The sequence below is a fragment of the Arvicanthis niloticus genome, chromosome 12 (assembly GCF_011762505.2).
Source record: "Arvicanthis niloticus isolate mArvNil1 chromosome 12, mArvNil1.pat.X, whole genome shotgun sequence".
NCBI classification, from domain to species: Eukaryota; Metazoa; Chordata; class Mammalia; order Rodentia; family Muridae; genus Arvicanthis; species Arvicanthis niloticus.
The window spans coordinates 2012251-2300608 of NC_047669.1; the positions used below are offsets into that span (position 1 = coordinate 2012251).

A 288358-nucleotide genomic window follows, 5' to 3' on the forward strand; every position below is an offset into this window, starting at 1 on the left:
ACAGGGAAAAAGTTCCTAAACAGAATACCAATGGCTTATGCTCTAAGATCAAGAATTGACAAATGGGACCTCATAAAATTTCAAAGCTTCTGTAAGGCAAAGGACACTGTCAGTCAATAGGACCAAATGGCAACCAACAGATTCGGAAAAGATCTTTACCTAACCTACACCTGATAGAGGGCTAATATCATATATATATATATATATATATATATATATATATATATATATATATATATATATAAAGAAATTAGACTCCAGACAACCAAATAACCCTATTAAAAATGGGGTACAGAGCTAAACAAACAATTCTCAAGTGAGGAAACTTGAATGGCCGAGAAGCACCTAAAGAAATGCTCAACATCCTTAGTCATCAGGTAAATGCAAATCAAAACAACCCTGAGATTCTACCTCACACCAGTCAGAATTGCTAAGATCAAAAACTCAGTGGGATTGCCAGATGGTACAACCTCTCTGGAAGTCAGTCTGTCAGTTCCTCAGAAAATTGGACATAGCATTACCTGAGGACCCAGCTATACCACTCCTGGGAATATATTCAAAAGATGCTCCAACATATAACATGGACACATGCTCCACTATGTTCATAACAGCCTTATTTATAATAGCCAGAAGGTGGAAACAACCCAGATGTCCTTCAACAGAGGAATTGATACCAAAAATACGGTACATTTACACAATGATTGAGTATTACTCAGCTATTAAAAACAATGAATTTTAGAAATTCTTAGGTAAATGGATGGAACTAGAAAATATCATCCTGAGTGAGGTAACCCAATCACAAGAGAACACACATGGTATTCACTCACTGATAATTCTGTATTAGTCCAGAAGCTTGAAATAGCCAAGATTCAACTCACAGACCACATGAAGCTTATGAAGAAGGAAGACCAAGTGTGGGTGCTTCAGTCCTTCTTAGAAGGAGTAACAAAATAGTCAAGGGAGCAAATATGGAGACAAAGTGTGGGACAGAACCTGAAGGAGGGGACATCTGGAGGCCATTCTACCTGGGTATCCATCCTACGTGCAGTCACCAAAGGTAGATGCTGATGTGGATGTGAGGAAGTGCATGCTGACAGGAGCCTGATATAAGTGTCTCTTTTGAGGTCTACCAGAGTCTGACATATTTAGAGGCGGATGCTCACAGCTAACCATTAAACTGATCAAGGGTTTCCCAATGGATGAGTGAGAGAGAAGACTGAAGGAGCTGAAAGGGTTTGTGGCCACATGAGGAGAGCAACAATACCAACCAATCAGAGCTCCCCAGTGTCTATACCACCAGCCTGGGAGCACATAGTGATGGACCCATGGCACCAGCTGTATATGTAGGGGAGGATGGCCTTGTCAGGCACAGGTGGGAGAGGAGATCCTTGGTTCCATGAAGGCTGGATGCAGAGTGTGTGGGAACATCTGAAATGCAAATAAAATATTCAATAAGAAATATTAAAAAAGAAGAAAAATGAAAAAAACTTTTAGATTTATAAGTATAAAGAGGAAGTTGGGTTAATAAAAGGCATTTAAATACAAAAATAAGAGCAATGAAAGTCTGTCTCAAGGAATAAGGGGAGAGTGTGATGAAGCTCTGGCATGCACACATGGACACATGTCTGCACACACAAATCACACATTTATACATACTACTATCACCACACACACAAATTAATTAAACCTTTTATAATGGTGTAACTATCTGTTAATGAGTCTGATGCTTAGAATTCCCAGACTGAGTCTGATTTCTGCAATAATTCTGCCTCCCTGACCATTTCCAAATGAACATCAATGGTCAAGGCTGATGGTAACATTTATTCTGGGATGACTTAAGATGTGTTATGGGATGTCTGAGTGGGGGCTTCCATTAAGTCAGCACTGGATACTTACAGAATAGAAATCTGCTGAGAAGTCAATATTCCAGCCCCATTCCCAGGCCTGTGATCACACAACACAGTCTCTCTTCTCTATTTCTCTTCAGGGCTAAAATATTTACAATAAAATAAGGATCTTTCCTTTATCACTTGCATGGAAGACATGACAGTTGTCTATCTTGCAAAGAGTAGGTACAGGAAGATGTTCATTTGCTCCACAAGAAAACACAATCTCAAAATTCCTCATTGATGGGCACTTCATCTGTATTGTTAGATGGCTTCAATGTCTTCTGATTGGATGCCAATATGGAGGAAGTAAAGTTTATGACGACACAGTTAGATAATGCTATGGTGAGGAACCATGGGGACTACACTGTGTGCCAAGCCTTTACTCACCTCATCAACAATGCTATATTCAGGAAAATGAAGTCTGTCTTTAGGCACCCAGACACTATGCCCAGGTAGTCACATGTAGAAAATGATTTTGCAGTTACAAAGACTTCAGTGAGTTATGGACCAATGGATTCACTAACATGGAGGAGGCAGCCACGAGCTACAGCCAGCCTCCCAGTACCATGCTATTTTTGTCCAGTGTCCTCTAGAAGGGACCAAATCAAACATTTGTATCTGACATGAGTTAAGAGTGAGGTTGGCAACTCTCAGGCAAAACTGAGTAGAACCTTAGTACTAGGAACCAAAGTAATGTTCAGGAGACCTTAGGCATCCTGAAACATTTCCAGATAAGAAATACAGATGGAGAAAATGGATTCTCACTCCCCCAACACGATGTCCAGCCCCAAGATGTCATCCTAAACAATCTATGGGTGTGAGACACTTAATGAACTCAGTGTATTTGACAATAAATTTTCTGTAGTTTTTAATGCTACATTAGTTGAGGCTTAGCCTTAATGGAATTTTGAAAGTGTGAGTGAGAAGGGAGAACCTTTACTTTTTACATTTTATTGCACATGTGAATTGCTTTCCTGTTCATATCTCTGTACTGCCCTGTGGGGAAGAAATCTCACGGGGGGGGGGGGGGGGAGAGGGAGTCCAGTGGCCGGGTCCCACGGTGGCGGTCTGGCATCAGGGTCCTGGGCGGGCTTCCCACGCTGCCAGCGGAGGGTCCCACATTGGTACAGCCACCGCAGGCTGGCGGTGGGCGGCTCAAGTTCCTAAAGGCTGGGAACCTGGCGGTAGCAGATCAAGCAACACGTGGACTCTGGTTTTCCAAAGCTTTTATTGTTCACGGCATGGTAAATGGATGTAGGTGGTATGCGCTTCCCCCTCCAAAGGCCAGGGGAGCCTAATTTTATAGGGAGGGGGAAAAGGGGAGGGAATAACTTAATTAGCTATGCCCCTGGCCTTTAGATAATTCATTAATATTTAAATCTCTGGAGGTGGAGACCTCTACCTGTGCTACGTGATTGAAGGTTGCAGGTTAAATGGAGTTACCTTGTCCAAGGCCCAACACTGCCCTTGCACTGTTGCCATATAAATATGTCACTAAAACTGTTAGGAAAGTAAACATGGCCCTTGCTGTAGAGAAGACCATTCTCCCCCAGTGACATGCAGAACCACACTTCTGCATGGTCGGTGTGGTGGCTTGAATACAAATGGCCCCCATAGACTCAGAGAGTGGCATTATTGGAGGTGTAGCCTGGTTGGAGAATTGACCTTGTCAGAGAAAGTATGTCACTGTGTGAGTTTTGAGGTTTCAGAAGCTCAAGCCAGGCTGAGTGGGTCTATTCCTGCTGCCTGCAAATCTAGATGGAGAACTCTCTGCTATGTCTCCAGCAATAGGCCTTACCCTATGACAATGATGGACTAAACCACTGAACTGTAAGACAGTCCCAATTAAATGTTTTCCTATATAGGAGTTGCTGTTGTCATGGTGTTTCTTCACATCAATAAAACCCTAAGACAGTAGGCATTTTATGTGCTAAAGCTTCACCCCAACCATTGTATAATCAGATAGACTTTTATTCTGGACATTTCCATGTTGACATGATCCAGCTTTGAACGTAGGACAGAGTTGTATGACTGTTGAGTACAACTGAGATAGATACAGGCTGTGAGTTAAGTCTTTACTGCAGGAGGTTCATGGCAGGCTGTGGCAAAGCCAGTTTTCTCTTGAACGCACTGCTATATTTTCTCTCTAAAATGGAGGAACTCCTACAGGTGTTGATAATCTGAGATTTATGGGTGTTCTCTCAGCTCCAATCCCAGGATGTCATCTCCCATATACACTCTTTCTTGATGCTCCTTGGGGTCTCTATGGAATTCTAATCCAAATTTGTCCTGTTGCCATTACTTTACAAGATCAACTCAAGACATAAGATGTGATTTGTGTAATAGAATTCCATGATGAGGAAGTAAAGCCTTGGGCAAGAGACTAAGCAGAAGGGAAGAAGTGTATGGAACTGACTGGCACTGCTATGAAGAAGGCCCCTCCCTGCAGGAGAAATCTTCACTGGTTCTGCATGAAGAGACATAGCATGAGAATGACTATCTAAAAAGGAAGCACTTGCTGAATAAAAAAGATGATATTTCAGAGTTTTCAGAGTCACAATGGGAGAAATCGTGTTACAGCAGTTCAAATGGCCAAGGCAGGAGTTTAGCCTGAGTAAAGAGAGAAAATAGACTTATTTAGTATACTGAAAAGACAACAGGGTCAGAGTAATAACAGACCAACTGTGTGCCAGTACAGTCTATTTATAGCAATAACAGACCAATTGTGTGCCAGTCACAGGATATTTTGATATCATCTGGACAAAAACAATCTTTTTCTCAGAAGATTCTCCTAAATATCCAAGGTAGTGAACATGCCTAGACAAAGACATCTGTTTGATAATATTTATATTCACTATGATATTGATTCCTTAAGAGTGATTTCTTTGAAATCACAGCCTCTCAAAAAACACCGATGTCGCTAATACCAATGACACAGACCTTGAGTGTGAGTGTGTACAAAGATCTTACTCCAAATACCTGAAATCATAATAAGACCTTTAAAAACAGATGAAAAATTGGTTGTGACATAGACAAGAGGAAGGTTTTGTGAGATCATAAAAAAAATGGAACCCTCAAAAAAAAAAAAAAAAAAAAAAAAAAAAAAAAAAAAAAAAAAGGAATACTCTTACCTGTTGCAACCGGCTCTGCTCTACCTGGCTTGAGACAAAAGACTTAAAAAGCCTGGTTAGTTACTATGTTGCGGCCTGTTCCACTCTGCCTGGCTTTAAACTGCCACTCCGGTCTTCGCGTCAGGGTCTAGAGGGAGAGAGAGTGAGGATGAGGAGAAAAGACGCAAGGAATGGAGACAAGACAGAGACGTTCTGATCAAGTCTCTGATCAAGTCTCTGATCAGGTCTCTTTATTTTTAGGGAAATCTAGGGTATTTATACACTTTTGCCACGCCCCTTGTAGGCGCGTGGATATGACATAAGCCTTGGAGGCGTGGCTAGCACGTGGATAGCTGCTTTCTAGAGGCTTTCTGCTAAAGGTCGGCTCCCAACACTTACCAGGTGTAGTGTGGTGGCATCTGCCTTTAACCCCAGCATTCAGGGGCCAGAGGCAAGTGGATCTCTCTGAGCTTGAAGCTAGCCTAGTCTACATGGTGAGTTCCAGGCTAGCCAGAGCTACAGTACAGACACGCCAAGACCCCTGTCACAAGGAAAGAAAAAACAGGCACTCCCTAAAAAGCTCCGAGGCAGCACTATGTGCTCTGTGTCACTAGTGGATGGAGAGCGTTATTCACTTCATGTGCCCCAGGTCATACCACTGTCCAGATTCACCAGGCATAAACATTGCCCCTTTCTGTCTTCCCTGTCTTCAGACCTTGAGTAACTGGTAGATGGAGGTGAGATTTGCATGTGTCTTCCCTCCTTTAGTCCAAAGGAGAGGATAAGAACCCAGAAGCACCTCACCCCAACTCTGAACCTAAAGGGCACTGAGTCAGCCATGGCTGGTCCTTGCTTGTCCTCCTGATTTTCTGGCATGTACCAGATCCAGGTTTCACAAGTTTTAAACCAGCCTCCTCTGGCAGTGTACTTTTTTTCTCACCATCACTATATTTGTTTCCATAGCACAGCCTGTGCTGACCCAGCTGCCTGCCCTCACTGCATCTCCTGGAGCACTAGCCAGATTCTCCTGCATCCTGAGTAGTGATTTTATTGTAGCTGGTTTCCTATATACCCTGGAACCAGCAGAAGTCAGGGAGTAGCACTCAGTTTCTTCTAAAATATTACTCAGATTCAGATAAGTACCAGGGTTCTGGGCTTACCAGCCAATTCTCTGGATCCAAATATGCCTCATGCAATGCAGGGCTTTTACTTATATCTGGAATTTAGCCTGAGAAATCTCACAAAATCTCAACCTAACAGCCACACCACACGTTCAGAGGACCCGGTGCAGACCCATGCAGGTCCTGTGCTTGCTGCTTCAGTTTCTATAATATGTGATATGCACCCTGCTTAGTGGATTCATAGGGCCACTTTCTCCTGGTGTTCTCTATACCCTTTCTCTAACCCTACAATCTTTCCTCTGACTCTTCTGCAGGATTCTGGAGCTTGTAGGCCATCAAGTTTTAAAGAGTTTCCCAGGCTCTTTCTTTTCTTTGTTGTTGCTATGTGCAACTTTTGTTTTCCTTTCTCCATCTTCTTCTTTTAAAAATGTTTGCTTTTCAGTCAATTCTTTATTGAGAAGGCAATAAAATGGAATGAAACAGGAAAGGCCATGCAAGGCATGAGAGGAATTAATGAAGATTAATGTAAAAGATTGGAAATAAAATGCAAAGGATCTCAATAGTGTCTGCGGGGAGTCTCACAGCCAGAATGGATGAAGGAGAGGACAGAGCCTGTGAGCTTGAGGTGGGAGGACTAGAACAGTCCAACAAGAATGGAGATGAGATCATAAAGTAACAGTGGACACTTCAGAACATGCTTGGCACACCGAGTTTGGATCAATTACAGGAGAAGGAAAACAATGTCATTCTAAGTTAAAGAAAAAATTTCCAGAGAAACATAAGAAAGCAAACATTTCAAAAATTAGGAAAAAGATGCTGATTCATATATTACAAGTACTTAAAACAAAATCACCATGAAAGAGACAACCTTTATTATATTACAATTAAAATGTTAAATATACAGAAAAAAGAATATATAAAAACATATATTAGAAGAATATATTAAAAGCAGGAAGAAAGAAATACCAAGTCACACAAGGCAGGCCCATCAGAATAGTAAGATCATGTAATTGAAAGCTTAAAAGCTGAAAGTGCTTGTAATGAGTTATTTGTAATATATAACAATAGCTTTTCTGGATTTATTATATATTATAATATTATAATGTATTATTTTATATTATATTTAATATTATATATTATTTTGACAATAAATCCAGAAAACCTACTGTTACATATTACAAACCAAAAACTTTCCATGATAAAACTAGTGTAATATCATTTATCATGACCAAGCCAGCTCTGTAGAAAAGACTTCAAGCAGAATAGCAAAATTAATCTATAAAACCACAGAAAAGAATAGAACATTCTGGAATAATGGCAAAGCAAAGCAGGAAGATGGGGAAAACCCAAACATACAAAATTAACAAAATGACAGAAATCAATGAACAACTCTGAATATTATACAATAATATATAATTAAGAATATTAATGATATCAATTCCTCAATCAAAACACAAAGGTTAGTTAATTTTATACAGCTGTAGAACCACATTTGCTGACTCAAAGAAATGTACTTAACCATAAAAGATAGACACTACTTTACAGTAAAAGAGTAAAAAAAATTTATTCTAAGATAATGGTATTATGGTTCCAATACTTGATAAAATGGACTTCAAATATAAACTAGTGAGTTATCATAAGGAAAGTTATTTCATACTATATTAAGGATGGTCTCACTACAAGGCCATTCAAACTGCCTCTAACACCCAATTTTATAAAACAAATACTATTAAATCTGAACACACACACAGTTTTGGATGACCCCACTCTCATCAACTGACAGGTCTTCCCAACACAAAAACATGCAGATAAACATGTAGATTAAATGAGAGCATGGATCACAAGGACTTGACAGACATGTACAGAACATTCCATTAACACACTCCGTTAACACACTTTAGAGTGCCCATTGTCTTAGATATCCATGGAAAGTTCTCTAAAGTAGACAATATACTATGCCATAAACCATGTGTTAACACATACAGGGCACCTGCAATATATCCTCTTATTTGATCTGAGTAGCATAAGACATCAACATCAAGAGAAACTCTAAAAGATACACAGACCCATGGAGATTTAATAACACACGACTGAACCAAAACACACTACCTTTCTTCCTTGAGGAAATCAGGAAGGAGATAAATCAATCCTAGAATCAAATTAAAATGAAAACATATATACCCAAACTTAGGATATACAATGAAAATAGTTTTAAGAGGGAAGTTTGTGACTCTGAGTTCCCACATTAAGAAACCAAAGAGATATGTCTCAAAAAAAAAAAAAAAAAAAAAAGAGAAAAGAATCCAAAGAGATATTGTCTCGCTTGCCCACTGGAATATGATGGGAAAACACAACACTTCATTTCCAGGACATGGAGAAATCCAGTTAGTTACTGTTTGGAATCTTCCTCCCTACTGGTAGCTTCTGTGGTCCTGGAAGGTTCTATGCAATTGCTGGAGAAACATGTGATCAAATGTCTCACTTACCTGTGAAAACTGTGAAGAACATTAATGATCAATATGGCAAGATATATTCATTGTATCAATAGTGTCACAAATAATATGAGGGAATCAGCTGCTTTCCAACTGGATTTAAGGCCTATTCCACAGGAGAAAATGTATGCTTAGTACTATACATCTAGGTAGGGAGCTCGAGGCCGCGGAGGTGCATCGTCTACTACCATTCCTCTACTAATGGACATAATATCAAGCTGTTGGATAGATTCAAATTGCTATATGTGTACATTAGTGCAGCTCAAAAAACCTCAATAGAGAGTTTCTTTATACAGTTGATACTGATACAGCAGAAACTCACAACTGATAAAAGTGCAGAGCTTGTCTGTGAGGTGCTCAGCCACAAGTAGGGTATTGGTGTTACTATCATCAGACCACAATAGGAGAGTGGACTGTGAGAGCCAGACGTTATGGAGGAACAGATCAAAATAGTGTCTTCTCGACCTGACAGGATCAGTGTACTAATGAACTCATAGCAGCTGTGGTGCCTGCACAAAACCTGAATAAGATCATGGAGCCAGGAGGGAGTCATGAGACCCCACATCTAACAGAGGAGCTATAGACAATTAATAGTTTCTGAGAAATGGAGAGGTAGTTTTTTTTTTTTTTTTTTTTTTTAAAGGAGTGGCTTCTGGTAGGTTGGCCATGCTCCAGTGTATAGTTCCAAACCTAGTAGTATACTAGTATACTGAACAAATTAGAATCAGTGGGTTTTTACTTTTTAAATAAGCCCCCAAATTTGGAAGGGAGCTGGATGGAGGTGGGTGTGGATGGATATAAGAGCAGTTAGGAAGACAAGTGGGGATAAATATGACCAAATACATGTATATGAAACTTTCAAAAAATACAATATTATATTTAAAAGAAAACAGAGTTTTCCAATGGATAACTTAACAATACACCTTAGGATACTAGAACAAGCCTAACTTCCAATCAGATTATGAAAATAAAGATTATGTTCAAGGCAGAAATTAATGAAATGGAAATAGAAACTGTAAAAAGTAAATCAATGAAACAGAGAGCTGGTTCTTTTAAAAGATAAACAAGATTGACAAGAAAGAGTGGCAGAGCATCAGATTAGCAAACTCAGAAATGAAAGGGCACCATTACGAAAGAAACCAATGAAGTCTTACCTTAAAACATTTATTTCATTAACTTAGATTGAGGCAAGTAAAAAACCTCCAAACTAAAAAGGTCCAGACCAAGATAAATTCATGATGAATTTTACCAGACTTAAAAAAAGTAACTAGCATCTATAAAATCGCAAAAGGAATATTTCTAAACATTGTCCTCTGATACCCTAAGCATATTAGGATGCAACAAAAATAGAAGTGTGGGTTAATCTCCTTGATGGCCATAAAAAATTCTAAACAAAACATTTGCAAACCAATTCAAGTCATATCACAAAGAACACCCACTGTTCTTTATTTCAAATGTGGGGATGGTTTGATGTATGTAAATGAGGAAATATATCACATAAATATATTACAGGAAACAATTCACATAGTCATCTTCATAGAATCAGAAAAGGATTTTGACAAAGTAAAAAAAAAAAATTCTTTCATGCTAAAAGTACTAAAGAAGCACAGATTAAAAAGAACATATCCCAACATGATAAAGGCTACATATGACAAATTTATACCCTAACATTGTATGGACAAAATTTCAAAGAATTTTCAGTAAAATCAGGAACAAGACAAAACTGTTCACCTTTTTCACTCTTATTCAAAGTAATGCTCAAAATCATAGAATAATGTGACAAGGAAACCAAGAGATACAGTGGAAGCCTGCTCTACCAGTGGGAATTCATGACTTAAGGTACTATAAATTTGGTCAAATGCCCATGGCTGGGGTAGTCACAGGGTCTGGGGAAGAGGAGCCTATGACTGTTTTGCTAAAAGACATATTGTTTAAAACAATCTTCAAAATACATGTTTACATCTATAGATCTCTGTTGCTCTCAACCTTGTAAATAAAATCTCTTATTGCAGTGGTCAGATGGGAATGGGAATTATAATTCGCTAAAGTGGTGAGAATAAATGCCTGTTGAATGTTCTGTCATATAAGCGAGACATCTGTGTCTCTGTCTCTACGGCTCAGGGAACATCTCAGAAGGAGGCCTGGGCAGAATATCAGAGCTGGAGAATGGGGCTGAGATATCGCATGTGTTTTGCATTCAAGAACTTCAAGATGTTTTGGTTTCTTATATAAGGATAGCACATGATCAAGACAGTCAACATTCTTCTGTGGTTGAGTAGGAACTCCTGAGGTTCCATTCCTAGTTGAGGACCTATTGGAAATGAAGAGTTATGTTACTTCAGGGGTTTGGACTCTACTAAATTTCATAATGGTGGATGGTCCCACACCCATATACATGTAGGCAGCAGTAAACATCATGAATTATTTAAATTCATTAATTTTTATTTATATGCATAGGTATTATTTTTCTGAATGTATGTCTATGTACCACATACATGCCTGGGGTCTGCAGAGACCAGAAGAGGGTTTCAGACACCCTGGGGTTGGAGTTGTAGATGGTTGTGAGCTGCTATATGGTTGCTAACCTCGGTCCTCTGAAAGCACAGCCAGTGCTCTTAACCACTGAGCTATCTATCCAGGCCAAGTGGATTGTTGTTGTTATTGTTGTTATTATTACTATTATTTTGATAATTATGATTATAGAGGACATTAAGGTGGGAGAAGGAATTTTGGGGGGAAGTCAGTCTAGGGATATTGGGAGCAGGAATCTGAGTTGGCTATGATTAAGATACATTGTAGTACATGATACTCATATGATATACCCCACAGACCCAAAGAAGTTAAATAAGAAGGAAGACCCACTCTGGAAATCAATCTGGAGAGTCCTCAGAAAATTGGAAATAGATCTACCTGAAGACCCAGCTATACCATTCTTGGGCATGTAACCAAAAGGTGTTCCACCATGCCACAGGGTCATGTGTTCCACTATGTTCATAGTGGCCTTGTTTGTGATAGCCAGAAGCTGGAAATAAACCAGATGTTCTACAATAGAAGAATGGATATAGAAAATGTGGTTTATTTACACAATGGAATACTACTCAGCTATTAAGAACAAGGGCATCCTGAGTTTTACAGGCAAATGTATGGAACTAGAAAATATCATTCTGAGTGAAGCAACTCAGACCCAAAAGGACATGCATGGTATGTATTCACTAATAAGTGGATATTAGCCAAAAAGTACAGAATACCCAGGATACAGTTTGCAGAACTTAAGAAGTTTAACAAGTCGAAGGGCCTAAGAGAGGACACCTCAATGCCACTTGGGAGGGAGAAGAAAGCAATCACAGGAGGGGGGAGGGAAGGAGGGACCTGGGTGGGAAAGGGGACAGGGAGGGGAAGAGGGGAACATGATTAGGTATTTGGTGGGGGAAAAGGACTGAAGCCCTGAGGACCAGCAGAAAGAATGGAAACAAAAAACCTAGGGAGGTAGGAGGTGGGGGAACTCTCCAGAATGTACCAGCAACCTGGGAGGTGAGGGACTCTTAGGACTCAAATGGAGAGACCTTAGGTGAAATGTCTTACAGTAGGGAGAGGGAACTTGTAGAGCCCACCTCCAGCATAATGACAGGGCATTGAGTGATAGGGTTGCCATCCCACAGTCAGAAACTCTGACCCAGAATTGTTCCTGTCTGAAAGAACTGCAGGGATGGAAATGGACAGGAGCCTGAGGAAAAGAAGGTCCAGTAACAGGCCCAAAGTAGGATCCAGCTCAAGGGGAGGTCCCAAGGCCTGACACTATTAGTAAGACTATGGAGCACTCACAAAAAGGGACCTATCATGACTGCCCTCCGAAAGACCGAACAATCAGCTGAAAGAGTCAGATGCAGATATTTGCACCCAACCAATGGACAGAAGCAACTGACCCCTGTGGTTAAATTAGATAAAAGCTGGAAGAAGCTGAGGAGGAAGGTGACCCTATAGGAGGACCAACAGTCTTAATTAACCTGAACCCCAAAGATCTCTGATACTGGACCACCAACCAGGCATCATATACCAGCTGATATGAGGCCCCCAACACATATACAGCAGAGGACTGGTGGGACTGAGTTCAGTCAGAGAATGTGCACCCAACCCTCAAGAGATTGGAGGCCCTAGGGAGTAGGGAAGTTTGGTAAAGTGGAGGGTGGGAGGGTGGAGACATCCTTGTTGAGACAGGGGTTGGGGAGGAGGTATGGGATATGGAACAGTCATAGAGTGGACCAGGAAAGGGATAAAATCTGGAGTGTAAAAAAACACTTAAATAAAATTAAAAAAAAAAGAAAAAAGAATCAAAATCAAATGAGGATGTTTGAATCTCACATAGAAAGTGGAATAGTCATAGAAGACAGAGGGAGGGAAGGGATTGGGTGGGAGCAGGGAGAGGGCAGAGAATGGAGTTTCAGGATCATATGGGGAGAAGCAGAAAAGAGAGCCAGAGAGCCAGAAGAATGAATAGAAATCTGCAGTTGCCAGGTGGGGGATGGTGGTGGAGGGAATCTCTAGGAAGTCCCAGAGACCTGGGATGGGGGAGGCTCCCAGGAGTTGATGTAGATGACCTTAGCTGAGATGCCTAAAAGTGGGCATATGGAACCTGAAGAGGCCACATCCTATAGTCAGGTAGGGATAAGGGCACCAACCCAAAACTTTTGACCCAAAATTTGTCTGTCTAAATGCAGAGGCCAATGGAATGGCCAATCAATAGCCAGCCCAACTTGAGACCCATTCCATGGGCAAATACCAATCCCTGACGCTATTAATGATACTCTGTTAGGCTTGCAGACAGGAGCCTAGCACAACTGTCCTCTGAGAGACTCTATCCAGCAGCTGACTTGTTGCCGCCTGTAGCAACAGCTGAACAGGTTCACCTGCAAGAGAGGCTGAGAATAGGGAAACAGTCAGGAAGAGATGAAGCCAAGACAAAGTTCTCTGATCAAGGCTCGAAGTTTAATAATTTGCTTTCACATATAAAGGGAAAGCCCCACCCCCCAGTCTCTTCTTGGTTCAGCCCAGAGGCTGGGCAAGGAGATAGCAGTCCAGAAGGTGTCAAGGCTAGCTCAGCAGGCAGTCCATTCTTCTTAGCTCAGGTAGCAGGCTCCAAGGCTCCAAGGCTGGTAATGCAATGCATCTCCTAGGTCCTACTGTTGCTTGGTCTATTGTGGTAAATGACTTTGCAGTCCTGCTCAGGCCTGTGCCAATATCTGGACGGGGCACAATTTCATCCCGTCTAGGGTCTCGAGTGGCCGGGCAACCATGCTTGGCTTAGGTTGGCATTTATATTACTCCTATATTACCCGCCATTGAGGAGATCATACATAGCATATTGATGTGTGCCTCTGCCTTAGGTTTATGGGAGTTAAAAATTACTTCTATAATTACCCGTCATCGAGGAAAACATACATAGCATAATGATGTATGCCTCTGTCTTAGGTTTATAGGAGCTCAAAACACTCTTACCCGTCATTGACTAACCAGCCAACATTGGCATACTTTTTGGACCAAGACCAGATTCAGACCAAAGAACCTGTGGGCATGCACTAGATGCAGTTCTTCACAGCGATGTGTAACTGCCATGATGAATAGCTGACTTTGTTGAGAACGATCCTGTGTGAGGGCAACCAATCTGCTTAAAATATATGGTTCAAAGGTTAAAAGCAACATGATTATCCAAACAATGTAGAAAATAAGGTTGGAAGTGGAAGTATTTCAGTATCTAATCCAACTGCTAATTAGCAGGGATCAGACACAAAGTCTGGCCACCAGGTGGGTGGCTTAGTAAAAATTACTTACTCTCCAGTAAGAGTGGAGACTATATACCAAGTTAAATAAGCTGGTTGATAAAGATTTTGAGCCATCTTCATCATTAAAATCATAATTATTAGGCTCAAGATCTGTGTCCACTTGATGGACCAGTCTTTCAGCCAGCCATCAGGCTCCAATTTCTTTTTCTGAAAAATGTAGACTGACCCGCGACCCCAAATTAAAACAGGATGAGGACCACACCAAGTATTGTTAAGGGGTCTCTCCACAAGACCCTGGCAAATGAGCTAGAAGTAACTGGATGCCAGTAGCAATCCACTGCAGACTGACCTTTAGCATCAGTTTGCAGAAAATTTAAAATAAGACAAAAGCAAGGTGTGCTTTTGGTGACCTTGGGGTATAATTCCCCCTTTCTAGTTTAAAAAAGCCATTTTTTAAGAATTACTTGTAAAACCAGGGAAGAAGCACCATTAGCTGCCTTTTCCCATATTTAGAGAGATATGAAAATATTATTTTAAAGTTTCATAATCTCTTTCACAATTTCTTCTCCTTGAGGATAATAAGGAAATTTCAGTAATATTAAATTGTCAACAAAACATCTCAAATGTTTGACTGTAGCCAAATAACTGTAATAGCCAGTTCCATTATCTATTTTAGTTTGATATGGAACACCAAGCACAGGAAAATAATATAGGCAATAACTAATTATATTCTTAGTTGCTTCTCTTGTTAAGGTAGCTGCAACTAAAAGGTCTAAAAGGTGTCAACTCACATGTACATATTTTAATTTTTTAATCAAAAATGAGTAACATCTATTTGTCAAAATTGATTACATATAAATCCTCAAGGCTTAAGACCATTATGAAAAAAAATTGAAGATATTGAGAACAAGTTTTTGCAATTTAACTTGTACACTTTCTAGAAATGCCAAATTGTTGTCTTAAGCTATTACTCTTCTGATGTAAAGAATAAGATTGTATGGCCAATTATTTTTGAAAGGCCTAGAATGTCTAGTATATAAATCTGCTCTGGCATTGTCCTGTGGTTCAAACAATTCAATGAGCTTTTAAATGTCTTATAAAGTTAAGAAACAGTACATGTTTCATAAATTAATCTGTATTTTTATAAATAAAATTTGAGAATTAGCTATATCTAAAAAAGAAACAATTTTAAGCAATTATATATCATGAGCCATATACTGGCTATGAGTATATAAATTGAAAGCTTGATTTTTTTAGCATTCCAAACAGTGGCTATAACACATAATTTAATTGTGTTGAAGCAGGGGAAACTCAAGAAAATACACATGTGATTTAATTACATATACTGTCTTCTCAATAGATGAGGCATCTGTAAATACAGCAAATACAGCAAACATCTTTTCTATTGGCTGCATGCATAGTAAATTTTAGGAAATATAAAAGCATGTATAGAGAAAAACTGTAACATATGATTATCAAGTTTGTCTAAAATGTTTGCCATTATTTTTCAATAACCAATTTAATTGCTATCTGGAATAAGGAATAAACTTTTTAGCCAAAATGCTTTTAGGATTTTATCATATAATCTTGTATTAACACAATTATAATTTTATAATAGGATGTTTAAACTTTACTTGTAGATATAGAAAAATAAATTTATATTAATGCTTTCTTTTGTCAAAGGGCTGCTGTGGACATATAAGTAGTAATAACACAAACAGCCAACAATTTATCATAATCTATATAATTTATCTGTTGATAACTAACAGCTTGTTCTATTTTCAGCAAAGCTATCTCTCCTTTATAGTTAATTGTCAAAGGGAATTAGGACTTGTAACCCTTTGAAAATATCAAACAGAGGTTTAAATCCTCCTATGGTAAGCTTAAGATGAGATTTTAGCCAATTAATATCTCTTAACAACTTTTAAATATTACTAAACTCAAATCAAGATTAAAAGGAAACCATTTTCTTTTTGCATGTACTCTTACAGGCCAGAAGATGGCGCTAGATCCCACCACAAATGATTGTGAGCCCCCATGTGGTTGCTGGGAATTCAACTTTTATATATTTAATTATAAGTTTTAGCCTTTAATGGCTGAGCCATCTCTCTAGCCCCAACTATCTTTTTGTTTTTTTTTTTTTATTAGAATTTTCTGTGCCACAATCTGCTTAGGGTATAACTGAGGTCTCAAATATTGAATAGATATTGCCTTTGAATCCTTTCTGGAGCAACAAGTACTCCAAAAATTTTTAAAGCTCATTATATTGGAGCAAAGGCTTGTAGAAAAACTTCTTTAGAGAAATCCACTAATAAAGTATCACATAATGAATAATATACACTAAAAGATTTAACCTCTTAATTTTTTTGTATTAAAGCAACAATATTATAATATATATATTGTTAATACAAGATTATATGATAATATAATATATGATATATATATATATATATATATATATATATATATATATATATACATATAATGTAAAGCAATTAACCATTCTTTGAGGCAAAATTACGAGCAAATTTACTGAATATAAACCTCTCACCTTTACCAGAAATGTAAAGGGATGATATAAAAAATATCTTTTATATCTATAATAATTCTATATGTATTTATTGGAATGGCAGCTGGAGTAGGCAAGTTAGGCTGTATAAATCTTAAATTTGAACTTTATTTTGGATTAATTTAGTAACCAATCTTTTTTAGCTGAGTGAGAATATCAGATAAAAGCCAACCTTATCCTCTAATAATTGTTACATACATTAGAGGAATCAAAAGCATCTCATTTTAAACAACTTTGGATATAAAGGAATCAAAACAATTTGAACAGTATTTTATCAGCAGGTATAGTTATAACTCATGGAGGGAAGTAGGCATAATTTTAATGTCTCCAGCATAATTATAACTCTCTGCCCACAGACTGTTGTAAAGTCTTTGGGTCTTAGGTTTACCCCTCCTCCAAGAAACAAGGAAGGCAAAAGACAAATTCTGGTAAACACATTTCTAGGACCTGGTAGTGAAGGCCCAGGACAAAAGGGATGCTTAGCCCCTGAGCTGCAGAGCTCAGTCTGCATTGTCTTAATTCAAATGTAAATGTTCTTAATCTTGGCCTGTTCTCTGAGGCCTGGCTAGGCCTGAACTGCGCATTTTTTTAAACCTTAAATTTAAACTTTAAACTTTAAACTTTAAAAGATAAGTGTTGTATCTTTTCTCTATAAACATAGGTAAATCAAAAAATCTCAAACTCTCAATTGAACTGCCAACTGTAGCCAATGGAATATTGGCAGTTTAACTATATTTTTAAGCCTCTTTTGCAACATTAGAGTATAACCATAATTTTGAGGAACAAAACCAATCTTTAACAATGTAAGCAATCTATTTTCTCTAAAATCAACACCAAGTAGATTACCTTTAGGCTATAAAGTTTTGCTGCCAATTCTTATATATGAATGCGTGATAGTGCAGCTGTAGAGTGAAAAATTATAAAGGCCATTTTATGAAATATGTGTAGATTTTTCACCTTACAGAACTCGGAACTGAAAATAAGATTTCAGGCCTTCACATTCCAGGTGAAGGACACTTGCTGGATTACATTCCCCAAGCCTCGCCCAAGGCAGGAAGGCATTCCTGACTGTAGATAAAGATGCTATCATTTGGGCTAGATTCTCTGAAATGTTCCACTATTCTTGGTTACCCCTCCCTTGGTCTTCCCAGTGCTATGTTCAAAATTTGTAAAACAACCAATCATGTGTAAGCGCGCGAAAATGCCTTCCTCCCCCCACCCCATGCTATAAAAGACCCTTTAACCCACCACATGTGGCCAAAAACCCTGCTCTTGGAGCTAAAGAGCTTGTCGTTTTTGACCGCCGGCTCCTCCCCTAATAAACCTCTGCTGATTGCATCCAGGTATGGTTTCTTGTGATTTTTGGGTGGTCACGATTCTGGAGGCTTGAGGAAGGGTCTCCCGAGTATGGGGGTCTTCATTTGGGGGCTCGTCCGGGATATGCGAGCACCTTAAACCAAGAACCACGCTGGGAGGTAAAGGGACACCACGGTTTTTCTGTCTGGTTGTTGTGTGACCTTTTGTATAAATTGCCTGGTTTTTCATGTACTGATTTCTGGTTTTTCATGTGCGGGTTTGCCTAAATCGTCTGATGTCTCGTGTGCTGTTTTGTCTAGGGTTAAGTTATTTGGTTAAGTTGTTTGTGCCCGTCTGTCTGAATTATTTGGTTTCTGAAAAGTGCACTTCGGTTTGGACTGGCAGCTGTTTCTGTCTCGTGAGGGGCAGTAAACCATTTTTGTTTCGAGAGGAGACAAATGAGTGATTAGCAGACGTGCTGGAGAGTCACTAGCTGCTGCACCCCCAGAGACGTTTGGGGGTTCATCTAGGTGCCGGGGAGGACGTGGAATCCCTCTAGGCTGGCACAGGTTTGCATCTAGGTGCCAGAGAGGACGTGGAATCCCTCTTGGCTGGCACTGGTGATTGAGACGGGTTTTTTGTTAGTCTTTTTGTGTGTTAACAATGAAACTAGAGAGAAAAGGTCAGAAATGGCCACCGTGGTTGTTATGCTCTCATGGCAGTGTGTCTATTTTTGGGTTGTTCATTGCTGGCATGTTAGAAATCTGGTAGACTTGGTCCAGCATAGGCTGACCAAGTTGTCTGAATCTGTTTAATCTGAATCTGTGAAGACTGACCGTGTTGTCTGGTTATTGGAGTCTTACTTGGAAGGCGAGAGGCCTTCCAGAAGGTCAGGGGATCTGACCGTTGGACTTCAGGGGCAAGGCGAGAGGCCTTCCAGAAGGTCAGGGGATCTGACCGTTGGATTTCAGGGGCAAGGTGAGAGGCCTTCCAGAAGGTCAGGGGATCTGACCGTCAGGTTTCAAGAGCCTGAGCGCTCCTACTTGGGGAGAAGACGCGGAATCCTTCTCCATCTGGGGTTGTGATCAAATGTGGTTAAGTGTTATTTGTGCCACCCGTGGCAGGGGTGAGCTATCTGTGTTTTATGTACCACCCGTGAGAGGGGTGAGCTATTTGTGTTGTTTTTTATATGTGTGTGTCTTTTCTTGGCAAATCATCTGTGTGTTAGCTGTTAATCTACTGTGTTAAACATTTTGAGTTAAAAATAGGTAACATGATTGCCGGCAGAGAGAGGAATGAAGCCACCGGTACAAGAATACAGCTGCAGAAAGGCGGGCAGGTCCTTTAATAAGGGGCAGCTACCTCGGTTCGTGCTCGTGGTTCGTGTTCCTACAGCCCGCCTGCCGCATGTAGGGTATGCTTCAGGTAACAGCACATGGAGGGTGCCCTCACCCAGCCCGCACTTGGCGGGCAACAACTCGTGGTTCCCCAGCACAGCAACAGCGTGCAACAGCTACCTAGTTTGGTATTCCTGGCTGTACTGGGTACCTTGAGGTCACTAGTGCAACAAATGGCGGTTTTCCACCTGCCGCCTATGAAGATAGATGAGCACCCAGGTGATAAAAAAAAAAGAAAAAACCTGGCAGTGGAGCCAGGACAGCTAGACAAACAGCCGCAGCAAGATTGTTCACTTGAGAGTTAATTATTTAAAAAAAAAAAAGAGACAAGAACTGGTTAAAACTGCTTACTTAATTTAGTTTAAAACTTACTTGTGAGGCTGTCTTGATTTACACAAGAAAAACTGATAATTTGCCCTGCTCTGTGGCCAGGAGAAGGGCACCAGCAGAAAAAGAAAGTTGATAATGATTTTTCCCAGTTTAATAAGTAAAGGAGTACTTTTTTTTTTTTTTCTAAAATTACAGCTTAAAAGTTACAGGCTGTCCTGAGTCAGAAAAATATATATATAGGCTTCAGTTTTGATAGATTTTCTAGCCATTACTGTTTGAGACAATTTCATTATTTATATGAGATTTTCATTAAGATTTGGTTCAAAGATGAGAGTTCTGACAAGATAAAATTGAAGAAGTGGTGAAGACTTGTGCTCTTATGTTAGACATAAAAATGTTTACTTTATTGTTCTTGTTGTATATCACTTCTAAAATAATATTCTAATCAGAAATAACTCTTTAAAAGGTTTTTATAGAACTATGACCAAAGTTTCTATTTTGTTAAAAGTTAAATTCAAATATGTGTCAAATTTAACTCAAGTTGCCTTTTAAAAATTGTTAATAACTGTGTGAACCTTCAACATCTTAATAGTCCTTGCTGTGAAATGCTACAGATAAGGCTATTCATTCTGATTTGGTTTCTTTCTTAGAGCTTCAGAGGTGAGCTCACATTATACCCGTGGACAAGGTACTGTTTGCAGACTGAATTAGGTTATGGTCTCTAGTGTGATGTGAACAGCAGTCATGCAGCCTCACAAATGCATCAGTCTACACAGAGTTCAAAGCAATAAATAAGGTAAAAGCCTTTTCTCCACAAGACCCTTGTAGGTTCTGGTCTTCAGGAGTGAAGCCTCAGACATAGGGACCCCATCAATTGATCAGGACGTGGTCAGCAGCGGGTCAATTCGGACCAGATGTGACTGAGACCTTCATGTGACAGAAGGTAAGGGACACCCAAAGGCCCACGCCAGATCCCGCTGATAGATCTTGAGAGAGAGGGTTACATGAGACCCCACTAAGTTTGATCAGGACACATGAGGTTAAGCAGAGATCAGATAAGTTACCCACAGCCTTTCTAGACTAGCTCATAGAGACATTCTGTCAGTGTAGACAAGGCTCCAGAGGCTCCAGAGACTACAAGATAAGTCATTGAAAGATTTAGGAAGTATACTACATATTAAAATTATTGATGGTAATAGCAAGTGAGAGAAGATTTAAAAGAAAGGAATAGAGAAGAGGAATAGAGAAGGTTTAGTGTAAGTCTAGAAGAAAAGAGTAGAGAAGAAGAATAGAGATAAGTTGCTGTGAGTCCAGAGGAATCAAGAGGAATAGAGGAGACTAGAGAGAGGTGAAGAAAGAGAAAGGTGACAGGAAAGAATTTACAGAAAGCAGAAAAAAGGGACTCCAATCAAAGAGAGATAAAACTCTTTGAAAAAGACCAGTGTGCGCATTGCAAGTAAAAGAGCCAGCTTCAGGGTCCAAGAGGGCCCTAACAAATAGAAGCCAGGGCCAGAAAATCCCAGGCCTTGAAAAACACCCCAAGTGGTGAAGATAACAGCTCTGTGTGAAGACGGCTATTGAGATAGACGGGGCAGCTTGGAGCCACCCAACTTTTGATAGACACAGGGGCTTCCTCCAGGCCAATGGGTCAAAACGTATTCATGGACTACCCGAAAATGGTGGACTAAGAGATGGGCTGGGTATCCCATTCATTTATGGTCATCCTAGGCTGCTCCTATCCCCTGTCTGGTTGAGGGGATACTCCCTAGGATGGACATCCAGATACAACACTTCCTGGGCTGCAACTAGCTGACAAGAATTCAACGGATAGAAGACTGACTTCAGCCAGGAGCCAAGGTAACCTGCTTTACAGACGGGAGCAGTTTTCTCCATGCTGGTCAGAGACAAGCCAGCATTACTGTGGTGGACACATGCCATCTGGACTGACTCCCCACCCCTGAGATCATCGGTGCAGAGAACAACCTTGGAACTTGGGGCTGACAAGAAAGCCAACATCTGCATGGACAACAGGTATGCTTTTGCCACAGCCCATGTCTGCAGGACTATAAACTAAGAAAAGAAACCCTGATGAAGCCAGGAACTGTGAGTATTCGTTGCCCAGGACACCAAAAAGGGAGGAGACTCAGTGGCCTGAGACAATAACTGGACAAATCAAGTGTCTTGATATGGGAGCCTGTTCCAGTTGTGGGCCTAAGAGATGGCCTCACTTAAAGCACAGAATAAGAGAAAGAACTCAGATTGCTAGCCATCCTGCCAGATACTATCTAGAGAAAAAGAGATAATAGTGCACACAAGAAGGGAGAACTATACTCCCCAGAAAGCAAAGGATTTACCAGGCTAAATACACAGATGGACTCTTAAGATATGAGTGCAACCAAGCAGCCAAGAGACTTAAAGCATATAAGGGACCTTAGGTTCTGAGCCAGAGAAATAATAAGACTTAGAGTAAATAAGAAATACCTAGGAAAAAACAGCCTAGAATAGGGACCTTCCCGAGGTTTCAAGTGCCCTAGGTAATTAGATCAGAGAGCAGTTTTAAGGTAAGTCAGGAATCGTCAGAGATATTAGAAGATCCACTGTTTATACTGTCTCCAAAGCTCAGGACAGGTAGAGAGAATATACAGGACCCTAAAATTAAACTACCCTTGGGAACTGGCGCTGGCTAGAGTGTCCCTTGTCCTTGTTCCACTCCCAGAATGTCCCTTTTGTGTGAGAAATGATTTTTCAGGCTACTAAAAGACTGTTCCTGGTGCTGTGGACCATCCGACCTCCTTGAAGTTCACCATCACCACCTGTGACTGATGCCAACTGGAGAAGATCCAGATGCCTGAACAACCCCCTACTCTTTAGCTCCAGGTCTTCTATTCTACAAGGCTAAAGAGCAGCAGGCCTTGACTCCTGAGACCACCCCAGAGGCACAGGGAAAATGCTGCCTTGGAGGGTGGGACTTAGTGTGTGTACACCCAAGGTTAAATGACAGCTTGTGATTACAAGATTGAAGTTGAAATGTGAATCTAGAGTTATATAGATTTGTTCCTTTTGCAATTTTTCTTTATTATATATGTGATTTTATGTATATGTAGACAGCTATGTGCCACAAAATGTGGAAAAGTCAGAAGACAACTTTGAAAGTGTGTTACAAAGAAAAGGAAATGTTTTGAAACCCCTAGTCAATAGAATAGAGCCCAAGAACCCCTGCTAACAGATACTTAGTGCCTAAAATTGATAAATGGTAGACTTACAGCTCCGGGCTAACACCATGTGTTTCCACTGCTATCTTTGATGAGAACAAAGATTATTATATACTTGTCCAGGTTCCCACAGGTACTCTTGAACTGAGTTTGAGATACACCCTAGATGATTCTGCAGAGAGCCTATTTTCCTTGACTCTAGCTGTTACATTGTGACTAGGAGTGGCCATAAGTATAGAGACAGGTGTGGCTACATTGATACAGACACCTCATTATTTTCATCAGCTGAGAGCTGCCACTGATGTAGATTTGAGAGCCCTAGAACAGTCAGTAACAAAGTTAAGTTGTTACTAGACTTGCTGTTTCTTAAAGGAGAAAGTCTGTGTGCTGCTCTAAGAAAAAATGTTACTATTATGTAGACCATTCAAGAGTGACCAGAGAGTAAATTTAGAGAAAGGTTAGACCAGAGACAAGATAGAGATGCACAGCAACGTTGATTCGAGAGTTGGTTCAATCCTCCCTTGCTGGACCCCTTGTGATTTTACTTTTGCTTTTAACCATAGGCCCCTACATTTTAAATAGATTAGTAACTTTTGTTAGAGAAAGGATAAATGCTGTTCAGCTTTTTGTGTTGCGCCACCAATGTAGGACTTTGGGTCGAGAAAATGGTAATTATGACACTGGAGTTTAAACTTTTCTAAAGATCCAAATCGGAAAAAGTGGGGTGAAAATAGACTTATTAATAATTGAGTTTTTATGATTAAAAACATAACCAAATTAGAAGAAGTGGGGATGTAGAGTGAAAAATTATAAAGGCCATTTTATGAAATATGTGTAGATTTTTCACCTTACAGAACTCGGAACTGAAAATAAGATTTCAGGCCTTCACATTCCAGGTGAAGGACACTTGCTGGATTACATTCCCCAAGCCTCGCCCAAGGCAGGAAGGCATTCCTGACTATAGATAAAGATGCTATCATTTGGGCTAGATTCTCTGAAATGTTCCACTATTCTTGGTTACCCCTCCCTTGGTCTTCCCAGTGCTATGTTCAAAATTTGTAAAACAACCAATCATGTGTAAGCGCGCGAAAATGCCTTCCTCCCCCCACCCCATGCTATAAAAGACCCTTTAACCCACCACATGTGGCCAAAAACCCTGCTCTTGGAGCTAAAGAGCTTGTCGTTTTTGACCGCCGGCTCCTCCCCTAATAAACCTCTGCTGATTGCATCCAGGTATGGTTTCTTGTGATTTTTGGGTGGTCACGATTCTGGAGGCTTGAGGAAGGGTCTCCCGAGTATGGGGGTCTTCACAGCTTTTAATATCTTACTAAAGAGACATTGTTCTTAAATCTTATCTTCATACATCTGGTTTCTGAATGACTCTAACTCTGAGTTACCAATCTTAAGCCAACCTTTGTTACCAAGGTTGTAAACCTTTTTTTTTTTTTATCATATCCAATAACTTTAGGCCGATAATCTATAACCAAGACATGTAGAACATGTCTTATACCTTAAAACCAATTACAAACAAAAAAGAAGTGACAACACATCTTATATATTTAAACCAAACAAAATTTCTCGCTTTCTCTAGCTGTAATTTTAAGATAAAAGCACCTTGTCACAGAGATTTTTCTATGACAAACAACTCTTAACTTCCTTATTGAATCCAAAAAACATGCTGGTCCCTTTAAAAGCAGCTTTTCTAGCTCAGCTCAACTCTTAGCTACAGGTGTTAAGCAAACTTATCAGCCACTGCTCTGCATATTAAAACTGCCTTTGAAAACCAAGTTAAACTAGACCAAGTGTTGAATCAAGCAATTTTAATGATCTTTTGAACATTAAACATAGAACATAAAACATAGATGACCAATTATTCACACAATGAGACACGTGGACATAAACACAATGAGCCACGTGGACGTTGGCGCGCCAAGGGACAAACGAAGAAGCAGAATTATGGATACTGCTCAGTGCTCTGCCCTTTTTTGTTTTTCAAATTCTTTTAAACCCAGTTCCTCTCATCTAAGGCTGCCTCTCTAGGGCTGCCAAATACTCTCCTTTCCCCAACTCACTGTCACCCCCTATTTGATTATCAATAGCATCTTTTACAAGCTCCCAAAGGCAATGGGTGTTAGGATCTGCCTTTGTAGTTTGTGAAACCTGTCCAACTGTTTCCCAGGTTTTCTTGTTCAAGGTTCCTTCCTGTGGTAACTATGGGCAGTATATATTTATCTCAGCCAAGAATTTTTCTAACGTACTATTTGAAACCCCTGATCTTCCCGCCTGGAGAAATCCTTGTAAGCTGCGGGCAAATGCCGTTTTGAGTTCTCCTGTCCCATAATACATTGTCAGCACCTAGGTAAATTCGACGCTGGGCCAACGCCTATTTCCTAGACCCTATCCCTGACAAAATACACTTCCTGCAAGCACGGCCTTCAACAATTAACCATAACTAGCTCTAGTATCAAAATCGTTTGCTACTTACTAAGTGTGCGGGATAAAACTTCTTCTTCTTCCATTTTCTGTAGAGCTCTACACAAGACAACAAATATCCCTCAGCTGATCTCTTGTCCTCAGGTCCGTCCCTGTTCAAGGCGCCATTCTGTTGTCGCCTGCAGCAACAGCTGAACTCGCTCACCTGCAAGAGAGGCTGAGAATAGGGAAACAGGCAGGAAGAGATGAAGCCAAGACAAAGTTCTCTGATCAAGGCTCGAAGTTTAATAATTTGCTTTCACATATAAAGGGAAAGCCCCACCCCCCAGAGTCTCTTCTTGGTTCAGCCCAGAGGCTGGGCAAGGAGATAGCAGTCCAGAAGGTGTCAAGGCTAGCTCAGCAGGCAGTCCATTCTTCTTAGCTCAGGTAGCAGGCTCCAAGGCTCCAAGGCTGGTAATGCAATGCATCTCCTAGGTCCTACTGTTGCTTGGTCTATTGTGGTAAATGACTTTGCAGTCCTGCTCAGGCCTGGGGGAAGGGCACACTGACTGAAGCAGATGCAGAGACCCACAGCCAAATACGGATGGATGTCATGGGATCTCTTATGGAAAAGTTGGGGGAATGATTGAAGGCCTAGAAGGAGTTAGGAATTCCACAGGAAGACCAACAGAGTCAACTAGCCTGGACCCCTGGGAGCTTCTTAGACCTAGAACATCTTTTTAAATCCTAAACAATTTAAGTATATAGTAAGACCATGAGTACCTAGTCTTTGACCCTATCAGAGACATGAGCAGGAACAAATATTACTTGAGTATGCAGGAAGTACAGGAATGCAGCTTCCAAAAATTATAAAATGGTAGGGACAGCTGACTGGATAGTCCCCAACATTCATTATAATGTTGGAACATCTATCTTCAGTCTTCTGGTCCAGAATATCTGACGAATCTTAAGTGAAGCAGAAATTATGAAAGACTAGATTATCTTGTCTTGTTAGAGCTTACAGCACTTGACTATCCTGCATGCATTTGTTCTTTTTGGACAGCATTCTGTCTATAGATGTTGTTAGGGCATTTCTTGCCCAGTGGCTACCTTGCCACAATTGAAGGAACTTCACATGGAGGTTATTATTGCTCATCATCTTCTCTGAAGTGGAATGGGGCTATTGTCAAGAGTCTTTTAATGATGAAATAATTTTAAATGCCATATTCTGTCTATCCCTGAGGCTTTTGAAGACCATCTGTTTATTCATAGCATACATGAAAAGCAAACATTGATTATCTCTACTACCTATTATTTGCTCAATCCAGAATGTAAATTTCAGTGATGATCTAGATTAATATGACATGACTTTGGGTTTGATTGACTATTAATTTTCATTACTTAATTATTCTAAACAGTCTGTAATGCAACTATTAAAAGAAAAAAATCTTGTATTCTTAAATGAGTTTCTAGATATAATGTCTACCTAAGAGTTGAAACATACATAATTATGTAACAAAATCTTAAATTTTGTATCAATATACAAAGATTTATACTAATAAAAACCTTAAACATATATCAGTATACAAACTTTTGTACCACTGTAACAAAATATGACCTTAATTCTGAATCAAAATATAAAGATCTCTACTAATGTAAGATTATGGCTATAAAATGTCTTTTGGTTTAAGAGTAGATTCAATAATCTTAAACCCTATTTGTCTAATTTCCTATAATATTTCTATATTCTCCTTTTTCTTTTCAACCCCCTTCTTTTTATCTTAAGAAAGAATAGAAAAAAGGAAAGAGAAATTCTTGAATTTAATTTTCTTATTTAGTTTTCTCCACCTAAGACTATAATTATTTGTTAATTATTCCTTAAAATGACAATATATGTATAATTTATAAAATGACTAAAACCATACACTCCAACTTAAGAGACTAGGGTGACAATCTCCTTATAATTACTTTCTGCTAAAATGGGGCAAAGAATTTCTATTTGGGGGGCCTAAAAGGAAATTGGAAAAATGGTTAAGTCAAAAGAAAGCTAGCCATAGCATTTATTGTCCAGTCATGTGTTGAGAAAGTTCAAGGCTTAATTGATATCCTGACTGGAACAGTTTGAAAGGCTGGATGAACCAAGGTCATTTGGGATTAGCAGTCCTTTCTAAAGCTGTTCTAGAAGCATGTCTTTGGAAACAGTATCAGTTTGAGGCAGGATCTATCTGGGAGCTGGAAAAACAGGTTTCAGTATCTTAGCATCTTCGAGGGTGAATCTTGTTGGGCTGTATTCTTGTTTTTTTTTTCTTTTTTTTCTATGAACATAAAGGTTTTAGAGGTAATATATATTTCTATATTAACATAATGTATAGAACATGCAATATGCATAGATCAGGTAAAGATGAATTTTTGTTCCTTGTTTGAGCAGGTAAAAGACAATTGTCTTTCTTTATGCTTAGTTTGAACATGTAACCAAACTGTAGCTTGTCATTTTATCATTGGCTACTTGGAAGGCTGACATATGCGAGTTACTTGAAGCTAGGTGTTAGGAGCAAAGAGCTTTTCTGAAACTTATTAAGGCTTTTTTTTAAGCCTCAAAGAAAAGACAAGAATGAGTTAAAAGTAATAATGGGGGCTATTAGGGGAAGTAAAAGAAAGCTGAACTATTATTGGGAGTTTCATATGTACATGTAGTATTGTGAATAAATCCACCCCCACTGCCTCATCATCGCTTGCCTTCACAACTGTCATTTTAAACTCACCGAGTGCAGTTGGTACTGCCAGCATGTGAATGGATGTAGTGCCAGCCCTTAGAACACTAGTCAATTCCCTCTGTCAGCAGCCATGAATTGCTAATAGCTTCTCAGCTATGGGTGGGACCTCATGATCGTCTTCCACCCTTGTGCTGGAATTGTGGCTACTTTTATCTTGAGCAAGGTTTATATATGTAGTCACAACTTCTGTGTGTTCATGGCCCTCCATGTCCAGAAATCACTGTTTCACAGCTGTCTTCTACTAGACTGTTCCTAAAGCCTGTTTCAAAAGATGAAACTCATATCCAGCACTGTCAACTGGGGCAAGAACATGTGATTGGTAGGTAATAGACCCTCTGGAAGAACTTACTACTATTATTCTACTAAATTGCATTAAACTGTCCCCTAAATACTTATATACACAGAAATTGGTGTCTATTTTATTTCTCAGCAGAGCAGCTTTTTTTGGGGGGGGGGGGCAGGAGTTGGTAGTTAGTATAGAGAATCAGAATTAGTCACTGTGCAGAGAATAAAGAACTATAGAGAGAATAGACTAAGAGAGAACCAGTGGAGGACATTTTGAATTCTTTATATATTCTGAATATTATTCTCCTGTCAGGTAAGTGTTGGCAAAGATCTGGGTCTCTCTCAGGTTGCCTAAGCATCCCATTGTGTAGAAGGTTGTAAATATCATATAATCACACTTGTCATTTCTTGCTTGTTTTCTGAGCTACTAGAGTGCTATTTAGAAAGTTCCTGATTATGAAATACTTCCCCACATGAGGAATTTTTAAACTACTATCTTGACCCTAATCCCAGGGTTTAGGAATCTGAGGTGGATCTAAGACAGTGGAGATCATATCATACTGTCAAGGTCTGGAAACTTCTGCATTAAGTGATAACTAATATCAGCAATGAGAAGCCAATGACTCATGTGGCCAGGTAATAACATTTTGTCTCATCTACATTACACCATTCTTCAGGAAAGAGTTGATGTGTGAAGTCACAACAGTAAATGACAGACCAGGGTTCTGACAAAGCTATGTTGGCTACAAGCTCTCCACTCTTGTAATGCTTCTGAGGGTCTAGGGCAGTTAAAGTTCTGTCTGGGACCACTGTTTTAACATGACACCTCATACAAAGTATGAGAAGCTCTTAGTTATCACACTCCAGTGCTCTCTACAAATTCCCACCTAGGGAAAAAAGCCATGAAACCAAATGTTGATGAGCCAAGAACTATGTTTATTGAAAGCAATCCTTTAGCCAAGACCAATTGCTTTTATATAGTATTTGATAAATTGTGAATTTGTTCTTCATGGCCTAAAAAAGGAGATGTACTTATATAAAATATGATCTCTGGAAAAATTTTACTTGTGACATTTCTTAGGATTTTCTTTAGTTTTTTTGATGACTAGAAACTAGAAGTACCAGTATCCTGTTGGAATAACCTTTTTCTTATCAGAAGGTCAAAATCATGCATACTGAATACATATAATTCTGGTGGAAATAACAGTCAAGGCTTCAGAACCAATTTAAGGATGTCTTTATTTACAAGATACAAACATTTTATATTTAACAAGAATTGAAGGGCTCAATTTTACAATGTTTTCAGTTATCTGCCTTTATGCTCAAATATACAGATGTTACACTATATATACATCACGTCCAAGTTTTGTACATTCACACCACTGCAAAATAGGGATGTTCATATTTTCACATTAGTGTCAACTATAAAATTCTGATGTGCCCTTTGAAACTCAATCAACAAGTCAAAAGAAAAATCAAAATAATACTTATATTTTAAATAACAGTCAATTGTCCCTTAAAATATGAAATACCAGTTTGGTTTTATATATGAATGATTTATATGCTAATAATACCTATTATATATTTGAGTCCTCATGTTTTATAATACACAATGCAATTCTGTCATCATTATGGGCTATATGGTCTGTTTTTACTTGATGTATTTAGTATTCACTTATTAAAATATACTAAAATTTGATTTTTTTAATCAAATTGACCACAATGAATTTTAGGGCAAAGTATGATCTTCATGTAACTTTCAGTGACCCCCACCTCCAACAAATAAACTATTCTGTAGAAGCCATGTGTTTATTTTATCTTGAAATACAGAGAAGACACAGTATTTGAACATCCCCTTAGCGTAGAAAGTTGACTTTAGAGTAAAAAATAGCAGAAAAATGGCTTATAAAATGAAATTATTTTGTAAAAGCTTAAAGGAGAAATAAAGAAATGATAAGATATAATTTAGAGGCCAAGGCCAAACCTGAGCACAAGGATTTCACCAACAAACAAGTACATAGATATCTTCTACCTTATTTCCCTTGTGCAGGTCACATGGATACCAGTAGCCAGCCCGTTTATCCAGTTCCTCTCATTCCTTTCAGTTGCTAAGCTCAGTGCTCTATATGCCTGTAACCAAAGCAACATTGTCTCTTCCTGTAACCTAGCAAGATTGATGGGCTTGGGTAAAGGTGAATTATAACATTAAAAATACATGTGAATACTTTTGTTAAAATACTTAAATTAAAATTTACATAACATTTTGTTCTTTGGTGAGAATTGAAGATTAATAATTTTTATATCTATACATACAAAGTCACAGGCAGAGTTTTTAGAAAGATCTAGTTGTATAATACTTTATTTTAAATCTAGAGAACCTATAGTTTGATAGTTATATGAAAATAAAAAACTTGATTCTAATGAAACTTAGAATGAAGAGTTGACAGGATTCACTACAGATGTGAATGTAACTTTAACAAGAGGAAGTCTTTAGCCTCAGTTCTTACATTCATACATGCTCAAAGATCACAACATTAAAGAACGAAAACGCTAAGATAGTTCTGTCTTTCAAATCTTAGATTATACATACCATGTGCTTATCTTAGATCTATTGACATGAACATCATATGATGTAGAAAAGCTAAGTTACCTTCTACTCTTGCAACAACAGCGATAAATAAAACCTGTGCTTTCTGGGAATTAATTTCCTCTTATTCATGCTCATTTGCCATGACAACACAGAGACAGAGATCATGATTAAGAATACATTGCAGACAATACTCTCTGAATAACTTAAAGCTTTAGAAATAAACAATTGATATCTGAAAATAATCGAAGGAGGGAAGACCCTTCCATCACAACAAAGAGGAGGACAACAACAACAACAACAACAACAACAACAACAACAACACTTAAAAAAAAAAAACCCAAATCAGAATCATGAACTCCAGAAGTATTTTTGAGTAGAGGTTTTTAGAAGGTATCAGTGGCTCTTCAGTAACCCTGAAGTACCATGGAATTATAGTTTGCTTTACACAATTCTGATGGCAACAGATACTCTTGTTTAGAAAATCCCACAGGGAACATTAGCAAGGTTAATTCCTATATTAAAAAATTGGCGTAGGTAATCCAATGAAGACAGTATGGCAGCCTTTTTGTTGAATTCATTTCACAGAAATGTACAACACAGCTGATAAAACAGAGTAGAGAAAACAAACTGTTTCACTATACATATAGCCTTTGTAGGAATTAAATGGTTGATATGTCTGACGCCATGGACCAATGCCTCCCTTCTTTCCCTGTGCTCAGCAGTTTGAATTATTATATCACCTCTAGGAAGTTGATTCTCTGTATGCTGTAGCTTAGGGCCTTCATGTTAAACTTTTGGTATAAACTCATACCTGGAGAAATTTATTGCTTGGTGTTATTACATAAGTGGCTAGTGGCATTTTCATTATTGAACTCCACATAAATCTTTAGATAAAAGCATGTACCACATCTCACCTTTACCAAATGGTAGACCTCCAACAAGAGCAACAATAAAGTTGAAAGTTGGAATGCTATGAATGAATAACAATGTTACCAAAGAAATATTTTCTTAAGTTGGAAGGAAAGACACTTTTCTTAAAGGTGACTTTTGAAAGCACTAAATTAGAGGAAATAACAAATTAAGAACCATATGGAACATTTACTTGATCAGGAAAGGAACTGATACTATGTTCAGGCTCAGTTTATCATGAAACCCCACTTATCTCAAAAAGAGGTTAGTTATTCTAACAACCTCTTGGATTAGAGTTTATTTGAATTAGTTTTTGAATATGTATGTGTATGCACACTGTCCATTCATGTGTGTTCATATATATTTAGGGGATTGTGCCTATGTGTAGAGAGCTGAGGTTGATGTCAGGTGACTTCCTTGGTGCCTCTCTACCTCATGCCTTGAGGCAAGGTTACTTGCTGGTTCTGTGCTCACTGCTTTGGCTCACCTGCCTAGAGCACCTCCGCCAAGACTTCCTGGCCCCACCTTGTGCTGACCTTGCTTGCCTGGCCTTTACATGGGTTCTGGAGATCTGACTGAACTATTTCTCATCCTTGCAGGAAATTCTCCTTAGCCCCAGGGTTGACTTCTTAATAAGTAACTAATATCTTTTCTATTACTTTTTTTCCTACTAATTTGTGGCTATTTTGAGAGAGATGAGGAAAGCGGGTTGTGCTTGGCTCAGTGTGGGGAGAAATAAAGGTGGCAACTGCAGCAGATCCTCTTCTGGCACTCACATTCCTTACTGAGGGAACACGAAGAGCATGCTAACATCCTTTTTATGAGTATTCTTTTAATAATCTAAGTTAAACTACACTAAATATCTAACCACATCCCTTCTATTCAAGAATTTGCTGGTGGACAAACATGTAGTCTTCTTGCTGATCAAATAGTTTTTTTTTTTTTTAAATAATCTGATGTAAATCTTCTAAGTGAGCTAGCCCACTCATTATTCTGTTCATATTTACAAAAGTTGTCCTTATTCTGATAGTCATTCTATATATTTACTGCTTCTGTTTTCTTGAAATATGAAAAATATAGTAAGATGTATAGTTATTGTTTAATTTTGTCAACAGGTACCCTGCACACCTGGCTCCTTTCCTCCCACTCAAACACAGCATCAATGTTGACAACTAGAAAAGAGAAACAATGTACAATTTCTTTCTCATTTAGTAGGGAATAAGAAGTTAGCTTCTTGTTTCACCCATTAATAATTTTAAATAGATGGTTTAATGTTAATAGTCATGTTTGATATTTCAATGAGTAAAGCAACCTAATTGGTTCCCTTGTTCCTCTGGAGTAGAAAAAACAAGAGACGTTTCTTTTGCAACATGAGCTGTATAAATGTGGTGGTCTCAAATTCTGAAAAATTGTACTCTACATCTCAAGTGTAGCCCTTAAAGATTGTGTGTAGTAGAGACATTCTTATGGATTCCTAGGAAACAGTACGGTAAAAGTGATAATGTTTGGAGAATGGAAAAGAAAGAAAAAATTCTAATATGAGGGAAGTAGTAAGTTAAACAGTCAACTCAACATAAGATTTTAGTCATAAGCACAACCTAATAAACTAATAAAGTCTGTTCTTTAACAGACTTTATAATAGATAACCATAGTTCATCTGAGAGTCCATGGGATAAAACGGGAGAATAATTCTGCACTTTCTTTAATGCTTCTCATCTCATGGAAACTACATTATTGATTCTGAAATCCTGGTTTCAGCTATCTTTTCTAGTGAATGATTAAGCATAAATTTCCTTTACTAATAACTCTCTCCTCCCAGATAAGCCAGTACTCGCATGAGCTCCACTTTGTAGCTGACAGAGGGAAAGCTCACACATACACTTTGTGTTCATTATATGCTGTGCTCATTTATCCATCCATAACATTCAGATGGAAAGGAGAACAGTAAACAGTAAATCAAAGTCTTCCATATATCCCGAGTCTCTATAAGGTCAGATGTCTTATATAGTTCAAGTTTTAGGAAGTTTTTTGTTATGTTGACATTAAATTACTATGACAATTATGTTGTTATAAAATGTAAAATAATCCATACTTTTTAAAATCTCTGTGACCAAAGTGCACTTAAATTGAGAATAATCAGAGTAGTTAAAAATAATAATGTTTAGTTAATATTCACTAAACTCTCATCTTTTATCTGAATAAGAATTAATAGCACCTTCTAAGAGAGGCACTGTTTTAAATAGGTACAGAACAAAAGAAACAGTACACTAAAAATACTGTTGGAATTCAAACTAGATCTGACACCACATAAATTACTGTTTTTTTTTTACTATAAAAATATCAATACACTTAGATTCTAATCAGTTCAACATAAATTACCATTTTTCTTAAGTTTAGAACACTTATAAGTTTGGAAATAAAGTAGGTTTTATATTTAAAAAATTAACCAGAGTAAAAACAAAACTAAAGCTGAAGAGAAAAGCTGACATAGTCATACTTATTTTCAATACTATATACAGGCAAATTGACTCGTATTTTAGATATTTTATTACTAGGAATAATTCTACAAAACAAGTAATAGATTAAGTCAAAAAGTATCAACATTAGGAACCTATAATTTTTTGTGTCGTATAAGAACAGTAACTATTTATGCAGCATGAGAGTTACTAACTAAATGAGTTCGTACAATACTAGAAACTGTCCCTGTACTTTTTTAAAAAATACCATTGATCTATTTTGGTTACATGGAGGTATTTCTTTCACACTGTTACAAGTCCTAGATGTGAACAAGACACTGAAGGATTTCTTAAATGAAAGGCCCATTATAACCATGTAGTGATTCAATCAATTAACATTTTTTTTCCTTCTCTCAAGGCAAACATACACAGTTAAGGAATAGCTTATCAAAAAAGGTTCCATTTTCCACATTATTTCAGAACTTCAACAGAAGAATGGCTCTGCACACTGATTTTACTACATATAAACATAGGAAAGCAGTCCCCGAACGATGTGTTTATGAAACCATATTTCTCAATGCAAAGTGCTAAGAGACAAGGAGGAGCTCTGGGGATGTCTTGAGCTATGTGTATTACTAGAGACTCCACACCGGCAGCTGCTCAAGTTTAGCACTCTGACTTTTTCTTGGGTCCAGGGAGATTGTTCAAGGTGGCTAGATGCTCACTTGGGCCATCTGGTGTCTCACCCGTGACAGCTAGAAGGATGATTTTCAGCCATTTCTGTTTCAGTTCCTCACTGTCTGCAGCAAAGCTGTGCACAGACTTGGACTGGGTCAGTTTGAAACTGTGTGGCAGATCTGCACTCTTAGGCATGTCATCCACAATGTAGCCCAGGAGGGGTATGGTCGCCTGGGCTCTGACATCCTAAGGAAAGGACATTGTACACATAAGACATATTATTATATAGGTATATGTGCTCCTTGCTCCTACAAACTCTCCCCTGACCTCTGTCTCACAGATCCTCACTGATGAACTCTCTTTGGACAAAGGTTGATTTTAGTGTCTGTCTACAGAGTCAACAATAGTGTTGGCTGAAGAAAATGAAGGAAGTAGAGCTGACATCCAGATGAGTGACATGGCACTGGTGCAAAGCTTGCTCCTGTGGGAAGCTCATTCAAAGCCCATCAGTTCTCCACTTAGTGAAGAGCCAAGATGGAGGGCAAACAACAGCCATCTCAATGTTTAAAGCCAGCAAGTATTACTAAGGATTAAAAAGCACATTTTCTTTACTGATTCGTTCATCTTAATTATTGTCAGAGAAAACACAAACATCAATAGTATACCTTGGCATTTTTAGGGATTTTCTAAAAATGTTTTTTTCTAGTTCTTGATGTAGAATGAGGCTAAAATTTGACAAATTTAATACGTTGTTTCTAAAGTGCATGAATATATAATTGGTTTAAGTATTGCTTGCTTTCAAAGCAAACCAATCTACATACCAGATTCTGGCTTATACAGGAAGCTAAACCATCGTTAGAACTGACTCCAGGTATCTAGCTTAGCTGTACATATGGGTTATAAAAACTTGTTACTGACGATTATTTCCCCAGGATTTATGTAGACTCCTTCCTTTCAACTCATTTGTCCTATGTCTCTAGCACTATCAACAAATAAAACCAAGCACAAAATGACTATGTCTACTCTTTACAAACGGCTTGCTCCCCCTTTACCTCCCTTTGCTTCATCTTACTCACTCCTATGCTCCTTATTCAACTTGCCTTTTCTCACATCTACTAAATAAGAATAAGAGATGAACAGGGATAATGACTTATCAAATGTATGATAAGCAACTACGAGAAGAACTATTGGTTTAAATCAACATAATCAACGTTCCCTTATTATAAGATTAGATAGGACACAGTGAGCTCTTGGTTCTCCCCAGGGTTGGTTTCCACACGCACCCCTTTGTCCTGGCCATCCCATTCAAATATACATGGCTTAGTTACCTGAGGAGCACCATACATGTACAGCACAAGGGGGTCTTGCTTGGGGATCACACACCATATTTTCTGCCAAGGTTTTGACTTTTCCATGTACTGGAGAAAACTGCACACCTCACTATTTCCTGATACTTCTGCTGATTCAATCTAGAAAATAGAGAGAAATAGAAAATTCAATCTAGAAAATGGAGAGAAAAAATAAACACAATGAATCAAATGGGGATGAAGCATGACATAAGGGAAGTATTTATAGAGTACAGTATATGTATATAGCATGTCTCCTTTGGTTGCCTTTTAAAAAGGTATATTTACATTTACTAGTTTTTCTTTATCAGGATGCAATATGAAAATATTTTGAGGTCATCTTTAATTCTATATTACTAGACTTTGTACTTAAATAGTCAACATTTATTGACTGTTTACTATACAGATTTGATTTTTGCTTGAGAAGTGTCTTATTCACACCAACACTGACAAGTTAAGTGCTTTCATTGTTTCTAAAGCTCAGAGTTTTTGATCAGATTCTCAAAGAATCCATATTTAGAATTTGATGTGCTAATTCTGATGTGATTTGAGCTCAGTCTACCTGAATGCATGCATCCAATCTATAGTTCTAATGTTCTAACAATGTAAGGATATGAAGTGGAAAAGGCAGATGTGGATGTCAGCCACCTCTAGTATTAAGGTGATTAGAAGAGTCTCTCACTAGAGCAAACTTTTGAAAAGCAACTTAGCTTTCGGTTTTGCTTACTAACATATTAAGTACTGGATAATGGGAAACAGAAGTATTTAGCTAAGATGCTTTATTAGAAGCAAACTGTTTTGCTTCTTTTCCTATGTAGGGTAGTGCTGCTCAGTTTTGTCCACAGGAGGTAAGGGAGATAACAGTGTGGCCTTACTTTGTGCCAACTAATGTAGGCTCACACTGGCAGCCAGCAAACAGCTCTATAAAAGGGCAGAGTCCAAATCAAGGCCACAATATGGATTTACATGAAGAAAGCAAACAAATCCCAGCTGATTTGTATTTATAAAATTAAAAATAAAAGTTAAACATGTAGAGTTTTATATACTATGGATCTAGCAGTAAAAATATAAGTCACTGGCAGAAGGTAACAATTTCTTCTCAAACTCTTCAAACCACAAAACACAAATCAGGCATGGAGCTGTATGCCTATACTCCAGTGCTTGTGAGGTGAAGGGAAAAGGCTCAGGGTCACCTTTGGCTAAAGTCAAGGACAGCTTAGGCTTTGTGAGACACTGTCTCAAGACAACAGCAGCTACAACAAGAAGAACAAAAACCAACAACAAAACAACAATGGAGACTTTCAAAGCAATTTAATTTTTTTATGGTACTTGTGTTAGTTACTATTGATTGTTAACCCAAAATGGATCTAGTATTGACTGAGACAGATTGGCAGCAGCTCAGACAACTGAGAGCCAGAGAGAAAGCAGTGCTTCACTTCTTGCTGGTTAATACAGCGTCCCCATTGCTGCTGCTGTTGCCTTTCCTTGCTGACTCTAGAATCTAGCTGCTTGGCTTCCAACCTGTGTTGAAGGTCAGCAACTTTTCAAGAATTGTGTCGGCCTTTAGTGTCAGATTGGTCTATGAGGTACTGAACTGAAGAGCCATCAGGTCCTCTCAGCCTCTTCCACATACTGGTGGACCTTGTTGGACTTCCCAGCTTGTACTGTGTCATACACATTCATTATGCCAGTTTTGTTCCTCTAGAGCAGTGGTTCTCAACCTGGGGGGCATGAGCCATTAGGGTGTCAAATGACCCTTTCACAGGGGTCACCTAAGACTATAGAAAAACACACACATTTACATTATGAGTCATAACAGTAGCAAAATCACAGTTAAGAAGTAGAAATGAAAATAATTTTACGGTTGGGGGTCACCGCAACATGAGGAACTCTATTAAAGAGTCAATGCGGCATTAGGAAGGTTGAGAACACTGCTCTAGAGAAGCCAGCCTGAGAGAACCCAAGGGCATGATGTTTGATTTTTATGGATAAGTGGTGGTTCCGGATATAATCAAGGTGTGGTCCAAGGTAGTTTAAGAAGCATCAACCAGATGACAATCTGCAAGTCAGCTCCAGGCTATCACTGGTCTTTGTATGTCCCATAAGCTTTTAACACTTAACACTTTTAACAGATGAAGGTTTATAACCAGCTTGATGATAGCAAACATTAAATAAGACACTACCCTCTCTAAAAAAGTTTAGTTCTTAATAACAGATCCATATTACAAAAATTCATATACTAAATGATAGTACATTTTGAAAAGTTTTTTTCCTTAAAAAATTTGAACAGTAGCACAACAGTTTGAAAGAACAAAAAGAATCTTACAGGCTCGGGTTTGGCTTAGTAGTTAAGTGCTTGCCCTGTTTATGTGAAGACAGGAGTTCCAGTCCCACAAACACACATGGATGCACTGTGGGCATGGTGACCTGCCCATGATTCCAGCCTTGGAAGGCAGAGGTAGAGGACTCCTATGAGCAGGCTGGCCACCACGACTAGCCATATCATAGTTATGAGTTCTGGATTTGTTTGAGAGGCCCTGCCTCAGTGAGTAAGGTGGAAGGAAGAGCAACTGAGGATAATTCCTGATATCAGTCATGGGGCTACCTATGCACAAACACACATGTGCCTATAAACCTCAAAACGTGTGTGTCTACACCAGGCAAGAACATGCGAACACATACATAAACACCACAAAAAATGGAAAAAATTTACAAATACATTGAGTTAAATACTTTAAGTTTTGTCAATAAATATGTTTTCTCCCTTAAAATACCTCTGTAAAATCCTTGTTTTGGCCTCTTGGCTTATAAAAAGGTTTTCATCAATCTGCTTACACAAAGCTTGCCTACTGTTCTAGCGTGTGTAGTGTACTAACTGGCATAAGGACTCAGACATGCTCTCTGTGCACATGAGTGCACGTATTTTCTACTTACAGATGCTACATTTTTATGTGATTACATGAATTAATCAAATTCATGATTTTCCCTCAAGCATAAGGTTTTCCAAAAAGCTAAAGATTTTTTTTATTTTATCCACACAGACTGAGCCTTCTCTTTACAAATTACAGTGTCAGACTCATTGTACTTTGTCACAGCGATCAGCTGTTTCTACGAAAGCCTTGAGGTTGTGGTTCTGGGATCCAGCAGAGCATTTCCCCCCATTCCTCCTACCATGGAAGCCTCATCCAGGCTGTAATACAAGGAAGAGCTACATCCCAGGAGAATTCACAAGTACAGTTTTGGTTTGTGGGCTTATAATTTAACCTCAGATGGATATTGAAATGTAAGAGCTTTTCTCAGCTAACAAATGACTTTTGTATATTTGCTTGTAACCACTCAGTACGCAATTATTGATTTTCCAACATACCAAGTCATATCAAGTCAGATTTGCTTGAGATGTGCTTTGACAGTGATCCACTCATGAAACTGTTCTCCCTGGCTATTACATAATCATAAAGACTGGCTCTTTTAACACAGTAAACTGAATTACTGTTTTAGGAAATAAAACAATACTTTATCTAAATTTGAAATTTTTTATTCAGTGTCTTCAACATTAATGTGATGAAATTGAAAGCTTTCCTATAAAAAACCCCAAACAAACCAAGCAATAATTTGTACATCCTGCCTTTCTATATCAGCAGGCAGGAGTCAAAGGTCACCAAACTAAAATAAAAGCATGTCTCCTGCTCACGGTTATCCTGAACGTGAATGCAAAACCAAGTAAGACACATTATTTGCATCTTTATGACTAAGAGAGTTTGTCATCTAAGAATATGAAGAGTTCACTATTTTTACCTCTAAAATGCCCCTTCTTTTCTTTTCTTCGCTGTCTGTGAATCCACTTATTATCTGGTAACAGTCTTTACAAACCTTGTTCAATCTTCCACCATCATACTCAAGTTGAGCTTTGTAGTCAGAACATTTCCAACAAACCACCTTTAATTTTACAAAGGATATTCAAAATGAATAATTACAGTTAAGAATAATTATGACAATTAGATTTAGGAACTTATTCATTCATACATATAAGAGAAGGTTAAATACAAAAGTTATATTTTTATTAACCTAAGAACATTTCAAAAGATATTGAATACATCAGAGTATTTTAATAATGTCTGTAACAATCTGAGCACTGCTTTGACCTCTAAAGGCCCTTTGCCCTGGATGTACTATACCATCCTCCTCTTCTCACAGTTCCATGTCTCAGAGGAAATAGCACAGCCATATAACAGCATGCAGGTAATTTCTGATGACTACTTTCATACCTCCATAGATGCAGCATATTATGTCCTGTTTACTTTAATTTCTAAAGGTCTTCAATCTTTTTTTAAAGTATAAGTTATTAGCACTCACATTTGGACTCTCAGAGCCTGAATGGTCCTTTCCACATCCTTAGGCTCTACCCTAACATTCTATAAGATCCTATTTTCCAAGTCTAGGCTAGAAGTCTTAAGATATGAGTTTGGTATGTTCCTTTTATACTTAAAAATCCTTTAATCTAAAACCATGCATGATGGTGCATGCTTTTAGTCCCAGCACATAATGAATAGAGGCAGAGGCAGGAAGATCTTTGTGAGTTCAAAGACAGTCCAGTCTGCATAGAGAGTAGAGTTCCAGGACAGTAAGGGCTAGACAGTAAGACTTTGTCTGAAAAATACCGAACCAACCCTCTCCCCCAAAAGACAAAGTAAAACAAACAAGAAAATACAATTTTCAGTCTTTCCTTTGTTCCTAGTTAAAGAAAAAAGTTACTAGTTACATTATATTATTAATATATATTGCATATGATTGGCCTATCTTCAATGGCACTGACTTCCTACATCCCCCAAATGCCAAGCTCCTTCCCTTTTCCACCTCTTACAGTCCTTGAAGTCTCACGTTTCCTTCTTCTTTCTGGAAGAAGGTTCCTTCAGTGTTTAGAACAGAGCCTGACTATGGTGAAGTTTTAAACTATAGACTTGTGTATTACTTGCCCATCTCTATGAAGCTCTACAGGAGATTGTTACGGAATATTTTGTTCCCCACACACACCAGCTACAGAATATCAATGAACAGATGAGCATGATGCAAATGCATACGAGCAAATGTGCTTTTGAAAGTATTACCATTGTCTAGAAAGTGTTTAGGTTTAAGTAATTATTTTCTTGCTTAGGAAAGTACTTTCTCCTCATAGTTACAGTAGATAAAGTTCATTTAAAAATTTTTAAATTTATGTAGTAGATTCATAGCAGTTGAAATACATAAACAATGGTCGAAGGCTAAGGGTGTGGCTCAGTGGTAGAACTCAGACCTGCTGTTCAAAGCCTTGGGTTCAGTTTCTACCCAACCTTGATATGTACCACAGTTTTCTCATGATCACAACAAAATTACTTTGGAGCTTTAGTGGTAGACATACATGTATCTGTGAATTCAATTCAACTATTTTATTTTCAAGTAGTATCATCATATTTGATAATCTATATACAAATACTTTTTAACTGTTGACCAAAGGTCAAGTATGCTAGTACCAGCATAAACAAACCCAAAGATTAATTAAAACAGTTTATTCTGAGATAGTTGTTTTTCTTACTATTTAAATTTGATTACAAACTGCCTCACTACATTTATTCTCAGTGTCAGGAAAAGAAATGCAGGAAACTTTAAGTATAAAGAAGAACAAGTTAAGACTTGAGCTGTCTGATAGGCTGCCATGTTGCCAGAGGAGGTAGCTGGGACCACATTACCCATCCTCATCTCACAGACAGAATTAACCCCATTGTGCCTCAATTTCTACCCCAGGGTTTCTGCTTATTTTCCCAGGCCTGCCAACGTCCCAGTAGCTCTCAGCAGTGGGCTTGAGAGGCCCGAGATGATAGCATCTGTGATCTAATGTGGTTGAACATATCATTAGCTCACTCCAGTGCCTGGTGTTTTAGCATTCACATGACTACCTTACTGACTCGGACTTTTTAGGTGTCTGCTGCTAGTACCATTCTTAGGCAGTCTGCTCTAGCTTTTTGTTTTTAGGGTCACCCACTGAACGAATGTATCATCACTGGGGACTCAGTGCCAACCTGGAATACCTGTTCTTCATCCCCAACATACCTCAGTTTTCCAACTTGCTTCCTGCTGTCCATTACCATGCAGCATTGAACTACAGAAATCTTTGTTTCCAATATTCAGTCATGACTTCCCTTATTTACCTATGGCAGGCATCTACAATTCTCCCTTGTGTTTTCATTACACCTATTCTTCATGAACCTGGTCCTCTACCTTCTCTGGCCTGCCTTGCTGAATTCTGGGATGAAAAAAAAATTCAGCGTTGTTAAGCTGCCTGGTGTCTGTCTGGATCTCTAGCTAAAAAATTCCAAAGGGTAATGAGTCCGCCTGTGCCAGTGCAACTTTCACTTTCTCTCCACATTCTTTCCTCTCATATACATGTCCCTTTCTCCTTTACGTTCAGCTGACCATTCTGTCCAATTCAATAAAAATACAACACGGACCTTAAACACCCACATTTCTCACTAGTAACATGTCCAAACAGTAAAATCTCATCCAATTCACTTATCATACTTGCACCTGTTTTTCTCTCTTCTGTTCAAAGAGAAGACTTTTCCTTGCCCTGCAAAACCTGTAACTTTCACCTGCACCACAGTTTCCATCTCTTGCCTTTTCAAACACATTGGCTTCTTTGATTATTAACACTCTAACTACATTCCTGCCACATTTATTTTTTAATAAATTTTTAATAAATAAAATTTTTTACCATGTCCAGCCACAGGGTTTCCTAGCAATTTCACTCAAGGAAATTTTCCAAGCAATTTTCACTCCCTGCCCTACTGCAGGGAGGTGTGCAAAGCTCCTCTTGATCCCCCTGCTTAGATGAGGACATTCTTCCTTTTAGACATCTAAACAAATATTATTCCCTCACATAGGTCTTCTTTTGTCTAATTAAATTTGGTCTGATTTCTTTTATTACTAATACTCTGCAGTTCAACTTTCTGGTTCTTTCTTATTTCATACATACTTATTTGAATTCTCATCTATTTTCTTCTTCACAATGTAATATCCATGAAGCCAGGAGTTATTTCATTGACCATACTCGTTTTCTTCATGGGACAGCACAGTATTTTGTATATAGTTAGCTCAAAAACACACTTCCCAACCAACTGATTGTTAATGGTTTCTTTGTTTCTAGGCTGATGATTTTATTTAACAATGGTGACAATGAAGAAGCCTCACTCACATGTCCACACGCCCGACAGTGATGCCGCCTTCTGGTCAGTGCATTGAAGGACTCTTTGCACTTCATGCACATGGTCACTTCATTATCACGTATCCATCTTGGGGCTCGTTTTCCTAGCTCAGCAGTCTAAATGGGAAAGGCAGAATAACTTTTAATAGAACAAAAATTATTCCTTTTCTGTTGTTGTTGATGTTGTTGTTTGAGACAGGGTTTCTCTGTATAGTCCTGGCTGCACTGGAACTCACTCTGTAGACCAGGCTGGCCTTGGACTTACAGAGATCTGCCTGCCTTTGCCTCCCACGTGCTAGGATTAAAGGCATGAACCACCACTGCCAAGCCTATTATTCCCTTTAATAGCACATTACCAATATTGTTCAAACCATGTTCTGATACTCAAGATCTAGGAAAGGAAGGAAAAATTTTAAAGCATTTCTAGACACTTAAAAGAGAATGACATTATTTCTTTTTAAAAATTTTTTATTGGATATTTTATTTATTTACAATACAGATGTCAACCCCTTTCCCCATTTCCCCTCCTTAGAACCTCCTATCCCATACCCCCTCTTCCTTTATGGTTTTATACCATTTTAATTACATGCAAGTATTAAGGTCAGTTCTAGGTTGAGGAACTAACAATACAATAGATGCAAATAGTCAAGGAACAAGCAAGATAATAAATATAATAGTCAAAGAAAAAGCAAGGCAATAAAGAAAATTCTGTAAACACTCCCATGATAACTGTTTCTAGGGGCTTATTAGGATGACTAAAATATCTGAGCCAACTTCCTTGTCCTAGGCCAAAGTCATTTTCATGTCTGAAGCCTACTTCCTTGTTCTAGCTGAAAATTTAGATTCCTGTCTGAAATGACTTCTTTGTTCTAGCCTAATATTTAGATTCCTGTCTGAAATTACTTCTTTGTTTTAGCCTAATGTCAGATTCCTGCCTGAAGCATATTTCCTTGTCCTTGGCCAATGTCATATTCCTGCCAAGCAGCCCATATTCTTGTCCTTGGCCCATGTCAAATTCTTGTCAAGCAGCCCCAAAGCAGCCTCTACCTCCCCCTTTTTATTTCATTAACAAGACTGAGCCTGTCTTAGGTTGTTCTGACAAGAATGCCTTCCTTACCCATCATGAAATATACATTATCAAGAGCAATTCACTTTTGTCTTAGGTTGGTAAGGCTCTGTGCAGAATCATACCTGTCCTTGGCTTACCAGCCTGTTAATTTAATAACTCTGTTTGGGGGGGCATTATTTTTTAACAACTTATTTTGGGATTGCAAGGGAAAGGTTTGTTAATGAAATGACTAGATAGCACTTTTGAAAACACAAGAAATGAAAGATCTTAAAGTTAAGAACTTACAGAAACTTCTAGGGGAATGTCATTTTCCTTTGCAATTGCATTTCTGAAGGTTTCATGCCTTTGATGAAAAGCATCAATACTCTCTTGAAGGGCCTAAAATATAAATTAAATACAAAACATACATTACAGTATTATACACACATTAATAGATATGCTTTATCACATAAATAACTATAATGAGAATCATCTTTAAAGTTAGTTACTTGTTCTTATATATTTAAGAAATTTAAATATGTATATATTCATTTTTTAAAAAAATATTTTATGAATGTTTTGCTTGGCATATGTATTTTACAACACATATATGTCTGGTGTCCACAGAGGTGAGAAGACATTGGATCCTTGGAACTGGAGTTATGGATAGTTTGGAGCTGCCATTTAAGTCCTGGGAATTAAACCCAGTTATCTCTCCAGGCCCCAATATATACATTCCTTATACACAGAAGCTAAAAACCAGAAATAAAAGAGTTACCTTGATCCATTCTTCTTTGTCTTGCTCAGAACTAAAAAAAAAAAAAAAAAAAACAAAGCTACAATGAGTAAAGAGAACATTAAGAATTACAACTTGTGAATGAAAGTGATTTAATGTCACTCTGGATTCCTAAAGAATACAGGAGTACTTTGGAAATAATTAAAGAGACTGTAGTTCTTCTTAATACAGGATCAGACTGATGTCTAACTTTAGTACCCATACATTTGATACCCATTTTGGTACCCTTACAATTTGATGGAAAACCATGACCTAACAACCACTGTCTAGTTATATCTACCAGATGATTCTGTGTGTTTGACATATTAGAAGATTAAAGATATTATAATTTAAAAATATATGACAATTAAAAACCATTAACATCTAATCTCAGGAAAGATTATGATTATTCTTATAATCTTAAAAATTATCTTTGTCCCTGCACACATATAGGAGATGTGTAACTTGGCCTTCATGTGGGTCCCAAACAACAGGAGCAGGGGCTATCACAAAAACTGCTGCCTATACATGGGAGATGTTCTCCTAGCTGGGCTGCCGTAACTGGCGTCCTCTGTGGGAGGAAGCACATAGCACTGCAGAAAATTGAAGTGCCAGGGTGAGGGGATACTCAGGGGGGCCCTACCTGCTCAGAGGAGAAGAGCCATACACATCTTTCAATAATAACTCTAAACAGTTGTGGTCTCAACTTTCCAACCAAAAGACTAGGTAAGCTGAATGTGTTAAGAAACAAAGTCCATTTTTTTCTGTTGTTTATAAGAAACCTTTTTAGCTTTAAAGATAGGCACCACCTTAAAATGAAAAAAAGTATTCCAAGCAAATGAAGTCTGGAATCAAGCAGGTGTTGTCAACCCAATATATGACAAATAAAATCAAACTAAAACTAATCAGAAGAGTCAAAGAAGGGCACTTCATTCTAATCAAGGAAACAATTCATCAGGCTAAGATTATAATATTAAACATATATGCCAACCTCTGGTGTACCCAATTCCATAAAGAACCTACTATTACACAAACTCAACGATAGTAGTCAATCTCAACACTTTACTTTATCCAGTAAACATGTCATCTGGACAGAGAAACCTAGGATCAAATGGCATCTTACTTTGAATGGACCTAACAGATATCTACAGAATATTCCACCTAAACATCAAAGAATAGAGTCTATTCTATTCATGGAAGCTTCTCTGAAATAGACCATATGCTAGAATACAAAACAAACCTTAACAAATACAGAAAAAACAAACAACCCCATGAATCCCAAATTTGACCACACTCATGAATAAGGACTTAGAAATCTTTGCAATAAAAACTTTAAATCTCTCCAAAAAGTGACAGAAGAACACACGAGAAAGTGGAAAGGCTTCTTATTTTCATGGTAGAATTAATATTGTTAAATGACTATCTCATCAAAAGGAATTTACAGATTCAATATAAACCTAATCAAAATATCTATAACATTCTCCACAGAAATGGACACTAAATCCTTACATTCATAGAGAACCACAAAAGATTTGTTATTACCACATCAACCATGGGTAAAATGAACACTGGTGGAATTGTGGTTCCAGAGTTCAAGATACATTACAAAAGTATATTAAAGAAATCACCAAGGTACTGGAAAAAACTATGCAGATCAATATAACAAAATAAAAGATCCAAATGAGTGTTAATAATTACAGCTCTCATGTTTGTCAAAGATGCTGAAAATACACATTGAAGAAAAGGCAGCATCTGCAACAAGCGGTGCTGGGAAAACTGGATGTCCACTTGAGGAAGATTGAAATTAGACCTTATCAACCACCTTTCACAAAAATCAACTTCAAATGGATCAAGACCTAAATGTTAAATCTTAAACACTAAAAGTGCTAGAAGAAAACATAGGTAGTACCCTACAATATACTCAATTGCTCTCAACCTGTGGGTCACAACCCCATTGGGCATATCAGATATTCTACATATCAGATATTTACATTAAAATTCATAACAGTAGCAAAATTACAGTTATGAAATAGCAACAAAATAATTTTATGGTTGCAGGTCACCCCAATATGAGTAAGTGTATTAAAGGATTTGCATAATAGGAAGGTTGGGAACCACAGAAGTATAGGAAAGAACTGTTGGCATTTGCTCAGGAATTAAGGTCAATAGTTGGTCAATGAGATCTCATTAAACTAAAATGCTTTTGCGCTGTTAAAAAAACAATCAATTGAGACAGCTGGGCTGGAGCACTGAGCAGATCACCAGCAGCAGCTCTGCACCCAACCTCACCAAACCCAGATGAAGCGGGGCTACCAGGAGCTCTAACCAGGGCAGTATCTCAGATAAAAAATTAATCACTGGTGATGTCTGCTGTTAGGAGTTCTAATCCTGATGCTGGCTTCTGGACTTATACTACTCAGACCTCCAATGGGCCTTTGACAAGGACATCAAACAGCTATAGACTGACATCACTAATCTGAAGAAATCCTTTGTTTCGCTGTCTGATGCAATCCCCCCAAATTGCAAAGGACTTTATTGGACTTGATTTTCTCTTTTACAGTAGAAAAGACTGTGTACAGCTCTAGACTGTGTACAGCCCTTAAAGAAGAATGCTGCTTTTACATAGACAAAACAGGGATGATTAAAGAGAGCATGAAAAAGGCCAGAGAAGGTCTTGAGAAAAGACAGAGAGAGAAAGAAAAAAATGAGAGCTTGTAGAAGAATTGGTCTTTAACCTCTCAATGATTGTTAACCCTACTTCCTTCCATCTTGGGACCAATAATTAGGCTATTTTTGCTTATTTCCTTTGGTCCCTGGGCCTTAAATAGGCTGACTAACTTTGTGAAACAACAGATAGATAATCTGATAGCAAAATCTATTCAGATACATTATCATAAGTTAGCTATGGAGGACCACAAGACTCTAGATGAGGATGTTACTTTATCCAGGGTGCTCCCAAGTCCCATCTCCACCCAACCTAAAAGAGGGGACTTCTGCCCCTAGACCAAGCAGTGAGGGGCCACTCAGAACCCCCTCTGTCTGGCGATCTGAATTCTTGCTTAGGCTGCGAGGCTAAGCATTGCAAGGGAATATAAATAAAAGTTAAAAATATGTTTCTGGGTTCCCTGAGGGACAAGCCTGACTGCATAGGGGTTGATGTCAAAAGTATCCTCTCTCCAGGAAAAAGACATCAGGATGGGTATGGCCCTCATGCCTCACTGGACAACGGCAGGAGGACTGGAGCCATTGCAAGGTCCCCTTTAATTACTGGAGGTCAGGTCTCTATCCCCGCCTTGGTAAGATTAGAATTGCCACAACCCTTCTATATTTGGAGAAGGGAGGAGATGTCAGGGGCAGCCCTGCTTAAACATTGAAGGCCTAAAATCAGCCATAAGCCTAAAATCAGCAATAGGCCTGACATACATGCCTGCTAACACAAAGTCTTGGGTCTCTATGGAAAAACACTGAAACAGATGTCTATAAACTATTGTAAACAGGCAGCTTTTGTGGAAATCTACCAGCTTGAGTAGTTATAGACCTTGTAAATAGGCAGCCTTGGCGGATAGTACCAACTTAGATAAGGACAAGTGAAGCATAGGCAGAGTCATAGTGACCTGACCCCTGAACCTTCACCCAGCTGAGACCCTGTTCTGAAAGATATCTGTACTCCCCCTGAACATCTATGCTCCTGTGTCATCCCCTTCCCCACATCCTGCATTTTTGTGTCTATAACCCCTGTGTTAAAAAATAAAAATTATGATTTGATAATAATAAAAAAAGAAAAAAAAGAAATGAAAAGAAAAGAAATGACACACAGTGTCCCTCTGGCTCTGCTGACAGCTTCTGACAATGCATTTTCTTGTTCTCAGAAATACTTTGAATTATAAAATGTTATTGTGGTTTTTGTTAGTATGCTGGGTAAAATAATTTTTATTGATTTCATTTTAAATTTCAAAGTTTGTAGTGAGTTAAAATGTCCTTCAACATAATTATAGGTCATATTTATTTTCATATTGTAAAATGCAAGTTAATCTGTTGAACATTTTTTAAAAAATGGATTCCCTTTTGAGAATTTCATATATGAGCATTGTATTTACAAAGTTTTTTTCTTTCTCTCCTTCCTCCCACTCTTCCCAACCCCCAATACTTTTCAAATATATCTTATTTAATTATTGTTCATATATGTATGTATATATGTATACATGTATAAGTATGTATGTATATACAAATACTGATAAATAAAGTGTTTGGGGAAAAAAAGAAAATCAATTGCATGAAAAGGAGGCTCATAAAATGGGACAAAGTTTTTGCTAGGTATACATCTGATTGAAGGTTAATATTTAGAATACTCTAAGAACTTAAAGAGCAAACAATAAAAAGACAAATAACTAACTTAAAATGGGCTATGGATTTGAATTTAGTTTTCAAAAGAAAATACAAAATAGCAATTAGGGAATACAAATTTCCTAAACAACCAAGATTTCATCTTGCCCTAGTCAGAATGGATGAAAATCAAAAAACAAAACAAAACAAAACAAAACAATTGACAACAAACACTTTCAAGGCTGCAGGGAAAGGAGAACCTTGCTCATTGCTGATGTTGAGTGTAAATTGGCTCTGTTACTATGGAAAGTAGTTTGGAGAATTCTCAGAATGCTAAAGTAGATCTACTGTAAGGCTTGGCCATGCCACTCCTTGGTAGGTGTCCAAGACACAGTATCCTATGCCACAGATACAAAGTTCACCCCTGCTTTCTTACAACAGCTAGAAAATGGAAACTACTTAAACATTCTTCAGCTGATAAATGGATAAAAGAAATGTATTAATATACACAGTAGAATACTATTTAGCTGTAAAATATATCTTGTAATTTGTAGGTGAACAGGTAAAAATATGAACTCAGACCCAAAAAAGACAAATATCACATATCCTCTCTTATTTGTGGATCCTAGTTCTGAATCATCGGATGTGAATATATAATATGATGTAACTGTAGTAACTGGGAAAATCAAAAGGGACTATAGGGTAGGGATACTGAGACACAGATATTGTAAAGGGGGAAGTGGAAAAAAAGGGAGGGGGCTTTAACTGGTGAGGGAGGAAGAGAAGGTAATAGAGGGAGATGGAGGGAGGAAGGATAAATAACACTAAGTATGTTTTAAAAGACCTGGGGTTACATTATTGTATAAGCCTATAAAAATTTATGTGTATGTATATATGTATATGCATATATATATGCTGTACAAAATTGGGAAATAATGTTCCCAAGACTTACATACTATCTAATAAAAACCCAATGCTAGTCATTGAAAATTTCCTGTTGAGTTGTTTGGAGGAATATATGGGTCCCCAAACAACGTGGGCTACTGCTTTTGAGTTTAGTTTACTTCCAGAACTGAAAGGCAATACTATTGTTGAAGATAACATACTTTGAACATAGAACTTCGTTAGAACTGAGCTAGATGTGACCTGGAAGTCTCCTGTGTAAAGACTAGCTTTCTTAGTATCTGAAAATGCTTGGCCAAGCTGCCAAGGGAGAAAAGCAAACAATAGATCTACCTAGTAAAGCCTATGCACTATAATAAAAGCTATATAATAAAATATAATAGAAGCAATATAATAAAAGCAAGCTGGCCAAAGATTGATAGTGGCACAATAGAGGCTTGGAGTAACCAACAAAACCATTTAAGATTCACTCAATAGGAGGAAACTCATGTCTGGTACTGTAAAGCTAACCATGGCTGGAGAGGTCATAGACTGGAGAGGAGAACATGGTACTTTTATTTTCCTTAACAAATATAATTTCTCATTATATTTAAAATATTTATTTTTATGCAGCTATAGCTCTCACTCCTCATTAGAGCAGCTACTTTTTTCAGCTATGAATAGAGACTATTATAGAAATCTATATCTAGTCAAAATGCAGATAAAAAACTATGGGGTGTTCAATTCTAAAAGATATATCTGCAATGAGACCATTATACCAAGACTCAAGAAAAATTGTGGAAGAAGCGTAGAAAGATTGTAGGATGCAAGGGACAGGACAACTATTGTTATCTAAGTGTCCCCTAAGCATGACATGGATAAAACACCCAGGACATCTCAACAATAAGGTTGTCTGAACAAGATCAACATAATGACAATAGCAGTTGAAACACCAACTTGGACAAGTGACGATCTACAAGGCTTACTTCTGAAGGAAGAACTATACTTGGTCAATTGCTGCAAAGAGAGGGAGAATCAGTTTCCCCCATGAATAAACTCTCACAAAAGTTGTCCAATGCTGGGTAAGATTTGGTACAGAGCCTTACCAACCTAAGATAGAAGTGCATTGCTTTTGATAATGCATATTTCATGATGGGTAAGGAAGGCATTATTGTCAGAACAACCTAAGACAGACTCAGTCTTGTTAATGAAATAAAAAAAGCGGGAGAGGCAGGACTGCTTGGCAAGAATCTGACATGAGCCAAGGACAAGAATATGGGCTGCTTGGCAGGAATATGACATTGACCAAGGACAAGGAAGTATGCTTAAGGCAGGAATCTGACATTAGGCTAGAACAAAGAAGTGATTTCAGACACAAATCTAAATTTTAAGCTAGAACAAGGAAGTAGGCTTCAGACATGAAAATGACTTTGGGCTAGGACAGGGAAGTTGGCTCAGATATTTTGGTTATCCTGATAAGCCCTTAGAAACAGTTATCATGGGAGTGTTCACGGAATTTTGTTTATTGCCTTGCTTTTTCTTTGACTATTATATTTATTATCTTATTTGTTCCTTGACTATTTGCATTTATTGTATTGCTGGTTCCTCAACCTAGAACTGACCTTAATACTTGCATATAATTAAAATTGTATAGAAACAAAAAAAGTTGTCCAATACTAAATGGTCATAGTCACATAAAGATATACACATATGTATACACATGTAACAATAACATTAAAGAAGACCATGAATTTGGGGACATGGGACAAATGAGGAGCTTGACAGTGGATGGAATAGTGGGAGTGATGTAGATACAGTGTTCATGTTTAAAAAACTGAACAACAACCCCAAATCTTCTGTTGTTTATGATTGAATTAAACAAAATTAAAGCAAAAGATCTTTGAACAGTTTTTGGGCAGCTAGTTAATGTTTCTTCTTTTTTGATAAATGATTCTGCTTACCTTTTTCTATTTGGCTCAGCCAATACCATACCTAACCTATTACAAATTAAGGAGAACATACATATTTTAAATTATGCAGAAAGGGGGTTTTACAGATGAATGGACTGTGAAATGTAATAATTCTCTTTAGGGGGTAATTTGCTTGACTCTATTAAAATTCCCTTTTGCCAACTAAAGTTGCACTTCCTCTACCTTTTAGGAAGCTTATAGTAAACCTGGAAAATCTCTTTGAGTGAACTCTGAACTTTAAAATGAGGCATTTAATTGAGGACATCAAATAGTGGTTTTGTTTGTTTGTTTGTACCTTAGGTAAGCTGGAGCCATGTTGGGGGCCGACTTTAGCAGAAAGCGGCTATCAGCTTTGCAGCCATCTTGAGCCATATACCCTGACATGAGACTTGGATTACAATAGCCTACAACAGCTGAGCACACTCTGATAATCTTGGTTTAGATACCTTGGGTGTGTGAAATTAAAAGTATGTAACTTAAGAGTATGACTTAGAAGTGTAGAGATCAGATTTAGAGACAAGACCTAAGGGCATGATTAAAGGTATGACCAAAAGGCATGGCTTAGAAGTGAGACATATAAAAGGCAGAGGCAGACGGTAGAGAATCAGACACTTTTAGGAGACACTTCAGAGAGTACAACTTGGAATACAACTTGGAGTAGGAATTAGGCATTAGGTAGCAGGCACTTGGAAGAGAACTTGGAAGAAGTAACTTGGAACTTGGAGGCACTAGGGACTAGGGACTAGGAACTAGGAACTCAAGACTTGGGACTTGGACTAGGAAGAGAGACTGAAGAATAAACGGGATTGAAACACATTCTGTCTGGTCTCCATTCTTCGAGTCTGTCCTCTCTCTCTCTCTTGCTGAACCCCGACCCGCAGACCGGAGTGGCAGCTTGGACAGGGATACAGTGACCACCAAATGCGGGGCAGCCCGGGCCTCAACATTTTGCTCGGGCCTCGGCATTTTTGGCGCCCGAACAGGGACTCGAGCTTAGGCCTCAACATATTTTGGCCGCCCGAACGTGGGGCTAGTGCGGTTCCCAACAGAGCCAAGTCCGCCTTCCAGCAGGTATAATTATGGATGTTACTAGCAGGATGCTACTGAGGTGATGTGAGCAGAAAAGTGAGTTTCTTATTCCAAAGACAGAAGAAAGAACCAAGAAACTGTCTCACTTTACATCCACTTGCAAAGGAAATACTGTTTTCTCCAACGGACTCTCATTAGGGATATTAGCCACACCCAAGGGCAGGCCCCACGACCAGCAGAAGATGGCCACTACAAGGTGAATTTAATGATACTCTTACAGACTGTCATCTTCATACCACTTGTTTTGTTTTTTGTTTTTTTTTTTCACCATACTGGACTTTTGCTTATATATTATAGTTTCCAATTTTGTGGGTTTTTTGGTTTTATTTTTGTGGGGTTTTTGTGCTTTTTTTTAAAGTTTAGAACAAGTGTGTGTGATAGGAGAGTGTGTGTGTGTTTGTGTGTGTGCAAGAGAGAGAAAAAGAGAGAGAGATAGAGATAGATAGAGATAGATAATGTAGTTAGTAGGTAGGGAGGCAGGAAGAATAAGACAGGAGGGAAACACTGATGAGAATATATTTCATAAAATTTTTTGTCTGGAAGTTATTTCAAGTTATATTCACTGTTGGTCTTTACTATGGGATTGCTAGGACAATTGCTATATGTATTGGAGGACACACATAGGAGTTATTTGTTGGTTGAATTTTCAATATATATATATATTTAAATATTTACTTATTCATTATTTTATGCATATATATGTGTGTGTGTGTGTGTGTGTGTGCCTGAGTATGTATGTGTGTGCAGGGCCTGCAGAACAGTTATGTGATGTAAATGTTGGGAGTCAAGTTCTAGTCTTCTGGCAAAACAGCAAGTGCTCTTATTTCCTGGGTCACTTCTCCTGCCCCATTTTATTGTTTTAAAGTTAGATTTTCTTTCTTGTAAAACATATGTGTAGTGTGACCTAGCACTTTTCCTTGGTGGTGTGCTGCTGCTTCTCCTGTGGCTTCTCCTGCTATGTCTTGTGCTCATGGACTTGTCTTTGTATCAGTTTGTTATCAGGGCTGAGAAGTTCAGCATGGAATAATAATCATTAAAAAATTCTCTGGGAGGAGGGGGCTCAAGAAAGAGTCTTTTCCTACAGGTCTCAAGATTAAATTGCAGCAGCCTTATCCCCTAAGTGCCTTGCCACTCTCCAGATACTTGACTGATGCCTATTTTATAAATACCTCTGTCCTAGGCAATACAGCAATCAGAGGAAAGACATGATGAGCTCTCAGTGAGCCCCAATTTCTACTTAGTCAGATTTTCAGAGGTTTTGGGGTATTCACTTGTGATCACTACCACCACCACCACCACCACCACAAGACCATTTATGACTTATTCTGATGTTTTCAGGAAACTGTGGCAAGACTGACTCTCTCACCTGGCCTGCAGCTCCAGGGTTCTTTCTTTCCCAGACACCTGGAAAGTGTGTGGATATTCTTCATTGTGAGTCTCCACAATTTTCATTCCATCAATGCCAACTCTGGTTCGAACTGTAAATTTTGAGCCCACCAAGCTGAATCTGGGCACACAATATAGCAACATGTTGTTGAACTGTGGAGAAACAGAATATGAATTAATAAACAAGAAGATAAAAAAAATAAAGTTTGACTACTGTAACTGGACAGAAATACCATTTTTTAAAAGAGCATATGACTTTTCTTTTTCTCTCCATTGGTGTGCTATGTAACCAGAATAGGTCTTAAACTTACAGTCAGTCCTGTGTTAGATTTCCAAGTGCTGGGGATATAGGCATATATCATCACCTGTTTTATTATAATTCAATCCAATACTCATTGAACAAATTCATAACAAGTGAACTAAAGGGTGACTGAATTGTAAGATAAACAATAGCAAATATTCAGAGGATTATCACATAATAAAAAGGACACCTTTTGCATTTCTTTATAAGGTAGAACTTAAAATAAGGAATAAATATAAGAAACATAGTGGTTGCAAGACTCATACAAAATATATCATGTGTCTTAATAACTTCCTTCTCCACATAATATACTTTGTACTTTTTCCTTCTCCCAAAATGATATAATGTATGCCACTTAATACTTTCCATGAATTTCATTTTCATAGTAAACCCTCTTTTGCTAGCAATGGATATACTCAAAGTATCAGAAAAAAATGCAACATCAACAGACGCTATTACCTGTACATCAAAACTACATGGTAAGACCCTTTTGCTGAATACATTACACATTTTGAGTGCAGAGTATGGAGAAATTGAAAACGGAGCTGGAAGCTTCTTCTTCAATAGTTAGCTTTCACAGTACCAGAAGGTTCTATGTAGGCTTCTGAGTACAGAGTTATCATTGGTCTCATTCTCACGAGGATCTTGTGAGTTACAATATCAACTGTCAGATAAGATGTGCCCACTGATGCAGTAGGGGCACAACTGGTGAAAAGAACCAAATATGTTCTAATTGGATTTGAATTCTACAAGTGGGAAACTTGTCAAAGAAACGACATGGTACTTACTACTGATGTATTGCTAAATGGACATATAAAGCTGTTTTATGTTTATATATATATAAACAAAGACTACTTTCTGCTCTGATTTGAGAAATTTCTCTTTGTAGTAAATGCAGAGATCTGTGCCTGCTCAAGCTGCTGAAAATAAATGATTGAGAAGGGCTTAACTCTAAATAGACACCCACATCCATCTCCTTCTCATGGCTGCTGCACTCATGAAGTCAGAGAAGCTATGGATATCTGTATAAGACATGCAAACAGATTATCTCTACTAAAACTCTCATCATCTATGGGAAAAGGGGTGATTTTCCTCAGTTGTATAGTATTCTATACTCTGTTATATAATTTCACATTCAGACTTATCTAAGCAACATTAATTTAAAGTCATCAGGTCAAACAAGAGAGAGAGAGAGAGAGAGAGAGAGAGAGAGCGCGAGAGCGAGAGAGAGCGAGAGAGACTCTGCCTAGGTAGGAGGGATTCAACATAATATGAGCAGCTAAGAGAGGGTAACAGGGACTGAATGTGATCGAAACATATTATCTATGCTCCTTAGTTATGTTTCTACATTCTATATTAGTGAATCTTTGGAAGTTAGAAGAAAAGACAGCATAGTCTCCAAAGTGTTAGTCACACTGCCCCCGAGGATACTCAAACTCTAGCCAGCAGTGTGGATGAGAGTGTGATGTGTGTAGTAGCAACTCCTCTTCTACACAAAGGAGGAGAGCTTATGTTAATAATCACTAGGAAGTATAAGATGCAATGCTGATGGAATCCAAAGTGTTAGGAAGTACAGGGACTTGTTTCATTAACTAGTCAGTATAATGTTTAAAGACATAATACAATACACTTTACATTGTACACACACCTTATTATATACTCAGTAAGGGATCTGGAGTTGCTTTCTCTATTTAGTAAACTGAGGATAAAAACTTTAGATTTCTGTATTTGTCAGTGTACAGGATTCTGAAGGTGGATCTTGAACTTAGAATGAGCTATTAGGTTTCAAGGAAAGGGCAGAGTTGCTGACTATTGTTTTTTGGGTACTGGTGGAATTGGGATAGTCTTTGATATGGAAATAACCTTCTAAAGAAAACATTAAGAGCCCTTGTCTGGTTTCTGGGAAGAACCATGGTATCCTTCACAGCCTCCTCTATTGAGAAAGAGAGCAAGAACACAACGACATTCACAATAGCCTCAAACAAAATCTAGGAATAAATCTAATAAAAAGATGAAAGAACACACACACACACACACACACACACACACACACACACACACCCCTTTAATCTCTGAAGAAAGAGATTGAGAAAAAAACCTAGGAAATAGGAAGGCCTCTTCTGCTTATGGATTGGTAGAATTTTGAAAATGAGCATTCTCCCAAAAAGCATTCACAGATTCCCCACATCATTCTTCATGGAAATAGAAAATAAATTCTGAAGTTCATATGGAATCACAAAATACTCCATATAGCTGAAACAATCCTGAATCAAAAGGAGGGACTACCATTCCAGATTTCAAGATATATTACAGAGTTATAGTAATAAAAGCAATGCAGTACTGACATACAGACTTACTGAACAACATAGAAGACTCAAAACTGATTATTCATATCACTTCACAAAAATGTCAGAAACTCAGTTAAAAGGGGCAGTATCTTCAACAAAGGGTGATGGAAAAAGTAGATGTCTATATAGAAGAATGAAACAAGACCCAGACCTATCACCCTGTACAAAAATCAACTTCAAATGGATTAAAGACCTCAATGTGAAACCAGAGTCAGTGAAACTGAGAAGAAAACAATGACTGTACCCTACATGATAGAATTATAGAAAGGGCTGTTTGCATAGGACTCCATTAGCTCAGGAATTAAGGCCAATAGTAGACAAAGGGACCTCCTCACGCCAGTAAGTTTCTGTGTGGCAAAGGAAACAGGAGTGAAAGGCAGCCCATAACATGGAAGAGACTCCTTGCTAGATGTATATACATAGCATTCAAAGAACTCAAGAAATTGAAGAGTCATGAAAATAAATAACCCAACTTAGAAATGGGTAATGGATGCAAACAGAGTTCTCAAAAGAAGAAACTAAAATGGTTAAGAAATACCATAAACAGTGTTTTACATGCTTAGAATTAGGGATATGCAAATTTGAGATTTCTTATCCCTGTCAGTGTAACCAAGATCCCGAAAACAAATGTTGGTAAGCATGTAGAGAAAGGGGAACTCACCTTCATTACTGTTGGGCCTACAAACTTGTGTAGCCATTACGGAAATCAGTGTGAAGAATTCTCAAAAAGCTTTATCTTTTAAGGAGATCTACCATAGGATCTGGCTACAGCATTCCTTGCTATATGTCCAAAAGAATCAATAATTTTTCATAGATAATTTTTACTCTATTTCCAATAGCTAGGAAACAACCTGTCTGCCTTCCATGTGATAAAAGAGTAACGAGAGTATGGTACATAGTGGAATTCTACTCAACTGTAAAGCAAAATGAAATAAAGAAATCTGCATGCAAATGGATGGAAACAATGTATTATGCTGGGTGAAGTAACCCAGACCCATCAAGATAAATGTCATATGTTTTTACTTATTTGTGGATCCTAGATTTGAATCTTCAGATGTGACTTGGATATCTTAGCCAGGGTTCTATTAATGTGACAAAACACCCTGATTGCCAAGCAAGTTGGGGAGGAAAGGGTTTATTTGGCTTACACTTCCAGATCACACAGTCCATCTTTGGGGAAGTCAGGACAGGAACTCAAGCAGGGCAGGAACCTGGAGCTGATGCAGAGGCCATGGAGGAGTGCTGCTTACTGAGTTGTTTCTTATGGCTTGCTCAGCTTGCTTTCTTACAGAACCCAGGATCATTAGTCTAGAGATGGCTCTACCTACTCTATGCTGGGCCCTCTTCCATTATCATTAATTGAGAAAATGCCTTACAATTGGATTTCATGGAGGCATTTCCTCAACTGAGGCTTCTTCTTCTCTGATGACTCAAACTTGTGTCAAGTTGACATAAAACCAGCCGGTACCCTGGGGAATCCACAGAAACAAGGAGAGTACAGTGGGACCATGGTGGGAGGAAAGATCTACAGCCACCATGTGAAGACAGGCAGGCACCGACTCTGAGAGTCTCTGTCCAGTAACAAGCAAGGTTGTCTATCTACATATTTGGTGCTTTGACATCTTCATACCTTACTGACACTAAAGGGATCACTCAGTCCATAGTGTTAAGTGAAAACACGCCTTCCCACTTAGCCAACTAACCAGAGGCAATATTCAGATACCCGAACCACCATCCCCTATATTTTACAATAGACTTCTGACTAGAACTTGGAACTCTAGCATGATTATTGTATACTCCTGTTTCCCATTTTGCTATGTATAAAACTATAACCCAGGCAAAATGAAGTACTTCTGCCTAGCAAAAATGAAGAATTTTTATAGTAAATTTGGACAATATCTATAATTATTATTGAGCGACTGGCTGGGAAACATATCTCCTATACTGCAGTAGTGGTACTTCTATTTTGGAGGCAGCTAACAACTGCCTAACTCGACTCAAAGCCCACTCAACAAGAGAGAATTCATAACTCTGAACCTAGTTAACTACCTGAAGCTGGAGAGGCCATAAACCCTACAAGACTCAACTACTATCATTTTTCTAAATAATATAAATTTTAAATGCATATTAAATAATTAGCTTTATACTCACAGATAAGTGTAGCTCTTGCCTCTTATCAAAGAAATTTCTTTCTTGCAACAGATAAGAGTCCATTACATAGATCCACAACTGCTCATGATGTAGAGAATAAGGTCCTGTGGTTGCTCAACCCCAAAGGGTTGAGCATTTGCAACATCACCCCTACACCCATGGCTCAAGGGACATGGTATAAGAGATACAAAACAGATTGTAAAAGGCAGAAGACCAGGATGCCTGCCAGAAGACTTTGTCTTTACAGGGAAGCTACATTTTTGAAATCTCAATAATATGGTTACTTAGATAGGATTTACATAATGACAACATCAGTTGACATGCCCATGTGGATGAGGAAATTTTATAAGGTTCCATCCCTTGATGAAAAGCTACAGACAATCAGTGGCTGCTGAAAGAGAAAACTAGTTTCCTTCAGGAACAAGCCCCCTGATGGTTTATGCTATCACATGTGAGTGGTCAATCCTAAATACATTTGCATACAAGCAACTCTAAATAGATGCAAGTAGGAGGGAAGGAAGTCACAAGTTTAACCTTTGCTGACATAACAATTTCATTGCTTAGACTATACCATACTTTGTTTTTTTAATGGATATCTGTTTTTTTAATTTTTTGAGTTAATGATCTTAGAATAAAGTAGTTGGGTAGTATGGTAACAAACTGTTCTTTAAAAAAAAAAGAGAAACAAAAAATGTGCTGTAGGGGTGGTTCTGATGCTAAGGTCCTGTTCTTCAATTGGTTCTTGATCTGTCAGTAAAGAAACCATGGGCCAATTGTTGGGAGAAAGGGATAGGTGGGACTTCCTGGTCCCTGGAGGCAAGCAGAGAGATGCAAGGAGAGGAGAAAGGAGAGTTCACCATGCATCTGAAGGAGAAAAGTTGACCAGCCATGTGAAATCTTAAAATGGAGTAGCCACACAAGCCACTCCTATAGGTGAGTGGTTAAGGACTAGATGTAACTGAGCAACTAAAGTTTAGGTCAGGTGGGAGGTGTGGAGCTAAGATTATTGATAAGGGCACACTAGTAATTGTGCCAAGAAGGCAAGTTGAAAACGAACAATGTGTGTGTCTGTGTCTTTTATCTATGGATTCAAGGGAAGCTGGGTAGGGAGGAGCTGGTAGCACAGGAGTTCAGTCAGGGTAGCAAAAGCTACACGCTACAATGTGCATCTGCTGAGATGGCTCAGCAGGTAAAGACGCTGTATTCCAAGCCTGACAGCACGAACTCAATCTCCAGGATACACATGGTAGAAGGAAAGAAATTACTCCTGTAAGTTTTCCTCTGACCTCTACACATATCATGGTCTGGACAAACAGGCACACATACACATACACATACACACAAAAACATGTACCCCATCCTCCACTCACACTCATTTATCCTCCAAAACACACTCACCCCACATACACTGACCACAACTCACCCCTCCAGTCACTCACACAACCACACATGGACACCACCCCCATACTTAACCTCCCACTCACTCACAAATACACTTAAACATTCACACACTCTCACACATACTAACACACAAACACTCACAAATCAATATATTTAATAAAAAACTTTAAAACACTGTAGGATATGAAAAATTCCTCTGATAACAATTCCTAGCAATTTTTTTCAAAGAAGGATGGAAATAATCTTCTAGAATTTCTCAGGCTGTGAAGATAACTCATTATAAATAGTAAAATGAATGCTGGGAGTCAGGGGAGCAAGTCATTAGATTGGCTCTTTACAAAGTCATCTCAGGAGTCATAATGAGTAACATTTGCTGAGTTAGTAGTCAACGTTACTTTATTATCTGTTAGCCACTGCTTTAGTCTATTTCATCTGTTTTAGGTATAGAATCGGAATTTATTTTAATAACAAAGAATAAAGGTAATGTGGATAGAATTGGATAAAAATAGTTTGTTCATGTGTCTCCCTGCTTGAGGTAAGTCCTAGATAAACTGTCAGTTTTTTATTAAATATATTGATTTGTGAGTGTTTGTGTGTTAGTATGTGCGAGAGTGTGTGAATGTTTAAGTGTGTTTGTGAGTGAGTGGGAGGTTAAGTATGGGGGTGGTGCAAGGGTGGACTCTGCAAGACTGTGGGGCACACATATTCTTTTACAGATACTGTAGGCTGGTGACTGTCACAGGAGGCTGTATGGCAACATAACTTAAAAATACTCATTAGACTAAAAGGATATAAGGAAGGACAAAACAAAATCAAGCAAAGGAGGATTTCAGAAAGTGAATTGTGCACACGACATGGAAGGCTTCAGCATGAACCACTGCAGCTGATTAGCTCACAGAATGAAGGCATATTCTTTACAGTTCTGAAGATATTCTCTCACTGGAAATCCTGACAGTGTTGACCAAAGCAGGTTGGATGTAGTCATTCTGGTAGTAAGCGTCTCCATGGTATGTACAGGAACTGTAGTGAATGGCTGGTGTGCAGCCTGCACACCATAGTACTCACTAAGAAGAGGTAGCGCTCCTGTGCTGATGTGTTCCGAGCTGCTAGTTTGAGGATTTGCCCTTCTTTTATTAGTTCATTTGAGGGATTTACAATATCCTCTTCTTCTCCCAACATCTCATAAATTTCTAAAAGTTTCTTCAGGTTCTCCTGGGAAATTAGAACAAAATACAGCAAGATCAAATATAAGAAGGTAATTCAAATTTAGCTAAAAATTTGCATAATTTAGTAGATATTGAGAGTGCTGTTACATTTTGGTTTAAAGTGTATAAATAAAGTGAATCCTAAGAAGAGGGGGATGGATTAGATAGTTGGTAAACAATCTTTTTTGCTCATCTGTATCTGTTCATTTTGGTCAAAGTCTATAATAGTGAGAGGCTATATTATCAACTATTGTCTAGCCAGAAGGTTCCTAGATCTTGAAAAGCCACTTACCATTTTTCTTATTGCACTATTAGAATGGCTTGCTGCTGTAGATATAATTTCAAGGGATTCTAAATGGAAAAAGAAAAGTAAATAAATGTTTGTTCTTCCTGTGCTACTAGAATAACATAAATATAGAGACGGAAAACAATGGCGGTCACAGCCATTCCCACTGCAGTGTGGCATGTAGTTTCCTAAGTCTTTTGTTCATGCAAGCTTGTCTAAGCTTGCAGGATATTTACTTGCAAAAGGACATATATGCTGATTAGGCTCACAGGTACATATAATATATAACAGGACTTAGAAATGGATTTGCATTAACAGTGTATATTAACCAAGTTCAAGGAACTTTGCCAGGGGTAATTTCATATTAAGAGTAGTTCTGCAGCATCAGTCAATTTGTTGTGGGTCAAAAATAGCATATAGGAATTACCAGAAAAAATAATTCATGAGTTTCAAATGAGTTTTATTAGAGCATACAGTTAAAATTATTCTACTAATATTGTTAATCTCTAATTTACAAATTAAACATTATCATAGATATATGTAGGGAAAAATATTACTATATATAAAGTTTGGTACTAATAACAATTAAAGAAGTTCTGGAACATTTTGGAAAGCATCTCCTGAGGAGCTATTGTCTAGGCTTGTTCCACAGAATCATAGATCTTACAGCTCAAATTTCTCATGCTTCATTTTGCCTACTAAACATGCAGTTTTCTTTGCATGTTAGCCTTAATCGGATGTACAGAGTCTGGGGATTGTTTTGCTGGAACAGGTCCTGGGAGGGAAAGGAAAGGGAGGAGTGGAGTGTGGAGCCCCAGTGGCTGACGGTGAAGGACAGTGGGGACATTGTCCTGTGTTGGCCACCCCTTGGGAGCATCTCCCAGTCCTAAGTCATGACAAGACAGCCCATTACTTCAGGCCTAGTTTTCTGTGTTTTTGCATTGCTGAGTGGAACATACCTTTAATCTTATACTTTCAAGACTCTAAAAGTCTACATTCTAGGATTTTCTTAGCAAAGACAAGCCAGGAAGAGCCATGCAGTACCTCATATCTATAACTTAGGGCAAGAATGACTCTTTAGATATATACTACTGAATACTGAAGCAGTGCTGTACACAGGATTTGAATCATGTACTTGGGTTTCCTGGTGGCTGCAGCTTGGCAGCTCCATGCAAGAACTATTCTTTCTCTCCCTCTCTCTGTAAGAACTGTCCCTTCCTGAAGGGCTGATCTGTACCCAGGGAGGATGGCTGAGGATGAACCCATCCACAGCCTTACTGAAAAAGAAGCCTGGTTTGGCTCTGTGTGTTTTCTGCTTCTGGAGCTGGAAAGCTAGGGAGGCAGATGACAACCCACAGAAGAGCAGAAGAACAGGCTCATCTGGATGTCAAAAAGCAATCTGAAGAACTAAGCCTCAGAACTTGTGAAACCAGATAAGGAAAACACTAAGAACAAAACTGCAAAGGAAAAACAACGAGCAGAAAGATTCTGAAGAGAGTGTGCAGAAAGTGTACCAGGCTGGCCGCAGCACAACTGCCCTGCCTGGAGTGAGCCTTTAAAAAGGTCATCTGGGTGCAATTGACATGCCACTGCCAAGCTATGCTCCCCACTTTACTCAGTATTTCTGTGGGCTCTCTACCACTATCTTAGAAGTGATAATGGCAGTATTTCAAAACTGCACAGTTAACATTATTTTTGTTTTTGTTTGAAAGTGTTTCCAGCCTGTACAGCTAGTGCTATAAAAACAGCTACCTGTCTCTCTGTGGCTTTGCTGTGTTGAGTCCTGCATTTAATGGTAAGGAGAGTGAGTAGGGAGGGCAATGTTCTTAGGACAGGATCTGACTTGAGGAGCAGGGCAACCATACAAAGAATTTCAGTCTTTTTACATGTTGGGCTCTGAAGATTCATTTGTCTTTCTAAACATGAATCTTCCTAAGGCAGAGTGAAAGGATAAGGTCACTTAAAAAGAAAAAGACAGAGCATCTATACCGGTGCCAGGACTATGTGGGCACAGGCAGTTCTCTGAGTATCATATCCAGGATGAGGGAAAACAAAGAGGCAGAGGCTGGGGTGAATGACAGAAGTTTATAGAGAGCTGGAGGACCTACTTATGATTCATCAGATGCTTGGCCAAGTTCCCAGGAAGTACCAGGCCAGGAAAAGATCAGAAGGGAAAAGCGTGAGGGAGGTTTCTGTGGTCATCAAGTCATTGGAATGGTAGGAAAAGATAATAGAAATGGTCTGAGTCCAAGATGACTTGGGCCTATGATCTTCATTTCAGAGTAACATCAGCTTATGAAAGAGGTCAGAAACATATAGGGAGAAGAATCGTTCTAAGACTACATCAGCATTGTTAGTATTTGTCAAGCATTAAACCATGGCTATTTTTAATTTTTTTAAATTCATCTCTAATTTTTGAGAGGTTTAAAAAAACTGTATTAGAGGCCTGGAGGTGCAATTTTTTTTTCTTTTTTAAGACAGAGTCTCACTATTTATCCCTGGCTGGCTTGGAACTCACAGATTTCTACCTGCCTCCCTAGTGTTGAGATTTAAAGCAACCACATTTGGTATACCAGGTACATATTAGAATGTGATAAATGAATTTCTGGGCTCAATCTCTAATGTTACAAAAAATTTAAAACTACATGAGAAACTAAAGAATTAATGAAACTCATTAGTCTTAAAAAACTTTCATTCTAATCTAATGAAATAATTAAGACAAACAATACAACTGAAATAAAATTGTTCTCTTTGTTTTTGTTTTTATTTTCTCAAGATAAGGTTTCTCTGTGTAGCTCTTGCTGTCCTGGACGTCACTCCACAGACCAGAACTCAGAGATCTGCCTGTCTTTGCCTCCTGAGTGCTGGGATTAAAGGCATGCACCACCACTGCCACGGTTTTTTTTCCCCTTTCTCTTTTTTGAGGACAGTATCACTAGACAATAAAGCACCTGATGTCTTCTATATGTTAGGGAGTAACGATAATAGATTATATTTACATAGTAAATTTCTTCTTAGCCCTCTTGGTAGACAGCAGCACCATAGTTCCAAACACTTATGTTCTTCCTATGAGAAGGTTTATTATATTATCATTATATATTATATATTATTATTTATATTTGTACTCCAAAGATTTCTAAGCCTACAGTTTTAGGCTTCACAGTTGGTGATAACATGAATCCAGAATAGGAACCATGATTTGCATTTCTTTAAATGGGCATAATCCTGACCTAAAGCAGAGTGCTCTGTTAAGGTGCCGATAACAATTTCCAGTGAGATGATTTTCTGACAGTATCTGTTGACTAAAGCAATTGTAAGTCACATCTCTGGATCCAAAGGGCAGATTGGCCACATCATTATGCTGTTGTTGAGGGAGAATAAAAGATTTACTTTTTGCGTCATTCCAGTCTGGGGAATCAGGAGACAACTTCTTCAGGTAGTCCTTCAGGAGCATCTCATAGCGTGGGATCCGCTGAATAGGCTCCAGCATGTGATGCTGCAGGGTTAAGCTTCCACAGATCTTCTGTTTCTGTAAGCAGCAAGAGTTTTATTCTTAAATATTTTGTTACATTTATTTATTTACTGTATGTGCATGTGAGTATAGAGGTCAGAAGACAACTCCTAGCATTCAGTTATCCCTTTGTTCCTCGTGGGTCCTGGGGATCAAACTTAGGTCATCAGGCTTGGTGGCAAGTGCCTTTTCTCACTGAGCCCTCTCACTAAGCTCTGTAATAAGGTTTTTAAAAGAATATTTAAAAATTGGGTTTACCAATCTAAAACCTCAGTATAATAAAGAACTTTCATCAAAGGCAGTATTTTCCTACTAAGTGTAGCTGCATTGTACACCAAGGGTGCTTTGAAAAACGCAGGTTTCTGAGTCCCACCCAGTCTATCAAATCACAGTGTTGGGGAAGAAGTCAGGGAATATGCATTTTTAAATACCCTGTATTGCTGCCGATATAACATAGAGGTAGTGAGTTTCCCTTCAAAGTCACAGGCCATTCTGGCCGCTCCAAGGCTGTTTACCATGGAAATCACCTCTTCCTGCTATTTTACCTCCCTTTAGCACTCACTACACCCATAACCTTCCACAACAGGTACCGTTCGACCTGCTCACTTGGCATACAGACATAGGTAGGCTACCCACATTCAAGTTCACAGATCCTCTCCATCCTGATAGGCCCATGACTGCTTGCCAGAGATGTTCATGTCTTTCTCTTTTGGGACTCACAAATTCTTAGCCTGCTCTTACAAGGGACTCTCTAGGCAGCATGGCTAGAAGATCCACACTACTTCCCCCTTTCAAGGCTTCTCAGAGCTCTGCCAGCTGCCTGGCTGTAACCCTCCTGGTGCCCTATTCTTGAGACCTAGGACCAGTCTATACTGCTAGGGGAACTTGTGTTGTAAGCTCCTTGTTACCAAACCACTGAAGGTACCAGACTGCAGGTGATGAAGGAAGACCTAGAATAGAAGATGTAGCCCCAGTTTTTGACCTAGCTGGTCTGCTCCCTTGAAGACACCATATCCTATGCCCCAGAGCTGGGAGCCAGGGGTGCTCAGGACCCATCAGCTACCCAAACTCCACCTCTCCGGAATACCACTCCCCTCCCGCCCCTCACTTGGTCCTTTTGGCTAGGACAGACACCTAGCTTGTCTGCTCCCATGAAGACACCATATCCTGAGACATCTTAGAGGAGCCACTGCTCTCAGAGCAGTGGGTAAAAACCCTCTCCCACCATCCTATGCCCCAGAGCTATAACTGGGAGCCTGGGGTGCCCAGGACCCATCAGCCACCCAAACCCCGCCTCTTCAGAACACCACTCCCCTTCCGCCCCTTGCTTGATACTTTTGGCTGGGAGAGACACCTAGCTGGTCTGCTCCCATGAAGACAACTTAACCTGAGACATCCTAGAGGAGCCACTGCACTCAAAGCAGCAGATACCTAGCTGGTCTGCTTCTGTGAAGACACCATTCTAGAGGAACCATTCTCCTGAGCCATTCTAGAGGAGCCACTACACTCACAACAGGAGGATTTCAGGATCCCAGAGGTGGCCTGAGTCCCAGGAGTTCTTCCACGCAGGAGCTCAGAGTCACAAAGACATCTGAACTCTGAGGAGTTCTGACACAAGCAAGATAACTGGAAACAGGCTCCAGTTAGAGACAGTGAGTGGAGATAGCACTAGAGTTAACCATATGGTGAAAAAGGAAAGTGCAAAAACATAGGCAACAGAAACCAAGGTTACTTAGAATCATCAGAACCCAGTTTTCACACCATAACAAGCCTTGGACACCCTATCACACTGGAAAAGCAGGATTCAGAATTAAAATCACTTCTCATGATGATGATAGAGGACTTTAATAAGGACATAAATAACTCCCTTAAACAAGTACAGGAGAACACAGGTAAGCAAGTAGAAGCTCTTAAAGAGGAAACACAAAAATCCTTTAAAGAATTGCAAAAAACCACAACCAAACAGGTGAAGGAATTAAACAATACCATCTGGGATATAAATATGGAAGTAGAAATAAATAAATAAATAAATAAATAAATAAATAAATCTCAAAGGGAGACTACCCTGGAGATAGAAAACCTAGGAAAGAGATCAGAAGTCACAGATACAAGCATCACCAACAGAATACAAGAGATAGAAGAGCGAATCTCATGTACAGAAGATACCATGGAAAACATTGACACAACTGTCAAAGAAAATGCAAAATGCAAAAAGTTCCTAACACAAAACATCCAGGAAATCCAGGACATAATGAGAAGACCAAACCTAAAGATAATAGGGATAGACGAGAGTGAAGATTTCCAACTTAAAGGGCCAGTAAATATCTTCAACAAAATTATAGAAGAAAACTTCCCTAACCTAAAGAAAGAGATGTCCATGAGCATACAAGAAGCCTACAGAACTCCAAATAGACTAGACCAGAAAAGAAATACCTCCTGCCACATAATAATCAAAATATCAAATGTACAAAACAAAGAAAGAATACTAAAAGCAGTAAGGGAAAAAGGTCAAGTAAAATATAAAGGCAGACCTATAAGAATTACACCAGACTTCTCACCAGAGACTATAAAAGCCAGAACATCCTGGACTGATATCATACAGACCCTAAGAGAACACAAATGCTAGCCCAGACTACTATACCCAGCAAAACTCTCAATCACTATAGATGGAGAAACCAAGTTATTCCATGACAAAACCAAATTTACACAATATCTTCCCCAAAAATCCAGCACTTCAAAGAATAATTGATGGGAAACCCCAAAACAAGGAGGGAAACTACAACCTAGAAAAAGCAAGGAAGTAATCTTCCAACAACCCCAAAAGAAGATAGCTACACAAACATATTCCACCTCTAATAACAAAAATAACAGGAAGCAACAATCAATGTTCCTTAATATCTCTTAACATCAATGGACTTAATTCTCCAATAAAAAGATGTAAACTATCAGGCTGGGTACATAAATAGGACCCAGCATTTTGCAACATACAGGAAACAAACCTCAGTGACAAAGACAGACACTACCTCAGAGTAAAAGGCTGGAAACAATTTTTCAAGCAAATGGTCCTAAGAAACAAGCTGGAGTACCCATTCTAAAATCTCCAGCCTGAGAACACAAAGGCGGGGACTCATGGCTTCACCTGTATTGGTAGTTGATGGTGGCCTTGCCAGGCATCAGTGGAAGTGGACAGCCTTGGTACCTGAAAGTTTGAACTCCCTAGTGTTGGGGAATTGTAAGAGCAGGGAGGCAGGAATGAGAGGATGGTGGGAGCACATCTTCATAGTAATTCGAGTGGGGGAATGGGGTAAGGGGTTAGGCATCAGTGGAAGTGGAGGGCCCAGGTGCCCGAAAGTTTGGATTTCCTGATGTTGGGAAATTTGAGAGCAGGAAGGCAAAAATGGGAGGATGGTGGGAGCACACCCTCATAGAAACTCCCAGAATTATATGGAATAGACATGACAGAGGCAGGCCACCAGAAGACTAGATTCCAAAATTCAAACAAACAATTATCTTGATACTAAAATTTGTTTTGAGAATTGTATATTGCAGAATACATAGCCTTGGTGTATCTGCTCATCAGGCAAGCTGAGCAGACCTGCTTGAACCTCTGATGTCCTGGAATTCCAGCTGGATGCAGTGAAGACACAGTGTCAGAGGCTTATCAATTTACTCTTCCCCCAACCCCTCTTCTAATATTTCAACACTCATAATCAGCTTGAAGAAGTTAATGAAGAGTCGGTGCCCCTATTCCCTGGGCTTGGGGACTGAGGTGGTTAATATTGGGCTGTCTTTCTAGGGAAAAGTAGTGGTCTTGTGGGAATAGGGAGGATTAGCTAGGATTTATTGCATAGCCATAGCGTACTGGTAGAAATATGTATAATTGTTATTAAGATGAAGTTATAATTTCTTAAATGGTACAAAATTTACTTTGATTTCAAATTTAAGGTTTTCATTGGTATGAGCTACTTATTAATATAAAAGTGAGATGAATATTGTTACTATCATAGGCATTGTGCCTGTGTAACACATTTAGGAATACAAGGCTTAGACCCAGTCCTTCTTTAACTTTTTTATAACTGATTTGAGATGGTTAGACTGTGAGTTAAGGGCCTATAGCAAATTCATGGCTTTGAGTTTATTGTTAGGGTGTTTTCTATATTTTATTTAGAAATAGCTGAGAGGAGTTAACAGGTAACAGTCCAGATTGCCTTACATAAATAGTTGGTTTTCAAAACATCAGAAATCCACAGAATAGACGTTACAAACATTTCTGTATTAATGTTCATTTTGATTAGAGACCTGTCTGCTCCTGACAGCTTCCTGTCTTGGAATCTAAGAAGAAATTGAGCATCTTTGAAATCAAGAAATTGCCTCTTTCCATCTATAGACAAATCACTGTCCAGAAACGGACACACTTGCAGAATAGTCAACTGATTATATCTGCCAAGACAGAGTAACCAGCCCTTAATAATTCTGCATCACTAGGTTTGTCAGATGATTCTGGGCCAGAAGGCTGAAGATCGGATGCTCCAACGTTCTGTAGTATAGGGACTGTCCAGCTGTTCAGCAGTCTCTATAAATTGGCTAAGTTTTAGAAGCTATGCTTTGTGCTCTCCATAATTTCAGTTAACTCAGTCATTCTGGATTTCTGACAGGGTTGAAAACCTATAGTCTCATAGCCAATCCTGGCTACTCACTTTGAGAGGAAAGATCTGAGTGGATGGTCTTCAGCTGACATTCATTCTAATGCCAAGAAAAAAGCCAGGTTCAGAACTAAATGTGTTAGTTAGAAGAGATGACAGAGGTTTTGGTTAGTCAACAAAATGATGGACTGGGTATTAAGACTTATCTTGTACCTCACTGATACAAATAGGCATAATTTTGCTTTAATTGTATTTAGAGAGAAAAGTTTTATTTTAACAGGAAGGGTGATATGTAGGAGAAGCTAAGGGGGAAGGAGTAGCGAGAGGAAGAGAAGGAGTAAGGAGAGGAGAAAAAGGAGAGAAGAAGCTAGTTGATGAGAGAGAGAAAGAGAGAGAAAGAGGAGGGGGCATGGAGGCATATGTTCACATGTCTCCACCAGTCAAAGATAGTTGATATATCTAGGTTGGGTATTGGGTTACACTTCTGATTGAGCATTACCAAACTTATAAAGCCTTTGATTAACATTTTAAAAAATTGTATAAAAGCAAAAAGGAAAGGGGGCACGGGATAGGGGTTTTCTAGGAAGGTGAAATGGGAAAAGGGTATGGCATCTGAAATGTAAATAAAATATCCAATAAAAAATGACTTACAAATGAAAAAAAAGAAATACAGAAAAGTACAATCGAAGGAATTGAACAAAACAGTCCAAGAACTAACAATGGAAATAGAAACAATAAAGAAAACACAAAGGGAGGCAACCATGGAGATGAGCAACTTAGAAAAAAATCAGGAGCTACAGATGCAAGCATCACCAACAGAATACAAGACATAGAAAAGAGAATTTCAGGCATAGGAGATACAATAGAAAATATTGACATGTTGGTTAAAGAAAATACAAAGTGTAAAAAGCTCCTAACCCAAAACATCTAGGAAATTCAGGACACAATGAAAAGATCAAACCCAAGAATAACAAGAATAAAAGAAGGTGAAGAATCCCAGCTCAAAAGACCAGAAAACATCTTCAGCAAAATCATAGAAGAAACCTTCCCTAACCTAAAGAGAGAGATGGCCATAAATGCACAGAAAGCCTACAGAAAGCCAAATAGATTAGATCAGAAAAGAAGATCCTCTTGTCACATAATAATCAAGACACCAAATGCACAGAACAAAGAAAGAATATTAAATGCAGTAAGGGAAAAAGGCCAAGTAACCTACAAAGGCAAACCTATCAGAATTATACCAGACTTCTCATCAGATAATATAAAAGCCAGAAGATCCTGGACAGATGTCATTGAGATCCTATGATAACACAAATGACAGTCCAGGCTACTATACCCAGCAAAACTCTGAATCACCATAGATGGAGAAACCAATATATTCTATGACAAAACCAAATTTAAACAATATCTTTCTATGAATCCAGCCCTACAAAGAATACAGGAAGGAAAATTCTAACACAAGGAGGGTAATTACACCCAAGAAAACATGAAAAATTAAACATGTCACAATAAACCTCAAAGAAGAGAATCACAAACACACACAGCAAGAAAAATAACAAGAACTAACAAGCATCTGTCTTTAATATCTCTCAACATCAATAGACTCAACTCCCCAATAAAAAGACAGAGGCTAACAGACTGGATAACTAAACAGGATCCAGCATTTTGCTGCACACAAAAACCACACCTCACTGACAAAGATACACACTATCTCAGAGTAAAGGGCTGGAAAAAGGTTTCCAAGAAAATGGTTCCAAGGAACAAGCAGGAATTGCCATTGAAATAGACTTTTATCCAAAAGTTATCAAATGAAATGGGAAAGGACATTTCACATTCATCAAAGGTAAAATCCACCAAGGGGAAGTCACAGCTATGGACATCTCTGCCAAATGCAAGGGCACCCATATTCATAAAAGAAACTTTACTAAAGCTCAAAATACACATTGAACTTCACCCATTAATAGTGGGAGATTTCAATACCACAGCAAGAAATAGTCAAATATATGGCTGAAATCAATCAGTTAGAAACAAAGAGAACAATACAAAGAATCAACAAAACCAAGAGCCAGTTCTTTGAGAAAATCAACAAGATAGATAAACCCTTAACCAAACTAACTAAAGGGCATAGAGACAGTATTCAAATTAACAAAATCAGAAATGAAAAGGGAGACCTAACAGAAACTGAAGAAATTCAAAAAATCATCAGAACCTACAACAAAAGCCTATACTCAACAAAACTGAAAAATCTAGATGAAATGGATGATTTTCTAGACAGATACCATATATCAAAGCAAAATCAAGACAAGGTAAACTATCTAAGCAGTCCCATAACCCCTAAGGAAATAGAAATAGTCATTAAAAACCTACAAACCAAAGAAAGAAAGAAAGAAAGAAAAAAGAAAGAAAGAAAGAAAGAAAGAAAGAAAGAAAGAAAGCAAGCCAACCCAGGACCAGATGGTTTTAGTGCAAAATTCTATAGACCTTCAAAGAAGAGCTAATATAAACACTCCTCAAACTATTCCACAAAACAGAAACATAAAGAACACTACCAAATTTATTCTATGAAGCCACAGTTACTCAGATATCTAAACCACACACACACACACACACACAAAAACCCATAAAGAAAGAACTTCAGGGCAGAACAGATTGCTCCAACGTTTTGAAGTAGAGCGAGTGTCCAGGTGTTCAGAGGTCTCTATAAATTGGCTAAGTTTTAGAAGCTATGTTTTGTGCTTCCCACAATTATAGTTAACTCAGTCATTCTGGATTTCTGACGGGGTTGAAAACTTATAGCTATTTACTTTAAGAGAAAAGATTTGAGTGGATGGTCATCAGCTGACATTCATCCTAAAGCCAGGTTCAGAACTAAATGTTTTAGTTAGGATAGATGACAGAGGTGCTGGTTAGTCAACAAAATGATGGACTGGGTATTAGGACTATCTTGTACCTCACTGGTACAAATTGGCATAATTATACTCTAATTGTATTTTGAGAGAAAAGTTTCATTTTAACAGGAAGGGTGATGTGTAGGAGGAGCTAAGGTAGGAGGAGTACTGAGAGGAAGAAAAGGAGTAAGAAGAGGAGAAAAAGAAGGAGAGGAGAAGCTAGGTGATGAAAGAGAGAAAGAGGGGGGAGACAGGGAGGCAGATATTCACGTATCTCCACCAGTCAAAGATAGTTGTTATATCTAGGTTGGTCAGTGGGTTACACCTCTGATTGAACAATTCCAAACTTATAAAGCCTATGATTAACATTATTTTAAAAAATGTATAAATGCAAAAAGGAAAAGGGGGCATGGGATAGGGGTTTTCTAAGGGGGGGGGAATGGGGGAAGGGGATGGCATCTGAAGTGTAAATAAAATATCTAATAAAAAAAAAAGAACTTCAGGCCAATTTCCCTTATGAATATTGATGCAAAAAATACACAATAAAATTCCCACAAACCTAATCCAAGAATATATCAAAACCATTATTTACCACAATCAAGTAGGCTTCATCCCAGGAATGCAGGGATGGTTCAATATATGAAAATCCATCAGTGTAATCCACTATATAACCAAACTCAAGGAAAAAAATCACATGATCATCTTATTAGATGCTGAAAAAGCCTTCAACAAGATATAACACCATTTCATGTTAAATATCTTGGAGAGCTCAAGGATTCATGGCACATACCTAACCATAATAAAAACAATACATAGCAAAGCAACAGACAACATCAAATTAAATGGAGAGAAAGTAAAAGCAATTCCACTAAAATCAGGGACAAGACAAGGTTGCCTACTCTCTCCCTATCTATTCAATATAGTACTTGAAGTTCTAGCTAGAGTAATTAGACAACAAAAGGAGATCAAGTGAATACAAATTGGCAGAGAATAAGTCAAGGTATCATTATTTGCAAATGATACAATAATATACATAAGCAACCCTCAAAATTTCACCACAGGACTCCTACAACTGATAAACAACTTCAGCAAAATGGTGAGATATAAAATTAACTCAAGCAAATCAGTAGCATTCCTTTACACATATGATAAGCAGGCTGAGAAAGAAATTAGGGAAATGACACCCTTCACAATAGCCACAAATAGTATAAAATATCTACCAAGAAAGTGAAAGACAGATCTGTATGATAAGAACTTCAAGTCCCCGAAGAAAGAAATCAAAGAAAAAGTCAGAAGATGGAAAGATCTCCCATGCTCATGGATTGGTAGGATTAACATAGTGAAAATGGCCATCTTACCAAAAGCAATCTATAGATTCAATGCAATCCCCAACAAAAGTCTAACAGAATTCTTCACAGACATGGAAAAAACTATTCTCAACTTCATATGGAAAAACAAGAAATCCAGGATAGCTAAAACAATTCTCATCAATAAAAGATCTTCTAGGGGAATCATCATCCCTAACCTCAAGCTGTACTACAAAGCAACAGTGATAAAGACCACATGGTATTGGTTCAGAGATAAACAGGTTGATCAATGGAATAGAATTGAAGACCCAGAAATAAACACATACACCTATGGACTCTTGATCTTTGACAAAGAAGCCAAAACAATACAGTGGAAAAAAGAAAGCATCTTCAATAAAAAGTGCTGATCTAACTGGCTGTCTGTATGTAGAAGAATGAAAATAGATCCATATTTATCACCTTGCACAAAGCTCAAGTCCAAGGGGATCAAGGATCTCAACATAAAACCAGGCACACCGTATCTAATAGAAGAGAAAGTGGGAAAGAGCCTCAAACTCATTGGCACAGGGAAAATTTCCTGAACTGAACACCAATGGCTCAGGCTCTAAGATCAATAAATAGGACCTCATGAAACTGAAAAGCTTTTGTAAGGCAAAGGACACAGTCAATATGACAAATTGACAACTTACAGATTGGGGAAAAAAAAATCTTCACTAACCCTACATCTAATAGAGGGCTAATATCCAAAACATAAGGAACTCAAGAAGTTAACCTCCAAAAAACCCAAATAACCCAATTTAAAAATGGGGTACTTAGCTGAACAGATAATTCACAACAGAAGAATCTAGAATGGCCAAGAAGCACTTAAAGAAATGTTCAAAGTCCTTAATCCTCAGGGAACTGCAAATCAAAACTACCCTGAGATTCCACATTACACCAATCAGAATGGAGAAGTTCAAAAACTCAAGTGATAGCTGATGCTGTTGAGGATGTGGAGAAAGAGGAACACTCCTCCACTGCTGGTGGGATTGCAAGCTGGTACAACCACTTTGGAAATCAATCTGGAAGTTCCTCAGAAAATTGGAAATAGTTCTACATGAAGACCCAACTATACCACTCTTGAGTATATATCCAAATGTGACCCACTGTACCACAAACACACATACTCCAAGATGTTCATTGTAGCCTTATCTGTGATTGCCAGAAGATGGAAACAACACAAATGTCCCACAACAGAAGAACGGATAAAGAAAATGTGGTTCATTTACACAATAAAATACTATTCAGCTATTAAAAATAATGACATCATGAATTTTGCAGGCAAATGAATGAAACTAGAAAATATCATCCTAAGTGAGGTAACCCAGACCCCGAAGTGCATGCATGGTATGTATTTACTCATAAGTGAATAATATTCACCAAAAAGTACAGAATACCTAGGATACAACCCACAGACTGGAAAAAGTGTAACAAGCAGAAAGGCTCAAGAGAGAATGCTTCAATTCCACTTAGAAGGGGGAAGAAAATAATCAGGAGAGGGATAGGGATGGAAGGATATGGATGAGAGAGAAGAAAAGGGAACAGGATTAGGTATGGGGGTGGGGGCAGGAGAGAAGCCCAGAGAGCCAGGAGAATGAATGGAAATATGTAGCCTCACGGAGGTGGGAGGACCCTCTGGAAAGTACCTGAGACCTAGGAGGTGAGAGACTCTCAGGACTCAATGGGGTGACCTTAGCCAAAAGGTCCAACAATGGAGTACTGAGTACCATAGTCTAGTATGGTATTAAATAGACAGGGCTTCAAGTGGAAGGACAGTGTTACTAACCCACAACATAAGACTGAAAGCCTGAATCTTGTAGAGGAGAAAATAAAGATCATGCTTGAACTCATTGGCACAGGCAAGAACTTTCTGAACAGGAACTCAACAGCATAGTCATTAAAACCAATAATTAATAAATAGAATCTCATCAAAGTGAAAGGCTTCTGCACAGCAAAGAACACTATCATTCTACTGAAGAAGCAGTCTACAGAATGGGAGAAAATATTTACTAGCTCTACATCTGACAATGTAGACTATACAAAGAACTGAAAAAACTAAACATCTGAAACAAATAACCCAATCAAAAATGGATCATGAAACTAAACAGATTTCTCAGAAAAAAGAGAAAAACCAACCAAACAAATAAAATGGGTGAGAAAGATTAACAAACAAAAAGTTTTTTGTCTTTAAGTCCTGTTAGGTAGTTTATTAAATTTATTGATATAAATAAGTTGAGTCATTCCTGTACCTCTGAGATAAAACCAAGTTGATTATAATGAATAATCTTTTTGGTAAATGCCTAAATTCACGTATAAGTATTTTATTGAGGATTTCTTTTATTTATGCTTATCATGGGGTAAGGTAAACAACTGCTAAGTTGGAGCTTCATAGAACTAAAATGCTTTTGTACATCTAAGAAAACAATACAATGACAAGGAAACCCACAGAGTGGTAGATAACCTTGGCTATGGATACATCTGGTAGAGGATTAATATTCAGAATGTATAAAAACTGTAACAATAAGAAAATAATTGATTCAATACTGGGCCTGCCATCTGAACAGCATTCTTATAAGAAGGCAGACTGTCTCAGATCAGCAAAATAATCAACCACAAATATTGAAGAAGATGTAGGGAAATGGGTACCCTCATTCACTACTGGTGGGATTCTGTACTGTTACAGTCACTCTGGAAATCAGTGTGGAAAAATCTCAAGAAATTAAAAATAAATCTACCATATGTTCCAGCTATATCACTACTTGGGATATGCCTCCAAAGACTCACTATCCTACTCCATAGATACTTGCTCAAAAGTATTCACTTCCATTCTAGTCAAAATAGCTAGGGATGAAAACAATTAAAATGCTCAATTGATAGATGCATAATGAGAATGTGCTATTTGTACACAATGAAATATTATTTAGTTGTAAAGGAAAATAAAATGTGTAGGTAAATGGATGGAATATAATAGAAAATATTATAGTGTGACATAATTCAGACTCAGAAAATCTGCACCGCATGTTTTTTCTCATTTAAGGTTCTTAGCTACAAAGCTTTACATGTGAGCACATAACCTAGAATACCTGAAGAAATCAAGAAAGTAAAAAGGGACCATGGGCTTGGGAGAGGAACACTGGAGAGAGGAAGAGCTGGGCAGAGATGATGTGAGAGGGGAGATGGCAATGGGGCAGCTTTAATTGGAGTGGAATGATACCAAGAGAGAGGAGGTCAGACAGACATCAATAAAAGAGAGGACAGATAAATAATACTAAGATTGTTTTAAAAGTCATAAGGGCTGGGGGTAGTGGTGTTCAGGAAGCAGAGGCAGGTGAATCTCTATGAGTTCAAGGCTAGCCTGCTCTACAAATTGAGTTCCAGGATAGCCAGGTCTGTTGCACAGAAAGATCCTGTCTTGAAAAGACAAAAGAAGTCATTAATGACTTACAACATTTCATAGTTTTCTAAAATTATATGTAATATATATGTATGTATACATATATGTATAGTTGGATATTTCCCCAGCTACATTTGTAATAAAATTTGATCATTTGGGTGACGCTAATGTGGGAAGAGCAAAGAGTGGGAAAGAGAAGGAAGAGGAGAGAAGATGGCGGCGGATGTCCGAGTGTCTCTAGCAGACTAAGGTAGTTATTAATATCAAGGTTAGGTAATTGGGTTTACAATTCTAACTGTGTGGGCATCCTGTTAATTGAGTATATCCAAATATATAAACCAACTGGTTAACCTTTAAGCTTTAAGAGTCTTCATTCCACCAGGTACCGTGAGCATGGCGGGTATTGTCTCAGGTTCAGTCAAGCTTTGTGCAGACAGCGTGGGGCCATGCTGGTGTCTTGTGGGTGCCAGTGCTGTGTTTCTAGATAGCTGGAGCCGCAGTCCAGAGCCAGAGATGTGGGAAAATGGTGGCTGTCTGGGCGGGCACCGTTTATTAAATATTACCCACAACATATATGTATATAGTTTTAACAAAGTTATGACACGGAGTTTTAATGCTCCCTGCAAGAGCTATACATTCTTTAACAATGTCTCCAGTACCAGGAATGCGAAAGCTCATACTGAGTTGTTCATTGGACGTGTCCAAAAGTCTCCCAATCCTCATGGACTAATCCTGCTGCTTTTGTTTGGCTTCTACAATTTGTGGGCATGTTCTTATTGCTGAAGATGCCACACACTTCAGAAACAGGACTCAGGAGTCAGTATGGATCTAATTTAAGGGCCTGCCCACTGTGGACTAGCTTTCATGATACCAGAGATACTATGTAATCTGGTGATGGAGGGGTGGCACTCAATCTTTCAACCCAGGTGTGACACCTATGAACCACAAGAAAAAGACCAGCACAGTAGGATATTCTTAGAGGTGTAATACTGGCACTCATGTCTTAGAGGTAACCAACAGCTGTCTAATTGGACCTAACAGGAGGAAATGCAGCCAAGTACTCATGGCTAGTGCTGTCATGGAGCTTGGAGGGGGACCTATTATTGCCACTGTGTTAAAGCAGCATAATTCCTAACCTCATTCTGAAATCCCATTCATATAACCATGTATAAATGTAGCTCTTATCCACGACTACAGAAACTGATGTAGGGGCCCCAGCCCCAGTGGATATATCTACAATACCATCTCTTAACTAAGATCCAGGGAACATCACACAAGAGGGTATAGAATGACTGTAAGAGCCAGAGAATTAGGAAGTCTGCTGGAAGACTGATCTAGAAATAGCAGGGATAGTCCACCCTCAACAATATGCCTGCCTAAACAACACTTGAACAATGACAACAATATTAGGCATGTTAAAGTGGAAGGAGGTAATCTCATGGAACCCACTTCCAGGTAAAGAACTATAGATAATTAATGACTGATGAGAGAGCAAGCATTGACCTTTCCCAGGGATAAGTCCCATAATTGTTTTTTCAGTACTGGGTGGTCAGCCCTGAAAACATATATAAACAAGTAACACTAGATGGACTAGGAAGGTTGTGTGTGTGTGTGTGTGTGTGTGTGTGTGTGTGTACATACACAATGGATTTATATATATGTAACAATGACAGTTAAAAAAGAGGCAATGGACTTGGAAGGGAGCAAAGAGTGACATAGAAGGGGATGAAAGGCATAGAAGGAGGGGGAAATTCTCTAAGTATATTTTAACTGAAAATTGAAAAGCAGTGAGCTGATCTTGTACTACAGCTCTCTGCACCCCATCCCGCCCAGAGGAAGCTTGTCTCCTGGGAGTATTGATACACCCAAGCTCACAGGTAAGACTACCACCACTGCCCCAATACCTGGCCCAAGTGGGACCTGCCCAGGGCCCAGTGGACTCAGGGACTGCAGTGTAGCCGGGGACAAAACCCTTCAGAAAATTGGACATAGTACTACCTGAGGACCCAGCTATACAAGTCCTGGGCATATGCTCTAACATATAATAAGGACATATGCTCCACTATGTTCACAGCAGCTTTATTTATAATAACCAGAAGCTAGAAACAACCCAGATGTCCTTCAAGAAAGGAATGGATACAGAAAATGTGGTATGTTTAAACAATGGAGTACTACTCAGCTATTAAAAGCAATGACTTCCTGAAATTCACAGGCGAATGGATGGAACTATAAAATATCATCTTGAGTGAGGTAACCCAGTCACATAAGAACACAACATGGTATGTACTCACTGATACGTGGATATCAGAAAAAAAGCTCGGAATACCCATGATACAACTCACAGACCATATGAAACACAAGAAGAAGAAAGACCAAAGTGTAGATGCTTTAGTTCTACTTAGAAGGTGGAACAAAATCATCATGGGAGATAGAGGAAGAGAGGGATCTGGGAGGGAGAGAGGAGGGGGAGGGAAATGGGGGCAGGATCAGGTGTGGGAACAGGCAGGGGAGAAGTACAGAAGTACAAAGGGTCAGAAAATTGAATGGACGTGTAACAGTGGAAGATGGGGAACTGGGGGTAGTCATTAGAAAGTCCCAGATGCCAGGAAAGCAAGAAGTTCCCAGGACCCAAGGAGGATAACATTATCTGAAATACCCAGTAAAAGGGAGAGAGAACCTGTAGAGACCATATCTACAGGCATGGCAGGTTAGGCATGGCCCCTGGTTGAGGGATGGAGCCACCCACCCATCTCAAAAATTTTAACCCAGAATTGCTCTGGTCTAAAGGAAATGCAGGGACAAAGAGTGGAGCAGAGACTGAAGAAAAGACCATCCAAAGACTGCCCCACCTAGGGATCCATCTCATCTGCAGACACCAAACTCAGACACTACTGCTGATGCCATGAAATGCTTTCTGACAGAACCTGGTATAGCTGTCCCCTGAGAGGCTCTGCCAGACCCTGACAAATACAGATGTGGATGCTCATAGCCAACTATCCAACTGAGCCCAGGGACCCTAATGGAGGAGTTATAGGAAGGACTGAAGGAGCTGAAGGGGTTTGTAACCCCATAGGAAGAACAACAGTATCAACCAACCAGACCTCCCCCACCCCACCCCTAGAGCTCCCAGGGACTAAACCACCAACCAAAGAGTACACATGGAGGGACCTATGGCTCCAGCTGCATATGTAGCAGAGGACTGCCTTATCTGGCATCAATGGGAGGGCAGACCCCTGGTCCTGTGGAGGCTAGATGCCACAGCATAGGGGAATGCTAGGGTGATGAGGGGTGAGTGGGTGGTTGGGTGTGGAAGCACCCTCATAGAAGCAGGGGGGATGGGGAATGGAATAGCGGGTTTGCAGAGGGGAAACAGGGAAGGGGGATATTTGAAATGTAAATAAATAAAATAATGAATAAAATAAATAAATAAATAAAATTTCTTATGGTTTTGAGCAGATTAAAAAAAGAAATTAGAAAGCAAAGTACATTGAGCATTTTCTACCATTAGTATGTAAAGTGTGTTTCATAATTAACTGCTTTAACTTTAGATACTATCTTTGCAGAATTTAGTAGAATAGGCTTTGGCTAAATTTCTTCTAAAAACACTTATATCTCAATTTTAGATCTTGAAGACCATAGAAATTTGTCAGAAAAAAGTGACTTGTAACCGGGAACAAGAATGTCCTATTACCTGAATCTCTTCAGTCACTGATTTAAACTGGGGAACACGCTCTGTCATGTTTTTAACCAGTTCCACCGCATTATCAAATCCCTTTACGTATTCTCCATACATCTTAAGGAATGGTGCCAACTTTTGCAGGATATCTCCAATTCTGGGTGTAGTTTCCCTGTATTAAGTATAAAAATGTCATTAAGGTTTCTTACAGAATAAGGAAATCTGGTAAGCCCAAAGATAGAGTAGTCACTCCATACCACCTGCTCTATGAGACCGGCTGCTCTAACACTTGCAAGGAACAGTTTTCAAAAGGAAGCTTAGGGACTGCAGAAAGAGCCTATGGAGCTCCTGGAGTTGCTGGTCATGCCTGAGTCTTGTCTTCACTAGTCAGAGCAAACTTAGAGCACAGAAGCAAACTTAGCCTGTCGAGTGAAACATGAAAATGCAGTCCCACATCTACCAGTAGTTTTTATGTGAAGATTTGGAACTATATTCCTTGTAGCTGTGGTGTGTGCTATATCTGTTCTTCTTTAGACGTTAAGAAGCACCGTCCTGTATGAATGTCTTAGGCAGAGTCCCATTTCTCCCTCTTACCATTCTTGCATTCGCTTCTCCAGCTCAGGTAATAGGAATTTACTATGGAAGGCATTTATTGATGAAATGTTAGAAAAGATTTTATTCACCATCTCTGCAGGAAATGAGCCTCGGTTTGCTTCTTCTAATAGTTTGCAATAAAATACCTGAATAAAAGAATAAAGCAAATGTCACTTAGATTTACGGGCTAACCCATTTTCACTGCACTGGCCTGTCCTGGGCTGGAAGCATCAGCTTGCTGAGTAAGTGGAGGAAGTTTATGGCTTAGGAAATCAATGACTCTGTAAAATGTAGGAAGAACTATATGTCTTGATTTTGAAGAATTTTAAATGGAATATTAAATAAAATTTTAAATAGGAAGATTTGTTTATAACTAAAACTATACCCCTATCTATATGAAATTTATTTACCCCCTTCCTCTAGAATGTAAAGTAGATAGTTAATGAAGTGTTTCTGTGCAGAGAATTTCCAACTGATGAGAAGGGATTTACATTCTCATCTGTGGCTATAATTAAGGGTTGTGAAAAGATTTTATTATATACACAGTGTGATATTTTTTACTTACCATGTTTTGAATGATGTCTATAGTAATTTTAAATTGCTCTCACTGTGAGTAATGGTTAGTGTTAATTGTCAAGGAGTCACCTGGGACATGAGCCTCTGGGCACCTCTGTGGACAATTATCTTAATTGCATTGACAGAGATAGGAAACCTGCCCAGATGGGTGGCAGCATTCCATGGCTGGGATCCTGAGTCGGTGGAGAAGGCATGCTGAGCAGCACAACACACTTGTTCTTTGTTTCTTTTTTTATTGGATATTTTATTTACACTTCAGATGTTATCCCTTTATCCCATACCTCCCCAGCCCAGGAACTCCCCTATCCCATCCCCCCTCCTCCTGCTTCTATGAGGATGTGTACCCACCCACCCACCCACTCCCACCTCCCCAACCCTCGAATTTCCCCACACTCGGCGTCCAGCCTTCATGGGGCCAAGGACCTCCTCTCCCCACCTATGCACAACAAGGCCATCCTCCCCTATATGTACAGATGGAGCCATGGGTCCCTTCCTATGTGCTCCCAGGCTGGTGGTTTAGACCCTGGGAGCTCTGGTTGGTTGGTATTGTTGCTCTCCTCATGGGGCCGCAGACCCTTTCAGATCCTTCAGTCTTCTCTCTCACTCCTCCATTGGGAACCCCTTGATCAGTTCAATGGTAGCTGTGAGCATCTGCCTCTGAATGTGTCAGACTCTGACAGACCTCTAATGAGACAGCTATATCAGGCTCCTGTCAGCGTGCACTTCCTGATATCCACATCAGTGTCTACCTTTGGTGACTGCACATGGGATAGATAGCCAGGTGGAATGGTCTCCAGAAGGCCCCTCCTTCAGTTTCTGTCCCACACTTTGTTTCTTGACTATTAATACAAGGTGACGTGCTTCATCAAGATCCTGCCCTCATGACCTTCCTGGTATAATAGACTATCCTCGTCTTAAACTGTTAGTCAAAATGAATCCTCCCTCATTTAAGTTTTCCTTCTCAGGCTTTGCATCACAGCAACAGATGGCAACAGAGGTGGCGATGTCTGCTCTGTCTCCCACACTCCCTATAGATACTGTATAAGGTAGCGATGTCTGCTCTGTCTCCCACACTCCCCATAGATACTGTATTTACCTTGAACGGGGAGTAGGTAACTTAGTTCCTGTACAACAGGGGCAACAGTGAACAAAACCCTTTAGTTCTCAGATTCGCATTTGCTTTTAAATAAATAATACCTGACTATGTGAGTACTTTGTATGTTCGGGGATTTTCTCCACCTGTAACATGTGCCATAGAGATAAGTGGCAAACGCAAACATCCCGAACTCTTGGCTACACTCTGCTCGGGCGACAGTAATGAACTGCCATTTTGTTAAAATCAGGCAGTAGAAAATCTGTTCCTTCACCATGTCCAAAGGACTATTAATTTTCTAAATTTACCTAACTGCACTTTATTATTGGGAGGCCAAAAGTACTATAAAATTATCTCCTTAAAGACTCTAACAGATGGGGCACTATACTAATTAACACATTAAATCATCTAAAATATCAAAAAGTAGTCAAATTAATTTGCACCAGAGAGGGACGGGAGGAAAAGAGGGACAGAGACAGAGAGACAGAGAGACAGAGAGACAGAGAGAGCAACCGAGAGAGAAAGGAGGAGGAAAAGGAGGAGAAGGAGGAGGAGGAGAAAGAGGAAGAAGATGAAGAGGAGGAGGAGGAAGAGGAACTAATTTGCCTATAAGAAAAGACCTTTTTCACTATAGGAACATTTCCACATTCCAAAACTGTTTCCTACAGGAATTGACTTTGTTTCATGGTAAAGTTCCTTGACACAGAGAATCTGAACTACAACTTCACTGTTGCACAGAATACAAACTTTAAATTGGCTTCACAAAATCCATACAACCAGTGTAGGTTTGACCCTGGGAACCAAGATAAGATATGTCTAGGACCATGTTTTTCCATGAAATCCCAATTTACCAGAGGCCAAACAAGAATGAGACTCACAACAAACATGGCAATTCAAACATGGCAGCTTCCTCTTTATAGCACTGTAGGAGCACAGTGCATTTTGAAGTGACCCCTTGGACTCAGAAAGTGTATGGATGAAACCAGGCTCAAGGCTGCACCATAATTAAAGTACAAAATGTGGTACAGTGGAACCATGTATACAACAAATACTGTCAGGATGACGGAGCCAGGTTCCATATAAGGCTAAACAAGTGAGCTCTCAAAGCCCTGTAGCATCACACAGTGCAACACATCAAGCAAGACAGAGTCATCAAAGTAACCACCAATAGCCTTTTTAGATTTTAGTAGTTGATATCACCTCCCACGAGCACAATAAATGGTCAAGAAATAAGAACCATGTTTGACATTATGGAACACAGCTATGCTGTGACTTTTACATAGAAACCTACATTCTTAGGACTTACCAACATCTTATATTCAGCAAATTTATCAGGGAGGCTGTGAACATTTCCTTAAAGCAAGTAAATTTCACTACCCTAACCACCAGGCCTGCACTGCAGCTCTTGAAATGCTTCCATACCTAGTGCAGAATGAAGGACAGCAAAATGTTACCTGATCTAGGAGGTTGAGCCGGCTGACATAAGCTCTTTCTGTAAGCAAAAGTTCAGTGGCTATTTTGTGAAGTTTCTGCTCATTAGTCTCCTAAAAAAAAAAAAAAAATCAGATATTTGCATATAAAAAGGAAGCTTAGACATTTTTCTTAAGTAACAAACACGAGCTGGGTGATCAGACCTGTAGGTTCTGTGCCTGGTTAACATTGCGGTTTACCCTTTTCTCAAAATCTTGTCTTTCTTGGTGCCCAGTACCATATCTCATTAGCTCTTATCTCCTTCTTACATACAGTACAACACTGTCTTTTATTTATTAACTCTTGTAAGTAACATTTTGCCTTTAAAAATATATTATAAAATATATGCTCATAAATATTAAGGGAGAAAAGACTAAAATGCATTACCATGTGCCCAATGCTTAGACATGATTATCAATATATCCCAGTCTTCTGCCAGCTATGTCTCCTCTTACCTCTCTCATACTTTTTTTTTTTCTTTTGGGACAGGGCATCATTGTGCTGTCCTGATTGGCCAAGAACTAACTAGTTTTGTAGATTAGGCTGACCTTGAACTCACAGAGTTCTAACTGTCTCTATTTCCTGAGTGTTGGGACTAAATGTGTGCACCAGTACCCAGGCCTCATCTAATCTATAATTAAATCTAATTTTACTGTTTGCTCCTTAAATAGGTACATTTATTTAACGGTTAAATTTGTCTGTATAACCTTGTTTTATGATGATAGGAATTTTTTACTTGTTTGGTTTCTAACTCCTTTAATCAACTATGTTGCTTCAATAAGAATCCCAGTGTTCAATAAAAGATTGTTGATAAAACAATTAGCTATCTTCCTTATAAATACTGTAATTATTATGACATTGACAAGATATCAGAACCTCTGCCTGATGATCAAACTATAAACTTTCCCATCCTGGTACCACCCCATTTCATCTATCTATCTATGGTCCATGAAATTTGGACAACCAAGTACTATATGAGTGGTCATGCCTAAAAACCTTAAAAGGAATGAACAAAGAATACACACACACACACACACACACACACACACACACAATGACAATTAGTGAAAAAGGAGACTATAAATTTGAAGGGACATGATTTGAAGGGACATGGGGAGGCAAGGAGGGAGGAAAGGGAGTAATGTAACTTCATTATAATCTCAAAGAAAAGATAAAAAATACCAAGTTTCCTCACTGCCACCATGTTCTCCAACTCTTTTTTCATTTCAAGCTCATACCAGTCAAGAGTTTCTGCCCTTTGAGTCCACCATCTTTTCACTGTAACTTACCTTACATATTGCTACATGAGGAACCTCTCTACAACTTTGCTTTTACACACATGAGTACACTTCAGAGGAAGAAATGGAAATGCACTGTCTTTCGTATCCACAAGAAATTCTGGCCTGCATTAACACAACACTCAGGAGGATCTACAGAGGCTCAGTCTTCTGACAGTAAAATACACCCTTTCGGTGTTTGGAGAAATTCATATAAGCATGCAAACACCACCACAAGCAACGTTCAGGATGTTCCCATCATTCCTAAATCCTACTTTTGCTCCTGCTGCTAAGTTCCTCTACTCTTCTAGGCTCTTCATCCAGCTCCTGATACCATGGATCTCTGCTTTCCTAGAGCATCAGATGCAGTGGAATCACCTGGGTGTCATTAGCTAGTTAGGTTCCTTTGTGACACATCACATTATTTCTTGTATTAGTAGTTCTTCTTAATTTTATCTCATAGTGATAATGTACCTTTGATTTACATTTTTATATAGTCTACATCTAAATATTACAATATACATGTGTGTATTTTACTTCTTTTCACGTGTATGTAGTGTATGTGAGAGCCTATAAACTTGTGTGTGAAGGCCTGTGTTAATGCTGGGAATCTTTCTCAGTCCCTTTCCCAGTCAAACCTAGAGTACATCGACAGGGCTAGCTTCTGCGGCCAGCTTGCTCTGGGGATACAGTATCTCTATTTACCGGAGTCCGAGATTACAGGTGGTCACCACATCCACTCCTGGCTTCTGGAGAATCTGAACTCTAGGCCCTCTGCCTGCTCAGAAAGTGTTTTTATCCACTGAGCCATGTCTCCAGGTCCCTGACATTATTTAAATTCAGTAGATTTTTTTTGCTATAACAAAGTACTTTTCATGGGCTATGAAATACTCTGACAGGTCACACTTTTTTATTGATACGCAGGGAGGTCATCACTGAGGTCACAGATCTATGGGATCTTAAGAAGGCTGTTAGAAGAAGCAACGCTTTGCTGACTGAGAAGTACCTGAGCTGAACTTGGCCAAGTATATGGTTATACTCTGCAGAACCCAATGGTGGCAGCAGTACTCAGCAAACGGCTCTTTGCACAGCCATCTCCCACATTAGGTGCCAGGCCCTGTCAAAGCTCACACACATGTAAGAAGGGAACTCACTGGCATCCAGTCTAGTCACATAGTCATATACATTCTCAGAACAATTACTAGGAATCTTGTGGTACAGATGAGGGGTTACAGACTATTGGAACACTGGTTTGGGTTACTCCAAAGAGATGCTAACATTTAGTAGTTGAGATTTTTATGTCATGTGCCAAACATGGTGATATTTTTCATAATTTGACTCATCTTTTGTTTTCTGGAGATTGAGTTCACAGTTGTCTGTGAACTCACACACATCTGCCTGCTCCTGACTGGGATTAAAGGCCTGTGTCAGCAAATCTAGCCCTTGATTTATCCTTTTAACTATAAAACAGGAACAATTTTTATTTTTGCTTTGCAGGCCTTGTACACATAACAAAAATACTGAGCTGAAGGCAGCTGGGTCACACAGTTACAAAGTCACTATATAAATTCCACTCATAAAGGATTTTATGTAACTATTTGTTATGTGGTTTAATAGTTTCATCTTACCTTTTTATGCAAAAAATAAGACTTTGACATAAGTAAAGAACACAGACTGAAGAGACAAATTGTCTGCTGATAAAACCTGCACAACGATACTAGCTGTTGCTAAGCCAACGTGGACAGGGGAAATTCTACATGGTCTCACCACAGGTAGTCAATGTCCACTAAGAAAAGAACTAGTTTTCTCCTGGGATGAGTTCCCATATAGGTTGTGCAACTCCTGGGGGTAAGCTCTAGATACATAAGAGAGAAGCCAAATAACTCAGCAGGTTGTCTGTATATAAATAATATGTGTAGATACTACTGACAATAATAATTAAAGAGACCATGAATTTTGGAGGAGATGACATGGATCAGGGATTGGGTAGGAATCATATACAAAATTCTTTTTAAAAAAAACAGAAAAATATAAAAATTTACTTTTATTTGTGATTCACTGCCTTCTCCCAAGATAAGGTATTTCCCAAGAGGTATTCATGCCTAGACTATACTTCTTGAGCCCGTTCCTAACATGGTACAGGCTTACTTTCTGTTCTCTAAGACACATTAAACTGATGCTTCCAAGACCTTATTTTCCTCTTTCCTATACAAATTGGATCTTTAATATACCCTGACCTCAGCAGGCCCTGCATTTCTGCCTTATTTCATTATTCATCCAGCCTCACTCCTACCTTTGCTCTCCCAGGTTCCTAGGCCCCCGAGCTGCAGATCCTGGCTACCTCTCACTACCAATCTGCTTTTCTTTCCCAAGTTTCAGGTCATCCAGCAAGGACGGGCACACTGCTTTGTCAAATCCTTCAGAAGAATGGTCACAGTTTATTCACTGCCCCATAGCTCCTCTTTGACATATCCCATTGGTCCCTATGGGGACTTTTCACCTCAGTGACACAAGGCTTAAGCTTAGAGCAAAAACCTCTGTGCTGTGGTCCATCTGTACTCCATTACATAGGTTGTCATAGACTTCTGGCTAATAGCACTGAATTTATCTTCCCTTGTTGTCTTAGTTACTATTCTGTTGCTGTAAAGAGACACTTTGACCAAGGCAACTCTCATAAAAGAAAGCATTCAGTTACGGGCTTGCTTACAGTTTTAGGGGGTTTGCTCATAATCATCATGATAGGAAATAGATGTGCACGATCAGCAGGCAGCAGGCAGATAGTGAACCTGGCATAAGCCTCACCCCCAGTGACATAGTTCCTCCAACAAGCCCACACCTTCCAATCCTTCCCAAATAATTCTACAAATAATTCTAAGCATTCAAATATATGAGTCTATGGGGCTGTCCTCATTCACACCACCACAGTTATGTTCTAAATCTCAGTCTCATCTTTGCCTTTCCCTCTTTTCTTCAGCCACTGATGGACGGGTCAAGGCAGACTGCATGTTCTTGGGTACTAGGCAAATATGACAGCATTGCTAAACACTATCAAATCTGGTATGATCAAGCTAAGAGGATGACTAAATGGATAAAATACTTGTCATACAAGTTGAGAACCAGTATTCAGATCCTCACCCTAGAAACCATGTGAAGTCATGGAAGTTAATATGTACATGCAATTCCAGGGGACTCTGTGAGTTTACAGGTAGAGGCAGAGGAACACTTCTGGGCCTGCTAGTATGGCATGTACAATAATAACCAAGAGACTCTGTCTCAAACAAGAAGTGTGGAAGGTATACTGCAACCTCTAGTTACCCACAACATAACACACATACACACACAGGAAGAAAGAAAGGAAGGAAGGAAGGAAGGAAGGAAGGAAGGAAGGAAGGAAGGAAAGAAGAGAGGAGAATAGCTTATGGTACACTAGCCCAGGGCACAGTAGCCCACGGCATGCTATCCTATTACACACTAGCCCATGGTGCACTAACCCATAGTATGGTAGCCCATGGCAATCTGTCTTCAACTCCACTTGTAAGTTGAGCTCTCAGTTGGGCAGGGGTGCACAAACCTACACTGTCAGCTCCTTGGGCAGGATAAGGTTTAATCAAAGGTCAGGAATACAAGGGGCCTAGGCAGTACAGTGAGATTCCAACTCAGAAACAAGTCTCACCCACTACACTGATACTAATTTCCCTATCCTTTCTGACTTCATTATGAGGTCAGTTTAATTGGAATTAAAACAATCTTAGTTCAAGTTCATGCTCATGGCTTCTGTCTCCCATCCTATCCCACTTCATCCTTGACCACTCAGCCGGCTCCAAGTCTACCTCAGCTGCTTCCCAGCATCTGGTCCATCACCTTGTGCTCTTTGAGTACACATTTTTCATTTGTGTTTCTAAATTAATCAGTGACTTTTAAGAACAACTACTAAAGCAGTTGGGGGAGAGAAAAACATCAACAGAATATATTGTATGAAAAAAAGTCAATTAAAAATATGAATAAACAATGATCACAAATGAAAGAAAAAAATAACTTGATTATACTTATTTGTAATTGAACCCAAGGGTTCTACATACAATAGGAATTTGTCAAAACCTGAGCAACATCCTTTGTGTATTAATTCTTATTTTAGGGGATATAATAGTTATATATTCTGAAGACTTATATAATTGTAACAAGGAAATGGTAATTTAAAATAAGAATAATCAGGAAATAAACACAAGCTTTAGAAAATAATGTTTCATTGAGTTTGTACTTGGTGATTTATTTTAATTTTTTTGTTATTTTTAGTCAAATGAAGGGATAACCCTTCTTTGTGTCGGCTATATTCCTGGCAGCTATTGTTAATTTGAGTGTTTTAAAAAAATAATATTAACATTTACATAAATTGGTCTTTAAAAAACTACTTACCACACTAAACACTCATACTTTACTTAAAATATAGAACTGAATGTAAATCTAAAATACAAAATATTTATGCTCATGATAGGTAAGAAATATAAGGGCAGTTGGAGATTGGCTAAATGCATTTTGCATTGAGATAAAGAGATGTTAAGGGTGGAATGTCATGCTTTAAAGTGATCTGTTTGGGTGTCAAATTGACAAATATTGGTGTGGTATTTAATCTTGATTGTCAGCTTGTCTGAAATTAGAACTCCAAGGAAACACATCTCTGGTTGTGTCTAGAAATATTTCCAAAAAGGTTTGAGTGAGGTGGGAAGAACCATTCTGAGTATGAATGGCAGCATTCCAATGGCTGAGCTCCCACAGTGAAGGAGCAAGCAGGGAGATGACAGCATTCATCTACGTCATGGTTACAGGTGCACTTGGCCAGCTACCCATGCTTCCTGGATAGGGGCACACTGTGGCTGACTACTGGTTTCCATGCTTTCCAGATTGGACTGGACCTTCACAATGTGGCCCAAACAAAACTTCTTTCCCTTAGGTAGTTTTTGTCTGATACTGTGTCACAGTGATGTAAAAAGTAGCTAACGTGCTCCCTTCCAGATGGTGAGCTGCCATCTCTTGGCCTTATGCCTTTAAACAATGGGATCATGACTATACCAGAGAAGACTGGAGTCTGCTAGAGGGCTGCTGTGGTCAGGAAATGCTACAACTCTCAGTTATGAGGGAAAGAGGGAGAGGGCAGCTCATTCAACTCAGCAGGTATATACGTGTCAAGGATGCTGTAAGGCGCCACTACTCTAATTCCTGTCTGGCATGAGAAGTTTCATTTTCACAAATGCTTAAACTAAATTAAGCATTCTCTGTCATGGGACAAAAGCTATGTGTTTATATTTTAGAATTAATGTAATTAAAGATAGTTGCCGTTTCTTAAGTACATACACTTTAATAGATACATGTCTTAAGTACATACACTTTAATGGATACAAAATCATGTAAATGAAAAATCTCTCTATAATTCCACGAGCATAGGGTAAACTTTATAGGATTATATTAGTATATTTTCTCTCAAATATATTGTGTTTGTCTTTTCTCAAAGTTATTCAAAGTGTTTCTTTCTTCAAAGTATTGCCTAGTAGCTAAAGGTGTAACAAAATGCTTATGATTTAAACTTCTTTTCATTTTTTAGTTTTGAGGTTTTTAAAAAGATATTACTTTGAGACGTGTGGCTATATTGCAAATTATTAGCATTTCTTCAAGTTGAATATGGTACTGCATGCTTGTAATGCCAGCACTCAGTAAGCTGAGGTATGAGAGTTGTGAGTTTGAGGCTAGCCTGGGCAGCCTAAGGAGTACAGGTTTGTACTCCTTACATAGAAGACCCTGGGTCAGAATCATGACTGGGAGAGCAAAGTGTTGTTGGAGTATGACAGTTAGGCATCCTCTAGGATCTACATGGCAAAAATAAGGATTTCAGAGTTGTCAATTTTTGCTCAAAATATATCACCAAATCAGTAACACAGCTTATATTAATCAGAAAGACTTTTAAGTCAGTTATCAATAATAATGACCAATGGTATATTTTAATAAAATTACAATTCTGAACTACTATACCTTTTCATTTATACTGGTCCCAACTGCTTAGTCCACAATATCCTACTAAAATTTGTAAAAAAGAACTTTTTTATTCCTAATTGTGGTAAAATACAGTTAAGAAAACATACCACCCCTAAAGCATTAACATACTGCATTTTGAGATAAACACACACAATGTGGCAAGCTGCAGAAAGCAAAGATAGCATACTACCACCATGTTAATGTTGAATCAACAGCTCATCCCTACACAGCATGTGCCATCCACTGATTATCAGCTCAAGGCCCTATGCTTCATTAGCGTAATAATAAAAAAGTTTATTTTGTCCTAAATTACTGTATTTGTTTTTATTTTATCTTATTATTTTACATGCCTGTTATTATTCTAGTGAGAAAGAGAAAGAAAGGGTGTGAATTTGGCTGGGTTTGGGAAATAGAGATCATCTGGGAGGTATGGGGAGAGGAAACAATAATTAGAATATATTATATGAAAAATACCCATTTCAATAAAAAAAAAGAAAGAAAAAGAAAACTGTGTTACATCTTTCTTAGGTCACATAAAGTTCATCTAAGAACATGTAGATACAACAAATAAAATGTGGAAAGAGGACCAAGCAGTAACCACATGAACCACCACCCAATGCCTTTTAATAGGAACCATGCTTGTGGCGTCACAGATGCTTCCTGAGGTACCGTCTCACTGTGTACCACTGAGCCTTGCTTCATGTGTCTCTTCCCTTCACCACAGGTCAAGTAAGGAAACACTGAGCTTTATTCAGCTGTTGAGGCACAAGGAGACTCCCTTCAAGCACTGTCTCTTTGCTGCTTCAGACAATGTGGTGAAGCCTGAGTCACTTTCTCTTTTCCACTTGCTTAAAATTATAATCTTTGTTGATTGCCCTTCAGTTAAAGTTTTAAATACAACCACTGTTGGGGGCTGACTTTTAGCAGAAAGCGGCTATCAGCTTTGCAGCCATCTTGAGCCATATACCCTGACATGTGACTTGGATTATAATAGCCTACAACAGCTGAGCACACTCCGATAATCTTGGTTTAGATACATTGAGATTAAAGGTGCGTGAGATTAAAGGTGTGTGAGATTAAAGGTGTGTGACTTAAGAGTATGACTTAGAAGTGTAGAGATCAGATTTAGAGACAAGACCTAAGGGCATGATTAAAGGTGTAACTTAGAGGCGTGGCTTAGAAGTGAGACATATAAAAGGCAGAGGCAGAACAGATCAGAATCAGACTGAGATCAGAGAATCAGACACATCAGACATTAGGTAGAAGACACTTGGCTCCAGACAGAATCAGACACAGCAGACATTAGGGAGACACAGAAGAGAGAAAGAGACACTTTAGAGAGAACAACTTGGAGTTAGTTATTAGACATTAGGCACTTGGAACTTGGAAGAAGTAACTTGGAACTTGGAGGCACTAGGAGCTAGGGACTAGGAACTAGGAACTCAAGACTTAGGACTTAGACTGAAGAATAAACGGGATTGAATTACACTCTGTCTGGTCTCCATTCTTCGAGTCCGTCCTCACTCTCACTCTTGCTGAACCCCGACCTGCAGACCAGAGCAGCAGCTTGGGCCGGGATACAGTGGCCACCCAAACGTGGGTCGGCCCGGGCCTCAACATTTTGCTTGGGCCGGGACATTTTTTGGCCGCCCCAACGTGGGGCTAGTGTGGACCCCGACAAACCACCAGTCAGTCACGGTAATATTTGAGAATCAGTCCTTCCCTTATGATTGTCTGACTATGCTTGGAACAGAATTGTAAATTATAAGTAGATTTAAGATTTGGATTTTTCCATTTGCTGATGTTCCTACAATTGTCAAAGTTGCAATTTTATTTAGTATAATCAATGACAAAGACTGAGCAATAGAAATCTCTAAAATGTCTTTAGAGGTATACACAGCATGTTAAAGACTAGGGAAATTCAGAATGAAACTGACACAACACCAAGAAATCTAAGGTAAGGCATGAAAGCCATGCAATTAAAACCCAGAGTAAGATACTGATGTAAACAAGACCAAAGCATCCTGTGGATAGAGCCACATAAAAGTCTCTGTGAGTTAACAGGTGGGCCAGAAATAGTTTCAACATTTTTTTGGTTCTGTTTGATCAAAAATATTTTACTTTGTCATTTTAAAAGGATTTTCTAAACAGTATGACAAAATACATCTAGCAAACTCTCCTGTTTTATGTAAACTCGGCTTTACTGTGCCGAAAGCTGAGCTATCCATTGCACAGCTGCTAAGAAATCAGCCTATAGTGGGTCAAGTCTCAGCTTCACTTCCATCTCAGGATGCTGGTCCAGTTTCCTACAGTTCCACCCTGTCTAGGGTAATACTCCTTCAGGTGAGGCAGTTAGTATTTCCTGCTTGTCCCTATGCAGACATGTAATTTGTTGCCCCTGGGAAACAATACTGGTTTATAAAACTAATATCTAGACCCACAAAGAACATCTGCCTCCCAAAACAACACAGTCGCTGTGGTTTTTCTACAATACAATCAACACAACAGAACAATCAAGAGAAGCTACATAAGAAGAAAAAAGGAAGCACCTTTAAGAGGCGGTAGAACCCACTAGCCCCCAAGATTTCAAGTGGTTTCTCTGCTGGTATGGGTAACCAGAGTCGTTCATCTAGGCAGTGCTTGCCCTGTGCTCAGACAGTTTGTGGTTTACCTTCACTTCATGGTGCTGGTCCAGTGTATCTAATTCCACAGTGCTCACCCCATTTTCCCTCTCTTGGAGCTCAGCTTCCATTTCTGGCTCTCCTTCTTTTGAGGGAAGCCCTAAGTCAGTCCCTGGAGTCCTGCAGCTGCTGTTGGAAGCATTTTCATCATAGCTATTGGTTATAGATGATACAGAATCTGTGGTGGTTTCATTTCTTTCTCCATTCAGCACACGTGTATCAGGAGAGGCAGCAGCTGTCTGAATAGCTGTCTCTGGGCTAAGAGCACTCTCATCTTCACATTCCATCTGGTTTTGTGCAGCCACCACACCATTGGCCAAACAACCATGTTGGCCCTGAGTCTGATCTGGATTGTTTTCCTGCTTCTGTGGAGAGTGCTGGGATAGGAATTTTTGTGGTGGTGTGGAGGTTAACCCACGCTGTCCTGGAGTTTGAGGAATATTTAGGTTCATAGTAGAATCTTTTTGCAAATCAATGTAACTTGATGAAACACTGTAAGATAAAATACAAAAAGAAACATTGGCATGAAAAGTTGTAGAATGAAGACAAGTCAATTTCAGGTGAAAAGAGACATCATCTCTTTTAGATGGTTTTAGAAACAGATTCTTGGGACACAAGCCACATTTAAACAATCAGTAAGACAGGTGAAGGTTGAAGAGATGGTTCAGCTGTTAAAGGCTAGGCTCAAAACAAAACCAGATGGATGAGCCTGAGCCTTTTCTGGTTGGATTGTTTCCATGAGTTTTTTACTAATACAACTTATTCAGTAAAGATAGAGATGGAAGAAATATTTGTGTTCAATGAGATTGTCTTTTTAAAAGATCTTTATTTCTTAATCATTTTTAAAAGAAGCATGGGCTTATAAACAGGCTATAAAACCAAGTTAGTTTTATTTGGAAAGTAGGAACATTAAAAAGAAAAAATAATTCTTTATTACACACACTGTAGCAGCTGCTAACGGGCCGCTAAGAGTTCTCTTGAATTTTGCTCTTTATCTCTCCAATCTTGTCCTCACAAATCAGATCCTTATACATTCAAGACTTCAGTAATGTCTCCAGGACATCAGCAAGAACATGCCTTCTCCAGCTCCTCCAGCTCGCACCGCCTGGGGTCATCTTTCCTCTTACCGCTGACTTGTACCTTCCCGTAGTTCTCTGTTGTGTCCATGTTAGAGTCAGTAGCCCTGCTCTTGTCTGCTCGGCACAATTTTCCCCAGTACATTGGTAGAGTGCATTCCACCTGTCATTCAGGCCTTTTGAGAGGAATTGGTTGGTTGGTCTATTTAAGCAGCACACTCCACCACGTTCTCTAATCTCCTTTTATTGTCTTTAAAGCCTCACTACTGCTGATATTCTATATAGTACTAACAGGGCAATAGAACCTCACTCTCAATGCATAATCATGTGCTTATGGAAATATTTGTATATCAGTTTAACCAATAATTCAAGGTTGAGGGAGGAAACATAAAATTCAAAGCTATAGTCTGAGGATTTCTATGACATAAATAAGAAGAATTGAAAACATTCTATAATTCTATGAGCTTGCAGATGATGTTGTCTTGTTCCCAAGTTTACTCCAGCTTAGCTGGATGAGTGTGAAAAGTTCAACAAATGTACAATGAACTATTGATTACTGTGCCGATCCTGTGACAATCACACCCCAGACTACATTTATGAAGTCTCCACTGAGTGCCTAGAGCTATGTTAAGTCCTTTTACACTGTTATTGTGCTTTGTCCTTACAATTCCTAAAGTAGGGGCCCATAAACAGAGGAATTTACACATGCAAAAACTCTGTCCTATAGCCAATGTCACCTGGCTAGAAAGTGGCCAAACCAAACTTCAAGCTACACTTCAAATACCACTTCAAAATCTCATCACCATCTTTGCCCTGTTTTAGATGGAATGAGGAACAGGTAAATAAGCCAATAAAAAGAGGGGACAAAATCTAACAACGATTACCTTCTCCAGCTCAGCAGAACTTGGGGTGATGGAGAGAGAAGTGGGCTAAGCCAAGATACCTTCAGAAATACTGAGAGGCACTGTCACCTTCTTCCTTCATCCTACCCCATCCCTGTCCTGTCACTGCCACTGTGAAGTGAAGGATGAAAAAAGAGACAGAAAGAGACAGTAGCAACAAAGTAACAAAGAAAAGAAACTAAGTCCAACACTGGGGCTGTGGGAATAAGAGAAGGGAGAATATTTCTAAAGAAGAGTTTATACATGAGTATTAGAAGTGGCCAATATAAATAAATATGACACACTCCATAGCTGTTATTGCCTTTTATATATAATGTATCTTGATCATGGATAATCTGCCAATAAAATCCTCAAAGATGACTAAGATGTCCTCTTTGTGTAGTCTTTGAAAATAATGCATAGGGAATAGTTGGCATCTTACTATACTAGGTGACATCAAAGGCATCAGGAGGTATAAGCTGGAGACAGGAAAAAGCAGTCATTCCTGTGGGTGCTGATTAACAGAGTGTGTGTGTATGTGTGTGTGTGTGGTAGGGTGTTGGTGGTGTGAGTGTGTGTGTATGGTGAGTGTGTGTGTGGTGTGTTGGTAGTGTGCGTGTGTGTATGGTGTGTGTGTGTGTGTGTGCCCTTCCCCCCCAGCCTGGAGCAGGCCTGAATGAGTTGTTTACCACAACAGACCAAACTATAGAACCCAGGAGGTGTGGTGGCCTGCATTCTGCTACAGGAGCTAAGAAGAAAGACTGCCTGCTGAGCTTGCATTTAGATACCTCCAGGCTGGGATCCCCTCACCCAGAAGGAGTTCTAGTGGTGAGGGTGGAGCTTCCCCTTTATATTTGAAAGCAGAATGTTAAACTTGGGGCTTTGATCAGAATACTTTGTCTTGGCCCCATGTTTTCTCTCACCCTCCATTCCCTTTTCTTTCCCAGCCTTCCTTTCAAGTGAACCTGGTTACCGGCAACCGATGGTGGCTACAGAATGGTGCCCAAAACAAGGGACCTGAAAACAGAAGTCTAGCTGAGGAACACTGCCTTGGGGTAGAGCTCTACGGAAAACTGAAGAAGAAGAGTATCCTGCGCACTTGGTAAGCAGCAAACAGGATTGATACTAGTGCTAGTTATGGTTATTTTTTGAAGGCTGTGTTTGCAGGAAGTGAGTTTAAGAGGATATGGCCTAGATTGAGTAAGTGTTGACCTGATGCAAGCTCACCTAGGAGGTGGCAGTGAATTTTGAAATAGGAGAATATTAATAGGCATTTGCCCTCAGCCTAAGAGCTGTCTCAGGCAAGAGGAGCAGGGTTAGAAAGAATTGGAAAACTGAAAAAGACAGGGCACTGAGTAGTAAATATCAGTACCCTCTGCTACATCTCCTAAAGAAAGAGATGAAGAGTTAGATCTTAAATATGAGAGAGAGAAAGGGCTTCTGAAAAGCAGTTGTCCTCTCTGGGCTGTGTCAGCAAAAAAGAAGGAAAAGGCTGTTTCAGAGCTCTCCTAGAAATAGGAGAAAATTCAAGAGATGTCTTGCAATTTTCTCTGGCTTTTACAGGAGAAATCCATAATTCTGTTTTGTTTATTGTTTGTCCTTGGCACACCAATGTCCACGTGTGTCAATTATCTGTTCTTTGTTTCGTTGTCTGAATGAATGGTATTCTGTTTCATGTTCAAAAGACAAAAACAGTTAAAGCTGCTACGCATCCACTCCTTGATCTAGTTTAACTTGGTTTAAAGACAGTCTTAATGTGCAGAGATAAGTTACCTTACACCTGTAGCCAAGAGTTCAGCTGAGCTAGAAAAGCCCTTCCAAAAATTGATTGTAGGTATAAGCTGCTTTTAAAGGGACCAACAGTTTTTTGGATTCTATAAGGAAGCTAAGAGTTGCTTGTCCTAGAAAAATCTCTGTGACAAGGTGCTTTTCTCTTGAAATTACAGCTAGAAAAAGCAAAAAAAAAAAATTGTTTTGTCTAAATATATAAGATGTGTTGTCACTTCATTTTTGTTTCTGATTGGTTTTAAAGGTATAAATATGTTCTACATGTCTTGTTGTAGATTGTTGGCCTATAATTTATTGGGTATGATTAAAAATTTGCAACTTTGGTAACAATTTGATCAGAATACTTTGTCTTGGCCCCATGTTTTCTCTCACCCTCCATTCCCTTTTCTTTCCCAGCCTTCCTTTCAAGTGAACCTGGTTACCGGCAACCGCTGGTGGCTACAGAATGGTGCCCGAAACAAGGAACCTGAAAACAGAAGTCTAGCTGAGGAACACTGCCTTGGGGTAGAGCTCTACGGAAAACTGAAGAAGAAGAGTATCCTGCGCACTTGGTAAGCAGCAAACAGGATTGATACTAGTAGTAGAAATTAAAATAATGGCTGCTTCCCCCATGGCATTGTACCTGTACCTGCTGGCAAAAGAATTGTTCAACTTGTTTTTGTTCCTTTGCATCTGCTTTCTTCCAAATTTGTTAAGAATGAGAAAGGACGAGATGGCTTTGGTTCCTCTAATGTATATTGGGTTCAATCTATTACTAGCAAGAGACCTAATCTTAAGTTAATAATTGAAGGAAAAGGTTTTAAAGGATTAGTAAATACTGGGACTTATGCAATAATTATTAGAAGACAAGATTTCCTTCAGCTTGGCCTTTATCTGATACTCTAACTCAGCTAAAAAAGATTGGTTATTAAATTAATCCAAAACAAAGTTTAAACTTAAGAGTTATGAAACTAATGGGCCATTAAGATTGTTTTTATACCATTTCTTTACATTTCTGGTAAAGGTGGGAGGTGCATTCAGTAAATTTGTTCATAATTTTTGAGAACCCATGGAGCGATATCATTTGGAAAGGTTTGCCTCAGAGAATGGTTAACTGCCTTTATATATATATATATATATATATATATATATATATATATATATATGAATTGTTGTTGCTTTAATATAAGAAATTAAGAGTTTGAATCTTTCAGTGTATATTATTCATTGTATGATATTTTATTAGCTGATCTCTCTGAGGAAGTTTTTCTGCAAGCCTTTGCTCTAATATAATGAGCTTTAAAATTTTGGAGTACTTGTTGCTCCAGAAAAGATTCAAAGGCAATATGTTTTCAATATTTGATACCTCAGTTATATCCTTTTATTTTATTTCTTTTTTTATTTTATATTTTATTTACATTTAAGATGCCATCCCCTTTCCACATTTCCCCTCCCTAGAACACCCCTGTCTCATGCCCCCCTTTTCTTTTTGCTTTTATACGATTTTTTAAAAATGTTAATCAAAGGATTTATAAGTTTGGTAATGCTCAATCAGAAGCGTAACCCAATACCCAACCGAGATATAAAACCTATCTTTGACTGGTGGAAACATGTGAACATCTGCCTCCATGCCCCCTCTCTCTTTCTCTCTCTCATCACCTAGCTTCTCCTCTTCTTCATCTTCTCTTCTTGTTTCATCTCTTCCTCTCAGTACTCCTTCCCACTTAGCTCCTCCTACATATCACTCTTCCTGTTAAAGTAGAACTTTTCTCTCAAAATACAATTAGAGCATACTTATTCCTAATTGTACCAGTGAGGTACAAGATAGTCCTAATACTTAGTCCATCATTCTGTTGACTAACCAGAACCTCTGTCATCTCTTCTAACTAAAATACTTTTGATCCCCTCAGTTATATCCTAAGCAGATTGTGGCAGAGAAAATTCCAATAAAAATAGACAAGAGTTAAATTCCCAGCAACCACATGGTGGCTCACAACCATTTGTGGTGGGATCTAGTGTCCTCTTCTGGTTTGCAGGTGTACATGCAAAAAGAAAGTGATTTTCTTTTAATTTGATTTGCATTTAATAATTTTCAAGAGTTGTTAAGAGATATTAATTGGCTAAAACCTCATCTTAAGCTTACCATAAGAGAATTTGAACCTCTGTTTGATATTCTCAAGGAAGATACAAGTCCTAATTCCCCTTGACAATTAACTGATAAAGGAAAAACAGCTTTGTTGAAAGTAGAGTAAGCTGTTAGTTATCAACAGATAAATTATATAAACTATGATAAATTGTTGGCTGTTTGCAATATTGCTACTCATGTGCTCACAGCAGCCCTTTGGCAAAAGAAACCATTAATGTGGATTTATCTTTCTTCATCTACAAGTAAAGTTTGAACATCCTATTATAAAATTGTTACTGTGCTAATACAAAAATTGTATGATAGAATCCTAAAAACATTTTGGATAAAAGGTTTACTCCTTATTCCAAATAGCAATTAAATTGGTTATTGAAAAATAATGATATTTGGCCTATTACATGGCAAACTTTATAGGCAAATTTGATGATTATTATCCAAAAGACAAGTTGTTACAGTTTTTCTCTATGCATGCTTTTATATTTCCTGTAAATTTACTACGCATGCAGCCCATAGAAAAAAATGTTTACTTTATTTACAGATGCCTCATCTATTGAGAAAACAATATATGTAATTAGATCACATGTTCATTTTCTTGACACAAATAATTCAATTACAAATAATTAACTTCAACACAAATAATTAAATTACGTGTTGTAGCCACTGTTTGAAATGCTGACAAATCAAGTTTTCAATTTGTATATTCATAGCCAGTATATGGCTTATGATTTATAATAGTTTAAAATTGTTCCTTTTTAAAATATTGCTAATTCTCAAATTTTATTTTAAAAAATACAGCTTAATTTATAAAACATGTACTGATTCTTAAATTTATAAGACATTTAAGAGCTCATATTGGATTGCTTAGACCCCAGGGCAATGCCAGAGCAGATTTGTATACCAAGCAGATTATAGGTCTTACAGAAACAATTGGTCATACAATCTTATTCTTTACAGCATGAAAATAGTAATAGTTTGAGACAATAATTTGGCATTTCTAGAAAGTGTGCAAGTTAAATTACAAAAACTTGCTCTCAGTATCCTCATTTTTTTCATAATGGTGTTAAGCCTTGAGGACTTATACATAATCAATTTTGGCAAATAAATGTTACTCATTTTTGATTTAAAAAAATTAAAATATGTACATGTGACTTGACACATTTTAGGCTTTCTAGTTGCAACTACTTTAACAAGAGAAGCAACTAAAAATATAATTAGTTATTGCCTATATTATTTTCCTGTGCTTGGTGTTCCATACCAGACTAAGATAAGTAATGAAACTGGCTATTGCAGTTATTTGACTACAGTCAAACATTTGAGATGTTTTGTTGATAATTTAATATTACTGAGATTTCTTATTATCCTCAAGGACAAGAAATTGTGAAAGAGAGATTATGAAACTTTAAAATAATATCTTCATAACTCTCTGAGTGTGGGAAAAGCAGCTACTGGTGCTTCTTCCCTGGTTTTACAAGAAACTCTAATTGGCTTTTTAAACTAAAAAGGGGGAATTATACCCCCCAAGGTCACCAAAAAACACACATTGCTTTTGTCTTATTTGTTTTAAATTTCCTGCAAACTGATGCTAAAGGTCAGTCTACAGCAGATCACCACTGGCATCCAGTCACTTCCAGTTCATTTGCCAGGGTCATATGGAGAGACCCCTTAACTAATACTTGGTGTGGTCCTAACCCTGTTTTAATTTGGGGTCATGGGTCAGTCTACATTTTTTTCAGAAAAAGAAAATGGAGCCCGATGGCTGCCTGAAAGACTGGTCTGTCAAGTAGACACGGATCTTGAGCCTAATAATTATGATTCTAATGATGAAGATGGCTCAAAATCTTTATCAGCCAGCCGATTTAACTTGGCATATAATCTCTACTCTTACTGGAGAGTATTTTTTATCATTACTTAAAGCCACCCACTATATACCTGGTGGCCATACTTGTGTCTGATCCCTGCTAATTAGCAGTTGAATTAGATACTGGAACATTTCCACTCTCAATCTTATTTTCTACATTGCTTGGATAATCATGTTGCTTTTAACCTTTGAACCTTGTATTTTAAGCAGATTGATTGCCCTCACACAGGATGGCTCTCAGCAAGCTCAGCTATTCATCATGGCAGCTACACATGGCTGTGAAGAATTTCATCTAGTACATGCCCACAGGTCCTTGGGTCTAAATGTGGTTTTGGTCTATATGGGAAAGAGTGTGCCAATGATGGCCGGTTAGTCAAAGATGGGTAAGAGTGTTCTTGAGCTCCTACAAACCTAAGGCAGAGGCATACATCAATATGCTATGTATGTTTTCCTCGAAGATGAGTAATATAGGAGTAATATAGACACCGACCCAAGCCAGGCATGGGTGCCCAGCCACCTGAGACCCTAGACAGGATGAAATTTTGTGCCCTGTCCAGATATTGGCATTGCCATCTTAAAAACTTAAGGGAGGAACTGTGCCCTTCCCCCCAGCCTTGAGCAGGCCTGAACGAGTCATTTACCACAACAGACCAAACTATAGGACCCAGGAGGTATGGTGGCCTGCAGTCTGCTATAGGAGTTAAGAAGAATAGACTGCCTACTGAGCTTGCATTTAGATACCTCCAGGCTGGGATCCCCTCACCCACACCGGCTGAAGTGAGAAGGAGTTCTGGTGGTGGGGGTGGGGCGTCTCCTTTATATTTGAAAGCAGAATATTAAACTTGGGGCTTTGATCAGAATACTTTGTCTTGGCCCCATGTTTTCTCTCGCCCTCCATTCCCTTTTCATTCCCAGCCTTCCTTTCAGGTGAACCTGGTTACCTGTAGCCGCTGGAGGCTAAGTGTGTGTGTGTGTGTGTGTGTGTGTGTGTGTGTGTGTGTATGGGGGGGTGGTGGTGGTGGTGAGTGTGTGTGTGTGTATATGTGTGGTGTGTGTGGTAGGGTGTGTGTATGGTGGTGTGTTGGTGGTGGTGAGTGTGTGTGTGTGTATGTGTGTGGTGTGTGTGGTAGGGTGTGTGTATGGTGGTGTGTTGTTGGTGGTGAGTGTGTGTGTGTGGTGTGTGTGGTGGGGTGAGTGTATGGTGGTGTGTGTATGTAGTGTGTGGTATGTGGTGTGTTTGTATGGTGGTGGTGTGTGTGTGTATGTGTGTGTGTATGTGTGTGTGTATGGTGGGGTGGTGGTGGTGAGTGTGTGTGTGTGGTGTGGTGTGTATATGGTGGTGTGTTGGTGGTGTGTGTGTGGTGTGGTGTGTGTGTGTGTGTGTGTGTGTGTGTGTGTGTGTGTGTGTGTGTAGTGGGGAGTTCATGGTGGTGAGTGGTGGAGTTAGGCCTGTAATGTGTTTCAGAAAGATCAGTGCTCTTGTCTGTGGGAAAATGATATTTTTAAAATTGTAGCTGGGCAGTGGTGGCGCACATCTTTAATCCCAGCACTCGGGAGGCAGAGGCAGGCTGATTTCTGAGTTTGAGGCCAGTCTGGTCTACAGAGTGATTTCCAGGCAAGCCAGGGCTACACAGAGAAACCCTGTCTCAAAAAACAAAAAACAAAAAACAAAAAACAAAAAACAAAAAAATAAAGTAAAATTGTAAAGTTTTTCTAAGCTAAAAAAGAGTAATTTTTCTTATTCCAAGAGAAAAAAAGATGAGAGAAAAAGGAAGCCACAGTGATGATGATGATGACAACGACAACAACAATGACGACGATAATGCCATCTACTGGCTTCAAATCATTCTGCTTAACAGAACGGTATTACTTCCACTCAAGTGAAACTACAGCACTCAGCTGGTTCTTTAAAAAAGCATTTATTATTGCTCTGAAAGCGGGCATCCAATCGAAAGCTCTAGGGAATGCTGTTGAGGTCCGGGGACAACTTTTGAGAGTCAATTCATTCCTTCTACCCTGAACTTCAGGGACTGAGCAGAGGTGTTCAGACTGGGGAAGACAAGTCCTTCTTTTGCTGAGCCATACCACTAGTTTTCATCTGCGGTCCCTAATAGCAGTGATATGTGGCCCACCGAGGTTCTCCTGGCCTACTTCTGTGTATTCAGAATCCAGTGGCCTCCTTTTGTTCTAAAAGTATTAGGCTCTGACAACAGAGATCAAAACTGAAAACTAGCCTGCAGGCTTGTGGGCATTATCCAACAATAAACTTAATAGAGTATTAAGCCTCTGCAGACCCTTTTGGGGTTGGTTGTCCTGGTGTGGGGACATGGCAGCCAGTCCTGATCTGATGGCACTATGTCTTTGCCTGTTCAGAAATGAGCTGCTCTATCCTAGTCATTAGACTGTTCAGACCTGGCTAATAATCTACTCAGGTCCTTGTGATGAGTAAAGAAATAATATGTAGCCAGGCATCCCATAAATGCCATTGACCTATTGCTCTGGAATGCCTGGGAGATCATAGTGGCCGGCAGGTGAGATACGATCAGGACAAGGGACCGGGAGGTATTAACTTTGCTTTTGCTTTGCTTCTATAAAACCTGCTTATCACTACGGGAAAGGGACGAAGTGGACTTTTATTACTATTTAGAGGAAAGATAAGAAACAACTGAGGGAAGTAAAACAATTTTCCTGTCCAGCAGTAGACTCCAGGAAGAGTTGTAACACACCTTTCTGGTGTTCACTTAAAAACCCAACCTTAACTACACACACGCCCTTCCACAGGGCATGCTGCTTGGCATTAAGGCTGCCATTGTTCTGCAAGCAGTAAAAATAACTTCATTTAATCTAAATTTGAATTGAGTCTAAGTCTTTGATCTTTCCGAGTAGATTTGAACACCACAACACTGATACTGCCTGGGTGACAGCAGACCAATACTGTTGTTCTTACAAAGGATTGAGCCACAAGCAGAATCCTTGCAAACCCTTGTCCAGACATGAACCATAAATTATAGCACATTCTTCCTTACATTAAATATAAAACTGTACACATTTCACCTGGGGAGATAAACTCAAACAATTTGTAATTGGACTACAAAACTAATCAAGGTTAGAGACTTCAGCCTTTGGAATACAGACTCCGCTGAGGCCTCCCCAGGCCCCTCCCCAGGCCCTGGTATGACAGCACTGAGACTAGACTCAGGTTCCCACCTCTTATCTTCTTTCTCATGGCAGTGGCTGTGGAATCTGTAAATTGGAAGGATCTCTTTTCTGTTTTTGAATCAATCAACTCTGAGAAGAAAAAACTGAATGAAATTCAGTCATTGCTTTAAATATTGCTATAATTTCAGGTCCCAAAGGCATTACAAATTCTCTTCAGAGGACTTTGAGGACTTGCAGATCACATAAGTGCTCAGGAATGAAATACAGCTTTTAAACACGTTTCTCCAAAATTTGTAAATGTATTATAGTAAGCATGATATTTTGTAAGTACAATGCATTTTAGTTTCTTGTTTTGTTTTTGAGGAGTCTTACAATGAGGCTCAGGCTCGCCTCAAACTCTTGAACCCCTGCTTTAGCCCCCTGAATATTGTAATTATATTCCTGTGCTCCCCCAAATGGTTTATCCTTACAGTTTTGAATTTTGAATGAAGGACATTATAGTTTGTGCTTGCTCATGATTCTCAGGACATCCCCAAAATATTCTCAAGCTAAGGTGTCATTACATACATAATAATAAAATTTAAAAGTTCATGTAATGGCACATACAAAACACTCATAGATATAAAATAGTAAAATGAATAATTCTTAAGAAGATTGATGTAATGGGAAATTGTCTGTCAATATTACATTGGAGTAAGTGAAATGTTTGGCTTTGTGAGTAGGTAAGTAAAATTATATATATTTTGTTTAGATTTCTAGTGACATAAACAAAATATTTTATCTAAGGATAAAACAATTTAGGTAGGATAACTAAAAAAAATTAACTTATAAGAATTTGGTTTTTATATTTACATGGGAAACCACATTTTGCCCACACATTAGAACTAAAGAATGTAAAATTTTCTTTCTGAAAATAAAATGGGTAATTATTATGAGTTTTATGTGTAGTAATGATATCTCTTTGTAACTTTCCATGAGGTAATAACAGGAAGAGGGAAACAGACTGAACTGTTATAGGGCCTCTCATTACATGAAAAGGATCCAAAATGATAGAGAGGCACAGGAGGGCAAAAATCCCTGGAGTCAGCTCCTCAAAAAGTGAGGAAAACGGAGACAGAGATGGAATGCGGCCTTTCTGCCAAGACTGAAGTCCTGGACAGCAGCATGGCCACAGCAGTAATTCAGACTGACACACACAGGAAATAAGAAACAGCATATCCATACATGGCAAATGATAATGCCTACTAGGGCAAGATCAAGCAATTTATCTTTAAAATGTAACTGTAGGATACTATGACTTTCAAAGACCCTTCTCCCACCTTCTCCCATACATATTAACGCTTACCTGCCTCCTTCAAAGTGACTGATGAGATCCGATACCTTACTATGTTTCCCTTTTGAGGCACAAGAAGTAGGCGCCGGATTAGACTCCTCCATCCTTGGCTTTGCACTCGGGAAAGCTTTATGCCTGGGGACCTGGGGTATATGGGATGAAGGTAAATTCTGCAGATGTAATGGTTTTGGAGGCACTGTAGAAAAAGAAAAGAATTCAGTATTTCACTGTTTTTCTCTGTAACAGTAAAGATTCTGGTTCCCTAGGTGTAAAGCTAGGTGTGAAGCTGGGTGTGAAGCTAGGTGTGAAGCACCATTAGTAAGCAATTGCAAGGGAGTCTGTCAAACTGGAACTGACCTAACTTAACCACGGAGAATTTTATTTAGCTCTTGCTATTTCTCCAGATCTCACTGAAATTATATGATTTCAATATGTGTGTGTGTGTGTGTGTGTGTGTGAGAGAGAGAGAGAGAGAGAGAGAGAGAGAGAGAGAGAGAGAGAGAGAGAAAGAGGTTGTATTTAAAGGATCTAATAGAAAAAAATTATTCTTTTGCTTCTGAAGTAGGAATCAAGGACATATAATTCAGAGTTAAAAGAAAAATTTCCCTGTATACTCTGTACTCATTAAGTTAAATTACAACCAGAAGTTTAGCTGGGCACGGTGCTTCTGCCAACTTCAATGCCAGCATTCAGGTGGCAGAAGTAGGGGCATCTCTGTGAGTTCAAGATCAGCTTGGTCTACATACAGAGTTGCAGTTTCAGGCCAGCCAGGGCTAAGTACTGAGACACTGTGTAAACCAAAACCAAACATAAACCAAGATCTTATGCTTCAGTGTTCAAAGAAAGCTCTGTGTTCAAAGAAAGTAATAGCATCAAGGCCAAAGAAATACCTCACATTACAGAATAAAATTTCTCTTTGTGGTCACATTTACTACTTCAGGAAACCCAGTGAGCTTTAGGCATTGTGTTTTGGCTTCCAAAATTCATTATATTCCTTCCCTGCAACCTTGATGTCCCTGTGAATGTTTGCAGTGGAGTACTATCTTCTTTTTAACTCTTCCCCATTGAAAACTTTATTATGCATCAATGCTTTCTGAGGATCAGTTTCCATGTACCTCCACTTCCACCCTTTCATTACTGCTGACCTCATATCAGAAGGAGAGAAATAGGACATCAGCACTGCTAAATGGTTTTTGCATATCTCCTTAGCAACCTAGCAACAACTCTACTGTATTATTCCCAAAACTTTATCTACTAGGTTTTTATAAGCTAGCTTACCCACATATACTCTTGTTTCTACTATTGTTCAAGTCATTCAGTCTTACATAACTTTTCAAATGTATGATGAGCTACGTGTGAAATAGTGCTGGATGCATGTGAACACAAGCATTGCACTCATAGAAACACAACTCATTAGATGAGTGGTTCTCAATCTTCCTAATGCTGCAAATGTCTAATACAGTTCTTCATATTCTGATGACCATCAACTATAAAGTTTTTTGCTACTTTACAACTGTAAATTTTGATAGTTATGAATTATAATGTAAATATACGATATGCAGGATATTTGATATGTGACTCCTGTGACAGGGTTGTTCGACACCCGTAGGGGTTGAGACCTACAGGTTGAGAATTGCTGCACTAGGGGAAATGCCTTCCTTTTAACAATACTCTCCTATATAAAAGCAATTATGACTGTAAACTATATGTCTAAGATTCTTTTAATTATCCACATTCACTACTCTAAGTCTCTTTAATATCTTTCATATTCATAGCTTTCATTGTTTTCATTCAAACTATTTATGCAAAAGGAACAATACAAATGAAAGGCTCCTAGTACATGGGTGTGTTTATATAGTTACCAAATATTCCACAAGCAAATTTTATTATCAGTCACATTGACTTTTGCTAAAAACAATAACTCAAATTAATTGTTACTATATTTTAAAATTGAGGAAACCCAAGATTAGAGTAAAAGTAGACTCAATTGGCAATGTCTATCTTGGATGCAAAATAGGAAAATAGTTCTTGGTATGCCCAGAGTCCGGGGCACCTCTTTTCCTGTTCTGCCCCTTTCAGCCATTCCTTCTAACCATCTCCTTTCTTTATGATTCTCCAACAACCCACAGGACAGCTCTCTACTTGGAACCCACAGCCGAGACCCAGACAAGTGACCTTTTTATTCACCACTCCCTCTATCATAGATGCTCTAGTCTATAGGTCCCAGTCCACCTTCATCCTCTTGGGACAGACACAGGGATAAGGGAACCTCTAGATCTTCCTTTCAACAGTCCGTCTCCTCATTCATTTGTGACTCTCACAACTGTCACATTTGGATAAGACCCAAAATGGGCAATAGCAACCAAAGAATGGAACACCCAACCAACAAAGGTGACACTATAGATCTACAGATATATACACCCAAAATCTTAAAATTCAAATATCTTAACTCCAGATACAGCAATAAAAGCACAAATATGAACACCGGAAACAATACTCTTCCCGCATAAGCCAGCAGCTCCATTGCAATGGACCTTGAAAAGGAAATTTAGCTGATAAATAAGACAAGTCTTGAAAACAGTGATAAAGACTGTGTTCAGGGCTGGAGAGATGGCTCAGCAGTTAAGAGCACTGACTGCTCTTAACTGCTGCATCACCAAAACTTTATGGTTTTGCTAACCAAAAGTTCTGAGTTCAATTCCCAGCAACCACATAGTGGCTCACAACCATCTGTAATGGGATCTGATGCCCTCTTCAGATGTGTTTGAAGACAGCAACAGTGTACTCGTATACATAAAATAAATAAATCTTAAAAAAATTTAAAGATGAATACTATTATAAAGACAGTGAAGACATAAACAAATAAATAAAATAATAAAATAATGAAAAACTCAAGTCATAAAAATAAAATTTAGAAAGAAACAATCACTAATGAAAAGCCAAAGTGAAATAAAAGTGAAAATGAGAAACAGGAAGTCAAATGAAATGTTGGTAAGCATCACCAAACAGACTGACAGATATGGAAGACAGAATCTCAGGTCTTGAAGACAACATTTAGAAATGGACTGTCAAGTCAAAAAAATATTAATTCTAAAAAAAAAAGAAATGAGGCACAAAACATCCAGGAAATCTGAACACTATGAAAAGAACAAATCTATGAATAATAGGATAATTATTGAAGAAAATTTGTCCAACCTAGAGACAGAGATGCCTATAAAAGTACAAGAGGCATACAGAACACCAATAGAACCATAAAAGAAATTTCAAAGATACACAATATTCAAAACACTAGATGTACAGAACAAAGTATATTAAGAGCTTCAAGGGAGAAAGAACTTGCATAATATAACAGAACCATTAATGTAGCAGGGCCATTAATTTTCAATAGAGATTCTAAAAGCTAGAAGGATTAGGATGGATGTTCTTAAAAGATGAAAGAGAAATGGCTAAGAAATACTTAATTAAAAAAAAGAGTTCAACATCCTTGGCCACTACGGAAATGGAAATTAAGACTACTATTAGGTTTCATGTTACCCCAGTGAGAATGGCCATGATCAATAAAACAAATGACAGCACTTGATGGTGAAGACGTAGGCTAAGGGAACTTGTGGGAGTGCAAACTGCTCTGGTTTCTATGGAAATCAGTGCGCATGTTCTTGAAAAAGCTGAAACTCAATCTACCTTAACATCCAGTTATACCACTTATGGACATATACTCAAAGAACTCTAAAGTCTACTGCAGAGACACATGCTCATCCCGATTAATTGCAAACAGCTTAGATATTCATCAAGTGGTGGTTGGATAATAAAAGTGTGGTACACTTACACAATCAAATATTATTCATCTTCTTAGAAAAATAAGATTTTTGAATAGTGAGTGAATGGAGATTAAAAACAACCATCTTAAGTGATAGCAAACAAATATTGCATGTTTTCTCTTATATGTTGATGATATCTTTTAAACTTTAGATATGTGTGTTTTAATCAGAATAGCCACAAAGCATAGACAGCTAATAAGAAACCAGTCGGAAGAAAAGGATATTACAGGGAAGAGGAAATAGTATATTATATAATACACATATTATATAATATATATAAACAGTATATATAATTTATATATTTAATTTAAATATATATATATATTTTAAAAATATACACATTTTTTATAGGGAGTCACCATATAATGGGCGAGACAGTGTCCCAAGTAGATATCCATACTATCAAGTCAAATCTTCAGGAATGGATTACATCTTGTGTGTCACTAACCAATGGACCCCATGGACTCCTTCCCCAAAACATCATAGGCTGTTTTCAAGGCTACTGTCTGTTGGTTATTCATCATAGACTGATGGCAAGGCCATATTGATGAAGACACAGCTTACTTATGTCATCATACATGGAGATTTGAGGTATTGCCCACTACTGATTAGTGTTTATGGTGCTCAAAGGTACTTTACATGCTACTGGATAAGATAAGTAACTGTAGCAGGATGGCTTCCTGCTGCTGCTACATTGTTTGCATTAAGCACCGTGATTGAGGAGAAGCTAATATAGGAGGAGTGAGGAGAGGAAGAGGAGAAGGAAGAAGAGGAGCTAGGAGAAAGAGGGAGATGTAGCAGCCATGGAGAACTATGGATGCATAAGAACAGTAGTCCTGGGTAACAAATTTTATCTAAGGTTAGGTATTGGGTAACAACTCTAATTGTGTGGGCATCTTGTTAATTGAGCATTACCAAATATATAAATATTGGATAATATTTAAGCATTAAGAGTCTCATTTCTACCAGGTACCACATGGATGGTGAGATGGTCTGGGCTCAACCAAGCACTGTGGACAGTGTGGTGGATTGGCAGAGCCAAACACTACACTAGTGTCTCATGGGTCTAGTTGTGGTGAGCTTGGCTTCTGGCTGCTTCCAGCTGTGGCGCATTTGACTTCCAGTCATGGAACATGGCAGCCTGAGCTAAGTCACATCGCCACTGGGATAGCACTGGGGTTTTAAAAAATATTACCTTCAACAAGTGGCGCACCAACTTCAGGCAGGAATTCACTAGAAATTGAAGTCTATTCACCTGGGAGTAAAAGTTGTATTTTTATTTTTTTAAAAAAGAAAGTGAGTGAGTGAATAGCCCTGAAAAGAGTCAAGTGACTCCAGCGCAGGAACTGAACAAAGAGACTGCTGGCAGGCAGGTCCTCTGTTCCTCTGCTGAGAGAAACTGCAGGCTCCTGCAGTCAGAGCCAAATAAATAAGCCTCCAAAGCTTTGCAGCAGTTACCGATTTAACTGTGAATTTATAAATGGGGATTATTTGCTTTTAGGAAAGAATTTATAAACAGATTTGTCTGATTCACATGGGAGATTTTGCCCTCAGTTCGGAACTTAGATAGGAACTTAGTCACTGAAACCAGGTAGAGAGTACAGTGTATAAATAAAGGCTGCTCTGAGCCAAGAGAGCCAAATGAAAAGGCCACCATCTTGGGGAAAATACTGATTTAACTGAATTTACAATGTAGGGATTATTTGCTTTTAAGAAATATTTCTAAAAAGATTTGTTTGAATCACATGGGGAATCTAGCCCAGGGTTTGGAACTAAGATAGGGAACACTGTCACTGACTCCAGGTACAGAGTACAATGATATTCATTGCTTGCTTTGATCAGGTAATAAAATTTGTGCCTCCTATAGAGAGACTTACAGATAAATAAATAACTAGAAGGCTGCTCTAGACAGAGAGCCAAACAGATAGATGGTATAAATAAAAGCTGCTCTAGGCAGAGAGCTGATAGAAAAATAGTGTGAATCGGGTGTATTCAGATGATATAAAGTTATATTGGCTCACAGGAGACTCAGGTCCTGTCTAACGTGGGCCCCATAGGCATATGGGGTTTATTTCCTGCTTGGCAAAACAGGAAAGGCCTAAGAATAGGCACATACACTACTTTAGTTACTTCATTTATCGTAGATTGCTTTAACTTTCAAAATGGATGTGATTCTGAGTTGTGTAGTTATGTTTTTCCTCTGGGAAAGAGGTCAGTATAAAGGTTTTTCTGGTTACTGGCTCAAGGATATGCTGATTTGGGGAAAAGGCTCTGTTTGTGTGTTTTTAGAGAAGGTGATTAAGGTATTTATATCTCCCAGAATTATATGGATCAGATGTGACAGTGGCAGACCCTCAGAAGACTAGATTCCAGAGAATCAAACAAAAAAATATCTTGATACTAAACTTTGTTTTGAGATTTGTATATTACAGAATACACAGCCTTGGTCTAACTCCTCATCAGGCAAGCTCAGCAGACCTGCTTGAATCCCCGATGACCTAGAATTCCAGCTGGATCCAGTGAAGACACAGACAACAGAGGCTTATCAATTTACCCTTCCCCTCTCCCTTCTTCTAATATCTCAATGCCCACATTCAGCCTGAAGAAGTTAATGAAGAGTTGGTGCCCCAATTCCCTGGGCTTGAGGACTAAGGTGGTTAATATTAGGCTGTCTTTCTAAGAAAAAATAAAAGGTTTTATTGGAACAGGGAGGAATAGCTAGAATTGATTACATAGTCATAACCTATTGGTAGAAATATATATAATTGTTACTAAGCTGAAGTTATAATTTCTTAGATGGTACAACATTTATTTTGATTGCAAATTCAAGGGTTTCATTGATATAATTTCTTCTATTAATTCAAAATTGGTGGGTACAAGGTTTAGACCCAGTCCTTCTTTAACTTTTTTTTTTTTTAACTGATCTGAGATGGTTAGCCTGTGAGTTAAGGGCCTATAGCAGCAAATTCATGGCTCTGAGTTTATTGTTAGGGTGTTTTCTAGATTTTAATTAGAAATAGCCGAGAGTAATTAATAGACAACAGTCCAGATTGCTTTACATAGATAGTTGGTTTTCAAAAAAGTCAGAAGTCCACAGAACTGACGGTATAGACATTTCTTTATTAAAGATCATTTGATTAGAGACCTGTCTGTTCCTGACAGCTTGCCTGTCTTGGATTCTAAGAAGAGACTGAGCATCTTTGGAGTTACTCCAGTAGTGGGGAGACAGCCACTAGGCAATTGTCTCTTTTCATCTACAGACAAAATGCTGTCCAAAAAAAGGACACACTTGCAGAATAGTTGACTGATTATATCTGCCAAGACAGAGTTATCAGCCCTTCAATATTCTGAATTATAGGTCTGTCACATGATCCTGTTAGTTGCATGTAGCTACAATGCCTATGAACTACAACAGTGATATATCTATAAGATACACTTAAACAATAGTGGCACAAATGTTATGGGAGTAACCAGCCACTTTTTTTTTCAAAATAAAAACAGGGTTTTTTTCATATATATGATATATATATACGAAATATATACATATATATGATATATACATATATATGATATATACATATATATGATATATATATACATATATATTATATGTAAATATATTTTGATCATGCTTTTCCTCAACCAATTTTTTATTTGATTTAAAGCCTGTTTTATCAGATGGAACCCATACCTGAAACTGCTAATGTGTTCAAGAACCTAAAACTTGAAAGTTCATAGGCCTACCAGAAGCCAAATACCACTCATCTTCTAAAGGAACAAAGCAATAAAATGATTCCTAATGACATTGCTATAGACCCATAGATAAGTGCCCCTCTTAGCCATCATTACAGAAGGTTTTTCTTAAAGTAATTAATACAGAAACCTACAAGTGGACACTATGCATTGAGTGAGAGACTTTGGAACATTCAGCTTTAAGTGGGACATCTTCATTAAACTCCTTTCTTCAAGGCTCAGGGACCTATGTGCAAGAAAAGATGCAAAGTTTATGAGACAGAGATGGAAGAAACAGCATCTTTCAGACACAACAGAGCACATAAGAGATTGTGATCACAGCGTGCAAGGATCTGCACACATTCAGCCCAAACAAAATCTCAGTATAGAGACAAGGAAGTGGACACAAAGTCTCTCTCTTAATCAAGAAGGCATTTATAATTGATACATGCTAGGAACTGTGTGTGTGTGCGTGTATGCTCTTTTTGTTTTGTTTTGGTATTTTTTTTATCTTAGTGGGTTGTTTTGTTTTTTATTACGCCTTTCATTTTGTTTTGTTTATGAGATAGAAAGAACATGAAGTTGGATGAGCAGGGAGATGACAAAGATACAGGAGGAGCTGAGGGAGGGAAAATGATAAAATATATTGTATAAAAATTTTAATAAAAATGGGGAATTATTTACTATTAATATTTCAAAATTATTATAATAACAGTGATCTTATTCAATGTGTTCCTGGCAGTATATGAAGTAAAATATTCTTGCCAAAGGATGTCCACTTTTAAGGATTATTTTGAGCAAAGACTTTAGAGAAATATCTTGACCTTGTCCCTTTCCCCTGTGGTGACTCTCCTCATCACAGGAGAAAGGAAGCTCCATCAAAGGGAGGCTAAGGCTGAGGCAAACAAGTTAACAAACCTGACTAAACTAACCTTCATCTTTCTAGCTTCTCCAATGGCCTATGGAAAAGCCCTCTAGTGTTCTCATGTTTACACAATTTATTTCTCTAATTTAGTATATAAAAATTCAGATCAAACTGCTTTTTGAGGTCTCTTTTTGTTGTGGTGATTCTAATATCCATATTGTTTGAAGCCAGACTAATCCAAGTCTGTCTCAGAGGCTTTGATGAAAGGACAAAAGGACAAAAGTCTAGTTCAATGTCCTTTCCCAGTGTCAAACTTGACAAGGTCTGGAGCTGTGGCTGTGGCTGTGGCTGTGGCTGTGGCTGTGGCTGTGGCTGTGGCTGTGGCTGAGGCTGTGGCTGTGGCTGTGGCTGTGGATGAGGCTGTGGATGAGGCTGTGGATGAGGCTGTGGATGAGGCTGTGGATGAGGCTGTGGCTTGGCTGTGGCTGTGGCTGAGGCTGTGGCTGTGGCTGTGGCTGAGGCTGTGGATGAGGCTGTGGCCGAGGCTGTGGCTGAGGCTGTGGCTGTGGCTGAGGCCGAGGCCGTGGCCATGGCCGTGGCTGTGGCTGAGGCTGAGGCTGAGGCTGAGGCTGTGGCTGAGGCTGTGGCTGTGGCTGTGTCTGTGTCTGTGGCTGTGTCTGTGGCTGTGTCTGTGTGTCTGAGGCCGTGGCCATGGCCGGGGCCGTGGCTGGGGCCGTGGCTGGGGCTGGGGCTGGGGCTAGGCCAGGACTTCGGAGGCATTAAAGTTTTGGCTCCTGGAAAACCAGCTTTCCCATTCAAGGGCTGTAGTTATCAATACTAAGGCAGCTGTGTTTTAGGTATCCCATATTCTCTTGCCAACATTGTCTGACTTAGTCTTTTGCTGGCCATGGCCTCTCCCTCTTGCAAATAGTATAGAAGATGCTATATTTCTTAATAAGCTTTCTTGTAATAAGTCATCAGCTTGTGAAAAACCTCCTGATCCCATCTACTGGTCTTCAGTATTTAATGATCCCAGGTCTTCCCGCTAGAGACCTCAACATTCAGGGCCCTTATTCCTGTGAGTCTGGGTCACATATAAAAAAATTAAAATGTGTGCTTTTCTTCCTGTCGATCCATAATATGTCACTTGAAGTCTTAGGTCCAACACAGATAGCACAGAGAGGAGGCACTCACTCCCCTAAACTTGTAGGATGAACTAGAAACTAGCACTAAATGCTATCGAGAGTACAAACTAGTTCAACCATGATCAAAGTCAGTATGGAGCTTTAAAATAATTAAGAACAGAACTACTATATGACCTAGTTATACCATACTTGAGACTTCTCAGAACACTGATACAGAAATATATGTACATCCATGTTTACTATATCCTACTCACAATTGCAAAGAAATGGAACCAACTTAGATGTTAATCAATGAAATAATGAAATAATAATGAAACTTACAAACAGACAATGAAATTTTATCCAGTTAAATAAAAATGAACCTACAAAATTTGCAGGAAAATAGGTGGGTCTGTAAAGATCAGAATCTTAATATTTTAAATTTATTTTCTAAAATTTTCATATAGGTAAACAATATATTTTGAACATATCTACCCCCATCCCTCTCTAACTCAGTTCATAACAATACAACTTACTCCCAAATTCAATTGAATGTCCATTTTAAGAAATAACCTTGTATGTGCATTAGTGTGGCCAGAAAACATAGTTCACCTCATCCAAGGCATGGGCAACCTGCCAGTGGCTACAAACCTAAAGAAAACAGAGTCTCACTGCTCTAGTAGCTATCAACTGCCACCCTTTTCTCAGTTAGGGGAGGAGCTTCCCAAGAGTCTCTTTCACTAACCCAGGCTACAGTGTGACCACAGCTACTGTGAGTATGCCTCTCCACCCTCCATCTCTTATATTCTTTTCACCCTCTCTTCAGGATGCTTCATGAGCCTTTAAAGTGTGGTGTGGGTTGATGCAGGCAAAGTGAGAACTCCCAAGTGAATGGGGGTTGTCTACTTGGGCATGGGCATGTCAAGAACTCCAGTGCCTCAGCTCCACAAGAGCATCAACGCCTTCTCTGGGTGAGGCAGAGGGATGGCAAAGTCTTACTTGGGGCTCTGAGTGTAAATGTTGACAGTGTGTTCAGAAAAATATCCATCCTAGCTTTTTCTCCTTGGATGTTTATGACCTAAAGACTAGAAGACTACTCCCCATGTAGAGGTTGCTGCTGTGGATGGAGATTATCTAAACTTGCCACATTAATGCATATGTATATAATAACCTTGCCTCCCTCCCTGCTCAACTGTACATAAAAAACATGCTGAGCTTTGGAGAGGCCTTGGGAGCTCTATCAGAGAGCCCAGTCGACCTGCACTAAGCTTCTCTCTTCTCTCTCTCTCTCTTTCTCTGTCTCTCTCTCTCTCTCTGTCTGTGTGTCTGTCTGTGTATCTGTCTGTCTGTCTGTCTGTCTGCCTGCCTGCCTGCCTGTCTGTCTTTTCTTCATTTCCTTGACATACCCAGTTAGGTCAAGCCCCTGAGACTATGCAAGGACTCAGAAGAGAGAGGGTAATACAGATGTTCCACCTGGGCTGAGCACCCAGCCACATATTCTCAACACTTACACCAGTAATGAGTCTCTGCACTATTGTCCACTGCAAAAAGAAGCTTTTCTGACCAAGGTTGGGAGTGACTCAGGTCTATGGGTGCAAACACAAATATTTAAAAGGTAGTTTGACAACCTGACCGTTTAGAAAATCAGCAACAGCAAGTTGCACCCCAGTGGCTCTGACCTCCATAGCCATCGGCTTTTATGTAAGTTTACAGTACCAGGCATGTGCTCCCTCTGGTATTGTACCTATAGTCTAAGTCTCAAACCAAACTTAAAAGACAGTTGTTTTGTTCCTTAACACTCATGTCTCTATTGCACATCTGGCCTGGCTGGTTGATACTGTATGAAGCATGTGAGGTTCAGCTCTGGGTGAGCCCACTGATGTCTTCTCTTCCTCAGGAGCCCGCATGGCAACATCTAGCACAATGAAAGCTAGCCAGCTGGAAAGAAGATTCCTAGTCAGTTTGAAATTGGTTTTTCTATATCCTTCAGTCACAGTGTGTTGTAGCCTCCAACTGGAGCCCATGACCTCCTCAGCTTTGACCAGGTGGTTTCTAGTACCAGGCTTAACTGTCCTCCTGTGGAGCAGGCCTCACTAGTTATGCTACAACAGTCACATCTTGTTCTGGCAACTCAGTATTATAGCATGCAGAGTCCCTCACTGGGTAAGAACATGGCTGTCTTCCCCCGGCCCCGCAAGGAGCCTGCATAGCACCTTCAACACTATGGAAGTTAGCCAGGAGGAAGAGTTTCTTGGACAGTTACAACTTGATTTCTCTATGTCCTACAAACAAACTGTGCAGTATCTCCAGCAATAGAATCTCAATGTTTAGTCAAGGTGAGCAACCAAGAACATTGGCAATAACCTATATTGTTTTGGGACTCACTGACCAAAAACTAATAGGGAGACACTTTGTGTCCAGGACTCAGATTTTTGTTTAAGAACCTATGTCTTCTGGTCAGCATGATCCATGTGTATAGTGTCCCTTTCTTCAAACTCCCTCCCCTCATTATATTTGTATTAGTTTACAAACAAATGGGTTTCCTACAGCTTCTTCATAAATCCTTAGTTTTGCTATCCCACACCATCTTCTATCTTATCCTCATTCCCATTTAAACCTTTAACCTTCAGCATTCTTTTTCTCTTCCATACAATGTGTTTTACTATTCTTTTTAATTTTATATTTTAGTTGGGTTGCAAGATTTTAGCATTCCTTGTGGCCCTTTAACACAGCTTCCATTTTATTAATCATTCCCTACCCCCTCACCCCCCTCACCCCCAGCCCTTTCTATGTCTATCCTTCTCCCGATGCCCCTCCCCTCCCTGCTTAACTCTTCTATGTCCACCCTCCCCGTTTGTATTTCCATTTTACTTATTCTCTACTATTTTTCTCCCCCTTATTGCATCCTTCCAATTGTTCACTTCTAGCTCCTAAATACCACACGCACTCCAAATTAAACAAATAAAACTGTGAAGATAGGGTCCACACATAAGAGAGAACACGAGGCGATTTTCTTCCTGTCTGGGTCTGAATAACCTTACACAGTGTAATTCTTTTGACATTTCAGCCATTTACCTGAGCATCTCGTTTCCCTTTTAAAAATAAAAGAATAATATTCCATTGTGTATATGCACCACATTTTTTATTACCCATTTACAGGTTGGTGGACATTGTAGGTTGATTCTATTTCTAGCTATTGTGAAGACAACACTGAGTGAGTGTCTGTGCAACAGGAGATAGCGTCCTTCAGGCACATGTGCAGGGTGGTATAGCTATCTCTGGTTCTTATAGGAACCTTCAGACTGAATTCCACAGTGGCTAATCTAGATTACACCATCTATAAAGATTTGCCTTTCTCCATATTTATGTCAGATGTCTATTTGATCTATTTTATGTATGGTGTCATTTAACACTACTGTTTCTGTTTCATTTTTGTCTAGATAATCTGTCTACTGGGAAAAAATGAGATTGCAGTACTGTAGTCACACACTATCACCGTGTTAGGGTCAATCCACGCTGTACATTTAATAGAGTTTGTTTAGAAAAATGAGTTTATGTTTAGAATTAAAATATCTTTTTGGTGGATTACCCATTAACAAGTATTCTTTTCTGTTTGAAGACTATTTTGTCAGATAGTAAATAGCTGTATTTGCTTATTCTATTTGCTGGAATATCTACTTCAGTCCTTTTACCCTACGTTAGTGTTTGCCATTGATCTTGGAGGCAACAAAAAGCTGGATCCTGTTTTCTAATCCAATTTTAATCCTTGTCTTTTTAGTGAGTTGAAACATTAGCACTGACAAGTATCATTGAAAGATTAATATATCATTTTACTTCTCTATACATTTTAATACCTTTTCTGGACACAACAGGCTAGGTTGTAGTATTTCAGATCTAGGAAGATATCTTTCCAGGTTCTTCTGGCTCTAAAAGTTTCTATGGTGTAATCAAGCATTATTCTGAATTGCTCTGTCTCTGTAAGTTGTTGCAGAAGATATTAAAAAATACAACATCCCACGCTATTCTCTGCTACTCACTGCCTCTTGGCTAGCCCCAGTCTGCAGTCTTTGTTTCTCTGGTTCGCCTGCCTCAGAGCCACCATCCACCTTCTCATCCATCCATCCCCTGTGGTCAGCGGTCACAAATCCCCTTAACCCAGTAAATCAAAACTCTAGAAGCTTATAATTAATCAGTCAGATTTATATATCAATAAACTCTCAACTCACAAGATGCCCACACAATAATTTCTGGCTCAATTGACAATGATACAAGCTGCCCACCTAGATTAGACAAGATCCCAATTATTCTATCCTTATATGTTATTTATAGCTACCTGTGGCTATTTAAAACCATACAGAATTTGGATTGTCTTCCTCTTGCTCCATCTTCCTTCCTTCTCCTCCTCTACCTGCCTCTCTGTCTCCCTCCTTCTCCCTCAAATTTCTCAGCTCCACCTTCCCTTCCACTGCCCAATCACTGGCTCTAGCCTTTATTTTACAAGTTAAGGTGTGGAGAAGGTCACAAGAAGTCACCTGTATAAGTGATTCACTCCTTGTCCACAGGCCCTCCCAAGAGAGTGGAATTAGCCTCAAAATACAAGCAACACCAGGGCCATCCACAACAGTATCATGGCCTTCTCTCTCAAAGTTTTCAATATCTTTTCTTTAGTCTGTGTTTTTAGTACTTTAGTTACAATATGTTAGTAGACATCTCTCTTCTGGTCCTGTCTATTTGACTTCTACCCAATCCCTTTTCTCATACTGATTACAATTTCCCCTCTCTCCACTCCTTCTAGTACTTCCCCACATGCTCCCCCATCCAGATCCACTTCCTCTCTGTCTCTCATTAGAAAACAACATGCATCTAAGAGATAACCACACATGACAAAATATAATAAGATAATACAAAACCAACACATCTTAGTTGGACAAAGCAAACCATTTAGGATGCTTCTTGACCCTGAATGCCACTTTTTAAAAAGCATTTTCTTTGTCTATTCCCCTTATTCTATGCCCATTATTTGAAAGTTAAGACTTCTCATGGTGTCTCAAAGCTGCCCTGTGTTCCATTCATACATTTTGTCATTGACCTTTACTGTTAGATCTGATTCTTCTACCTTGTGTCTAAGATCCGATATTGCTTTTCACCTACCATGTGCTATTGGTGAGCCTGTTCACTGAGGCTTTTATTTGCTTTACTGAGTTTTCTACTTCCAGAGTTGCTTTAATTTGGCTTTTGTTTAACAATTCTGTGTCATTCTCACTACAAGGTAATGATATAAGACAGTAGAACTTTTGGAACACATTCCTAACACTTACGGGGGGGGGGGGGGGGGGGGCTAGAGCTTATAAATGGAATTAAAGAATCTCAGAAGACAGCCCAAAGAGATGACTAGCTTCTTATGCCATTTTGCATGAATCAGAGAGCAGGCTCTCAGCACTAAGTTTGAACTAGGATCCCCAGCCACCAGAACTGCAAAAAAGGGAACTCTTATTGTTAAGTAGCTACCAGTGATACTTGGTTATAGAAATCCAAACAAAGACAGAAGGGAATATAAGGGGTCACTCGGTGTAAAGGGTTAAGTTAGAAGTTTAGCCATGAAAACCAGGGCCAACAAGGAAGACTATTCCACAAAAGCATCTGCTCTGTCACTTATTCAGTCCCTGTAGTTGGAGAAGGCAGCGTAATTAGCCTGTATTTAAGTTAGGGAGTAAGTAAGTACTGAAGTATATTAGCTTAACCATTAAACTATAAAACAATAAAAATAAGGTCAAGCATTGTCTCCCCAGTAACAGAACTGCATTGGAGTGTGGTAGCAAGAAGCTCACTGCCTTGCTTTTCTCGGTATTCTAACTGGAAGACAGTATAACAAAGCCATGTATATCTACAAAGCATAGCTGTAAAGGCTTTTAAAATACCAAACTTCTTTTAATCTGGTAAATTATATAAACCAGAATTATATGAATTTTGGTTTACTCTCATTTTTCATCTTTCAACTCGGGAGCAATAAGCAAAGTGTTGTTTTACACATAAAAAAGCTTAAATCGTGGTTAAAAACTTTCTGTCTTTATATTCACTTCAGTTTTATAGAGGGAAAATGGTGAAGACTAAGGTGGTAGGCTCACAGTTGGGTTCTCATGTAAGTCAGTAGCTATTGGACTTAGCTTGATAGTCATACTTTATACCACTATGAACACAGTGGCCAGAATTCCATAATCTGCTGGGTTTTATTTTAAACTCATTTTTAAAGGTTTCTTTCAGAAAGCCTTAGCAAAGAAATTTTAAAGCAATTCGGCAACATGTGAAGCACCTTAACGAAGAATGCACACCGTATTTTAAGAGCAGAGCAAATGCTTGTTTCTACCCGAGCAGGTTATCTGCATTTACTCTCCTCTGCGGCTCCGCAGACCTGACCGATCTCAGAGCCCAGGATGCAGACCTTGTGGCTTTGGACTGGCAGCGCAGCGTTTTGCTGGTGTCCTCCCATTTATTCTCTGAGCCTCTGTGGTTGTGCTGCTTGTCGTACAAGGTGGAGGGACCTTTGCACAGGTATTGCTGCCTAGAATTTAAAAGGAAAGAGAAGGTAAATACAGAGATACAGCACTCTAATAAGTTAACATTCTTCTGACCACATAAAAACAGCATCCCAAGACCTTAGAAAACCTTGGCATATATGTGTTATCCTTGACAGATTTTCCTGGGGAAGACCTCATTCTGTGTGTTCAGAAAGCTTCATATTCACATAGAAGGAAGATGGCTATATAAAGACCCCTCTCTGACTGCAGAAAGGACAGAATGTAGCTGCTAGTTGATCCTCTAAGTGTCTAGTCAGTGACTAAATTATTCAGATGAGCCATAGGAAAATACTACTGTGACAGCTGACATTGAGACTCTACAAGAATGTCTTAAGGTGAAATGAGCCAATGTGCTCCCTTCCCCCAGTGAATTAGATCCACATAACATCCCGAATACCATGTTTGCGGCCATGCTGAGATTATACATACACTGTCGCATGTATTTAGGACTCAAATAACCCTGAAACGCAACATGAGACACAGAAAGAGTAAAACACGGTCTTATATACAATTTCTGATATAAGTTATATGTCAAATTTCACAGACCTTTATTAAGTCACTTGCCAATATATTTCTCCTTATAGATAGATCCAATTGGGGAGGGTGACAATGCAATGTTAATAATAAACTAAACTCCAATTAGAAGAAAATAAAAATTTTATCAAGAATCCTTGATAATTGAAACAAATTTCTTAAATTTTAATTTAAGAAGCTCCCCTTAGTTATGAAAGGAAGCTTTATTTTTGCAAGACTGAAATATATAAAGTTAAACTATTCAAGGTCTTTTAAAGCCTTGAAATAATTCAGAACAACCAATGCTGAACTGAAAAGCCTAACTAGTCGTGTACTGAGTAATAAACCCAAATGACGAAACTACATATTAAATCACGATTGCTTTCTCTGTTCCCTTTGAAATTTAGTCAGTAAGCCAGATTTTAGAAAACATGAAGTTTCAGGTATTATCTGAGAACTTATTAGACAGCCAAGGCTGAAACAAATTATAATCACTTTCAACAGATACCTTTCTGCTAAAATGGTGTAAAATGGTTTTGGATTAAACATCATTTAGCAAAAGAAGTATTATGATATTTTTGAGAGAATGCTATTTAACACTTCTAAAAGAATAAAGAAAAATTCAAAATTTTTGAGACGGGGTGTCACTATGTAACTCTGGCTGGCCTGACATTTGCTATTTTGACCAGGCTGGTCTTGAACTTACAGAGACACCCCCTATATACACTTCTGTGTCCTCAATGCACATAACTCCTGGAATTGCATGTGTGAGCCATCATTCTCAGCCAAATGTTCCAATAATTAGATAGATGAGTGTTTATATATTTAAAACAAAACAAAAAGGAGCCAAAGTCTATCCCTCAGATACACAGCAACTGAAGCTTTGAGGGGATCCGGGTATCTGAGCCTGCTGAACAGCTGAGCACCCTAAGGTGGTCTTTTGTGGTCTAGTGAAGGATAGCTTTGGGGCAGAATCAGTAAAAAAGACACAATGTAAACCAGAGGGGGAAACTTTAACATAGGGGTAAATTCAAATCTGGCAAAGGAAGACTGTAGCTTTAGGCTTGAACTATAACAGCTAAAAATCAGGCTGTGGTGGCTAATATCAGTTGTCAACTTCATTATATCTACAATCAACTAAACACAAGCAGCTGGCAGGCATGTGTGAGATTTTTCTAAAACCATGTGAGGTGGGAAGATCTACCCTAAATCTGGGCCACACTGTCTGGTGACAGCCCACATCAAAGGATAAGACTGGAGGAAGCTTTTGCTTTTCTCTGCTTGCCCTCACTCTTGCTGGTAAATCCATCTATTCTGCTTCTGGAACATTCCTCCCCACTTTCCCACCCACCTAATTAAACAGACTTTCTTTTCCTCTCTCATTAGAATATGGGCATCTACAAATAATAGTAATAGAAAATGAAAACAAACAAATGAGAATAAGACAAAAGAGCAAATAAAAAAATACCCAAAGGAAAGGCACAAAAACCACAGACAGAGCAGAGAAATGCATGTTTGCATGAACAAAAATCACACGAAAACACAAAATAGGAAACCATAATATATATACAAAGGACCTGTAAAGGGGAAAAAGCCCTGACAAAGAACCTAAAAACAACAAATGCCATTAAGTTTGTTTAGTGTTGGTCATCTGCTGCTGGGCATGGTGCCCAGCCTTAAGAGTGGTTTGTATCCCAAGAGAAAATCCACTGGAGAGAATCATTTTTCATTTTTGAGTGGTTATCAATTGGACATAGGTTCTGGGTTAGTGATGAGATTCTGCTCTCTGCAGTGGGACTCCATAAGCCTGTGCAGACCCTGTGCATGGTGCCACAGTCGCTGTGAGTTCCTATGTGCATTGGTCCGGCTGGATCTAGAAGACAGTTTCCTTTGTGTCTTCCATCCCCTCTGGCTCCTCTCCAACAGGATTCCCTGAGCCTGGGGAAGGAGTTTGATGAAGACATCCTGTTTAGGGATTCCAAGGTTTTTCTCTCCCTGGGTAATGCCTGCCTGCGGGTCTCACAACATGAAACACAACTGGCTGAGAAACACTTAAATGTTCAACATCTGCTGTTTGTCATTTGTATATAAAAAGGCAGTGACTCTGCTTAAAGTGTTTATCAACTGTAGGAGTTTCCCTGTGGAATAGTTTCCCAGTGGAATTTTTGGGTCCTTAATGTATACTATCATATCATCTGCAAACAAATATTTTGACTTTTTCCTTCCCAATCTGTATCCCTTTGATCTTTACTTATTGGTCTAGTGAAGACTTCAAGTACTATATTGAACAGATATGGAGGGTGGACAATCTTGTCAATTTCTTGATTTTAGAGGAGTTGCTATGAGTTTCTCTCCATTTAAGTTGATGATGGCTGCAGGCTTACTGTAAACTGCCTTTATTATCTATGTCCCTTGGATCACTAATCTCTTGAGTACTTTTTTCATAAAGGCATGGTGGATTTTTGTCAAAGGTTTTTCTCTGCACATAGTGTGATGCTTCTCTCCTTTTGTCTTTCAGTTTGTTTATATGGTGGATCACATTTATTGACCTACGTACGTTGAACCATCCCTGCATCTCTGGGACGAAGCTGACTTGATGATGACGGATGATCTCTTTGATGTGTTTTTGGATTCAGTTTGCAAATATTTTATTGAGTGTTTTTACATCTATGTTTATAAAGGAAATTGGTCTGAAATTTTCTTTGTTGAGTCTTTATGTGGTTGAACTGTCAGTGTAACCGTTCTTATAAAACAAATTGGACAATTTTTTATTTTTACATTTGTGAAATAATTTGAGGAATACTAGGCTTAATTCGTTAAAAAATCTGGTAGAATTCAGCTGTGAATCCATGTTGCCCTGGGCTTTGTTTGGAATTTTTTTTTGGTGAGGGTGTACATCTTTAATCTCAGCAGTTGGGAGGCAGTGGCAAGTGGATCTCTCTTCAGTCAGAGCCAGTTCCAGGACAGTCAGGACAGTACAGAGAAAAACTGTCTAATGTTTAGAAGATTTTTAACTACTGCCTTTATTTTAGTAGGAGTTTATAGGTCTATTTAAATAGCTTATCTGATCTTGATTTAATTTTATAGGTCTTAAATATCAAGAAAGTTACCCATTTCTTTTAGATTTTCTATTTTGGTGCAGTACAGGTAAAATGTTCTTATGGTTTTCTGACTTTCCTCTGTGTTTGTTGTCATGTCCCCCTTTGTCTTCAATTTTTTTAATTTAGAACTTTTCTCTCTGCCATTTCATTAATTTGGGTAAAGGCTTGTTAACCTTAGTATCTTTCTCTTTGTTTCATTGATTCTTTGTATTATTTTATTGATATTTTAGTGATTTCAGCCCAGAGCTTGATTATTTCTTGCCAGTACTCCTTTTGCAACAGATTGCTTTTTCTCCTGGAGATTTTAGATATGCTGTTAGGTTAGTAATATGAGCTCTCTTCTTCTTTACTGTAGACACAGTGCTGTGACCTGCTTCTGAGTCCCGCCTTCACTGTAGGTTTGGGTGTGCTGTGTATTCATCTTCACTCTAATCCAAAAAGCTTTGAATTCCCTTCTTAATTTCTGTCTTGACCCAGTTTTCATTCAATACTCAGTTGTTCAGTTTCCATGAGTTTATAAGCTTTCTGTTGTTGCTAATATGCAATTTTAATCTGTGATGGTCTGATAGGACATGGGGTTATTTCAATTCTCTTGCATTTGCTGAGACTAGCTTTGTGATCAAGTATGTGGTCAAATTTGGAGAAATTTCATGCGTTGCTGAGAAGAGGGTGCATTCTTTTGTGTTTGGGTAAAATGTTCTGTAAATATCTATTCTGTCTACTAGATTTATAATATTACTTAGCTCCAAGATTTCTCTATTTAGTTTTTGTCTAGATGATTGGTCTATGGTGATAGTGAGATATTGAAGTCACCTCCTATCAGTGTGTTAGGGCCAATATGTGAGTAGTCTTTCTATTATGAACTTGGGTATCTCTGTGTTTGGTGCATAGGAGTTAAGAATTTCAATGTCCTTTAGGTAGCTTTTTTCTTTGATGATTATCTAGTGTCGTTCCCTAGTTCTTCTGATTAGTTTTCAAGTGAAGTCTATTTTGTCAGATATTAAAGTTTTCAACACCAGCTTACTTCTTAGGTCTGTTTGTTTAGAATATGTTTTTCATTCTTTTACCTTGAGGTGATGTGTTTCTTGGATGCAGCAGAAAGAGGAATTCTATTTTCTAATCCAGTCTCTTAGTCTGTGACTTTTAATTGGGAATTAACATCACCAGTGTTATCAATGAGCAGTGATTTTTGATTCCCATCATTTTTTTTTGTGGTAGTGTGAGATTTTTATACCCACTTTTGATCTGCTGGTGACGAGACTTTTTCCCTTGTGTTTTCTTGAATGTGGTTGGCCTCTTCAGGTTGATATAGGGTGGGATTTATAATAGACACTGTTTAAATATGGTTTTCTCATGGAATATTCTTTTTTATCTACTGTAATTGAAAGGTTTTTCTGGATATAGTATTCTGGGGTGGCATCTGTGGTCTCTTAATTTTAAGAGTTTGTAGAACATCTGTCCAGGCACTTCTGAGTTTTAGAGTCACCACTGAAGAGTCAGGAGTTATTCTGAACAGGTCTGCCTTTATATGTTACTTCCTCTTATTCCCTTGCAGCTTTTAATATTTTTTTGTATTTTTCCCCTCTACATTTAATGTTTTGATTATCATGTGTTGTAGGAAATTTCATATGTATTTAAGAGAGCAGGAAAGGTGTCTTATGGCAATTTTAGTAGAAGTAAACTGCCCAGAAGCAGAGACATACTAAAAACAAACATGAAACCTCACTTAAAATATAATGTTGGATTAACCAAGGAGTTGTGCATAGATTCTCATCTAAAACGACCCACAATAAAATATCTAATATTTAATATAATCATGGTACACTTTATGCAAAATCAGTTATAACACTAAATGTTACCTTTGACTTAGAATTCACTAATTTTCTACAAACATGTTTTTTTCTCTTACAAGGCTCAGTCTAGATACCACTCCTGAAGTGACCTGTCTCTTTGATACATACCAATCTGTTATATATGGGATACTAAGACTCCACTAGTTTTACATGACTTCAGCCCTTCTGAAGAATATTGTTGAGCATTTTGTACAGAATGTCCTTCAGACTGAGTTCTTCATGGTATGTTCTCACTCTTGCAAGTGAATGTGTTCATCTTGTGTCATACAACACTCCATTTGTTTTAGGATAATTAACATGTAATAATAACACTTAACATTGGTCACTTGGAAAGGGGGGTGCTTGCCAGTTCTTTTCAGCATAAGGCATTTTCAATGGTGTGTGTGTGTGTGTGTGTAAATGAGCTCACATGTGCAGGCACATGCAGAGAACTCAAGTAGTGAGGTTGCCAAGTTTATGCAGCAATCTCCTTCACCTGCCAAACGATCTTCCAATCTATCTACCTTACTCTTTAGAACAGCATCCATCATTGAATCTGGAACTCACTGTATCTAGACGGACTGGCTGGATATACAGCCTCCAGAACTAGTCTGTTTCCACCCACCAGTGATGGGAGGTCCATCCACCTTATTCTTTGACAAGGAGTCTCTCATTGAATCTGACTTATTATTTTAGCTAGACTGGATAGCCAGGAAGTCTCCAGGGTTTTCTTGTCTCCTCCCACCAGTGCTGGTGTGTACCACCATGCCTAAGGTTTTATGTAGGTATGAGGATCTGAATGTGAATTCAAGTGCTATTTTACTGAGCTATACTCCCAGACCTTAACAGCTCTTTCCTATCATCCCTTAAAATTCTTCACACTTATTCCACAGGTTGTAGAAAAGCATTGTATTTTATGTGCTAGCTAAAAGGCCTTGGCTACAAAATTAAGAGCATTTTAAAGTGATTATAAGAATGTCATCAAAGATATAAAACTCAGTTTACTCTCTTGCTACAGGAAAAACTCTCTTGCTACAGGAAAGAAATCCACTGTTAGAAATTTGTTTTGGAGAATGTCAAACTAAGTTCTAAATGTTTGTAAATGCACATACGATAGTATATTATTCTGTAAAAGCCACATTAGAAATAAGATGCATCAGGTGCATGTGTTGAGTATATTCTAAATGCTTGAAGTATTTCAGTTGTAGAAAATCTACACAGCTTTTACTGGATGGATATCTGTGTCGTGAAAATCTGAAGCGTTCCAAAACCCAGGAGCATTTTTAAGAACATCTTATTTTTTTGTTTAACTCCTCCTACAACATCTAAGATATTTTGGGTTTTCTCAGATTTGGATATACAGATTTGGGATGTTTAACCCTATAAATCAGTGAGATGAGAATGGAAGTGACAAGACAAGATGTAACTGGGAACTTAGGGCAGGATGTGGTAAACAACAAATAACAGCTATCAGATTTGTCATCTATATAGTATAGCATTCAAATATTTTATAAAGAAATTGAGCTTATAAATTACTTATATGAAGATAAAAACTCCATGGCAATCACAAAGTACACATACTACAGTTGCTGTTTCTTTTAAACATACCCCATATTTGTACATCCAGTTGCATCCTTCACAGGAGCTAACAACTGGAAACCACCAAAACACATAAATTAATGCATAAATTAATACATAAAATGTATGTACATGGAATATTATTGTCTCTGTAAAAGAAATGAGATTTTTATTAATGCTAACATGTTCACAACTCTTAAAGACATTATGATAAATAAAAGAACCCAGCCTCAAAAAAACAATTGCCATAAAACCTCATTTATATTCAGTACCTAATACAGTCAAATCTATAGAGAAAGCAGAACAAAGGTTGCCAAGAGCTGAGGAAGAAAGGTGGGAATGGCACATTATTACAGCAATTCTCGACCTATGGGTCATGACCCCCCCCCAAAGACCATCCGAAAAACACAGATATTTATAACAGCAGCAAAATATATGATTCATAACAGCAGAAAAATCATAGATACAAAGTAATAACAAAAAATTTTATGGTTAGGGGTCACCACAACATAAGAAACTGTATTAAAGGGTCAAAGCATTAGGAAGGTTAAGAACCACTAAGTTATTGTTTAAACAATACGGAGTTTCACATTGGTAAGCTGTTAGAATTCTGCATATGAAGGGTTCAGAGTAACATAATAAAGGGAGATATTTAAAACTGATGTTCTATATATTTTGTTATGTTTATACACAATTAGAATTTAAAATTAAATGTTAATGTATGTTATGTAACAATTTCTTCCTAGGAAAAACCTTCCATCTTGGAGGGAAACTATTAAGATATGGGATGTTACAAATGGAGGTGAAACAATGTATCCAACAGAAGGTGTGAAGCTTGGGCAGACTCTACACAGATGAGATAAAAATGGGCTCTTCCCTCCTCAAGTGCACTCAGCTACAAGGACTGCCTAGAGAATCTCTGACTGATGCAGACCTTCCTAGAAGTGACTTAGACCAGCTGGGCCACGTGGAGAGAGAACTCTTTAAACTGCTGGCTCCTGAAGTGGGCTCCAGCTCCCAGCTTTTACAAGCTGTCACCCATGCTGGAGTTGACTTTGGTGAGTCTTTGAATCATTTCTGATCTTACAGGTAACCTCTTGCCTACACTACTGTAAGTGAATTTAATAAAATGCATTAGTTCACCAAGTTGGACTTTGGAGGTATCCATACTTTAGTTTATTGTCATTCCTCTATCTGCTGTTAACAAATTTCATTCTTGTCTCCCCAGAAACAGTATCATATAGTATTATGTAATGAAGAAAAGGACATCCTGAGTTCCTGTCATCTCTAACAGCAAGCAATCATGTTACTATCTCTTGAGTGTGTGGTTTCTCCAAGGCTGTGCTCTGACTTCCTTGATGGGCATAGGCGTCCTAGTCCTGAGACTGCTGCTCGCCATGCTCTGCTCCAGAGGAGCACTTTCACCTGTCCCCTCGCATTGCTACTAGCATAAAATTTATCTCACAACCATCATTCCCCAGAATCAACATTCTGAACACCTCATCTCATAGCTGCTTCCCCAGATGACTGTCTTTACAACTCTCTACCTCCAATAACGCAACTCCATCCATGCCAAGTCAGAGCTCTTGCAAGCAACGGGAACCCGTTCTTATGTCATCATATATCCTGTCCATAAGAAAATGCTGTTGGTTCTGTGTATTTGTTACTTTTCTGTTGCTATGATTAAACACCACAACCAAGGTGTGTGTGTGTGTGTGTGTGTGTGTGTGTGTGTGTGTGTGTGCAGTTATCAGGATTATGCTTACAGAAAGATAAGAGTTTTTCATGGCAGCAGACAGGCATAGCAGCAGGAGCAGGAGCAGGAAGCTGAGAACTCACAACTTCCAACACAAGCATAGATCAGACCGAACTGGCAGCAGCATGCAGCTTTTACTCTGAAAGCTGCAACCAGCAACATACTTCCTCCAGCAAAGTTCCATATCTAAGCTTCCCCAAACCTTGCTACCAACTGGAGACCAAGTATCACTCAAACTACCCAACTCTACATTCAAAATATTTCCAGACTTCGCATGCTGATCGCTACCTGTATTGTTACTCTGGATCAAAGCAAGCCCTCCAGAGAGTCTCCACACTCCTTCTCTAACTTCCAGTATGGTCGGCAGCTTGAAACTGCGTTACTGGTGATCATGTGCTTAAGCTTCCTACGTGGCTCACACTGTACCAGGAGGAAAGCTCACGGTCTTTACAGTGATCTGTAGTCACCTCACGAGCAAGCCTTGGCTCCGCTGTCAGGGATCTCATCATTTACAACTGCTCTGCTTACATCACTCCAGGAGCATTGATCTGTGCTCCACACTCTGGCCAAACACATTTTATGACCTACCTGTTCTCTGCTGGGATGCTTCTCCAGATAATTTTTGGCTACCTGTTTTTTTTTTTTTTTTCAAATCTTAGCTCAAATTGCACCTTCTCAATACAAATGACCCTGACACACGACTTTCTATAGTTGGTCTTCCTACAATCTTTTCCAAATCATTTTCCTGCAGCTCGTATCCCATGTAATAAATGATACACTGTTTGCTTTCTCTACTCAGAATCTGAGCTATAGAACTCAGTCGTCTTTGTTTGGATAGATTTCTTGACCATCACTTGTTGCATAGTAGTGAACAATAAATATGTTGAAGAGATAAATTCTAGAGACCTTAGGGGCAAGTGTTTCTTTTCTTGCCTAGATATGATTTGCTAAACAATAGCAGAATATGCAAGTGTATTATAACTCACAATGTATTTCTACGCACTTCCAATTTTTATCCCAAACCTGAAACATTAAACATTATTTCTATACAAGTTCCAATTTTTCAGAAGTAGGGGTAAAAGGAGGAAAAGCTTAGACTGTAAGAATGTTCTTCACATTCCAGAAGCAAATTTGTAAACATCTGGAGCTCTGAAACTTCTCAGATGTTCACCTTAATAACAATAGCAGATGTTGGCTTGCTGCTACAACGTGCATTAAAAAGGCTATTGCGTGTTACCATTACGTGCAGGCATGCCACATAACATCATACTGCCATCAGAAGGGAAGTGGGGACAATAGTATCTGGGTTATGGTGAATGCTTTATAAATAACTGTTTCTCTAATTATTTATCTGGATGCCCATTCTTTCGCCACATTGGTTACAGACAACCTCTCTGCTGCTTGGTTGCTCACATTGGTTACAGACAACCTCTCTGCTGCTTGGTTGCTCACATTGGTTACAGACAACCTCTCTGCTGCTTGGTTGCTCACTTGGTTACAGACAACCTCTCTGCTGCTTGGATGTTCTTTCCTCCCCATCCAGCACTTGCTCATGCCCATTCACTCCTCAGCATGTGACAGTCACTTCAGCGCCCAGGCCTTTGCTGTCTGCTTGGATTAATAAGACATTGTTTTGGATAATTTCTGGTAAAAATCATAACTCTTGAAAGTCAACACAATAATTTATTATTTTAAGATGAACAGGCCTAGAAAAGCAAATATCTCTTATTTAATAAAGATGATCTCAGAATTTGTAATGGTAAAATAATGTCTAGTAACTGGCAAGTAAAATTTGTTATAGACAATGTGAATCCCACTGAAAGCCTCATTGCTAATCAGTATTTTTATATAATATTACATTCCTGTAAATGAGTAGCCTAGATTCCATAAACTTTTAAAATGTTCCCTTTATTTGATTTTCTTCATTTGTTATTATTGTAATTGCTAGTTTTTGTTAAGATGTCTCACTATCTGAAAAGCATATTTAAGTGGCCATGGCCACTTAAAGAAAAAAAACCCTCAGGGCTTTGTGGACTTTTTTCTTTGGGAAAATTCAATGGCCATCTATAGAACAAAATCTATTATGTTTCAATGTATTTTATCCCCTATCCATTTCTCCTAAGCTACAAAGTGAAAACCCTAAGTGCCTGTTCACAAAATTCTCAGGAATAGAAAAACACCCTCAAGTAATTTATGCTTAAGTAGCAAGGAGAGATAGACAATTGCATATGTATGCATGTGTGTGTGTGTGCGTGTGTGTGTGTGTGCATGTGTGTGTGTGTGTACGCAAAAAAGTCATAGAAAAAGAGCCTGTAAGTTTGAGAGTGAGAGGGGAATTGAAGGAGTTGAGGGGAAAAAAAGGAAAGGCATAAGTATATAACTTAGGCTATATTAAAAAAAGACATATCCTAAAATTCTTTAATAGTTTAAAAATCTATAGTAAGCATAAAATAACAAAAGATAAAAATGATGAATTTAAAGGGATTTACTTAATATCTATACATATAATATGTAGCTATTATATAAGTTATATATAATATATATATATTACAGGTATATACATACATGACCTCTTCACATCTTTCTATCTATAGCTATTATAAAAGACACAGTAGCTGATTCTTCTTAATTTATTATGATATAGTTAAAAAATAAAAGTACATTCCTAGTTAAGAAAGGCATCTGCTAAAACAACTTAATTTCCTTCCTCGCTTCCTTCCTTCCTTTGTTTCTTCCTTCCTTTTTTCCTTCCTTCCTCCCCTCCTTCCTTCCTTCCTTCTTTCCTTCCTTCCTTCCTTCTTTCCTTCCTTCCTTCCTTCCTTCCTTTCTGTTTTTCTGATAATAGTAACTAAACCTAGGCCTCACAGAGGCTAGACAAGTGTTCTACCACTTAAGCACTCCCCAGTACTTTCCCCTCCTGTGTTGTAGTCCCACTACATCAACCAACAGGTAAATGAGATGAATAGACAATTGTTAAAAACAAATAAGATGTAAGTGGCAATAAACATGATAAAAATGTTCAAGTTTATTAGTCATTGAAGAAATATAAACTAAAACTACATTGACACTAAGACCCTGTTTTACCATTACCATTCAGAGGTGGTGGTTAAGAAAACCGAAAGCAGTTGCTGGATAGGACAAAGGGAACCTCATACAGTGCATGTAAACTAGTCTAGCCACTGTGGGGACCAGGGTGGATGCGCTTTTTGAAAACGACACACAGATCTAGCATGTGACCCAGTATATCCTTCCATGTCTACATTTCACAGAGGTGCCTGTGTCACTATTCACAATACTTATAGAGCCAACCTAAGTACCTATCAACAGAAGAATGAAAACAAAAAATATGGTATCTATGTACAATAGGAAAGATTTCAAAGAAGCCATGTTATTTGAAGGAAAACAGATGCAAGTAGAGATTCTCATGTCAAGAAAATTAAGTCAGTTTCAGAAAAACAAATGTTTTCTTACTTGTGGCTCCTAGGTCTTAATATAGATATAAAATGATGAAAGTAGAACTGAATTTGTCTAGGAGAACACAAGTAGTAGGAAAGATGGGGAAGTAAAGATAGAACACACTTAAATCACAATAACAATGTGTACTTAAAACTATCCTTTTTTCTTTTCTTTTTTTTTTTTTTTGGTTTTTCGAGACAGGGTTTCTCTGTGTAGCCCTGGCTGTCCTGGAACTCACTCTGTAGACCAGGCTGGCCTCAAACTCAGAAATCTGCCTGCCTCTGCCTCCCAAGTGCTCGGATTAAAAGCATGCACCATCACTGCCTGGCTTTTTAAAATTTTTTTATTGGATATTTTATTTATTTACATTTCCCCATTCCTAATCCCCCCATAAACCCCCTATCCCATCTCTCATTCTCCTTTTTGCTTTTATACCATGTAATTACATGCAAGTGTTGAGGTCAGTTCTAGGTTGAGAAACTAGCAATACAATAGATACAAATAGTCAAGGAACAAGCAAGACAATAAACACAAATAGTCAAAGAGCAAGCAAGGCAATAACAAAGTTCCCTGAACACTCCTGTGATCACTGTTTCTCAGGGGTTATCAGGATGACCAAAATATCTGAGCCTACTTCTCTGTCCTAGCCCAAAGTCATTTTCTTGCCTGAAGCCTACTTCTTTGTTCTAGCCTAAGATTTATATTCCTGCCTGAAATTATTTCTTTGTTGTAGCCTAAGATTTATATTCCTTCCTGAAATTACCTTTTTGTTCTAGCCTAATGTCAGATTCCTGACTGAAACCCATTTCCCTGTCCTTGGCCAATGTCAGATTCCTGCCAAGAAGTCCCAAAAGCTCTCCATATTTCCCCCTTTTTTATTTCATAAACAAGACTGAACCTGTCTTAGGTCATTCTGACAAGAATGCCTTCCTTACCCATTGTGGAATATGCATTATTCAAAGCAATGCACTTCTGCCTTAGGTTGGTAAGGCTCTGAATCTTACCCGTCCTTGCTTTGACAGCCTGTTAAATTAATAACTCTGTCTGGGAGTACATTTTCAGTTTCAAGTCATGTACTTGGGCTACCAACATGTTGATGTTGTTAAAGACAAGCTCTCATGCTATGGGCAGGAATAAAAGTATTCCCAAAACAAAAAGGGCTAGTGTAATCAAGCTATATATGCCATTCTTGACATTTGACCAAAATGGAAATACTGAGCTCAAGCCATGGATAATTTTATTAGCATTAACTGCAGCATCAAAGCTCAGCAGAGCAGAATTCTTTAAATTCATAATCTCACTATGCAAAGTTAAAACATACAGAGAGGTGTTAGAATTATGCTGAAAAACCCTGCAAGTGTCTTTAAACTTTTTCCTAATTATAATGACTATCAGTGTAATTTTTGGAAGTAACCCAACTCCATTGGTATTTGGCATGACACTCGAGATGGCTCCTTACTTTTAAACTCTGAACCTTCTTCTAATAATTTGAATAAGATAAGAGCATCAATCCGATGTTCCAAATGCCTATCTAAATTCTCTTGTATACTCAACACATTAGTAACATGTTTTTTCTAAATGATTAACAAAATCAAACTGACCACGGGGTCCCCAATGGAGGAGTTAGAGAGAAGACTGAAGGAGATGAAGGGGCTGGTGGCCCCATGGGGCAAGTGACAATACCAACCAACTAGAGCTCTCAAGGTCTAAATGGCCAGCCTGGGAACACACATAGGGGGACCCATGGCTCCAGCTGTGTATGTAGTTGAGGATGGCCTTGTTGGGCATCAGTGGGAGAGTAGAGATTTGGTCCTAGGAAGGCTGGATTCCCCAGTATGTGGGAATTCAAGGGAGGCAGGAAATGGTGGATGGGTGGGGACATGCCCTCAGATAAGGGGTTTTGGAGGAGGGGGATGAGGAAAGGGGATAACATCTGAAAGGTAAATAAATAAAATACTCAATAAAAAACAAAACAGATAATGGAACTGACTATTGCAGTTGAGCATTTGAGATGTTTTGTCAACAATTTAATATTACCCATATTACTGGGATTCCTTATAATCCTCAAGAACAAGGTATTATGGAAGGTACCCATGGAACTTTAAAACAATACCTTCATAAAATACAAAAGGGGGGTTATATCCCCTTACACCACAAATTTATTTAAATCATGCTCTTTTTATTTTAAATTTTTAAAAAATTTGGATGCCAAGGAACTTTCTCCTGAGAGTCTATGGCACCCTACAACTAGGCATACTTACGCCTAGGTGAAAAGGAAGCACTTACTGGCATAAGGCATGATCCTGATCAGGTATCTAATATGAGGACGAGGGCATGTTTGTGTTTTTTCTGCAGAATGCTGAAGGAGCATGGTGGCTGCCAGAGTGATTGGTGAGACATGCTGGTGCTGAGACAAAGAGTGATGCTGACCTGTGAAGCTTGCTGAGTGCCCTGACAATGGTGACTGGGGAGCTGTACTAGACATATGCTCCTGACCCACCTTTGTTTCCCTATATCCCAGATGGGACAAGCTGCCTTGCCTCAAGTTTTTAGACCTTGTAGAACAGAGAACCAAAAAGAGAAGTTATAATGACTCTTGTAGTTTTCCTAAATGTGACCAGTTATTCAAACTCAATCATGTACTGGTCTAGAAATCAATCCAATATTGGAAATAGCAGTCTTCATTTGGGAGGCTGGATCTGGACATTTTCAGAGACTTATTTGGAAGTTAGCTGCAGTTCTCTATGATGTTATGCTAGCAAGAGATAAAGTTGGGACAGAATCTGGATTTCAAACAAGTGTTAGTACATGTGTTAAGGCTCTTTTAATTGTCAAGTTAAAATTACTTTTGTTCCTTCTACAGTATTTATTGTAAGTTGCATTGCTTGTACAGTTTCTAATTGTGTTAGTGTGTTGAAACCTGGAATGTCTATTACAGGGACCTTTCATCCAGATTTGTCTTATTGCCCTGAGTATTACAAAACCTTGGTTTTCTGAAAAAAGCTTGCAAGTACTGGAAGAAGTGAGTTAGTCTTTAAGCAGAAGCAAGAAGGTAGTGGTCTTGATTATTGCTGGTGTAACAGCTTTAGTTACATTCATTGCTAGCACCACTGCTTCTGTAATTACTTTGACACAAGAAGTTAATTCAGCTACTTTTGTTAGTCATTTAGCAAAACTGTCCTTATGTAACCCAGTACCACACACAATGAATATACATTAATGAAAAGTGTGTGTGTTAGCTACTTCTCTACTGCTGTGGTAAAACTTCATAACCAAGCTAATCATAGAAGGACAGTTTCAGATTTATAGTTCTAGAAGCCTAGTAGCTTATCACTATCATGGGAGTCTGGGTGGCAGCAGCACCAGACATGGCTACAGAAACAGTTGAGAGCTCACATTTCAAACCAGAAGCAGAAGCACGGTAGCACAACAGATGAGTTTTGAAACCTCAAAGCCTGCCCCTAGTGACACAGCTCCTCCAAGAAGGCTACATCTCTTAATTTTTTCAAACAGTTTTTACCAACTGGGGACTAAGTATTCAAATACATGAAATCTATGAGGGTCATTATCATTCAAACCATGATAATGGGTATATATGTATGTGTATGTATACACATATGTACATGTGTGTGTATATATACATATAATGTATATATATATGTGTATGTGTGCATGTACCGTATGTATCATATATATGTGTGTGTGTGTGTGCATGTACCATATGTATCACATATATATATGTATGAGTACACATCGATATATTATGCTAGGTGACAGGGTTCATTGTATACTCCAGGCTGTCCTGAAACTTACCATGTGACCAAGAATGGCCTCAAACTCATGGCAATTCTCCTGTCTGTCTCCCAATGGCTGGGATTATAGGTATGCACCACCATATCCATATATACATATACATATTTTAAAATGTGAACTGTACCTTCCAGAGCAAGAGGAGCTTGAAATAAAAATTACAGTTAGAAGGGAAAAGCCAGGGGCGTTTATTGGTGTGATTTCCAGCCATGTACTCATTGACTAATATTCTCGATCACAGTGGTGGACTCAGTGACTAATGTTCTCGATCACAGCCGTGGACTGAGACTCTCATTATCTACTTCACTTTCTAGTTTTGTTCTTAGCAAGTACGGGTCAAGTCATTTGTCCATCCTCTAAGGGCCGATGTCCTTAAGTTTGCTGAAAGTATCCACAAACACCAGCAGGGTGGGGAGAAGCATGGGATAAGAGCTCCAGAACTTCCTGGGTATTTCCTAATTTCATTTGAAAATATGCCAAATATCACAAAACTTTTGACAACTAATATTTAGAGCTAAGGTTCTCAATCTTCCTAATGCATTTTTAATACATTTCCTCATGTTATGGTGATCACCAACAGTAAAAATAGTTTTGTTATTATTTCATAACTAATTTTGCTACTGTTATGAATCATAATGGAAAGACTTTTAGAGATACAAGTTTGACAGAGGGGCTATGTCCTACAGGTAGAGAAACCCTGACTGAGAGCTTCATGTTGCTTTAACACTTATGTAGTCTGCTGCAAAGACTCTTGCTTTTAACACCACTAAGCTTATTCCCACAGTTAAATTATGAGAGCAGTGGTGTCTAACTAAACTAAATGTTCATTTATGAATCAAGCATGATGTTTGCACAGCACACTTTATGCTTTCTTTCATTCCCTCCCCTCTAGAATCCTACAGGCAATATAATCAAGACATTATAAAGTCCATTATAAAAATTCAGTGGAGAGATTAAGTGGATAGGCTGATGTCAAATTTTGCTTCTATGTTTGATTTGTGGGCACACCTGCAATTCAAGCTTATAAATCCTTGGGTTTTACTAAGAAACTCAAGTGATTACATTGATTATATCTCAGCCCAGATGATATAGACAGGAGCTTTAAAAGACCCAGTATCCCAGACAATGCAATTTAATAATTTAATAACAATGCATAGTAAAGAGCACGCATTTATTTATTAATAATGACTTATTAACTACCCAAGAGCAATGTATGCTAAGAGCAGTCCAGTCTTGACTTGGGATAACTCAACAGATAGAAGCACAATGCAGGTCACTTCCTCTGTGAGCTTTGAGCCCTTTGCTCGCCCACTTTCCAGGTCCTCAAACCTTTGGCACACTTCCTGATCCTCCTACTTCTGACCTACACTTGATTCTCAGTTCTGAAGCTGAAAAAAATGCCCCTACTACAGAATCTCATGCATTCTCTATAGAATTCAGGGCCATGCTATGGCAGAATCCTCATGATTTTTAGGTCTGAGCTACATGGCTGCAGTTTCTGATAAGCTGACCACACGCCAGCCATTGCTCTTAATACATCATAAGTGTGTGTTTGTGTGTGTGTGTGTGTGTGTGTAAGAGAGAGGGGGGGAGAGAGAGAGAACGAACTCTGTGATATAGTTACATACTGACAAAGATTCCACTCATTACATGTAAGTAGCACAGTAATTTTAAAGTGAATAAAAAATATTGTTTTAGACTCTAGCACCAATCACAAAAATAATTAGAAACACCATATTATAGTACAAAACCAAGTTTAAGAAATAATTTCAGATTTTTAAATGGAGTTTTAGATTTGTTTTTAAAACTCAAGGAAATAATGAATGTCCACAGGGTAAATTTAGATTTCAAATTCATTTTAAGAATTCTACTCAAATCTAGTGCCACAGAGCTCAAGACAGTCTTCTCTCCAGACATGGAATGTGTGCCGTTTTGTTTTGTTTTGAGACAGGGTTTCTCTATGTAGCCCTGGCTGTCCTGGAACTCACTCTGTAGACCAGGCTGGCCTCGAACTCAGAAATCCGCCTGCCTCTGCCTCCCAAGTGCTGGGATTAAAGGCCTGAGCCACCACTGCCTGACCCCCATTTTTTTCTCCTACAAAAGGACGAAAAATATTAGAGAAAAGGTTAATGTTAACAACAGTTCAGGAAGGACAGGTACCAAGGAGGATCTGTAAGATCGTTACCCTGTCAAGGAAATAACTTTCCAATATGGGTCTGCAGTGTCCAGGTCACAGATCAGTTCTTGCTACTCATCTCTTTTGCCAATTGCTGGAGGACAGTTGCATTCATTTATGATGCATGTGTTGGTCTTCACTGGCTTGACAGTCCTCATGATCTAACCTCTTCTATAAAAGCAACAAACTATCAACCCATGTTACAATTCTGTAATCCTGGTCCTGTCCCTAACTAGCAGTCTGATCTGGGGCAAGTAAAAGTCTTCGGGTATCATGGAAGTCATTAAGAGCAGCATAACTCACTTGAGCTTACAACCAACTCCACACATACTCAGTAGAGATTCAGCGCTACATTTACTCTCTTATTGTCCCAAACCCTACCTGCCTTGCGTAGCTCTTTTTTGAATCTTTTATGTTTAGTGAAAAGTACCTTCCTGAGATATGTGTTGCATGGGAAAACTATCTTTTGTGGTTCTCAGCAATGACTGCCATTAGAATCACTTATGGAACCTTTAAAAAGGAAATGGCCACACTTTGCCTGAGTTGTTTCATCAGACTCTCAGAGGGGGGTGGGCCCCAGGGGATAAACATTTTAAACTTTCTACTAAATTTGAATGCCCTCAAGCTGAGAACTCTGATCTTGGCTTAAATCAAATTAATATTTAGAATGGAAGCTATATGACAGGAATCCTATGATTTTGAGCAATTAAGCTAAATTATTGCTAAAATTAGAAAAAGTAGGCACCCGCAAAGATTTGCTAACATATTACAAGAAATAATTTAGGCCCATAGCACCATTAGGCTCATAGCATGGATCTCTCTTCACAGGTACATGGGGAAAGTAAGAGTAGTTGAGTTTAGAATCTATTTGTGCCACAGAAATATATAGCATGTAATCCTTGTCTCTGAATTCTGTCGAGAGCATCCCCTGGAAATTTCTTAGAAACAGTAACATCACATACTCCTAATAGTGGGTTCCAAAAACCCTTGGTTTTTCCTGGGTGACAGGAGCCTCTTGTGTTCCCATAAAGTCAGACCCTGGATAGCTTTAGGTGGGGCTCCTTGGCAGAAAGATCAATTTAAAAATTCCAAATCCTGTTCCTTCACAATTTCTGGGAAGAAAGAAGAACTGGAAGCTGAGTTAATAATCAATTGTGTCCACATGGCTGAACTTCTCAATGACAGTTTCTCACAGCTTCAAGGTGAGTATGCACACCTACATGTTAGGAGGTGGAGCATCTGCACTCAGGAGCCTATGTCCTGATTCATTTCTGTGCCTTTATTGTAACTGTGACAGTGTAGAGCTTTCCTGAGTTCTGTGAGCCATTCTAAAAAGCCATGGACCTTAGCAGGTAACAGAAACTCCCACACAGCCAACTGGTCAGAAGGGGAAGCAGTCTTGTGGAACTAAGTATTTAACCTCTGAGTTCTGAGGCTAACTCTAGGGGATCTTAGTATAAAAATTAAAATATGGGGCACTTGGTTAGTGTCAAAGGAAGGGCTGGAGAATTAAAGTTGGTGTTTTAAAAAGCCTCTCAAGTTTGGTGTCAAAAGTGTTCTATGAATTGAAAGAAATCATAGTACTTCTGAAAAAGAAAAACCCTACAATATTATCCATTTTGCAAAAAGTCATTTATTAGGAGTATGTCACTGCTTCTTTGCAAAAAGGAAAAATATATCCTTTTTATGAGGAAATTTTTCCAGACTTTGTAGATTTTCATTTATTTTATATTTGATCTTCTGGTTAGTTTTTCTGGTAAGTTTCTCCAAATTATATTTCCAGCTGCTAAAATGCTGGCCAACCAGTTTCTGTAAACAGGCTTCAGCTAAAGTCTTGCTGGCCTCCACTTCCCTGCCTGTGTTCATCTGCACATTTTGTCTTTCCTTATGTACTTCTCCAAACCAAAATGAGCTGCATGGCAGTAACTCCTCACATGTCCCATTCATGTGTGCTTGATGCATGCATGCATTTACACAGGTACACACACACACACACACACACACACACACACACACACACACATAATTCTTGAGGTTTTGACTTTTACTGTCTATTGTATTGTAAAGTGCAGGCCCCCTGTGACCCTGCCTCCAAGTTCCCTTTTCCCAGGTGTGTCAAGTTGGCAACTAATCTTAGCCATGACACAGTACAAGCCTAATGAACTGAGTTCCAGCACAGATGTCATGGTGGAAGGAGAAAACCTTCCCAAGTTGTCTACTGACCCCACATGTGCATCACAGCACCTACTGCCTGCACTCATGAACTCACATCACACTACAGAAAATAAGTGAATAAAATTAACCCCTACAAGGCTGAAAGAAACAAGACCAAGTTACTACCCCTTAAGGGAACTGCAAACTATGCCTACTGACTCATTCAGCAGATTCTGCACTACTTTACTTTTTATGTGAAAAAAGTTTTCTCACAGCTATAAGCTTAAAAGGGAAAATTTTAAAAGTCATTAAAAATGCTAAAATGGGCTGGAGGGATGGCTCAGTGGTTAAGAGCACCGGCTGCTCTTTCATAAGAACTGGCTCCGATTCCCACCATCTACATTATGTCCACAATTGTAACTCTAACTTCATGCTCTCTCCTGGCCCCCTCGGGAACCAGGCATGCAAGTGATGCACAGAAATACATACAAGCAAAACACCCACACACATTTAAATTATGTTTAAAAAAATTAAACAAAGCCCAGAATTGCAGGTGCACTCTTATAATCTCGCTAGAGGCAGGAGGATTGTGCTATAAGTTTGAGGCCATCCTGGTCTCCATATCCAATTCCAAGCTAGCCAGAACTTGCCTCAAAAGTACCAAACAACAATGAAAACAAACCATCAAACAAAAACAAAAAAAGAAAAAAAACTCAAAACATGATAAAAGGTACAAGTGACATATACACTAAATACATATACACATAATTACTTCACATGACTTAAAAGAAATAAAATCACCCACTGATGTGTGAGGAAGTGCTACTATCTTTAGTTAGGTTTCTTGTGAAAGGCACGAAGGTCATACTGCTGCCATGTTCCTCCTCCACAGTGCTGTCCAGAGGATGGAGTGAGAGAAGTTACTTCCGTTTTGCTGCACTTCTTCTAAAATTTTGCAAGTGGAGTTACCATGGCAACTGGTGAGCCCTTCCAGAAGCTCTGAATGCCACACCAGAGAAGTAGAAGCAGGAGTCTGCTTTCTGCCTGGGAGGGAGAGGGGCAGGGCTTGCCATGGCTCCTTCAGGCTAGGGACAGTTCTAGTGGAATAGCCCCACCCGACTTCTGCAGTGTGTCCCCTGACCTGGGAGGAAAGAGAAAGAGTTGCCAAAAGTAACAGAATTTTGGCAACTTCAAGGACTCCTAGCTATGTTTCCCTTTATCTGTCATTTTTCAGGAGAATATATGATTCTAGCCACACCACAACAGAAAGAAAATAGCTGAAGAAATGAGCCCATGTCAACCATTCTTTTTAAGTTGTCTCTATTTCCTTTTTCAATTGTGTGTGTATGTGTTCACATGTGAGTGCAGGTGCCTGTGGAGGCCAGTGCAGGTGTTGGATCCCGTAGAGCTGGAGTTACAGAGTTAAAATGCTTGACATAGATCCTAGAAACTGAACTTGGGTCTTCTGGAGGCACAGTCAGCTCTCCAGCTTTCCTCCTCTGAGACAAGGCCTCATGTAACACAGGCTGGCCTTGAACTCCTGACCCTAAGGCCTCTAGCTCGAATGTGCTGGAGTTAAAACTTTATATAATCATCTCCTGGCCAGATTTCAAATGTTTGGCATTTGGGTGTTTTGGGGTGGGTGGGTGGGGTGCTTACTGAGACATACCTTCAGTATATAGCTTGGGGAACCCATGGCAATCCTGCAGCCCAGCTAGCAGACCCAGCTTTGTATTTCCGTTTAAAACAATATTTTTATCCTATCACATGATTGCAGTTTGACTTTTGTCTTTGGAGACAAAGTCTCTTTGTCCTGAAGCTCCACAGACCAGTCGGCCTTGAACTCACAGAGACTTGCCTGTCCCTCTCTCTTTCCTAAGGGCTAGGATTAAGGGGGTGTGCCGCCATACCTGGCTAACTGATTACACTTTTACTTTCATTTCTGTTTAAAAGACTTAGTTTCTCATGAATTCACTCTCTAGAATATGCAAGGAAACCACAGGGACTTAATACTACCACTAACAGTAATAAACAAAGAAGTAAAGCTAAGGAAGCCACACCTGTGTCTCTATAACATTATTTCACAAGCATAAACCAGGAACACGCAACTCCCTCAGAATTCTTTATCGAGACAAGACCGAGGTTGTCGAAATTTGTGTGACCCACAGGACAATATGTCCTCTTTCCATCAGAAACATTTCTAAACTTTGTTCACACCAAAAACAGAAGCAAAAGGAGAAACTGGGTTTGCCCTTTGCATTCCTTCTCTTGGCAGCTCAACAACAAGAGTTTTAGTTGGCTTCTGTTTTTTATTAACGAAACAAATTTTTATTTTCTTAAGCAAGGGAAAGCTTCCTAAAAAAAGACAAATGCTATGAAGGAATACTCATTTTAATCCTGTACGTGAAAAAACAAGGTGAGGCTTATTTTTAACTTTAAATAAAACCAAACTCTGGCCTGGCACATGGATTTTACAGCAATCCACACAGTAAAAACAACATGGAAAGATATATCAGAAATGCACCTACATACCTGATCGGTGGACACAACTCCACATAAGCAGTCCACTCGGATTTAGTAAGAAAATATCTGGCTTTCCTCTGCTCATGTGTTTAAAATCTCTTGGTTGAAGTTCCGCTGATGCAAGGCCGGCTGATGCATTCTTAGCCCTCACTGTGTAAGGACAACCCATGGCTCACTTGCCACAGCTCCCTGGGGGTTGGGCTGTTGCTGTGTTGTTCAAGGGAAGGAGTAGATGAGAATGGAGAGACATCTACTTCTAATAGTGAAATAAACAGTGGAGCAGCACAGAAACTTCAAGTACAATTGAGAGCAGCATGGTTTATAAAACCAGCTGTGCCTGATCCAACAACAAACGGTCCTGGGGACAGGCTGCAGGAACACAGCTGTTCCTCTCCTGAGTTGCTGCCCGGGACAAAAGATGCTACAGATTCCAGATCTGGAAACGAAGATTAACGTCTCCAGTTGAATGGACCTCCAGTGCTATTTTGTTACTGTAACTTTTGTTTTTAGCACAGAATACTGATTTGGGAAAATAAACTGTGCAGAATTAATAAATAGTACAAAACAATTTCCTGAAGAAAATAAGTTTTATTTCAAAAGATGAGCCGGTAAAAATATTTACTGCTCATTGTAATATATATGCTACATAATTGGGAAAGGATTTTAAATTTTTTTGCACAGCCTTGGAAAACTAAAAATAAATAAATAAATAAAATACCCAAATCTGTCTGAATTAAAGTATTTATGATATCAGATTAATAGACTCTTTTCTCATATATATAATGGTCTTCACACCTTGCATACATGAAAACTACACACACACAGACACACACACACACACACACACACTGGTATGCAGTGAGACAAACCAGCATTTTTTGTTTTTTGAAACAAGCTCATTCTGAAGTCTATGCTGAACTCATCCAGAGCCCCCTGCAGTGTGCACCACACCAGGCTCATTTCTAATGATCTCCCAAGTAGCTCTTCAGTGCTATGCAGTGACAGCCTCAGTCACTACAAGCTCTGAGTGCATGTTAACTGTGCATGCAACTGCATGGCCAAGGCACCTGATAGCCCATCAGACAGGCATCAAGCACGAGGGTCCAGAAATTGGCCTCTTCTTTCAGCAGAGCTATTCATTCACAAGGAACTCTTAGTAACCGTGCCTGCTTGACAGGGTCTCAGGGCCATCACTTTAACATGACTTATACTTGTTTGTAGGTATGTTTAGTGTGGGTGGAGATGCGGTCTAATGGTACAGCATGTGTTTAGTGTGTCAAGTGTCAGCAACACACACACTACAGGTTGTTTGCATTTAAGGAGTAACTTTTGTTTTCTGCAGATGGAAAATTTTAATATATATTTAAATTTACATTCATTTTAATTAAAAGTTAACCATATCACTTCCTTATCATTCTTTTTACTCCAACCCATACCATGTGCTCAGATTCATGGTTCCTTTTTTTCTTAATATTGTATATACAATACACAACTCATAGATGAATAAGTGTCACCTGCTGTATCCTTTTACCGTTGCTTGGAGAGAATCTAAAGAAAAGTCTGAATTGCCCGTATTTTCTGTGTAAATTCTACCATGTCTATTTTAATCTCACTGCACAGGGAAAAAAAATTAGCCCTGCTTATCCCACCACTGAGCCTGTCAAGTTTCACCACTGTTAAAGTCCAATGTTTCTGTGTCCTAACAAGCCTCCATGGCAGCCTCCATGGCAGTATTTAAGCTACAGACTCAGGTTTGCGTTTCTTCTCTCTGAATAGCTAATGTTCACTTTCTGCCAGGTGCTTCTCAGGCTCTTTTCTTCTATGAGACATTTCATTAAACTCTTACTTACTATAAAGTAATAATTTATCATCATTTTACTCAAGAGAAAATGAGCTTTATGAGTTTTAAAATGTTGACTGTTCATACAAATAAAATGACAAGCTTTAGAAGTTAATTTAAACTAGGTGGTGGTGATGCACACCCTTAATCCCAGTACCCAAGAGGCAGGGGGACAGGTAGATCTCTGAGTTTTAGGGCAGCCTGACCTACACAATGAGTTCCAGGACAGCCAGGCCTACACAGAAATACTGTCTGAAAAACAAGACAATACAAATAAGCAAGCAAAGAAGCCAATTTAACAAGGTATACTTACATTGACTTTTCCTTTATAGACAAAAGCCAGAAAAGCAAAGTATTCTCAGGAAAATGACAGCTAAACCAAGGTGAGCTTACAGTAAGACTTCAGTGGCAGACTGTATGCTTAGCATGTCTGAGACTCTGGCTTCAACTCCCACATCAAACTAACTGACTAAACAAACGGAAATCCAACTGTCCACAAGTAGACAATGTTCAAATATAAACAAATATAGAAGTGGATTCGAGGTTTTTCAGTACTATCCATGGGAGTTTCTTGTCCAGTTATCCATGCATTCATACTCACACTGTAAGCAGCAACACCAATTTCTAGCTACTCACTAAAATGAACTAACACTGACCTATATGAAAGGGATGTGAGCTGAGGCTTTATTCATAAATACCAATACCAGGGGCAAGTTAGTGTGGACACAGGATTCCATTACCTAGTTCAGTAAAGGAACTTGTTCTGTTTTCCCTTTGTTTTAAAAGATGCAGCTTCAAGCCCTCTCTTCCTGACTTGGGTCTGCCTTTTTCCAGGAGGAGCTTCCAAAAGCCTTGTCCTACAGTCACTTCAGTGTGATGGAAGCCTCAGGGCACAAAGTAATCATTGGTGATCTCAAATCACAGTGGAAATGCCAGTGTAGGGTACACCAGTCCCAGAGTCCTTGCAGGGCAGATCCCTGAAGGTATCAAGAGAAGTGATGGATGACCTGTTAGACAGTATTCATGACCCATCTGAAAGGATTCTTTTTCCTCTCACCACTCAACAAATGGACAATTTAATCCCCAGGATGATGTTGGGGAGGGGCAGGCAGGGCCAGGGGAGTCTTAGAAGACTTTGAACAGGTGGAACCCTCTGTCCCTCCCTATTTCTCAAGGGCCACAAATGACTCCATAGGTAGTTACCAAATTAACTACCAGTTCTCAAAATGATGCTTTGAACTCAGAGGGTTAATTTATAATTTTTTGTAAAACTTTTTACAAGATAGTAAAGTACTTCACCAGAATACAAAAAAAAGGAAGAAAGAAAGAAAGAAAGACAGAAATAGAAAAAAGAAAAGAAAATGTCCTCTTTCCTTTCTGCCACCACCATGCCATCCAGACTGAGGAAGACGCTGAAACTCTAGGGCCGCAGCTACATCGGTACGCACCACACGCACCGAGGAGGCTGTGGGAACACTGGAGCCATGCATCACCACAGGATCAACTTTGACAAATATCATCCAGGTTACTTCGGGAACGTTGGTGTGAGGCATTACCACTTGAAGAGGAACCAGAGCTTCTGCCCAGCTGTCAACCTGGATAAATTATGGACGTTGGTTGGTCAGCGAGCAGACACCAATCAATGCAGCCAAAACCAAGACTGGAGCTGCTCCCATCACTGACGTTGTTCTATCAGGCTACTACAAAGTTCTGGGCAAGAGAAAGCTCCCTAGGCCACCTATCATCTTGAAGGCAAATTCTTCAGCAGAAGGGCTAAAGGGAAGATTAAGGGTGTTGGAGGTGCTTGTGTTCTGGTTGTTTAAAGCCACTCCGGAGGTTAATTAAATGCTAATTTCCCATGTGGTCTGAGTAGGTTCTTTGCATCCTCCCTTGTCTGCATGTTGGGAATCTGCCTAACATTCTAGGAAGATGTAAGGTGTGGGCCCTTGAGAGAGTCCCACAGTCTGTGGTAATAAATGTAGCTCAACTTCAAAAAAAAAAAAAAAAAAAAAAAAGAAAATGTAGGTTTTGCTCTTGACAGGTGAAACAAAGGATAAATTACAGTAAATTTCATTTCTCTAGGTTTTACTGGCTGCCTGATCCAAATGTTTTCTAAATATTCTCTCTCTTCCCCAAGAGCATGGTGCACTAGCGTGGTTAACAATGGCCACTAAAGCCGTTTGTACTGGCCACAAAGATTTATTTTCACATTTGTTTGTTTGTTTGTTTAGCGTGTGTGTGTGCATGTGTGTGTGTGCACCTGCATGTGAGTGCCTGTTTATGTGCACATGTATGCAACATGTGCTTGGACGTACATACTACGGAGGTCAGAGAACAATTTGCAAAGGCTGATTGTCTAGAGACAGGTACTGGGTTTTCAGGGTTGACAGGTTGCTTTCCCTGCATTTCATTTACCAATGCTACAAAATTCTTTAAGGCTTCAGTGAGAATGTGAAAGAAAACATATCCAAGAATGTAACCAGTTAGAGTCCTCATTTGTTTACCTCTCCATCCTTCTGACATATGGCTCCATCAACCATAGTTTCTCTTGATATGATCAGTGCTATGGCATAGTGATAAAGAAATTCCCAAGGAAAGAAAATGAGTAAAAACCACATTGAGTAAGCATCTAGATAACACTTTCCAGTGGCTCACAGTCTTCTGTAACTCCAGTGTGAGGAGATCTGACTGACGCCTTACTCTAACCTGTGCAGAAGCCAGGCGTGCACTATGTGCACAGACATTCGTGCAGGAAAAACTCTCATACACATCAAATAAAATAAAGACATCTGAAAAAGAAACCAACAGGATGAGCAAAGGCTAAAACACGAGTAAATATGCTCCTGCAGTTTTAAACATCTTCTTATGTAGTTCAGCATATAGCAGTCTACGGGTTTCCACACATGGTATTGACATCTACGCTGAATGAAAGTTCCCTGCTACACTTTCTAACCAAGCCATAGATAACATAAATTTTGATCTCTCAACTACACAAAAGTTTCATCTAAAAATTCTAACAATTTTCCACATGTCCCTTTAGATAGCAAGGAGTTGCTTTATTTATTTTTCGTTGTAAAGTTTGGTCTAAAGTCTACTACAATGATTTTAATGATTTATACTTTTTGCCAAGTTAAAAGAATCTTACTGCAATATGGGTGAATATATACAGAAGTCAGCTTTTGGGGGGGGGGGAGATATACTTAACACCTATCTAACAGAGACCTTTCCATGCAATTATTTAAAAATCTTTTCTCTAGTACATCTTTTTCCAGCACTTTCTCATTTGAATGTCACTTTGACCTCAAAGGAAAGACTGTATAATTTACTAGAGAAACTTCTCAGCACTACACAGGAAAGTTGTCAAAACGAGAACATTCAGACTTCTTGTATGGCACTTGTTTAAATCCTATGCCCACTGTGTAACCTGTGGTGTTTATGATCACACAGTACCAAGTACTGGCAGACGCCACTACCTGAGACAATGTAAGTCAGTCAACATAACTAGCAGATTGTAAAATGTCAGACTCAAAGGACACAGTGAACTTGTATGCTCACCCTCTACACTTCTCCCAGAATTCCTCACAAGCATCAGATATACTAGATATATTTGAAACATGGAATAAAGGTGCCAGAGAACCTCCTGGGATTAGAAATGCTAACTGTGGTGGCTTGGGCCTATATGCCAGCACTCAGTAAGCAAGAGACAAGAGGATTTGAGTTAGAGAGCAGGTTTATACAGTGAGTTCTAGCCCCAGTGGATTTGGGCATGGGGGGAGGGTACTGAGTCTTTTTTTTAACTCTTCATTTCATTTTGACATCTGCTTCCTGTCCCCAGTAGTCAGTCTGTGCACACAAAACTCAACACACTACTGCTCTGAAGATGACATCTAGAAGACATATATTCATCATTTTTGGGTTCCTAAATAGTTCAAGAATCTTATAAATCTTAATCTTTAATATTTAATTTTTCCTAGGATTTAAATAAATCATAAATATAACTTATACTGATTATTTTTTTTTTTTTTTTTTTTTTTTTTTTTTTTTTTTTGGTTTTTCGAGACAGGGTTTCTCTGTGTAGCCCTGGCTGTCCTGGAACTCACTCTGTAGACCAGGCTGGCCTCGAACTCAGAAATCCGCCTGCCTCTGCCTCCCAAGTGCTGGGATTAAAGGCGTGCACCACCACAGCCCGGCATACTGATTAATTTTTACTGTTAACCTGACACAAACAGCAGTTCTCTGTGGTCTCTGCTGCAGTTTGTGCTTCTAGGTTCCTGCTCTGCTTCAGTTCCTATCTTGGCATCTCTTGATGATGGATTGTGATGAGAATGTACAAGCCAAATAAATTCTTCCACTACAAAGTTGGGTAAATTTTACCATTTCCTATTATCATCAGAGAGAACTGAGCAAGAATGGGCTGATGCCTTTCAGACATTTGGAAGAACTAGTTTTCTCTGGAAAGCTAAAAGCAGAGACACTGGAACAAGGTAGGAATCACTGACTTAGTCTCACTGTAGCTTAGACCAGATTTGTATATAATTTGTATGACTAAGGTGAAGACTGTTGTCTCTATTAGTTTATGCATTTGTGAGATGCTGAGTGTTTTCTTCTCTTTTGATATTTCTAGGCTATGTGGCTTGTCCCCAAACATCTTCACTGAGGTACAAATCAAATCAAATCACGACCATAAATAGACCTGCCCTGCCCTACACGAACAGCTTCAAGAGTGGCAGTGATGGATAAAACTTGAGAGCACTGTGAGAACTCAGAGAAGAGAATGCAAAAATTAAGAAAAAAGTAGAAGTTTAGGAGTTTAATTTAATGGCAGTATTCCCTCCAAACATTTTCTAACAACAAAACCCAAGATCTTATAGCCCTTTTTGTCGTCAACATTAACACTGCTTCAGTGTCTTGTAACTGAATTATGTTTGACACAGAAGCTAACCCATTAGAGCTTGACTTTCCATGAATGTACATGGACATTAGCTTTATGCTGTGGATTCGGACAAACCACTCTTTCCTGCCTTCACCTTCGGCAAGCGTTTAGTCACCTGCAGTTAACAATTTTAAATGGTAATGAATGTGAGACACAGAGGTGTAAGGACCTGAGAATCACTGAAGGAAGACCCCAGACTCAAATAGCATGTAAAGACAAAGAGTGTTTATTTTGCAGAAACAACCAGCATGGGTCAACCATTCATGAAAAGGGTGACTACGGTGGAGCGCACAGGCCCCTTTTTATGCTGGGCTGGGAGAATTTTCTAGAAAGATTAGGTAATCTCTAATGTGATTTTAGGGGCCAAAGTGGTAACATTAGTACCATCTTGATTGGCTACTTTGTTAGTTCTATATTTAGAGAGTGGGTAAGGTAATCTAAAATTTCATTGGTGAGTGCTGGGGAGGTCACATGGGTCGGCTTCTGATTGGCATGTGCCAGCTGGTCAGTGATCTGAATTCCTATGTAAACAGTTAACTACAGGATAAGATAAGGATGTTCAGCACAGACGGCCAGTCCTGAGATATTTTCCCATTCTTGTGGTCATCTCCAGGCTGTTCTTTGGGAGGGGGACAGTTTATGACCTTGTTCTTAGAATTTATGGTCTGCTCCTCGAGACTAGAGCCTAGCTCCTGGGACTGGTGGCTTTCTTTTTGAAATTAGGCTTGGTCCTAAACTGGAGACAAATGGGGTTTATATTGTTCTTTTAGAGGTATAATGAAGGAAGATAATTAAAAACTTGCCCTTAAATTTCTTTCTTTCCTTTCCTGGCACCACTAGTTCTGCCAGTGCTGAGACAGGCCAGCATACCTAGAGCACTGGCCTTACCTGGGACTCACAGACTGGGCACAATGGAAGGAAGAAGAGTCACCAAAGCACACTTTGTTAAGAAGTGACATGATGGCACCTAACCTTACATGCTAGTTTAAAAGTGATACGGAGAAAGGAGACTTAGAGGAGGAAGTGATAGGCTCTAGAGTATGAGGGACATAAGGGGGTGATGGTGACAATCTTTTCAATGCACTGTAGGAAATTATCAAAGAACAAGTTTAATTATTTAAAAAGTAAAGGGCACACATTTCACATACCAATTTCTAGTTGGTATATGACCAGTTAGATCTGTGATGAGAAACAGAAAGAAGCTTTGGAGTCAAACATGTGACTCCGCTCACATCCTCTGTGTAAGCAGTATGAGCTGACGATGTTCATCTACCCGCATCCAAGCTGTTCTCAATCCCTTTTTATCTTCCAACACTACTCACATGTCCAAGTAACTGCTAAGTCCTAATCATTTTACTTAAAGTTCTGTCCCTTCTTCTATGTCCTTGTGTCACTTCCTGGATTCTGATGACCCATGCCACTGCTCTCTGGGGAAATGTCATAGCCTTGCACCCTCACAGAACTGCCAGGATCATAGCTCTAGAATATACACAGGACTGCAATGCTCAGCAGTCTCAGTGAGTTCATTCCCACCCCCCAGGCATGGTTTATAGCAGTAAAAGCTGTCACTCACTATCCTCCAGTTCCTGACTGCTGCACTCCTACACCCAATCTTGTCATTCTCATATTGCAAACCTGTATTATTCTTTTATAAATTTGACCTTTTATGTATGTCTCTCTGATACTAGAAGTCTTTAACCACCTAGCAAATCTCATGTTACTCTTAAGAGCCAGAGTGTAGCTGTCAAAGGGACATCTTTCTCTTTGTGCAGCCATAGCACCTTCCCATACCATTGTGCTGCTATTGAAGAACCTTGTGTTGATACATTTCAGCTATTAAAGTGAGATTATTGAGGGCAAGACTATTTTTATTTCCCTATCATAGCAATAGCCACAAAAACTAATTCATCTAACTTTGATGTGGAGAGATGCCATTTGATCTACTCAATACTAGAAGTTTTATGCAAATACCATGTCCTTCAATTATGTTAAAGGAGAAAAGTCAGCTTCATTAAAAGTCTATGACTGGAGCTGATCCTGTACCACAGGAAATACCCAAATACCACTGGGAGAGAGCTGATATCCCAGGAGTGCTGGCACACCTATAAGCACAGGCAAGACCACCACTTCTGCTCAAATTCCTGGCCCAAGAGGGACCATCCCAGAGTCATCACACACAGGAACTAACGAACGGTGGAGACAGGATCCTTCCAGTTTCCCTCTATGCCCCAGACCTGACCTTGTGCTACAGCTCATCATACCCAAATTCCTCCCAGAGAGAACTGGTCTCGCAGGTGTACTGACACACAGTCAGAGACAGCAAGACCAGCTAACACCAGAGATATCCAGATAGCAAGAGGCAAGGGAAGAACATAAGCAACAGAAATCAAGGCTACTTGGCATCATCAGACCCCAGATCTTCTACCACAGTGAGCCCTGGGTACCCCAACACACCAGAAAAACAAGACTCAGATTTAAACTCATACCTCATGATGATGATAGAGGACTGTAAGAAGGACATAAATAACTCCCTTAAAGAAATACTAGAGAACACAGGTAAACAGGTAGAAGCTTTTAAAGAAGAAACACAAAGGTCCCTTAAAGAATTACAGGAAAACACAACCAATCAGGTGAAGAAATTGAACAAAACCATCCAGGATCTAAAAATGAAAATAGAATCATTAAAGAAATCAAAAAGGGAGACAACCCTTGAGATAGAAAACCTAGAAAAGAGATCAGGAGTCATAGACACAAGCATCACCAACAGAATACAAGAGACAGAAGAGAGAATCTCAGGTGCAGAAGATACCATAGAAAACATTGACACAACAGTTAAAGAAAATGCAAAATGCAAAAAGCTCCTAACCCAAAACATCCAGAAAATCCAGGACACAATGAGAAGACCATACCTAAGGATAATAGGTATAGAAGAGAGTGAAGATTCCCAACTTAAAGAGCCAGTAAATATCTTCAACAAAATTATAGAAGAAAACTTCCCTAGTCTAAAGAATGAGATGCCCATAAACATACAAGAAGCGTATAGAACGCCAAATAGACTAGACCAGAAAAGAAATACCTCCCATCACATAATAATCAAAACACCAAGTGCACAAAACAAAGAAAGAATATTAAATGAAGTAAGGGAGAAAGGCCAAGTAACATATAAAGGCAGACCTATCAGAATTACACCAGACTTCTCACCAGATACTATAAAAGTTAGAAGATGCTGGACAGATGTCATACAGACCCTAAGAGAACACAAATGCCAGCCCAGGATACTATACCCAGCAAAACTCTCAATTACCATAAATGGATAAACCAAGATATTCCATGACAAAACCAAATTTACACAATATCTTTCCACAAACCCAGCATTACAAAAAATAATAGCAGGAAAGCTCTAATACAAGGAGGGAAATTATACCCTAGAAAGAGCAAGAAAGCAATTCTCTTCCAACAAATCCAAAAGAAGATAGCCACACAAAGATAACTTCACCTCTAATAACAAAAATAACAGGAGATAACAATCACTGTTCCTTAATATCTCTTAACATCAATGGACTCAATTCCCCAATTAAAAGACATAGGCTAATGGACTGGATACATAAACGGGACCCAGCATTTTGCTGCATACAGGAAACCCACCTCAGTGCAAAGACAGACTCTACCTTAGAGTAAAAGGCTAGAAAACAAATTTTCAAGCAAATGGTCCTAAGAAACAAGCTGGAGTAGCCATTCTAAAATCTCCAGCCTGAGAACACAAAGGGAGGAACTCATGGCTCCACCTGTATAGGTAGTTGAGGGTGGCCTTGCCAGGCATCAGTGGAAGTGGACAGCCTTGGTACCTGAAAGTTTGGATTCCCTAGTGTTAGGAAATTGTAAGAGCAGGGAGGTGGGAATGAGAGGATGTTGGGAGCACACCCTCATACTAATTGGAGGGGGGAAATGGGATAAGGGGTTAGGCATCAGTGGAAGTGAAGGGCCTTGGTACCTGAAAGTTTGGATTCCCTAGTGTTGAGGAATTTGAGAGCAGGAAGGAGAAAATGGGAGATGGTGGGAGCACAGCCTCACAGAAACTCCCAGAATTATAGGGATTAGACATGACAGAGGCAGGCCACCAGAAGACTAGATTCCAGAATTCAAACAAACAATTATCTTGATACTAAAATTTGTTTTGAGAATTGTATATTGCAGAATACATAGCCTTGGTGTATCTACTCATCAGGCAAGCTGAGCAGACCTGCTTGAACCTCTGATGTCCTGGAATTCCAGCTGGATGCAGTGAAGACACAGTGTCAGAGTCTTATCAATTTACTCTTCCCCCAACCCCTCTTCTAATATCTCAACACCTATAATCATCTTGAAGAAGTTAATGAAGAGTCAGCGCCCCTATTCCCTGGGCTTGGGGACTGAGGTGGTTAATACTGGGCTGTCTTTCTAGGGAAAAGTAGTGGAACAGGGAGGATTAGCTAGGATTTATTGCATAGCCATAACCTACTGGTAGAAATATGTATAATTGTTATTAAGATGAAGCTATAATTTCTTAAATGGTACAAAATTTACTTTGATTTCAAATTTAAGGTTTTCATTGGTACGAGCTTATTAATGTAAAAGTGAGATGAATATTGTTACTATCATAGGCATTTTGCCTGTATAACACATTTAGGAATACAAGGCTTAGACCCAGTCCTTCTTTAACTTTTTTAAAACTGATTTGAGATGATTAGACTATGAGTTAAGGGCCTATAGCAAATTCATGGCTTTGAGTTTGTTAGGGTGTTTTCTATATTTTATTTAGAAATAGCTGAGAGGAGTTAACAGACAACAGTCCAGATTGCCTTACATGGATAGCTGGTTTTCAAAACATCAGAAATCCACAGAATTGACATTACAAACATCTCTGTATTAATGTTCATTTTGATTAGAGACCTGTCTCTCCTGACAGCTTCTTGTCTTGGATTCTAAGAAGAAATTGAGCATCTTTGGAGTTATTCCAACTGTGGTAAGACAGCCACTAGGCAAGAATTGCCTCTTTCCATCTACAGACAAATTACTGTCCAGAAAAGGACACACTTGCAGAATAGTTGACTGATTTTATCTGCCAAGACAGAGTAATCAGCCCTTAATAATTCTGCATCACTAGGTTTGTCAGATGATCCTGGGCCAGAAGGCTGAAGATTGGATGCTCCAACGTTCTGGAGTATAGGGACTGTCTAGGTGTTCAGCGGTCTTTATAAATTGGCCAAGTTTTAGAAGCTATGTTTTGTGCTTCCCATCATTTCAGTTAACTCAGTCATTCTGGATTTCTGACGGGGTTGAAATCCTATAGTCTCATAGCCAATCTATTTACTTTGCAAGAAAAGATTTGAGAGGATGGGTTTCAGCTGACATTCATTCTAAAGCCAAGAAAAAAAATCCAGGTTCAGAACTAAGTCTTTTATTTAGGAGAGAAGACAGAGGTTCTGCTTAGTCAACAAAATGATGGACTGGGTATTAGGTCTATCTTGCACCTTACTGACATAAATTGGTATAGTTATGCTCTAACTGTATTTTGAGAGAAAAGTTTTATTTTAACAGGAAAGGTGATATGTAGGAAGAGCTAAGGTGGAAGGAGTACAGAGAGGAGGAGTAAGGAGAGGAGAAGGAGAAGGAGAGGAGGAGCTAGGTGATGAGAGAGAAAGAGAGAGGGGGGCCAGACATGGAGGCAGATGTTCACATATCTCCACCAGTCAAAGATAGTTGATATATTTAGGTTGGGTATTAGGTTACACTTCTGGTTGATATTGAACATTACCAAATTTATAAAGCCTTTGGTTAACATTAAAAAAAATGTATAAAAGCAAAAAGGAGAAGGGGGTATGGGATAGGGGTTTTCTAGGGAGGGGAAATGGGAAAAGGGGATGGCATCTGAAATATAAATAAAATATCCAATAAAAAAATAAGAAAAAATAAATAATGAAAGAAAGAAAGGAAGGAAGGAAGGAAGGAAGGAAGGAAGGAAGGAAAGAATTACACCAGACTTCTCACCAGAGACTATGAAAGCTAGAAGATGCTGGACAAATGTCATACAAACCCTAAGAGAACTCAAATGGCAATCCAGGCTACTATACCCAGCAAAACTCTCAATTACCATAGATGGAGAAACCAAGATATTCCATGACAAAACCAAATTTACACAATATCTTTCCACAAATCCAGCCCTACAAAGGATAATAGATAGAAAAGTCCAACACAGGGAGGGAAACTAGAATAAGCAAGAAAGTAATCTTCTTTCAACAAACCTAAAAGAAGATAGCCATACAAACATAATTCCACCTTTAACAACAAAAATAACAGGAAGCAACAATCACTATTTTTTAATATCTCTTAACATCAATGGACTCAATTATCCAATAAAAAGACATAGAGTAACAGACTAGATATGTAAACAGGACTCAGCAGATTGCTGTATCAGGAAATGTACCTCAGTGTCAAAGACAGACACTACCTCAGAGTAAAGGGATAGAAAACAATTTTCCAAGCAAATGGCCCCAAGAAACAAGCTGCAGTGGCCATTCTAATATCAAATAAAATCGACTTTCAACCAGAAGTTATTTAAAAAGATAAGGAAGGGCACTTGAAATGTTGGACTCTAAGGATCCAAACCCAAACCCACGGGAAGCGCTCTTTCAGAGATACTCACGGAAGGGAGTCGCTGCAATCGCATGAGATTTATTTGATGAATAGGTGGAATAACAATAGCCGGTGCACCGGGGTCCCTCACCCTCAAGCGAGAAAGAGGAACCCCGAGTGACCAAAAAGGATGGTATATATACAAAGTTCACAAAGACAGTAAATTGCTTCTTAGACAATAAAAGAGATTTCAAACATCCGTTCCCAAACCTGGTTTCTATCTAGCCCTCAATTTACAACCAGGCTATCCTATTTTACATATGTATCTTGTTCCTGGGAGAATTCCTTTGAAGTGACTTCCGTTTACCCAGGTGTTTTATTGCCTCTATCTTGGGTCTTTTGTGCTTTTGAAATGTTTATTCAAGCCCTTGGAATGCACCCCAGGGGCAGCTAACACTTGAGTGTAAATTGAAACTCTGAACCTAAGAAACTCTCATGTTGAGACCTAAAATTTCATTTTTACAATTTATTCTTACATTTCCTCCTTTTCTCTCATGGTCAAATTCCAATCTTGGAATTATGAATCATCATCTGGGTGTAAAGAGTGATATTGTTGTCTAATTATATCTTTGTCATTGAATCTTTAACTATCTTTTTCTCACCCCCTGGATGGTCTCTAGTATGTACTTAGGTAAAGTAGCTGTCTCTCTCTCTCTCTCTATACATATACATATACATATACATATACATATACATATACACATATATATACACACACACTAATGGGCCTGTTGGCTTTTTTTTCATCTCGGGGATGTACATATGTAGCTTAAGTCCCACTCTTTAAGGCTGTGTCTGGGACACAGTTTAGATTCAAATGTCTCTTATCTCTCACAATTGGGCAATCTCTATCCCTGTGTCTCTAGGATGGGCATATCTCAGGAGTCAAGGCCTGCTGGTCCTTGGCCTTGTAGAATGGCAGGTGATCTTGAGCCTGAGGAGGTTGTTCAGGTGTCCAGCTGTTCTCTCCAGTTGGCATCAGACGCAGGTGTCAGCCCAAGTTATGTTCAACAGCATCAGGAATAGTTTCTTAGTAGCCTGAAAAATCATCTCTCACACAAGATGGACATTCTGGGTTTAGAATAGGGACAAGGAAAGGGACACTCTAGCCAGCGCCAGTTCTCAGGGGTAATTTAGTTTTTCTTACACATACTCATCAAAAGAAAAATCTACCAAGATGAACTCTCAATTCTGAACTTCTATGCTCCAAATGCAAGGGTACCCACATTCATAAAAGAAACTTTGCTAATGCTCAAAGCACACACTGCACCTCACACAGTAATAGTGGGAGACTGCAACACCCCACTCTCAGCAATGGACAGATCATGGAAACAGAAACTAAACAGAGACACAGTAAAACTAACAGAAGTTATGAACCAAATGGATTTAACAAGATATCTATAGAACATTTCATCCTAAAACAAAAGAATATATTTTCTCAGCACCTCATACCTTCTCCAAAATAGATATATAACAGGTCACAAAACAGGCCTCAACAGATACAAGAATCTTGAAATAATCCCACGTATCCTATCAGATCACTCTGGACTAAGGCTGGTCTTCAATAACAATAACAATAGAAAGCTGAATTCCAGATCTTAACCTCGGGTCCACTGCAGTGAGCCAGAGCTTCACCTGGTGCTTCACAGTGCCTGCTTTCCACACCAAGACAGTAACAGCCAGGCATTGCTGCCTCTGACTAAGTTAAAATGTGAAATGTTTGGAATGGTTTCTGCTGAATGTTAGTTACATTCTCCCATCATAAAAGGATTCTTGACCATCAAAAATCATGAATAGCCTGTATTGTCTTATTTTTTTGTAGATCAATACATGTATAGATCTGTTTGGATAGTTGAAAAACTTTATGATTTAAAATGTCCACATATCTTTTTATCCTGAAATACCTTGTAATTTCCTGAAGACATTTTGGAAATTACTGAGTTATCAATGTCTTAAAATGTGAACACAATGAATCTGCACACTGGTGATATGACATAAAAGCAAAAAATAAATAAATTGAATACAATTATAACAACAAAAAAACCAGTTTTGATGTTGAAGTCAGCTTACTCTTTATAGAGAGTTAAGTCTTTTTCAAGAGAAAGCAATGTCTTTAGCAGAACTTCACATTAGTGCAGCCTTGTTCGGGCACACACCTTTCTCCCAGAGTTTGGTTTGAATACAGTATTGTACAGCCTGTCAGTGCTTTGCTGCCACTGTTTAACATAGCTACTGCTGTAGTTTAAATGTGAAAAGTCCCCCACAGAGCTAGTGTTTGAGCACAAGGCCACAGCCAATGGCTCTCTTTGCTTTGGAGGATGCAGGCTTTGAAGGTTCCCAGCTTGGTCTCACTTCCTAGTTCTGCTCCAAGGGACAGGCCTGCTGCATGCTCCTGCTGTCATGCTTTCCTCTCCACGATGGACTCAATCTCTCCGGAACAGAGCCAAAATAAGCCTCTTTTTCCCCTTAAGATGCTTTGGTCATAGCAACAAAAGAGAAAATAAGACAACTACAGGACATATAAACTATGGCTTAGTGTCCTACAGTTTTTCCAGAAAGCAATATCTGCCTTCTCGATATGACTCACTGCCTGCTGCCTAACCCCACACTCTGAAGACTTCTGCATTGCTGTCCATGCTTCCATTAAAATTATGTGGCTTACATCATGGGATCCTCCTCTATCACTTAACTAAGCATCTTAAAAATAACCTTTGCAGAGTAAGCTGAATTTCCCGGACACAGAATTAGGATAGTGAAGGACTTCACAAGTCATTTAGTTCCACAGTCACCTGGTGTTTGAGTCTTCTCTGTAATGTCTCTTACCAATATTTGTGCATTTTTTTTATCACACTACAAATGTTAATAATAAAGTTGTTTTTTTTTTAAACAAATCACCACACTTTAAAAATAGCACAATTATTATATCTCTAATGTAAACACAAAATAGCCTCTTGTGGTAATCATTACTTAAAGAGGTTGATCTTTATTACTCAATTTTAATTTGCCTATGAACTTTCATATTTATCATAGAATTTCTGTAATACTATTATTAACAATTTAAAATCCACAGAAATTGTAAAGAAGCAAAGTCCATCTTCTAGTCAACGATGACTCATCTTCCTCAAACTTACGCTACTCAAGTTGAACTAGGTAGGCTTTGCAGAGACAGAAGAGAGCAGTGTGGGAAAGAGCGTGCTCAAAGGTGCCCTCTCATATGGTGTGTACATATCTGGGGCGCTGGAGGAGAGAAAGCAGCTGCTGCCTTGATTACTCCTGGTCATTGTGACTCCAAATGTGAGTCTTTAGCACACTGAGCTTAAATTAAATCTAAGCCTATCTAAAATGTAGCACAGCTCCTTAATTCAAGCAATATAATCATTTTATCTCATATAGGGTAGGATCCACATCCACTGTGTTGGACTTTGACAGGATTAATTTACACAGCTATGGCTTCCTAAGGGATTTCTCAAGGACATTCCTGACTACACAAGTTTCACTTTGTGTGTTGACTTTAGAATATAAATACCAAGAATAAGATAAGGCCTTCAACTCACAGCAATCCTGGTCCCCTAGCCTTCTGAGTGAGAGCCATGATGTCTGGCTTTGTCCTGGCTTAAAAATACTGACTGTTCAAACCCACTGCCCTGAAATATCTTCTCAAGCACGTTGATTAACATCTTAGTTTGAAAAGAGCACATACACATCACTATGTTATGAAAGAAAATGTATCAGCAGTGCCTGTCCATAGCACAGGGAACTAGCTGCATTTTTCTTGTTTGTGTTTAGGAGAAGGGGCATGCATGTAGATGTAGAAGGACAATCTGAGGAAATTTGTTCCCTTCTACCATGTGACTATCCCAGGGATCAATCTGTAGTCCTCAAGATTGGCAGCAAGCATCTTTACCCCCGAACGATCTCCTCACCAGCCCTTTAGCAAGACTTTTATACAATCCTATCAATTGCCTCCTCCATCTCCTCCTCCATAAAGTGAGGAACACTCCCCATGGAATTGGATCACATGTGGCTGTCTTATAATGTAATGTCTCCTACTTAAATGAGATTTTTTTAAAAATATATAATCAAATCCCGATTCTCTAATCCAAAACCCCCTAACCACTCAGTACGAATCTGTCTCCACAGACCTGACATTGCTTAAAGTTCATTTTTTTTTTTTACTTTTATTATGTCTTATCCCTCTTTTATGAGAATTTCACTAATGGCCTTTCAGCTACTACTAAATCTTCCAGATGCACAAGAGCAACAGCTCAAGGTCAATGTTTAATAAAGTACTTGACAAAGAAATGAAAGGTTAACATTAATGATAGTAACATCTTCAAAGAAAGAATGTCTTGATATTGTGAAGGGGGGTCCTAGGAAAGGTGGAACATGTGGTTGGTGAAGGAACAGATGAATGAAATTAAGTTAAACTAAGAACTCTGAACATTGTATTGTAATGTCCAAAGAAGAGTCACTACAGGACAAGCATCTAGGTGACCATGTGTACCCTAAAATGGAACTATCCCTGTCCTTTAAACAGTGTTGCATTCCTGTTTACCCCACTCCACGCCACCAACCTCAGAGTCATCCAGCAAGATTCTGATCATCATTTAATGTTTCATATAGAGACAGCAATAGGGAGACAACAAACACATTAAGTGTCCGGATGTCTGCTTGCTTTGATAGTCATGGTTTTTTTTTTTTAATGTCAAGCATTTATAATAAGAAGCCCATGTTTTCTGTGAATTTTATAATTGAGAAAATTATGTTAAGACCTATATTCTCTCTAAATTTTGGAAATTGTACCAGTTGGATTTTAGAGCGACCTTCCCTTGGCTTGGAATGACTGTTGTATTTTACAGGCCTGAAATTCTTTTCTTAAATAGGGTTACAAAGTAGATGGCTCTGTTTCTATTGAGATCTTTACAGAAATGTGAAATCTAGAGATTTATAATAGGGACTGAAAAAATACTACAAATTAGTCTGACTACCTATGTGAATATAATAGATCTGTTTCATTAATCTGAGTCCAAGACTAGGAATTCTGTAAAACCAAAGAAATAAGTAAATAAATAAAGCCAGAAGAGGTTTAGACAAATAAGAAAATAAAGGGGAAGTTAGTAATTGAATGCATGGTTACAAAAGAGCAAAGTACTGCAGTGTGGTTATTTGTGCAAAGCCAAAATTATGTTTAAGAATAATGTGTTTCTAGACACTTTCCCAGGACTCAGTCTCATGAACTGAGGGAGAAGCTGTACCTTGCAGCCCACATACATGCTACTCTACACACCTTCTGCAACCTTAAGGAAACCTTGTCTTTTTGGAGCAGAGAAACTCAGGAGTCATTATGAAACCTAAGAGGGTAACTCAGTACTGGAATCTTTGGCAAGCGGAGGCCACGCCCCACATGCAGCTTCTGCCTGACTTACACTTGTCATGTGCCTGTGAGACATGCTTTGCATCTAAGACAACACAGAATTGTGCTGATGCATAAAATTATCTCATTCTATTCTTTCAATGTACTGTCTTAAGTGTATCCAGATACAGATATTTCTTAATTATAGAAAAATACTCATGTTATTTACATAAGACAGAATAAAAAATCCCATTATAAAGTCATAAGTGAATCACTGCTCAATTAACCCTTTATAGAGGGGTTGCCTTTCTTGTCACTAGTCCATATCTGTCTCAGATTTCCTTGAGAGTTTTGTGCTCCTGTAGGTAAGATAGCTGGGCACTGGGACTGTTTTACATCAAGCCAGGCCATGTTTCCCATTTCCTTTTCTGTATGAAGATTTTTCTAAAAGATTTTCATCACACTTAATCAAACTTTGTGTGTTTATTATTTGTTATGCTTGAAACTTGAACAAGCAGGATCTTAATAAATGTACTTTCAAGCACACCTGACAACACCTACAACCTGACAACACCTACAATATCCTGATGAACATCCACTTACAAGCACCACCTTGACAACTGAAGTTGATAACTGGAAAGTAGTAGCACATTCATACATGGTCAGCTGGGTGCGGGTTTTAATGGCCCACTCAGTGGCCTAAGTAAGTACAGCTAAGGCACATTTCAGCACTACACCAGTTCTGGTTTCTAAGATACAGGGTAATTAAAGCAACAGTAGTACCACAAATATACATGATTTGACCTTATAAGCCTTAAATTGTTTATTGATTTTGAAATAATTTTTTCTCAATTATACAAGATTAGTTGCAAACTGTACAGTTAGTAAAGAACCTTTCAGGTAGATAGATGACTGCTATTGTTGAAAGCTGTTTCTTAAAGATCATATGCTCCTAGATTAATTTGTATATTTCAAAAACTGTAAGTACAGAATACTAACATCAACTACAGTTAATACCAGGAATCTGCAAAAAAACAGTTAGGCTTGAAAAACTCTTAATGAAATACAAGCTGTGTCAACTAATTCCATACTGTTAAAAGAAAGAAAACAGCACTGTGCGTGTGACCACTGGCCATTTCTGGTTCTCTAGGTAGCCACTGACTCACTGAGATGAACACTCGAGAAAACAACATGGCTCAAGTTTGACTGAACTGCACAGGCAAGACCTCTAATTACAGCCTTTCATACAGCACACAAAATGGCAGAGCTGCTAAACTCAGGGTGCTAATGCTGGGGTTTCAAGGGCAGGAACACTGATACAAAAGAAGTCTCCAGAGCATACAGCTGGTTTTGTTTTACACTTTTATATTTTAGGGCACAGTTTGGGGGAAGGAGACACAATGCTGCTTTACAAAAGACATAGTAGTCCCTTGTTTGAGCTACCAACCTCTGAGCCACAAGGAAATATGTCAGTCATCCATTTGTTAAAACTAAAATTTCCATCTGCAGTTTACAATATGCAACACACATTTTAAGTAACTGTGGACAAAAGAAATAACAATGACAAAGGAAGCCCCTGAAAAGCAAGCCATCTTCCTTGGTTTCCCCCACCCTAATGGCTGAACCATCTGTCACTACAGCTCTGTCACATTGTTTCCACAGGCTCTGAAACACTACAGCAGCACTGCACTTAAAGATGTGGTCCAGCATTAAACTTAATTTGAGTATAATCTACAAATGCCGCTGGCGGAGTCATTTCTCAAATAAGAACAAATATTGAACATGCTGTGGCCCTGGGTGTACTTCAGCAAGAACACTGGTTAATTCACTGTAGAAGCCATTACAAGATGACTGTCTAGCTGCCACATTCAAGGATCACAGTACATATTCACAGGCAGGAAATATTCTTAAACATTACGGGATAATTCCAACATGTAATTGTACAGGCTGTTTAAAATAAAAGGCAAGTGTACAAGCTTTGGGGATGGGGGCTTCTTACCTAAGAGCTTAGAGCTTCCTTTCCTTGATCACAGAAAGATATACTCACACTAAATGCTGTACAAATCGGATATGCAATGCCAGGTTACTTACCTTAGAAAAGCTGATTTATTCTTTGTGATTGCAAGTCACAAATGGCTGGAGAACAACTCCCTTCATTTGTTCTTCCAGTGAGCAGAATGAAATCTCCCAATAGCCCGGTGCACTGCAGATAATCTCACACTACACAGGCTCCCCTGCTAACCCTATGTTCCCAGCCCAGCAAGGATAATCACATTCCGGCAGCGGGGAGTGAACAGATGGTGGATTCCATGGTAACCAGCCCTCCTAAGGCGATTGGTAGAAGTGTGTGACTCAGGCTTCTTGGGTAACAATCGTGGTCTTTGTGTTCCTGACTTGCAAAGCCCAAGTGAAGAAGCATGCACAGCTACTCACAGGGCTTGCTCAGCAGGTGTTTGGCTATATAAACCAGGCAGTGCAGACCAACCAAAAGCTTTCTACAAATTGACCCTTGCCAGGACAAAGTCCTAATGTTTCAGAGAGCCATGTTGCTGACTCAGGACGAAAGGTCGCAGAAATGTAACTGCACAAACAGAAAGCTTGAAAGTTCAGTTGCAAAGTCAAGATAGCATGTTGTAGGAAACTAAGCTGCCTCAGCAAGTCGTTTTCTGATCTATAATCGCCCACAGAACTGAAAACTGTTTTTGTATTTTTAGGGGTTTTTAAAAAAAATATATTTAAACATATAGAATATCTTATTTTGAAAATAAAGTCAAGTTTTAAACAGCAATTGTTTTAGAAAAAATTATGTTTTTATTTTTTGTTCTTTGTTGAATGGGAGGAGAGGCTATAAAGGTTTTAAATGAATTTATCTAGAGTCTTAGGTGTTTATGAGAAGCTTGTCTCGGTTTTGCACTGACTGACTTAAATTTGTTTCTACACTCATGAAGATTACATGCTGACTCAGGAGGGAAACTGTCCGTTTCTCAGTTATCTCCACTAACAAGTCAGAGAATAAGATCTTAATGGTTGAAAAAAATCAATCATACCACACAGAAAACACACACTGGGATAATTCATTCCATGGGCACTAAAAATAGTGTAAGAAAGTAAACTTGTAGAAGGACAAGATTAAAAAAAATTAAGATAAACGTAAAAAGAAAACAGCAGGTAGACTGCATACAGCACTGCAGGTTCACCTGCCCTCCCTTTACCAGCACTGCAACAGCACTGCAGGTTCACCTGCCCTCCCTTTACCAGCACTGGAACAGCACTGCAGGTTCACCTGCCCTCCCTTCACCAGCACTGGAACAGCACTGCAGGTTCACCTGCCCTCCCTTTATCAGCACTCTATACCAAAAATTTCAGAGCTCTCTTTTTGGCATGAAAAAGAAATATAATACAAATTTTAAAAAGACAAATATAAGTATCCCTTGTAGCTGGAATAAATTTATCCCTATAAAAATAATTAAAAGAACCAAGTAGGGTGTTGCTTTAAAGTGTCAGCATTTAGTTTTAGAGAAAGAAAAGCCTACAAGTATTAATACCTTTGGAAAAGCAAAACCCATCAGAATTTCATTTCATCAAGACTTGCTTTACAAACAATGACTACAAATAGAGATGAAACCTAAAAATTGTCAAGAAATGTGGATGAACTATTTGGGCAAAAACAGCATAAACTCTTACTACAAGAAATTGTCTGAATGAATACAAGGTGTTGAATGAAAGACAGACAGATCCAGTCCAAAGATCCCAAGACAAAGAAAGGGTCATCATTTACTTACAATGTTTTAAGCTTATTGATTCTTTCGACTTCATGTATAATATGATGCATTTATCTTATGCCCTCATTACCCATTCTTATATCTCCTTCCTTATTTGACTTTTTTAAAAGGATGGAAATATTAAAGAAAATTTTATGTGAATGAGGCAATAGTATATGGTTAAAATCACTGACCATCCCAAGCTTTTAAAATTCGCTATAAATATATATACTCTCAATTCCCAAGGATCTTACTTTAAGACCTGAGAATTCCAGACTCTAAAATCTCCCATCTAGTGACTATTCTCCACGGTTAATAGAGAACTCACACACAGCACTCCAAAACTCCCAGTGCTCTCTACAGCTCCTGTGATTCGGAAATGGCTACTCTAGCTCTTCACACTGAGGCTAACTTCCTAGGAACTCTCTTGGTTACTTTTCTCATTGTTGTAACGAAGTACCTGATAAAAGCAACTTAAGAGGCTGCTTGTCTGGCAGGCTCGGGCTGGCTCCGTCCGCTCCATGGCCGCTGCTGTCCCTGTTGTTCAGCCCATGTTACAGGCATCTACAGGCCTCTGTAACTGTGCTGAACCTTCACAGTCGATTCCTGCCACATTGTGCAAGCTTCAACTTACTTCCACGATGCCTCAATACTAGGAGTTTCACTGCAACTGAGGCTCTACCTTCAAATACGGCCTCTCATGGTCTCTCTTCAGGGACTCCAGCCCTTTTGCACAGTGCCAAACCTCAGCTGCTCTCCTTGACTCCTTCATACCTCCAATACCAGCACCATGGTGACTCTACAGGTGACTAAGTTCAGCTGCCAGCATGTGATATAGCTTCTGACCTCTTTGGATCACAGCTTCTATATGCTGGCCCTGAGGAAATACTCTCAGATTTATAATCTTCAATGACACTGGTTTCCTCTTAATCACTACTAATTTCTCAGCTCCATCTGTGACCAGCATCAGTTGTTCTAGTAAAGCAAAGGTTTCACTGTAGTGGTTCTTAATTCAAAATAACACATGAACAATCCTGACAGAGTATTGCTTCCCTCTAACCTTCACAAGCAATGCCTCCATTGTCTACATTTCTTTCATCCACTTTATTTTCCAAGCACTCACATAACTCACTGAGCCTGGAACACTTAACAGCTTTTCCAGCCCAAAATCCAAATGCCACTGCAATCTCTTCAATGACACAAGGTCAGCTTGTCAGAGCAATACCCTTTGACCTGGTACCAGTTTATTAGTTGGCTTTTCTATTGTGGTGTTGAGATATCCTGACCAAAGGCAGCATTGAGAATTGTTTTATTTCATTATAGTTTGCAATTCATCATCCAGGGAAGTCAGGACAGGAACTCAATACGGGAACCAGGGGGCAGGAGCTGATGCCGAGACCACAGAGGAGTGCTGGTTGCTGACATGCTCTTCATGGCTTGCTAAGGCTGCTTTCTTATACGACCCAGGATGACTTGACTTTTTCATCCTCCTGCCTCCACCTCTTATTTGCTGAAATTACAACATGTGCCAATATGCTGTACTTGAAGTACTAGTGATAGATCCCAGGGCTTTGAGCATAAAAGGAAGTCCTCTGCTAACTGAGCTACATCCACACCCCTCTAGTTTGGTGTTTGAACAGAGGACCATGTTAGAGAGAAAGGACTCTCTCTTGCATAGACACATATATAAACATATACAGATACTCTATCCCTCTTTCTGCTCCAGGACCAAAAGCCAAATTGCTATTGCTATTGCTAAAAATAGTATCATCTTGGTTTAATTCTCACAATGGGTTAAAGCAACATGTCCAGAAACAGTATAACCCCACTTATGCCCAGCCGGATTCACGTGTTCATGCAGAAAACCCCAACACACACTTATTCATATATAATTTTATAAATACAAAAACTGAAGCTCTCTCATTAGGAAAGACACACGTTTTCTAAAGTAAGTTAGAGAAAAGATCAAATGTTTCTAATTAAAGAAAGAATTAGTTAATTATCAGTTGTTTTTCCCAAGGTTAATACTCCTAGTTTGTACCATGTCACTTAATCAATGCAGTGGGCAAGCAGTGATCCAGAGCACTGTGTTAACTTGCTCACAGGCCACATAGCCTGACAGGCTCTCCCATGTGATCTGTCAGCATCATGGTAGAGTGTACTGAAAGATCCTTTTAAAACAAATTCAATTTGTTTAGCACACTTAGAGAGATTTGAATGTTCAGCCTATGCTTCTGCATTACTTGACTAAGTATGTATGTCCCACAGGTCAATAGCAGGGATTAAATCCAGGGCCTGTCCATAACAGAAGCCCTCTACTCTATCCTATGTCCCTAGCCCTATGTATATCCCTCAGAGCAACTTCTCTATCTTATATATGTTGCAGGGTTCACTGACATAATAAAGTCACTTACAACTGACTTGAATCTATGCAACAGAATTGTTTCTTCTCATTTCTAATCCCTGGATAGATATTTATCAATTTTAGTAAGATTTTCCCAAAAGATTACCTTTTGCTTCTTTTATTTTGTCTATAGTATAGCTTTGATTTTCATGTTTACCACTGTTTTCTTCAAGTAGAACTAATTTGCTTTCTCTAAGTTTATTGCATAGATTCTTGCACCAATGACTTTAGACCTTTCTAATATTTTTTAAATACAGGTGTAATAGCTTAAATGTTGAATATGACTATAGAATATGCTAATGAAATCATTTTCATTCATATAAAATTTTTATCATGTGTGTACGTGCGTGCACATGAGCGCACACACACACACCAGGGCATATGTGTAGAAATCAGAGGACAATTTGTGGGAGTCTATTCTCTTCTTCCACTTGGGTCCCAGAGATGACACATGGCACTCAGGCTTAAGAGCGAGCGCCTTCACCTGCCTACCCCTTTAGCTGGGCCTATGTTTTTGTCTTTTACTGGCAAGAAAGTTTTTCAACATTTATTACTCCGTCATAGCCAGAACCAAGTCCTGTACATGGACCTCTTTGTCTTAATATCTACTTAAAGATAAAATTAGTTACTGAGAAAAATCAATGAAATTTTACAAATGAAAAGACAAAAGGCTCTTGCTGTACACAGGCTATGTACAGGTCCCGAACACATCAAGTGGTGCAGTGAAGGACTGCTTGGATGGACAGCAGCACTGATACTTTCTTTTAACCCACTTAGAGGGATCATAACCCAAAGCCTCATCATCTTTCAATGAAGATATTTTCAGGAATGTTCTTGTGTAGAAAGACCTGAGAGTTTGCTTCCACTCAGCAATAGGAAGTCATTTTGCCTCAGAATGCTAAAACCCAACAAATGCCCACTTGTTAGTAAGAACCACTCTGAATGACTCACAAATTAATGTCCTGTGCTGTTCTGAGAACATTATATTAGGCAAAATAATATGAAATAGAATGACAAAACTATCAATCAAAATACCAGGGATGCCCCTGAAATCTAGGGGCCAAAGGCTAGCATTTTAATAAATGATGACAATCCAGAGGACAAGGGGTATTTCTTTTATTGAAACTGAGTTACTTAGAGCTGCCCAAGTCATTACTAACCTAGTAAAACAAAGGAAAACTTGGGTTGAAGTCTCATGCATCTGTGTACTTAACAGGCACCAGTGTTTTATAACCTGTGCTAAGTTTACCCTGATGATAGATCTAGTCTTCCATTCACAAAGATGTGAAAAGTAGGAGAATCAACTTTGGCTACAGTCCTTGCTCAGTTTTCCTCAAATGTTTCCTCAGTTTCCTGTCTGCAAATGTTCCTTTTATATGTCACCCTGCTTTGTCACTATGGAGAAAGCATAGGCTCATGGATACAAGTGGAAGTAAAAGCTTAATAAAAAGTAAGATCCACAACTTCAAATGTTTAAAATCTGAATACAATATCTACTCATAAATTTAGGGTCAGCTACTATTACTATCCTGTAATGTAGAATTTAAGTAAGATGGGGTTTTGCCCCAAGGCACCTTGCAAGATAGTCTTAAACACTAGTGTTCTTCTCAAAGTTATCCATAAGCCAAAATCACAACACAGAACATGTAACAACTCAAGGTGCTACCCTGTAATACAACATCATAAAGCAACTGAAACAGCAAATTCCAGCTAACTTTTAGAAGCTTGAAAAATAATATAATACTATGTGATGGAGGTGTGAGAAATACCAAAGTCCATGTACATGCAGGGACATGGAAGAGCCTCAGAGTTTTACACGCAGGTAAAATGCCGCATGGGCCTGAGGCACGCTCTTCTCCCTCGTTCTTGCTCAGCAAAAGTTGATCTTTTAAAAAAGTATTTTTTTCTGAATAACTACATTCACCTAAATTGTGTTTTGTTCTCTGTGTTAGGTTAGTTGGTGATATCTAAGAGAATATAAGGTCACAAAAGTAAAATATTGAGAAAATCTGGTCAAATGAAATAGCTTTCAGATTCTGATAAATCATACATGATTTCACAAAAGCCTCAGAGAGGAGGAGGAGAAAGAAGAAGAGGAGGAGAAGAAGGAAGAGAAAGAGGATGAGGAGGAAGAGGAGGATGAGGAAGAGGAGGAGGAGGAGAAAGAAGAAGAGGAGGAGGAGGAGGATGAGGAAGAGGAGGAGGAGAAAAAAGAAGAGGAGGAGGAGGAAGAAGAAGAGGAGGAGGAGGAAGAAGAAAAGAGGAGGAGGAGGAAGAGGAGGAGAGTGATGATGATGTCAGATAGACTCCAGTCTTTTTAACTCACATCTATGGCTGCTGGGAAACACTGTTGTATTATAAGCCACAGAGAAAACTGCTGCTCCTTTTATTAGATCTTGAATAATGAAATCAAGAAATAACACATTTAAAAAAAAAAAATCTGCGGCATAGAACCTGATGAAGATTCACAGTAACTTTCACTCATAGTGGAAATGTTTGTGATCACCTAATACTAAATGAGGCCACATGCTGGCAACTCAGTCTATACACCCCCACAATTCTGCTGTTCCATTCTGAGATAGTTCAGAAACTGTGGTCATAAAATGGTAGTACTCACCGCACCCCATAAAAGATTCCTCTCAAATAATAGCTAGCGGCACCTGTTTCTCTTCCAGTCAAGTTATATCTTTCCTCTTGAGGAAAGAGAATTGCACTGGCCATTCGGAGATAAACTTTCGATCAGTCAACAGTCTTCAATAGCAGGCCTGCATCTTATGTTGGATGTGACAAATATATAAATAACAGGAACTACAGAGTTGTTTCATAACTGGCCGAGTTGTGAAGTCGCCCCAAAGGAGGACACAATACATTTCAAAATCCCAAGAGAGTATTTCAACATGTGATCAGAGGGAGTGAGCACAGTGGGTGGGGTAGGAAGGGTGACGCCGGCTAATGTGACTTAACTATAGCAAGGGCATTAGTTTTACAACAACGACACTATTCCTGTTAGGTATAAAGATTATTGGTTAAAATGCACATTTTGGTTACTTATAATACAGGCTTCTTAGAACACCTAAAGAGTAATCACAAGTATATTCAACTTTTACATAAGAATCTAAATTCTAATTTCTCTTTCTTCGTTATGTTTTTATGTTATAGTCAGACTCAAACTATAAACATGGGCTCAGTTCAGTTTCACAATCTTTTCAATAAATTACTGTAATTCTGAAAAAGGACCAAAATAAAAATTACACACAACTTTTGAGTACTTGAGGGATTTTGGTGAGTACAGTAAAATGAACAGTTAAAATAACTTATAGACCAGCAAGCGGGAGCACAGAAGAGCCCGGATGGGGAAATACACCTGTCATATTAAGGTACCTCGGATACTACACATTATGTGACATATGTGAACTGTATGCCCTTCAAGGTTCTCACACATTCTCTTACTGCAAATGTCCATGACAATGTGAATAGTGAGAAATAAATGTATTGTTATTGTATGTATGTATAATGTGTTAGGGGTACAGGTGTGCAGAAGTCGGAGAACAACTTTGCAGAGCTGGCTCTCTACTTCTGTCTTTGCCTGGGTTACAGGAACACAGCAAGCTTGGTAGTTACTCAGCTACTCCTTTTCGCCAGCTTCACAGCCCACCTTTCTTAAATATCCCTCATTCAGTGTGATGCTTCCAAAAGGTGATGATGCTGAGTTAATAATGTACCTATGACAATCATGTGTTGCCAGTGAACACTTAAAATTTACAAGCTGATCTCTGTGAGGCGGTGGTATAGCAAACTCCCACCCCACCCACCTCAGGGCCTTATGTTTTCCAAACTTACACACTCAAGCCTCCAACTTCATCCAGGTTTACTAATTGCTGGTATAGGAGAAGCAATGACAATGTGCTCAGGCACATGTCTGTGACATGTCCACATTTTTGGATCCCTCTCTGTACCTGAGGCATTTGGCAGGAAACTTTAGAAGGACCATGTGCCAGCATACCATGGGCTAAACTGACACTGTCTAGCCCTGTTGTTATGTTCCAAGGAGGAGAATTTTTTTTTAAGAATTATTTATTTATTTTATGTATGTGAGTACACTGTAGCAGTACTCACCATCATATCCCATGGTTGTGAGCCACCATGTGGCTGCTGGGAATTGAACTCAGGACCTCTGGAAGAGCAGTCAGTGCTCTTAACTGCTGAGTGATCTCTGTAGCCTGAGAAGAATCTTAATGAGTATGCTGGTCCTTGGTTGGTTGAAGACTGGGCCTCACTTGGTAACCCTGGCTAGCCTTGAACTCACGATATATACTTGGCTGGCCTTGAACTCACCAAGCTCTGCCTGCCTCAGCCTCTGGAGCACTGGGATTAAAGGTATAGGTCACCATGACCTTGTTTGTTGTTGTTTTGTTTTTTTTAATCTCCTTCTCAATGTTTCGGCAGTACAGGAAGAAACAAAACAAACAAACAAAAAAACCAGAGAGACAGAGATAGAATGAATAAAATTTTATTTGAAATATCTCAATGATTTAAAGCATACAAATAATGATTTAAAGTGTAGAAATTTACGGTAAATGAAACTCTACATTGTAGATGTTTTACAAATCTTTACCATTGACTGGACCTTTTTCATTGTCTGTGTGCTATGTAGAGATGTGGAAGAAGGTGGTCCTGGGTAAAATTCCTCATGAAGGTGTACTGTTTTCTATGTTCAAGCTTGCTCTATTGGACTTCATAAAACCAGATATAACTCTAAACAAAGTAATTTTGACCAATTTAATACCATATGTTTAAATTTCACAGTGGCTTAGAAACCCAAAATTTCAATTTGTTCTAATACTACAACTAGCAATCCCCCAAACTCCAAAACTATGACACTAAACGCAAAACTTCAGGAAAGTAGAGTCGCAGGGGCTACTCCATGTCTTCATACAATGAACACTGTCAGCAATTACAGCTGTAAACTTGACTACCAGACATCCTGACAAGTGCTCTCCCCAAGAGGTCTTCTCAGGCCCATTTCACAGTAAGGGAAATGGGTCACTCACAGATGCTTCCTGAATAAACACTCTATGCTTCTGTTTTTCTTGCTGTCCTGTTCAGGCCTGACAAACTGCTTTAGAAAGCACGGGATCCTCTTCACAACCCAATTACTCAACACTTCATATTTAATCTACTTGTAAATTTTAAGTTGAAGACCTAGCCTAGAGAAACAGGAGCATCGTCTAGCATTTTGAAGCTGTGTATCCACTCAGTGACTTGTTTTGATCTTAATTGGCTGGTTTATGGTGAGAAAAATGAGAAGAGAATTGTTACTTCCTCAAGGTTATTTTGACCAAGAAATAGCTTCAGGCTTTAGGCCTGCTTGCACTTCCTCTGTGGTGGTAAGTGGCCCCTGGGTGGTCAGTCACCAGCAGCAAGCAACACAAAGCATGGAGTATTTAAAACACTCCAAATTGACTTCCTTTCATCCTAATAGCTACCTTCTCCTTTAAGCCCATCTCCTATATATGCTATATTGTGATCTGGAGAAAGATTGTGACTGTTTAGGTAAGTAAAGAAAAAAAACATATTTATTTATTTGGGGGGGGGGCATGAACCAAGTATTTCACTTCCCCATTAAAATACAGGACACACTCAAAATTGCACTGGTTAAAAATATTTTAATTTTATTTTTGGCAATTTCAAAATCTTGTATCTTGTAAACGTATCTTTCCCATTCCTCATCTACCTAGTTTTTTCTACTTACGTGTCTTAGGAGTTTCCGTGTGTGCACAGTCTTGTGTTCATGATTACATCAGCCACACACCTTACTGACAATATTTCATAGGATGCTTCCCCCATCCTCAAGCTCTTGGAATTTGTGTGAAACATCTTTTTTTTTTTTTCAGTATTCTCTGAACTTAGATATTGATGTTTTGTTAGGGATAAACATTTAACATTCATTTATTCTCAGCATTTTGACCAGTAATAAGTCTCTGTATTAATTACCACCCACTAAAAATGGTAATATTTAGAAAAAAATACATGTTAAGTACATTTATCTTCTTTAATTTTACTGGAGAAGACCATTACTTCTTAGCTTACAAATTGTAGGCTGTGTGAGTACCAGCACAGGTGTCCTCTGTCACTGCAAAGAGGATGACTAACAGGGTACACACTGCACTTCCTGTGCTGATTGTGCTGCTCTGCCTCTGGATATAATAAAGTAGTCACTGCTAGACTTGAAACACACATGATTAAAGAACAGATGTAAATATTACTTTATTGCATTGAAATTTAACATTTGAATTAGCATCTGAGTGGTGAACAAGACTGATCTAATGACAAGATCTGTCTTTTTTTAACTTTTTAAAATATTTTTTAATATTTTATTTACATTTCAGATGCTATCCCCTCTCCCCATTTCCCCTTCCTAGAAAACCCCTATCCCATGCCCCCTCTTCCTTTTTGCTTTTATACATTTTTTTAAAATGTTAATCAAAGGATTTATAAGTTTGGTAATGATCAATCAGAAGTGTAACCCAATACCCAACCTAGATATATAAACTATCTTTGACTGGTGGAGACACACGAACATCTGCCTCCATGCCCCCTCCCTTTCTCTCTCTCATCACCTAGCTCTCTCTCATCACCCTTCCTGTTAAAATAAAACTTTTCTCTCAAAATGCAATTAGAGCATAATTATTCCTAATTGTACCAGTGAGATACAAGATAGTCCTAATACCCAGTCCATCATTTTGTTGACTAACCAGAACCTCTGTCATCTCTCCTAACTAAAACACTTAGTTCTGAACCTGGCTTTTTTCTTGGCTTTAGAATGAATGTCAGATGAAAACCATCCACTCAGATCTTTTCTTTCAAAGTAAATAGCCAGGATTGGCTATGAGATTATAGGTCTTCAACCCCGTCAGAAATCCAGAATGACTGAGTTAACTGAAATGATGAGAAGCACAAAGCATAGCTTCTAAAACTTAGCCAAGTTATAGAGACTGCTGAACACCTGGAAAGCCCCTATACTACTGAACATCGGAGCATCAAATCTTCAGCCTTCTGGCCCAGAATCATCTGACAGACCTAGTGATGCAGAATTATTAAGGACTGATTACTCTGTCTAGGCAGATATAATCAGTCGACTATTCTGCAAGTGTGTCCTTTTCTGGACAGTAATTTGTCTGTAGATGGGAAGAGGCAATTCTTGCCTAGTGGCTGTCTCACCACAACTGGAGTTAACTCCAAGGATGCTCAATTTCTTCTTAGAATCTAAGACAGGAAGCTGTCAGGAGCAGACAAGTCTCTAATCAAAATGAACATTAATATAGAAATATTTGTAACATCAATTCTATGGACTTCTGACATTTTGAAAACCAAATATCCATGTAAGGTAACCTGGACTGTTGTCTGTTAACTCCTCTCAGCTATTTCTAAATAAAATATGGAAAACACCCTAACAATAAACTCAAAGCCATGAATTTGCTATAGTCCCTTAACTCATAGGCTAACAGTCCCAAATCAGTTAAAAAAGTTAAAGAAGGACTGGGTCTAAGCCTTGTATTCCTAAATGTGTTATACAGGCACAATGCCCATTTGAGTATCAATATTCATCTCACTTTTATATCAATAAGAAGCTCATACCAATGAAAACCTTAAATTTGAAATCAAAGTAAATTTTGTATCATTTAAGAAATTATAACTTCATCTTGATATTAATTATACAGATTTCTACCAATAGGTTATGGCTATGCAGTAAGTCCTAGCTAATCCCCCCTGTTCCAACAAAACCACTACTTTTCCCTAGAAAGACAGACCAATATTAACCACATTAGTCCCCAAGCCCAGGGAATAGGGGCACTGACTCTTCTTTAACTTCTTCAAGCCGATTACTGGCATTGAGATATTAGAAGAGGGGTGGGGGGAAGAGTAAATTGATAAGACTCTGATGCTGTGTCTTCACTGAATCCAGATGGAATTCCAGGACATCAGAGGTTTGGGCAGGTCTGCTCAGTATGCTTGATGAGTAGATACACCAAGGCTGTGTATTCTTCTGCTCTGAGGTCCATGACCTCCCTAGGGTGCCTCCAGACTCAGTTTCCAGAGGGGAGCAGATCGTCTGGGAGACTGCTCCAGCCACCGGTATCTGGGCCTTTTTTTTTAACTTTTTAATTCAAAATACTTAATAGACTGAAAGGATGCTACGGCAACAATTTAGAGAGATTCGCTCAGTTTTCTCTACGAGTATATCTTATATAACCAGAGTACAATCAAAAGTAGCCACTGCATAGGTACAACACACTTAATCTAGGCCAGTCTGTCACTTGTGTAGCTTTTTAGCCAATATAATCAATATACAGAGTATCGCATTTCCACAAAGACCCCACTGGTACCCCAGCTTCTCTCAGGCCAGCATCCTTCCTCTCAGCATCTCTGACCCTGGCAATCACTAGTCTGTTGTCCATCCCTATTATTTTGTCATTCACAGAGTGTTACATAACTAGAGTCACATGTGAACTTTGAGAATACCATGAACACAAGACTGCTGTGTTTCCCCTACATAGGATTATATTGTATGGCTATGATACCAGTGACTTACCATGAACACAAGACTGCTGTGTTTCCTTACATAGGATTATATTGTATGGCTATGATACCAGTGACTTACCATGAACACAAGACTGCTGTGTTTCCTTACATAGGATTATATTGTATGGCTATGATACCAGTGACTTACCATGAACACAAGACTGCTGTGTTCCCCTTACATAGGATTATATTGTATGGCTGTGTTACCAGTGACTTAGTCAACCATATTCTAAAGAAGATACAATTGTCCACAGACTTTGGCCATTGCAAATAATTGGTAGGCCCATTCACACGTTTTCATACATGTGCCTAACTACTTTTGTATGTTATCTGCTATCCTTTTGAGTAAACTAATGTCTTTATGCTGTTTGGCCATTTTTCATTTTTATTTTTTTTTCAATTTATACTTTTATTTTAACACCAGGGGATTAAACCCAAACCTCACATATGTTAAGAGTGAATTTTTTCACTAAGCTATAGTCTTATGCAAAGCATAAAATTTTAATTTACATGATTCAATTTATCATATATTTTCTTTTATAGATTATGTTTTTGATATTTTAGCTTAAGGACTTCTTTCAAAGCCACACATAGGAAAATATTTTTCCAAAGGATGTCTATGCAGTGCAGGAAAAATACGTTGTTTAAATAAAATCTAATGTGAAATCTATTCTAGCTGGATACACAGTTGCTGAAGATAGTTAATATGGCTCAGACCTTAGTAGACAAAAATTAGCTATAAAGATGTAAATAACCATTGTGGGTAGTTAGTAATATTAATCTGTAGTATTGATAAACAGTTTTATACAATGAATTTTCATATAATGTATAAAATATCAAGATACAATTTATTTTTATGTGTTAGAGAAAGCCTTGGTGTTTTACTGTGAAAGTTGGTAAGCATGATGAGAGATAGGGTCTGTGTGAAACATCTTAAAGTCAAGCTTAACAGTAACTGAGACCACTGTGGCCACCTTTCACAATGACAAAGAACTGAAGTCTGTTCATTGCACCATTTATCAGGAAACACATTGTGTTAATATGTTCATGAATTTGGTAACTAAGGCTGGGTACTACATAGGCTTGAATATCTGAAATCATAAAAATCCGAGGGCTTTGCAGAATGAGTTGGATTTATAGCATAAGATGTTTTATCGACATTAGAATGTGTGTGTGTACATGTGCATGTGTGTATGTGTGCAGATTTAAGGTGTATCATATTCATTGGCTCTAAGAGTCACTCAGGATATCTCTTATCTATCAATAAGATTAGGTATTTCACTTGTTATAATAAAGATAAGCACTATTTTCCCTGATGGCTTATGTATGTCATCTATAAAAAAAAAATCAAATTAACATCATTAATTTACTTGCAATGGAAATCCTAGTTCTTTTCTTAGTTTAACTTTCATCCGTATCTTTTATGAAGAGAAGTTACTAACCAGAGCTCCCAGGGTCTAAACTACCAGCCTGGGAGCACATAGGGAGGGACCCATGGCTCCAGCTGTATATATAGGGGAGGATGGCATTATCAGGCATAGGTGGGAGAGAAGGTCCTTGGTCCAGTGAAGGCTGGATGCCCCAGTGTGGGGGAATTCGAGAGTGGGTGGGTGGGGGCACATCCTCATAGAAGCAGAAGGAGGAGGGATGGGGTAGGGGGTTCCTGAGTTGGGGGGGAAATGGGGAAAGGGGATCACACCTGAAATGTAAATAAATTATTCAATAAAAAATAAATTAAAAAAATATTTTTTATGTCTTATTTAATTTTATGTTCACTGTTGTTTTGCCTGCATGCATATATGTGTGAGGGTGCAAACTCCCCTGGGATTGGAATTACAGAAAGTTCCGAGCTGCAATGTGGGTGATGGGAATTGAAGTGAGGTCTTCTGTAAGAACAGCCAGTGTTCTTAACTGCTGAGCCAGCACCCCCTGCCATGTCTTCTTTTAAAAGTTTATAAGCCAGGTGTGGTAGTATACATCTGTAACCTAAGCATACAGGAAGCTAGGGATCCTCTCCTGCTAAAAATGAAGACAATTTTAACTTTTACATTTAGATCAATGACCTCTATGACCTAACTGTGGTGTGAGGTCCGTGGAGGAATGTCTGCCTTAGGGCTCAGTCGCACGTGCTTATGGACAGCTATGAACATAGCTGAGAAAAAGCACAACTGTTGTAGTAGTACAAGAGGAACTGTGGTTACTTTATTGTGTGGTTTCTCAGCACGAACTTTGTAGAGGACAATATTGTGTCACCAGGTCAAAAGGTTACACATGGTTTAGGTTCAGGGTTTTTTTTTCTTCCTCCCTTCCTTCCTTTGCTCCTTCCTTTCTTCCTTCTTTCTTTCTTTCCATGGTCCATGAGTATTTAGTAGGAAACATTTTGTTTCATCCTCCCTTGATTTTAATGTTGCAATTTTTTAAGTGGCTATTTTCTGTGTTTTGTACGGTTTCCTTTATTTGTCTACTGTTCTTCCAATACCAGTTTTGAACTACATTTAAAAAAAAAAAACTTAGAATTTGATACAGTGATTCATCACACACTACTCTTTTTTAAGACCATTATGTAGTTTCTCTAGCACAAGCCCAGCCAGCACATACTACCATATCATGTAGGGGACCCCATCTTCTCCTATTTATATCAAACTACATCTCTGAGAAATCTCTTGCACAAAGAACCCACTCTGCACAGCACTGTGCACCTGCTTCCACTGACTGGGCCTGGTGACACTGCCTAGGAACCATAATCCAGGCAATAGCCAACTACTTTGTGAACAAAGTCTGCCTATAATTCCTAGGACTCCTAGGCCTTCTGCACAAAGTAGAAGATCATAGTTTCCCTTGCTAAGGCCAACCTTAGTTGCTGCAGAACTTCCTGCACCAGACCCAAAAAGGAAAATGGCATCTCTACCCCACAAAGATTTAGTCCTTTACTGAATGTGGTAAACACCTCCACTGAAAGAAGACAGGCAGCCTGAACAAAAATCAAGAAAAAAAATCAAATAATCTCAACCAGCCAACTATTCCAGATGTACAACTCCTGGTACAGAATAAAAACCAATGCAAAAAAGAAGAAGAGGAGAAGAAGAAGAAGAAGAAGAAGAAGAAGAAGGAGGAGGAGGAGGAGGAGGAGGAGGAGGAGGAGGAGGAGGAGGAGGAGGAGGAGGAGGAGGAGGAAGGAAGGAAGGAAGGAAGGAAGGAAGGAAGGAAGGAAGAAAGAAAGAAAGAAAGAAAGAAAGAAAGAAAGAAAGAAAGAAAGAAAGAAAGAGATCACCTATGTCCTGCTAGTCTTCATCTCTTACCCTTGGTTCCTTTATACTTTCCTATTTCTGCAGTTACTCATGTTGTGTCCTCACTTCAGAGGATTTGGAGTAGGAACTGCAGATGAGCAAGTCCATGCAGCAGTTGTCTTCCTGGGTCTGGTTACCTCACTCCACATGATCTTTTTCTGGAACAATTGGCTTACCTGCAACATTCATAATTTCTTTTCTTTTTTTCTTTCTTTTTAAAATTCTTCTCTTATACAATGCATCCTGACCAGTTTCTCCTTCACTTCTAGTTTTTCTCCACTTTCCTTCTCCCTCAGATCAACTCCTCCTCCATTTTATAAAGTACAGGTGAAGCAGAGGAACAGAAAAATGGGAGAGGTGGGACTCTAACAGAAAGGGAGAAGGGGAGTCAATATAAAATAAAAAGTAGAGACAAAGGATAAATAAAACTAGGATTATTTTCAGTGGTGAACTGTACCCCACACCCTGCGGTTCATTTCTCACTCCAAATCCCTGCCTACTTTACAGGAGGCCACTCTGGCACCAGGAACCCCAGAGTCAACATTAGCACCCCAAACCCCAGAGGCTACACAGGGCACAAAAACCCCAGGGGAGACATCCTACTGGACATTAAGATGGTCATCAGAACCCCAAACCACTCAGGTTAAAAGTCTGAGAGAAAACAGAAATTAAAGGAAAAAACAAAAGCCAACACCCATCCATTAAAGATAAACTCAGAAATCAGTACCTAAATCTATAATAACCAAAAATCCCAGATGGCCAGAGGTCAGCATAAGAACAAAATCAACAACAGCCAGGGCAATATGGCACCACCAGAGCCCAGCTATCCTACTACATCAAACCCTGGGTATCCTGACCTAACTGAAGCACAAGAAAATGACCTTAAAAGTAATCTTAAAAGATGATAGAAGCACCTATCATCCACCCTTTTCTCCTTAAGGAAGAAAGGAATAAGTCCCTTGAAGAAATACAGGGAAATACAATCAAACAGGTGAAGAAAATGAATAAAATTGTTCAGAATCTGAAAATGGAAATAGAAGCAATAAAGAAAACACAAACTGAAGGAATCCTGGAGATGGAAAAATTAGGAAGTTGAACAGAACTTACAGAACAAGCTTCACTAATAGAATAGAAGAGATGAGAAAGAGAATGTCAGATATTGAAGCTACAAGAAAAGAAATTGATACATCAGTGAAAGAAAATGTTAAGTCTAAAATTTCCTGACATAAAATATCTACTGAATCTGGAACACTATGAAAAGACCTAACCTAAGAATAATAGGAATGCAAGAAAGAAAAGATTCCCAGTTCAAAGGTCCAGAAAATATTTTCAATAAAATCATAGAAGAAAATTTTCTTAACCTAAAAAAAGAGAACACCAAATAGAATGGCTCAGAAAAAATTCTTCTGCCACATAATAATCAAAACATTAAATGAACAGAACAAATAAATATTAAAAGCCACAAAAGGAAAAGGCCGAGTAACTTACAAAAGCAGACCTATCAGAATTACACTCATCTTCTCAACAGAAACTCTAAAAGTCATAAAGGCCTAGGCAGATGTCTTACAGTCTCTAAGAGATCAGAGATGCCAGCCCAGACTTCTTATTCCCAGAAAAACTTTCAATCACCATAGTTGGAAAAGTCAAGATACTCCATGACAAAACCAAATTTAAACAATATCTATCCACAAATTCAGTCCTACAGAGAATACTAGAAGGAAAACTACTACTCAAGGAGGTTAACTACAGCCAAGAAAGCACAGGAAAGAAATAATTCCACACAGGTGAAATCAAAGGAAGAGCATGTGTACACACACACACACACACACACACACACACACACACACACGCACTACCAGCACCACCATCAAAATAACAGGAATTAACAAACATTGGTATTTAATATCTGTCAACAACAATGGACTCAATTCCCCAATAAAAAGACACAGGGTAACAGAATGGTTAGGAAAACAAGATCCTTCATTCTGCTACACATAAGAAATACACTGGACGACTCCTGCCATCTTCATCAGGTCTGCTGTACCAGGAAAATCCAGGTTAGATCTCTTCTGCACCAATCCCCTGCCTTACAAATCTCCTGAGACATGCCCAGCTGCCCTGAGCTGCCTGATGTCTCCTCACTCCCCTAAGCTCTATTGTTCAGCCACTGCTCTGCACACTTTCACCAGGAACATCCAAGCTAAACTCTTCCTCTGCTCCAATCCCCTGCCCTCCAGCTACCCAGGAGTATGGCCAGCTGCCCTGAACATGCACTGCCCCTCTGAGTACCATAGTCCAGCCCAAGGCTGTACACTGGAAGCCTCCTGCACCAGAAACATACATGTTAGGTCTACTTTCTCAAGACCTGCTGCACTAGGAATATCCAAGGACAATCAGAAGGCTAAACGCCAACATAAAAACATAATCAACAAGACCCAGGGGAATATGGCACCTTCAGAGCAAAGCTATCCCACTACAACAAGCCCTGGGTATCCAACGTACAAGAAAATGACCTTAAAACCATTCTTAGAAGATGAGAGAGGCCTTTAAAGAGAAAATTAATAAATCCCCTTTTAAAATCCAGAAAAATATAATTAAACAGGTTAAGGAAGTGAACAAAACTGTTCAAGACCTGAAAATGGAAATAGAAGCCCACCCCCCCCCCCAGAAAAAACCCAAACACCACCACCACCAACAAAACAAATAAAAAAAACCCAGATAAACAAAAACCACTGAGGGAATCCTAGAGATGGAAAACAAGAATAATAGACCCAAGCATCACCAATAGAACACAAAAGATAGAAGAAAGAATCTTAAGGTTAGACGCTATGATGGGAGAAATTAATACATTAGTCAAAGAAAATGTTAAATCTAAAATAATTCCTGAAACAAAACATCTATCCAGGAATTTTGGGATAATACAAAAACATCTAACATAAGAATAATAGGAATAGAAGAAGATGGAGTCCCAACACCTATAAAATATTTTTAACAAAATCATAGAAGAGAATTTCTCCAACATAGAGAAAATATGCCTACAAACACACAAGAGCACCAATTAGATTAAACTTACAAAATCCTCCCACCAAATAATAATCAAAAGACTTAAAGTACAGGATAAAAAAAGAATATTAAAACATGCAAGAGAAGAAGGCAAAAAAATCCCAAAACAAACAAACAAACAAACAAAACAAAAACAAAAGGCAGAATTACACCCAACTTCTCAACAGAAATTCTAGAAGCCAGAAGGGCCTAGACAGATGTCTTGCAGACTCCAAGAGACCACAGATGCCAACCTAGACTGCTATACCAAGCAAACCTCTCAGTCACCATAGATGGAGAAAACAAGATATTCCAAGACAAACAAAATTTAAACAGTATCTATCCACAAATCTAGCCCTACAGAAACTTCTGAAAGGGAAACTCCAACCCAAAGAGGCTAACTACATGCAAGAAAAAAAACCCCACAAGGAATAAAAAAAAAAACATCCACACCAGCAAAAATAAATGATAGGAAGCACATACACACACACACACCCCCCAAAATGACAGGCATTAACAGTCATTGGTTATTAATATCTCTGAGCATCAATGGACTCAATTCCCTAATAAAAAGACACAGGCTATTAGAATGGATGTGAAAACAGAATCCATTATTCTGATACATACAAGAAACACACCTCAGCAACAAAGATAGACCCTACCTAAGAGTAAAGGGCTGGAAAAAAAAGTTTCCCAAGCAAACATACCCAAGAAGCAAGCTGGAGTAGCCATTCTAATATCTAATAAAATAGATATTTTTATTATATCAAAATTAATCACAAGAGATGTGGAAGGACACTTCATAGTCATCAAAGGAAAAATTCACCAAGATGAAATTTCAATTCTGAAAATCTATGCCCCAAATGCAAGGGCACCAATATTCATAAAAGAAACATCACTGAAGCTTAAATCATACATCAGACCCCACCACATTATAGTGGGAGACTTCAACACCCCACTCTTACCAATCAGAAGGTAATCCAGACAAAAACTAAACAGAGAAATAGTGAAACTAACTGACATTATGAATCAAATGGACATAACAGATATCTACAGAATATTTCATGCAAATACAAAATATACCTTCTCAGCACCTAACAAAACGTTTTCCAAAATTGATCATATAGTCAGTCACAAAGCAAGCCTCAACAGATACAAAAGATTGAAATTACTTCTAGTATTTTTATCAGACTACCATAGAATAGGCTGGTCTTCAACAACAACAGAGACAACAGAAAGCCTATACAGTCACAGAAACTGCACAACTCTGTATTCAAGGATGACTGCAGTAACTAAAAGGCACAGAGAGAGCATTCTAATTAACAAAATGAGAAATGAAAAGGAGACTTAACAGACACCAAGACAATCCAAAGAAGGTTAAATCAAGATCCAGCAAACAATCTAAATAGAACTATAACACCTTAGAAAATAGAAGCAGTCATTAAGAGTCTCCCAATTAAAAGAAAAAAGAGAGAGAAAAGAAAAAAACCCAGGGCCAGATGCCAGAGGGTTTTAGTGCAGAATTTTCTACCAGTTTTCAGAGAAGAATTAATATCAATTAACTCCTCAAACTATTCCACAAAATAAAAACAGAAGGAACATTGTTAAACTCATCCTATGAGTTATCCTGATACCTAAACCACACAAAAATTCAACAAAGAATTTCAGACCATTTTCCCTAATAAACATTGATGCAAAAAATACTCAATACATGCAAACTGGACCCAAGAACACATCAAAAACATTCTACCATTATCAAGGAAGCTTCATCCCAGGAATCCAGGGATGGTTTAATATATAAAAATCATCAACAAAATCTAACGTATAAACAAACTGAAAGAAGAAAAACCACATAGTTATCTTTCTAGATACTGAAAAAGCCCTTAACAAAATCTAATACCCCTTCATGTTAAAAGTCTTGGAGAGTTCAGGGATACAAGGCATACACCTAAACGCAATAAAAACAATGAACAGCAAGCCAGTAGCTAACATCAAATTAAATGGAGATAAACTTAAAGCAATTCCACTAAAATCAGGGTCTAGACCAGGCTATCCAATCTCTCTGTATCTATTAAACACAGTACTTGAATTTTATCTTGAGTAAGACTACAACTAGAGGGTATCAAAAGGATACAATTTGGAAAGGAAGAACTCAACAGATCATCATCTGCTGATGATATGGTAACATACATTGTGGAATGATAGCCTGGTTCCTGGTTGAGCTAAGGCTACAAACCCCAGAGACCTAGAAGGGATGGTAGGCACTTCGCCTGTTCCCGGGCACCAGGGCCTTGTCACTACTCACAGCCGCTCCATTGATTTGTAGTCATCAGTCATGTAAGGGCAACACCCAATTCCCTCCACAGGTAGAGGACTGTGACCTCAAGATAGATCTCCATTTTAATGAGATACTTAAATCCCTGGAGGCTTAGCCAATAAGCTTTCCTTCCCAGACATTCCTCCCTGCAAAAGGTATTTAATCTCAGGCCCACTCTGAGAAGTGAGGATACGGGTTTTACTCATCCACTTTCCACCATAACAATAAATGCCTTAAACCATGGACTGCCTCTTTACATCGGGATCCACTAGAGCCATGGAGAAGGCCTTCGCCTACAGAGCCGCTGTCTAATCTGTAGAAGGCCTCTCTGTGCTCCCAGCCATGGCTGCTACCAAGCCCAAGCTAAGCCTTCAGCCATCAAGCCAAAGACTATCCTGTGGGACAAGCGGGAGCTCCCCTCGTTTTCTTCCTCCAAACCCCAGTCCTGGACTAGAGCCAGCCTGCGGGTCCCCACTCCATTCTCAGCTCTTCTATGGCTCCCAGTGGCGCCAGGGTGCCTAAGAGCCTGAGAACCAGAGGCCCAGGGACTCCCCCCCCACACACACACACAATGCAGCTCCAGCTGTCCTGCACCTCAGACTGTGCTTCCCCACCCTGAGAGTGGTGTGCAGGGGGTACCCTTTGGCCCAACACCTGCTCAGCAACAATGTGAGGTAAGCTCAGTCAAACTCCCCATGTCCTGCCTCCCCGAGCAGCCAAGCCTGTGGTGGAGCAGATATGGGACTCAACTAACCCTGCAATACATAAGGACCCCAAAATTCTATCAAGGAACACCTATAGCTGATAAATAACTTCAGCAAAGTGTCAAGATAAAAAATTAACTAAAAATTAAAATCAGTACCCTTCCTATATACAAACAATAAGTGGGCTGTGAAAGAAATTAAGGAAACAACATCCTTCACAATAGCCACAAGTATTATACAATATCTTGGTGTAACTCTAAATGGTCATTTTACCAAAAGCAATCTAATCCAACACAGTCCTTTACAGACCTAAAAAACAAACAAAACAAAACAAAACAAAAAACAGGATGGCCAAAACAATCCTGTATAATAAAAGAACTTCTACAGGTATCACCATCCCTGATTTCAAGCTGTACTACACAGCAATAGTAATAAAAACTGCATGGTACTTACATTAAAACAGACAGGTTGGGCTGTCAATGGAGTCTAATCAAAGAACCAGAGGTAAACCCACACACATATGGATACTTGATTTTTAACAAAGAAGCCAAAACCATACAATGAAAAAAGAAAAGTATTTTCAACAAATGGTGCTGGTCTGACTGGATGTCTGCATGTAGAAGAATGCAAAGACAGACCCACATTTATCACCCTGCACAAAACTCAAGTCCAAATGGATCAAAGACTTCAACATAAAATCAGATACACTAAACATCATAGAAAAGAAAGTAGGGAATAGTCTTGAACTCGTTGGCACAGGAGACAACATTCTGAAAAGAACATCAATAGTTCAGGCACTAAGATCAACAATAAATGAGACCTCATGAAACTTAAAAGCTTCTGTAAGGCAAAGGACACTTGCAATAGGACAAAACAGCAGCCTATAGAATGGAAAAATATCTTCACACACCCTACATCTGACAGAGGAATAATATCCAAAACATATAAATAAATCAAGAAACTAGACATCTCAGTGACAAAGACAGAATCTACCTTAGAGTAAAAGGCTAGAAAACAAATTTTCAAGCAAATGGTCCTAAGAAACAAGCTGAAGTAGCCATTCTAAAATCTCCAGCCTGAGAACAAAAAGGGAGGGACTCATGGTTCCCACTTATATAGGTAGTTGAAGGTGACCTTGCCAGGCATCAGTGGAATTGGACAGCCTTGATGCCTGAAAGTTTGGATTCCCTACTGTTGGGGAATTTCAAGACCAGGGAGGCAGGAATGGGAGGATGGTGGGAGCACACCCTCATAGTAATTGGAGGAGGGGGGATGGGGTTCAGGTTAGGCATCAGTGGAAGTGGAGGGCCTTGGCTCCTGAAGGTTTGAATTCCCTAGTGTTGGGGAATTTGAGAGCAAGGAGGCAGAAATGGGAGGGTGGTGGGAGCACACCCTCATAGAAATTCCCAGAATTATATGGATTAGGTCACCAGAAGACTAGATTCCAAAATTCAAACAAAAAATTATCTTGATACTAAAATTTGTTTTGAGAATTATATATTGCAGAATATACAGCCTCGGTGTATCTACTCATCAAGCAAACTGAGCAGACCTGCTCGAACCTCTGATGTCCTGGAATTCCGGCTGGATGCAGGGAAGACCCAGACGTCAGAGTCTTATCAATTTACTCTTCCCCCAACCCCTATTCTAATATCTCAATGCCCATAATCAGCTTGAAGAAGTTAATGAAGAGTCAGCGCCCCTATCCCCTGGGCTTGGGAACTGAGGTGGTTACTATTGGGCTGTCTTTCTGGGGAAAGTAGTGGTTTTGTTGAAACAGGGAGGATTAGCTAGGATTTATTGCATAACCATGACCTATTCATGGAAATATGTATAATTGTTATTAACATGAAGTTATAATTTCTTAAATGGTACAAAATTTACTTTGATTTCAAATTTAAGGTTTTCATTGATATGAGCTTCTTATTGATATAAAAGTGAGATGAATATTGTTATTCTCATAGGCATTGTGCCTGTATAACACATTTAGGAATACAAGGCTTAGACCCAGTCCTTCTTTAACTTTTTAACTAATTTGAGATGGTTACACTATGAGTTAAGGGCTTATAGCAAATTCATGGCTCTGAGTTTATTTTTAGGGTGTTTTCTATATTTTATTTAGAAATAGCTGAGAGGAGTTAACAGACAACAGTCCAGATTACCTTACATGGATAGTTGGTTTTCAAAACATCAGAAGTCCACAGAGTTGACGTTACAAACATTTCTGTATTAATGTTCATTTTGATATGAGACCTGTCTGCTCCTGACAGCTTCCTGTCTTGGATTCTAAGAAGAAATTGAGCATCCTTGGAGTTAACTCCAGTTGTGGTGAGACAGCCACTAGGCAAAAATTGCCTCTTCCCATCTACAGACAAATTACTGTCCAGAAAAGGACACACTTGCAGAATAGTCGACTGATTATATCTGCTTAGACAGAGTAATCAGCCCTTAATAATTCTGCATCACTAGGTCTGTCAGATGATTCTGGGCCAGAAGGCTGAAGATCAGATGCTCCAACATTTTGCAGTATAGGGACTGTCCAGGTGTTCAGCGGTCTCTATAATTTGGCTAAGTTTTAGAAGCTATGCTTTGTGCTTCCCATCATTTCAGTTAACTCAGTCATTCTGGATTTCTGACAGGGTTGAAAACTTATAGTCTCATAGCCAATCCTGGATATTTACTTTGAGAGAAAAGATTTGAGAGGATGGTTTTCAGCTGACATTCATTCTAAAGCCAAGAAAAAAGCCAGGTTCATAAGTAAGTGTTTTAGTTAGGAGAGATGACAGAGGTTCTGGTTAGTCAACAAAATGATGTACTGGATATTAGGTCTATCTTGTACCTTACTGACTCAAATTGGTATAGTTATGCTCTAATTGTATTTTGAGAGAAAAGTTTTATTTTAACAGGAAGGGTGATATGTAGAAGGAGCTAATGTGGGAGGAGTAAGGAGAGGGGGAGGAGAAGGAGAGGAGGAGCTAGGTGACAAGAGAGAGAGAGAGAGAGAGAGAGAGAGAGAGAGAGAGAGAGAGAGAGAGAGATATGGAGGCGGATGTGGATGTCTCCACCAGTCAAAGATAGTTGATATATCTAGGTTGGGTATTGGGTTACACTTCTGATTGATATTGAGCATTACTAAACTTACAAAGCCTTTGATTAATATTAAAAAATATTGTATAAAAGCAAAAAGGAGAAGGGGGCATGGGATAAGGGTTTTCTAGGGAGGGGAAATGGGGAAAGGGATGACATCTGAAATGTAAATAAAACATCCAATAAAAAATTTAACTAGAAGCAACAAAAATAAAATAATAATAATAATAATAATAATAATAATAATAATAATAATGAAGAGAATGAATAAAACAAGAATTTGGAAGCAGAAAAAAATAATTCCAAACACAGTAGATGGCAAAAAATAAATAAATAAAAATCAAACCAGAAATTAATGAAATAGAAATGAAAACAATTCAAAGAGCCAATGATCTAAGAGCTTGTTCTCTGAGAAGATAAATAAGACCAATAGATCCTCAGGCCAACTAACCAAAATAAATAGAGGAACCCGATTAACAGAATCAGAAATGAACAGGGAAGCAACAGACACTAAGAAATACAGAATGGTATAAAAGAATATTTTAAAACCTGTACCTCATTAAATTGGAAAATCTAAAAGAGATGGATGAGTTCCTTGACTCATCCAAATTGCCAAAGTTAAATCAAGAAAAGAGTCCAACAATCTAAGCAGAGACACAACAGAGAGGGATAGTGAGACAGCAATAAAAATCCTTCCAACTCAAAAAATGAACAGGTCCAGATGAATTCCCAGCAGAATATTAACAGACTTTTAAAACAATCCTTCTTAAACTAAAGAAACAAAGAAAGAAAGAAAGAAAGACAGAAAGAAAGAAAGAAAGAAAGAAAGAAAGCAAGCAAGCGGGCAGGGGAGGGGGAGAAGCACTAGAAGGCTTACCTCACGCATTAAGACCCAGCAGAGCATGCTATAGCAGCTCCCTACTGAGGGTAACTTGTCTAGCACTTGACAATTATCCCAGGAGTCCTGCTGGGATCTATGTTTTACCAACATTCAGTCCAGGGTTGCTGCAAATCTTACAGTATTAATTCCCAACCTAGAATATAGAAGGCCAACACAAAAGGAATTTAATGGTATTTTTGGAGGGTTTGTTTGTTTGTCTCATATTGCTTTGTTTGGACACAGTACACAGAATAGGTACATTTACTGCAGATACACACGTACACAGAATAGATACATTTATTGCAGATACACAAGTACACAAAATAGATATATTAACTGCAGAGAGAGAAGTTCACAGAATAGATATATTTACTACAGATACACAAGTACACACAGCTTGCTATTAGACTATGGGTATAAAGCTTCAAAGCTACTATTCTAAACCACAGGGACTGCCTGCTCTCATAATCAAGTAGAAAAGCATTGTATATTCAGTTTTTATAGTTCTATTACTGCAAAAACATCTATTGCCATGACAAACAAAAGGATGACAGCTTTAAAAAGCCAGGCTATATAGTTTTTCATCTTGTTTTGGTTTTAAACATAGATCGCTATAATATTCTTAAGAGAAAAATAAATACAGGTATAAAAAAGAATCACTAGGAAAAGGGCAGGCAGGTATGAGAAGAAAGCATCTGTATTCCACATATGTCCCCTATTTAATTCACAGATCCCAGTGCAATAGCTCCAATGGCATTGAATGGTGCCATAAGAAAGCCTATTTTCTGACATTGAGAGGACTGGAGAGTATAGTTATCATCACATACTGACTTGTTAATCTGGCTTGAGTCATATAGAGCCTATGTTAAGGATTATGGGTAATTAGATCTAGAGCATCGTCTCGTCACTAACATAGATTACTACTCATGAGCAACAGCTACAGAATGAACGAGAAACCAAGGAAGAAGATTGTCAAGTAAGTAGTCCTGAGTTCTGACAGTGTGTGTGTGTGTGTGTGTGTGTGTGTGTGTGTGCGTGCGTGCGTGCGTGCGTGCGTGTGCGTGCGTGTGTGTGTGTGTGTGTGTGTGTGTCTGTGTGTGTGTGTGTATTGCAGGTGCCAGAACATATGGGATGCAGAAGACAACCTCACGTGTCCACCATTTAGTTGTTTTCCACCATTTTCGTCTGTTGTTTGTGTTGAGAAAAAGTTTCTTGTTGATATGCAAATCATCCAGTAGGCTAGTTTGGGCAGTCAGCAAGCACCAGAGACCCGCATCTAATACCTACATGTAATACCTGGCACAAAACAACAAAAAACATGGGTTCCAGGAATTGAAGTCAGGTCTTCATGTGCAGACTGGGACATCTTCCCTGTCATGTGGACTTCCTTTGAATTTACAGTTTCCACAGTTAAGATTCATACGTTTTAAGTGATAAGTCTCAAGTACCACATTTCACCAGGAGAGTTAGAATATCAAATGGCACATGGATGCTGAGGCGCACACTCTTGCCCTGCAGCTCTGCCACTACTCTAACTCCCAGACCTGACAGCGCTGAGAGGTTTTCTTAGTCTGAAGGTCACCTCTCCACCGCCACCTGGTGGGAACAGGATTCACAGAGCTGAAGATCACATACTGCCTTCTATTAACAGACATATACTATCAGCTCTTCATTCCAGAGCCCAGGAGGACAGAGCCCTAACACAAGATGTTGCCCTTCATCTTTCCAAGGCTTGTCTTCATGAAGACAAACTTCATTTCTAGATAATCCAATTCAGAAGCATCCACTAAAAAATGGTAAAATGCATTGTGCATAGGATTTTAAAGAAACAGAAAGTAGAGAGTGGCTTCATCTAGCAATGGACTCAAGGCTGTTCCACTGAGCACCTCTGCGGGTGGGTGTGAAGGGGGTTGAATTAACACACGAGCTGTACACTAGTGGATCCAGGTCATGCTCAGGCAATATTCATCACTACTTCATGTGACTCGGAGTTTACTTGTCCAAATAGCAAGAGAACGTCCCTTTAATACTATCTTAGCACAAGGAGCCTCCTGGTTTTAGGTGAAGATAAGAGCCAGAAAATACTTAATAAAATCTTTAGTTTGTATTTTCAAATGTGTATCTGTGGTTTTGTGCATTCACATGTGTGCAGGTAAGCATGCCTGTGTGCAGTCTTAGTGGCCAGAGGAGGCCTCAGGCGCCCAACTCTATCAGTCTCCACACTATTTCTTAGGGACAGGGTTGCCCACTAAAGACGAGGTTGACTGGCAGCCAGCCAGCCACAATGGTCCTCCATACCCAGCTTCTTATGTGGGTGCTGGGAATTCTAACTCAAGACCTTACACTTGCACAACAAGCATGCTTAGCTACTGCATCATCTCCATCACCCATTTTTAAAATTATTCAAACTTCTAATAATCCTTGTCATTAAAATGTCAAGTTGACTACAGCAACTTTATTTTTGAGTAGTTAATATGTGAGTACTGTATTTATATTATTTCCCCTCCCTCTCTTCCCTCCAACTCTTCCCATGCCTCTATATTCCTGCTCAAATCCATGGCCCCCTATCTGTAATTATTACTATAATGTATGTCTATAAAAACTACAAACACAACTTCCTGAGTTCATTTAGTATTGCATATATATATATATATATATATATATATATATATATATATATATTTTTAGGTCTGACACTTGGAATTGAAAAACCTATCAGGGATTCATCCCTTGAAAAGACTGATGTCAGTCTCTCAACAAGTCACTAGTTGCCCACAGGTTTTTATGTAGGGATGGGATCTTGTGAGATTTCTGCCAGTAGACATTGGCATGGCACCTGGTCCTGCCCTTTACAGGGCTTACTGTTGTACAGGCAACTGTACTGTCGGATTTCATAAATGCAGATTCCCTACCATGTACAGAAGATACCACCTCACAGCAGATATCTTGGACAGATTGTCACTGTCACCTCTGAAGAATACCTTCATTGAGTATAACATTAGGATAACACAATCCACCATTACTAGTGTTTCTTGGACATGTTGGTAGCATTTTCTCCCTTACTGTCACCAGATTTCTTACCAAAATGAGTGGTGAAGAATACCCCAAACATTTTTGCATTTATACTTGTCTAGAATTTTATCTATATTTACAAACATCTGGAAAGTTAGTAAAAATCAAAGGTTTTTGCTTTTAGGCCTAAAACTTGATATGAAGTCCAGGCTAGCCTCAAACTCATAGAAATCTGCCTGCTTCTGTCTCTCAGAGTGCTGAGATTAAAGGAGCATGCAACCATGCCTGGTTCAATTTTAATTTTAAGTAAATGAATATAGTACTGCCTTTTGAAAGAAAAATAAATAAAGAAACAACTGCTAATATACAAGAGTACACTAGAATACAGTGGCAGAAAAGGCTCACAAACCTCAGCAAGTGCATGAATCGAAGGCAGAGGTTGAAGTCAGTATTGTAAGTGTGGTTGGCTATATTCAAAGAGAAGACAGGAGGTTTTCTTATTTTCATGTCAAAATTTATATTAGTGCAAAATAACTTTAAACATTTATGTTACTACACAAGTGTAAAGATGACTACACATTTGTCTGCAGTTTAAGATGAACAGCCAGACAAAGATACTGTAATATTAAGGATAAAGTAGAAAAGAAAACACTAACTTAACGGTGCATTAGACAACAGGTGTCAAAATCACAGTACATCTACAGTTGATGGCACCCAAATGGCAGACCTTGGCACAAGCACTGGTGTCTCCTAAGGCACCACATTTTGCTACCACAGTTATTTAACACCTCACCGATAACTTAGTATAAGTTATTTGATATGCGTAAACCAAAATAAAATTACCATTTAGAAGGCCACAGTTAAAACTTTACAAAGCATAGTTTATAAGCAATGTGAATATACATCCATTTTAAAAATACACAGTGTTCTTAAATTTCTTCCAGGAAGCTTTCTGGGTTTTTTATTTTGTTTTGTTTTTTGTTTTTTTTTAATGGAATTTTTCAGTGCTCTGTAAAGATTCTGTCTCAGGCGTCTAAAAGCTGAGATTGCAAGCACAGTCCAACACAACTGGAGAGCCATTTTTGTTACTTGAATATTTATATCATATCCTACATGCATTTGACTCAAAACTAACTTCCCCAAAGTACTTTTTATATCTGAATATTGTACTAACAAAAACAAACATAAGAATATTAATATTTTGAATATGAGTAACTTATGAACTCCAGACACAGGAACAAATAATACATGCCAGTGTATTCATTAGAGTCTTATATAAAATCAATATAATCATACATTGAAACTCAACAGTAATGATGTTGATAATTTAATAGTAATTTTATTAGAGAAAATCAGTCATTTTCTTTACCTTAGGCACCAGCATTTTCAAATTGTTAATATATGTGGGGAGCCTACAGAAGGTAGCTATCATCCTTGCAGCCATCTTGAGACATATATCCTGACAAGAGACTTGATTACAATAGCCTATAACAGCTGAGCACACTGATAACATCTTGTTTTAGATACCCAGGATTTTCCCTTGGGTGTGTGAGACTTAAAGGTATGTGACTTAAGGGCGTGACTTAGAGATCAGATTTAGAGACAAGACCTAAGGGCATGACTTAAAGGCGTAACTTAAAGGCATGGCTTAGAAGTGAGACATATAAAAGGCAAGAGACAAACAGAAGAAATTATTATTAAGTATTAGGCACTTGGAGTAAGCACTTGAGACTTGAGACAGGCAACTAGGAACTAGACACTTGGACTAGAGAACTCAGATGAGACTCGAGACTAGAACTTGGAACTGGAAACTTGGAACTTGGAGGCGGGACGAGGAGCTAGGGACTAGGAACTCAAGACCTAAGACTTGGACTAAGAAGAGAGACTGAAGAATAAACGGGATTGAATCACACTCTGTCTGGTCTCCATTCCTCGTGTCCATCCTCTCTCTCTTGCTGAACCCCAACCCGTGGACCGGAGAAGCCCGGGGCAGTAAGAGCTCTAACAATTTAGCCCCCAAGGCTTTTGGCAGTGTGGGTTCCAACATTAATAGAGCGGTCTGCAACATGTTGGCCCCCAAGCTTGGGGCAGTGCGGTTCTCAACATTTTGGCACCCAACGTGGGGAAGCTTGGGCCGCAACAAATATATTTGAGAAATATATCATGAGAAAGAGCTAACACATAAGACCTATGCTGAATTACTAACTTTGTAATATATTCTAATCTTAGGAAGTGTAATGGGTAATTCTAATAACAGTATCTAAATTTAGCAAAAAAGACAGGCCTTTGGGCCCTGTGAGCAATTACATATTTTATGTTAACCTAAGCTTATGAAGCACTTTCCTATTATATATACTATATTATTATATTATGTTATAGTAATATAATACAATATATTGACTTCCTTTATATTCACATGTAGGGAAGACTCATCTTACATATGAGCTGTATTTGAGGGCAGGGTGTGAAGAGGTAGTCCACATACAAGAGGACACTGCCTGCTCGCCTTTCTGTCTCACTGGTGAGTTCATTCATCCTGATCTTGAGTTCTTCCTTGTTCTTGCTCACATTGTACAGCTGCTGCAGCTGATACTGGAACCCAACTTCTTAGGTTCCTGTCTTAGTCACTGTTGAATTGCTGTGAAGAGACATATAACCAAAGCAACATTTATAAAACAAAGCATTTAACTAGAGAGTGGCTAACAGATTTACAGGTCATGAGCATCGTGGCAGAAAGCTCACAGGCATGGTGCTAGAGCAGTAACTGAGAGCTTTGCACCCTCATCTGCAGGACATAGGAAGAAATAGAGAAATGTAGAGTCAGACAGACACTGGACCTAATGTGAGCTTTTGAAACCACAAACCCTACTCCCAGCAACACAGTTCCTTCAACAAGGCCTCACCTGCTTTAACAAGGCCCCACTCTGCCTTGAAGAGGGTCTTTTCTCTGTGTGATTGCTGCATCTGTGTGTCTCCTCACACCCAGTAAACACCTTCCTTTAACTCTGATTCAGTCTGCAGAGCTTGAGATTTCTCTGCTGCTACCTATTATGTTATAGATATTTTCTGCCTTTTAATTCGTTAACTGGCAGAGAAAATAAACTTGATCAAGGCTCCTAAACTACATCATTTCTAGACTCCTAGACTGCCTCCAGTAAAACTAAAAACAAATTATATATTACAAGCCTATAATGACACAGAATGTACACTTCTATCCCAATATAGAGGAAAGAGAACATATTGAGGAAAGATAGGACTGCAGGAAGACCAGAATTGAGCTGGGCAAACATCAGGTCTTATAATTCCATATCCATATGATTGTATGCTTTACCCCTTCAGCTTTCTTGACTACAAGATACGGTCTTTCCTGGGCTGGTTCCACTCCATGACTACAGTTCTTCTTGGCAGAAATCTTACGGTTCTGGCATTTCTAACATTTTGGGGTGCCATCAAAACCTTTACCTTTCACAGTTTCATGCAATGGCCTATACTGTTTTATAGGAACTACACAGCTGTGTATTATCTGGCTTCAGCAGCTCCCTAAAATTGTGGAGAAAAAAATCCACGAGGCCCTTTTCTCTTGCATCCTTCTTGCCTTCAAAGCCAGTTACACATAAACAAATTTGGCTGCAAACTTGGGATGGACTCCCACACTCTTTGACTCAGTTAGCAGCAGTTTTTGTATGTTAAAGCAATTGCTTTCTAGAAGTGAGCCAACTCTTAGGCTTTCTCCTTTCACAAGTTGTAAACTTAGCAAGGAGGGGATCTTACCCAGAAGGCACCCTTCCCAATGTTGTAGTATAGAGGAGGAAATAGCCACTTAGTGACATTTTCTTAGTTAGGGTCTTACTGCTGTAAACAGACACCATGACCAAGGCAACTCTTATAAAGGACGGCATTTAATTGGGACTGGCTTACAGGTTCAGAGGGTCAGTCCATTATCATCAAGGCAGAAGCATGGCAGTGCCCAGAAAGGCATGGCACTGGAGGAGCTGAGGAGCTACATCTTGTTCAGAAGACAGCTAGAAAACTGACTCCTCAGGCAGCTAGGAGGAGGGTCTCAAAGCCCTCCCCCACAATGACACACTTCCTCCAACAAGCCCACACCTACTCCAAGACTACACTTTCTAATAGTGCCATTCCCTGGGACAAGCATATTCAAACCACCACAGGCATTAATCTCCTTACCATTCTCTTTTTTTCTCCAAACTGTACATTTTGTATTTCTTTCAGTCCCATTTGCTCTTCTCTGTAGAGCTGTATAAGCATTTTATAGGCTCAGTATTATTTACACTGTCTTAAAATTGTCTCTACCAAAAAACCTGATCCTTACTTTTAAATTCAGCTTTGTGTAAATTCTTAGGACAAGGGCAAAAAACAGACAGGCTCTTTGCCAAAATGACACATGTATGGCCTCTATACCAGGTGCCAACCAAGGTTTCTACCTTGCTCTCTCTAAAGCTTCTTGAATTGGGTCTCCATACTTCCACCTCTGGAATTACAGTCTGGACTATGAGTCCTAAATCCAGTATAAAGCATTTCTAGGAAGAAAACAAGATGGAGAGACAGCTGAGAAATGAATAATATATTACTAAAAACTCTCCAGAATACAATGCTTCTTCTACCCACTTCATGCAAGTGTTTGCAATGGCCCTCAATGGAAAAGCCTTTTTAGAAATAAGGCCCTAAGCACTACAATTCTTGTCAGTCAATCAACTTTGTACACTCTTGACCATGGGCTGAACTCTATAACAAGAGACTTTTTTTTTCACCTGCAAACTTCAGTTTTCAACAGAATGTTGTCATCACTGCAGGATTCATGAGATAATGGGGTAGTAAAAGAAAGAAGCTAATGAGAGTGAGCAGAAACAACACTGAGCAGGAAAGATGTCCTCAATCACAAGCCCTTCATATAATCTACTCTGAAAGAGAAAAAAGAAAGGCCTAGGAAAAAGGCTTGATAAAGCTCAAAATAAGATGGTAAAAGAACTCAGTAATTACAATATAAACAGGATAAAAATCTGACCTGTTAACAAAAACATTTTAATCTTACATTGTGTGTACTCCTTAGAATGTATAAATCAAATTATCTTGGGCTGTCTTTGACCCAGTAATAAGCATCCACTGTTCACGTCTCTGTGGAACACAGCAATGTCTGTGACTATCAGGTGTGGAATACTTCAGGTATGTGTGAACAGCTTCTACCAACCCAAAAGCTAAAAATGTCACCAGATAGCACTTGAGACCTACAGAGAAAATTTCACCTGGGGTTCCTGTTGTGGATTAGAATCCATAGAAAGAGGCCGTTCTGCAAAGACTAACTTTCATCATGAAGAAATAGATCTTGAGAGAGGATGAGAACCAAATGACTTTTTGAGCTGATATGAGACAGAATCTCACTCTTCAGACCAGACTGGCCTGGAATTGATAACTCACTTTGTGGCCTTTGAAAGTATGATAACCTTCTTGCCTCAGCCTCCATATGCTAGGATTACATGTATAAGTAACCATGCTTGGCTGTCTTCTAAATCTTAAAATGTTAATTCAGAGGCTGGAGAGATGGTTCAGCAGTTAAGAACACTGGATGCTCTTCCACACAGATACACATAAAATAATAAAGTTCTTTTAAAAAAATTAGACAATGGGTTCACAATTGTCAAAATACTCCATCCAAGACAACGGTCTACCTAAATTCTCTTACTCTTAATTCTGAATGCCTCCAAGCACCTCCTTAGGATTCGTGAATACACTGCCTAAGTGGTAAACGCATCCTCAAGCTAGAAACTTCAGGTTTGCATCCTGGTACCAAACCACAGTTAATTTCTCCAGTCAACTTAATGAATCTCTTTGAGCATCAATTTATTCACCTGGAAGCAGGCATCATATTCTCTTCCTAGTATGATTTTGTGAAATAAATTTATGTACATCTATATTTATGTATATATATCACAATAAATTTCTTAATTAAAAAAGGCATTCTAATAGGTAATAGCTACTATAGCATGTAGGAGAAGAATGGTCATTTGTTCATTCAAGAGATACTAAAGAATTTCTTAGTGGCAGATTTGGGGAGACATAGAAATGAATAGATGGTTCCAGAGAACTGACGTGTATAACCTTACTTGAACCTCCCGATCCTATTAAGTATCACCACTTCCACTGTCCAGGGGAATTTCATAGCTAGTGATAAACACTGGATTAACAAGTGTTACATGACTTCCAAACTTCTGTCTTAATCACTTTACTTCTCCACCTTACTCAGATGAATACTTAACATTCAGACAAATGCAAAGATGCAATTTGTAGACTTCGTTTTTATTATTTCTGACACACAATAAGAGTACTGTTGAGTGTTTTATAGCCACAGAATCTAGCTAAACAGTGAAAACTGAGTTCTCTTTTTGTCCACTTGGTGTCCTTGGTGTCTTATTTTGGTTTTGTTGTCGATGCTTGCTTGGTTTTGAGGCAGAGTCTCAGCCTATAGCCTTTGCTGGCCTTCACAGCAACCCTCACAGCTCAGTCTTCCAAATCCTGGAACCACAAGAGTTTCCACTAAGTTCTTGTCTTCTCTGACTTTCTTCCTTGTTTAAGAAGAGTAACATTCCTCTGGAGGACCATCTACTCTGATTCATCTCAATTGTGTGACTTCCACATATAAATTTTTCCCCTGAAGGAACTGGCACTTCCCAAGAATTTAATTTGGTTCATTTTTTCATGAAGGACACAGTTATTTAATAATGGATGATTTGGTGAGATTTAATAAGGAAGCCATATTTGATTCAAAGGAAGAAACACTCTACTTGTTTTCTTACATTCCTTAAATTCAACAACGTGTGGTGATAATCCAGTGTTTTAGAAAACTAGATCCTTCTGCTTCAGTTGCTACAGATTTTATTATGTGAAGGGAACGGCTACAGCTATTCAGATACAAGTAATTATTTCCCAAGGTTTACAATAACACCAGAATAGACTGACTCACAGAAAGGGGCAATATTGATACAATGTAACAAAACTATAAGGCTCAGGTGTAAGTTGTTTACTTCTCTTAAAACTGTATTTCTTCACTGTATGGGGGAGCACTCATGTGTGCACAACCCACCAGAACTGATTCTCTCCTTCCATCATGTGGGTACCGGGGATGGAACTCAGGTCCTAGGTTTGGCAGTAAGTACCTAATTTATCTGCTGAGTCTTCTCTAACTGTTTATAGGAGTAGCCTGCCGCCCTGAATCCTACTCCCAGTGGGGGTGGGGGGGTGGGGGTGGGAGGGGCACAAATAAATAAAAGAGCAAACAGAACTTTCTCCTACAAGCATAGCTGCTTTACAGAAATAATTCGTAGACTATACTGTGAGTCTTGAATGAGGATGTTTCATATTTTGACCGCCTCTTCAAAGCATTTGAAAATAAATCAAGTGGCATAACTACACCAGTGCTGTAAGGCATCGGCCTAGTGTCTGTGCTGAGAACAGCTGGTGACAAAATGTGACGACAACGCAAAACATTCTCACTTAACATTTTCGTTCAGTTTGGTGAATCACAGCTAGAACTGGAAGAGATCTCCAGAATACTTTATCAGTTTCTTACTTCTGCAGGAAATGAAAACAGAGGAGTCTCTGTGATCCAGTTCATGCATCATCTCACATCCTGACTTATCTAATATGAGCGCACACTTAACAGCAACACATCATCCATCACGATTTTCTGCCGTGTACCTTCTATAGCTTCAGGACAAGGACTAGGCAGCACATTTACCGGTCTCAGCATTGCTCATATTTAAATACTCAGAGCTGCTTGCTCAATCATCACAAAATAAAAGTAAAGAACAGTGAGAAGATTTCTTTTTAAGATTCAAAATATTCAAAAACGTAAGCATTATCTGAGTGTTTGACTTTTGCCCTCAGGAAAGTAGTCTAACTACTTCTGAGAAGGGAGCACCTGGGAACTAAGGTCAACTGAGCACAGGAATTTAGTGAAGCTTAAACAGCAGTATATTGAAAATAGGCTGTACAATCCCTAATAAAATTTTCTGTAAGGACACACCTTTAGTTTTTGAAGAACAAGCTGGTCATTATTCTTGAAGCTTTGGGAGAAACAACAAACTAACTAGGAAAAGTGTCCTGGGAGTAACTAGTCATGAGATTTCTTTCACAACAGAAGGTGCCATCACCCCGCCTAACACACGGCACGCCCCCGCCAGCCCCCCAACACATGACACGCCCCCGCCAGCCCCTCAACACACGACACGCCCACCGCCAGCCCCCCAACACACGGCACGCCCACCCCACCGCCAGCCCCCCAACACACGACACGCTCACCGCCAGCCCCCGGACACACGACACGCCCGGGCCCGCTCACCCACGCATACCTGCGGCCTGGCCCGGGACCGGGACGCGGTCAGGGCGCTGCAAGTGCGGTGAGGGCCTGCTCCACGGACGGGGGATCCCGGGCGGTAGGTAGGAGCCTGACTTCCGCCGGATGGCCACCCGCCTGAAGTTATGGTCGCGGTCACTGTTCATGGTGGCCTGCGGTCACTCCCGGAAGCCTCGCCCTGCGCGCGTCCAGGCTGCGCGGCTCCCTGCGCCGGCCGCCCGGCGCAGGCCTCGCTTCCCCGGGCCGCTGAGCTCCGGCTCGGTCGGACCCTGGGGCGGCGGCCGGCCCAAGTCGCCTCCGCTGCACAGCCAATCGCAAGAGCGCAGCGCGGTCCCGCCCGAGCGCCCGAAAGGCTTGGGGGGACCGGCGTCGCCCATTGGCCCAGGGGGAGGCAGAGTGCACCTGCCCGGCTCACCTGAACCTCAGGAACGCCTCACCAGCTCACCTACCGACCACGCCCTGGGATGCCGGAAGAACGGCCGGCCGTTACCCACACTTTCAGGAGCCAAATTCTCTCAGGCCGCCCGGCTGCAAACTTTAGGTAAGGGAAACCTAGCTTTGAAACTGACTGAGGAGAGCTAGCCCCAGAGCTGGGATTCCAGATGCACCGCTGCTCTTTGGAAGAAGCAAATCATCTTGCTGGGATCACTGTTCAAGGAATAAGGAAGCACAGCTCTCACCTTAAAGGGAGTAAAAGTTTCTTCTCCAGCCCTTTTGAGTGACCATGACCCAGGAACACAGAGTTTGGTAACCTCAAATTCCTTGTTCCAAGGCGGAAGCAGTCTTATAATTTCACAGAACAAAGAAAGTCGTAAATCAAGGGAACTTTAAAATCCATTGGTAGGTATATCAGAGAGGCGGTTACAAGCAAAATGGAACCTTTTGTATAGGCTTGAGATACTATCTCATGACATTCTTAGCTTTGTGGTTGCTAGAAGTCATCTAAGTCAGTCAATAGATTCCAAAGGTTTTTTAATCTGTTAGTCACGGGATGTTAGTTTTAAGGTAGAGATGGGCAAGACATAGCTGTTCCCCCTGGGCTAAAGCTAGCCCAAGGTAAGGTAATTAGCCTCTGGGTTTGCAGCATTCCAACCTCTCTGCGGTGCTGAGGTTCTAATCAGCCAGTCTGTGCAGACAGATTCGCTTCGGGTCTCATCCACAGACTAAACTGTAAGTGGAGCAAACATACACTGGCTTCCAAAACAGCACAAGACCCAGTTTATCATGACCGTTGTTAAAGCTGATGTAGTAATAAAGTCAAGAGATTTATGAATATGAAGCAGTTTTCAGTGTACAATTCCACAGCAGAAAAGGGACATGACCACAGAGAAAAGGCAAACGTACCTAACATGGTGATCTGGCTCATGCAATAACTTTTAAAGTCCCCTAATTACAAGACAAGTTTGTCTTCTCTCTAAAGTCCTTACTTGCTCTCCAAATTCCCCGTCTTATTGATTTAGGATGTAGCACCTGATTTGGGACTTCACACTGTCCCCCTTCTTTGATCTAGGCTCAGTTGGATAGCCAACTACATGTATTTTTCCAACTCTAAAGAGTTGTGAGATAAGTTGACTCCAGCCTTTAGGGAGGAGAGAGAGGAGCCTGGGGACGCTTGCTTATCCACAGCTCAGGAACTTTAGCACACTTCATGCTGAAAATGGGAGGTAACAACCCATTCCTTCCACTGCTTTCAGGAATTCAGTGCTAATGCAATAATTCACTTTGGAGTTCTTTTAAATTTCACACACACACTGGAATACACATCTGGTGGTTTGTGGGGGGGGGGGGGGGTATAGTCCCTGCTGTAGGGAAAGTTGGAGCAAGAAGATTACTTGAATCTAGAAAACTGAAGTCAACCTGGGCAGCATAGTAAGACCTTGAGTGTGTGTGCACATGCACATGCATGTGTGGGTGTCTGTGATCACTACCCTATCTAACAAGAGATTGTGTTCCTAAACCACAGAGACCAGAAGGAAAGGCCAATTCAGGTTCTCCAGCTGAAGGAGTTTCACAGCTGTTACATTAGTTTTGGAAACCTTCCCCAGTTGCTTCAAAAAATCCTATGTCCCTCTCCAGGAAGTGTAGCCCAATAATCCAGCTCTTCTCAACTCAACTTTCAGTTTGCTTGGCTTCTATTCCAATAAACATACCCTTAAAAGAAGTAACTAGGGGGTGAGGTGAAAAACTCGGGGAGGGGGGATCAGGAAGGGGGCAACATTTACAATGTAAATAAATAAAAATAATTATTAAAAAAGAAGTGACTTTTTTCAGTTTATTAATATTGTGTGTGTATGTGTGTGTATTGCTGAGGTTCAGACCTAGGACTTGCCGGATGATAGATAGATAAGCATTCTACCACTGTGCCATGTTCACAGTTCTATAGTAAATGTATCTATTTAGATCTTGTTTAAAGGAGCATTTGCTCCCTTGGGGTTTATTTTTACTATCACAATGTCATAGCTAATTACTGTCTCTGTGCAATTGCTGTTTAATCTGCTATGCCATGATTTTATATATATATATATATGTGTGTGTGTGTGTGTGTGTGTGTGTGTGTGTGTGTGTACATATACATATGTATATATATATGGCTGGGCCTCTTGATGCATACCTGTATACAATATCTGCTGCTTGAAAGACTGAGGCAAGTTGACCACAGCTGAGTATGGTCAAGGCCAGCTTGGTCACTTACCAAGATTCTGTCTCCAGAAAAGGATTTTTTTTTTTATGACTAGAGCTATTGCTCAGTGGAAGAATTCTTGCCTAGTATGTTCAGACCCTGGGTACCACCTCTAGCACAACAAAATAAAACAATGTAGAAAGAGCTTTTGCTTCGTATATATAAATTAAATATAATGCAAATTTCTATCAAATGTCACTATGTTTAATGAAAAGACCTGGTTGTGTTTTATGGTACTTCATTAGCAGTAGAGCTTAATTATTTTCTAGTGGTAAGAGAAGAGGCCTGGCAAGCTTCTGTTCAGAAACAAATTATCAAACAAAACATTTTTCTTAGCAGATAGTTCTCTTTCTGTAGTAAACACACTTCTATGGAGCAAAAGGAATTGTGATGGATCCATCTGGAACAGTGATTTCAAGCTGCCTCCGTTGAAAATTTTCAAATTATACACAATTCTGTTTCTTGATCCAAATTATTCACATTTACCTCATATATGGACACATCAATATGTGTCTGTGTTTTCACATGAAATACTTGATAGCTTTCACCAGGAACTGAACATAAAATCTTTACACCACAATACATAGTAATGTGTTGCTGAGGTTATTTTTTCTATACAACATTTTATGACAAGATCGTCTATAGAGGGCAGTCTGGCTTTGAATTCACTGTGTAGCTCAACTTGTCCTGAAATATTCAAAACCCCTCCTGTCTGAGTCCTGTCTGAGTGGCACGAGGGTTAAAGAAGCACCTCATCATGCCTAGCTAACAGAAACCATTTCTAAGGGACCTTGTTTTGGTGACTATATTTTACCACATTAAATGAATGAAATCAACAGATTTTATTTTATTTCAAGTTATATTTATCTAAGGTAGAACTAAACATTGGATATTATCTCAGATATGTAGTTTTAACATGACATTTTATTAATATAGCTAATAAGAAATTTCCCACTAGCTCATCGATATCTATTGAATAAGAAATGTATTAGATATCAAAGAGAGTGACAAGCACAAGAGACAGGTGTTGAGATCTTATTCTGTGACCGAGGCAAACTCAATAGTTTTCCTTGGGCAAACACAATATAAACTGCACTGGCAGAGGTGAGGATGGAATTCAGTGAAACCTTGCCTAGTCAGCTGTCAGAGCTCCTGCCTACAGTTCCACACTTACAAGGCTGAAGCAGGATTAGGAATTTAATGACAGTCTAGGATACAGATACCCTGTTCACAAAAGGGAAAGGAAGAAATGAAGAGAAGGGAGGTGAGATAGCTTAGAACATAGGAAGCCCTGAGCTAGCTACCAGTTAGAATGCCAGAGGCTTCTAATATCACAGACCATAATGATGGAGAGTCACCATTTCCTCAGGAATTAACATAAAATGTCAGAGTTGGAGTATTTTTTAAAGGCTTTGAATTGATCATGTTCCTAACCTTTATATTTTCTAATGTACAAAAATTGTACGTAGGAAGCCAGGTGTGTGGCACACTCCCTTAATCCCAGCACCGAGCTACAGAGAGGCAGGCAGATCTCTTTGAATTTGAGGCCAGCCTGGTTTATATAGTGAGTTCCATGATAGACAAATCCTGTCTCAAAGTGTGTTGGGGGGATGCGGGGGGTTGGGAGGCTGGACAGTTGGCTGAGTAGTTACCACTTACTGCTTTTGCAAAGGACCCAGGTTCAGGTCCCATGTACCTCCATGGAGGCTCACAATCATCTCTACCTCCAGTGGGTCTGATGCCTTTTTCTAATCTCCACAGACACACATTCGATGTATGGTGGTTTGAATAAGAAAGGTTCACATAGGCTCAAATATTTGAGTACCTGGTCCACAGCTGGTGGAACTGTTTATGAAGGATTAGGAGGTGTGGCCTTTGGGAGAGGTATGTCACTGAGAAAAGACTTTGAGGTTCAGAAGTTCATGCCATTCCCAGTTAGCATGATCTCTCCATCCCTCTCCTGCTTCATTGTGGTTGTTTTCTCAAAGTATGAGCTCTCGGCTACTGCTCCAAGGCCATGTCTACCTGCCTGCCTGCTGCCATACTCCCTACCATGATGGCTATGGATTCACCCTACAAAACTGTAAGCACACTAAGAATAAATTCTTTCTTTCATAAGTTACCTGGTGTCTCTTGGTGTCTCTCCACAGCAAAAGAAAAGTAACCAAGGCATGGTATATATACACACATGCAGGCAAAAAAAAAAAAAAAAAAAACCCATCATACAAACAAAATAACTCTTAAAAATATGTTAACCATATTTCATTTGTCCCTATAACAAATTCCTTGAGGCAGGTAGTTCATAAGTAATATGGAAATGAAGGGCCCGAAGAAGTGTCTCAGCAGTTAAAGAGCACTGCCTGCCCTTCCAGAGGACACAGGTTCAATTTCCAGCCCCCATATGGCAGTTTATAACCATCTACAACTCCAGTTCCAAGGCATCCAACATGTCTTCCAACCTCTAGATACATATGTGTCATGCACTTATTCATGCAGTCAAGAATACCCACACACTAAAATAAAAACAAGGAAACATCTTAAAAACAAGTTTAGTTGTATTCTGAACTTAAGAAACTGGAATGTCTACAGCATGATACTCTCATCTTAGTAACAGTAAGAAAGTACAAAGTCCTGTACATTTGACAAAGTAGAAAGTATTTCATATTACCAACAAAATTCTCCATAGACATGACCACAGGCCAATCTGATGGAGACAGTTCTTCTCCATAGACATAACCACAGGCCAATCTGATGGAGACAGTTCTTCAGCTGAGGTTCCACCTTCCCAGATGACCCTAGTTTGGATCAAGTTTACAAAAACTAAGCAATACAGCTAAGAATGTAGGGCACTTTTTCAAATTTGTATTTCCTGTTTTGTAATCGTCTTGACTTATATTTGCATATGGGTGTTTTGTCTGCATGCACGTCTGTGTACCATGTGCATGCCTAGTGCCCACAGAGACCAGAAGAAAGCATTGAACCCCTGGGACTGGAGTAACAAAGGTTATGAGCTGCACTATGGTACTGGTAATTGAACCAGATCTTTTGGAAGAGCGACTACTTAGCCATCTCAGTATTTCTAGTTTTGAGAATTATATAGTCTTTTTCATTTGCCTACTTGGGGGGGGGGTGTTATATTTTGTTTTGAAATTGTATGGCTGTATTTTCACTACTCAGATAGTTTCCTTTGTTATACAGAAGTTGTCAATTCACTAGGGGCTGTACCCTTAAAGAAGAAAACTGGTTCTACTTCTCCTTAGTAACTATCAATTGCTAATATATCTTTCAGTGGAAGTGGGACTTTGTATCCATGTCCCTTCTCCATGCTGGAATTTTGTCTGCCTTGAGCTTGCACAAGTCCTATGAATCCTGTCTCAACTGCCGTGAATTCATATGTGAATTTATATTCCCAGTTGTGTCCAGAAATAGTTCTCTTGTAGTCATTCTCTACCTCTAGCTTCTATGATCTTTCCACTCCATTCCACACTGCACTCCATTCCACACTGATCCCTGAGTATTGGGAGGATCAGGTGTGATATAGGCATTTCACTGAGAACTGAGAACTCCACAGTCTCTTATTCCTTGGAGCCTGACCAGTTGTGGGTCTCTGTGTTAATTGCCCTCTACTGCAAAAGGACGCTTCCCCAATGAGTGCTGAGAGAGGCACTAAGCTACAAGCAAAACTGTAAGTCTTTAGGAGTCAGTTTGAAACTACATCCATTTAGAGTTTCTCCCCAGGACCTCTGACATATATATATGGCACAGATTCTTCACCCAAATAATGGTGCCAGATTTGGAGTTTAGATAAGGAAAAGTTTGGTTACTTGTATCCTATTTGTGTCACTACTGCACCAATAGGCATCTCTTAGTAGGTCATTTATTATAGTTTTCAGGCCACATAGCTAAGTAAACTGGTACTTCCTTTCTCCTCTAGTGGCATGTGTACTACCTTCTGGCACTTTGAGAGCTAGTTAGTAGCTGTGAAGCTTATAGTACAAGCTTGATTTCTCTGATTTCTATCATCAGGAATAAAGTCTTACCATCAAGCTCTGGAGGGTAACCAAAATACTGACAATAGCTTATAATATTTTGAGATACATGGGACTTCACTTTTCAATGACTCCAAAAGGTATAACCAACTCCTGGCACTGGAACTTTTATTTATTATCTTATTTATTATTTATGGTGTCTAGTAGATATATTTGCTAAGGTCCAGCCTCACTCATGATCTTGGAAAGGGATTCTAAGGAAGGCGTGTTTAGAAGCAGCAAAAAGAATGACTTGAAGTCAGTCATGGGGTACAAACTGACAGCCTTGTATTCTGCTCCTGCTGACTCTCCAGAGACCTCCAGACAGCTCAGCTCTTATAGACAAAAGCTCAGTCTTTTATTTGTATATTCAATCAATCATCCACCCCAGGTTCTCTTTTGATTATCCCATGAATCAGCATTTTATAACCTTAGCCTCTTGATTATTAGAAAAGACACCATATATATATATATATATATATATATATATATATATATATTAATGTATATTTAACATGTCAATAAAGAGATCTGCCTGCCTTTGTAAGCACAGATAATAAGCTAGCTGGGTGGAATATGGCTCTGAGATTCATTCCTACCCTGCCTGGGCCTAAACTAGCACTGTTCCAGGCTGCCCTTGAACTCGGGAATCTATCTGCTTTTTGAAAGTACAAACAATAAACTTAGCTGGGTGGGATATTGCCCTGCAATCACTACTCTCCAAATCTCTTTAACTCCTCCCTTAATATCTTATAGACAAGCTGGCTCATAGTACAGTTGTCTCAGTTTGTTTTAGGTCCATGAAGCCCCTCATATAATTCTTATTGCATTCTTATATGTTGCATAGTTGAGAAATTATATATTCTTGATTTCATGTTTACAGATTTCTTTCCCACAGCCTTAAGGGCTGTCTTGAATGTCACAGTGTTCACCATTTTGCTAAGGACATAGAGACATCCTTGCTTTCTGGACTTGTGCTGTCTCTATTATGGAGTCATTAACCTTGGCAGGGAGAACATTCCCTGATAACCTTGGCAGGGAGAATATTTTCTAAAGGTGGAACATAAAATAAATTATGTACATTATTATGCAAACAAGCCTTCTGACTAGCAACTGTCAACACTTGTTGAGGCCCACACCCTGCTGGGTCTACTCCAGGGGTGGGAACCATGTCATGTAGGACTCAGCACACATTGTTGGCCAGGTATAGGGTAACATTTTTAGACTCTTTTTTATGTGTTATAAGCATATATTTTAAGCACCTTCTAGAGTAGCAGTTTCTATATGGTATTTTAAAAATATCTTTAGTTTTATCCTCCCTCATATTCCTCCCTATGCCTTCCTCCCATCCCCCTCCAATTAACCTTTCCTGTTCCCTTTATACTCTATGGTCTATATCCTCTCCCTTGGAATCCACCCTACCTCACTTTCCTGACCTCTATGGGTATTCCAAACAGAATGCACATACATGAAGATTTAAAGATAATATTCACAAACTTATAGAAAATATACAGCATTTGTCTATCTGAGTTTGGGTTACCTCATTCAGAATGCTTGTTTTCAAGCCCTTCCACTTACCTGAGAATTTCATAATTTTATATTCTAAACAGCTGAATATTATTCAATTATTTAAATATACCACATATTTTTTCTTTTTTGGATATTTTATTTATTTATATTTCAGATGACATCCCCTTTTCCCATTTCCCCTCCCTAGAAAACCCCTCTCCCATCCCCCCTCCTCCTTTTTGCTTTTATACCATTTTAATTACATGCAAGTATTAAGGTCAGTTCTAGGTTGAGGAAGTAGGAACACAATAGATGCAAATAGTCAAAGAACAAGCAAGGCAATAAACAAAGTTCCATGAACACTCCAGTGATCACTGTTTTTAAGGGCTTATCAGGATAACCAAAATATCTGAGCCTACTTCTCTGCCCTAGCCCAAAGTCATTTTCATGTCTGAAGCCTACTTCCTTGTTCTAGCCTAATATTTAGATTCCTGCCTGAAGTTATTTCTTTGTTCTAGCCTAAGATTTATATTCTTGCCTAAAATTACTTTTTTGTTCTAGCCTAATGTCAGATTCCTGCCTGAAGCCCATTTCCTTATCCTTTGCCCACGTCAGATTCTTGCCAAGCAGCCCCAAAAGTTCTCTGCCTGTCCCGCTTTTTTATTTCATAAACAACACTAAGTCTGTCTTAGTTCGTTCTGACAAGAATGTCTTCCTTGCCTATCATGGAACATTTTTGCCCATATGTCTTAGGTTGGTAAGGCTCTATGCAGAATCTTACTCATCCTTGGCTTGCCAGCCTGTTAATTTAATAACTCTGTCTGGGTTCCATTTTCAGGTTCAAGCCATGTACTTTGGTTGCAAACATGTTGATGTTGTTAAAGGTAAGCTTAACACGATGGGCAGGAATAAAAGTATTCCCAGGACAAAAAGGGCTAGCATGATCAAGCTATATATGCCATTCTTGAAGCTTGACCAAAAAGAAAATACTGACCTCAGGCCATGGGTAATTTTATCTGCAGTGTCTGCTGCATCAAAGCTCAGCAAAGCAGCAGTCTTTAAATTCATAAGCTCACTATGCAACGTTAAAACATCCAGAAAGGTGTTAGAATTATGCCAAATACACCGCACGTGTCTTTATACTTTTTCTTAATTATAATGACTGACTCTGTAAAGTTTAGAACTAACAAAAATTCAATGATATTTTGCATGACACTCAAGATGGCTCCTTACTCTTAAACTCTAAACCTCATTCCAATAATTTGAATAGGATAAAGAGCATCAATCCATTGTTCCAAATGCCTATCTAAATCCTCTTGTATATTCAACACATTAGTAACATTTCTTGCTAAATGATTAACAAAAGTAGCTGTCTTAACTTCTTGTGTCAGCAATTGCAGAAGCAGTGGTGCTAGCAACTAATGTAATTAAAGCTGTTATACCAGCAATAATCAAGCCCACTACCGTCTTGCTTCTGCTTAAAGCCTAATTCACTTCTTCCAGTATTTGCAAGCTTCTTTCAGAATACCAAGGTTCTGTGATATTCAGGGCAATAAAACAAAAGCTAGTTGATAGACCTCTGTAACACACATGCCAGGTTTCAACACACTAACACAATTAAAAAGTGTACAATCAATGCAACTTACATTAAATACTGTAGAAGAAACAAAAGTAATTTTAACTTGACAATTAAAAGAGCCTTAACAAATGTACTAACAGTGGTCTGAAATCCAGATCCTGTCTGAACTTTATCTCTTGCTAGGGTAACATCAGCTAACTTCCAAATATGTCTCTGAAAATGTCCAGATCCAGACTTCCAAATGAAGACTGTTAATTCCAATATTAGATTGATTTCTAGACCAGTCTGTGATTGAGTCTGAATAACTGGTCACCTTTAAGAAAAATACAAGAGTCATTATAACGTCTCTTTTTGATTCTCTGTTCCACAAGGTCTAAAAACTTGAGCAAGGCAGCTTGTTTCATCTGGGGTATGGTAAGCAAAGGTTGGTCAGGAACTTATGTCCAATACAGATTCGCAGTCACCACTATCAGGGCACTCAGCAAGCTCACAGGTCAGCATCATTCTTTGTCCCCACATCAGCATGTCTCACCAATCGCTCTGGCAGCCACCATGCTCCTTCAGCATCCAGCATAAAAAACACAAAAATGCCCTCTTCCCCATATTTAATACCTGATCAGGATCATGCCTTATGCCAGTAAGTGGATCCTTCCTTTTCACCTATGCATAACTATACCTAGTTGTAGAGTGCCATAGACACGCAGCAGAAAGTTCCTTGGCATCCAAAATTTTAAAAAAAAATTTAAAATAAACAGAACATGATTTAAATGAATTTGTGGTGTATGGGGATATACCTCTCCCTTTTTTATTTTATGAATATATTATTTTAAAGTTCCATGGGCCACTTCCACAGTCCTTTGTCATTAACAATTATTTGGAATCCCAGTATTGTTGACAAAAAGTTGACTTCTTCCTTTCCAGTTTGTATCTGGTTGACCTCCTTTTGTTGTCTAATTGCTCTGGTTAGGAATTTGAGTACTATATTGAATAGGTAGGGAGAAAGTGGGCAGCTGTGTCTAGTCTCTGATTTTAGTGGGATGGCTTCATGTTTCTCTACTTTAAGTTTGATGTTGGGGACTAGTTTGCTGTATATTGCTTATACCGTGTTTAGGTATGGGCCTTGAATTCCTGTTCTTTCCAAAACTTTTACCATGAAGGGGTGTTGAATCTTGTCAAATGTTTTTTTCAGCCTCTAGTGAGATGATTATGTAGTTTTTTATGCTTTGAGTTTGTTTATATAGTGGATTATGTTGATGAATTTCTGAATATTGAACCATCCCTGCATTCCTGGGATAAAGCCAACTTGACCATGATGGATAGTTGTTTTGATGTGTTCTTAGATTTGGTTTGTGAGAATTATATTGAGTATTTTTGCATTAATATTCATAAGGGAAAGTGGTCTGAAGTTCTTTTTGTTTGGTCCTTGTGTGGTTTAGGTATGAGTGTAATTGTGGCTTCATAGATTGAATTGGGTAGTGTTCCTTTTGTTTCAATTTTGTGGAACAGTTTATACAGAATTGGTGTTAGGCCTTCTTTGAAGGTCTGATAGAATTCTGCACTAACACCATATGGTCCTGTTTTGTTTTTGTTTTGTTTTGTTTTGTTTTTGTAGGGAGACTTTTAATGACTGCCGAATTTTCTTTAGGGGTTATAGGATTATTTAGTTAGTTTATCTGATCCTGATTCAACTTTGGTACCTGGTATTTGTCTAGGAAATTGTCCATTTCATCCAGATTTTCCAGCTTTGTTGAGTATAGGTTTTTGTAGTAGGATCTGATGATTTTTTGAATTTCCTCAGTTTCTGTTGTTATGTCTCCCTTTCCAGTTCTGATTTTATTAATTTAAATATAGTCTCTATGCCCTCTGTTTAGTCTGGCTAAGGGTTTATGTATCTTGTTGATTTTCTCAAAGAACCTGCTCCTGGTTTTGTTGATTCTTTGTACAGTTCTTTTTGTTTCTACTTGTTTGATTTCAGCCCTGAATTTGAGTATTTCCTGCTGTCTACTCCTCTTGGGTGTATTTGTTTCTTTTTGTTCTAGAGCTTTCAGGTGTGTTGTCAAGCTGCTAGTGTATGCTCTCTCCAGTTTCTTTTTGTAGGTTCTCAGAGCTATATGTTTTCCTCTTAGCTCTGCTTTCATTGTGTCCCATATGTTTTGGTATGATGTGCCTTCATTTTCATTAAATTCTAGAAAATCTTTTAATTTCTTTATTTCTTCCTTGACCAGGCTATCACTGAGTAGAGTATTGTTCAGTTTCCAGATATGTGTGGGCTTTCCATTGTTTTTGTTGTTATTGAAGACCAGCCTTAATACAGTGTGATCTGATAGGATGCATGGGATTATTTCAATCTTTTTGTATCTGTTGAGGCCTGTTTTGTGACCAATTATATAGTCAGTTTTGGAGAAGGTACCATGAGGTGTTGAGAAGAAGGTATATTCTTTGTATTTGGATGAAATGTTCTACAGATATCTGCTAAATCCATTTGGCTCATAACTTCTTTTAGTTTCACTATGTCTCCATTTAGTTTCTGTTTTCATAATCTGTTCATTGCTGAATGAACAGATTATGTTCAGTGTGGTGTTGAAGTCTCCCACTATTATTTTGTGAGGTGCAGTGTGTGCTTTGAGCTTTAGTAAAGTTTCTTTTATGGTTGTGGGTACCCTTGCATTTGGAGCACAGATATTCAGAATTGAGATTTCATCTTGGTTGATTCTTTCTTTGATGAGTATAAGTGTCCTTCCTATCTTTTGTGATAACTTTTGGTTGAAAGTTGATTTTATTTGATATTAGAATGACTACTGCAGCTTCTTTCTTGGGACCATTTGCTTGGAAATTGTTTTCCAGCCTTTTATTCTGAGGTTGTGTCTGTCTTTGTCACTGAAGTGCATTTCCTGTATGCAACAATATGTTGGGTCTTGTTTATGTATTCAGTCTGATAGTCTATGTCTTTTTTTTTTTTTTTTTTTTTTTTTTTTTTTGGAGGGGAATTGAGTCCATTGATGTTAAGAGATATTAAATAAAAGTGATTGTTTTTTCCCATTATTTTTGTTATTAGAGGTGGAATTATGTTTGTGTGGCTATCTTCTTTTTGGTTTGTTGGAAGAAGATTACTTTCTTGCTTTTTCTAGGGTATAATTTCCTTCCTTGTGTTGGAGTTTTCTATCTATTATCCTTTGTAGGGCTGGATTTGTAGAAAGATATTTTTGTAAATTTGGTTTTGCATGGAATATCTTGGTTTATTTGTCTATGGTAATTGAGAGTTTTGTTGTTTATAGTAGCCTGGGCTGGCATTTGAGTTCTCTTAGGGTCTGTATGATACCTATCCAGGATCTTCTGGCTTTTATAGTCTCTGGTGAGAAGTCTGGTGTAATTCTGATAGGTCTGCCTTTATAAGTTACTTGACTTTTTCCTTACTCCTTTTAATATTCTTTCTTTGTTTTATGCATTTGGTATTTTGATTATTATGTGACAGGAGGAATTTCTTTTCTGATCTAGTCTATTTGGAGTTCTGTAGGCTTCTTGTATGTTTATGGGCATCTCTTTCTTTAGGTTAGGGAAGTTTTCTTCTATAATTTTGTTGAAGATATTTACTGGTTCTTTAAGTTCGCTCTCTTCTATACCTATTATCCTTAGGTTTGGTCTTCTCATTGTGCCCTGGATTTCCTGGATTAGGAACCTTTTGCATTTTCTTTGTTGTGTCAATGTTTTCTGTGGTATCTTCTGCACATAAGATTCTCTCTTCTATCTATTGTATTCTGTTGGTGATGCTTGGATCCATGACTCCTGATCTCTTTTCTAAGTTTTCTATCTCCAAGGTAGTCTTCTTTTGTGATTTCTTTACTGTTTCGACTTCCGTTTTTATGTCCTGGATGGTTTTGTTCAATTTATTTACCTGTTTGGTTGTGTCTTCTTGTTATTCTTTAAGGGTTTTTTTTTTTTTTTTTCTTCTCTTTAAGGGCTTCTACCTGTTTATCTGTGTTCTCCTGTATTTCTTTGAGGGAGTTATTTATGTCCTTCTTAAATTCCTCCATCATTTACATGAGAAGTGATTTTAAATCCTACTCTTGCTTTTCTGGTGTCATGGGATATCCAGGACTTGCTATGGTAGGAGAACTAGGCTCTGATGATGCTAAGAAACCTTGATTTCTCTTGCTTATGTTCTTGAGCTTGCCTTTTGCCATCTGGTTCTCTAGTGCTACCTTCACTCACTGTCTCTGACTGGAGCCTGTCTTTCCTGTTATCTTGGTTGTGTCAGAATCTCTCAGAGTCTAGCTGTCTCTGTTACCACTTGATCCTGAGATTCTGGGTTTAAGAGCTCCTGGGAGTCAGGCTGCTACTAGCCTCCTGAAATTCTGGTATGCCCAAACTCCTGAGATCCTGTGAGCCTATTATTTTATGTTCTTGGGTGTGTTAGAGCTCCTGGGAGTCCAGGCTCCTCTGGGTGTTCTGGAATTGGTTGCAGAGCTGGTGCCCTGGGACTGCTCAGGGCACAGGTGCAGACTGGAAGAAGCTACAGGCCTTGAGGGAGTTCCTGGGTTCCAATTACTCCTGGCTTGGGGTGGAGGGTGTCACGGCCTCCTATCCTATGATCTTGATCATGTGAGAGCCCCTGGTGTTATTGAATTGAGTGCAGGGCTGACTCCCTGGGACTGCTCAGGGCACTGGTGCAAACTGGAAGGAGCCCTGTATCTTATTTTCTATTTATTACTGGTGAACATCTGATCAAAATTCCAATGAAATTCACAAAAATTGAAAAGTTAACCTTAAATTTCATAAGTAAATGCAAACACTCAGAATAGTTAAAAATGATCCTGAGTAATAAAAGAACAGCAGAAAGTATCACCACTCCAGATTCCAGGTTATACTACAGATCCACAGCAATGAGAACAACATGGTAGTGGAATAAAAACACACACTTTGATCAATAGAATAGAACTGAATACCCATGTGAAAGGCCACACTGTTAATGGAAAACTAAGTTTTGACAAAGAGGCCAATAATACGCATTGTAGGAAAGGTAATATCTTCAACAAATGGTGCCAGTAAAACTGGTTAGCGACACAGAAGAAGCTCTTGTATATGAGACCTAAGACCTGATACACTGAGTTTGATACAGGGAAAATAGGGAATATGCTTGAACTCATTGGCATCAGAAAAGATTATTAACAGGACCCTGGTATTGAATAAAGGAATGATCGAATGAAGCCCAACAATTAGGAACTGGGACCTTGAGGCTAGAGAGGTGTCTCAGTAGTTAAGAACACTGGCTGCCCTTCCAGAGGACTTGGGTTTAACTCCTAGCACCTACATAGTTCACAACCTATCATTAACTCCAGTTCCAGAGACTCCTGTTGGGGATTTGTTCTAATGCTTTGAAATAATCTGGCCCACAAAAGAGGGAATCTGCATGTACAAACGCTGAAGGTATTTATCCCAAATTGGTTTTTGATCCCTCAATAAAGAGCTGGGCAGAGGGAGATGGGGTAGGACCTTGAGATTTGTGTGGGGTAGGAACTGGAGGAGAGAGAGGAGAATCATAGTGATTTGGAGGGGGATGGATTGGATTTAAAGTCGCAGAAGGAAAATCATCAGAATTGTAGATGAGAAGGAATGCTGCCCCCGGTAGGTAGGGAAGGGCTGCTCAGACGTATCTTGGGCAGCAAATACTAGGGAGCCACGTAGAAGGAGCCGGAGCAACAAAGATAAAATATAGAATTAAAGGGCATTAAGCCAGGATTAAAGGAAGAAAATGTGTGCTAGCCACGGGAAAGTTAAAACTGCCCAAACTTTGAGCTAGCCAAAACATTTTAAAATTAACTGGTGTGTGTGTGTGTGTGTGTGTGTGTGTGTGTGTGTGTGTGTCTTTCACTGAGGAATCCAATGCTCCTGGGAGGATTGCATGAGCGAGACCTGCCAGGAGCACAAAGCAGCTTAGCTAAATTCACCACTACAGAATCTAATGTCCTCTTATGGCTCCCACAGGCACCAGACACATGTGTGGCACACAGGCATATGTAAGTAAAAGTTTCATACAAATAGATAAAATAATAAAATAAAACTTAAAATAAATAAATAAATGGGACCTCATGAAACAAAAGTTTCTATAGCAAAGGGTTATTTGATTAAGAAGCAAACTACAGAATAGAAAAAATTCTTTAGCTATATGTCTGATATAGGGTTAGTATCTAGAATATACAAAGAAATAAAAAAAAACTAGACACCAAGAAAACAACCCAGTTTCAAAAAAATGGGGCTTAGAACTAAATAGAGAGTTTGTCTTAGTTAGGGTTTTTATTGCTGTGACAAAACACCATGACCAAAAAGCAATTTGGGGAGGAAATGGTTTATTTGGCTTATACTTCATCATTGAAGGAAGTCAGAACAAGAGTTCAAACAGGGCAGGAACCTGGAGGCAGGAGCTGATGCAGAGGCCATGGAGGGGTGGTGTTTACTGGCTGGCCCTTTAAGGCTTGCTTTATCCACTCCAACAATTCACTTGAGGACCACATGTCCCACACTTTCCCTCTTGGGTCTCTTCTTTAGGTAGGAAATTCGAGAATTTTATCACCAACTCTACCAATACCAATTCCTAAAACCCCACCCCACTTCTACAGATTGACTGTAATAATCCACTAACTCTACAAAGGGTCTGCTCCTTTGTTTAGAAACCTCACTTAACTCAAACTGAACTGGGTTTACTTCTGAAACCTCATTCAACCATCAACACTGAATTATACTCTACTGTAAGACCCAGCTCCAGATGGGGTACCACAAAATCTGGCACTTTTTACTCTTAATTTTTTGAATTTGGACAGTCAGGGCAACACTGCGGCTGATCGCCATTGCCTGGAACCAACTAGGCAAAAAGAAATGATAAAATGGAAAGATGTTTTGACTGGTCAATGGAAAGGCCCGGATCCTATTTTAATAAGATCCAGGGGAGCGGTTTGTGTTTTTCCACAGGAAGAAGACAACCCGTTTTGGTTGCCGGAACTCCTGACGCAACGCCTCACAGTTGTGGACGAAGATTCCTCAGCGGGTTCCCCTACGAATGCTTTTGATCGCTACATGGATTCTCCAAGCTTGGGTTCCTAGTATATATAGTGAATTTAGATGGGCTATCCTATCTGCTTTTCCAAAACCTATGCCCTTGCCTTCTTAAAAGGTGGCGCTTCTGCTAAACAGAATTTCTCCTATAACTTTAACTATACCGAGCGAATTAATGCCTCACTCCAGTTTGTGTGTATCCTCCATTTCTTTTCATCTTATCCAACCACTCCTTTAATACTTGTACCAATGTAACTTGCTTTATGTCCCAGTGCTGGTCTGCAATTGTCTATAAGCAGGCCCTAATAGCCACAATACCACAATGGATCCCTATCCCCGTTCAGACATCTGGGACCTTGACTTTATTTCGACAGAAGAGAGATTTTGATATAACGGCAGCCATTGTCACAGCTATTATGCTCGGAGCAGACGGTGCTACCGTTGGAGCTATTGCCATGTTTTACCAAGTATAAACCACTGAATTTGTCAATATTTGGCAGAAAGAGTTAGCCAGGCAATGGCTACCCACTCTTCCTCCACAGCAGAATTGAAAGGAGGTATTATGATACTCAATAAGAGATTAGATTTGGTTGAGGAAAGACTGGATATCTTATTTCAGTTGACATATATTGGCTGTGAAAGGAAATTTGGAGCTTTGTGTATTACCAACATTCAATACAAAAACTTTACAAAAGCAGCCAATCTCTCACGTAAATTGTCCTTATATCTTTCAGGAAATTGGTCTGAAAATTTTGGTAATCTTCTTGAACAACTTCGCAGAGAAATTATTCTTGTCAACTCCACCGGCCTGGATCCCTCCATTGTTAAAGGACTTTCTTCTTGAATTTCTTCTACCTTTTCTTTCTTTAAGGAAAGGGTGGGGATAGGCCTGTTTGGTGCAGCCCTATGTTGTGGATTAGTGTTCATGTTATAGTTGGTCTGCAAGCTCAGAGCCCAACAAAAACGTGACAAGGTCGCTATCGCCCAAGCACTCGTAGCCTTGGAACAAGGATTTTCCCCTGAAATTTGGCTATCTATGCTAAGAAAGTAACTGATGACTGAGACCCTCAGTCGATGCACCCCAAGGGTTCAGCCCATTGCACTAGGTCGATGAGAGGTCTAAGTCTAGCCAGCCCTTGCCTGAATAACTGTGGTACCTGAATATTTAGAGGTGTTTGCGAGTGGGTACTCGACAGGGAATGTTCCACGAGTGTGGATAGATTTCCCGAAAGTATGCCTGATTGCACAATGGTTTGATGCCACGAAACCTCCTCCCCTGATGGCACCCCAGGGTGGAGGCTCCCTTTCCCCGACAAAAGGCATCAAGATGGGTATGGGAAGTATTACTCATTGCACGACGACAAGAGAAGAAACCCATTACAATATCTCATTTTGCACAGGGGATCAGGCCTCTGCTTTTCCTCACTGAGTTGGTGCCATGCTTGATAGGCAAAAGGCTGTTCCATCTTAATAAAATAGAAAGGGGGAGATGTAGGGAGCCGCAGCGAGTGGTGACAACATTCGCCATTACAAGATGGCGCTGGCATCCGGTGCTCCCACAAGTAAACAACTAACTGCGCAGGTGCAAGAGGCAAAAGCGCACCAAAGTCACTGCTCATCCCGGGGCGTAATATGGGGTGATGAGTGAACAGCCAATCAGAAGTGAACACGCCACTCTAGGGTGCATATAAGCAGTGCCTTTTCCGGGCTTGGGGTCTTCCGCTTCAGCTGATACAAGAATAAAGCCTCACTGCAGTAACTACCCCGAACACTGCCTCCTGTGTCTCTCTTGCGGGCGAGGGGATTCGGAAGGGGCGTGGAACACTGAAGCACAAGAAAATGACCCCATAAAGATGATGTAGGCTTTTAAAGAGGAAATGAATAAATTCTTTAAAAAATACAAGAGACCTGCAATCCCAGATCTCCACTCAACTCCCTAGGCCACAGCTCTGCCTGCCTTCCTGGAGGCTTGCTGCTAGCCAGGACAACCAGATGAGATACCCATGCCCCAATATGTCACCTGCTGGGCCATGGCAAGTCCAACACCCATGAGGTCTGCTACATCCCCTGTGTTCCAACTTCTGGGCCATACCTCTACCTGCAATCCTGGATCTGAACCCATTTCTCAGGCCATAGCCTTGCTTGCCTTCTTAGAGGCCTCCTGCCACCAGGACAACAAGTTCTGCTTGCTTCCCTGGAGGCCTGCTGCTACCAAGCACAACCAGAGACTTGATACCATTAGGTACTACCATTTCTACTTGCGGTCCCAGAGACCTGCTACCACCAGGGACTACCAGGCCAGGCAACACCAGAGACAACCAGAAGGCTAAAAGCCACTGCAGTCATACAAACAACAAAAGACAGGGCAATATGACACTATCAAAACCCAGTTAACCTACTACGGCAAGCTCTGGATATCCTAACACACCTGAAGAGTAAGACAATGACCCTAAGTCTCATCTTATAAAGATGATTGAGGCCTTTCAAGAAGAAATATATAAATCCCTTAAGGAAAATACAATCAAACAGATGAAGGAAATGGATGAAATTGTTCAAGACCTGAAAACTGAAATAGAAACAATAAAGAAAACACAAAGTCAACCCTTGAGATGGAAAACCTAGGAAAGAGAACAAGAACTACAGATGCAAGCATCACCATTAGAATATAAGCGATGGAAGAGAAAATCTCAGGGGTAGAAGATACAATAAAAGAATTGATAAATTGGTCAAAGAAAATACCAAATCTAATAAGTTTCTAACACAAAACAGCCAGAAAATTTGGGACACTATAAAAAGACTAAACCTAAGAATAATAGAAATAGAAGGAGAAGACTACCAACTCAAAGGCCCAGAAAATACTTTCAACAAAATCATATAAGAGAACTTCCCTAACATAAAAAGAGACAGCTATAAACATACAAGAAGCTTACACAACACCAAATAGATTAGACCAGAAAAGAAAACCCCCTCACTGCATAATAACCAAAACACTAAATGTACAGAAAAGAAAGAAAAAATATTTACTAAAAGCTGCGAGGGAAACACACACACACACACACACACACACACACACACACACACAACTACCACCACTATCAAAATAACAGGAATTAATAATCATTGGTCTTTAATATATCTCAACACCAGTGAACTTAATTCTCCAATAAAAAGACACAGGGCAACAGAATGAATGGGAAAAACAGAATCCATCTTTCTGCTGAATACAAGAAACACACCACAACATCAAAGATGGACAGAGTAAAGGTCTGGAAAGAGATTTTCCAAGCAAATGGGCAAAAAAGAAAGCTGGAATAACCATTCTAGTATGTAATAAAATAGATTTCCAACCACAATTAATCAAAAGAGATGTGGAAGTATACTTCCTATTCACCAAAGAAAAAAATCCACCAAAATGACATTTCAATTCTGAACATGAATGTCCCAAATGCAAGGATGTCCACATTCATAAAAGAAACATTACTAAAGTTTAAATCACACATATTAACAGTGGGAAAGTTTAACTCCCTATTTTCACCAATAGACAAGTCTCCCAGACCAAAAATAAAAAGAGAAATAATGAAACTAATAGAAGTTATGAATCAAATGGACCCAACAGATACATACAGAACATTTCACCCAAACAGAAAAGAATATACCCTTTTCTTGACACCTCACAGAACTTTCTCCAAAATTGCCCATATACTCAATCACAACAGGTACAAGAAAATTTAAATTACCCCCTATATCAGACCACCATGGGTTAAAGTTGGACTTCAACAACAACAGAGACATCAGAAAGCCTACAAACTCATGGAAATAACTGTCAAGGAAGAAATAAAGAAATAAAAATGTTCCAGTACTCAATGAAAATGAAGGCACAACATACTTAAACATATGGGACACAATGAAAGTGTGCTAAGAGGAATGTTCATAGTACTAAGTGCCTTCATAAGGAAATTGGAGAGTTCTCATGCTAGCAATTTAAAATCACACCTGAAAGCTCTAGAACAAAAAGAAGCAAACACACCCATGAAGCAGGAAACAATCAAACTCAGGGCTGAAATCAATAAAATAGAAACAAAGAGAATGATACAAATAATCAATGAAACAAAGAGTTGGTTCTTTAAGAAAATCAACAACATAAACAAACCCTTAGGAATCAACTAAAAGAGAGAAAAAAAGGTGGTGGTAGGGGATGAATCCAAATTAACAAAATCAGAAAAGAAAAGGGGACATGAAAACAGACACAGAGACAATCCAAAGAATCATTATATCATATTTCAAAAACCTGTACTCCACAAAATTGGAAAATCTAAACAAAATGGATGACTTTTTTGATAGGTACCACTTACCAAAATTAAATCACAATCAGGTAAACAATTTAAAAAGTCCTATAACCCCGAGGAAATAGAAGCAGTCATTAAAGTCTCCCAGCCATACTCCACTATGCTCATACCAGCCTTATTTGTAATAGCCAGAAGCTGGAAACAATCCAGATGTCCCTCAACTGAAGGAATGAATACAGAAAAATGTGGTTCATTTACACAATAGAATACTATTCAGCTATTAAAAATGAGGACATCATGAATCTTGCAGGAAAATGAATGGAGCTAGAAAATATCCTGAGTGAGATAAATCAGACCCCAAAGGACATGGTATATACTCACTAACAAGTGAATATTAGCCAAAAAGCACAGACTACCTAAGATATAACCCACAGACCTTAAGAAGTTTAACAAGGAGAAAAGCCCAAGTGAGGATGCTTCAATCCCACTTAGAAGGGGGAAGAAAATAATCACAGGAGGCAGAGGGAGGGACCTATGTGGGAGAGGGTATGGGGAGGGGACAAGGGGAACAGGATCAGGTATGGGAGGAGCAGGAGAAAAGCCCAGAGTGCCAGAAGAATGAATGAAAATATGCAGCCTCAGCAGTGGGAGGTGGGGGAACACTCTAGAAAGTATCAGAGACCTGGGAGGTGATAGACTCTCAGAACTCAGTGGGAGTGACCTTAGATGCAATGCCCAACAGTGAGGAGAGAGAACTCGAAGAGTCTACCTCAAGTACATAGACAGGTCCTCAAGTGGAGAGACTGGGTTACTAACCCACAGTCAAAATTTCTGACCCAGAGTTGTTCCTGTCTAAAAGAACTTCAGAAACACAAATGGAGATTGAAGGAAAGGTGTTCAATTGATGGGTCCAATTTGGGATCCATCTCATGGGGTTGGGCAGGACAAGGCCTAACACTATTACTGATATTATAATGTACTTTCAGACAGGAGCCTGGTATGACTGTCTTCAGAGAGGCCCTATCACCAACTGACTAAGATAGACACAGAAACTTACATCCAACCACTGGACTGATGGCTGGGACCCCTTGGTTGAATTCAGGGAAGGATCAAAGAAGCTGAAGGGAAGGGTGATCACATAGGAAGCCCAGCAGTTTCAACTAACCTAGACTCCAGGGAGTTCTCAGAGACTGAGCCACCAACCAGGCAGCATACATGGGCTGGTCTAAGGCCCTGACACATAAATAGCAGAGTTCTGCATTGTCTGCTATCAGTGGAAGAAGATATGCTTAATCCTCAAGAGACTGGAGGCTCCAGGGAAAGGGCAGGCCTGAGGGGGAGAACCCTCTTGGAGGCAAGGAGGAGTAGTAATGGGATGAGGAACTGTGGGAGGGGGCAACAACTGGAATGTAAATAAATAAAATAATTTTTAAAAATTTCCAACCAAAACAAAAGCAAAGGCTAGATGGTTTCAGCCCAGAACTCCACTCTACTGGACTTTCAAAGAAGAGCTAATGTCAATATTCCCCAAACTATTCCACAAAACAGAAAGAGGATAACTGCCAAACTCATTCTATGAGGCTACAGTCACCCTGATACCTAAACCACACAAAGACTCAATCAAGAAAGAGTATTTCAGACCAATCTCACTTATGAACATTGATGTAGAAATACTCAATAAAATACAAACTGAATCCAAGAACACATCAAACACATCATTTAGCATGATCAAGTAGGCAGAGATGCAGGGATGGTTCAGCATGCAAAAATTTACCAATGTAACACACTACATAAACAAAGTAAGAGAAAAACACCATGATTATCTCATTAGATGCTAAAATATCTTTTGACAAAATCCAGTACCCCTTCCTGATATAAGTCTTGGAGAGATTAGAGATACCATCCACATACCTAAACACAATAAAGATAATACATAGCAAGCTAATAGCCAATTTCAAATTAAATAAAAAGAAACTTAAAGCAATTCCACAAAAATCAGGAGCAAGACAAGGCTGTCTACATTCTTCTTATCTCTCCTATATAATACTTGAAATTTAGCACTATAGCTAGAGCAATACTTTAGCTAGAGCAATAAGACAGCAAAAAGAGATCAGGAAATACAAAATGGAAAGGAAAAAGTCTTGCTATTCACAGGTGATATGATAGTGTATGTAAATGACCCCCAAAATTCTACCAGAAAACTCCTACAGTTGATAAACATCTTCAGCAATGTGGCAGGATACGAAATTAACTAAAAAAATCAGTAGCCCTCCTATATACAAATAATAAATGGACTGATAAAGAAATTAGGGAAACAACACCTTTCACAATAGCCACAATATATAATATAACAATATAAAATATCTTGATATAACACTAACAAAGCAAGTGAAAGACCTCTATGACAATAACTTGAAATTTTTGAAGAAAGAGATTGAAGAAGACCTCAGAAGATGGAGAGATGTCTCATGCTCGTGAATGAGTAGAATTAACATAGTGAAAATGGCCATCTTACCAAAAGCACTCTACAGATTCAACAGAATTCCCATTAAAAGTCTAACACATTCTGATCTCAAAACAAACAAACAAAAAATCAAAACATAAAACAAAACAATAGCACACTTCATATGGAAAAATAAAAACCCAGAGTACCTAAAACAATCCTGTAAAATAAAAGAACTTCTGGGGAGTCTCAGCATCCCTAACTTCAAGCTGTACTACAGAGCAATAACAGTAAAAACTTCATGGTATTGAAAATAGGTTGATCAATAAAATCAAATTGAAGAACCAGAAGTAAATCCACATACCTATGGATACTTGATCTTTTGACAAAGAAGTCAACAGAAAATAAGAAAGTATCTTCAACAAATGTTGTTTGTCTAACTGGATGTCTGCATGTACAATAATGCAAATAGAAACATTCCTATCACCCTGCACAAAACTCAAGTTCAAGAGGATCAAAAACCTCAACGTAAAACCAGATACACTGAACATGATAGAAGGGAGGTCAAGAATAGCCTTCAATGCATTGGTACAGGAGACAGCACTAAGATCAAAATTGATAAATGGGACATCCTGAAACATAAAAGCTTCTGTAAGGCAAAGGACACTGTCAAAAGGACAAGACAGCAGCCTACAGAATGGGCAAAGATTTTCATCAAATCCATGGTTGACAGAGAGATGATATCTAAAATATATAAAGAACTCAAAAAATTATACATCAGCAAACCAAATAACCCAATTTTTAAAATGAGGTACAGATCTAAAAAGAGAATTCTCATCAGAGGAAGCACTTAAAGAAATGTTCAACATCTTTAGTCATCAGGGAAATGCAAATCAAAACCACTCTGAGATTCCATCTTATACCTGTCAGAATGGCTAAGATCAAAGCTACAATATTGTCAAGGATGTGCAAACACTTCTCCATTTTTGGTGGGAATGCAACATTGTACAACCACTTTGGAAATCAATTTGGTAGAAAATCGGGAATAGATCTACCTCAATATCACTCCTAGCATGTACGCAAGAGAAGCTCTGTCATACCACAAGACAGTTCTTAATTATGTTCAGGGCAGCTTTATTCATAATACCCAGAAACTAAAAACAAGCTAGATGTCTCTCAACTGAAGAGTGTACATTTATACAATGGAGTATTACTCACCCATTAAAAACAAATATATCATGGAATTTGCAGGCAAATGGGTGGAACACGAAAAGATCACTGTAAACGAGGCAACCCAGACCCAGAAAGACAAACCTGGTATATACTCACTTATACGAGGTCATTAATCATAAAGCACAGGATGACCATGCTACAAACCATAGACCTCCCCAAAAGCTAAGTAACAAGGAGGGCTTAAAGGGAGACACTTGAATCTCACAATGATGTCTAATTTCTGATTAGATATTAGGGATGGATGGAGGGAGGTTACTGGTTCAGGAGTGGCTGGGGATGGGAACAGGAGGGATAAAGTGTGAGGAGAAAGGAGGCTGAGAGTACTGGGAAAGGCAACTGGATTGAGGGTGGGGATTTCTGGTATGAGCTAGGACAAAGGAAACTTCCAGGAATCTATGAGGGTGATCATAGCTAAGACTCCTAATCATGGGGGATACAGGGCCTGAGCTAGCCATCTCCTTTAACCAAGCAAGTCTGGAGAGATGGGGATACCAACTTGGCCACAAAACCTTAGACCCACAATTTGTCCTACCTACAAGATGCACAGGTGTAGATGGAGTAGAATTTGAGGGAAGGGCTGATCAATGACTGGCCCGTCTTGAGGCCATACCACGAGAGGGATCCTACTCCTGACACTATTCATGGTATTCTGCTGTACTTGCAGACAGGATCCTAGCATAACTGTCATCAGAGAGGGTTCAGCCAGTAGCTGATGGAAACTGATGCAGAAATCCACAGACAAACATTAAGTAAAACTTGGGGAATCCCGTGGAAGAAAAGGAGGAAGGATTGAAGGAGCCTGAGGGCTGAAGGACACCACACAAAAAAAACACTGTAGAATCAACTAACCTGGGCCCATAGGTGCTTGTAGAGACTAAACTGCCAACCAGAAAGCATGCATGGAATGGATCCAGGACCTCTGCTTATATGTAACAGTTGTGCAGTTGGGTCTTAATGTAGGACTCCTAAAGTGAGAGCAGAGGCTATCTCTGACTACACTGCCTGCCTGTGGATCTTTTCCCTAGCTAGGCTGCCTTGTCTAGCCTCAATAGAAGATGTGCCTAATCTTACTTGAATTTCATATGCCAAGGCTGGTTGATATCCATGGGAGACCTGCCCTTTCTGAGAAGAGGAGGATGGGTGAATGGCAGAGGGTGAGTTGAGAGGGAGGTATTTCGGGGAGAGAAGGAAAAGGGAAGCTTTAATTAGGATGGAAAGTAAATAACTTAATTAATAAAAAAAAGAACCCTCAAATTAATTTTTATTTACATTTTCTTGGTGTCTTATGTGTGGTTTGAATTAGAAATGTCCTCCATAGGCTCATGTATTTGAACACTTGGTACCCACCTGGTGGCATTGTATAGGTAGGTAATGAAATGGTTAAAAAGTCTAATCTTGCTCAAGAAAGCACTTCACTGGAGGTGGTCTTTAGGAGTCTGTAGCCTCACCCATCTCCTGCCTGGTTTGTTTCCTGTGTACAGCTGAGACATTGTCTCTTTGCTCTGTGCTCCTGATATCATGCCTACCAGTTGCCGTGCTGTCCCAGTATGGATTTTATACCCCTCTGAGACCACACACAAAGTAAAATTTCTTTCTAAGTTGCTTTTGAATTTAGTATTTTTTTGTCATACAACTGAAAAGTAATAATGTTGAACACTTTAAAAAGGTTTGTTAGCCATCTGAGAAAAGTCTGTTCAGTGTTGGTTGCCTTATAGATGCTCAGTCGTTGTTGTCGTTGTGTTTTGTTTTTTAGTTCTTTGTATGTTCTAGATGCCTGTGTCAAAGGCATCACAGGCAAAGGTGTTCTTCCTTTCTTTAGACTGCCTCTTCTCTTGATAATTTCCTTAATGAAGTTTTAATTTCATGCTGTTCCACTTGTCATTTATCGGTTTTTTTGTCCCCTGGTTGATCAAAATCCTTTACAGAATGTCTTTACTTATGCCCATTATCTTAAAGTATACCCCTTGGTTTTTTTCTCTAGCAGAGTTTCCAGTGTTATGTTGAAGACCTTGATCCATTTTGACTTGAGTTTTGTGCTCTAGGCGTGATAGGAGATTGGAGCTAATAAATGAGACAGACTAAAGTCTCACGCAACTTCCCACTTTATTCTAAGCCTTAGGAAATGTATACTCTGAGACTGAGACAGCCCCCTTAGTAAAGTTGCCATAGTTCAAGCTCAGTGTATACATTCACAAGGACAAGTAACACAGGGCAAAATTGTGTTTTTCCACAAAGGCATATTAAGGATAGTTTAAACTGTAAACATTTAATAGAATAACAACAGCAAGCAATAGTGAAGAATCTGAAGAAGATTCACTCCTGTCCACTACACTTGGGTAGGGCACAGCAAACGGTTCAAGAACAAATCTGTGTTTTGAAGAAATTGAGGTCACAACACTCTTTTGTCTCGTTTTCTTGGAGTGTTACCAATAGCACTCAGAATTCTACACACAACTCTATTCCTGGTCAGTGTTGTTGGAGATTGGTTCTAAAGCTTTGATTCATTTGGGAATCCATGTGTCCAAATGCTATAGAACGTTATCCCCAATTGATTTTTGATCAAGCAATAAAAATGCCAGCAGCCAATGGCTGGGCAAAGAGAAACAGGGTGGATGCTTAGAGCTGTGCGGGCTAGCACACAGGCAGGAGGAGAAAGGAATTGCCATGACTCAAGGGAGAGATATGGATGGACCTAGGATGTACAGGAGATTAACAACCAAACAGCCACGTGAGATTTCAGGTAAGTGGCCACTGGCGGTTTCCCAGATTGGGCCTAGGGTAGCAGGTAGAGGATTAGAAGTGCCCAACCATTGAGCTAGATGACATATTAAAAAATAAACATGTGTGTGTGTGTGTGTGTGTGTGTGTGTGTGTGTGTGTGTGTGTGTGTTTCACTTGTGGATTCACTGGGCAGGAAGCTGTAAGCACAACACACAGGGAGCACAAAGCAGTGTAATACACACTCACTGCAACAAGTGTCCAACAGATGAGAGGAAAAGATCCACTTCCATCTGTCTGCAGGTAAACAGCCCACATTTCCCACTCCGTTGCTGAAAAAGCTATCTTTTCTAGAATGCATATTTTAGGCATGTTCATCAAAAATTATGTGGCTACCGTTGTATGGGCCTATATCTGAATTCTTTACTTTATTCTATCAATATGCCCGTTTTTGTGCTGAGATTATGCAGTTATTATGTCTCTATAGTAACATGAACTCGGGTATGGTGATATTTCCACTAGTATTCTTTTGGCTCAGGATTTATTTGGCTATCTGGATTTTTTGTGCTTCTATGTGAACTTAAGATTACCAATTGTAAAACATTTGTTTTTATGAATGAGACAATTTGTCCTAATGCGTCTTGTTGGTAGCTAGTTCCTGTTCAGTGATCCTGTCCAGATCTCTCTGTCTGAGGTGTTAGCTTAGAGCCACCATCTTGGTCCTTTTCCACCATTTCCAGCCTTTCCTGGGCTTGGAGGACCTTGCAGGTCACACTCTTGGAGCCTCTGCTGTAGTGGCTCGGCCTAACACTATTTCTCTACCATACTCCATAGATTTTGGTCATGGAGCCAACCCCTACACCACCACAGAGGTACAGCAGCTTTTCTGTGGAAGCAGCTCCTAGGTAGAACCAGTTCCCATCATAAGAGGCTCTTTATGTTTGACCAGCTTGACCGTGTTCACCCATTCATAGACTTTCGGCTTTTACAGTAACTAAAGCATCTTGAAGCTTCCATGCTGCCAGCCGGGGGAAAGGAAGAAACATTTTTTTTCCTAGAACACTGAAAGTTTGGGTGCATTATGTCTGTAGGTTGTCTTTCTTAAGAGAGTTTTGTTTTGTTTTGTTTTGTTTCCCTCCAATTCCTAAGCATGGGAAGTCTTTCTGTTTTCTAGTTTTGTTTTTTTTTTTAAACATTCTCTGTTGTTTTAAAATTTTCATTATAGTGGTCTTTTCATTTTCTTTGTTAACTTATTATAAGGTAAATTTGGGGCTAGTATGAGGGAATTGCTTCCCTGACTTCTTTCTCAATGTGTTTGTCATTGTTATACAGGAAGGCTAAAGTTTTTGTACGTTTATGTTTATATCCTGACACACTGTTGGAAGTGTTTATCAGTTTTAGTAATTTTTATGTTAAATGTGATGTTTTCTTATGTGTACAATATTCTCAAAATTACATAGGAATTTGCATGTCTGCATGTAAGACACTGAGGATTTCTGCCCCCCAGTTGGCTTCGATTAGTAAATAAAGTTGCCAGTAGCCAATGTTGTTCTTTTCTTTGTTTTGCTTTCTTTGGTTTTGATTTCCTTGGTTTTTTCAAGACAGGGCTTCTCTGTGTTGCCCTGGTTGTCCTGGAACTTGCTCTGTAGACCAGACTAGCCTTGAACTCAGAGATCTACCAACTTCTGCCTCCTGAGTGCTGGAATTAAAGGCGTGCTCCACCATCACAAGGTAGAAACAAATGTTTTTAAGACAAGACACTGATTTGCTGAATATCATGGTGTCTACCATCATGGCTTACTTTTCATTTTTAATTTTATTAATTTAGGTCTTTTCTCTCTTTTAATCGAGCTAAGAGTTTCCACTCTGTATTTTCAAAGAACCAAGTTTTTGCTTTATTGATTTTTTTGTGCATCTTGTGTTTCCAGTTCATTGATTTCTACTAGTCTTAATAATTTCTATCTATTGATTTACATTTGGCTTGTTTTCCTACCAGAGAGTTAAGGTGTATCCTTAAGATGTTTCTTTGAGATCTCTCCAATTCTGTGTGTGTCAGGTGTGAGTGCATGAGTCAATGGGCACCCATGCAGAAGAAGAACAGAGAGGACTTAGGGTAGTTTTTAAAAAATCACTTCACCTTATTCCCTTGAGACAGGTTTCTTCTGAAGAATGAAAAATTATAAAAATCATTTTATAGAATATATACATATATAGATGCTTTTTAAGTTCTTTTAGGGACATGGAAACTTTTCTCTGAAACAAGCCAGACCAGTTTCAGGAACTGGCTGTAAAGAATGAAAGTCATTCAGGTGGTAAAAACACAACACAATGACAGGGCCATGGTTTTACAGCTGGAGCTAGTGAGAAATAGTTGATAAATAATTGGTAAATGACAGGGTAGGGCAGTGACTTGGTGAAACCACATTTTTGAGAAAATGATTGTACTGAGTAATTTCCATGGCCATTAACCTTTTAGGGTGGGTTTCTCTGGAATGTTTCACTATTCTTATGTTATGTATCCTTGGCAACCCCTCCCCCCTCCCCAATTCCCTGGTTTGTGGTTTTGTTCTTTAAAAGACCCCTAACCCTTGTGGTTTGACTGCCGGCCAATTTCCCTAATAAAGCCTCTGCCGTTTGCATCCAGGTACGGTGTCTTGCGAGAGTTCTTGGGCGGCCACAATTTCCGGAGACTTGAGTGAGGGTCTCCCTAATTTGGGGGTCTTCACTTCACTGAAACAGAAGTTCACTCTTTAGGCCAGAGTGGATGGGCAGCAAGCTCTCAGGATCTGCTTATATCTCTGTTCCCCATTTCCAAGCTGAGATTACAGGTACTCACAGCCATGCCCACCATTTCATGTGGTGCTTGGCATTTGATTGAAGTTGTCCTTAAAGCTACAGATACTCTTCCTAGGTCTGCTTTCATCATCTCTCATAGGCTTGTGCATGTTGAATTTTAGGTTTTCACTCAATTCCAGGAATTTTTTTTCCTTTTTTGATCAAAGACCCATTCATCATTCAGTAAATGCTGTGTTGTTTAATATCTGAGTTTGTGTCCACTTCAGGATTTCTCTAGCTGTTGACTTGGTAGTATTCCTTTGTGCCCAGACAGAGCTCAGGATTTTGGTGTTTTGAATAATAATAGCCCCCATAGACCATACATTTGTATGCTTAGTCACCAGGGAGTGGGATTCTTAGATAGAATTAGAAGGGTGAGGAGGTATGGCCTTGTTGGTACAAGTGTTATTGAAAGGTCCGGGACTCCCCAGAAAGGAGTCCACTTAAGTCACAGGATAGCACGCACCCAAAGGACACACGAGAGACCGTCTTGCTGTAAAGCACATGAGTGTTGGGCCTTGGACGAGGTAACTCCATTTAATCTGTTACCTTCAGTCACGTAGGACAGGTAGAGGGCATGATTAACAAGTCTCTACCTCCAGAGATTTAAATATTAATGAATTATCAAAAGGCCAGGGGCGTAGCTAATTAAGTTATTCCCTCCCCTTTCTCTCTTCCCTATAAGACTGGTCTCCCCTGGCCTTTGAGGGGGGAAGAAGCGCACAACACCTGCATCCATTCACCATGTCATGAACAATAAAAGCTTTGGAAAACCGGACTCCACGTGTCCATGGTCTCTCCGCCTGATTCCCAGCTTTTGGAACCCTGGAACCTTGCCGATGCAGCCGCCGGCCCGCCCACCGACAGCTGCATGAATGTGGGGCTGGCGGCGCGGGAAGCCCTGGTGCCAGACCGCCCTGAGACTCTGTCGCAGGACTCCCTCCTTCCCCGCCCGCGAGATTCGTCCCCACACATGAGGTGGTTTATTAAATCAGAGCTCTGGGCCAGCCCATAACCCCATATCTCACATAGGGGATAGAGGGACTGACCTCGTGGCTCAGGGGCATAGCGCTTATATATGGGCGGGGTAGGGAAAAATCAAACTTTCGCGCGGGTGCACAGGATTGGTTGTTTTACCTCTTTTGAACACTAGTAGGCCGTACCATGGGGCAGGGTGTAGTTCTTCCCTTGGCCAGTCAGTTTCTGGGATGTTCTTAACAGGCCTTTGTACTGTAACTCCCCCCTCCTCTGTAACTAATTAGATGGACCCAAACCTGCTGGCAGGTGCTTTTCTGCCCAAGGTCTAAGGCGAAAAATTTACACATATTTCATAAGATGGCCTTTATAATTTTTCACTCTACATTATCACTGGAGGTAAGCTTTGGAGGTTATTCATTATTATTATTATTATTATTATTATTATTATTATTATTATTAATCTTCTTCCCCTAAGTACATCCAGTCCTTTCCACCTTCCTATCCACCCAACTTTAAGATTTTTCTCAAAATACAACCCAAAAACCCAAAGCAACTACAACAACTCCCAAGCCAAGAAAACAAAATACAACACCTAAAGTGAACAAACAAACTATACACAAATAAAAGTATATGCACAAAACCATTGAGTCCATTAAGTCCAATATGTGCTGTTCAACTACTTCTGAACCTGAGGCCTGCTTTGGCATGATTGATATACCCAGTGTCTCTTCATTGAAGATAACTCATTTACTTTATTCCTGCAGATATAAATGACAGTGCTATTGGTTTTTTTGTTTGTATTGTTTTTTGAGACAGGGTTTCTCTGTATAGCCCTGGCTGTCTTGGAACTCACTCTGTAGACCAGGCTGGCCTTGAACTCAGAAATTTGCCTGCCTCTGCCTCCCAAGTGCTGGGATTAAAGGCGTGTGCCACCACTGCCCTGCAACAGTTCTATTGTTAATCTTTACCTTAGTCACTAGGTTTACATTCACTTTCCCCTCATTTTTCAAGATATATAATAAGACAAAACAAAAACTTATTCCATTGAAGTTGAATGAGAAAAGCTAAAAGAACCCAAGAGAAGGCATAGGAGTTAATAGACCCACTCTTTTGCCCACTAAGGAATCCCATAAAAATATTAACATGAAAGTCGTAAGTGTAGAGGGGCTATACAGGCTGCTTCATTTTCTGGGAGTTCATATGAGTTTTGCTCATGTTGTTTCAGAGGGCTTTGTTTTCTTGGTATCTTCCATCCTCTCTGGCTTTTACACTCAGTCAGCTTCCTCTTCCTCCATGTTCCTTGAGCTCTGAGAATAGGGTTTGATGGAGACATATCATTTATGGCTGAGTATTCTATGATCTATCATTCTCTGTGTAATGTCTAGCTGTGGTTCTTCACATTTGTACCCATCTGCTACAGGAGAAAACTCTGCTGATGGCTAAATAATGGACTGATGGGCCATAAGTCAGATCAGTTATTGGTTGGTACTACCACAAACTTTGTGCAACCATTGTCTTAGCATATTTTGCAGGTAATAGTACACCATTGTAGGTAAAATGTTTGTGGCTGGCTTGGTATTTACATTTTTCTTTTAATAGCATTCAGAATACCTTCTTGTAACAAAGACAATACCTTCTTGTAAAGACCCCCAAACTCAGGAGACCCTTACTCAAGTCTCAGGAAATCACAGCCACCCCAAAATCACAAGACACTGTACCTGGATGCAATCAACAGAGGTTTATTGGGGAGAGTTGGCTAGCCAACGGTCAAACTGCTCTTCCACGCAGGAACAGAATTTGACCCCGGCCAGCAAGCTGATGGGCTTTTTTATAGCACGGGGTGGGGAAAGGGAAGAATTTTCTCACGGTTACACATGATTGGTTGCATTTTCGCGCAGTTACACATGATTGGTTGCATTATAAATTTTGAACATCAGCAGGCTGTAATACTGGGAAGACCTCAAGGGGGAGGGGTAACCAAGAACAGTGGAAAGTTAGCTACTTCTTGGAACCACCCAGATAACTTGCATCTTTCTCTGTGGTCAGGAATGTGTCCTCTTGCTTTGGGCCCTCCCCACCCTGAGGCTTGAGGAATGTTGCTCTTCCCTGAATGTATCCCGGGGCAGTGAAGTGCTGAAATCTTACATCCAGTTCCGCTTTCTGGAACCTGCACTCTTTCTGCTCAGGTCTAAGGGCAAAGAAAAAGCCTGTATATATTTCATAGAATGGTCTTTATAATTTTTCCCTCTACACTTGTAACTGAGAGGTGGAGGCTCTGTGTAGGCACAAGTTCGACATCTTTATATTCAACAAGTTGTGTAGGTGTTGTCTTCAGCCATGGGACTTTGTTGTCAGTTTGCAGAGAGCAACTTACAATCTTTGCAACAACCTGGTTTGTTTGGAGATTCCTATGGGTCCCATATTACAACTCATTTAATTATATTTAACATATTCCTGTTACTGGAAGCTGGTGACAAGAGATAGCCAGTTGGGACTCTGATTCCCACATTATTTAATGATTTCATTTAATCACCTACATATATGTATATATTTAGGAGGCTTCTACTGCATTAAGTTTCCATACTAACTCTCAAATGTCCTTTAAATTTAGCTGTCTCTTCCCATATTCCTACTGATACCCTTATCCCACCCAACTCCCCAATTGATCCTCTAATTTCAGACATCCCATCCATCCATAGCTATCTATTCTGTTTCCCTGTCCTAATGAACTTTATCTGTTTCCTCTAGTCCCGTACTCTATATAAACTCTCTGTGGTTCTATGATTGCTTGGTTATTATTGGCTTAACAGCTAATATCTACATATAAGCAAAAGCATACCATATTTGTCTTCTGGATCTGGGATACCTCACTCAGGATGATCTTTTTCTAGTTCCACTTATTTGCCTACAAATTTCATAATGTCATTTTTTTTTAAACAGATGGATACTCCACCTTCATGTAAATGTACCACATTTTCATCTGCTTATCTGTTGAGAGACATCTAGGTTGCTTAAAATTATGGATATAATGAAGAGAACAGCAATGAATATGGTTAAGAAAGTGTCTTTGTGGTCGGATGAAGTGCCCTTTGGGTGTACGTTCAAGAGTAAAATGGCTGTGACTTGAGGTAGATTGATTGCAATCTTTTTGACAAACCACAATATTGATTCCACAGTGACTGTACAAGTTTGCACTCCAACCAGGAATGGACAAGTTTTAAGGTTGATGAGCATGGTGTTGCCTCAGCTGGTGGGTTCCATTTTGCAGCTCCAATATCCACAACCTCCATATGTGGAGATCTCCTGGAGACATTCTCTTGTGTTTCAGTAAGGAAAGCAGAGGAAAGGGCTGGGGGTAGTGGAGATGGAATCTGGGTATAGGGAGATCTCAATCCTGATCTGATATCCTTCAAGTGGGCAATCCTGGGTTTCTATGACTTTGTTGTGTCCATTGTAGGTTTCCCTATCAAAAAAATCTCCAATGGTATGTGTTGGGAAAGCTAGGGAGAAGCTGGGCAGTAGCAGAGATAGCACAAAGAATGACAAAAACAGCCAAGAGAATAGAGGAGAAGGGAGCTTGTGGAGGGCACATGGCCTGGGCAGCAGTCACCAGGTCATGGAGGTCCTTTCAGGAGATCTTGCTGTTCCTCTGAGCATAGTGCTTCCTCTGCCTCCTCCTCCACCTATGTCTTTGATCTGCCAGTGAGAAGCAGGCCATCTTCTTGGTTTGGTGGGCTGGTATTGGACATTTTTGTCAGGAACCCAGATAGGCTTATCCTGGTCCTGTGGGAAAACACAAGCAAAACCCCTTCCAATTGTAAGGAGAGGGTCTGGTTCCTTCCAAATTCCATTCAAAGGATCACACCATCATACTAGAATGTGTGTATGTGTGTGTGTGTATTTTGATATGTGCCAATGGAGAAAGATAGGAGGATAGTTGGCATTTTTGTAGATGTTAAATATATTCACTGTGATCAGAGCTATCATCAATTGTACATTGGTAGGATAGGTAGCTGTCTTTTGTTTTAAAAGTTGAGCCTTTAGGGTTTAATGTATTCTTTTTACTATTCCTTAGCCCTTTGGGGGATCCCTGTATGGTAGGCAATTTCCCAATGTGTGCAAAAGGTTTAGAATTGAGAGCTAGCAAAAGTAGGGCCATTATCAGTTTTTATCTGTTGAGAAGTGCCCACGATGGCAAAGGTGGAGAGCACATGGTGAAAAAATACAAGTATGTATCTATGCTAACAAAAATATATTTATTTCCATCCACCAAATTAGGAAATATGGGTGACATCAATTTGCTATAAGGCATTAGATTTGAGGCCTTGGGGATTGCTGCCCATCATTTGTAAAGTTGGGGTGGTAATAAGGGATGCACAACAGAAGTGTGTTTTTATTATCCTCTGGAGTTGAGCAAAGGGGATGTGAGGGGAGTGGGCATGAAGCCCCTTTATATTCATATGTGTGCATGAATGGACTTGGTCTGCTTGCTCAGTGGAGGTTGTGAATATTCCTGTTGAGGTGGTTTACTCAGTGAGGGCATTTCTCTCAGAAATAAGACCTAACAGGAGACTGTGAGATCAGACGTGCTGGATGAAGATGGGGGAGGCTCTTTCCTGTAGGAGAGTGGAAACCTGTATGAGTAGAGGGGAGAGTGGGTTGGTGTCTTGTTTGACAAAGGATCTTGACAGTCAGTGGAGCAAATTAACAGCATAAACACTGTCTGAAAAGAGGTTAAGGGGGCCCTTGACTTCTTTTAGAGCTAGATAGCATATAATTCTTTATATTGGGGGAGTGATGGGGCAGCTCTCTGAATTAGAGATGGGGGGCTCATCTTCAGAGAAGTGGTATATTACTGCTACAGCTCCCCCTTGTCCCCCATCAGTAAATATTGAGGGGACACCAATTATAAGCCTTTTGGAAAATAGTTTGGGAGCTTCCATCATAACAGGGAGATGTCAGATACCTAGTTTTCATCAGGATAATGGTTGTCAATTGTCCTGGAATTCCTATTAAGCTGATATCAAAGTGGGAGTGATTTTTGATTAGCCACTGAATATCAGAGAGAGAAAAGGGGTGACAAGAACATCAGGTTCTTTTCCTAAAGTTTGTAGGGCTCTGTCCCTGCCATTTTTAATCATACTAGCAAGTATGAACCTCATTTAGAGTTCAGGGTGTGCCAACCATCGGGGTGTGGAGCCATTCCAGCACTCCTGGGGTTAGTATAGGGCTCCCACAACTGTACAGGGAAAATTAAAAATAAGGAACTGTATGGGCATTGTTGGATCTTACCTGGCGAGAGCCATACCATTTAGGGCTACACTGACAGAAATTTAAAGCTTGAGTTGTTTCAGAGGATATTGTTTTGGGGAGAAAGGCCTTTTATCTCCTTTTAGGAGGTTAAAGAGAAGGGTGCTTGTGGAAAGGGGGAGTCAGGGTCAAAGCCAGTTAAAGTTACCCAAAAAGCTCTGGAGGAGGGCAAGAGTTAATTTTTCAGGGCAGGAAAAGGGAAAATATGGGTTTGAGGGAGTGTATTGAGGTGAGGGATTTTTCTGTTCCTAAAAATGCAATGGGCAGAATAAGTTGGATTTTGTGAGAAGCTATTTTGATTTTTAGGACAGATAGGAAGGTATTAGCTGGTCTTTAAGTTGGGAGGGGGAGGTAGAAGAATCTCCCCATATTAATATGTCATCCATATAGTGATGTATATTGAGTCCTTTGCCTAAATAAGGTTTTTAATACAGTGGCCATAGCCCCCTGACAAATGGTTGGACTGTTAACCATTCCTTGTCTGTTCTTCCTGAGGGAGAACAGACCATTTATTTCATGAGGCTGGGCCAGAGTTGTTAATGGGATTATTGAGAATGTGAAGCATCCATAGTCTTTGGGGTGCAGAGGGATGGAAAAAAGTAGTCATTTATGTCTATTGCTAATAGGGGAACATTGGTGGGGATGGCTGAGACATGGGCAGCCCCATGAGCTCTCCCTTTGGGGAGAGCCAGCCCCCTGAGCTCTTTTTAAATAGTGAACACAGAGGTGTTCCACTGACTCTGGGAGGGGTGACTGTGTTGTAGTAGAACTTGTTTTCTCCCAGTTGTGTGAGGGCTTTAAGCTTTTTGCTTGATAGAAGCCACCGTGGGATGCAAATGGCTTCATTGAAGAGCCAATCAAGTCAGGGAGTATCATATCTGACAGTGGAGTGATTTGGAGGAGGGTTTTTAGGGTCTCCTTGGGTATCTTCTATTTGGATATGATCTCTTTCTGATTGGGTGATAAGCACTACCTCTAGGTCTTGTAAGATATCTTTACCTAAAAGATTAGTTGCTACTTGAGCTACCAAGGGGCATATGAGGCCAGTAGTTCCTTCAGGGTCCTCCCACTTGTAGGACTGTTTGGTGATATGTTCTGCACCCCTTTTCGAGTCCCCTTCGCCCGCCAAAGAGACACGTGAGGCAGTGTCCGGGTGGTTACTACATCGAGGCTTTATTCTTGTATCAGCAGAAGTGGAAAGACCCAAAGCCCGGGGAAAGGCACTGCTATATGTATCCTAGAGTGGCTTGTTCACTTCTGATTGGCTGTTCACTCATCACCCCATATTACGTCCCGGGGATGGGCAGTGAGTTTGGCGCACTTTTGCCTTTTGCACCTGCGCAGTTAGTTGTTTACTTTAAAGCTTGAGTTGTGGGAGCACAGGATGCCCGTGCCATCTTGTAATGGCGAATGTTGTCACGTTCACTGGAGCTCCTAACAGTGATAAATGCATGAGAGGCACCACCTATACTCTATAAGAACTGGGGCCCAGGGACTAGTTGCCAGTTGAGTGGGCTCTCTTATTGTCTTGTTTGCTCCAGTATCAATAAGGCACTTATTATGGTTTGTTATCTATTTTAATGTTAATTTTGGTTGGGAACCTTCTGAGATGCTGGAGACCCATAAGACTTCTATGAGAGTAGCTGTTCCTCTTACTGTCAGGGCAGAGAGCTGCTCCCTCTGAAGTTTAAAGTCTCTAGTGGCTTACCATCCTTATCATACAGGGAAGTACAATATCTTTTCCACTGGAAACCTTTTTGCCAGGTGGAACAAAATGTCTCAGTTAGGATCTTTTATTGAAATGAAGTTTTGTGGGCATTCATTTCTCCAATGTCTTGTTTCTCTACTTTTGAGGCAGATTCCTTCTGTTTGTTTGTTTGTTTTTTTACTACTGCCACAAATACCTGAGCCACAGATGTAATCTAGTGTGATGTGGTTCTTATATCCTGGGTTGCCACATTCACCTATTGTAATGTTTCTCTCAGAGACCCTGGTGGGCTAGCCTGGATTCTGAAGTCATGTCTTTCTAGACAACGTTTTTAAAGAAGGAGATCTCTGGCTGTGGGGTTGGGGGGGTTTTCTTTCTAGGTTCATTCTAATTCTGAGAATAAAATCAGATAAGGGTTTTCCTGGCTTTTGAAGGAGAAAGATCGGGGAGGAGGCAGGGTCTTGTGAACCTGAGGGCAAGGGTGAGCCTGTCCCAAGCTTGAATTACACAGAGGCGGACCTGTTCATAATAGCCTTCTGGCTGCATTGCTTGCTGTGCTCCAGGGGAAAAGTCTTCCTGGCCAAAGAGTTCATCAAAACTCCATGGGGTGTCACCTCAGTCCCAATTTTGTCTGATTTGTTAAAGACCTTTATCTTGAAATAGGGCCTCTTACAGTAAAAATATTGAAATGGTCAGGGAGGAGTGTCAAATATCTCACCAATCTTGGGGCATGTTTAGGTTGGCAATATGGCTCTGTAGGAAGGATTTTGTCCAGAGCATGTGAGTGTCGTCTTCCTTCACTGCCTGCCTGAGTTCTGAGGCTTGGAATGAATACCAGCTGAGTGGTTTATTTTGATTTCTGTTAATATTAACATGGAATGCTTGGGTGTTTGGGGATTCTTGCCCTGTACAGGAGTCCTGAGTAGCATGGGAGGCAGGGTTTGTTTTTGCAAGAATCATGAAAATTAATTATAAAGTTGTTGAGTGGTAGATGGTTGAGGGTAGGGGACTATGAAGTTTGGCAGGTTTTTCTCTAAGTGTTTGGTAGGCTTTCATGGCTCAGGGCTTGGGGCTGGGGTTGGGAGTGGGTGTATGAGGGAGACACCTCTCTCCAGTTGGGTAGGGGAAGGTGGAGGAGGGGGAAAGGTTCATTTGTTCTTCTAATGGATCCCTGTCCTTGGGTAGGGGAAGGAGTGGAACAAATGTCTTCTTTAGTTATCTCTGAGGGTTAAATGGGCAAGGGTGGGTAGATGGATTTTATTTCCCTTATTAGTTGGGTAAGGGCTATAAGATCTGAAATAGGGTATTCTTTAGGGCTCATCTGACTAAGGGGGTTCAGGGGCTTTGTTGTTATCAGCCTGTCCTATTTTAGATGGCCCTATGCATTGCTGAGTTGAAGATAAGATCAGCAAAATATCCTGGGAAGCAGTTTTTCCTTCTTGGGTATCCCTGATTCAGGTGAGAGAAGCTATTCAGTTCCATGAGTCAGGGCTGTAAATAATACCACTGGCCATGCATGGTGCTATCTGATGAACTTCTCCCAAAACAAGGAGGCTTGGGTTTCGTTTCTGTTTTCTTTGTTGTTGTTATTGTTGTTGTTTTGATTTTGTTTGGGTTTGTTGTTTATTTATTTATTTATTCCATGGGATTTTATTTAGCATATTTATCTCCCTGACCTGAGGGGATTTTTTTATGTGATGATGACAAGTTTCTCTTTTCTTCCCATTTTTATTGGATATTTTATTTATTTACAGTACAGATGTCATCCCCTTTTCCCTCCCTAGAACCCCCTATCCTATACCCCCTCTTCTTATATGCTTTTATACCATTTTGATTACATGTATATAATAAGATCAGTTCTAGGTTGAGGGTCTAGCAATACAATAAATGCAAATATTCGAGGAACAAGCAATACAATAAACACAAATAGTCAAAGAAAAAGCAAGGCATTAAACCCAGTTAAGTGAACACTCTTGTGATCATGGTTTCTAAAGGCTTATCAGGATGACCAAATTTTCTGAGGCTACTTCCCTATTCTAGCCCAAGGTCATTTTTATGTCTGAAGCCTACTTCCTTGTTGTAGTCTAAAATTTAGAATCCCATCTGAAATTACTTCTTTGTTCTGGCCTAATATTTAGAGTCCTGCCTGAGATTACTTCTTTGTTGTAGCCTACGATTTAGACTCCTACCTGAAATTACTTCTTTGTTTTAATCTAATGTCAGATTCCTGCCTGAAGCCTACTTCCTTGTCCTTGGCCAATGTCATATTCCTGCCAAGCAGACCTTTTCCTTGTCCTTGTCCCATGTCAGCTTCTTGCCAAGCAGCCCCAAAGGCTCTCTACCTCTCTCCCTTTTTAATTTTGTTAACAAGACTGAGCCTGTCTTAGGTCATTCTGACAAGAATGCCTTCCTTACCTATCATGGAATATGTATTATCAAAGGCAATGCACTTCTGCCTTAGGTTGGTAAGGCTCTGTGCAGAATCTTACCCGTCCTTGGTTTGCCAGCCTGTTAATTTAATAACTTTGTCTGGGTGTTAATTTTCAGGTTTAAGCCGTGTACTTTGGCTGCCAACATGTTGATGTTGTTAAACATAAGCTTTAACATGATGGGCAGGAATAAAAGTATTCCCAGGACAAGAAATGCTAGCCTGATCAAGCTATATATGCCATTCTTGAGGTTTGTCCAAAATGGAAATACTGAGCTCAGGCCATGGATAATTTTATAGAGATTATCTGCAGACAAGTTTCTCATGACAGAAAAGAGGAGAAACAGCTTGTCCAATGGGAACACTCCATTGACCTATTGGCTTTTGGGGATTCCACAGAGGTCCAAAATGCTAAGCCTTCATGCAGATTTAAGAACTGGCAGCAGCTCTGTGGCTTTTAAATGGCTGCTGTGTTACCGTGTTTATTGTATTTGTTTTAAGGAAAAGTTAGAAAGACAGTCTTTGCCTATGACCATTATAGGCTGCTGCGTTTTAAATAGGGGTAGAGGGATTTTCAATTGACACCAGGGAGTAGCTCTGGCCAGAAGACTTCAGTTCTTCTTTCAGCTTGTCCAAATCTATGAGATGCAATGGTGCTGACTGAAAGCACAGCAGAAAAAGAACAGATTGCTTAACAGAAGCAAGGGAGAATGGTGTTGTGAGTTGGCCTGATGCTGTTTGTATTCTGATGTTAACTCTGCTTCCTCAAGAGGGGTTGCCCACCACAAGCAGTCCATAACAGTCCATCATGTACTCAGGTGATGTCATGTGAACCTTCTCTCCTTTTTAACTGGTCAGTAAAGGCTAGAGCCTGGGATTGGGCAGTGGAGGGGAAAGGTGGGACTGGAGGTTTGAGAGTAGGGCAGGTAGAGAGACAGAAGAGGATGAGAGGGAAGGAGAGAGGGCAGAGAAAGAGGGGAAGAAAGCTGTAATGGACCAGAACCACATGTCCAGGAGAAAACACAAGTAGCAAGGAGTCTTATAGCTGTGGAATAAGTTAGTATAGTGTTAGATCTGTCCAATCTAGGCATACAGCTTATAATTATAATAACATGATTGTGTGTTTTTTATATTGGTTTATTGGGGTGGAAAATTCCATCAGCAAAATAGGATCTTCACCTTACCTGGGCTCAACAGGGCAAGCAGGCACATCTGCATCCCAGTATTCCTGACATCATCTCACATCATAGCTTAAGGAACTGCTTTCTCAGCTTCCTAAAAACTTTTGAGGAACTCACTAACCAACTGACAGGGATAGACCTACATGCTTGTGTGTTTTCAACAGGGTCCTTTTCTGGCCCTCTGTACTTGATCTTTATGAGACATATTTGCTGACTAACTTACAGTTATACCAGGTATGTCTTTGACAGTGCTGTTCACCTCATCATATGCTGATGGTTAAAATAATGATGAGGAATTGAGGGAATGCTGATGGACCCTGCAGAAAATACTATAACAAATAACTTCACAAATTCAGCACCAAGCATATTGTTCCTCACAGTTAATTTTATAAAATTAAAGTAATATATGTGATGTTTCAAAAATCTTACCTGCAACTCATAGACATCCTACACCTAAGGAGGATTAGGAGTTTATTGTTTGTTTTGAATTATTTCTGTTTCCCTTCTCCCTGTCATCCAATTCATCATGCGCAAATATGATGCGCCTTGACTTTAATCACTACTGATGTTTACCATATGAACTTAGACATTCTATACACTTTTATAAATACAACTCTTGTTGTCATTGTTATGTTTTTGAGACAGGGTTTTTCCTTGCAGCCCTGGGACTTGCTTTGTAGAACAAGATGGCCTCAGACTCAGAGATCTGCCTGCTTCTTCTTCCCAATTGTTGGGATTAAAGGTGTACACCACCACACCTTGCTGGCACAATCCTTAATAATATGTGATTGTCGTTTCCTTTGGCTTATTTGGCTCCCAATGGCAGGGGTGTAGATGACCCAACCCTAAGGGCAGGAGTATAGGAGAGCTAGCCCCACTACTTGTCTTCTGTGGGTTGGCATGGGCACAGAGATGATCGTCCCCAACTGCCTCTCACCACCTCTGGCAGTCAGGAAAGCTGCTCACAGGTGCTCAGAAGAGCTAGCCCTGCTCCTCACCAGCAACAGTACTCAGGGGAGCTGGTCCAACACCTTGCCTGGACAAGCACAGCAGAACTGACCATGGCAGTTGTGGGATAAACTAGCCAGGAGGGCATAAAAGTGGGAGAGCTGACCCTGACTCCTGCTGATGGTGGCCCTGGATGGCCTAGCTAAAGCAATGCTGGAGAGCTTGCCCTGGTGATGTGGATAAGAGAGAACCAGTGGGCAGACCAGCTCAACTACCACCCAGACCCATATTGACAGCTCTGAATTGACTCACCCTAAAAATCAATATCATCTGTAAACAGTAGGGATTGGTGAAAGGGCCAGTCCTGCTTTTCTAAAGCTGCAGGATCTCCATGACACAGGCAACAACAAAATAACCAGGAGGAGTCCCAGTGAAGATCCAATATTGGTGGTATCACAGAAGCCAGAGATCTTGAACCAGACCAATGACTCATTGCAATGAACATTTGTAATCGAAAATGTGTGAACAGAGGGATATACTGTGGGACACACTGTGATGTACTATAGCTTCCATGATGAGATGTTTTTCTAGACTTTGGTTTTGGTGTGTGTGTGTGTGTGTGTGTGTGTGTGTGTGTGTGTATTGGTGAAGAAGTTGCAAGAGTAAAGGGTGGATATAGGGGAGAGGGAGATGAGAGGGACTGGGGTGCATGATGTGAATGAAACTCACAAAGAATCACCAAAAAGTTATAAATAAATAAATAAATAAATAAATAAATAAATAAATAAATAAAGACTGTATAAAGGCTATTCATGGAAGAATCAGCTATGATTAAGAAGAGGCCAAAACCACTGAAGTGAAACCTTTGCTTTACTAGGACAATAGATCCTGGTCAGCTGGGGCTGAAGAATCAATTATGATTAAGAAGAGATCAGTATCCTTAAGTTGAATATTCTGGTAATTATTTTTGTAGAGTTAATCAGTACACAAAAGCTGTGCTCCACAGAGGCCAAAGCTGCATTCCATGCTGTCAGACAAATTTTGTAATGTGTATGTCCCCCACTTGGTACAGGTTTGGGTGGCATCAAAGCTACAGGAAATGGCAAAGCTGTGGGACAACCACCAAGGACATCAGCAGCTGCCTGTGGCGCTAGCCCGAGCCTATGAGATGAGCTGTGTGCTGCAGAGGGCAGAGACAGCGAAGTAGAGCTTCCCAGACCCTCTGTAGCCCAAAAGACTTCGAGAAGGCTCCAGGCATTAGACACCGATCCATTTCTGATTATACCTGTGCCCTGATTCTTTCCTCTTGGGATTAGATAAGAACTTCTTTGTTGGTGGGTGGATGGGTTGGCTCCTGGACTCATGGACCAGAGCCACCTGAACGCGTTCTGCGTTTGGATCTGTACCTCCTCATTGGGTTATGTGAGGCTGGAGCAGCGTTGTTGCCGTCACATGGGCATTGAGCTTCTCATTTCTCTCAGAGCTTGTGTAGCTTACTGAAGGAGGAAACTGAGAGAGGGTAGAGGAGTGAGCCATGAGTAGGGTGCAGGAATCCTACTCCCTAGTCAAACCTCTCCCAAGGACAGACTAGCCACTCCTTGATGACACACTGGACACACCCAGCCATGTGGACTAGCAAATGAGGGCTGGGAGGGGGCAACCCTGACCCAAGACCTCTACTGCTTCTCCTCCATCTCATTGCAGATGGGACAAACCGTTCCTAAAAGACACCACTCATCTGCCTTCTCAAACACGGGTCAGAATTAGATCCTTGAACTCTCAACAACCTTAAGTTCCTTTCGTCTGAAGATACAGCCCCAGTATCCCACGGGTGTTTACTTTGCAGGAATTCAGACTCACCCGTATCCACAGGTCCTACTTGTTGGGGCCCAGATGGTCTACAGTTCCTTTCTTCAGCACAAACCTTGACCCAGATGTGGATGTGTGACTTCAGAAAACTGCAGGTGTGAGATAAGGCCTAGGAGAAATCTCCTCCAGGGCAACATGAGTCCGTGTAGACAAAGAAGAGCTGAAGGAAGAACTTGAATAAGGAGTCAAAGGCACTGTTTGCTCAGGCTCTGCTTGCAATGCCAAACATAAGCAACAATAGGAAAAACAGAAACTGTTTATTCTTGTAGTGAACTCAGAGTCCTCTGTCTCTGTCTACCAATGTCTCTCTTTCCAGTCCCTAAGGCAAAACAACCATGGTTCCACAACAGCATGCAGAAGCCTGGAAACACACTGGCTCTCCACTAGAAAGTACTCCAAAATTTGAGAAGCCCCAAAGTGTCCAAAACATTATGTCTTTTTACTAAGTAATATGTTGAGGTTAAGGGCAGTTAAAATTAATAAAGATAATTTAGATCAATGTTTAAACACTGTTGTTTCGCCTAATCTACAGTTTCCAAAAGGGGAAACATAAGATCCTGAGAACTGGCAAAAATTAGAAAGAGTTGTAAAATGAAAACTTGGGCAAGCTGGACCAATTCTTGTGAAATTCTTTTACATTTGGAATGCTGTTCCTGTGGCCTTGGAGGCTCTGGGAGACAAACCTAGGTTCCTCACCAGGAGCTAGCAAGCTTCTGGGGAAACTAAAATTTCTTGTCCTCCCTCGTCAGGCTTCGCGTATGAATCTTTTAGACCTGGTTAAAGTAATTGGGATAAAAAACAAATACTTTTAAACTACAGAAAATGGACCTAATGTGGTTGGGCTAAGAAAGGGGCTAAAACAGACTTCACAAGAGTGCCTAAAGATTCCAAGAATTTCTCCCCTGCAATAAACTTGTAGACTTTCATTTCTGGGCACAGCATGCATGCACAATTCCTGTGAGGCTTCCTTGTTCTAGGCCCTGTCTTCATCAGACAGTTCAGCATCTCTGCCACCTGCTGCTACAGCAACAGGCAGGTTTCCACCAGCTCCTCAACTAAGAATGCCTGGCCATTCTAGCCATGGAAAAAAGTCTTTTATTTTTTACTTTAAAAACATTCTGACTTTAGAATAAATTTGGATGCAAAAGATGATAAAAATCTGCACGCTTTAAAAACAAAATTAATTTCCAGAGTCTCTTAAATACAATAATTTAAAAACTGAGCCTCAATTACCTGCTAGACTCAGTTGGTTACTAAAATCAATGGAGCCTCTCAGCAGGCTCAAAGAGTCTACTACCACAAGGGCTTAAATAAGTAAATGAAAATAAATAAAAACCTATCATAAGACACAGCTATGGGAAGCCCACCAGAGATGATCACTCAGACACTATTTATTTTATATGTTTATAGTCAATTTCATCAGTCATCTGGGACTATTCTTATGTATTTCGGAACCCAGGTATAGCACCAAGTGACCAAAGCATGGGGGCTTTGGGAAGCAGAAACCATTTTACACTAGGATTTTACACTACAGCTATTGTTGGGACTCTACAGAAGTAAGCTATTTAACAGTTAGCTGGAAGGGTTTCTGCCCACACAGGTAGTTTATCAGAACAAAGATAAGTTAGCTGGGACCACTAGACTTTAGAGTCCAAGAAGAGAGTTATGTAACATTCCATGGGATTCTTCATCAAGGAGACCAGACTCTAGTTAAATCTGAAATGGCCTCAGCCAAAATACAAGAGGGAGAAACATCATACTATCTTACCCTGTCACAATGCTCAGAGTCTTTCTTCACCAGCAAACGAAAACCTACAAAGACCTTTATGGAGACTCATAATGTTCTACAGCAAGCCAAAAAGAGACAAATAGTAAAGAAATTGCTTTTACCCTGTTTCTTTCACTGACTGATAAAAAAAGACAGATTCTAACTAGGCTCTAAATGCTTCAAATGTAAAAGTCATGCCTTCCATTTTCCTAGAGCTAGCGGCCTTTCTAGGGAGATGGGTAAACTCACAAACAGGTTTTGAGAGACTAGGTAAGCAGACACATAGGGAGAGTGGCCACGGCTAGGTAATAAGGGAGGTAAATTTCCAAGGTGATCAGCCTCTTCCTTACCCTCCGGATTTGAGACAAAACCTGGCAGGTTAAAACAGAGGCCTTGAAGACTTTTGTCTGTGACCAGATGGCTTCCTTCTGGTGAACTGCCTCAATAAGTTCAAGGCCTGATCAACACTTTTGCTTTCCTCACTCACCAGGTGGACATTACCCCCAATAATCAAACTCTTAGACTTTTCCTGACTGAACACATGTGCCAAAAGAGCCAACCCATATATACCACCACTGTTTGTTGCTCTGGGGATTACAGTTAGAATAGGCACTTGACAGATGACCTTACAAGACCAGCTAAACTCATTAGTTGGGGTAGTCCTAGAGAATAGGAGAGCAAGATCTCCTGACTACTGAAAAGTATCTGCGTCTTCTTAAATGGGGAATGTTGTTTTATGTAAACCTATAAGACATAGTAAGGAATCCAGTTCAACACCTAAAGGTATAAATTACAAAAGAAAATATAAAAAGCAGCAACACTTGGTCTTGGACATCCTAGCTCCTTCCACTGACTGACTTCCTGTTACTGTTCTATTCTCAGATGAAACACTGTGACACGACTTATAAAAGGAATTATTTAATTGGAGGCTTGCCTACAGTTTCAGAAGATTAATCTGTGATTATCATGATAGGAAGCATGGCAACAGGCAGGCTAACATGGTTCTGGAGCTTTCATCCTGACCCAGAGACCAGAATTAGAGAAGAGAGAGTGATTCTGGGCCTGGCCTGAGCTTTTAACACCTCAAAGCCCGCCATTCCAACAACCTCCTCCAGCTAGGTCATATCTCTGTATCTTACTGAAACATCCCACTAAATGAAAACCAAACATTTAGATATGTGAACCCATATGGGGCATTCCCCAGTTTCCATAGGCTTCTAGCCATAGCATAATCCAAAATTTATTCAGTTCAACTTCAGTAGTCCCCATAGTCTTTTACAATCTCATCAGCATTGAATGCAATCTCTTGACTGTAATTGCCTATAAAATAAAGAAAACTAGATCACATACTTCCAACTACAATGGCACTGAATATACACTACCATTCCAAAAGAGAAGAATGGAGACATAATGAGAAAATACTGGACCCAAGCAAGACTGAAAACCAGTTGGCCAAACTTCAAATCCTGTAATTCCATGTCTGGTGGCAAAGAGTTTAGATGGTTCTCCCCTTGTAATGAGCACAGAAAAAATGTCTTTTAGACATGTAAAAATAGCTTAGTCAGGAACCCCATGACACCCAAGGCTGCTCCTGATAGCCAGAACGCAGTGACTTCACTCATTCAAGATAACCAGATACAGTCCTAAGACCTCATGACACCCACTATACAGACTATAAGCAGAGATCAAGAGCAGTGCTCTGCTCTACACATATGGAGTGATGCTCCTGGCTCTTCCCTGCAGCTGGAAAGTCTCTCTCAGGTCCATGACTCTTAAATCAGAGACTTCTGTGTTAGAGACTGGACCTGACTTTTAGCTAAGACACATTGCACAATATGAACTTTGTGTTATGATGATCCATATAACTTTTGTGATACTAAATACACATGTCTACCTTCTTGCTAGTGACAGCTGTCATAGTCAGAAGGATCTTAGATAATTCTTAGAAAAAGTGAAACTAAAGTGGCTTATTGCTATTCCAGTGGTGTTCTCAACCCAGAGAGACAGGTGAACTCTTGACTGCAAGACTTCCCTTCACAAAGGCAAGAGCTTCTGGCCTTAAGGCAGGGTAACAGAGAGATGGTCACAAGAAGCAAGGAATCTGAACCTTGATGAGGAACATCTGTGGCAGGAACTAACTCCCATGAAAGCATGGGCTTCTGCTTTGAGATGGGGTAGTGGGAGCTATTTGTTCAGTTACATGAGGAACTGGCTAGCCAAGAGAATATTAAGAAGGGCAGTCTTAAATTTTAGAAGCTAGTAAATCAGGCCTGCTCTACCAGCAACCTAAATTGGTACTTCAGAAAAAGGGAAATCAAATTCCTCTATTATTTGGCAAACAAACTGACAAACTGCAGAGACTAATAAGTGGGATTAAGAAAATGAATGAGAACCTTTCCAAGCATAGATGGGACAGAACATGTTGCTTAGTACAGCAAAAGTTACCTAGACTCAAGAAGGTACCTAAGGTCGGTATTCCATTGTTGACCTCAGTGGTTGCTGCGCCCTCGCTAGAGAAGGCAGACATATTTTAATTATGCAAAATAATTAAAGACATTGGCTTCCATAAAATGAAAGGTAAACAGCTAGCTAGCAACTTGGCAGAAAGAAGGAGAAACAACCCATTCAGAGAGGACTTGCAGGCAGTTGATAAGGGCCCAGTCAGATGTCTCAATGACAAAATCTCTGTATCAATAACTGCCAATAAGATTAAAGATAGATACCCTTAGACTTTTAAACAATCTTGTGACCACTGAAGTAGAATCCAGACCATTTATTTGATTAATATTTAAGCATTAGAGTCTCATTTTCTTACTGGGCTAGCATGGATGGCGGGATGGTCTGGGTAATGCCCAGCCTTGTGGAGACAGTGTGGAAGATTGGCAGAGCCATCTCCTACGCTGGCATCTCATGGGTGGCATGGCTGGTGTTTCTGTCTGGCCATTTTTAGCTGTGGCACGCACATGGCCTCTGGCCACAGAATATGGCAGCTGAGCTAGGCAGAGCTGCTGCAGCTTAGTCGGCTTGATTTAAACCATTACTACAACATGACATTGAATCAAGATCCTATATGGCTTTTTAAGTCAGATTTGCAAACCCCTGAGATCTAAAAAAAAAAAAAAACCTGTCAAATTATTACACCAATCAGGATTTAAGAATAGGGAATTTTCTTAGGAACATGTCTTTGTTATGCAGTTAGCCTGCTCCCATTGGTTGGGGTATGGAACTGTGGCAGGGGACTTGCCTTGTCTAACACTCATGTCTTATCTTGCCTACCAGGATGTCAGTTACCCACATACATGTCTCTTTCTGCTAAATAGAATGTCAGTTCCCAAGGAGGTCATGGGAAGTTATAGTAAACTTCACTGGACACCTCAAAATGGACATTTTATTCCAAATAGTTGCTTATATTGGTGTAGGCATCTCTCTTATGTTGAAGTCTATCCTGGGGGCAGCTTATAAAAGCAAATCGCATGAAAGCTTATACACAGCTGCAGAAAATGCTACTGGGTGGTTGGTTTGAGTCCAAGCCTTTCATGGCTAACTATACAAAGCAGTTCTAACTGACTTCTATTGTGATTCGTTTCCAAGAGCACAAAATACAACAGAATATGTAATGAACTTGGACATGAGAAAGTTTCCTAGTAACACCAGAAACAACATATGAGAAAATTTTCTCATAATATTAGAATCAGCACAAAATAGCAGCTAGCCAGATAACAGTTACCTAGGCCTTAACATTTTACCTAGGCTTTAAAAAGACCAAGATTGAATAGAGGTTTTCCCTTAAAAGAAGTTATTATATTAAACTTAGAGCTAGAACAACCACCAGATATTTCTGGACCACACAGAATAATTTCCCGTAAATGTCTTTACAGGGACAGGAATACCCAACCCAGCACCCACCCCTCACTCCCTACAACCACTGCTGCTCCCATTCCTGACTCGCTGAAGTACTCCAGTGTTACCCTGGTGCTCAGAGAGAAGACCGGGAACACAGAATTCATCCCAGATCCCAGTTTCTCCTTCCAGTCCAGTGAAGGGGAACATTAACAGTAGACCCCGATTCAGACTTCATTCTCCCTTCTGAGGGTAGGCATGCTGGTGGTCCTCCAGGCATTCTCAGAGGAGAGGCAGAACGAGATAAGGCATTCTACTTGATCATGATCAAGTTAGTGTGACCTCCATATGATTGGCTTAGCTCAGAATCCTACAGCTCCAACCTTCTATGCCCGCTTTACTTTGCAACATTTTTGTTTGAAAGTGATTGTATTACCTTTTACTTCTGAATGTGATTTTAAACTTAATGCATACCAAACCTGGAGAAAATATAAATTTGAGGAAATATGTATATGCCATAGAGATCATGGCACTATCCTGTGATCTACATTTTGCCTTAATAATTGTAGGTTTTAGTGACTGAGATTTGTTTTTCTGCATTTATTTGTCTATTAGTAATGAGAATACTTATTGTATGCTATCTTCTTTATTGGTCTAAATTTGCAAACTGTTGTGAAATTGTTAATAATTCTTATATGTAGTCCTCATCAGCAATGCGTATGTCTCAAAGACCAGAAGATGGAATATAATGAGCATAGTAAAAATGCATTTTAGTCATGTAAAATAGCTTAGTCAGGAACACCATGACTGCTTCTGTCAACAGACCCAGTGACATCACTCATTCATGAAAACCAGACACAGTCCTAGAACCCCAGGACACACACTGGACAGTATGTTAGCATTTTGACTAGGCTCTATTCCACTGTTACCCGGCAACAGCCAGGTATACCTGACTCATTATAAAAGGGGCTGCTTGGCCCCTCTGCTCTCTCTTGCTCTTGCCTCTTTGCTCTGTCCTCTTGCCTCTTCCCTCCTCTTACACCATTCCTCTCCCTCTCCCTCATCTCTCTCTATGTGCCGATGGCCATCCCCTCCCCTTCTCTCTCTCTCTCTCTCTCTCTCTCTCTCTCTCTCTCTCTCTCTCTCTCTCTGTCTCTCCTATCCTTATAATTACCCTCCCCATGCCCTAAATAAACTATTCTATACTATGCTTCATGTGGCTCATCCCTCAGGGGGAATGGATGCCTCAGCATGAGCCTGCAGAGGCACCCCTTCCCCCATACCTAACTACATAGCCACCAAACATTTTCCTTCCCTCATTATCTTTTTTAGAAATACAACATTTGGTGCTAATACTCAGATTTAGAAACTCTGCAGGTTTGCATCCCTCCTGATACCACATGGAGAACCAATGCTCACTAGCCCAAACTTCAGAGAACTGGGAAGGCTCCTTCTGTCACTGGTCAGAGTAAATGTCCCCATGGTCCCAGGGGAGAGTTCTTGAGGTTGGAGCTACCCCTGTGCTGCCCTTGAGGATGGAGACATTCAGTCTTTTCACAGACCCTCATTCTAGGACATTTTCCCTTGGGTGAGATTTTTCTTTCTCCTCTGAGATGGTTCCTTTCTTGCTGCTGAGAAATCCCAGGCCTGGGTGAACTGCTCTCTTCACTTAGGGCATTGACCCAGAGCTTAGCCTGAAGACCACTACATGATAACCTAGTGGTATAGCCTGGATGTCCGTCTGCCTGGTTATTAATAGTATCCTCAGGATGCTGGTAGGGGTAGCTAATAACCCTATTCTCACCCAAGGTCTTCACCACCTTGTCCCTACTTACTGGGATGTCCTGGTCTAATTCACAGTAAACAGCAAACAAGATCTCTACATGGCCACTAAACTAGCATTTTAGAACAACTCTCTGGCTAGTGATCCATAGGCTTCCTACCCCCTTCCTCAGTCTCTCCACATTTGCTCTGCTCCTGTATAAAAAGCAGGTCTAGCCCTGCCCCCTGCTGGGGACTCTGTCCTCTGAGAAGTTGCTTTCCCATGCATGGGACCATCTCCCCCTACACTTGAGCTCTCTTGCATGCATGGGGCTCCTGTGCTCTGCCCACCAAGGCTGCCACCATTCCTGCCTGGCTGCTTGAGCTCTACACAGCTACGAGAAAGGCAGCTTTCAATCCTGCCTCCTTGTGCTTCCCGCACTCTGTCTGGGACTCTGTTTGCTGAGACTCTGTTTTTCCATGCATGCACTTGCCACCATCTGCCCCTGTCACTGTTTCAACTACAGATGAACTCTGTAATTTTTAATTAATACATGACTCCTAGATTATAATTTATTCTTCCCCAGGTTTTGGACTATAATGAAAGCTAAGGTAACCATAGCTTGATAGCTAGAAAATAGACCTAGCTCCTTACCCTAAGGTAGTCCACCACTATATTTGCTCATTAATAAATTTATTAACTAGCTAAGACTGCAGATTTCTTACAAACTTCATGATAAATGATACACTAGTTCAGATATAAACTTTCACAGATGTAATTTGTTACTTCCTTATCTAAACTCAGTTTCCATGTACTAAATGTTTCCTCTTCTTGCTATGCCACTGTCCTAATATTAAACATTCCACTATACTATCCAGCGTATAATCACAAATTCAAAATTTTAAGTTTTCTTTGGTTGTCTTTTAACTAAACTTAAAGTGATATATATTCAGTCTCCTAGACAGAAGGAAAAAGCCTTTCTTGTGCCTTATGCTCCATGAAAAGCTCATCTTAAAAGCTTTTCATGTTTACTCATGTTTTATCTCTTATGTAAACTTATAAGCTACAGGAAATCCACTCAGATCTACTTCTCATGGACCAAATAGACTCCATCCAGATAAGTGCATCTGTTAATCAATAGCCTAAAGTTCCCATTTATTATCTATTCCAGAGGGTGGGACTCCTCTGGGTTTCAAATTGTGTTTCAAATGTACATCTAAGAAAAAAACTTTCTTCCAAAAGTACTTAACCTTATTCTCTCTCTATAGTGTGTGTGTGTGTGTGTGTGTGTGTGTGTGTGTGTGTGTGTGTTTCAGCATCTTGTCAAGTCCAGGCACTTATTACAATCCAGGACACCTCCAGGGAAGCAACCTCCAGATGATGTTCCAATCTTCTTTCACAGACACAGACACTTCTACTGGATGTGTTCCTTCTAATATATCTAAAGATGGTTTCACAGACCCTGGGTGGCAAGGAAACAAACAACTCTCCTAAGACTGGACCAATATCCCTATACCCATTTTCCTAGGTTTCCCAGAGACATGTTGCCCCAAAGTCAGCAGGAAGTAGCTAAATATCACAATGACCCTATTCCTGCTCCACCATCACCTCTTTCTAATTTTTTTCTTTTTTAATTAAACCAAAATGTGGGAATGGTAGCATTTTGTCTAAGCTCTGCCCCACAGTCACCTGGCAATGACCAGGTGTGCCTGACTCACTATAAAAGTTGCCGCTTGCCCCCTCCACTCTCTCTTGCCTACTTGCTCCTACTGTGTCCTCTTGTTCCTTCCCTCCTCTCTCCCCATTCCCCAAACCCCCTCTCTCCACATGCTCCTAACAGGCTTCTAATCCTCTTCTTTCTCTCTCTTTCCTCTTCTCTCTCTCTCTCTCTCTCTCTCTCTCTCTCTCTCTCTCTCTCCCTTTCTCTGTCTCTACTACCCTCTTAACTCCCCTCCCTATGCCCTGAATAAACTCTATTCTATACTACACCATTATGTGGCTGGTCTCTTGGGGGAAGGGAAGCCTCAGCATGGACATGTGTGGGTCCCACATCTGTCTCGCCTTGGGGGTAGGGCCACTTGGGGAAGACAGAGGCATGGGAAGTTTGACTGTGCTCTCCGCACACTGGTGCTGGGCAGGCATTGGGCTATGGGAAGCCAAGGGACCCCACTCCAGGGTTGAGAGTGTAAGAATGCAATTTCAGGTCTCAGCTTGAACTTAAAATTAAAAGATCCTTAAGTTTGAGTTTCAGTTTATTAGCTGCCCCGAGGCACATCCTGGGAGGAGCCCATTCCAAAGACTCAAACAAACATTCCAGGAAGAAGGGCCCAAGATAAGAGCTTATCAGAGAGATGAACCCTTAACATAGTACACCCGGGTGAACAGAAGCTACTTAAGCTTTGTTGTAAAGATAAGGTACAAATTTGAGTTACCTAGAAACTGAGCCTGGGAACAGCTGTTTGAAATCCTGTTGAAATCCTTTATGGTTATTGTTTCAGAAGTAATTAACTGTCCTTGTGAATTCTGTGAAAATGGTATATAAACTGCCCTTAGCTTTAGTTTGGGGTTCTTCTTGCCTGCATGCAAGAGAACCCCAGTGCACTGGTTATTATCAATTTATCAATAAACCCCATGCTTTTTATTGGATTTTATATTTACATTTCAGATTTTATCCTCTCACCCCATTCCCCCCACCACCCAGGAACCCCCTATCCCATCCCTCCTCCCTGCCTCCATGAGGGTGTGCCCCCACCTACCCCCCATTCCCACCTCCCCACCCTCAAATTCCTCCTTGCTCCATGTTCAGCCTTCATGGGACCAAGGATCTCCTCTTTCACCCATGCCCAACAAGACCATCCTCCCCTAGGTATACAGCTGGAGTCATTGGTCCCTCTCTATGGGCTCCCAGGCTGGTGGTTTGGACCCTGGGGAGCTCTGGTTTCTTGGCACTGTTGCTCACCTCATGGGTCCACCAACCCTTTCAGCTCCTTCAGTCCTCTAACTTCTCCATTGGGAACACTTGATCAGATCAATGGTTAGCTTCGAACATCCACCTCTGGATATGTCAGACTCTGACAGACCTCCAAAAAGTCATCTACCTCAGGTTCCTGTCAACATGCACTTCCTGACGTCCATATCGGTGTCTATCTTTGGTGACTGCACATGGGATGGATACCAAGGTAGAATGGTTTCCAGACAGCCCCTCCTTGAGTTTCTGTCCCACACTCTGTCTCCATATTTGCTCCCTTGAGCATTCTGTCACTCCTTTCAAGTAGGACCAAGGCATCCACACTTGGTCTTCCTTCTTCATGAGCTTCATGTGGTCTGCAGGCTGACTCTTCTCTATTCCAAGCTTTTGGCCTAACATCCGCTTATCAGTGAGTAAATACCATGTGTGTCCTTTTGTGATTGGGTTACCTCACTCAGGATGATATTTTCGAGTTCCATCCGTTTACCTAAGAATTTCTCAAATTCATTATTTTTAATAGCTGAGTAATACTCCATTGTGTAAATGTACCACATTTTTTGTATCCATTCCTCTGTTGAAGGACATCTGGGTTCTTTTCAGCTTCTGGCTATTATAAATAAGGCTGCTATGAACATAGTGGAGCATATGTCCTCGTTATATGTTGAGGCATCTTCTGGGTATATACCCAGGAGTGGTATAGCTGGGTCCTCAGGTAACACTATGTCCAATTTTCTGAGGAACCACCAGACTGATTTCCAGAGTGGTTGTACCAGCTTGCAATCCCACCAACAATGGAGGAGTTTTCCTGTTTCTCCACATCCTCGACAGCATCTACTATCACCTGAGGTTTTGATCTTGACCATTCTGACTGGTGTGAGGTGGTATCTCAGGGTTGTTTTGATTTGCATTTCCCTGATGACTAAGGATGTTGAGCATTTCTTAAGGTGCTTCTCAGCCATTCAAGTTTCCTCAGTTGAGAATTCTTTGTTTAGCTCTGTACCCCAATTTTAATAGGGTTATTTGGTTGTCTAGAGTCTAATTTCTTGAGTTCTTTGTATATATTGGATATTAGCTCTCTATGGAATCTAGGATTGGTAATAATCTTTTCCCAATCTGTTGGTTTCCATTTTGTCTTGTTGACAGTGTCCTTTGCCTTACAGAGGCTTGGCAATTTGATGAGGTCCCATTTGTCAATTCTTGATCTTAGAGCATAAGCCATTGGTGTTCTGTTCAGGAACTTTTCCCCTGTGCCTAAGTATTCGAGGGTCTTCCCCACCTTCTCTTCTATTAGTTTCAGTGTATCTGGTTTTATGTGAAGGTCCTTTATCCACTTGGACTTGAACTTTGTACAAGGGCAAAAGAATGGATTAATTTGCATTCTTCTACATGCTGACCTCCAGTTGAGCCAGCATCATTTGCTGAAAATGTTGTCCTTTTTCCACTGGATGGTTTAGCTCCTTTGTCAAACATCAAGTGATCATAGGTGTGTGGGTTCATTTCTGGATCTTCAGTTCTATTCCATTGATCTTCCTGCCTGTCTCTGTACAAATACCATGCAGTTTTTATCACTACTGCTCTGTAGTACAGTTTGAGGTCAGGAAGGTGATTCCCCCAGAAGTTCTTTTATTGTTGAGAATGGTTCTCACTATCCTGGGTTTTTTTGTTATTCCAAATGAATTTGCAAATTGTTTTTTCTATCTCTATGAAGAATTGTAACTATTAAGGCATGTTTTGTGACCAATTATATGGTCTATTCTATTTTGGAGAAGTACCATGAGGTGCTGAGAAAAAGGTATATTCTTTTGTTTTAGGATGAAATTATATATATATATATATATATATATACATATATATATATATATATATATATTCCATTTGTTTCATAACTTCTGTTAGTTTCATAATGTTTCTGTTTAGTTTCTGTTTCCATGATCTGTCCATTGCTGAGAGTGGGGTGTTGAAGTTCCCCACTATTATTGTGTGTTGCAATGTATGCTTTCAGCTTTAGTAAAGTTTCTTTTATATATGTGGGTGCCCTTGCATTTGGGGCATAGATGTTCAGAATTGAGAGTTCATCTTGGTACATTTTTTCTTTGATGAGTATGAAGTGTCCCTCCTTTTCTTTTTTGATTACTTTTGGTTGAAAATCAATTTTATTTGATATTTGATGCTACTTCAGCTTGTTTCTTTGTACCATTTGCTTGGATGATTGTTTTCCATCCTTTTACTCTGAGGTAGTATCTCTCTTTGTCACAGAGGTGTGTTTCCTGTATGCAGCAAAATTCTGGGCCCTGTTTATGTATCCAGTCTATGTCTTTTTATTGGAGAATTGGGTCTATTGATATTAAGAGATATTAAGGAAAAATTACTATTGCTTCCTGGTATTTTTATTATTAGAGATGGAATTGTGATTGTGTAACTATCTTCTTTTGGGATTGTTGGAAGACTACTTTCTTGCTTTTTCTAGGTTATAGTGTCCCTCCTTGTGTTGGAGTTTTCCATCCATTATCCTTTGAAGTGCTGGATTTGTGGTAAGATATTGTGTAAATTTGGTTTTGTCATGGAATATCTTGGCTTCTCCAGTGATTGAGAGTTTTGCTGGGTATAGTAGTCTGGGCTGGCATTTGTGATCTCTTAGGGTCTGTATGATATCAGTCCAGGATCTTCTGGCTTTTATAGTCTCTGGTGAGAAATCTGGTGTAATTCTTATAGGTCTGCCTTTATATATTACTTTGCCTTTTTCCCTTACTGCTTTTAGTATCTTTTCTTTGTTTTGTATATTTGATGTTTTGATGTAACTGGAGGTATTTCTTTTTTGGTCTAGTCTATTTGGGGTTCTGTAGGCTTCTTGTATATTTCAGGACATCTCTTTCTTTAGGTTAGGGAAGTTTTCCTCTATAATTTTGTTTAAGATATTTACTGGCCCTTTAAGTTGGGAGTCTTCACCCTCATCTATACCTATTATTCTTAGGTTTGGTCTTCTCATTGTGTCCTGGATTTCCTGGATGTTTTTGGGTTAGGAGCTTTTTGCAATTCACATTTTCTTTGACTGTTGTGTCAATGTTTTCCATGATATCTTCTGTGCATGAGATTCTCTCTTCTATCTCTTGTATTCTGTTGGTGATGCTTGCGTCTATGACTCCTGATCTTTTTCCTCGGTTTTCTATCTCCAGGGTAGTCTCCCTTTGAGATTTATTTATTGTTTCTACTTCCATTTTTAGATCCTAGACAGTTTTGTTTAATTCCTTCACCTGTTTGGTTGTGTTTTCTTGTAATTCTTTAAGGGCTTCTACCTGTTTACCTGTGTTCTCAAATTCTCTGAGAGTGTTATTTATGTCCTTTTAAAAGTCCTCTATCATCATCGTGAGAAGTGATTTTTTAACTCTGAATCCTTCTTTTCTGGTGTGATGTGGTGTTCAGGACTTGCTATGGTGAGAGAACTGGGTTCTGGTGATGCCAAGTAACTTTGGTTTCTGTTGTTTACGTTCTTGCACTTTCCTTTCGACATTTGGTTAGCTTTAGTGCTACCTGCACTCACTGGTTCTGCTGGAGCCTGCCTTTCCAGCTATCTTGCTTGTGTCAGAACTCCTCAGGGTCCAGATGTCTCTGTGATCCTGTGATACTGAGCTCCAGCTGCTCTGGGTACAATGGCTCCTCTAGGCTATCTCAGGATATGGTGTCTCCATGGTAGCAGACTGGCTAGGTGTTCGCTGCTCTGAGTGTAGTCCATTCTTCTAGGATGTCTCAAGATATGGTTTCTGCTGCTTTGAGTTCAGTGGCTCCTCTAGGATGCCTCAGGATATGGTGTCCCCTGCTCTGAGGTCCGTGGCCTCTCTAAGATGTCTCTTGATGCATTTTCCACAGGGGAGTAGACCACCTGGGTGTCTATTCCAGACACAGGGATCTGGGAGAGGGGCAGAAGGAGAGTGGTATTCTGCAGGGGCAGGGTTTGGGTGCCTGGTGGGTCCTGCGGGCTCCCTGCTCCCAGTTGTGGCTCTAGGGCATAGGGCAGTGGGCAACTGATCTTACCTGCCGCTCTGAGGTCAGTGGCCTCTCTAGGATGTCTCCAGATACAGTTTCCAGATGGGAGCAGACCAGCTGGGTGTCTGCTCCAGCCACAGGGATCTGGGCGAGAGAATTAGCCCCATGTTATTGCAGTGAATCCAGTCTGTGGGTGTTTCTGTGGGAGCACATCCCCCGGTTTTGGATCTTTAGGTCCAACAAGGGAGTGCAGTCTAAGGTTCCATGGGGAACTGGAGCTAACTCATCTAGTTCTCAGGCTCTTGGGCATCCAGGTACTGCTGTGGGGAGCCACAGAAAAGCTGAGAACAAAGTGTGAGGCCCACAGGCTAGATTGGCTTGTGGCTATGTATAGTGAAAAATTATAAAGACCATTTTATAAAGTATATGTAGACTTTTTCTTTGCCCTTAGACCTGGGCAGAAAAATGCAAGTTCCAGAAAGCAGAACTGAATGTAAGATTTTCACTACCCCAGGACACATTCCAGGTGAAGGACATTATGGATTACATTCCTCAAGCCTCAGGCAGTAGGCCTACCTATGGGTGGGAGAGGCCCAAGGCAGAAGACACATTTGTGACCACAGATAAAGATGCAAGCCACCTAGGTGGGGCTATAGCCAGAAGAAGTGAAGATAGTTAATCTGAAATAGTTGGTAAATGACAGGGTAGGACACAATGACATGGTAAAACCACAATTTTGAGAAAAATGATTGTACTGAGTAATTTCCATGGCTATTAACCTTTCAGGGTGGGTTTCTCTGAATGTTTCAATATTCTTATGTTATGTATCCTTGGCTACCCCTCACCCCCTTCCCACTCCCCTGGTTTGTGGTTTTTCCCTTTAAAATCCTCCTCAGAATGACGGGTCAAACTCTACTCCTGCACGAGTATGTAGTCAGACAGCTGGCTGCCAGCTCTCTTCCCTAATAAACCTCTGCTGATTGCATCCAGGTATGGTTTCTTGTGATTCTTGGGTGGTCTTGATTTCCTGAGACTTGAGGAAAGGTCTCCTGAGTATGGGGGTCTTCAACTAAAGGGGGAGAAACAGAGAGTCTCCAGCTGTGTCTCACTTGGCTTAGTCACAGCTGGCTCAGCTTGCTTGCTTGGGTTGGTGGTCCCTGTGGCTGGAAACACAGAGAGGTCTTCTGCAGGAGATTAGACATCAGCTCTGTAGGTGAAAACCTTCTCCACTGTTGTCCACAGTGGATCCCAAAGAAGAGAAACAGTCCATGGTTTAAAAATGTTTATTGTCATAGTGAAAAGTAGATGAAAACTGTACCCCAGTTTTCTTAGGATGGGCCTGAGGTTAAATACTTTTTGCAGAGAGGAGGTTATGGGAAGGTGTTCCGTGCCCCTTCCGAGTCCCCTTCGCCCGCGAAAGAGACACATGAGGCAGTGTTCAGGTGGTTACTACAACGAGGCTTTATTCTTGTATCAGCAGAAGTGGAAAGACCCCAAGCCTGGGAAAGGCACTGCTATATGTACCCTAGAGTGGCGTGTTCACTTCTGATTGGCTGTTCACTCATCACCCCATATTACGCCCCAGGATGGGCAGTGACTTTGGCATGCTTTTGCCTTTTGCACCTGCACAGTTAGTTGTTTACTTGTGGGAGCACAGGATGCCCATGCCATCTTGTAATGGCGAATGTTGCCATGCTCACCGCGGCTCCTAACATCTCCCCCTATCAATTTTATTAAGATAGAACAGCCTTTTGCCTATCAAGCACGGCACTAACTCAGTGAGGGAAAGCAGAGGCCTGATCCCCTGTGCAAAATGAGATATTGTAATGGGTTTCTTCTCTTGTCGTTGTGCAATGAGTAATACTTCCCATACCCATCTCGATGCCTTTTGTCGGGGAAAGGGAGCCTCCACTCTGGAGTGCCCGGTGGCCGTCCATGAGCGGAGAGGAGGTTTTGGCATCAAACCTTTGTGCAATCAGGCATACTTTCGGGAAATCTATCCACACTCGTGGAACATTCCCTGTCGAGTACCCACTCGCAAACACCTCTAAATATTCAGGTACCACAGTTGTTCAGGCAAGGACTGGCTAGACTTAGACCTCTCATCGACCCAGTGCAATGGGCTGAACCCTTGGGGTGCATTGACTGAGGGTCTCAGTCATCAGTTACTTTCTTAGCATAGATAGCCAAATTTCAGGGGAAGATCCTTGCTCCAGGCTACAAGTGCTTGGGCGATAGCGACCTTGTCACGTTTTTGTTGGGCTCTAAGCTTGCAGACCAACCATAACATGAACACTAATCCACAACATAGGGCTGCACCAAACAGGCCTATCCCCACCCTTTAAGAAAGAAAGAAAAGGCAGCGGTAAGCCAAGAAGTAAAATCGCCAGGGTTAACAGGGTCCACTTGTGTTCCATCAAGGCTCAAGATCCGGATCTGCAATTGCTGCTGCATCTGGTCCAGCTCCCCAGTCCAATTCCCTTGTAAATAAGCAGAAAGGTTATGGCTTTGAATAGATGTATCGTTCATAAATCTCAGAGGTGTAATACATAGATGTGGGGTTGCTGACACGCAGCCCATTTGAACTACATCTGTGAGTTGTTCTACATGGGCTTTGAGCAAATCAACTCTCTGATTGACCAACAGAATGTCTGATGCCAAGTGTGCATCCACTTTCTGTAGAGTGGTCAAAGCCTCAGAAGTCTTTTCTGAAATTTGATTAACAACAGTAGCTGCTGTAACTTGATTAGCCAAGGCTATGCTGGCTGTCACAGCTGCAGCTGCAGAGATGGTAATAGCAGTGATAATGGCTGCAGTAATGCCAAAGTCTCTTTTATGTCTTATTAATGATGTAATAGGGAAAGTTTCAGGATTGGCTTCTACTGGGATGGGCACAAAGGTAGGCACGTGTACAACCAAGGCCAGGTCCAGTGATCCATTCCAGCATTGTGCCAAAAGGCATGTAACATTCTTACAATCCAAGATATCAGAATTATTTTGAAAGTTGGATAACATAAAGAAAAATGGGGGGTCCACACACACCGACACCGGTTGTGCAGATGCATCCCTAAACACCTTATTAATTTTAATGTTATTCAAATGGCTAGAGATATTAGATCGTGTAGCTGAAACATTTTGTACCTCATGAAATATACCATTCAACAAGGCAAAGGCCGATACACTGGCACTAGCTCCAGCCTAATTACTCAACACCCAATGATAAAAGGGCCAAATATTTTCTATGCCAGTGCTCTTACCTATATTATTCATTATAGCCAAATCGAGAGGAGGGGAATAAATTAAATCCTCTAGCAATTTGTTTTTTGGGTTTAATCTTAAACTGGCAAGGTGAAAACACCACTGGAAAGGACAAATCTGGATAGTACCACGGTATCATCTGTTGCAAAGTGGCATTATTGGTATGCCAATTGGACCTCCCAATTATAGTAACATTACTTCCAATCATGGTGGTGTTAATGTTTATAGGTGCTGATTAATTCAGACCGACATTTCCCAGTCCTTCCATCTGTCCAGAACTAATCTGATTCAAGACAGCCCCTAGCACTCTTGTCTCTACCTTACTGTAAGTCACAGGATCCACCCAATTAGCAAGAGTAGCTTTCTTAAGAATCATACAAGGTGTATGCAGTTACTTGTCTTATTACCCTTGTTTGCTGCCACAAAACAAAGTGTAAAATTTAATGGAAAACTTGTAGCATTATATAACTCAGGCTGCTGGTGGGTGTGCCGAGAGCACGGGGCATCCATGTAACACTCAGCAACTGTAAACAACGGCAGCACTGCAGAATTTGAATGTACTGGCATGGGAACAGGCCAAGATCTAACTATGGCCCATAGTGGTATACTTATCCACAAATCGAACATCAGCATCAGGAGAATCAGAGCCGTTATCTTGCAATCTAGCTTCATTCTTCACGATCTACACCAGCTGCGTGGGGACCCAAATTGGATTGTCTTCACCCTGTGGAAAAACACAGACAGCTCTCCTCCCCGGCCATGGCAGGGGTCTATCGCGTCCCTGACCTTGGAGAAGGACAGCAGCCATCTCTAAATTTGCTGCCTCAAGTCCTGCATTAGTGAGGGGACCTCCCAAGCCTCGACAGGCTCTCAACCAGTCTTGTAACCCTCTGTTCCTACGAGGGGCAATGACTGTGCGGCATTCCGCTGTAGCATTTTCAAAGACCATTTGTTCTATCAATGGCATTGCCTGCTCTGGTTCCCCAAAGATTCTGCCAGCTGCCTCAGTCATGTGGGCCACAAAGTCAGAGAAGGACTCACTGGTCCCCTGAGTTATTTTGGACAAATAAAGATTACTCCCTTCTCGCCTGGGGAGAGACTTTCAGGCCTTTATTGCAGCTGATGCTATCTCTGCGTAGACCTGCCAGGGATGAGTGGTCTGGTCATTCGCGTGTACGCCAACTCCAGCCAGCATGTCAAAAGTCCATAATTGTTGTCCCTCAGTGTTTGCATTAATCCTGGCTTGTGCTTGCAGTGCCTCGTGCCACAAGGCCTTCCACTCTAGGTATTGGCCCATATTGTTAAGTACCGTCTTCACCGTGTCCTGCCAGTCTTCTGGCATCATAGCAGCTGTACTTAATCTCTCCACTTGGGATACAGTAAAATTAGCCCCAATTCCATATGTGTGTACTGCCTCAGCTAATTCTTTGACCTGCCTATACTCTACTGGGTCATGAACACAGACGCCTTCTGCCCCTTCAAAGACTGGAAATGCCAGCTGTAGCTGATTCTGATCTCCTGGGCTGAGAAATGAATTAGAGATGCTGCCAGGGGTATAGGCCGGAGGCAAGGGCGGGGCCGAGGGACTCAAGGTCTTTCTTAGTCTTATCTCAGGACAGTTATTTTTTGCATAGGTGGCTGCCTCCTGCTCTAGGCTCTCTTCCTCTCCTTGCATTAGGTCTTCCTCGGAGCTGCTAAGGTCTATGGCAGCAAGCTCCTTAATGGGGTAAAGGGGGGTCCTTTTGACCTCCACTCTCTCTTCACCAGCCAGTGAAGGGTCCTTAACCTTAGCAGTCCCTGCAGTGGCCCCTGTTCCTTTTGAGTACTCTTTTCTTTGACCAGGCTCCTTGGCCTGTCTCTGTTGCCCAGGCTTTTTTTGCCTGCTTCTCCTTTCCAGGCTCCTTGGCCTTATCTTTTTCCCCAGGCTCCTTGGCCTGATGCTGGCTAACACGCTCTGTTTCTGATACCCTGGAGTGGACCTCTCTTGAAACCTCTTGACCTGCACTACTAGCTGTGCTGCAAGCTGGATCCCCACAACACAAATAAGCTAAAAGCAAAAGCAACACATGCAAGAGGCCAACTAGTGCAGTGGTGACAATGGGTGACAATCCGCTCGCAACGAAGGCTTCCACCCCAAACATATCTCTCAGAGACGTACCTCGATCCTGTAGTCTTTTAACCCGCCCCGAGTCTCGGGGGTCTCCACGGTGCCTTGAAGTTCACGGGTTTCAGCACCAGATTGTTCTGCGCCCCTTCCGAGTCCCCTTCGCCCCCGAAAGAGACACATGAGGCAGTGTTCAGGTAGTTACTACAACGAGGCTTTATTCTTGTATCAGCAGAAGCAGAAAGACCCCAAGCCCGGGAAAGGCACTGCTATATGTACCCTAGAGTGGCGTGTTCACTTCTGATTGGCTGTTCACTCATCACCCCATATTATGCCCCGGGATGGGCAGTGACTTTGGCGTGCTTTTGCCTTTTGCACCTGCGCAGTTAGTTGTTTACTTGTGGGAGCACAGGATGCCTGCACCATTTTGTAATGGCGAATGTTGTCACGCTCACTGCGGCTCCTAACAGGAAGGAATATTTAATTGGCTATGACCCTCTGGCCTTTAGGTATCTCATTAATATGGAGATCTGCCTTGAAGCTCTGGGCCTGTAGTCACACCCTCTACCTGTGGAGAGGATGGGACATTGCCCTACATGACTGAAGGATCAAATTTGTGGAGGTCTGTGGCCTCATTTTAGGAGCCGAAAGTCTGGGAGTGTGACGAAATGCATGCTGCCCTTTAGGATCACCTGGGGTCTCTGGAGATTTCCAGGCTATGCTCAACCAGAAACCAGGCTGCCTTTCAAGGTCCTACAGTCTCACTCTAGCATTACATCATTGCATATGATTTATTCTTATCTGCTACATACAAAGCTGACATAAGCTGGATTGCTTACTGCTCCTCTAACTTATATCTACCCTAGAGAGCTGATATGAGCTAGCTGTGAAAGATAGAAAAATCTAAGTTGATCCCTTGAACCCTACTCTTAAAAGCAAAGACATAAAAACCTGTAAGTCAAACACTGTGTTGCCTCAGTCCCAGGAAATTAGCTGACCATTTGAACAGATGGCCCTAATTAAACAAGCCCTAAGATTAATGGTGTCAGGATGCTATGGGCCCGAGATTAGCCTGGCCTCACTTTGAACTAACAGCCCTGAGACAGTTGGTGCCAGATGCTAAAAGTTTGGGATAAGCCTGACCCCCTTGAACTGGAGCTCATGATATATAGTGTGAAACTAGTCTGAAATAGCCAATTATAAAGTGACACACCGTCCATCTTAAGAATTTGAGATCAAATATATCGATGACCTAGTGACCTGTTCCCCCTCCTTCCCCCTTCTCTAACTCCACTCTCAGCCTTCCTCCTTCCCTAACTCTACCCCCACCTGGTTTGTAGATTCCCCCTTAAAAGCTATAAAATTCTTTTGTTTGGGGCTAAATTCCTCTGCCCCATGCGTGGGCTAGAAGTGAAGACAGCCCTGGCTAGCCAGTAAACCTCATGCGATTGCAGCAAGTTGTGTTTCTCGTGAGTGATTTGGGGTGTGTCTGCAGTTCTCCACAGATCGTGAGTTCTTTTTCAAGTGGGCTTTATAGCTGCTCCTCACTGTAACATTCAATTTAGCCTTTTTTCAACTTCTTATTAACATGCTCTCTACAGAGTGTAACATGCATTTCTCTCTTGGGCTGGTTTCATACTCTCTCTGTAGTTTTCGTTGGTGAGAATCCCATTGTTTTGGCATCTCTAACATCCTGCGGTCTCCAGTGAAATCCAGACTTCATTTTCAAAGCTTCATCGAATAGCATCTTCAGGCCTCAATGTAGGGGTTCCCTTGCCTCAGTGGCTTTTCTTAGCCTTGAAGGAAGATTCTACAACTCCTTCATATTTGTATATCTCTTCATAGTGCCAGAATTACTTGGTTGAAGCTGTCAAATTCTGCTGCCCCTGTGGGCTGGAATTTGGCCCTCTCCTTGACTTACATATACATAGGTTTTGACTTGCTGATGATTCCCTTTATTGAATAAACTTTTCTTTTTAATAGCTTAGCTAGGTGGGGTCTTTCCCTGAGGATACAAGTTTCTTTGTTCCATTTATCCTAGAACATTTCCTTGAACTTCTCATGTCTTTGAGAACAGGGCTTGGCTCTAACATTACTTTTCCTGGGGGCTGTTTTCTCCTCAAATTGTATATTCTGTACCTCATTGTGCCATGGTTGCTGTTTTTCATTATTGATTGTATATGATTGATTACAGTTAATACTAGGTTGTCTTGAAATCTCTGTTTATGAAATCAATCCAAAACTCTTCAATTTAGGCTTAGGCAGATTCTAGGACATAGACAAATGCAATCACATTTTTCAGAAGTGTGGTTCCTAGGTGAATTTCTATTGTTCCCCACTAAAACCTGAAAACCTCTGGGTTTACGTAGTCCATATTGCTCTCAGAATTACTGCCCTTCAACAGCATTCAACTCCTTTTTTTCTTTTTCTTATTTAATTGAAAATAGATTCTTTTCTGATAGACTACATTCCAGACTGTGGGGATGAAATCTTGTGGGCGGGGGGAGGGAGTCCGGCGGCAGGGTCCCAGGGCGGTCCAGCATCAGGCCCGGGCGGGCTTCCCACATCGCCAGCGGAGGGTCCCACATTCACACAGCTGTCGGTGGGCGGGCCGGCGGCTGCATTGGCAAGGTTCCAGGGTTCCAAAAGCTGGGAATCAGGCAGAGAGACCATGCAACACGTGGAGTCCGGTTTTCCAAAGCTTTATTGTTCATGACATGGTTAATGGATGTAAGTGGTATGCGCTTCCCCGCCAAAGGCCAGGGGAGTCTCATTTTATAGGGAAGGAAAAAGGGGAGGGAATAACTTAATTAGCTACGCCCCTTGCCTTTTGATAATTCATTAATATTTAAATCTCTGGAGGTAGAGACTTGTTAACCACGCCCTCTACCTGTGTCCTACGTGACTGAAGGTAATAGGTTAAATGGAGTTACCTTGTCCAAGGCCCAACATCCCACCCTCTTTTCTTTCATAAAAAGAGGAGCGGCTCTGTATCATCTATAGTCTGCAAGGTACAGTTTACTGAGAGATGTGGACCCTGTGGAGTAGTCTGGAATCTGGGAGCATGGGGAGATCAAACCCAGTGCTGTATCAAGGGGGCCTAGGAACAGAGCTGAACATCCTACCGTCCCTTAAAGGGTCTCCAGGGTTCAAAGCTCATTCAACCAGGCTATGTCCAAACCATCTCTTCATGGCCCAACATCTCAGTCCTTTTTAGTGAAAATTTTGGATGAGGTGGTCAAAAGAAAACACTATGTAGGCCAGAGGGTGTAGCATAACTAAGTCAAGGGTAATGGGAATTGAGGGTAGGGTTTGGAAGGCAGGGAATCATTGAAACAATTAAATACAGTTGTACAGTTTGAGGGTAATGACATCTGATTAATCTAAATAGACATTATGTTTTCCTCACTAACATGTAACTTTAGCTATGTGACTTTGGCAAAAGAGTTCACTTGTAGCTGGAAGGTCTGGATATGTCTTCTGTAGTGAGCGTCTCTGGGTTCTGGCGTGCATCTCTGGAGCCTGGTGTGGGTCTCTGGATCTCAGCATGTTCTGGGGTCTTCAGTCAGATGAGATGGCTGGAAGAAGGCAGCTTGGCAGGTTCCAGGAGGTGGCGCTGTCTCTGGATCTCAGCGTGTCTCTGGAGTCTGCAGTCAGATGAGGTGGCTGGGAGAAAGCAGCTTGGCATCTCAGGCAGGTTCCAGAGGATGGCTGGACTCTGTTGGATCTGTGGGTATACCTGTAGGATAATCACAGTAGGGAAGCAGCATCTCCAGCAGGGAGATGTCTGTAGGCTGGATACCGAGCATTAAATTGCTTGGGAACAAGCACCTTATGGCCTGTCATTAAGATCCTGGAAAAGCAAAGGTGTTTGAGGAAAGTTTAGTCTTGGAAGGTATCTTTGAGTCTGTTTTTTGGGTGGCTGAGGGAGAAAAACAATGTTAATTTTGTATCTGGGATTGGCAGCAACAGTTTGCCTGTAAAAGAAATTAGTTGTTAATTAAGACTCAAGAAACGGTGATCAGCATGTTGACTTAACTGTGGAAGGAAATTAGATGGCTTTTAAACCTTGAAGAAATTATAAAGGTTTAAAAAATAATGTTGGACATATATCACGAATATTAGAGAGAAAAGGCAGCATTAAAATAGAAAAAATAACAAAATTTTGGTTGAAAAAACACAAGCATTGTTGTTCTAGGTGTTCCTGTTAGGAAGAAAAGGAAACGTTTAAAATTTTTGGTTGAAAAACAGGAACGTTTGTTGCAGGTCCTCCTGTTGGGGAGAAGCAGTAATGGCAGGTTTAGAAGCAGTGGGGGGAGGGGCCTAGCTCTGCCATGTGGCGTCTGGGTGCTCTGGCAGAGAGGTTCTGCATTCCCACTTTTCTTTTTCTTAGCTGGTAAATTTTAAATGTAGAGAAGAGGAAAGGCCAACTTTGAAGAAAATTTTAAGGCAAGCAAGAAGCATTGGGGAGGGCTAAGAGTCACAAAGAGTGAGAGTCTGTGTCTATGGGAAAGACACGTGGAAGTTGGATTGGAGTCAGGCAGCTTTGAGAGAAACTGGCAGGCAGCAGTGGGGCAAGGGGTGCAGGCAGGATTTTAGATCCGCTGCTTCAGGCAAGCTGGCTGAGCTAAGTAGCTTTAGTCAGCTGCAAATGACTGAGGGTGAGGGGAAGCATAGGCTGGCTAAGGAACACTGGGCTGGGTAGCAAGCAGGGTTCCTCCCTGTTGCTTCAGGCAAGCAGGCTAAGCCAAATAGCTGTAGCCTGTCGCATATGACAGGGGAGTAGGGAAAGAAGCTACCTGGCAGGGTGCTAGGGGCTAGAGGCTAGAGTTTGGAGTTGGCAATTTTGAGAGAGAGAAAGAGAGAGAGAGAGAGAGAGAGAGAGAGAGAGAGAGAGAGAGAGAGAGAGAACGGTCTCAGCCGCGAGAAGGAGTCTCTCAGCCAAGGGAAAGAGTCTTAGAAAGAGTCACATTTTCTCTTCCCTCTACTCCTTCTATCTTCCCCTCACCTCTCCTCTCCCATAGATTCACACTCCCCCCTATTTCCCCTTCAGAAAAGATCAGGCCTCTAGTAGAGAACAGCCAAATAGGACAAAAGAAAATACAGTAAGATGAGCCAAAGCCCTCATATTGAGGCTGGACAAGGAAACCAAACAGGAGGAAAGGTTGGCAGAGAAGACTGTAGACCTCCCATGCAGTAAGATGATAAACAAAAACCAGTAATTGTAGTCCACAGCTCTGTGGCAGTTACATTTCCTTTTAATCCTCACTCCAAAGGTAGACACTGGGTTCAAAGAAGTCCCAAGGATGCTGGCCTTGTCTGGGTGAGTAATGTTTCTGTCAAAATCTGCTTACCTTTTCACAGTAGATAGAAATATCTTGTAACTTTAGTCAGATTAATTAAAGGAATCCTTCATTGTGACATAAACAGAGAATGGAGCCCAGAAAGAAAGAAGTTGTGGAAACAAAGACACATAAACCATAAACCAATCAAGCTAGCCAAAACCCATTATTTGTTGTGAGTTATTTTCTCAAAGATCCTCCAAAATTCACACAATGAGTCAACTTAATAGAGGAAGGTTCAGCTGTTGGCACTGCAGCAAGATATGACACTACTGGTGTTACTGCACTGACAAACTTCCATTGCTTCTAGCCAGGCCACACATCCAAGGTTTTCTTCTCTTCTCAGTGCATCCTGGTATATTCAATCCATACCAAAAATGTTTTCCACATAATAATAATGATAATGAAAGATATAAGCAATAACAGTATAGAAGCTTTGTGCTTTTCTGGGTTATGAACACTGGTTTTTAATAGCTAGAAACTGAACCCCTGTTATTCAACCACCCTTAGGGCTTACACACTAAATTCTCAAAGTGCATTTGATTTTTTTCAGTCCTCACCTTCTTGGCACACACAATGTTCAAATTCTTTCATTTCAAAGTTCTCTTGTTTAAAGGATAGTAGCTCCTTACCAACATTGAGATACTATAAGAAGATTCTCTATTTGCAAGATACTCCAAGGAGTGCCTTAACCATCTGAGACCAGTAAAAATGCAGTTTCATCAGAACTTCTCTCTGAGAGCCTTATCATCTGTCTTATTAGAACTCCTCAGACAAAGTGGTTGATATCAAGAGATATGTGTCAGTCCATAGGAAGATATTCAAAAGAGTTTGTTCCTATTGGCATACAGGATGGACCTATGTGTCTTTGTTCTCCAGCAAAATATCTTTGTTTTGTTTCAGTGTTTTGTAAAGTAAAATAATTGATCTGATGCATTATTAGAGATAGTAATGTCAAGACCACAATTCCAAGAGATGATAGTGGGAAGAAGGCTGCGTTCTCTTAGCAACATGGCCATCTGTTGTTGGATTAGGAGGTATCTCATTCAAGGTCAGGCTTTGGAAACTGTAAAGCTAGTCCATCTCCAAGAAAATTAGTTCCTTTTTCTCCAAAGGAAACCTCATATGGAATCCAAGTAGCAACACACACACACACACACACACACACACACACACACACACGTATGTCCTGAACACTTTAGAAAGCACTGTGAAGCCTAGGTCAATAAGAAGAGCAGTAGAGGGGTCTCTGCCATCTGACCATGCCCCAATCAGAAGGCTTTCCTGCACACTGGCCCCTGTGACCAATGCCCATTTTCACCCTTGACAGTGCCTCTTGTACTATTGTAAGATACTTTGCCTGTGAAGTAGGCCACCCTCTGCATCTCAACAAATTCATTGTACTGAGATCATCAAGACTGGAGGATATAAGGAAAGCCAGAATAAAAATGTGTGATCAAACTCTGCATAATACATAAGATAGCCAGACAAGAACAAGAGTGGAAATGAAATAGGACACTTGAGCAACTGGAAAAGACTATGATGTATTTTAATTAAGTTTCTGTAAAGACTGCAATGTCTCTATTTTTCAAGAGCATGTGAGACAGCTTTAAGATTGTTTTTCAATTGAAGTCTGAAAAAATTTAAAGGTACAAATATAGTACACTATGTCTCACAGGTACACAGACTGGTTGTCCAATCCAAATGTTCAGCCCTGAAGCATCACGTAGACTGAGCAGATTATATTTATAAATTTAGGAATACACATATATTGGGACAAGAGAAGGCTATATAGAAGGACTTGCAGGGAGAAAATAGCAAGGGATAATGCTGGAATGTATGATATTCTCAAGAAATGAAAGAAATAACTAAAAGAGAAATACGTGTTAGAATTAACTCTCACTGTCAACTTCTATACATTGAAAGACTGTGTTTCTGTGTATGACATGCACACAAAACACATGTGTGAAGCATGTTTATGAATTTCCTATAAAGGCACCAAGAGCTGAATGTAACACCTTTTTGTGTGTAAGTTTAATTTATTTCTCTGTAAATTTGTAAAGCTGTGTCTTCTCTGACCACCATGAAAATAAGTTGGAAATCAAAACAAAGTAAATAACAGAACTCAACAGAATAGAGACACATGTGCATGCACACACACACACACACACACACACACACACAAATACTGATGTCAGCATCCAGGACTTCACTCTGTGAGGAAGTATCCTGAGCTCTTCTTCTGAAGATTCCAATGGAAAATTCCTGATGGTAGGTAGTGTAGACTGAAGGGTTTACAAAGACATGGAAGAACTGCCAGAAAACACAAGCAGGCAACCCATGTACCTTAACTCTTTCTGTTCCCCACAGCCAATCTCTTGAGCTCATTCCTATTGCTGCAATACACCACCAGCTGCAGTTTTCCTTTCTCATTTTCCCACTTTTCTGTGGATCTCATGGACCATCTCCTCTTGACCTTCTTCTTCCTACTCAACAATGCATTCCAGCATCCAACATCAGCAGGCATTTCCTGTGAACACATAAGATGAGCAAGCTAGTAAAACAGGCAACACATATCCATCACACTATCTGAAAAGTCAAAGAAGAAACAGGAACCAAGAAACAAAACACCTACCCAATAAAGACAAACACAAAAATTTGCACCTAGACCTATAATAACTGCAAATGAAGATGCTTAAGTGCCAGCACAAGAACATAATCAATGACAAACAGGACATTAGGACAATATGTCTCTACTAGATTACAGCAATCCTAACACAGCAGCCCATGAATATTTCAACATAGATGAACCACAAGAAAAGGACTGTAAAACCGACTATTGGAAGATGATAAAGATCCTTAAAGAGGAAATGAAGAAATACCTTAAATAAATGCAGGAAAAGCAAACCAACAATGAGAAGAAATTAACAAATACCTTCAAGAAAGGCAAGGAAAAAAAAAAACGGTTGAAAGAAACAAAACTATTCAAGAACAGAAAATGAGAATAAAAACAATACAGGGAACAAAAATTCTGGAAATGAAAAATTTAGAAATTTGAACAGGAATTGCAGAGGCAAATTTCACTGACAGAATATAAGAGAAAGGAGAGAGAATTTCAGATATTGAAGATATAATAGAAAAAAATGGACACATGAGTGAGAGAAAACGTTAATTACAAAAATTCCTGGCAGATCTTGGGTGGCAGCTCTGTCCCCAACCTCCAAGAACCAAGAGGAAGCAGGGATTCCAAGCGCTCTAACTCAGGCAGTATCTTAGGTAAGCAGACAGCAGGGCCCGCCCTAAACAGGGAGTAACTGGGAACCAAAAGGACCCAGGAAGTCACTCCCGGCCCGGAACACTGGTTCCTTCCGGTCTGGGCCAGAGCACTGAGCAGATCTTGGGTGGCAGCTCTGCCCCCAACCTCCAAGAACCCAGAGGAAGCAGGGATCCCAGGCGCTCTAACACAGGCAGTATCTTAGGTAAACAGACAGCAGGGCCCGCCCTAAACAGGGAGTAACTGGGACCCACAAGGACCCAGGAAGTCACTCCCATCAGAAGTCCATAGAACTGACGCTACAAATATTTATATATTAATGTTCATACTGATTAGAGACCTGTCTGCTCCTGACAGCTTCCTGTCGTGGATTCTAAGAAGAAATTGAGCATCCTTGGAGTTACTCCAGTTGTGTGGTGACAGCCACTAGGCAAGAATTGCCTCTCTCCATCTACAGACAAATTACTGTCCAGAAAAGGACACACATGCAGAATAGTCGACTGATTATATCTGCCTAGACAGAGTAATCAGCTCTTAATAATCCTGTATCACTAAGGTCTGTCAGATGATTCTGGGCCAGAAGGCTGAAGATTTGATGCTCCAACATTCGGTAGTATAGGGGCTTTTCAGGTGCTCAGCGGTCTCTATAAATTGGCTAAGTTTTAGAAGCTATGCTTAGTGCTTCCCATAACTTCAGTTAACTCAGTCATTCTGGATTTCTGATGGGGTTGAAGACCTGTAGTCTCATAACCAATCCTGGCTATTTATTTTGAGAGAAAAGATCTGCTCTAATTGCTCTAATTGTATTTTGAGAGAAAAGTTCTACTTTAAGAGGAAGAGTAATATGTAGGAGGAGCTAAGTGGGAAGGAGTATTGAGAGGAAGAGATGGAGTAAGGAGAGAAGATGAAGGAGAGGAGAAGCTAGGTGATGAGAGAGAGAAAGAGAGAGGGGCATGGAGGCAGATGTTCACCACCAGTCAAAGATAGTTTTTATATCTAGGCTGGGTATTGGGTTACGCTTCTGATTGAGCATTACCAAACTTATAAATCCTTTGATTAATATTTTTAAAAAAATCATATAAAAGCAAAAAGGAAAGGGGGGGCATGGGACAGGGGTGTTCTAGGGAGGGGAAATGTGGAAAGGGGATGGCATCTTAAATGTAAATAAAATATAAAATAAAAAAATATATAAATAAAAAAGAAAAAAAACAAAACAAACAAACAAAAAAACCTCAAAAATTCCTGAGATAAAACATTCAGGAAATCTGGGATACTATGAAACCCAAGAATAATAAAAATAGAGGAAGGAAAAAGAATTCCAACCCAAAAGTTCAGAAAATATTTTCAACAAACTTATAGAAGAAAATTTCCCAACTTAAAGAAGGATATGCCTATAAAATTATAAGACGCTTATAATATACCACAGAAAAGAAAGTCCTCTTGCTATATACTAATCAAAATACTAGACATACTGAACAAAGAATATTGAAAGCTGTAAAGGAGAAAGGCCAAGTAGCATATAAAGGCAGATCTATTAGACTTCTCAATAGAGAATCTAAAAGCCTCTATAGATATCTTCCAGACTCCAAAAGACCACAATTGCCAGACAAGAGTACTATACCCATCAAAATTTTCAGTCATCCTAGATGGAGAAAATAAGACATTCAATGATAAAGTCAAATTTAAATAATATATATCTATAAATCCAGCTCTACAGAAGGTACTCAAAGGAAAATATAACCCAAGGAGGTAAACTACACCCATGAAAACACAGGAGATAAATAATCTCACACCAGCAAAAGCAAAGAAGGAAAGCCCATGCATGCATACATACATACATACATACACAAACACATACACACACATACAACTACTGCCACCACAAACAACAAAATAACAAGAATCAATAATCATTGATATCTCTCAATACCAGTGGACTCAATTCCTTAATAAAAAATACAAACTAATATAATAGATGTGAAAACAGTATACATCCTTCTGCTGCATATAAGAAACATACCTCAGTATCAAGGACATATATTACCTTGGGGTGAAGGGCTAAAAAAAGATACTCCAAGCAAATGGACCTAAGAAGCAAGCTGGCATAGCCATTTTAATATCTCAAAATAGACTTTAAGCCAAGACCAATAAACAAATACTATATCAAATGAAAAATCTACCAACATGACTTTGCATTCTTAAAATCTATGCACCAAACACAATAGCAACCAAGTTCATAAAAGAAATGCTATTACAGCTTAACTCTCATATTGACTCTCACACAGTGACAGTGGAGAAGGAACTTAAGCACCCCCTCATGCCAATATGCAGGTTATCCAGACAAAAACTAAACTATAAGATGTGGAAGTTAACTGACATCATAAACCAAATAGACCTAACAGATCTTTATGAAATATTTTACCCAAATGCAAAAGAACATACAATCTTCTCAGTACCTCATAGAACATTCTGTAAGATTGACACAAAGCAAGTCTTACTAGATACAAGAAAATTGAAATAGTACACTGGGACATATTTGATCACTACTGATAAAAAAAAACTGTATCAGAAACAAAAGAAAGGTAAAATCCACAAAAACTATGCAACTCCCTACTGAATGAAAAATGGGCTAAGACAGATATTAGGAAAGAAATTAAAGACTTTGAGTTTACTGAAAATGAAAACACAACATACCCAATCTTATGGGACACAATGAAGTTGATTCTAACAGGTAAGTTCATAGCACTAAGTGCTTGCATAAAAACATATGAGAGTTCTTGTACTAGTGACTTAACAGCACAGTTGAAAGCTCTAGACCAAAACAAAGAAATCATACTCAAAAAGACTAGATGGCAATTAATCAAATTCAGGGCTGAAATAAATAAAGTAGAAAATAGTACAAAAACTGAATGAAACAAAGAGTTGGTTTCTTGAGAAAATAAGTATGACTAAAATGGCCATATGGAAATTAATTAAAAGACACAGAGAATATTCAAATTTTAAAAATTGAGGTGAAAACATTGAGAAAACAAAGAGGTTCATAAAACATACTTTAAAAGCATATACTCCAACAAACTGGAAAATCTAAAAGAAATGAATAACTTTCTTGATACATACCACTTACCAAAGTTAAATCAAGATCACATTAGCAATTTAAACAGGAATATAGCCCCTAGTCAAATGGAAACAATAATTTCAAGTCTCCCACCCAGCAGAGGCAAGTGGATCTCTGTGAATTTGAGCCTAGCTTGGTCTACAAAAAGAGTTCCAGGATAGCCAGAGCTACACACAGGGAAACCCTGTTCTGGAAAACAAAACAAAGCAAAACAAAGCAAAGCAAAACAAAACAAAACAAAACAAAACAAAACAAAACTCCAAGAACCACACAGTTTTAGTACAGAATTCTACCAGACTGTCAAAGAAGAGTTGATACTAATACTCCTAAAATTATTCTATTAAATAGAAACAGAAGGAACATGTACAGTTGGTTTTATGAAGTGATAGTTACTCTGATACACAAATCATATAAATACTCAACAAATAGATTACAGACCAATTTCTCTTATGAACACAGATGCAAAATTTCTCAATAAGACACTTGCAAAACAAATCCAAGAACACATCCAAAATATCATTCATCATAATCAAGTCAAGTTCAACTAATAGATGCAGAGATGATTCAACATATGTAAACCAATAAATGTAATCCATTTTTGACAAAATCCTACAGCCCTTAATGATAAAAGTCCTAAAGATATTAGAAATGGCCATACCTCAATATGACAAAGGTAATTTAACAGCAAGCCCATAGCCATCATCAGCTTAAATGAAGAGAAACTCAAAGCAAGTCCAATAAAATTATGAACAAGACAAGGTTGTTTATTCTCTCCATAACTAAGGAGGGGGAAGAAGGAGGGGGAGAGGGATATGGAGGGGAGGGAGGAGGAGAGGGAGGGGTAGGGGAAGAGGGAGGAGAAGTCACTGCCAGAGATATTTTAAGGCAAGCTCAGTGGACAGTTTATTCTTCTAAGTTCCTGTAGCAGGTTGCATGTGCAGCCAAGGTGGGTAACTCCACCTAGGTCCTATTATTTGGTCTATTGTGGCAAACAAGGTCTTTCAGGCCTGCTCAAGGCTGGGGGTAGGACACAATTCTACCTTATTAGTATTTTAAAGATGAGCAGTGTCAGCAGCTGGATGGGACACAAGATTTCATCCTGTCTATGGTAAAGAGTGGCCGGGTGACCATGCCTGTCTTAGGTTGGCGTCTATATTGCTCCTTATTACATGTCATGGAGAACATACATAGCATTATTGATGTATGCCTCTGTCTTAGGTCTATAGGAGCTCAAGAACACTCTTACCCATTTTTGACTCCCAGCCATCTATGATACACTCTTTCCCATGCAGACCAAAGCCACATTCAGACCAAAGGACCTGTGAGCATGCACTCAGTGCATTTCTTCTTAGTGATGAATAACTACCATGGTGAATAGCTGAGCTTGCTGAGAGCGATCCTGTGTGAAGGATCCTGTTTGAAATACAAAGTTCAAAGGTTAAAAGCAACAAGATTATCCAAGCAGTGTAGAAAATAAGGCTGTAAGTGGGAATGTAATCCCGGGTATGTAATCCAACTGCTAATTGGCATGGATCAGACACAAAGTCTGGCCACAAGGTATATAGTGGGTGGTTTTAAGTAGTGATAAAAAATACTCTCCAGTAAGAATGAAGACTATATGCCAGGTTAACTCAGCTGGCTGATAAGGATTTTGAGCCATCTTCATCATTAGAATCATAATCATTAGGTTCAAGATCTGTGTCCACTTGACAGACCAATCTTTCAGGCAGCCATCAGGCTCCATTTTTTTTTTCTGAAAAAAATACAGACTGAGCCATGACCCCAAATTAAAACAGGGTCAGGACCATTCCATTAGTTAGGGGGTCTCTCCATTTGACCCTGGCAAATGAGCTGGAAATGACTGGATGCCAGTGGTGATCTGCTGCAGACTGACCTTTAGCATCAGTTTTCAAAAAAATTTTAAAACAAATAAGACAAAAGCAAGGTATGCTTTTGGTGACCTTGGAGGGTATAATTCCCCCTCTTTAGTTTTTAAAAGCCAATTTTTCAGAGTGCGGTGCACAGGTTCAATAATTTCTTGTCCCATTGGGTTATATCCAGTTTTATGTTCAATACCAAATTCCTTACAAAATGATATAAAGTTGTTTCCAGTATAGGCTGGCCCATTGTCTGTCTTGAGGACTTTAGGTAATCCCATAGCATTAAAAGCTTGTAAGCAATGATCAATTACATTTCTAGAGGCTTCTCCCATGTGTAGAGAAGCAAAAAGGAATCCTGAGCAAGTGTCAATACAGATATGTATATATTTTAATTTTCCAAATTCTGCATAAATGGTTACATCCATTTGCCAAATATGATTGGACATAAGGCCTCTTGGATTAATGCCTAAATGGGGGACTGGAGATAAAGCAAGACAATTAGGGCAGTGTTTTACAATTATTCTAGCCTGCTCCTTAATGATCTTATGTCAGAGCCTTAAGGTGTGACTGGAGAGATGAAATTTATTATAATCACATCTAGCCAATGTAACAAGAAAGCTCTGTCAATACAGTCATTGCATGCAGCTAAAGGTCCAGGAAGACCAGAATGAGCTCGTATATGGCCAGTATAAAAGGGATTTTTTTCTGGTAAGAATGAGGTTTTGTAGTTGTGAAAACAGAGATCCGGCTGGTATATTGTAATGATATACACCACAAGTTTCCAGCAAGAGGACAGACTGAGCCACATATAGATTACCACTAAAAAGAGTTAAATCATCTTTTACAGACTGAAAAACATTCAGTACTGCTGTCAGTTCTGCTAGCTGAGCAGAGATTCCAGGAGTGTCTATGACTACCTGTTGATTATTTATGAGATACCCTGCTCATCCTTTAGAGGAGTCATCAGTAAAGACTAAAAAAGCATCATATAAAGACTGCAAAGAAGTCATGTTAGGAAATATAACCTTATGTACATTTAAATATTGTATCAATTTATCTGGAGGATAATGATTATCTATAATGCCATTAAATTCTATATGAACAAGCAACCAATCTGTACTATGCTGCTTTAACCAAGTATTCTGATCTGCATTAAAAGGCTGAATAATGATGTCTGGTTCTTTGCTAAAATAAATCAGTGCCTGTTTCTTCCAAGTATAATCAGTCATATGGGCTACTGCCTCATAATATGGCAAGATGTTTCATTTAGGAGATATTCTTGAATGTATCCACATAAGTGGAGCCTTTTGCCGCAACAATCCTGTAGGTGTGTGAGTCGTATTAAAAACCAACAAATGTAGAGGCAAGGAATAATCTATATAAGTAACAAATTGTTTTTCAATAGCTTTTTCTACTTGTTGTAAGGTCAACAACCCTTCTGGGTTTAAGTATCAAGGGGAGGTAGGATCAGCACTCCCTTTGAGAATATCAGATAAGTGTTTCAATTCCCCTGTAGTAAGCTTTAAATAGGGGCAAAGCCAATTTATATCACCTAATAGCTTTTGAAAATCATTTAAAGTTTTTAAACTGTCCCTTGGATAATTATCTTCTGGGGACAAACAGCTTGATCTGTAAGCCTAAAGCCTAAATAATTATAAAAATCCTGAGTTAGTACATTTTCAGTAGCTATTCATAGTCCTTTATCAACTAATGCCTGCTGTGAATCTCTATAACATAAAAGCAAGTCCTGAGGATCCTTTCCTCCTAGAATATCATCTGTGTAATGTATGATGTACATCATTGGCCATTGCTGCGTTTGTGCCACAAAATCATGACACAATGTAGGACTGCCATGCCCTAAGGAAGAACTACCCATTGATACCTTTTCATTGGCTTTCTCAAATTAATAGAAGGAACACTGAAAGCAAATCTTTTTACAATGCTGAGGATGCAAGGGAATAGTAAAGAAACAATCTTTCAAATCTGCTATTATTTTATAATATTTTTTAGGAATGGCTACTGGAGATGAAATCCCCAGTTGTAAAGCTCCCATAGGTACCATGGCTTCATTAACCTTTCTTAAATGTTGAAACAATTGCCATTTTCCAGATTTTTTTCCTTGATAACAAATATTGGAGTGTTTCAAGGTGACTGAGATTCTACTATGTGCCCTGCCTCTAATTGCTCCTGTACAAGTGATGAGGCAGCTTCTATTTTTTCTTTAGATTAAGACCACTGATCAACCCACACTGGGACATTATTAAGCCATTGAATTTTATCAGCATGGGATGCAGACAAGACAGTGGCCATTATGGAAAATACCCCAAACCTCTAGTGTTAGAATGAGGCTTAGGCACTTCAAATGTTTTAATACCTTGTCCTTCTTTTCCTAGTCCTTGGCCAGGTAAAAATCCTTGTCTTAGCATTCGTTTAGTTACTACTTCATTAGGGCTGCACATCATAAGACCCATTTGTAACAAGAGATCTCTTTCCCAGAGGGTTATAGGCAAATTTTGCATGGCATGAATTTCCCTCTTCATCTCTCCAAGTTAGAAGTCTATAACTCTGTTTTGGGTTATTGAAATAACCAATTTCCTGAAGGTGAGTGAGAGTATTAGATAAAGGCCAAGCTAAAGGCCAATCTTGTCCTCTAATAATTGTTACATTAGCCTCAGTATCTATTAATCCTTCAAAACTTTTTCCTTCAATTATTAGCTTAAGATTAGGTCTCTTGCTAGTAATAGATTGAACCTAGTACACATTAGAGGAACCAAAGCCAACTTGTTTTCTCTCATTCTTAACAACTTTGGAAGAAAGCAGATGCAAAGGAACTTAAACAAGTTGAGCAATTCTTTTGCCAGCAGGTACAGTTATAATGACATGTGGGAAAGCACCCATAATTTTAATTTCTCCCTCATAATCATTATCTATAACACCTGGATAGATTTATAATCCTTTTACAATACTGCTGTTTTGGCCCAGAAGTAATCCCCATGTCCCTGAAGGCAAGAGCCCAAAGCAGCATCTGAACTCCCATTTCCGGTATCAGTACCGTGTAGGTGGTGGAACTGAGGTTCAGTTCTGCACTTCCTGGAGTTGTTCAGATAAGTTCAGAAATGGATTTCTCTGGCTTGGCAACAGCTTCATTGCCCCATAACCTGTTGGCTGTCAATTCCCAGGGACCTGAGACTGACCCCTCCACTCATTTCCTGACAAGTGATGGCCCTGATTATATATTTTAGATTTGCATTCCCTGGCCCACTGATAACCCCTCTTGCACCGAGGACAAATTTCTGGCATGTGACCTGATTGTTTGCTCTTGCCTTTGTTCCTGGGACAGTCATTTTTAAAATGACCTAAATATCTGTATTTAAAACATCTTTTATCTTTACAGTTCTGTAAAAGCATTGCTTGCACAGTGGTCCCTTGTTAAGCAGCAGCCATGGCCAGACCCTGAGTGTATGAGGGCCCAATTTCAGCACAAAGACAAATGTATCCATGTAAGTCTGTCTTTGCTTTGTATGGCCAGATAGCTGCGTGGCAGGCTGCATTAGCATTCTCATAAGCCAATTGCGTAACAAAAGAACTCCTGCTTGGGGATCTCCAAAAATTCTATCAGCTGCTTTCAGCAGCCTGTCCACAAATTCCTGAAATAGTTCATCAGGGCCTTGTTTAATACCAGATAAATTCCCACTGAGATCCCCTTTAGTATGTAATTGATTCCAAGCATGGTGGGCAGCCATTGCAATCTGTGCATACACTCCTGCAGGTAGCTCAACCTGATTAGCATTACCTTCATATTGACCTTCTCCTAGAAGCATGTTAATATCCCAATCTGCATTGCCAGCCTAAGCATTCATTATGGCAGTTCTCTTACTGGTATTATGCCATTCTGAGCTCCAAAGTAGGTAATCTCCTCCTGACAAAGTAGCCTTACATATAGTTTTCCAATATTGGGGCATTAAATTTGTTTCTACTACAGTATCCAATAAAGTTTTGTGAAGTGGGCAGTAGGCCCATACTGTGCCACAACTGTTTCTAATTCTTTTATCTCTTTGAACTCCAATGCCTGATATTGTCTGACTCTTTTGTTCTGCTGTTCAATTATATCAACTACAGGAAAAGCTAACATGTCAGATGTATCTTGCCCATCTCTGCAAGCCTGATTCACAGCTCTTTCTAATGGCGATTGGCACATCTCAAAATCATTGCTCTTTTTTGCACCTGATAGAGACTTTAACTCCTGTAACTCGTTAGTCAATTTCTGCAGCTTAATTTCCATCTCTAATTTATATACCTTCATGTCCATCTGTGCAGCATCTGCTGCATCAAAAACTATAGGTGGAGTGGAAGGTGCATAGGGAGGCCAATCCTCATTGTGATATTTGGCAGCATTTTTTTTTTTTTTAACATCGGCTCCCTCTTCTGGGTCTAATTTGTCATCAGGATCTCCAATTTCTTTTATCTGAGCTGTAAACGGTGTACTAGGTCTATACTTATCTGATTTAGAGTTGAGATTGCCTTTTTCTGTAAAAGCACTCTCATGGGCAGCATGAATCTATTTGAACCAAGAATCTTTCTAACATACAATTTGA

General features: G+C 39.6%; 1 protein-coding gene and 1 pseudogene across 5 annotated transcripts; one reads left to right on the plus strand and one right to left on the minus strand.

Moving 5' to 3' along the window:
* Window positions 1-29878: 29878 nt before the first annotated feature.
* Fgd4 (FYVE, RhoGEF and PH domain containing 4) lies at window positions 29879-206390 on the minus strand. 5 transcript variants are annotated; one of them, XM_076942521.1, is made up of 17 exons: window positions 206372-206390; window positions 124411-124530; window positions 108445-108628; window positions 96206-96707; window positions 86218-86307; window positions 83095-83240; window positions 82516-82672; window positions 66433-66571; window positions 63049-63107; window positions 62617-62763; window positions 55331-55503; window positions 45704-45734; window positions 45232-45324; window positions 43869-43994; window positions 40439-40579; window positions 36626-36766; window positions 29879-35543 (listed from the first exon to the last, which is right to left on the minus strand). In XM_076942521.1, the coding sequence occupies exons 3-17, from the start codon at window positions 108534-108536 to the stop codon at window positions 35286-35288; spliced, it is 2295 nt and encodes a 764-aa protein (XP_076798636.1). In that variant the 5' UTR covers window positions 108537-108628; window positions 124411-124530; window positions 206372-206390; the 3' UTR covers window positions 29879-35285. The 5 variants fall into 5 exon arrangements, with proteins under 5 accessions (XP_076798636.1, XP_034371041.1, XP_076798635.1 ...); XM_034515150.2 differs by lacking the exon at window positions 206372-206390 and adding an exon at window positions 205687-206099; XM_076942520.1 differs by lacking the exon at window positions 206372-206390 and adding an exon at window positions 175026-175202.
* Window positions 150674-151108, plus strand: LOC117717941 (large ribosomal subunit protein uL15 pseudogene; annotated as a pseudogene).
* Window positions 206391-288358: the final 81968 nt, after the last annotated feature.

Coding starts and splice junctions, on each gene's coding strand:
- Fgd4 (XM_034515150.2), bottom strand. CDS start 205,837: ATGAACAGTGACCGCGACCATAACTTCAGGCGGGTGGCCATCCGGCGG. Junction 83,241..86,217: donor GGCTCAACCTCCTAGATCAG/GTAACATTTTGC, acceptor TCTTTTATTCAG/GTATTTTATTGCAAACTATT. Junction 63,108..66,432: donor AGACTGGAATGACGCAAAAA/GTAAATCTTTTA, acceptor TTTTCCATTTAG/AATCCCTTGAAATTATATCT.